A 211,236-nucleotide genomic window follows, 5' to 3' on the forward strand; every position below is an offset into this window, starting at 1 on the left:
ACAGACTATTTTGTTTATGCAGGGCTTGTATGCTTTCGCACCAAGTCTTCTGTTCTAAAAAGCCAAGTTGAAAATAAGACTTTAACAAAAAAAACATAAGAAATGTAATCTTTTTTTGTTTAAAAGACATTGTTTTAAATAATTGGTAAGCATGATAAATGTAATGTGGACTTACAAATGATATTCACTCAAGTATAAATGACTTAATCAGAAAACAAAGGGCTTTAGTACAAAGGAATTCAAATTCCAGACCAATTATACATGTTTAATTTGTGATGTTCTTATGAAATATGCCGTTTCATATTCTTCAATAACAGTCCTTTACAACAGAATATCAGTCAATAAAAAGAGAATGTTCTACGCTGGTTGTCTTTTTGACAAGAAATTGCAGTTACCCTAGTCTATTTGATCAAATCTGCATGTACATATTGTAGCTATTGGTAAGAGGACTGTCACTGTAATAATCCAATAAAAACTATCAGCTGTACAGTCCCTGTAAATGTAAAGAGTGACAGCTCAACAACACCTGTTGTGCAGTGAACAGAAAGAAAATCGATTGGCTCAGACTGGGCTGCTTCCATCCACCCAACACACCCGACACACAAAGGCTTGTTGTGTAACTGAATGAGCGCTTTACAGTCGCCCTGCGTAAATACGCATTGTGGCAGGAGTTATGTTCATTAAGACATTCTTTCGCGGATTGAGGCGAAGAGAGAGAAGCTTTACATAATTGCGTTTATGCCTTTTCACGTGAAATGCTCCTTTAAAAGAAGGTTTCGTTTAAATACACCGAGGTACATCGAGGGCGAACGGACTGGCGCGCTCTGGTTTCTGCACAGTTAGCTCCACATATTACATACAAAAATGGTTACGTCGTATCCATTACCGAAGGGATTTTCCGACTTCGATGTGTTCTCCCTTGGATCTTGCCTGCTCGTGGAGGGTAAGACCCATTGGTGGATTTCTGAATATGTACATATAGCCATGGAGGGATGAGCTTTGCGCGCTGTGCATTCGGGAACAGTGGTTAAATAACTGCCATGTTGTGGCGAAATAAGTAACAATTGTTTTAAGATGTGATTTCATTTTCCATATGAAGACTGCCACTGAGATGCATTATGCATAACTGTTGCGTAACTGGGGTTTGCGCCCTTGTTCATTCGTTTTGTGTTTTTTTGAAGGTCTCCTCGGTTTCTTCCTGAATGCCGTGACCGTAGTTGCTTTTCTTAAAATAAGAGAATTACGGACCCCGAGTAATTTTCTTGTCTTCAGTCTGGCTTTGGCAGATATGGGGATTTCTATGAACGCCACCGTTGCAGCCTTCTCCAGCTTTTTAAGGTGAGCCCGGACACGTTTCTCATGTTTATGTTTTTAACTGCACCGCTAGAGGCAAGGATACACTATGGGATGGCTGAAGTGGCCGTTTATAAATAAGGATTAAGAGAGGCTTAATGTAAATGACCAAAGCTTATAATAAGTATAAACTAAGTAAAAGACTCGTTTTAGATTAAATTATTGTGTAATCATTGTGATATCGTGTAGCTGCATAAGATACAGAAAACTCTTAAGGGCTACTTTATTTTGTATTTAATAATACTTGATCTTTAAACTCTTAGATACTGGCCTTACGGATCAGATGGATGCCAGACCCATGGCTTCCAAGGTTTTATGACCGCACTTGCCAGCATTCACTTCATCGCAGCCATTGCTTGGGACAGATATCATCAGTATTGTACCAGTGAGTAACAGGACCAGAGAAAGTTAGTACAGAGAACAAGCGAGATGCCTCACACCCCATGATCAAAACTTCATTGGATGTGAGAGCCTTTGTTGTGGATCAGCCCACCCACATTGCTAAGACCACCTGCTAAATTTCCAGCCCAATCTTTCTGTCAAAGGCCTATAACCCAAGACCATTGTTTCCAATAAACCATCTGCGGATGTTTACTATTAAAATTGGTGTATTAAAATTGAGCAACTCAGTTCTAGCAATCAGGTCAACATTTATAATATAGTGAAAAGAGCATCATTCAAACATTTATAATATAGTGAAAAGAGCATCATTCAATGTACCTTTTTTATTAGGGACAAAGTTGCAGTGGAGCGGTGCTATCGGCCTAGCCATTTTCATTTGGTTGTTCACTGCCTTCTGGGCTGCCATGCCTCTGATTGGCTGGGGAGAATATGACTATGAGCCCCTGCGGACCTGCTGCACTCTGGACTACAGCAAGGGTGATAGGTAAGATCACAGTTATCAGCATGTCATCATGACCATTCTGACCAATTTATAAAGGATAATGTTACGGTGATATGCAATGACATTTATCCTTGATAATCTCTACCATGAAATGAGATCCTTGAATGGCAATAATGCTGTACTGTCTCTGATTTTACTCAGGAACTATGTATCTTACCTGATCCCCATGTCCATCTTCAACATGGGCATTCAGGTATTTGTCGTGCTGTCTTCCTACCAGTATATTGATAAGAAGTTCAAGAAGACTGGCCAGGCCAAGGTAAAGTATCCTGTGCATTTTATTAGAATTGGACATGAGACTGACAGGTCCATGTAGAGACCCCAGTATACATTTCCAATAATGTTGCATAACACTTTTATTCACAGTGACTGAGTAGAGCAGATTTTTTTTGGCCTGAGAGCACAATGGTTTCTCTGCACATCCAAGTGACCTCTCATCCAGGACAGAACTATTATGTAACACAAAAAATGTATCACATTATTCATGTGGGACAGTTTGCCTGCATACCACATTCATTCAGAAATGACTGAATGTGATTTATAGCTGTAATTGTGAAACAGAATTTGTTTGTTTATTTGTATAAGGAGACCTATACTGCTGAATTGCATTCTCTTCTGTACTCTGCATACAACAGTATGTAGGTCATGTTATTGTTTCTTTGTCTAGCCATCATGTCCAATTAATCATGACAGATCTACAGTCAATGCAAATAATATTTTTGTTACTTACTAAAGTTTGAAGTTATTTTTCTGCTTAACAATACTAAGATTGAATTAAAGCAGAAAGTACATTTTAAATTATACAAATATAATATATAAAATTAGATATTGAACAATAGTAGGGATATGAAATATGCATCCACTCAGTCACGCACATGGAGCATAAAAAAGTACAACATTCAAGTACAACTGCAGACGGGGACGCTAAGCATCCACATTACATTCATTGAACAGTCTTATACCAAAAGGAATGGTAGACGTTTTGGCCTCGCTCGAGGTACTGTCCTATTGCTTTGCTTCCTAAGAAGCCGACCAGTTTTTTCACCCCTGGTTGGTGGAAAAATATCATGGAGGGAATGATCAATCTGGGCCGTCTCTTGTATTAATTTAATGGTGGCTTGCTCTCTCCAAACTTGGAAATCAGGCAGATGTATTGATGTGTTGGTGAATCTCTCAATGATTCGTTGCGCTCTCCTTTGAATTCTTTCCAGCAAAGCTGCTTTTTTTGTGCAACCTACTAACAGCACATTTGCATACTCTAGACAGGGTCTGATCAAGGAGCAGTACACACTGACTAGATCATCAGCAGTGGCACCGTGTGCCAGAAAGTGAAGATGTTGAGATGCCTTTTTTACATTCTCGCCAATATGAAAATTTCCGTTTAATTGATTGTCTAGATGATACCCTTGTTTTTTTTTCTTTAATACCACAGGAACCTCCTGCCCTCCCAGAATAAGATGTGGTGGTTGTTCTGGAATTTTTGCAAAACATCGACAGATTTATTTCCATGTTGTTATTATGTGCCCAAGTTTCCAAAGGGAGTCCCTCCATTTCCATCTTTTTGTCTATTTCTATGTCTTTAAGATTAACAGCTCTTGATATACCAATATCATCTGCATAAACTGTGTCCAGTGTATTGCCAAAAATGACTTCAAGAGTTGACATATGGAGTAAAAACAGATATGGTGACACAACTCCACATTGGGGAATCCCTGATGTCACAACCTTCCATTCACTGCTTTTACCATTTGCAACCACCCTTTGTCGTCTTCCTGTTGTGTAGCTAAACAACCAAGCCAACAACTGCGGACAGAGGTGGATCGTTGTTAAATGCTGAAAAAGACATACATGGTCAACTCGATCAAATCCTTTTGACATATCTGCCAATAAACACGGACATTAGTTGGTTGTTGAGAATCTCCCATAGCCACGCATGTCTGTTCTTAAGCAAAGCATCTGTTGTGCTGTGTTTAGGCAAAGATTGTTAAGATTGTTGCATTCATTCAGAACGGTTGGCAAGTTTCTTCAACACAAACCTCTCTTGTATTTGACCAATGCAGAAAATTACAGAGATTGGTCTCCAGTAAGATTTTTCATTTGGTCGGGCAACCTTTGGGACTGGACAGATATTAACTTCTTTCACCATGCAGTTGGTAAAATTCCCACTTGATATGAGGTATTAATCAGATGTGCTATAACTGGTCCCAAATCTTCTGCGTGGTTCCTGAGAAGCCAAGGAGGTGTATCATCATGGCCACCTGCTTTCTGTGTATCTATTCTTACAGGGACTTGCCTTAATTGTCCTATACTGCACAGTTCATGTGTTTTTGTTGGTTTGTCCAAAGGAACAATCGCACACATATTATCATAAAAATTGTTCAAAACCACTGCCGCATAATCACCATTCACATTATTATGTTTTTTCTCAGTTCTTTTACTTTTAGATGTGAATTGCTGTCTGTAAGTCGCTTTGGATACAAGCGTCTGATAAATGACTGAATGTAAATGTCGATCGCCCAAGCTCATTGTTGATGTAAACCCACCACTGTCATCTTGGTCTTAGATTTTGGATTTTAGTAGCATAATATTTATTGCTTGTCTGATCTTCCATTGGACAATGTTTCTTGCTTTCTTCCATTTTTTTACTTTCCCATGTGGTAAATTTTCTGTTGACTTTTTATAACACGTTTGATTTCCTCAGTCATCCAAGGTTTGTCAAATGTTATGTACAGTATTAACCTACTGATGTGAATAATGAATAATCAAGAGTTAATAATGGTGTGTTTTTTCTTATGTTACATCAAATTAGACTTCTACTGAATTTGACATTCATCTTACCTTTGCAGGTATGTAGACTTAACTTTTTTATCCTCTCTTCAGTTCAACTGCAGCACTCCTTTGAAGACTATGCTGTTTTGCTGGGGACCCTATGGTGTCCTGGCCTTCTATGCTGCTGTGCAGAATGCTACCCTTGTCTCTCCTAAACTAAGAATGGTGAGAAAATTACCATAAATGTACAGCAAACACACTAAACACTAGGGTAATATCTAGCAATGATCACAAATAGCCAAGAAATAATGAAAACACATCTCAACACGTCTCACCTTAACCAGATTACATACAATAATAACACGTTTTTTTTATGTACTTAATGTGGAACTCATATTAAAGTGATAGTTCACCCAAAAATTACGTTTTTATTAACCATTATGACTTAATCTTCTGCAGAACAGAAAATAAGATATTTTTAAGAAAGTTGTTAACCGAACAACACTGGCCGCATTCACTTCTATTGTATGGACACAAAACCAGTGCAAGTGAATGGAGGCCAGTTAACAACATTCTCCAAAATATCTTCTCTTTTGTTCTGCGGAAGAAAGAAAGTCATACAGGTTTGAAATGTAAAATGAGTGAGTAAATGATGACAGAATTTTTATATTTTGGTGAACTATCACTTTAAAAGTACATGAAATTACCAGTATATTGTTGAGCAAGTACCAAGTTCACATATTTTTAAATCAAGTGCACCCAAAGAAATTGGTGTTACACTACAGATACTGCATATCAACTGTATTTAAAAGCATTTGTTAAGTATCTAAATGTTAAATTAACGCTTCACATTTTAAACACTGTGCTTAAAATGAATCATAATGTTGATATATTCTTACAGATCGCTCCCATTTTGGCCAAGACATCACCTACCTTCAATGTCTTTGTTTACGCTCTTGGAAATGAAAACTACAGAGGAGGAGTCTGGCAGTTGCTCACTGGTCAAAAGATTGAGACTCCTGCTATTGAGAACAAGTCCAAATAAACCAACCACCAAATCATTCATTGAATGTTCTGGTACTGTAGTTTTAACAGGTATGACATCTGTTTATTGTCTTTGCTTATGTCATTTTTGGTATGTATTTATGTGCCTCAGGTGTGCTGATCAATTGTGGTGTGTTATGTTTAATATGACAATTTCAAGGAGTGAATACAGCATGCAGCTCCTAATGAATATTTAATTCAACAGGGTCCAATTTTATAAGTTGTTAGAAAAGAATTTGTGGCTATTTTTCAATATAAATTAAGCTACTGTCAAGGTCATATAATCTATTTTAAAGGTATAAGGTTTCTGGTAAACTATTATTGCTTTTATACATTAAATTACATAAAAAATGTGACAGCATCCACCAAAATAAATTAAACTACACCTAATTCTACAATCACCATGTTCATTTATTTAGTCATGTTGTCCAGAATGTAAAGTTTAACAATACAATACGGTTAGGAACTGTAGTGTATGTTTTTCCATATGTGGAAAAGATTTCCTATGAGAGAAGGTCTACATCAAGCTTTTGAGACTGAATTAGGCAAGCAACATCATCTAATCTCAGTAACACTGGAGCTTTTTATGAAAACACATTCCCCAGTGCACGAGATTAGCAAAAAGGAAAGATTACGCAGGAGTCACGCTTTAATTGGAAATGTTCTCATACCAGGGTTCTTGTTTTTCTCATGCATATTCTCTCTCCATTTCAACAGTAAATCTTGCTGATACTTAAACAATCTAAACAGAAAGTATTTTTTTATGCAGGGACACTGTATAAATATTATACTAGAAAAATGAACATACACCCAAAAGCTAAATATAAAGGTAGTTCACCTAACATTAATTTTGAACACATTTGTTCTGCTGAACAAATAATACACTATGTAGGAAAGTTTTTCAATCAAATCCATAAGTAAATTGAAATTGCAAACACAACATCACACAATTACACTATAATAAATGATGCTTCTTGCTTCTCTGTGCTGAAGTTATGACACATCTATGTTCGTGATGTTTAGTGTAATGTATATCCTGACTGCAGACGCCGTGATACTGTATAATCACTCTGGCATTTCAGAAATGCAGGACCATTAACAATCCATAAAAATGTTACCCAAATTATTGTATTTTGTGTCACAGAGATGTAATGTTTGAGTGAAATTCTGTACCATGACACTTACTGTTCCGTTAAATTTGTTGTCTTGTTAAAAAGTCTCTATTTAAGGTTAACTTTCTCAAGTGCACGTTATCTTGTGAATGATGTGCAACATTTCTTGTTCAGTGGATATATTGTCAACTAAAGTCCATTTTTATCACCCAAGAGGCAAGACAGTTAAATAAACATAGCTGGACACGTCTCTGTGTTTTGATGTTAGAATATCACATTCTCTAAGATCTCAGTTTCTCTCCGGTCCTGACTTGTTCTCAATTTATAACATTTAACATATTGCACAGACAGTGCTAGTGTCTGGGCCTCTGCCCTGCAGTCCAGAGTAATCAGTCACAGGCTTACAATCAGCTTGTGGTTCAAAAGCTGGGTGAGGGGTTACGCTGGCTGCCTGGAGCCACGCATTTTTCATTTGATTGAACATCTTCAGTTCACATGTGAAGCATATTATGCAATCATTACGCAAATGTGCATGGAAGCAAAGCAGACTGTCACATTACCAGGATTGTTAGTTCACACAAGCAAGTGTTTTTACAAACAGAAAATATCAGTAAATTAAAAAGTGATGACATGGTGGTCCAATTAATTCCAAACAAGAAACCTCTGGAATTTGTTTCATGATCTCTGTTTATGAACATTAAATGATGCTTTGAATAATTACCGTGGATACCACAGTCAAAAGGAACATTTTTGGTGTTTTTGCAGAGAAATTGTATTTTAGGGGATTATGGATATAGAGTAATCTGGATTACTGATGTGTGCGTCATTGCTTTTTTAAAGTGCTGTGTGTCATTTAAAACACGAAAACCATTTTAATTTTACTGTACAAAAATGATAAAAGGGATATAATGATAAATTAACATCTCAAATGAAAATCTGCCTAAATACAACAAAATTTGGATGTTACTATTGACTTTATCAGCATTTAAATGATGCACACATTTAGAGCCACTATGAGCTAGTGCTAAACAACAATGTCAATTTTCACAATATACCAACTACAAATATGATGTTTAGAAAATGTATTTAATTAAACCACTAGCAATTATGGCAAGAAATGTAAAATATCTATAAAGCACACTTTGTAGTTTACAACATGCTTAAAATAAAAATGGTTTCCATTATCACATGTCACGTAGAATTTAGCAACAAGACTTTTAAATGTCACTATTTATATTTTTACTTTAAAACTGAGAGTCTATGGTGTGCAATGATTTCTTAGCTTGAGTTCATTTTACAAGTGAGCAGTCTGAGCCAACCTCCATTAATGAAATTGTATTTCCTCAACAAGGTTAGTTTAATCCTTTGTTTATAACTCAGTCAGCCACCAGGATTAAACATTTTAATCATTTTTTTCTGCATATTCTATTTCACATGATCATGTAATGTGGTTGGTCTACAGCTTGTTGTGGTGATTAAGAGAGACATGGTATTAACACATGGTTTGACCTTACAAATGTTCTGCGATTTACTGACAGTAACATAAACGATCTATAAATGAACACAAATGAATTTATAAATAAAGATCTTTAAACCATCTCTCATGTTATTATAGGAATAAAACGAATGATGCACAGACAGAAGACAAAAATATATAAAATGTGTTGTTCTGGTTCAAATGACTCACATTACAGTTTATGACAAATACAAACTGTTGCCAAAAAAGTGAAATATAGGAGAACTTGTATTGTACCACAAGGAATGTAAGGCCCATTTCTTTGTTCAGTCATAACATGGGAGTTGTGTGTTTTATCTCAGAGGATTACATGAAGATCTTGATTCTCTTCATTTCAAATCGAAATGGTCAAAACCAGAACAGCAAAAAATGTTGATCCTTTGGGAACCAATCCAGTGAGGACGATGGATTAGGGATATGACGTGCAATATCTGCTTCATGTCATGCCAATGCAGGGAATTAAAACCATATTATTTCCAGTGAATGAATAGACTGCAAAGACAACATGTAACATAGAGGATTATCAGTGAGAGCAAAAACTGAAAACAACAAACCCCACAGGAAACAGTCGATTTTAGAGCATGCAGTATTATGTACAGTAGCACATGTCAAGTGTATATATACAGGACATCATGATGTCATCAACTCTTTATTAATATTCTGATACATTTATTTTATCATGGGTATTCACATGATTTTTTAACAAAATCCTGACATTAAAACCCCAAAACTGGCAGATGTACATAGACCATTATGAAATATATGAATTGAATGGTACAATCAATTACTAAAATATATAATTTTTACAATAAGTAAATTAGTTAACTGTAAACGGTTACATTTCTGGAAGCTAGATTAAATTTAACCGATCATAAAAAGATTTTAAAAGATTTATTTTAAGTGCCATTTAGTTTTAGACTGTTCGGAACCCTGCTGCCACATATATTTTCCCTTACACCAGAGGTCGCCACACACCAAACTGACTGTTTCACCATTGACTCAATTTCCCAAGATCTCCTCTGATTACACCTTCACCTGTTGCCCATCATCCATTCACTATATAAGCCACTCTCACTCCGTGACACACTGCTCAGTGTAGCATGTCTCACAGCATTACTGGGGGTTTCATTGGTCCATGTATTCCCGTGGTTTGACTTTTACAGCGATCTTGTTTTATGATTTTTTCCTGGCAGTCCTCGACCTTTTGCTTTTCACTGGATTATCTCTTGTTTTGCTCCTTTTGGTAATGTTTTCTGATGATCGACCCTTGCTTGTTTGACAACTCTGTGTGTTAATAAAGCTGTTTTTAGATCCAACCCTGCCTTCCCGACCCATATGTTACACCTGCACATACTGTTAATTTAGTTTTAACAAGTGCTTTAAATTCTGGCATGTACCAGGGACATCTTGTGGCAAAACGCAGTATAGCATGACATATTCACCTTAAATTTAAATATTTGTTTACCAGTTTTAAGTTTATTTGGCCCATGATGCAAACATGCATGTTAGCATGTGAGCTGAAAAAATCCAAAAAAGTCATTTTAATTAGATATATTTTTTGTTATTTATTACCCTGCCATGCCTAACACAAACATTGAGGTTATGCACTAAAAGCTTTCACTGTTTTCTGCGTTGAAATAAAAATTAAATCCAATATTAACTAATGTGCAGTAGAGCAATATAACCACTAGATGTCGTTAATACCCCATTATTGTTCTTCAAGCAAGAAACATTGCGACCAAGTGTGCCCAGCAGATGGCGTTAGATAACTTCACTACAACCAAAACCACAGATACCCCACGACATTGACGTGAAACCTTGCTTCCCTGTGAGTCATCAGCAAGATAAAAGTGACATTAAAAACGGCAATGCTTAAATTTGTAATTGCTACCTTGAAAGCTCCGAGACAAATGTTGACAGTCTACAGGTGATCGTCTTCGTTTTAAATACGCGGTGCTGTCCAGCCAGCTGTGGTACTGAAACACGATAAATTAGAATTTAGATGAATTCGTAAAATATTATAATAATAAAAAGACGAAGAATAAGAATAATAACATAATAACCATTTACATTATATAAGAAACAATCAATTACATTAATCTAGTAAATTAAATGCTGGTTTAAAATGTTAAAAATATTATACACGCACTTTAGTCGTTTTTGGTTAATGCGTAATAACATCCCAATCATGAAACAACCTGTGATGAAGCAGATTAAAACCTATGTAACCTTGATTTAATTACACAGCAATTATTCCAATTTAGCGTGATTAATTACTTCACAACCCCTTTAGGTAGGGGGTAGATTACACAGTTAGATACTATCTTTGTGTCATTTTTCTTTTCTGTCTTTTGTTCCTCCTCTCCCCCTGAATAAAAAAATACAATGTATGGAGACAAAAATAATAAACTGTCTCGAAAAAGTACACTGCTACACAAAAATCAATGACGTCTCATTGAAGTGTAAACTCTCTGAGGTCCTGCATGTGTTTGAGGTCATCTTGGTGAGAATATAAAACAACCCTGCCAGACATCTTCGTAGTCAGCATGCCTGTCAAGTTCTGTGACATAAGCTTTGTGGTTCTAAGCAGTTACTGAACTCGGTCAATATTTTGAAGTTATAAAGCAAAGCATCGCCGTTACTGGGTAGGGACTTGACGTGTTAAATTAGCATAAAAGACCCAGCTGGCTGGGGAACCACTTGAGGGGGTAGCAAACAGAGCGTCACATCTCTGGGAAAAAAAAGAGGATCGTTTTCAATGGAATCAACATGTAAGCGCATCTACATTCTGTGGCATCAACAAGAAGACAGCTGAAGAGACATGAAGACATTGCGCTACAGGTGAATTAATTTATTCAGGTTCATTTCGCGAGTCGTGCAATGACAGCGTAAAGAAGGGAAACAAGAGCGTGAATTTTGACTTGAGCACGAGTTTTGGCGTCCTCACCCGAATGACGGGTCATGATACGATGAAACAACACAGGCTGACAGCAGTCACTACAGAGGAAATGCACGCGCAACGGAGGACCGCAGCGGCACGCGAAGGTAAAGCAGGAAAAGTTCGCCCGCGCGTTGAAGCCTGACTATTCAAGAAGTGTTGGACAACTCACTTCCTTCGCAAGAATCGCAACAGTACAGAGGAGAGTTTCAGTCTTTTTGGTTAAATCGAGAAAAGTGTGAAGCATGGCTACGGAGGGATCCGGTGGCTTGGCGCAAACCGCCGCCGTTAAACTGTCAGAGATGGGCGAAAGAACTAAACAGTTGGGCACTGCGATCCAGGACCCAGAACGGCAAAGGAGGATTATTTTAGTCATTGTGTGTGTGGCACTTTTGCTAGACAATATGCTTTACATGGTCATCGTCCCAATTGTTCCAGATTACTTAGCCCGCTTAGAGAGCGAATCGGAACATGCTCATGTAACGCAAAACCCATCCAACAGCACGCACTATCAAGCGCAAAAAGAGAATTTCGATGTGCAGATCGGTGTGCTTTTTGCGTCCAAAGCCATTTTGCAGCTCCTTGTCAATCCTTTCACGGGAACATTCATAGACCGCGTCGGCTATGACATTCCACTTTTAATTGGACTTAGCATCATGTTCGTCTCCACCTGCATTTTTGCGTTCGCCGAAAACTACGCGACTCTGTTCGTTGCGCGTAGTCTGCAGGGTCTCGGTTCGGCGTTTGCGGACACTTCTGGGATTGCCATGATCGCAGACAAGTTCACGGAGGAGGCAGAGAGAAGTCGAGCGCTGGGCATTGCCCTCGCTTTCATATCATTTGGAAGCCTGGCGGCGCCCCCGTTTGGAGGGGTCCTATACGAGTTCGTGGGCAAACGCGTCCCGTTCATTGTGCTTGCTTGTGTCTGTTTGGCAGATGGCATATTGTGCTTGACTGTCCTAAAGCCCTTTTCCAATAGGACTAGAGAGAATATGCTAGTTGGCACCCCGATTTACAAACTAATGATAGATCCCTATATAGCTGTTGTGGCAGGAGCTTTGACCGTGTGTAACATCCCACTTGCTTTTCTGGAACCCACCATTGCTAACTGGATGGAGGAGACCATGGGTTCATCCCAGTGGGAGATCGGGCTCACCTGGCTACCGGCCTTTTTTCCTCACATATTGGGTGTCTACATCACTGTCAAACTGGCAGCACAATATCCACATTTGCAGTGGTTTTACGGGGCACTGGGCATGGTTATCATTGGTGCCAGCTCCTGTCTTGTGCCGGCATGCAAAAACTTCGAGCAACTCATTATTCCCTTATGTGGCATTTGTTTCGGCATTGCACTGGTAGACACGGCTTTATTACCTACTCTTGCTTTCCTTGTAGACGTCCGTTACGTGTCTGTATATGGTAGTGTATACGCTATCGCAGACATCTCCTACTGTGTTGCCTACGCGCTGGGCCCAATCATGGCCGGTAAAATAGTACACGACTTAGGTTTCGTGCAACTTAATCTAGGCATGGGTCTGGTGAACGTCCTTTACGCACCAGCACTGCTCCTGCTGCGCAATGTGTGCTTAATGAAACCGTCTCATTCCGAGAGAAACATGTTACTGGAGGAGGGAGCCACAGGTCTCTACGACACCATCAAAATGGAAGAACGCCTAAGTAAGAAGCACGGCTATAGTACATCTGGCAACTGTGTGCCTATCGACGAGAATGGGACATTTGCTGGACAATCAAGGTCCTTCTCCGAAGAAGAGACATCCGAACCAGAATACATCTAGTCATGCGTCCTAGTTCTATTAGTCATCTTCAAAACTTCTAGTAAAAATAAATGTTTTTCATTACTTCATGAAGTCATTGACATGTCTCTTATTGTCCCGATGAGACCCACTGGTGAACAGCATACCATCTAAAACTATTGAATTATTGAAATACAATTTTCCTATACAAATATTAAAATGATCAATGAAAAATGTACTGTGTGTTTCCCGCTGTACTGAGTTGTTTTCAGGAACATAAATATGGTGCAAACACATTAAATATGAGGGCGCGTGTCTACGTATTGACTGGGCCTTCGTTGAAGTAATTCCGTCAATTTTGTGCTGTAACAATTAATATGCAACATGTCACCTGACACCTTCGTAGAAAAAATGATGGAGCTGGTGTGAATCCTGCCTTCCAGCGTCTAAGTATTAAATGTTTAGGGTGTATGTATGGAATGCATTACTGTATATAATGGAACATAATGTGTACATATGTGCATATACAATGTACATAATTAATAAACCTATATGTGAAAAAAAGCGGTGAAACGTCTTGTTTTGCGGAGTGTATGTCATTTCATAAAGCATGCATCTGATATAGCATGCATCTTTAAATCAAGATTTAAACAAATAATATTTACATATCATAAATTCATTTGTTTTATTTCGTTTTGAATAACTTTGAACTTGATTTCACATCGTTTTACAAATTAAATTCTAATATTCAGAAAACGGAAAAAATGTTTAAAAGATACAAGCAAAACTAGAACCATAAAACCTGATGGTCTTTTGTCGTTTTAGTGAATTAGAAAAAAAAAATCATATAAGAAATTGGCCTTCAAGACAGCATTTAAATATAAGTGCTAATCAGGCCAAATATGTTTCTGTTGCGGGAGAGAAATAAATGAGAAGTTTATACAAATTGTCTACAAAACATTTTGTTTCCTTCTATATTTCTTTCCACCCCAAAAAGATTCTCTAACGATTCGTGTCCTAAGCGGTGTTTGCAAGTGCTTTTGAGATCGGAACAAAATATATTCTTTGAAAAATTACTGCGCAAGTTTGTATGCAAAAAAAAATTGCCACATTTAGTTTAATTAAATTATCAAGCGCTTTTGTGTACAATTCTCAATATTATTTTACTTTGACATCAATAAGGGTGTCTATAAATATTGCTAAAGGACTCAACTAACGCAACATGAGTATGAGGTGGGCGACAAGGTGGACTGCAGATCAGACATCGAACGAATGGAGTTTGGTGGGAGGAGTCTAAAACAAGGTGCCGCTCCTTCAGCATCATTCAGCATCTTTCCCAAGGAACATCTTAAGGAGCTTCTGGTTTTTAATGAATGGAATTCAAGAATGCTGTCTGAAACAGGACAAAGTTAACGTTTACCACTTACAGCACTTCCCGATGTGAAAACATACGGATTATGAACCTGAATAAACCCTTTGGTATACACTTTTGGACTCGACGGGAAGATGCCATTTTGGTGAGTATTTTTAAGTCAATACTTTTTAGAATTTTAGCAACAGAAATGAATCATGTCATTTTATCACAATGTTTGATTTTTAAATAGCAGCCCTATGTACAGAATGACATGCTGCACGCAACAGAAGAACTGCGAAACTGTACAAGATGTCTTTTGTGTTAGTAAATAATAATTTAAGGTGAAGCATAACGTATCGCTTAATAACACAGGTTGGAAAGAATAGGTATGTTAAAAACTTTGAGTGTTTGCAATGCAAAGCTTTCCCTCACACCTGTCTATTCCAGAGGGAACACTAGTGGAATTTCGTCTCGCTTGACAGAACTTTGTAATTTCTGAGGATGCCGGTTTTGCAACGGGAACCATCAAAAAACGCAGGAGATCCCAGTGTAAGTTGCCTATTGTTACTTTACGGCTAACATTTATTTTTGTAATGTTAATGAAGTGTAACAATCCTATAGCCTATTTCAATCCTAATTTTTTATGTTTGTTTGTCAACAATGTTTTGCCTGCATTTAAAACATGAGTGATCATTTATATACGTTTATGTAACTCGGCTGGTCGGCAACAAAATTAATAGGTTCGAATCCCAGAGAATGCACAAAGTAATGAAATACATAGCTTTAATGGACCATCTAAGTCACTTTACATAAAAGGGTCTGTCAAATTCTTAAATGGTATTTCATCAAATTTGCATGGTCTTACTCTGGCATTTGAAGGATGAAGAATATACCAGGACTCTATCAATATCTTCTGTAAGGCTAATTAGAGAAGAGACTCATTTGCAAAAGTTTACAGCCAAGCAAGCAGATGGTATCAAAATAGATGACATGATAAAATATATTTAAATAAATGACACCGAAGCTCTCTTCATTATATGGGTTTAGGGCCTGCCAAAGCTCCCGGTTCCCCCGCTGCAGCAAACACTGGACATGTATCTGAAGTGTATGAGTCACCTCATACCAGAGGATCAATTAAGAAACACCAAAACAATTGTGAAGAAATTTGGAGCACCTGGCGGGGTGGGGGAAATGCTTGAGAGGAAACTATTGGAAAGAAGGGATCTTACAGATAATTGGGTAAGAACTCTGCAAAAATGTAGTTCATGTAACTTTTAATGCGCAGACATTGAGTCTATTGTTTTTTTTAATGTTATTTGCGAACACCTTCTCTTTCATTTGGTGATTTTATAATGTGTATGTTTTTTTTCATCTTTTAATGACTTTTAAGGTATATGACTACTGGCTTGAAGATATGTATTTGAATAACAGGTTAGCACTACCTGTCAACTCCAGTCCTGTAATGGTCTTTCCCAAGCAGACATTTAATTGCCAAAGTGATGTCCTCAGGTACTGGGACTTATAGGGAAATTTGTTGCTTCCTCACTTTAACTTGTCTTTTCAAATTTTCAACTTAGTATTTTGAAACAGTTTAAATACTTAAATTTATTTTAAACAAAATGTAATAATGTAACAGTATGATCATTCTAAACAACAGTTGTGTATTAAAAATCACTTTTTTTTGTTCAACAGATATGCCGCTAAACTCATCTCTGGTGTATTAGAGTATAAATCTCTCATTGAGACGTAGGTTAATTCACCTTATTTTCAACAGCAGAAACACCTGAACACTACAATCATTTCTCTAATTCTAAAAAACAAAATGCTCTTCTTTGCAGACATAGCCTCCCTGTGGAAGAGGGTCGTGGGCAGCAGGCTGGGACGCCCCTTTGTATGGATCAATACTACAAGGTCTTCTCCTCATACCGTCTGCCTGGGCCAAAGACTGACACTTTAGTGGCTCAGAGGAGTACTGTAATGCCCGAGCCAGAACATATCATTGTGGCTTGTAAGAATCAGGTAGGCATATTAGTGAATCCAATTAGATCGGATCTGAATGTCCTTTCCATCAAGTCATTAATAGACAAGTCCTATGACAGATGCTCAATGCTTCATTGACGTGAAAGACGTAGCTGGGAATCAATAATTGTTTTTAATGTTTTTTAATTATGTTAAAGCTTGTCTCAAAAAATGATCAGCAAACCTCATAGGAGTCTAGGTCACTTAGGGGATGTTTAGTTTGAGGGCTTGGATCCTGGGCCTGTAAGTCTCAGAATCCATGTTGGAAATAAGTCAGCATAAAGTCAAAGATGACACAACTACATCTTTATTCTGTATTTGCAGTTATTTGTTCTTGACGTGGTGATAAACTTCCGCCAGTTAAATGAAAAAGACCTTTACACTCAGCTGAAGCGAATCAGAGAGATGGCGGACTGCGAGGAGGAGCGTCTGCCTCCCATTGGTCTGCTCACATCAGACGGCCGAACGCAGTGGGCCGAGGCTCGCAGCGTACTGATCAAAGGTCAGACATCACTTAACCTCAACAAAACAAGATGTATCTGTTATCGGACCTGCAATTTGACATTAAACATTTCAGGTTGCCCACGAGAAACTAAACCGATTGACTTTATCTGGATTCGTTTAACTCCTACTGACAAATTCCCCTGATAAACAGGAGAATCTATACAGGTTAATGGAATGCACACATATGTAATGTAACGCTATACAATCGGGTTCAGATTCTACTAACAGGGACTCTCTAGACATGATTGAGCGCTGTCTGTGTCTGGTGTGTTTGGATGACCCGTCTGGCGTTGATCTGACTGACACGAGCCGTGCTTCACTGATGCTCCACGGAGGAGGAAAGGATAAGAACGGGGGAAACCGCTGGTACGACAAACCCATGCAGGTACTGAGAACCCAACATTTTTTGCCTTTAAGTCTCTCACTTTTACCGAGATCAATGATTTTTATGACATTATTTTGCACCTTAGCTTCTCGCCAGATTTTTGGACCAAAGCTCTCTAGAATTTGGTGTCCGCCACTGCTATTGGCCATTTTAAAAGGCCAGCAACCCCAGTATGTCCCATCCTCATTTCAGAGGACACATCAAACAAAGCTTCTGATTTCAAGGCACTTCGGTCTTTTAGTAAAAGTGACAAAAAGGATATGACCATCAAGATTCTAATATTCAACTTCTGTAATGATTTAGTTTGTAATAGGTGCAGATGGATGCTGTGGGGTTGTCTGCGAACACTCCCCATTCGAGGGAATAGTGCTCGTGCAATGTACAGAATATCTACTAAGATACATGTAAGTTGAAGAATCTCCCTCTATAGAAATATATTTCAAAGCAAATCTAGAGTCTACCCAGAATGCACATTTGGTTTGGCAGATTCGATGAATACATTCTCATCTGAAAGAATCTTAAAAAATGTCTTCTAACTGGAACTGGGCATGTGAGGCTGAAATAACAAACTCTAATTAGATGACTGGAGATCAGAACATTGTCAAATGAATACACAATGTGATGGTTAACATGATTGTGTCTCAGGAGAGGCAGTCCTTCTAAACTGGTGAGGGCGGCCAGCATGAGTGAGCTTCCAGCCCCTAGACGACTGCGCTGGAAATGCTCACCAGAAATCCATACCTTCCTCACGGCCTCGACAGGCAGATTACAAAAGTAAGCCAACAGGACAGATATTACACATTTTGCAAATCTAACCTACGTAATTCTTAATGCATCTCGCTGTAAATCTAGATTAGGTTTGGGTCTTATTAACTTTAAATATTAAAGTTAATGCATCCATTTCAAGAGGAATAAACAGAATATTACATTTGTTTTTGTTGATTCATTTATTTATGTATCTTTTAAATAAATAAATCAACTTCAGTTAAGAGAGAATAATTATGTCATAAGTATATTTTACTACAAATCCACTGCCAAATTCCACAGGCTTGTTCAAAATTTGGATATGAATGTCAACAAATTCACCGGCTATGGCAAAGAGTTTATCAAGAGACAGAAGATGAGCCCTGATGCGTACATTCAAGTTGCCCTGCAGTTAACATTCTACAGGTCAGTTATCTCTGTAAAATACACAAGAGCCGTTGAAAAACAGAGTTACGACACTCAATCTTGCCACCATGTGGTCACGTGGTTCATGGAGCTCTCAATAGTTCCAAACAAATCCGTGCTGTCAACCTATTTGAATGGATTTTTATTCTTTCAATGGACCTGTGAGTGTCGTAACTCTGTTTTTCAAACGCTCTGATATACACTGTCTAAAAGGGATAGTTCCGTCAAGAATGACAATTCTGTCATCATTCACTCACCCTCAAGTTGACCTGAACCTGTATGAATTTCATTTTTTGGTTGAACACAAAGAAAGATATTTGGGGAAATGTGAGATTTCTCGGGCACCATTTTTGTGTGTACTATGCCTTTAAGATTATTATAGAGGGTTCATGCCTGAGATCTGTCTTTCAGATGTCATAGACGTATAGTGCCCACCTATGAAAGTGCATCAATACGCCGTTTTCAAGAGGGACGAGTCGACAACATCCGCTCTGCCACACCTGAGGCCTTAGCGTTTGTTAAAGCTATGACTGAGAGGTCCAACATCACTGTACGTAAAATGGCCTGTACATAACATTCTTACAATTTAATCCAACTGACCAGCAAGGTGCCCATTGCTGTGGGTATTGTTAAAACATAAGACCCCACTTGATTCCACCCCCTGTCTGCTTTAATTTTGTAGGATGCTGAGAAAATGGAGAAGTTTCGTACTGCTGTTACGGCCCAGACAAATTATACAATATTGGTAAGTAGAAGCTAAATGTGAACCACATCTGTCACAATCATGTGTTATTGTTGTATCTGCTCTTACAATTTACCTCTTTAACAATCTGTGTAAATAGGCAGTCAAAGGTATGGCAATAGACAATCACTTGCTGGGTCTGCGAGAGGTTTCCAAGGAGCTGAATGTGGAGATGCCAGAGCTGTTTACTGATCCGACCTATCTAACCAGCATCCAGTTCACCCTTTCCACAAGCCAGGTTCACATGTATACTTATACATAAAAACAGATTTGTGCTCTACAGTGCACATCTTAAAGTCATTTATATAACTTCATAACTAATTTACCAAACGGTCTCTTCAAATTGTTGACTTTGCATAGGTCCCAACCACTGAGGAGATGTTCTGCTGCTATGGTCCAGTTGTCCCTAATGGCTACGGAGCCTGCTACAACCCTCAAACGGACCACATCATCTTCTGTGTGTCAAGCTTCCGTGACTGTGCAGAGACCAGCTCAGAGTTGTTTGTGAAGACTCTTGAGGGGTGCCTGAAAGAAGTGCAAGATCTATGCAGAAAATGCAACATTCAAGCAGACTCCGCAGAAAGGATGGGAGGAACTCCCAAGAAGACGGCAAAGAAATCATAGCAAGAAACAGGAACCTCACTGGCTCACCATATTGAGAGTTACTGACCAGTCTGAAGTGTTAAGAATGGAGTCAAACAAGCTATGGGTTTGATAAAGAATCATACAGTAGATATGCATATTTTCGGTTATAATGGTACATGGTTTAGAAGTGTAAATGAAAAGTAAGATTGTAAATTTAAATGAATTTACTGCCGGTGTGAAGAACAACATTGTGCAATTGGAGGAGAACAAATATAGACGCTAGAGAAACAATACGTTTAAACGGCAACAGTAACATTAATATAGCATATACTGTAAATATTAATGAGATAATATATTATAGCTAATAAGTCCAAAGACTCCAGTAGTCAAATAGAGCAGATCAATATATAGATTAGTTCAAATGTTTATTAATATTGCACATTTCATGCTTAGTGGTAATTTAATGTACTTTCTGCATTTAAAAGATCAAGAAATGGACATAAGAAAATAGGCCATAAGGCTAAATAATATAAAAGTAATACAAATAAGAAAAGGAAATTGTATTTATTTATTTTTAAATAATTGAAATAAATGATATGAAATATCACATTTTGGGTGGGGTGATGTGCTCAGGGTTTCCTTCAGTTCTAATTATAAGAATAAGCTGCAACAGAACTGGAGCAGAAGCTGCTGTTTAACTTTGTTCTTGTGAGTCTCAATATTATATTGCAGAGTTTACTTTAATATAATAATGTATATATTTAGGAAAAATATTGCAAAATAAATGTATTTTGAGCCTGTAGTATACAAACAATACTAGAAAACTACAATGGTGTATACTGTATCGTATTATAGTTTTAAAGTGTGCTATGATGTGTGTTCTATCAATTTAATTCTCAAACTGTCAAAAAACAGGGGCTGAGGGCTTGAAAATAAGCTAGTGAAAGAAATGGGCCTTAATATTTAAAGAATATGGCCCATAGTGAATCAGTAATGCATGACATTGTGTGTAGTTCCATTTTGTGGAATTGTCTTAATTTCTAATGCAATAATACTAAAAGGGATTCTAATAATTAATGCAATAGTAGTAGCTGTGGGGCAAGATAATTCAATTCATTTACGATGAGGTTACAAAACAGCAAAACTGATAAGCATTTTAAAAAATACAATCAGCATTGTGATACAATGATTGAATATTCAGAAATGTCCTGCACAGTGTATGTAAACATTAATGTGTTCAAATTTAAATGTACTTAAATTTAAGAAACTATACCTGATGCCTAATGAACTGTATATAGTTAAAAAAAAGAACAGTATTTTTAAATGCATTTAATTTCTAGATTCTGTAGGTTGACAGTTGCGGTATATAAGAAAATATAAGAAGTATATTGTCTTAAACATATAAGCCATTGTATTTTAGCACTTTACAACTAGCTGATTCAAATATATATTGTATTAAAAAAATCTTAAAACAGTCAATCGTGCTACATACACTAGATTGTACTGAGAAAATTCCATAAATATGTAGAGAAATTATAGCCTTAGTGCAAGTATTAGTAATGGGATATGTCCGTTGTGCACATTGTTCTCAGTATGTGAAATCTAAACTGAATGTTTTCTGTCAAACCGGTGGAGGAGTGTTTAAAACTGTGACATTCTTAGATATATTTATTTTTTAAAGTTTTGGTTTTCCAAAAATAAATGTCTATTTGTTGTTATTGTTGTTTTGTAATGTCATAAAAACTACTAAACCAAAAGGATTTAGTGCACTGAGTATTTATTATCTTTTCCTCTTATAGCTGTAGCCTGTACAGCGGCACAGGTCTTCCATTGCTTACATATATGCCATAAAATATATTATTTTATTTATACTGTATTTTATTTTGCATTAATCTTTACATTCACCTTTTTTGTCATGCTCGTGTGATGAAGCAATAGTGTGGTTACTAGGCAACTTTTCAACTTTCAACTAGGAACAAAAGCTTCCAAATTGTGTTTTATTGAAGTAATGATTGTTCCAATAACACTTAAAGATAAGATAATAAATAGAACACTTCTTAATAAAGACAAACATCCAAATACTATTAAACAAAACGCATGTTTAGGCATTGATGAGTCACAAATGTAATGTAACTTGTGTTTGTATGTCCCTCCTACCTTGTGTGCACTTGACATTACAGACTCTCGGTTACTATGGAGAGAGGTAGACACACAGACACAAATAAACAGCATTGTGCCGATTCACCACTGACCTTTTAGTGCATGTATTGTTAATAGTTTAAGAAAACAATGCCCCAGAAGAACTTACTGGTAATACTACAATACGGTCCATATAAGTCGTGTGGTATCGTCGAGCACAGAACATGTCGCCTGGACGGTTTACAAGGTATTCACAATATTACTAACCAACGTTAACTTAAGATGTACTAGACAACAAACCAAGTTTACTATGCGGTCGCAATGGTCATTTATTAAATGGTCAATGTAAATTTGTCATTATATTTCCTGCAGCTGCCCTGAAAGCAGATGGTCACCAGTGCGTCCTTGAGAAAATAGATGACTGGACTACAGTGAAGCTTATTGTGAATGGAGAGTGTGTCTATACGTGCATCCTTACTGACCTGGAGTTTGGTAATAGTTTGCTTCAACATTTGGAGACCTCTGGATTACAGGATATGATAGTTATATGGTGTCTAATTTTGCTCATAGGGGGTGATGGACGACTTGATCCGCTATGCCATAAAGCCATTGACGCAGTGAGGGACGCGTACTGATGTCTCTCAAACACAACCCACATAGATTTGCTTATTTTAGCATGCGCACCGAGTCCATAGCAAAAAATCTGTGAGGGTGCGGTTCAGTGGATTTTGTGTCGTAGTAAGTAGTAAATGACGATAAACAAACATAGTTTCTATGTAGCAGTTTATTGCCATATTATAAGACAGTTAATCAACTTGAATGATTGTTTCTCTTCTCTCTTACCATAATTTTCTAATAAAGTGCTAAACCACCTGAAATATTGTATTCAATTATCTAATATTAAAAACTTAAGTTCACAATTGTATGACATCATCACACGTAGGTACACAGCCTACAGGTCTAGTTTAGAGTACAATATAAGTAAAATCCTTGAGTGGTATTAAAGTTTTATGTTAACCAGAGATTGATCATTACATCATGGCCATGAGAAAGTAAAACCATATTTTAGTGCTACATTACTCATTATTATGACTTATTTTATCATTTCTGTGTATAGCCTTTTAAAGTTATGCACAAGTCGTAACCATAAAGTCTTAAAAGGAAACATATTTTGTAAAAGCTACAGAGAATATTGCCCCTGCCACAGAGAATATTGTTATTTGTCTACATGCCATCTGTTTGATGTCTCAGGATGAAGCCAAGTGTGACAGTTACGGAAGACAAATAAGAAAAAATAAAGAGCAAGTATGACTAAACACAAATAAAGCATTTCTACTGAGAAAAACACAAATCCCCTGCCCTGTTCTTACAGTTATGTATTTCTATGTGCTTTTGCATATAGAAACCTAATAAAGACTTATCTTACCTTATCTAATATTGTGCGTTCATAGCATGACCTGTATCATATACACTTCAAACTATAGTGTAAACATCTGCTATTATACATTAAAAGTTTCTGCCCTTGAATGCCTCCAGGTTAAAGGCAGTGTCGATGAACCTCTTCAGCTCAGTTTGATGAGTAAACTTGTTTCCGGTGGCAGGGGCTGCGGCAGGGTCACGGCCAATATACCTAGGAGTGAGTTTGATGCAAATGATGTCAACATGTTTCTTTTGGTTTTACCAATCCAATAGCTGGAAAACAGAATCATAACACTGACCATATTGGACTCTTGTTAGACAGCACCGTGAGGAAGCGTGGCCTGACATAGTCATAGTAGCCCATGTTCTTGTGCTCCTCTTGACACCACACGAGTTCAGCGTTACTGTACAGCTCAACTTCAGCTTTGATGAGGTCAAAAGGAAATGGTGATATCTAGGCCAGATAAAAAAGTATTTGATTTTCAAAAAGCTAGTCACATGTACAAATAATAAATTCATGTTTCATGGTTCTATGCTTGTATTTGAAGACAGCAGCAACCTGTTCCAGTCGGATAATTGCAACATCCTCCTCTAAGTTTAACTGTTTTCTCTCCTTAGTCAGCTCGTAGTAGACTTTTCCAGTGCAGAAGATGATACGTTTGACCTTTTCTGGGTTTCTGGATGCAGGACCATCATCTGGAATTATTCTTCGGAACTTTGTACCTGCAATACAGAAATTGTAAAGGTCTGATTTTTTGGAGTCTGCAAACGCTGGAAAAGTCTTGAATGTGTTTTATAAACTTTTTTATACCTGTGTTCATCTCATCAAAACTAGAGCGGGCTTCAGGGAGCCTCAATAAGGATTTTGGTGTGAAAATTATCAGCTGAATATGATCAGAAATGTTTTGTTAGTCAAGTGCTTTTGAACTTGGGAAATGTTAAAACTTCAGTCTAAGGGAATATAAAAATAAAATAAAGACAGCTGTGAATCCAAGCGAAACAATAAATTAAGAGCACTTTCATAGAAAACAAACAAAATCATCCCCAGACGCTAACAGTTTCATTTGCTCAGGAAGACATTTTCTCATGCTCCACAAACCACTGTATTTATCTCCAACAGGGAATCACTTTAGACAATTATGGTGCCACAGAACCAAAAGCGTGCAGGAGATACTTCAAACTTTTAAATCACAACTCAACTCTAATTTTCCAAAATGAATGCAAACTGCCATAAAGCCATCTGATTTTAACCAAAGCATAAATGACATGAAATTGCATATAGGTGTAAATCCATAAATAGCTAGAAGTTAGAAATCAATGTGATATATATAGACGATTTAAGAAGATATGCATAAAGCTGGTCCAGAACATTGTTTTTAAGCATTTTTACGCTTCTAAACCATTTGAACAAAATACAACCAAAAGAACCTGTCAAGATGTTAAACAAATATTATGAAGACTTACTATTATGTAAGATTAAAAAACAAAGTTGTTTACATCTTTTGAAGTGGTTTATACTACATTATAAGGACAAGAACAATGTTTACATAATAGATCTAAACAGATATTTTGCATTTATATGTCAAAATTACACTTACCGGCTTTCTAAAAGGTAGTAAGATTTGCCTTCTTAGCACATGAAAGTAGTTGGCAGGTGTTGAGCAATTGACCACAATCCAATTACAGTCATAGAGCTGTTGGACCTCAAAGTCTCCAGTGAATTCCTTAAATGAAGTAAACCTAGCTCATTAAAACTATCTATAATCTCCTGTCAGAAATTTTTAAATAAACAAAAACGTGTATTGCAGAGTTTCAATACAAGTCATTAGCAACTCTAAATAAGTGCACATAATTATGTGCTATTTCAACAATGACAACTCTGTTTACATAGAGTTTAAACAAAATACAACTACTATATTTAAAAAAATACATCATATGATATTAGAATACAAGATATTCCTTAATTTGTTACCAACACAAAGTAATTGTTGATGAAATGAAAATTCTGTCTTCATATACAAACCCTCGAGTTGTTCCAAATCTGTATAAACTTCTTTGTTCTGATGAACACAGAGAAAGATATTTTGAAGAATGCTTGCAGTTCTTGACCACCATGGACTGCCATAGTAGGAAAAAACGTTATATAAATTTCTTTGTTCTGAAGATATGTTGAATGTACATGTACTGTTACATGTAAATGCTGAAGAATGTAGGAAAGCAAACAGTTCTGTGGCACTTTTGAATACCATTGTCATTTTCCTACTATGGTTGAGGGGAAAGTAGAGAGATTTTTGTCCTGAAAGTAGACTGTCCCTTTAAGTCATGCTGGTTTAGTCATTTTGTTTAATGACAGCTTGTTGTATACACTGATCAGAGTAAAACTTAGTATCATTCTAGTCTGCTGAATGTGTTTAATCCAAATACTTCGCCAGAATGACATACTACTATTGGACTAAAAGGCAGTATTAACAAGGACTATATTAAGCATCGAACAAATTGGCAATCAGAAGGTTGATGTGAAGTGCGTATATTTCAAGCTCCCCGTGGCCATCAAGGCATAGCAGGAAAGGCCACTCACCGGATAGCAATCAGGGTCATCCTTGCTCATCTGCAGGAAGCGTTCGGGCCGTGCTGAAGAGTGCTCCGGACCCTGCTCATTAGTGCAAACATACCAGCGCTAATGAGAGCACGTCTATCAAAGAATTATAACCTCATTTATTGGCTCAGACAAAACTTGAGTCATTATTGATCGCAGTACTGCACAGCAATCTTAAAGGAGGCTTGAAATAACAACATGAAAACTTACCCTGGGCTTACACAGCAGGACATTTGTTTCAATTGACTATTATGAGCTACATAACAGACTCTTAAAATAACATCTCTTTACTGATAAGGCTTAATAGGGCAAAGGCAGAAACAGCTGAGTGTTTAAAGGGGTCATTCGACTCGGCTTAAACAAATATTTAGATGTAATACAATGTGTATACACGATTCAAGGTTAAAAAAAACGCTGTATTTTCCACATACCGTGCATGTTTGTATCTCCTCTTTGCTCCGCTTCTGTAAAATGCACTGATATTTTACAAAGCTCATCGCTCTGAAAAGCGAGGTGTGCTATGATTGGCCAGGTCACTAGTGCGTAGTGATTGGTCGAATACTGCATGGAAATGTTACGCCTCTTACCAATTCGGAACACAGCTGTGTTACAATAAGATTTACAAGACTGCCCACCTTACTTGTGTATACATTTGGGTGGTCTTAGTCAAATCATACCACAAAGTGACGTACATGTGTGGGGGTGTGGTTACACGAGGCGTTTCAGGCAGGTCTGGGTTCGCATTCGCTTTTAGATAGAATGCATCTTTTGTTCCGACACTTACATTCTTGGAATTTTACATGTCTAATACACGTGTAAAAACACGAATCTCCGCCATATGACCCCTTTAAATAGTGCATTATATTTATACTGTCTCATGGAAACAGGTTACACTATAAGTTCAGTTCCTTAAGTAGATAAAATATACTGCTAAGTATACTTATTGTAAATTTGTATTATAAGACATTCATATTGATATGCTAATATGTAACTTATTTACCATTCCCTCCATCCCATGGGGCAACAGTAACACAATGCCATTGTGTCGGACCCACTTGGCCTGGCCTGCAGAGATGAACTGGTCTATGATGCACTGGGCTGTGTTATAAAAGTCACCGAACTGAGCTTCCCAGCACACCAGGGCATTAGGATTAGCCATGGCAAAACCAAGCTCAAAACCTATTGCACATCAAAAAATACGGAAACAATAACACTGCATGGAAATAATTATGCATGTGGATCTTGTAAAAGGTATAAATGAATGTTTATGGGTATATTGAGACGTTTGTATAATGTTAGCGATATTAGAAGCGGGGAATAATTGGGATATTTCACATTTCCGTGCACTGATTGATAAACATGCAAATTGAGCACAGGTGGTTCTTACCCAAAACCCCAAACTCAGACAGGGAGCTGTTGCAAACTGTGTAGAGAGCCTGGTTCTCCCACAGATGGTTCATTGGAACACAAAAGCGTTTATCAACTTCTTGATCATGCAAGACGTGGTGACGGTGACTGCAATGATAAGGCCACAAACCGTACAAAGCACACATCAGGGGAAAATGTGTAACAAGTGCATTCATTAGCATTTCATTCAATAACAAGATTACAGCTTTATCGCTCAATTTCTCTTTCCTGGCTCTTATTTTGCAAGGCTGGTAATAATATGTGGAGGACTTTTTTGCAGGAACACAGCGAGTTCAAACAAAACCATTTCATTTATGCAGATTGAGCCCCACAAAAGTAAATAATGGGCACACTGTAGGCCTATGTTTAAAATATTGTAAATTCAGGAAGCAGAATTGCAATCAGATTAAAGAAAGAGTTTATACTTCATTGAAAAATTTAGTTAAAAGTTACTCATCCTCATGATGTGCCTATCTGAACACATCTCTTTGTGTGGTTAAAGGGGTAGTTTACCCCAAAAGATCTGTCATCATTCACTCATCTTCTTTTCATAACAAACCGGTGTGACTTTTTTCTTTTGAAGAACACAAAAAAAGACACTTTAAAAGGAAATTGGTAACCGAACAGCGGTGGCACCCATTCGCTTCTATTATATGGATACAAAACCAATGCAAGTGAATGGGAGCCGCAGTTGTCTGGTTAATAACATTCTTCAAAATATCTTCTTTTGTGTTCTTCAAAAGAAAAAAAGTCACTAGGCAGAAAGTCATACAGGTTTAAAATCACAAGTGGGACAGAATATTTCATTTTTGGGTGAACGAAGGACAACACATTTTGTTGTCAAACCGCACAAAGCACACATCACAGTTACTTTGAACTGCACCTTGTGTTGTCCCTTTTGTTTATATAACACACAATCAACACAAATTACATTTAATGTGTTAAAATGACACAGTTTGTGTTAAAATTCCAAATACCATATGAAATCCTGGCAAATAGCAAAAATTATACAAGTTTGGAATAAAATCTGGGTGCTTAAATAAACCAATTTTGGGAAAGCTGTTTTTTCATTTATTATGTTTTATTAATAATCTACTTTATTATTTATGTTTGACAATTGTCTTTAATTTATTTAGAATTGTGTATTATCAAACCTCAGAACAGTTCAATATATTTTATCATTGTAAGAGATCATGAGCAGCAGCTGAAATGAAGTCTGGGATTTCAGACATGAGATGTAATACGATTTGCTGGGTTACTCTGATGCGATGTTCAAAACAGCCATCTAACCCACCGCGAATGTCTGAACTGTAAAGTCCCTTTAAAAATCCCAGTAATGATGCCCTCTGGCTGTCTCCAATTCCAATGTGTTCATATATACATACTACATGACAATTAAGAAGGTATTTTAGAACTGACAAATATAAGCTCCGCTGCTTCTGTAGATAATGTTGTGAAATGAATTTAGCCATAAGGAAAGTGCTCGGGCTAATCAGAGTCTGTCTGTTATGCTCATTTAATAACAATTGTAAATCAAAAGTGTCTCGTTGTCTTGTCCCTGGTGGGCAGCTCTGGAAACACAGAGAATCTTGGGAGTAAATAGTTTCTTCGGTGCATCAGCTGTGTGTCAGTTTCATCAATCACGGGACCAGAGCACAGTACTTAGTGCATTCCCAAACACAGCCAACTGAATCAATTACTCATAGCCATTAACTCCCTAAGTAACAAGCAGAACCAGCAGACTGAGGAACAGCAATATGTTCACTCCTCCAGCCTTCGCGTGAGATAGAAAAAACGACAGCGCAGCATACATCCACCGGCAGACAACCCACTTCAATAAATAGACTCATAACCCACAGACACTACCTTGTTGATGTCTTTTTGCTCATTTTAGCTTCAATATGCTCTATCAAAGCCTAGCTGTGTTCTAAACAATGCATATAACGCTCCAGCTGAACCCATTGAGGAAAAATCCAGAGAGGGAATGGTAAATCATACGAGTAAATAATGCCATGTGTGGTGTGATAAATTCAGCCGCGGAAGGAGAATGCTGATGTCTCAGTACTGACAAAACAAAACAGCTTGCCAAAACTCCTTTCCACATGATAAAAGTGAACAGACGCTGGATTCTGTGTCTGTTCTGTGGAGTGCCATCAAATGGGTTTCCTTTGGAAGCAATACCATGACGGCACCATGTGGTCATGTCTCCCCCTTCTCAAACTGACGTCATTTGTCAATGAGAGGAAAGTTTACGTTTTGAACAGAGTCATGAGGCAGAAAATGTTAACCTGCCTATTTGCAACAACTGAAATCTAACAGTTAAAGCTAAAGTGGAATATGATTAAGTCTTACCTAAATGTTCCTCTTTCTACATCTTGTCCACTGAGTCTCACATGAATACCATCCTTTAGCAAAGAGCCAAAGGCCATGTACTCGGCCAGAGCCCAGTCCACCGAGCGCTTGGCAACCATATCAGCACGGCCGCGAAGGATCCGTGACAAGCCTGAAAGGAGGAAAATCCTAAACAGTCATTAGGAAAATTAAGGAACGAAAACAATAAACAGTAGAGAGAAAACCTACAGTACAAAGTAAAGCCACAATCAGTTCTGCCGGTTCTTAAACACAATTTCATATTGAAGTAAAGCACCGCTCTGTGTCAGGGAAGGGCTTGTGCCGGTGGACCGGTTTGATGCTTGGAGGCAGTTGTGCTTAAAAGCAGGCAGTAAAGAGTTTAGCTGGAGGTCTATGTTGGTTACGGTGATTTGGCAGAATTTAAGACTACCAGATTGAAGCCGACTCCTTAAGTGCAATGGTCCCTTAGTGCTACTTCATCAATCCACTATAGCTCCCTTGTGTCTGCTGTTCAGTGAAAGAAAATGATGACCCATCGAGCAATGAGACATTCCTATACCACAGAAGCGTACGCATCATCTGTCAGGGATTTGCTGATGTTCCACACCATTACCACCATCATCTTGCAATGCTTTGATGTCAGTTTCCAGTGTTTATCCCTAGTGGTCACAGCTTAACAGAATTTAAGATATGTGCGGTTGAATGTACATGTTGTATCCTTAACCTATAACCTGGTCTGTGCTGCAAAATAATCATTTTCTAATCAGGATAGATAATCAGATCATCCTTTAAACAGCTGGGTTTGACATTAACGCTTGTCGGGGACAAGTGAACGTTTTTTATGGGCAAGTGAGAGACAATTTTACTGAAACGACAAGTAGCTTGAAAAAAAAATAACAACAGTGAGACATATATGTGGAATATTAAGAATATGTGCATTAGACAGAGTTGCGTGTTTTGTGTGAAGTGCTCTTGTCGTGGTTGTGCTTGTTTGTTGTGTGTTACATTAATCAATGGCGTCCATGTAACTAGATGTGGGCATTTGGCTGTTCTGCGTGTCTGAGTGAATTATGTGCACAGTTAACATACAACACGAGTGATGGTCGAGATTTATCTGCATCTGCACTGTATGAGGATATGAACACAGAACTTCATCTCCAGAGTTTTAAGAGCGTTGTACTGTTTGAGTGAAGCTATCGGCAAACACAAAAACTCAACTCAAGCGTCTTCCCGAAGACCCGTCAAAATAAAACTCCCGTTAAATTGAATATTCTTACAAAAAATACTGTACTGTAGTGTGCTATAGTATTTGCTTTTGCAAGTTGAAGTGCCCTTGTAGTGAATTGATAAACACTGTATACTTTAGTAAAGTTAAAAAAACTTTATACAAAAAACTATAGTATATAAGAATTTTACTGAAGTTTACTATAGTAAATACGACAAAGTGAGGTGAGGTATTTCATTTCAATGGAGAGCTGGCGACACCAGCGAAAGTGACCATTGGTGACAGGAAGTGGGAGTGTCTAACGAAGTGACAAAGTTGAGATTTGCTCAACTTTATGCAAATGATGAGCGACTTTAGGGAGCGACTGCTAAGGAGTAAAGCAGGGGAGCTCACGTCATCTGTCTCCCTTCAGTTACTGCAGTTTTTTTTTTATAAATGTTACTAGAGCAACCAAAGCTAGGAAGTGACTTCTAACAACCTCGCTGTCGCTGTCGCTGGCGGTCTGAATGCACTTTTATACTGCATTGGTCGATTTTTTTTTACTTGTTTATACTGTACATTTCTGTCCAGATAAAAGACAAAATATTTAAAAACTTTCGATTTAGCTGACATGTCGCACTTGGACAAACCTACAAATTAATGTCCAAGGATACATGTTGTGAGTTAAGGAAGTTTGCTTTTGCAGGATTTAAAGGCGTAATGTGGAGATTTTAGCGGCATCTAGCGGTGAGGCTGTGAATTGCAACCAACAGCTCTCTCCGCCCTTCCCTTTCAAAACACTATGGTGATTGCACAGAACTAAGTTGTCATCACCTGTTCGCTTATTTGCCAAAAGAGAGAAAACATGTTTACGAAATGTGCTCATGTAGATCAGTTTGTCCATTAAGAGAAGCTGTAGAAATAACATGGCGAAATCCTTGTAAGGGGACACGTGGTAAATGTAGATAGAAATACCTCATTCTAAAATAATAAAGCATAACACTTCATTATGTAAGGTCTTTATAAACCTCTAGTTATAGTTAAAGTTATGTATAAATATATTCAATTTCTGTCAACAGAGCCTCCCGAAAACAACACACTGGACCTTTAATAACCCCTCAATCTTTTATTAACCTGACCAAACCATTTTTACCACTATACCACATCTTGTAAAGATATAAAAAGATAACACTTTAAAATCTGAGATTGTTGAAAATTATAGATGGGAGACAACATGAATACATTAAATAAATGTAATCTTTCATTGTGAAATTGCTAAGTATGATAAACTCACCACTGTGAATGGCAAAGTCCTTTAGAGGGACTGAACTGGCAACCTCACCAATGTGTCTGAGCACCTCTTCATTTAGACCTGTGGAGGGACAGCTCGTGCTCTTTGGCTCTCCTTCTGGTGTAAAGAAGTCTTAAAGAGGAACACAAAAGACCAGAAATAAGGTTTAAATGCACCTTACAGTAAAATGTTACTGAAAAGACAATGAAACTGCATTATTGGTGGCTTGAAGGGATAGTAAAAAAATATTTTATCTATTACTTACACTCATGTCATTCCAAATCTATAGGACTTACTCTTTTCTGCAGAACACGAAAGAAGATATTTTGAGGATCGCTCAAAATATCTTATTTTGTGTTCCACAGAAGAAAGAGTCATATACAGGTATTGAACCCCATCAGTGTGAATAAATGCTAACTCGCAACCTCCTCAATTTGATTCACTCACAAAAGGACATTTTTATTCACATCTAGCACTTTGTGTTCATTTACGACCTTCTGGCCAACCACAGTTTAAGTGGTCCTCATAATTTACCTGGCCACGGCGAGTCAAGCCAGTGGCGTATGTTTAGAATCTTCTCATCTTTGGAGCTCCTGTACGCTTCCTCACAGATCTTGTCATATTTAGCAACTTCCTCCTGAAAAACAATTCACAGTAGTACAGCCATAGCCCACCAACCACCATCTTCATCAAAAACTCAGACGCATGACACATTTGTGACAAATTATTAATTAATGATTCATGGCACCTATGTGCTACGGCGTAGAGAAAATAGCGAGATTCAAGTCACAATTTATTCTCCGAGTGAAATCCCCTGAGCGATGTCAGCGAGTGAAGAGTGACAAGGCTGCAGTTGTAAATAAAACGAGCTGTCGCTGGGCGAGACGAGGTGTCAGCCATCCGCACTGGAGGGATGGTTCGGTCCGAGGATTCTGGTTTCTACGGTGACACAAATCTGAGGCTGGTTGGGGGAGCTGAAAGCCTGGGGAATGAGAGCTTGGGTCAATGGGTGAAGTATGAAACGTGTCATCACCGGAGCGAAAAGACACCGGCTGAACATCTGAGAACACAACCTCCATCAATTGTCAGGAAACAATGTACAAACCCTGCAGGAAATGCATCATTTCCTAATAGCCCAGGAAATCAACAGCTGCGGAAAAGATGGTTAAAGAGGTCAATCAGGATGAATCGTGGGAGTAACTCCAGGTGGACTTTTCATTTTGCACAGTGAGGACATTCAATAATCCGATTTTCTTAGTACACAAACCTCATACTCTTGCAGTGTCACAACACCCTCGGAGATGAGCTTGTCGGCGTACTTCTTCAGCACATGTTCCTGTATGCGGATCTGCTTGTACATGAGGGGCTGCGTAAACATGGGCTCATCCATCTCGTTGTGCCCAAATCGCCGATAACAAACCTAAACAATACATAAACACCATCCGTATACACAATACAGCAACATGGGTGCACATTCTCTACCAATAATACTAAATAAACAAATTACATTTATACATATTTAAATGAAATATTGTTAAATACTGGATGTAATACAATGTTAATGTAGTATGAAATATCAATTCATATATTTTAGTTCCTAACGTTTTCCATAGTGATCCACAGACCCCCTATAGTACCTTCAACAAACCCCCAGGGGGTCTGAAAACAATATAACACATTGTGGTTCTGCAACCAGGATAAGGAGACTTTAGTTTTTTTTTTAATGGTTATAATTAGAATTGTACTTGTAAACTAACAGTACTGTTTAGCGGGCTGACAAATTTTTATATGCTCTCCTAATTGTAAGTCGCTTTGGATAAAAGCGTCTGGCAAATGAATGGCATGTTAAATGTAAATAATGGTACTGCTGGTTTGTGATTGATTCTGTTGGTGGGATGCTGGAATAATGCCCAAAAAAAACAAAAAAAATGAATTTTGTAATGGTTTTAATGGAAAAAGCTAATGGATATAATGGTATTTTAATGGAAACCATTAGAATTTCTGTCAGGGTTTCTATTTTTTTTTGTGTCATCACAGTATTTACCAGGTCTATTACCACATCCTTATTGAATGTGTTCCTCCATTCTGCAGCAACCCTGCACACATACATCACTGCCTCTGGATCATCAGCGTTGACATGGAAGATTGGTGCGTTGACCACACGAGCCACGTCGGTCGGGTAGGGAGAGGAACGTGCCATTCGGGGATCTGTAGTGAATCCAATCTGGTAACAACAGATAACATACATCAATCTAAAGCATATAGAAAGGTCAGGGGTTACGTGTTTGAGCAATCCTAATCTCTACAAGATTGAACTTCTTCAGTAAATTCTGATGGGAAAATGGGATGTCTGATGTTCACCTGATTATTGACCACAACATGGATTGTGCCATGTGTGGAATAAGAAGGGAGTTCACTGAGGTGGAAGGTTTCATAGACGACTCCCTGACCTGCGAACGCAGCATCACCGTGGATGAGAATGGCCATCACCTGGGACACACAAATGCAGGTGATTACCAATTTAAAAAAGAAATGTCTGGCATAATTGGTTTGTATCATCCAACACTCATACAGTAGCAATAGTATAGAGTTATTTTTAAGATATTACCCTCCTTCCTTCAGTGTCTCCGCTGTAGAACTGCTCTGCCTTGGTCTTGCCCTGAACAACAGGATCCACTGCCTCCAGATGAGAGGGGTTAGCCATCAGAGACAAAGTGATATTCTTATCTGTTTCACTGTTGATCCGTTCATGGTACATCCCCAAGTGATATTTCACATCTCCTGAACCCTGTGCAAAACTTACATTAGAAGCACAACATAGAAAAATAAACACAAGCAGCTTTCATCAAAACAAATGATATAATACCTCATCTGCGGCCTCAAGTTTGGGATCAAACTGGCAAAAAATCTGATCTAGATCTTTGCGCACCACATTGGCCAGAACATTCAGTCGACCCCTGCATGAATAAGAGGTTGTGTTGTTACTGCTGGGATAAATTCTTAAAGATAAAGTGACATTGAATGAACCAGGTTTAGTGTTACCTGTGAGGCATGCCCATTATTACACTTTCTATACCGGCTTCACTGGACTTGTCAATGATCATCTTCAGGGCAGGGATAAGGACCTCACAGCCTTCCAAACCAAAGCGTTTCTCTGAAGACCATTTACGAGCCAGAAAGTCCTCAAACCTAGAACGTTACAGAAAAGAAGATATTCTGAGAAATGTCTCACTGGTTTTGTACACACAAAATGGAAGTCAATGGGGGCCAATGTTTGGTTACAAATATTGTTTAAAATATCTTCTGATTTTTGCAGAAGAAAGAATGACATGAAGGTGAGTAAAATTTTCATCAAGCTTCTGTTATTGTGGGAGACTCTTCTCATCCCCTGTATGGTTCTTTCCAGTAACCTTCCCTCTGGCAGACGGTATAAAGTACCTTTAGTAAAAAGGGCCAAGTATAAAAAGACCTTTATATCTACTGCAAATGGTATTTATAGTAGGGTTGATTTTGTATGTAATGTTAAGTTTGTTGTGATGATTGTTTGTACTGTTTGAGCCTTTGTCTAAACATAATTTTCTATCCCTTTCTTCCTAAAGAGCTAAAGCTAACATTCTCCATTATTAGCTTCACATATATCTGCATACAGTACACTGTATATAAACCATCACATTAAATAATATGTGACCCTGGACAACAAAACCAGTCAAATGGCTCAATTTTTCAAAATTGAGATGTTTACATAATCTGAAAGCTGAATAAAAACGTCTTCTATTGATGTATGACTTGTTAGAATAGGACAATATCTGGCTAAGATACAACCGTTTAAAACTCAGGAATCTGAGAGTGCAAAAAAGTCAAAATTTTGAGAAAATTGCCTATGAAGTTGTTTATTAGGGGCACTGTGGCAGCCCATCCACTCACAAAAATATTTTTTTATATATTTCAGGTAGGAAATGTACAAAATATCTTCATGGAACATGATCTTTACTTAATATCCTAATGATTTTTGGCATAAAAGAAAATTCAATAATTTTGACCCATACAATGTATTTTTGTCTATTACTAAAAACATTCCCGTGCTACTTAAGACTGGTTTTGTGATCCAGGGTCGCTCTTATATAACCTTGTATATGCAGTTTAAAAGAGTTTTGACAAGAATACAAGACACTATTGTTCGGAATGGATTATAGTATATTTATATAGTTAAATAATCACCTTGTTGAGCGAACCAGCCTGGCCAGCAGCGTTCTTTTCTCTCTGTCAGAAAACGGCATGATTTCTGGACTTTCAAACTTCTGTCGTATCCACTGGCACTGCTCCACATTGTTGATGAACATAAATTCCACCCCAATATGACTACAGTAAGACATCTGAAACAATCAAACCAGATTCATTGCAAATTTGTTCTTTTATTCATTAAAGAATTCATTTCTGAAGCATAATTAAGCCTCAACATAATCATCAAAGCTCATCTTTTCAGTATAAATGAATGCTAAGATTAGTGAATGTCACATCTGAATCAGTCAAAGCACAAAACCAGCTAATGATGAATGAAGTGCTTCTACTCACATGTAACCTTTACCCACCTCAAGTCTGCGTATGATTTCTCTCAGTGGGAGTGTACTTTCATTTCCCCCAATAAACGTGGTTTGTGGCAACTGAAATGTCTTATCCAGATCAGATTCTTCCAAACCATAGGAGCCTTAAGTTTGAAGACAAAATCAATATTAAACAAAAGCGGCAACAATTCAAAGATTGAATATTAAAAAGATTCTATATGTAAAACAACATATTACAAGTACAAAGGGGTAACACAGACGTCAAGAAATCCCAAAATACTATTTAAAAAATGCATAGAAAATGTATTATTATTACTCATTTCATAGTGTGTCAAACATTAATGTAGAGAAACAAAACCATGCAATGCAAGCACACTAGTTTGTAATGCATCCTGTAGATAACACAGGTCTATCAGAAACACTGGGTCTCCTCAAGAGAGGAGCACACACAAGAGGAGACAGGTGCAAATGTAATTAAAGCCACAACCCAGATAAAGAGGGCAGCGAATGGAAAGACATCATACCCAAATTAAGTGCCTTCTGGTTCAATACACGGCCTCATTAGCCGCGTGTAGGCTAAAGTAAAAACGATGACAAAACCCCACCTGACCCACACAATGAGAGCATACTGAGGAAAAAAGGCATGTTTTGAGAGATCTTCTCACTGGCTATTACTCTCTCTTTTTCGATCTGTTATGAGAACATGTCCTACATCCTTCTATTTTGCAGACAGTGAAGGCAATAGGACCCGACAGGAGCAAAGGGGAAGATTTATGGGCCTTTATCTCAGATAACATTAACCTGTGCTTGCGATTCTGTTTCTTCCCTTTAGCCGCTGTCTGAGACCAGGGAATATGTAATGGCCGAATGAGGAATTGTTTGGATGACCATTTACACGACTACACAGCCAGAAACGCACACACATTTACAGACACAGTCTCAATTTTACATTTGCTATATGAGTCACCGAATAACCAAAGCACTGGTACAAGCAGCGTTACAAAAGTTCATAGCAATAATCGTGATCCTTATAAAATATGAAGTGCTATCAGCTCTGATTATGAGGTTGGGAAAGAAACTTCCAATGGACTTCGAAAGCCCTAAGCAAAAGTGAAACGACTGATTTAAAGAACTATACATAGAAACGTCTCAGAAACGGCACTGGACCAGCTGAAAATTAAGACGATTTATAATATTTTACACTTGGTTTTTAGCATTGTAATAACGATGGGCTCTTAAACCGTTATTTGATAAATGGTAATAGCTGTATATCCTCAATTTGCAATGAACGTTTTTTTCAGAGAGCTACAACAATCTAATTTTCCTTTCTTAATTAAAAAGGAGATGTATGTAGCGGATGGGTGCAGTCTTGTTGCTACAGTGACGTATAAATATTGCGGCCACAAGGTCAGCCACCAATTGCATTATACATCGGGTAGAGGGCTGTTGTGCTGACATCAGACGACAAAAATGTCATAGACATATGTGTAATATATGTGTAGACAAAATCAAAGACAAAAATAAACCAGAGGAAGTCTGAAGGACACAATGTTTTTTTGTGTGAGCAATTATTAGGAGAGCTTCCATACAAAGAAAGTGTATCTATCAGCAGTTACCGTATTGAATGGTGGAGTGAGCTACAGAAGAGGGGGGTGGCTAACATAAGAGGATAATAACAAAAAACACTTAGGGATGAGCCTCAAAGTCAAGGAACCAAGTCAGCTTTTTTGTCTTTAGAATAAATATTCTTCTCTAGGTGCAACAGTGTATTTATAGCAGAGGGACACTAAAGATATTGACAAAGGATGTTTGTAAGAATTATGACTTAAAATATTAATATACAGTGCTTGAAAATTCCAATCATTTTTTTCTGTAATGGTTATTCCACCAGTATGTGTAAGTTCTTTAGTCACAGTATTAGTATTAATAATGATCAAATATAATTGTTATTATCCATATTTGTTTATTTACAGCTTTACAAGATTTGAATGATATTTCATTCAACTATTAGCAGTTGAATACGCCTGCTCAAATGTTGATGTAAAAACGTGAATGAAGATTATTTAAGTGTTCCAGTTTGTTTTTAGCCTTTTAAAATTATAATAAAATGTTAAGTTTTAAGCTTTTGAGAGATTCATATATTATTTTAGCTATACATTAACCATACATAATTGGTCTACATACTTTGATATACAGAATCTGTTCTGTATATCAGTAAGGATATCTCACCAAGCTTGTGAATCGACGTGATCAAATCTGTGGGATTGAAGGAATTTCGATCTGCTGTAAGGATGCCAAGAGGGTCTAGCTGGGCCACATGGTGACCACGTACCTACAGGGATTAAAATGCATTTGAGAAATGATTTAACTTGGTATCTCCATACCTGAAGTAAGGCACACTTATCAACACACTTATAAACAAAGCACAACCGGACCAGGAAGTGTTTTCCTTAACTGCTACAGTAGCTGACCCACACAAATATGAAACAACAAAACGCGGGACTAAAAATCTCCCAGGATTTCACACCAAATTGAACATACAACCCGCAGGCTGGTAAGAGAAGATAAAAAATGTCTTTGCCAATATGCAGAATTTAATAAATCCCTGTGATACTTCATTAATTAATTTGAGGAAGCAGGGAACCACCTGTTTTGATTCAAGCAATCTCTTTGATATTTTCAAAAGGAAGCACATCTAGTCTAATTAGGCTGGGGTTAATCACCTGGGACACTATAAAATGTATAGATTTACAGCCACTTTTGACTTGTTACAGTCCCCTTAACATGAACGCCAATAAATTTGAGTCAGTACGATTCTTCTTGTTGTTTATTTGATCAAAAAAAGATTTTGCGTATAAAACCTGCATAAGATCTAATACAGAACCCCTCGTGGGCTCTATTACCTGATAGGCTCTTATAAGCGTGTGCACAGCTAAATGATCCTCCACCACTTTTTGGGACATGGCTGGTGTCTGGGACATGGTTCGTCCTTGGAGAAGTGTGGACAAATGCTTCTCTCTTGCTTCCTCTGGACTGCTGGCCTGGGCGTTACGGAAGTATGCGTCCCAAGACTGTTGATAAAATAGTCATAGGGTTTTTAAAATGGTTCCTTTTATATTCGTTTTATGTTTGTTTCAATTTCAATAGCCATTTGATGCTATTCTTGGACAAAGATGTTAGATAAAAATGTATAGCAATGTTTAAGCGATATATTAGGAAGGACACTAGATCTCTAAAACAGTGCCTTTAGTGGATGTTCACCTCGTGAACATTTTTGTGATCCTCCAGCCAAGCGTAGTACATTTCCACGACATAGCTAGAGCTGAAGGGAGCCAATGAGTGCTCAGCATCCCCGGACGAACCCCAGCCGGCATTTCAACGTTGATTCACCGTTGAAACAACGTCAGGTACCATGGTTGAATCAACGGTGAATTACCTTTCGATTTTGCAAAACGGATCAACGTTGATATTGTGACGTCGTTTCACCGCGGAAGAAACAACGTTGATTCACCGTTGAAATCGCGACGTCGTTTCACTCTTGCCTTTCGGGTTATGGTCTTCTGTCGACGTTGAATCACCTTTCGATTTTGCAAATTGAATCAACGTTGATATTGTAACCCTGTTTTACCGGCGTACCTGTAATTTTGCTTAAACGTCAACACTGAGTTTTAAACTATGATTTTCGGTACACAGTGTTTTCAGCAACTAATAAAACTTGCTGTACATGATTTGCAATTGGACGGCATAAAAAAAAAATTCTCTTTCTAACAATTAGATGTTCATTAATCTGCAGTGCAGGGATGAGATGCTTCATTTTCTAAAGAAAAAGTTTTGAACAATTACACCAAATGGAAAAATAATTATCTTAGAATTTAAATATACATCTACATTCTACATTTACACTTGCACATAATTTATTGAAAATAATTCTCATTCAACAACAAAGCACTTTCTTAAGGGTTTAATGATATCAGAATACAGAGGGAAAAAGCTTTTAATTCTAATTTCATACACACTGCAAATATACACAATAGCCTATATATAAATAATAACAAACATATGTACTCATTTCGTGACCAACATATGTACTCATTTCGTAACATTCTAAAATCTCAACAATTAAGTGAAAAAGAATCCAAGTAAAAGTAAGGAAAGTTTGTAGAACAAGAAGTCTTTCGTAGAACTTAACATTTTACTAGCAACAGTCATTAAAAAAGAAGAAGGAAAAAAAGTGTCTTCAAGGAAGAGTCTTCTTACGGCCACCACCACCCATCCTCTCTGGTGCATATTTTAAATATTTGGACATGGTCTTCATTACTTTTGTACTGGTTGTGTTGTGTGCATTGACGACTGCATCTAAAGGGAAAAATCAAAACAGCCAAGATCAACAAAATTGCTATAAATTTATGGAAAAGCTTTTAAGGATGTCAAAGTTACTTTACAACGTTACTATTATTTGCTTAGACAACTTGCAAAACAGTAAAACTAACATGAAAAAGAATCGTGATAATATTGTGAATCATATTTAACACATAAAATAAAATAAACTCGATTGGATTGTTTTCCATATCGCCCATCTCTTTCATGCTCTTTCCTTTGGCCAGTCTCGCTTCCAATCTCGCGATATTACCGTGAATGGACAGTAATGACGACGACAAACGGAAAATTTAGCTTATGTAACGTTACACTTTTTTTCCTGAAATTTTGTATCTGTGTGCGCACGTATAATGTCTTATCCCTTAAAATCGACGTAGCAACCGCAAAAGCACAAAACGACACTGAAGCGGCACGAGTAACGTTAGGCCTCAATCGACATCTGTAAAAGTAACGTTATCCCTCCGCGACACAAATGTGGAAAAGCATTCCCTGAATATCGAGTTAGTAAATTCATTCAACAAACTGTGCATTTACAATTTTGCAAGAACTGACATAATGCGTTTAACTCATGACCTTGCGTATATTTGTGAAATCAGACTTACCTTTTGAACCCGCGCCCTCGCAGACCACTTTCTATCGTGCTCTTCCCTTGGCCAGACCAGTCTCGCTTCAAATGACGTCCTCGATCAGAAAGACGGTCAGGATAACGGTCATATTTTCAAACATAAAATGGCGCGCACAGTTTCATTGGCCAGTTTCATGAATGACAGACAGATTAACCAATCATAATCAAAGCAAATAAGGTTAAATAACCAATAGGAATTGTTTCAGTGTGGTAAAGCAGCGCAATCTTTTATTGCTGTTGATAATATTTATACCAGAAGGTTCATGATAAAAATGTAAATGGATAATAAATAATAATAATAATGATTTTAATAATTTAAAAGGCAGAAATTATTTATTCTGTGCATACATTAATTGATACAACATATGAATCTTGTAAAAAAAAAAAAAGTTGATTAATAAGTGTTTTTATTACCCATTTTCAACCATTTAGCATTTCAATCAAAATTGAAACAACAGCTGTCATTATTTCAACCATATTTCAACGTTGAAGGTTGGTAATGTACCGGTTGGTTTTCAACCATTTAGCATTAAACGTTATATCAACGTTGTTTCAACGTTGAAACAACAACTGTCATTATTTCAACCATATTTCAACGTTGAAGGTCATGTACTGGTTGGTTTTCAACCATTTAGCATTAAATGTTATATCAACGTTGTTTCAACGTTGAAACGACAACTGTCATTATTTCAACCATATTTCAACGTTGAAGGTCGGTCATGTGCCGGCTGGGACACTTACGACGTGGGACAAAAACTCGCCTTGCGGTCCCCGCGTGCCCCCTCACCCATTGGCTACTGCTTCTTAAAGCACCAGCCAGGTGTCTCAACTGACTCATGCCTGCAAAACAATGGATACGAAATAAACAAACAGGAACCAATAAAGTCGTTATAGAAGTATATATCAGGGACAAATCACACCAGTATCACGTGTGCTTATTTTATACAATATTTCTGTATCAACCTATAAATAGCCAAAACATGACGTCGTTTACTATATAAATACCTCATCAATATTTATGAAAATGGTTTAAACACAGCTTGTCCTTCATGTCTGTCTTTTCAATGACAAGTTGATTTAAAAACATCTCTCCATCCGATCGCTTCCAATACATTTAAACGACGCAAATGTATCGCCGGACAGTCATATACATGCATCGATTTCACGGTTTTGTTTACAGCTCCTCTGCGATATCCATCTATGTTACCGTATGTTAGCAGTTGCCTGCTTCACCTCAGCCGCATCGTCATAAGAAATAAATGTCACCTTGAGTTACAAAGACGGTCCAATTGACTTCAGATGCTGTTGATTTTACAGCGCATTGTCGTCTGGATCTTGGACGCAGTTTTCTTTCCTGTCTATAATCTCACGAGGGTCAAATCCGCCCTATAATCCAAATCCTCACGCATTGAACGCGCACTGCGTGTTCCGTCTTTGAGATCTGAACAGCACAGGTCAACGCGGCATCTGAAGGAACTGCTTGTTTATATCATCGTTTAAATGTACAGTTTTACTGTTATATAGGTTATAACATGAACTTCACAACAATGGACACATTCAATTTACTTGAAATGTGGGCACAAATAATGCACGAGCAAAGCACGTGACTCCAAGTCAGGTAAACAAGGCACAAGCAACCTGAAATATTCTGCTCAAATTGATATTAAGTTATCCAAGTTTCCCCTACGTCTTCATTATTTTGAAGTATTAAACAGTTAAGATCAATAGAATTTATTTTGCTTAAGTACCCCTCTTTATGATTTTTTCAGCCCAGTACCCCTTTACCAGACCGCAACATTTTGCATTAAAATGAAATGAGAGTCAGATAGTTATTATATCTGATGCTCACAAGTAGGTTTATTGCTTATAAATATTTCTGTATGAAGCTTTACGCAACTATGTAAATCTCTTAAGTATTATGCATAAGAGTTAAAGGTAAATCAGTGTTTTTCAGTTCAGGAAATCATTTTTTTTTACATTTAACAGCAACCTTTCCTAGATTATAAATGACTCTTATAAATTGAAATGCGTTTTAAATGTATCAATACATTTTTTATGCATATTTGTGTAGTCCTCATTTCATATAAAAATACTATTATCATAATTTATTGACATATTGATTTTCATTTATTCCTAAATTTCAATTTCTCTCACGTACCCCCTCTGCATTATCCCCTGAACCACTTGGCTATAGGAACAATGTTGACCAAATGTGAAATAGCTTTCACAAACTTGAGTTTGACTATTGAATTCCTTTAGCTCATTTTTTTGACATTTATTATTTATTTTTATTACAGATGTACGGTCCCACATTAACGCCAAAGAAATACCTTCTAAAACAATGAAGATTGTTAAGGATTTATCTGAGTGCTCATATACACAATAATATGGGTTATGCAGTATCAGACATCACAGCATTTGTGCTTCATAATAATATGCATGGGTTAAAAAAGATTAACGTTCATTTAAAACAGCAAAACAGAGAAGCAGACAACAGCAACAGCGAACAAGTATACAAACTCGCCACCACTTTTTGAAATAAGTCCAATAAAATATAGAAGTGACATCAGGCCAGAGATGTGTGCCAGGGCTTAATGAGAACATTAAACTTTTCCATTCAATCTCATTCCTAATCATTTCACACAATTAGTCTTTCCTAATGTTCTAAGGGATTGTGCAGAATTCTGAACATGTGATTTCAGTCATATAGATTGATGGTCTTTATGTTTCTGAAATATACAATCTGAGCTAATTACCCTCCCTCCCCCTCAATAGTTTAAAACTAGTTTCATCACTCTTAGGGGCCAACCACCAGAAAAATAAAGCATTGTCATCAATCATAACATGAGTCGCTATCATATGCATTATGATTAAACTATAGCGCTAAGCAACAGGTGGTGAAATGTCAAACGCATCAATGATTTTTTTGACATGTCATGAACAATTTTTACGTAAAACAATACAAAGCAATTCTTACTTTTAAAAAGAATACAAATAGCAAATTGGTTTTCTCCACACTACTGTGGGATGAAAATGTACTTAGTGCAAGAGGAGTCAGAGATTCAAACTGCGACGCTGTTATCAATATAAAATATTCACATTTGTCCTTACCTCAACCTGTTTGTCTGGCTGGTGATCAACATTAAAGTGCCTAATCGAAACTCTAGATTGGAACAAAAAAAGCATCTTGTAACCAAGCACAAGTAAGGTCATGCAATTATGAATGAAAATGCCATTTTGGTGCTCTCTGACTTCCGCTCTTGAAATAGATGGAGCCAAGAGCCCCAATTCCAGACATCTTATTACAGGCAGCAGTCATTTGAAAAACAATGTGATTTAATACCCTGGATGCAAACCGTTAGTTTTTTAAACAAATGTAAAAATTTAAGTACTGCTTCGTAATACACTCATTCCACTGACATTTCAATTTCTATTACAGCCCTTAGTTTGAGAAAGCTAAATCTGCCTTTAAATAATAGTACATTTATAAAGAACCACCAGGACACCAAGTGGTACTTCTGCTGGAGGTTGACATGATGAGGTTGAAAATCAACAGAGATTAAGACCAGTCACAACAAAGATGACGACTAATGATCAAAAAAGAACAATCAACTAATCTGATAAATGAGGTCAAGACTTGACCCTTTACTGTAAATGTATTTACAGTAACGGGGTTGATCAAAAGCCAAGAAAGGGAAGTCTTCCAAGAAGACTTCAAAATAAGATGCAAAATGTTATGTTTTCCAGGCTTTGAGTGTTTTAGTGTGTCATTGTTAAAGAAATAGTTCACCAATAAACAAATAACAGATATTCAGTATTAAATAATATTTCTGCTTTTCTTTGATTTTTGATATGCCACATATTGGTGCAATTTGTTGTGAAGCTACCATCCACCATAAAGGCAATCCACGAGACTCCAAGAGGTTAATACCTGCCTTCCAAAGTGAACGGACACATTTGTGAGAAAATAATGAATATTTTGAGCTTATTTAGCCATCGTTATGTTGCAAAGACACATATAATGACATTAACAGACATCCTGTTAATGACATTACAAAATGAAGAACAATCAGAATATTATTTTATTTATATTCTTAAAGAAAAGAAGCCATATACAACTAGGATGGCAAGAGGATGAGTAAATTATGGAGTCCTGCACCTTAAATTTTTCTAATAAAAAATGTCAGCTGGCATTTTAGCTAACAAGCTAATGGAAAGGCATTTTTCTAACATTTGACACTTTTTTAAGTTTTAAAACTGAACATGTTTATTTATAGCATTTTTGACAAATGTTATGAAAAATAAAAGTATAACATTTCAAATTCATATCCAATCTGAAATTACAGTGTTTAAAGTAGTAATTACAGTAAGCCCTGCAAAAAACAATACATTTATGTAGACAATATGGTATAATACCGTAAAATTTAAAAAAAAAATGGGTTACTGTAGGGTAACAGTATAATACTGTATTTGGTTATTACAGTCCAGTACTGTTAATGTTGTTTACCGTAAAAAAAACAGAATGTGGTTGCCAGTATTTTACTGTAAATTTACAGTGAAATATTTTACAGGGAATCCATTCATTTTCACTGACAGTCGAATAAGAGATATTAAAGTATTATATTAATTATGACAATTGGCATTGAGAAGGAATAATTGAACATATTTAATAAAACAAAAGCAATGTGACTCTGCACTGATCTACGTGTCTATTTGGTTAAAAGCTTAAGCATGTTTTGTCATAGAAAGAACAAATCTTGGCACAAAGCCACAAATAACTTAGGAGGCATGAATTAAAATCACAATTTTAACCCGAGCTTTTGTAATATAATGGATAAGAGCAATTGTGCTCCTGTTTCTTTACGTTCATTGGTGGTGTTATGGGTTTGAATCCCAGAAAACATACACTAAAATGTATATTGTCAATGCACTGTAGGTTGCTCTGGATAAAAATGCCAAAAAGTACAACAAAAAAACGCAATTAATGGCACCATTTATAAACGGAAAATGTAGATTTTCTTAAATTTTCTAAATTACAGGTTGTCACTTACTACTTGGAATATAAAAAGCCAAATTACTATACAGACTGTTGAGAGTTTTTTGTCACACAATAACAACAAATCACAGAAGTATCATATTCAACAATTTAATTATCAAATTATAATAAAATAAAGAACACAACATATGAAAATAATCACTACCTTTAAATATCAACCCCATTTCTCAGGTTTCTACAATCAAAACAATAAATGAAACAGTAAAAACCTAGAGCACAATAAACTCCTAAAACTGTCATGCAGAGATGATATATATTTTCCCACAATTTGATATTGCAGCATTTCCAGTAGTGAATATACAAGTACTTTTTTTTCAACATCTAACATTTCTTTCATTATCAAACATTTTCGCATCTGAAACTTGTGCAATACTTTCCCCTTCAAAGTATGGCAGAAAAATCAGAAAAAGTCAATACCTTTTCCAATCAAGTGTCAGAGGGGACTAGTGTATTTACTAGTTTGTGTTTAAAGGTGTTACACATTGCCACACACTTTACTCAGTGATACTGAGTGCATTTAGGAGTGCTGGGGAAAAATCAGGACTTTAAATACATCATTTTGTTTCTCGTTTCATGCAGTAATTTTTGACAACCAGTTGATTTGTCTGTCATTCTGAGAAAGCCAGCTAAAAAGAACTAACCTAAAAAATGTACCAAAAATAATCATTAACATATTGCCATAATTCCTATCCCCTTCTTCATAGTGACTTAGACCTATACTCATGGGTAGAAATAAAGGCATAATGTGCTTCCCTAAATGCACATGTCTGAAAATCACCTAAGTCTTTATAAAGGAAAAAGAAAGCACTAAGGCATCAGTTATTCAACAGCCAACATTAAAGGCAGTTTGCAGGAGAGGTGGAAGGCTCACTGTGGCTGTCGCTGGGACCCATGTTGGGCTCAGGGTCCGGATCAGAACTGACCTGCTCATAGAGGAACCCATAGAGACTGACATCAGGCCTCAGGGCAGTCTTACACAGCACATTAAAGTACTGCTTTAAGAGGCAATACAAAGTGCCTGTGAGACAGAGAGAGAGAGAAAAAAAGAGGAAAAAAGGTTTGAGGGATGGTGAGCATCATGGCGTCAGCGGAGTCCAGAGCTATTCATAAATCAAAGAGCGCTTGGCTTTATTGCGGTCTCCTCTTCCCTATAATAGATAGCTGACAGCGTTTTCCCAAAAAGGCTTCAATAAATGTCACAAAGGACAAATGAAAGAGAAACAGTTGTGGCAGAAATTCACATAGAACAGGACAAATAGCATAATTTAATTATGTAAAATAAATCGTTCAGTATAACAAATAAATGACCACTTTTCTTAAAAAATGCGGTGCTAGATAGTTCCGGATATTTTATGGGTAATCAAGGGCTCTCAATATATATTCAAATAAAATGAATTATATGAGTTTTCAGATCAATCTTTTTTGTTTGAAAATTCAATTAATATGCATCAAAAATGCACTGTAAATTATATTTGATAAAATTATTTAAATTACACATGTTTTAATATTTTAGACATTTCACACAAATAAACCCGTCAGATGGTAAACATATCCAAAACAGAACAAACAACCTGCTAACAAGTTTACTAGTAATCTAATTCAGATGTAGCATGTCCCTTACCAACAGTGACGTGTCTGTCTTTAAGAAATGTGTGCAGATCATGCACGTCCCTCATGAGTTCTTCATCTCCGAATGTGAAGTAGGCCACATCTCTGCCGGCCTCGGCGGCCGCCATCAGCTGCAGCAGAGCTGGAAGGACAGTGTTGACAATGAGCAGCAGTTTACAAGGCCCTTAAGCCATAAAAAACATTTAGGATGCATTTCATTATAATCTGACCACAATATTGACAAACCCAGCCATTTTCTTTTCTCTGTACCATAAAATGCACTACTCGCATCTCTTAACAGAAATGACATGCATGCATTTATGCATGGATTCCTGTCATGCATGTATGGAACATGAAATGAGAAAAAAGCAAAAGCAGATTACCCCCTTCACCCCATTGGAACAAGGAAGGGACAATCAACCACTACACAACAATGGTCATAAATTCTCTGAGGGTCTCAAATGACTAAAATAAGATGCAATAAATCATAAAACTAAATAGTGTGGATGTTTTATTCTTGCTCTGCCTTCTTAGCTTCAGAGAAAATGATCGGCACGTCCAATTTGTTTTTAAAAGGTAAATAATCCATGTCCAACAACCCCTATTAAGGGCCTCAATCTTAGTCACCCAGATTCAAATTGAGTCTAAAGACTTTAAATATTTAAAGAGGTTGAATGCAGCACACTGATGAATGAATATTGTTCAAACGAGAGCGACCAATTACAGAGGCTAATATGCAGTATAACTGGGTCTAACATAGAAAAATAAACTACACCGTGTGCGTAATTTTTTTTATCCATTTAGCATGCAAAGATTAATTTACCATGTTTAACAGCTCTGGATGCAAACACCCACACCCACACCCACACGCACACGCACACGCACACTTAATTCATTAATTTACTCCATTCACAAATGCATGTCCTGTACCTTTAAGTCGAGTGTCGCCTCCAAAAGCACCGCATCCCCAGTTTCCTGTGGCAACAGCAGAGAGGTTCTGAGGGTCAACACCATGCCGCACAAACCCACAATATGCCTAAAAATCAGAGACATGTCACACATTATCAAAAAAAGACCATCTAATCCAATTTATCAAAGCATATGAGACAAACAAAGAAACTGATGTAATTACCAATTAAAACCTCTAACCAACACACAGAAGACAAGGTTAAAGAAAATCAAAGGCCATTACACCGTGTCTACACCGGATGCGGCGCGATACGACAAGAGACAATAGAACGCATTAGATCCCATTATAATTAAAAAATTTATCCACACCGGACTTGGCGCGCTGCATCGTGTCCGGTGTAGACATGGTGTTAGAGTATGACAAGATGTCAAGGATTTTCCTTCTTATATCTTCAGGGTGAAACAGAATTTCTTTTAGTACAATTTGTGCTCGAAGCCCCTGCTGACCTTGTTTAGATCCCGGGTCATTTTCTCCGGTTGAAATTGCTCCATGAAATGCCTGTACTTCAGCGCGTCCAGGGCAACAATCTCAGTGCGCCTCCGCTGCCACTCGTCCCTGAGTGTGGAAACAGATGTCATGTGAGGCTTCCCTTATTTTTTTATCCCATGTTGTTGACTGTGTCACATTTAGACATTTTACATTTTTTGGGAAAACTGTGGGAATTGTATGAAGGGTTTCTTAAAGTTACAGAATCAGAATTGTTCTTACCTGGGTCTCTCATCGGTATGGTTATCTTTCCATCTGTAGCTTTCTGCATAGCCTGAGTACTTACTGTATTGTTCGGTGCCTGAAAGTAAATCATTTAAATTTAAGAAAGTGTGAACGAATATTATTCCTCAAAATATTGTGATATTTTGGTAAGACTACACCATGTATTATATATATATATAAGGGATGCACCGATATGTAAATTTTGACCAATAAAGATAAACGATAATTCTTAAACTTTGGAAGCTGATAAACTGATATCAGAAACTGATATTTTGGCCAATATACTGTATCTAAATATTGATATAAAATTCCCTAAGACCGAAACAAAAGGCAAAACGTGGACGCTTTTATTTTGAACACAAGGTAACTATTAGACATCAACAATGTTTTGCTAATAGCAGTATAAATGATCAGGACAGAAAGACAGTAGCCTAGTGTACTGTGTTTGAACATTGAGCAGCATGCAGCTGAAGAAGTTTAACCAGAGGAAAATATCTATGATTTATCGGCTATGATATATCGGCCTGAATTGTGTAATCGACCGATAACATTAAAATGACAATTTATAGACCGATACCGATATGACTGATGATTTATCGTTCATCCCTTATACACATAAACAAAATCTACTCATCGTTGTAGACTGCTTTGGCGTAAAAATACAAGATTTAACCTTCCAGCTTTGAAAGACGTTCCAAAAGGTCAATCCAACTACGCTGTAGACTTCTAAATATGAAACTTCATGTTCTGTATTTTATGTCAATGTCATAAATGTGAAGAAACACTTCAGGAATTAATTTAATTTCCCTTTAAACCAGAATATGCATAAGTTTCCCTTATTATGATTTTTATAATCAGCGCCGTCCTAACATCCCAAATCCTCTTCCCTCACCTTGATTCAATTTGCGTTTGTGGCCAGTTTCAGTGGCACTCAGACAAAGAGCAATCACAAGATTAAAATCCAGCCCCGGTACCAATGCATCTGAATTCCTGCCAACTCTACTGACGCAGAAAGTGCATTAAGGACCCCGTGTCATGATGCATTACCGGCGGGATATGATTTGCTGCAGAGGCGAATTGCGGCGCAATAGAAACAGAGACGACAATGAATATTACGTTTGTTCTAATAACTGTGATGGAATGGCTGGATCCATTAGAGAAGGCCGAACCCGCAGTCATTCATTGTGGCCAGAGGTAATACCATTAAGTGAAAGGGGGGCAGAAGGGGTGAGCGAGAGAGTATAAGTAAATGAAAGAGAGAGAGAGCAAGCATAAGTGAATGAGAGAGAGAGATGACTAATATCCGAGCTCAAATCTATTTGAGAGTATGATGTGCTGGGGTCTCAAGTTCACCTTGACTTTGAGGAGGATTTCCAGAAATATGACTCACGGGGAGCTGCCCTGAGAACGACTTTCAATGGTACGGCCAACTTCTGCCCCATAACCATTAAATCTTTTTTTTGTTTCTAAGGCAAATAGCGTATCAATGTGCATTCTGTGATATTTTGATTTATTAACACTTTGCACAAGGTGGCATGTGCTGTGCTTCGCACTGCATTTTGTGGTGAAGATTTGAGTGGGTATGGGTGGATGAGGAATAACAGCAGGTGTGCGAGTGGGCAGTGGCCAATCACAGTGCAGCCATTATACATGGTTGTGACTGCACCGAGACCTCAAAAGGAGAGCGATAAACTATGCAAACAATACCGTGGATCAGACAGTCGACTGTTGAATATATCTTTCCAAACATCCATAGTATATTTAGACCAATAAGATTTATAAAGTTAAACTTTGTTTCTTTTATCTTTAACTTACTCCACTGGACAAATTGATGTTTACAAGACCAAGATATGACAGGTTTTTTAACAGAAATTGTATAGGCATCATACAAACACATAATATGTAAGAATAATAATATCTTGAAAGACTGCCAAGGGGATAATTCAGATAAAATAACGTCAGAGATCTTATGCAAGCACTATTTTCAGCTTACGGTCAAATTTTAAAGGGGGTTCATTTGAAAGACGATGAGATCATGTCTAGCGCCGCCAGAGGTGTGTCTATATTGTTATAAAAGTGCAGCAACCCGCCAAGAAATTAGGGAGAGAAAGTGATGGGTTTTGGATGCAGGGCTTTTTACTCAGGACCTGGACTCCCGTCCAACCCTGTCAGTCAAACAGAGCTGGTCATAAGGGACGACGAACACAGTGACGAGGAACTGAGGATGGAGAGGATGGGGGAGAGATATGTGGGGGAGGGGGGTTGTCACTTAACGTGTTGACTCAAGCACAGTGAGTTGGAGGGTGAAAAATAGGGCAATTCAGCTGGGGAGAAATGAGGAATAACAGGGCTGCTCGAAGTCCAGCGTGAATCAATGTAATGGATTTACGTTCAAATTGGATGAGGAGGAAGGGGGGCGAGAGCTGAGTCTGAATAGAGCCTCTGTGAGCAGTGGCAAATTGCTTACAACAAAAAAATAAACTGAGGTGCAACTCAGGCCAGTGGTAGAGAAGAGTAATTATATAGCTGAGATGGACTTCAGTATGGGAGTATGGAAGAAAACCTTATTAAACTGATTAAAACATAGATAATCTCACACCTTGTTAAATGCCATTACATTATTTGACCATAAGAATGTGGACAAAATTATAAAATGAGAAAAGTTGCTGTTATTGTATGAGTTAAAGTGACAGTTCACCCAAAAAGTAAAATTCTATACATTTTTTGTTACTCACTTTGCATAAAATAAATGTAAAATGTAATAATATAACTTATTCTACTCTTCAATTCAGATTTTGGAACATGGGTCTGCAAGGCAGGGAGCTTGAAGGTTTTCAAGGGAATTCCAACTACTTTAAACTATTCTTTATTAAACCTCACATTGTTTATGGAGGAATTATCAGATAATAAGAAAGAATGGGTAACATTTTATATTTTTGTTTAATTTAAAGGAGCAATGTGGAGATTTTAGCAGCATCTAGTGGTGAGGTTGCGAATTGCAACAAACAGCTCACATCAACCCTCCCTCTAGAAGCACTACGGTGGCTTACACAGAACTTAGATGTCGTCGTATTGTCGCTTCTTATAACATATAACATTTACTTATTGCACAATTTGAACAGTTTGTCGGTTTTGGGCTACTGTGGAAACAACATGGCCAATTCCATGCAAGGCAAACCGCGGTGTGTAGATAGAAATAGCTCATTCTAGGGTAATAAAAACATAATCTTATGTAAGGTCTTTACACTTCTGTATATTATATTATATTTTATTTCAATAGATCCTTCTGAATATTACACACAGCACCTTTAATGCACCTGTTGTAACTTGAAAATCCATGTCCTCACACTTTTAAGCCCTTTGGGGCATCTGACACATTTCATAAAGATGATTACTCTTCTCCATCTTGAGAGTAAGAGTAGGAGATAGTTAGCACCTGTTAAAGTATATAATGAGCCACGGGTTCCTCCAAGGATACAACTCTTGATTTTTTTTTGGAAAACTGGTGACTGAACAGCTAGATGGGAGGAACCAGATACCTCTTTGGTGGGTGACTTCAATCAGATAGAGATGTGCGAGTATGTTGAAGACAGATGGAAGGGAGGAGAGGACAGTTTCTAAGGCTGCGTGTGTGTATGTGTTGACCTGTGATGATGAGGCACTCGTTGTGTTCCAGAGCTTCAGTGAAGAGGCGTGAAACGATGAGCTCAGGGTTGATGAGGAAGCGGATCTCCTCCTGGACCAACCCCAGACCTGTCACCCCTCCGCCCACCATCCTGTTCGCGAAGTCCACCTGTGGCACACGCGGACAAACACAGAGAGAAACACACATACATCAGCTACAAAACAGCCCTGCTCAGCGGGTCTAAAGAGAGAACACGTGTCCGCAATTTCACCCTTGAACATGGTGTGAAATGACGTTACAGCACAGGGATCGGCAAAACTCGTCTGACCACTTTAACAGTGTGAATTGTAATTTCTGGTGACATACTAAAAAACTTGGCTTTGGTTTTGGTTAAGGACACAGAGTTAAAATGCACAGGGGTGGAAAATCGAGCGATGTGCTTAGATATGCACTGAATTAAGAAAAAAGGAAAATTAAAGCGCAGGCAATCTTTACTTTGGGCAATTTTTTTTGAGAAAATTGTGAGAAGTGTTTTTTGTAGTTGCTGTATGCACATCCTCAAGATTAAAACCTCACAGGTTTCTTATATCTCAGGGTCGAACATTGCTGGTACAATTCGACTCATTTTAAAGGAACAGTCCACCCCAAAAAAAATCTGTCTTCGATTACTCACCCTCGAGATCTGTATAAATTTCCCTGTTCTGATGAACACTAAGAAAGATATTTGGAAGAATGCTTTTAACCAAACTGTTTTTGGTCAGCATTGACTACGATAGTAGGAACAATTTCTTTGTTATGTTAAGCACAAAAGAAGATATTTTGAAGAATGTAGCAAAGCAAGCAGTTCTTGGGCACAATTGACTACAATTGTCGTTTTACCTGCTATGGTAGTCCATGGTAGCCAAGAACTGTTTCACTATAAGCATTCTTCTAAATAGCTTTCTCTGTGTTCATCAGAACAAATACATTTTTACAGATTTGGAACAACTGGAAGGTGAGTAAAAGATGACAGAATTTTCATTTTGGGGTGAACTGCCCCTTTAAATCAGCCAAAGCTTATTTTATCTGCCATCCTGTATACAGGACTTATTATGTATGTGCATGATTCCTTTGTGCTGGTGGAAATGTTTTCCGTCTAAGCATGTTAATAAAATCTAACAGCCTACATTGACACACAGGACCCTTATGGTTTGTGTCCACCGTGACACTTTGGGTTAGTGTCAAGGCCGAATGCCACTCCCCCTGTACCGAATAATGGATCTGTTAAGCATTATCCATTACCCACAGAGGTCAGATAATTCAAACAAATGACTCTTCATGGCTGACCGATTAACCTGTGATCTTATATAACATTGTGGTTGCAAAGCCACTTGTTTTTATTTAGGATATTGAATATATATATATACAGGTCACGCTGCACAAGTGCATTAAACGCTGTTACATTTTTTCTAAAGGCCATACAAAGTTTCTTGTCACACGTTTTATGCATTTTTATTGTTTCGGAGAGCAGAAGAGTGCAAGCAGCGGTTCTAATACAGGCCCAGGACAGCTTTGAAAAGGTAAACAAGGGAAGCGCAGGACCCCTTTGAGGCTACATTCTGAGGGCTGTCAGGCCAGGCTCACTGGGCCACAGCCTCCTCAGTTAGACGACGGAGAAAAGGGGAGGGAGGTTGGCAGGCTGCCAGATGATCTAGCTGATCAGGTCACTCAACTCCGGCTCCGACTGCTCCGCCTCTCCTCAGCGCTACTGACAACCTGTCAGACCGTCCCACCCTTCCGGAAACATCCGTCAATCTGGCCTGCAGGACCACAGGCTCCTGGGACCTCCCAGGGCTGTTCATGTGTGCCCATCAGCTGTCAGGGCGTGCCCTGCCCCGACCGGATGAAGATGAGGAGAGAGGGGCAAAGGGCCCGGGCAGACAGACTGTGTCTGGGTGCAGCGAGAGATGTCATTGGCTGAGAGATGTTTTGCTTTCTATCATTCCATGACACGGTCAGCAACACTGACAAACATTTTCATACTAAAATCTAAAACAAAAAGCCTAAAATAAAAAACAGCTGGGAAAAATCTTGTAATTTCAGCTTCAGAATCGTTTAATATGAACACCTTATGTGTATTTTAAAGGAATAGTTCACCTTCAAAATTCTATAATCATTTACTCACCCTGTTGTCATTTTTAACCTGTGTGATTTTAAAAAAGATATTTAGAAAAATGTTGGTAACCAAAAAACGTTGGTCCCACTCCCCATTGACATCTGGACACAAAACCAATGCCATGTCAATGAGGAGCAACAGTTTTCTGTTACCAACATTTTTCTAAATATCTTCTTTTGTGTCTGCAGATAAAAATGACATCCGGGCGCGTAAATAATGTCAGATTTTTCATTTCAAAGGTGAACTATCCCTTTAAATTATTTATTTCGTGAAATGACAAGAATCATTTTACAATCCATAACCAAACCTTAGTTGGTCTAGTTAAGCCTTCTGTGTCAAAGTAAGCTCACATCTGACCAATATTACAGTAAATGCATTTAGAATACGTTATATTCTCACCTGCAGCATTTCATAACCCTGATCCTCTATGGTGCCCTCACAGGTGATATGAAGACGAGTGAGCTGTGTGTTTGAGCTGAGGGTGAAAAGAATCCATTAAAAACACTATGAGTGCTTACCATAGCAGTAGTATAAAATAAAAAGGAATATGAAACAAAAGTTTGTATAAGGTTACAATCTTGAATTTAAGCAAATTGAAATATAAACTAAAGAGGGGAAAGCAAATAAGCAAATCAGAGTGGCAGTTTGGCTTGGCCTTCACTGCCACTGAAAGCAATTGGCTAAAGTGACTTCACGGTGCCAAACTTCATTTATCAAGTGCAGAGTTTTGAAGGAGTCATTTCTGCAAGTGAAGAACTTTAAAATGTCAGAGAGCCCTCTAGCTGTTGCACATTTAGAAGTTAAAGACTGTAAATATTATTACATTTTTAAAAATACAATAAAAAATACATATTAAATTAAATTAACTGAGAAGATGATAAAAACTTTTATTAAAAAAAATGTATACGTAAAATATATAATAATATAACCATGTTAACACATACCTTTCCCATTTTGGAAAATTGCTTAAACCCTGTCTCGTGAATGTCACAAGTCCAGTGGGCACTGAAGAATAAAAAAAACAAATATTAAATACAATAATAGCAAGCTTACAATGTCTGAATGGGTCTCTGTACAATTTACCACATCCACTATCAGACTTACTTGACATAGTCACTCTTCTGAAATAGCACAGCAGAGTTTTGAGTTTCTCAATCTTACGTGGGGAGGAACCTTCAAACAGTCTTGAGAAACAGAGACAAACACAACTCAAGTTAATAAGCTACATACACAATATTCACATCTAAACACTATTAAACACTACTACCACAACATCATCCTCTTATTGTTGATTATGAAAGTCGACTAGACATTATAAGCTTTAACTTCTGCAGGTCAGTGCCTCATACAAAGCACTTGGGAGCAAAAAGGGCTTCAACGCTTCATCTCACAAGTCCCGTTTGCTCAGAGCTCTCGCTTGTGATGGCCCCTCTGTCAGGACAACAATGACACGGACCCACGCCCGAGGGCTCTGCTGCGCTCGCGTCCCATTTCACAAAAGCCAACGGAGAGCGTTGCTTCGTTCCCATAAAGACCATCAAACAACTGCAGACTTGCTTTTAAAAGTCACAAATAGCAAAAGCCTTGAGTGATCAGAAGCAATGCCCTCTACCACACCAAATGGCTTACTCCATTTAGAAAAGTGCAGTCTTCGAGCTAAGCAGCTTCAACTTACATTCATCTTCCCTCTCATGGAATAAGCTGAAGAAAAGGTGAAACAAATGAAACGACTGTGGAAAAGCTGATGCACTAAAAGCCCTTGAGGAAGGCAGACGGAGAAGTCATGTATTAAAGCATCCTACATACAGGACGCTTGATGCTGGGGCTGATTTTATGTAATGTACCCTGGAAGGCAACCTGTCATTGACAAAAGATTGACGCTGGATGGGGAGACAGTGTTTTAGTTAGAAACAGATTGCTGACCTTTAATGTGGGGTAATAAAAACATAAATATATAGCAAGGACCAGAGAACCAACAGCAGAACAATAATCTATTATAGGATTTTATAAATCTAATTTGCTACAACATAATGACAGGTTGGGAATTGCAGGGTGTACGATGGGAAACAAAAAATAAAAATCTCTTAGAGGAGTAAAAACGCCCCATATGTCATGAGTCTTGCAGCGAGTAGACAGAGCACACAACTGTAAATGCAAATTTCAGATAAATCAATTAAATTATTTAGTAAATAATCGTATATTAAATAAAACTACAAGATAGTTTTGGTTTAATGTCTGTTTTCATTTCACTAGAAATAATTCGGAGTTAAATCCAAAGCTTTACAAGAAACAATACAAGTCCTCCAAACTTCATTCATGGATCTGTATTTATAGTTTTGCGAGTTTCTGCAGGAAAGCTTTGACACACACAAAACTAAAGTAAATGTATCTTCAGCTGGCCCATATGTCATTTCCCAGAGGGGGGACTGTGACAGGTCTGCCAAACAAGCAATCTCTAAATTGCCTGTTGCTTGATAGCGGCAATGCTCAAGCCAATGAGTAAACTGATGGACGGTCACTCAATTAAAGTGGGCTGCACCATAACGATCCGCATCTCTGGATCTTCTGCTGTCTTACACCGCATTCTTGAACCGACGGGTCACAATATCATTCCACAAAGTACTGTGGTGGTATTATGGGTTGCAATATACCGATATGTCGATAAATGTAATATTAATAACTATAATTATTGATATTGTGTTAGTACTGCATAAGATAATATCGTAAATAATTCAGTCCCAATAACTGATTTACACTCCGACAAACTCTGGATTTCTTACCTTTTCCCATTTAACCTTAAAGTTAACTCTTAAATTTAGCCTATTTAGCTCACATTACCATTGTGGTTTAATTAACTTCTGTAAATCAATTCACAAAAAAAATGGATTAGGGTGAAAAAATGGGGCAAAAATGTCTTTGTGATTTTGAAAAGACTTCTGATCTGGAATGGCAATCATTCTCTGATGACATCCATTTGATGACTTGGGCAGAACATCTATTAACCCTTTTCCTCCTTTTGTCATTGTGCCACGGGGTCCATGACTGAATGAATTGCCTAACTTTCTAGATAGAATTCGACTGTCAGAATTCTCAGGAAGCACGCCTTCTATTTTTCTCATTCATTATTTAATTACATTTGGATAGACAATACTGAAGTTAAGGACATGACATACCAGCTCACAGGAACTGCCACTTACAAACTTTCTCTCCCTCCCTACACTTATATATAACTTACGTATTTTAAGTGCGGAAGAATGAGAAAATGTAGAAAAAAAGATAAATCTGTGTTGATAATTTAAATATTTATAACAAATGTATCATAATGTCAAATTATTTTGGCCACAAAAATCGCATAGTAGCTTTAGACAATTATTAAATAAACGTTATGTGCCCCCCCCGAACATAACCTCCCTGTAGAATAGATTATTTATTACAATTAATGTAAACCAAAATATTAACATATGAATATAAATTAAATATAATATAAATTGTTCTATTATACAGATCAATAAACAAACAGGAAGTTAACTTTGGGACAAGAGTGTCAAATCTGATGAAACGGTGTAACAAATTTTTGTTTGGCCCGACCTTTTAATAGTAATTTCTACAATTCTGTGGTGCTAATTATTGTTTTAGTGTATATTTAGCACAAGTACATTTTGAGCTAATATCATTGATTTCGATACATCAGTATACTGCAAATAAACAAAAACTGTACAAATGTTTTGTTTAAATTGTCACTATTGTAGAAAATTCTAGAAACGTCTGTTGCACAGGGAAGGTAAGATGATGTGATGATGGGTGACTACGTCTGGAACTCTCGTGAGGACAGTTGGCTATAAGTCATAAAAGACAAAACCAATCAAAAACTTTTGAATATTTGGACGACACACTTTTTGTGTATGTTAAACTGTTGTTTTGAGCTCAGTGCTATCTCAGATTCTTGTAACTTCCGCGTACGAGTAATAATACCGAAATGTCTAAACGTGTGAAAATATTCTATTTTTTGTGAGTACCATCGATGGTAAAAAAATATATGATTTTCGTATTCAGCTTGTTAAACTTCATCAAGAAACAGTATAAACTAAAGCGGAGTGAAAGGAACTTAAAAAAATAAATGGTTGCATTGTGTAATAAGACATCTCTACTGTACAGGATTTGTTATGGTACTCGATTTACCATACTATCATGGTACCAAAAGATCATCAAACTCAAATGTGATTAAAAAAAGACTACAGTAACTGTATCATGTCAAAAAAACAACATAATAATCCAACAGCACTCAGTTTGTGTCATCATTCTAGTCTCAAATGTGTCCTTTCCCTGTATTCCCAAATTCAATTAGAATTAATGCTGATATCACTCAACCTGATTTTATCTGCAGCACTTAAGCAATGGCCGACAGGGAAGATAAAGTCAGAAACACTACAAGCCAAATGTATTCTACAGCCTCTTAGATATCCAGAGGATCTAAATATAAGCACTTGATGTGCATGGGGAATCAATAGCCATCTGAGCATGACAGCTTAAAACTAAGGGCTACTACGTTTTTCTGCAAGTAAGCGGTACGACAACTTACAAGAGCTTTCCAAATAAGATTCCAAAGGATGTTGTTTTGACTCTGATTTGTATTGCAACAACTTAATTAAAGTAGAGACAGATGACTGCTGTCTTTTCTAAACATGCCCGCAGATCTCTGTGTCATCATGTTACATCAGGAAATGCTATAAAACAAGCGTATTGGATTGAGGCAACTGGACAATGTCTCTCTCAATCTTTACAAGACAAATGCTGTAACCAGCTTAATATTAAATAGCATTATATCTTGCATTTGCCATTGATAGGACAAAACATTATCTTGCCCCAAACCCATGGCATTGATTGAAACAATATTTCAATGTTGAGCTGCACAACTAGATATATAATAAACAGGTGTTTTATGTCATAGCTGTTACTATATTATTGACTGTACCACAGCTGGAATGGTGTTTTGACCAATCAGCTTCCAGTACCAGACCCATCCATTTTATAATGTCATATAATAAAAACATTTTCATGCGAAGAGCTGTTCTCCAGCCGGAGGGATCCTGCTCATCAGAGGAAGATGTCTGAAGAAGCACAATGACAGACGGGAGATGGATGGCCGAAGACGTCATATCAGTCTTTCTAGCATCTAATTCATTTCTTTTAATCAGCCTATAAAGATTTGATTTAAGTACTGTGCCACATGAGCGCCTTTGTTGCAGAGGCACAATTTAAGGGGGGAGAGAAACTCCTACACGTTGTCTCCTCTACACGCAGTAAAACACTGCGTTGAGATCCATCAAACCAAACAACGGCAAACGAGGAGTTGCAAAGTCAACAGAGACCATAAACCGTAGTCTCATTTAACATCGGCCACAGTCTCCAGTTTACAGTTCTATTGCATAAGTGGGAAGTTAAAGGGACAGTTCAGTCAAAAATAAAAAATCTTTCATGATTTATTCACCCTTATATGGTAAAAAACTGTGACTATTTTCTGTTGAACAAAAAGAAAAGATATTTTGAGAAATGTCTGAATGGGAAATGTGGTTTTGTATCAATACAATGAAAGTCAATGGGGGCCAATGTTATTTGGGTACCAACATTCTTCAAAATATCTTTTGTGGTCTGCAGAAGTAGAAAGTCATTCAGGTTTGTAATGACATGAGAGTGAATAAATGATGACAGAATTAATATTTTGAGAATTGATATCACTTTATAATGGCTGTGCTCTGCATACTTCCACATCCTCATGACATCATAATCTATTAGCTTGATCTACAATCAAATTGTATGTTGGTGTACTTCTTAAAGTTAGAAAATTAACATTGGTAAATATTTGCATATTTAAAACAAAATAAAATGAATGTTAGAGATGACTTGTCCTGCACTTCAGTTGTTCGACCAATCAAATGGTCTCTGTAATAAGAATGCCCCTCCCTCAAAATGTCCTTGGACCGGTATAATGTACATCAAGATTGATGGCTGCGATGTAACTAAAACCTAACATAATAACTCTGATATGTAAGCCTATAATATAAAAACACATTATTGTATAAATAGGAAATGCACTCATCAGGTTCTTTTATTTGGTCTTTAAAAGTAGTTATATTCATCACTACCCCACAAAGCTCCGAATCTCAATGTATGAGGAACTCTGGAAATCAAATTGGATTTGTGAATGTGTAAGAATGTAATTTTGATAAAGAGGAGCTTTCACTAAACTTACACTTACAGGAGTGAAGTCCACACGTACCACACATTAAGGAGGTAAAAATCCATTGTAAATGTAATAGAAATAGACAACAAGAAAATGGGAAGCAAAATTAAATCACGCCGTGACTTACGTCACAGCCTACAAATAAACTGTAATTTGGATGGAAAACTAAACCCTAAGCTAATCAATAGCCAGACCTGAAAATATGTAAGAGCTCCCCAGAGAGACTCCGTAATCTTGTAAAGAGAGGACATGGCACCTGTAAAAATTGATCTCCGGGTAGTTGGAATATTCAGACTTGCGCGAGTTGCGTCTGGGAAATGTACAGAAGAAGGCATTGGCTAGAAGGCAGGCAATTTGTTTCTGTGACATGGTCAAGGACTGATTCATCCCCATCTTAAGCAGAGGGATTGGCTGTGGAAGAGGAGAGAGAGGCAAAGATAATTAGTTTAGCAATTGACCAAACAGGGAGACAGAATTACATTAAGCAAATGGCCAGGAGTAATTACGGTGCCCTGCTGTATCCCACCATCAGCCTCCAGCATTTGCATTGAGGGTCATTCATCTCTACTGATTGGACTTAAAGACTCTTTAAAACCAGTGTAGACAACTAATCGATGCAAACATTAATAAAACGTACGTAAATAAAGAGTGCTAAGCAAGGAGACTAAAAATTCCTGACTTTCAAAAAGCTTGTTTAAGCACTGATGAGTCAACTGGGTTATATTGAGACATGAATGCGTTTTTGTAGTAGCGTAATCTTTAAAATGTTAAATTACGCTGTTTCATCCCAAAGATTTAGGAAAACTTTCATTATTATTCCAATTCTGTTTGGTAATGCTAGTGGTGCAGAAAATATACGCTTAAGCTATAAAATGCTTAGTTGGGTTTAATTTTACGACTCAACGTTGCCTTCTGGCAGTCCCATGCAGTTTACATTTAGCAAAAGTTTTACAAAAGATAATGATAAACAGTAAGTTAAAACAGATTTAGATACATTACATGATGGTGGAATAACGAGAACATTCTTTAAAGAAATATTTCACCCAAAAATGTAAAGTCATCATTTACTCATCCTCAAGCAATTTCCTACATGTATAAATGCGATGAACACAGAGAAAGATATTTGAAAGAATGTAAGCAGTTTAAAGTTCTTGGACATCATCGACTGCCATAATATGAAAGATTAAAATAGGTAGTCAAGTCAAAGATGCCCCAGAACTGTTTGCTTCCCTAAATTCTTTAAAATAGCGAATTTATAAAATAAATACAATATATTTTCTACCATGATGCCCCAAAAATGAAAATTCTTCAGTTCTTCCATTTCTTTCTTTATGTTCAACAGAACAAAGATATGTATACAGATTTGAGACAACCTGAGGGTGAGTAAATGATCTGTCCATTTAATGTGCTCATTGCTGGCTGCCAAGGCAAAATGTTTAAAGCTCCCTTATTTGTTAAACATGCCTCAAATTGGTCAAGTATACTCAATGAAAGGGTTATTATTATTTAATTATTTATTGTTATGTAGTATCCATTAATCAGGGAAAAATCTGATGTTCAGGCTGATGGATGGTGTTCTTTGGCTTCCATTAGTTCAGATCCTAATGAGACACAATTGCTCATGTGGAAGTGTCCTTCGCTAGCCGCTGATTTTACACAGCAGCACTCTTGACCCACTGACCTGCTGTAGACATGATCATCACTACTTATCTACTGCTCAAACGTCAAACTTACCTGGGTGCATATCTCAGGCATTTTCACTGTCAGTTCCACCATCGCAGGCAATATTTTGTTAAAAAGACACCGTACTTCATCAATCTCCAGACCCTGCAAAAGAGATATTACAGGTGTTAGTTATTTAGAGAATGTTTAAAACAAGACCTGTTTCTTCATATCTATATACTAAACTCAACCTTATGTTTTGTTTCTTTGTCTAAGGAGATAGTGTATTTACGAAACCCACTCTGTAGAGCAGTTTGTCGGTTTGGATGCTACAGCAGAGTCAACATGGCGAATAACATGTGTGGAAACCCGCAGTGTATGTAAATAGAAAGGATCATTCTAAGGTAATAAAGACATAACGCTTCATTATGTAAGGTCTTTATACACCTCTGAAGATATAGTTTTGTATATTATATTGCATTTCTATCAATAGATCCTCCATAAAAATGACACACTGGACCTTTAACTGGCAACATTACGATGTTAGCTCCTCAAACTAATAATAAAGAAATAATATTCAAATGTCAACTGTCTGGTACGAAACAGAACAAATAAATGAACCATTTTCTTTTTTCCTCTTTTCCTGGGGCCTTTTTCTAAAATACCATTAAATGGAAAACAACTGGCAGAAAACAGTGTTGAATAAGACACTTGAACCCGGCTGTCCACTTGTCATAAAGAGTATTATTCACGTGTCAGTGTCAGATTAAAAAAATGACTGGCTGTCATGCTGTCAGGATGACATCAATCGGTGAGGAAAATGATTTGCATCCTGGGCTGTTGGCTCTCTGTTTAGCTTTCAATTCTTGTCGTTTTTCTGTTTCTGCGGACAATCCCCCCAATCTCGTAATTGCCCGGGGCTCTGCACAAAGCTGAATTCAGGTAGTTTCAGAAATAGAACCCCTTGGTTTCTCAATATAGTATGAAAAAACATCACTCATATTGTGAGAGGCAGTAACAGCGCTTGATCTATTGCACAGAGGTCATAAAAACGTAATTTGGGGGATATTGGGGGAGCTCCCATGGTGAATGACATCACCGAGGTGGAAATAAAGACAGCCGGTGCACTTTTTAGAGGAATCCAGCAAACCACCATAGATCTTATATGAGGCGAACGGCATTACTGTGCAATATTCTGGCGCGGCCGTGGGTGTCAAAACAGCGCGAGCTTGCTCAGCAGCCTTGTATGATTTCAGCAAAATAAATACGCTTCTGTTTTATCATCACGCAGATTTACAACACACTTATTTACAAGTATACTGGCTGCAATTGGCAGAGTGCTCAGTCACGGGCCCATTTCGTCAAGGTTACAGGGCGTGCTCAGCTGATTAAATGGGCTTCCTGGAACAGATGCAAATGGGCTGAGGAAGGCGAGGCGGCGCAGGGCTCCTGTGGACGGGAAGCCTCGTCTGACAATTTAACCAAGGAGCATTTTTACACCCGTAAAGGAGGCCTGACTAAACGCTGTCATAAGTAATGACCTGCTTGACATCGTAAAGTGCTCCTCTGGGTCTAATGAGTGAGGAGAGCTGACAGGCCCAATGGGTCTGAGCTGAGGTTGCAGGAACTAGACCTTACTAAATCAATCTGCCTCTTATCCTGGCCAACCAGAACCTGTTAGAGCAACACTTTACAATCTTCATCCAATCCCACCAATGAAACGTATACACTGTATAAAAGCAAATGTATAAAATGCAAATGTATTAAGGCGAAATCAGCTTTGAGATTGTTCTCAATGAAGCTGCTTTAAATTGCATAGAATGTATCAGTCAGAGTATTTTGTCCAACAGCAGTCCTTGTGCTTAATTTATTTGGCATTATTTCGTTGGCATGTTTGCCTACATAAACACACTGCATAATAGTTTCTAGGAACTCCCACCATTTAAAGACGGCGGCATAAGAAGGTTGTGAAGGCGTAATGCAGTTTTGTGCACTCAGACAGTAGTATGTATTTATCAGAGCCCACTCCTCTGACACTTTCATTTCAGGGTAGGCCTGTGGCTCAACTACAATTTATGACAAGACAGGGTCTAATTTGTATTTTGCTCCTTTCCATAGCCATTACACCTCTGTTGTCAATCAAAATCCCAAGCCGTGTTCACTTCGTGACAATAATTGGAGTCCTGTGGTAACTGACACGATTCTTTACACATCTTATGGGGATGGTTTGGTTACAAAAGCGTTTAGAAATGGTTGCATTAAATATAAAACCCAGCTAAGAAAAGGTGATACCTACTCAAAAATTCACACATACTTTGTTTAATGCTCGTGAAGCACATGTTTAGCTACATATCTTTTAATAGCCTGGAATTCCACTTGTATGTCTGATAATTCCAAGATTCTACTGTAAGACTGTGGGAATCCTGGAAGATTCCTATGATACATGTGATTTTGCTGAAATCGATAAATTTCCAGTAAAATCTACTTTTCCGTCTTGCAGTCTATATCAAGCTCACATCTTTCTGACTCATTCAATACAATTTGAGACTCCGCTATGGTTTTCAACTGCTGTTCTCTTAATCTCAAAAACTGAAAATCATTGACCAGCTCTTTAGCCTGACATACCAGTGCCCTCTATTGAGGATAAAGAGAATACAGACAGCTTGTGCAGAATTGTAGGACAGCAGTAAAATAAAACAAAATAGAAACAGGGTTCACACACCATATCTAAGACTCTTCCAGTTATTCATGATGACTGGACCAGCAACATATTTATGAGCTAAAGCATAATTCAATATTCACTTTAAAATTAATGTAATTTTTATTATAAATACTCCTATAAAATTATATCCACTAACCAGATTTGTTATGACTGTGGATACCCTGAATGCAACACTTTTACATTTACCTAGCACACACTTATCTAAAGCGACTAACAACTGAAATAAACGATTTGTCCTGAAAAGAAGTAATATGAGTAATATTTCACAATGGCCGCCTCACAATTTAGAGACAGCACAATAGTACAGATCTATAAATAAACATAAGCATTGATGTATTTATGGGGATCAGCATACTAAACTAGAGCTCCAAGCAGTGTAAATGACACTGCATAGATTAAGTATAGGAAATAAAAAGATTGCATTGCACAACTGTATTCATAAACTGTATCTGGGAGCGTAGATACAGAGATTTTCCTCCTACTTATCTGCATCTAATCAATGTAACCAGCCCTAAAGGGCTAACGTATGCTTACCAAATGCATTTGTACAGTAATACAATTATTTAGAGGAAAGAAAAAATAAATAGAGGGAACGCAAAGACACATTGTATCTGAGCCAAAGAAGAAAAGTACAGCTGAAGATGTTAAGTGGACAGTTTAAAGGACTGGCCCTCTCGAGCACGCTTCATTACAACAAGGTGCACTTTGCTAATGGCTTTGATTGGCTCCGTTATAGATTTAATGGCTGCGGTTAATTAAATTGAATAAAGCCATAAAAAGACACGGAATGCTATTGATTTAAACCGGCCTGAAATTATTCTGTCAAATCAATTTCAACGTGCATGGAAATGCAGAGGTCTTGGCCGAAGCCCATAAATCCGAGAAAAACACGGCAGGGCAGAAATGGCTTTTGAGTATTAATCTAAGATAGGACGTAGATCAAAGTCTGCAATTTACAGAACCCTAGAGAAGGAATCAACACAACTTGTTATGAGTCGAGTCCCCAAAGGAATAGCTTGCACAAACAGCAGGGTCAAGGAAAGAGGTCGAGAGAGCCCCCCTTTAAATTTTGTCCTCCATGAATTTCTGCACTGACTCAGTCTCTCCTCCTAAACAAAAACAACAAGTTGAATCGAAACGCAAACAAACAAGTACTACGACACAAAACAGACCGTTATTTAAGACAACCTCTTCGCCAGATAAGAGCATTTGAGTCATCTTCCAACTAGACCCACCATCAAAACCAGCTTCAGGCTATGAGAAAGAGTGCGGCCCATCTGTTGAGTGTGTTTATTTGCAGTAAACAGGGCTCTCTTCTCCCTGCTCTTCCTCTACCAGCTGCTGCTCGTTATGCTGAGTGCCCACCTCTGTCTTAATTGACTAGTGCTGGATGCAAAGAGATCCCCGGAGACGAGGAAGCAGAAGGGGCAGACGCGGGCTGCTTGGTGCGTATCCACTTGGAGGCTAACCTGCTTCTTCTCTTTGACTGAAGAGCGTAATGCCTTTAGTGTGCCAGTAAATTCAAACCAGTCGGATTAAACAATTACAGAGCATTTTTAGCATCCCGGGGGCCTTCTGGTCTCATGGTGACACATCACAAGAAATCACACTTTCACAAAGCACAGACCTCAATGCTCTCACTTCATTAAACTAACTGTGTTATGGATTTCATTATGCCTGCTGTATCTAATTGCAATTACTTTATGATATAGATAAAAAGAAATAAGTTTTAATGTCAAATAGTAATGTTAAGGTTTAAGAAAAAAGTTTTACCGTCCAAGCACAACGTATTGTTGCTAAACTGATTAACTTATAATTATTTTCTTATGTACAATTTGTTTAAACTAATTGGTGATTGGGCAGTTGTAGATTTAATTCATTATTTTCTGATTTAACTACCGCTAATGACACTATCAAATGCAAATCAACCATCTGCATGCACATTATTTGGTACACTCAAACAGTGTACAGCTGGGTAATGTCAAATGTTTCTACATCTGGCGATGTATCTGGATAAATACATTGGACAAACGGAATGGTATGCCCATCTCTAGCCAAAGTAACGCTCTATACAAAACAAAGAGAAGTATTTTCTTTAAGAAAAACGTGTGTGCCTTACCTCAGTGCAGAGAACGTTCAAAGCTGTGAAGTCCCATCTTTTAGCATGTGCTGTATTGTAACTTAATATTGCATCCTGCAAGTTTACAGAAACACATTTTTAATAGCACTCTAAAATCTTTGTGTTTTATATACGTGTAATATTCTTTAGCCAATACAAATTTTCATATAAGGAAAAACACTGTCGTTTAAAAATAAAATAAATCTAGTAAACTAAACCTATTAAATTAAATCATTTAGCAATCATCTTGGTGCAATTCTGCCACCCCCTGGTGGATCAGAATTCTTTAAATATTTATTCATCTTTATGACATTTGACAGTGCCTATTATCTGCCAATGTTAAAATAATTTACAGATTTCCACCAAACCTACCCTTATATCAAGTGAACTTTTTAAGCCCCCTTTTAAAGCACTAGAAATCAACTCCCAACGACTCTGCAGTCCACTTCCATCCTAAAAAAAGGAACATACATCGTACAACATTAATAAGTGTATGTCACATATCACTTTGTATTAGCATAACTTTTATTATATTCAAATAATGTGATATTACAATTTAAAATGGCCTCAAAATAGCACTTACCACACTTTCCACAGGAAACAGGTTCTTTTCTGAACAAGGCATTTTTACAGTCATATCATCCCAGGAATCTCTGAACTTATGTAATGGATATGGAATGGGGAGTTCACCTGCTTTAAGCAGATCTGTCTGCAAAACAAAACCATGAGACACTTTTAATCGGTTATGATGTATCGGATCACCTTCAAATCACTGGTACAAACTACTAATTCTTAAGTTTCAAAAGATAACAATATTTTAGCTTCTCTTAAAAACAAAAGAAATACCTCTCCAAACAAATAACAATTTGTCTCGGCTTTGGTAAATGTGAAGTGCAAAACTATTTACAGTAGGGCCAATTTAAGTATCAGCCATCACATTAGTCCAAATCATTTCCATGAAACATCACCGAGTTGTATGGTGTGCGGGCACAGCGGTGAGATGCTTGGGCATCCACATCCTGATCATCCTCAAACTGACAGGAAGCCCTTAGGCACTGGATGAGAACATCTCAGTGTCTCTGCGGAGTGCTGTGGAGAGCATGTCTTACCCTGATGAGTACTTTGTGATTGTCTGTCGCCCTGAGGTGTTGCAGGTTCTGTCCAAACTGAGGCCTCCGTCTAAGCTCCTCTATTGGGGTTCCAAGCCACTTCGTTTCCTTTTGCTCGTCCACTTGCCCGCTAAACAGAAAACACACATTTTGTTAAAACACACATGGTTATTTGTAATATTACTCATTGCATTAACTTAGTATTTTCTGATGATTATAAATGTTTCTTTTCAGAAAACATTGTAAAACCCAAAATCACAAAACACAGTAGTGTACCTTGCTGGAGATGATGTTTGGTTACAATTTGACTCTTCGGTAACAGTTGTTGAGTTTTGCTCCGCATCTTCCGTTTCCATTTCTGTCACTTCAGAAGTGTCTTTGGTGTCATCATCTGGATTTGGGATTGGAGTTTTAGACTCCGAGTCAGGGCAAGCAGAAGCATTTTCACCCAAACTGATGGGCCTTTCTTTGCATGTCGGGCTATGCAGGCTCACCATCTCCACATCTGTACTACACGTCTCGCTTGCGTTTAATGGTGGGCTGAGGTTGGTCATCTCTGTAGCCATGCAACTAAGCTTACTGAGCTTGGGATCTGGCGAGCTGGGTTCAGAAGCCTTTTCTCCATTGCTTGGCTTCGTCTGACCAGTTGTATCATTGCCGTCCGCGGCATTTGTAAGAATGGTGTCCTTCGAGTCCATGTTGCATTTCGGGTCCTGCTTGGCATCATCTTGCTCCTTGCGTTCTCTTGTTGATTCAGAAGACTCGTCGTCTTTCATGGCATCTTGACTGCTTTTCTTCTGTCCACTCTCAAAGGACATGTTGAGTTCACATGAATTCTCAGACGTGGTATCATCACCATGGCTGTTGAAAAAACACTGCTTTAGACAGAGACTGTTGTTATCAATATAAATAGAACAAAACATAACCAGCTTACCAGATGGTTTCTGTCTTAGTTTCATCCATATTCATCGTAAGCACAAGTTCAGCCAAACTACGTTCTGAAACAAGCAAAATGATGTCATAACTAAAAATGAAAGTCAAAGTGGTGCAATATTTTAAGGCAAACGTGAAAAGTAAGGGATAGATTACAGCAAAACTATAGTAGAGTTAGTAGAGTTGCTGTAAAACGTGAGGAATGAACATTTCCTTTCACGGGAGCAGGTCAAATGACGATCTGACTTTAGTTTCATTTTCCAAATAAACTTAACCATCAGCCAGAGCGGCCATTTATATCATCAGAATAATTATACCGCTATTATAACTCCTAACGTTACATCAGTGAAAGTCACATGTCCGTTTACAAGGAAAGATGTAAGCATAAATAAGGTTAAAAATAAGCAGGTGTATTCTGTTGATGTTTTATAAATGGCTAGGCTAGCTCAGTGAGAACAAACGGGTACCATAACAAACAAAAGGCAGGTCAGTATTTGCATGAATTTCTAAGCTTACACATCAGCCTGCACTAATCTTTATGTTAATGTATGGACCTCTCAGATGATCATTATAATTCAAATCTAAAAGCTAAAACACTATCTAGTTGGATGGAGACTTGCATTATCAACAATGCATTCAACGGCATACAGCTTAGTCCTTTATAATTACCCGTAATCTGCCATTACAAGTGATACAAAACTGCAAACGCCGGAAGTACTTTGTCCTGATATTTGTGACTATGACAGGCTGATTTGTTGTAGGTTTGCTCGCGGATCAAACAGTCATACTTGCACTCTTATTCTGCTTTGTCTTCGTATCGCCGTGCAGCTCACACACATATTCGAGCTCTTTTCCAGCCGCAGACGGGAAAATAACAGCCGTTTATGGGAAGGTATTCTGTTTATAACAATCTATCAAAAGAAAGAGAACATTGAAACAGAAGAACACAACACTTAATAGAAGGAGAGCGCAGCTTCAGTTCCGGGCCGTGACGCTGCTCGCTGATTGGTTCAGTCTTGTCACGTGATTGAAAAATGGTTTTTAAAGGGATACTTCACTCAAAAATGAAAATTCTGTCATCTTTTACTCACCTTCGAGTTGTTCCAAATCTGTATAAATGTCTTTGTTCGGATGAACACGGAGAAAGATATTTTGAAGAATGCTTATATTGACTCCCATAGTAGGACATTTTTTTATTTGTGTGTTTTGTTGAACACAAAATAAGACATTTTGAAGAATGTAGGACAGTTCTGGGGCGCTTTTGACTGTTTTTCCCTACTATGGTAGTCAATGGGGGCCAAAATCTGTCTGGTTATAAGCATTCTTCTAAATATCTTTCTCTGTGTTCATCAAAACAAATACATTTATGCAGATTTGGAACTCGAGGGTGAGTAAATGATGACTGAATTTTCATTTTTGTGTGAACTATCCCTTTAAGTCGAGCGGTTTCTTTCAAAATCGTTTGTTATACACTAATGCGTTGATTGTGGGTTTGTTTATTAAATGGTAAGAACGATAATGATATAGTGAAGAAAATATGTTTCAAAAATATACATTCATTGTGTACTGCAACTTTGTGTGTTGATATCCGTGACAGCCGGTCATAGTGCGCCACCCTACGTTTAATATAATAAAGTGATTTTTAAGATTTTTTTTTTACCCATTTCACCATCATCGTTTCAAAAATGTGAAACCTTTGAATGTAACACGGAAACCTAATGAGTAAACTTTTACTGTATTATATACCGATCTATTGACAGAATTATTTAATTATTATAACATATTAACAAGTGTATTTTTAGTGCGGCAGCTACTGTGTAAATAAAGGGTACAAAATACAAGAAACAATCGTTTAATGAACAATAAACAACAAAGGAATGGATGCATCAACATCCATTTGAAAATGCAAATACTAGCCTACTATATATGAACAGGATAAATATACAAAACCAAAACATTGAAACAAAAAAATGAAATCCACCTTTTGCATTATTTCGAAAATATATCAAGTGAACATTGTGCAACTTCTTGCAGTGTTGTATACCACTAACCCAGTGTAGTCCCCAAAGGAGAATAATAGCCTTTAAAATAGACTTGCCATTCAAGTCTGGAGTAAAAACAAGAAATGCCTAAAAACAGGTTCACTGTTGACTATGTCATATCGCTGGTTGATTCACCAATATTCAAAATTCTCCTATTAAAACGGCCTCACGATTTTCATGGAGATGTAGTTCTAAAAGAATACAAAAGATGTGTTAAACCAATGCACAAGATACAATGATATACTTTACAATGTAATTAAGTGATAATTGATTGGTTTTTAAGACTTACAGGGAAGGAGTACAAGAGGATCCCAAGAAACAGAATCACCAGTGAGAGAATGAGGATTCCAATAAAGATCCATTTGAATTTGCGCCATACAATGAACTTCAAGGTCTTACAAGGACTTGTGAACCAAAAGAAGGACGTATCTGGCCGGCTGTTGAAATACATTAAAACATGTTACTGTCACGTCATCTAATCAATCAGTTCCTTAAAGACTAAAAGTATGATATTCTTATACTTTGGAAGATCAAGTTTGGGGTTCATGTTGGGTTCATCTCTTCCCTTCCCGGCTGGCCTCTCCTCAACCTCCTTCTCCTCCACCACTTCTAGAGTCATCTCCACTTTACCCTGACACAAATACAATGAGCATAATCAACGTGATGTACTACTTTACAAAGCACACTGTATGTGCATCACCATTATACGCTTGAAAGCTGGACTTACTGCCAGGGTTTTTTTGCCATCCTGTTCCATGGCACATGGCCACCACCCTCTCACTGACTTCTGGGAGAAGAGTGATGTTGGGGGAAGGCTCTTGCCTGTTTGTGTTAGCATGCTTAAACTGCACTTCTCAGGGGTCTTAGATGGGGGAATAAGATGAAGCAGATCCAACTCAACTGTGCCTGTTTGAGAAAGCGTGCTATCAGAAATTCAAATTTGGAAAAATGTGCTCCAAAACTTTTTTCTTTAATACAGAGAGCTGAACAATTTGGTTGCTATGTATGTTAATTTGAACCATAATATTCACCTAAGTAATCATCCAAAGAGAACTTGTCATTGTCCCAGATCTGAATAGTCAGTTTGGGAGGGATCCTGAACTCGGTTTTGTCGAGATTCCAAAAGTGCTCCTTAAAATCAATACACAAGGTTTGTTGTAAATACTAAACACTATTATTTGTTTAACACATTGTCTAAAGCACCAACCTTTCTAGACACAAGACACAATTGTTCTGCCGGCAGATATTCAAAGCCAAAGACAAATCTCCAGTTGAAATTTCCATCTCCATCTAGAGACCTGTAATGGACGTCAGTTTTTTGCTTGTCTTCGTCCATGCCCGGCATCCACCTGTGAATACATATAATACCTAATGCATGGCTCACGTATACACCAACAGGTTTACGAATTAAATACAGTGGTTATACAATAAGTCCATTGACACAGAAGATTTTATATCTAGATAAGCGATTACCCTTTCACATAGATGTCACTCATGTTTTCTCCTGTGATGCTGGTCTCATCCAGAATGACTTCAGTCGTGTTCCAAACGATGGCTCGCAGGAAATATCTTCAATGAAGGCAAACGCTTTAGAACAACATACACAGTCATTCAAAGAGGTTACAGTGTGAGGAAAAAGTAGACTGTACTTTTTTGGTTTGCGAGGATTGATTTGGCAAACAGGTCCGGGAAAACCAAGGCTTTTCGGAAATATTTCAACCCACATCTGAATTTTACCCTGCAAAGAAAAGTCAACGCGAGAGACACATTAGGATAACATTGTTGTATACCTGCATATGTTTCAAAAGAGCTGAGATCATAGGGCCGACCTGAGATAGAGTGGGCTGGTAGGTGCTGAACAGAGTCCTGTTCTCCACATGCTCGGGTACGAGGCCTTGCCTTCTCAAAACATGAAGGCAGATTCGCTCCTTAGGTGGGCCCAGGTGTGGGTGGATGCTTTTATTGGCCTCTATGAGCAAAGTGGCATGCACACAAAAATGTCAGTTCATATTCAGTTATATGTATGATGTCCGGTCTAATGGTTTATGAACATACCCAGTTCAGCAAGTCTGTACTCTTTTCCTCCAAAAGACAGAAAACTACCATCATCTGCAATGTGAGGAGCAGCAATTCCTCTCATTCTGGCTAGATTCTGTAGGATCTGAGATGGTTTGAGTTGGTCCCTCCACTGGTTCACTCCAGATCTGTTTCACACATATTCGTAAGACACATGTGTCACATGATCGAAATTTTATTGTAAAATGACTACTAGTGAAATGATTACGTACATGCAGTAAGATTTGGGTATGCCACAGTGAGAGCCAAACCGAGACAGAAGTCGGTTCTCAAGGTCTATCACTGTTTCTCCCACCTTCTCATCAGCACTGAGCAGGTCAAAGTCAAAGACGGAAATCTTCAAATCTTTGTCTTGAGGGATATAGCAGCTCAATTCAAACAGTCTACGAACATACAGAACATGAAAACGCTGTAAATATCTCTGAATTACAAATACACAACATCTGATTCCGTCACAAACAACTCCATGCTAACCTTCCAAAATCTGGATTCAAGGTGTTTGGTTTGTAGTGATCTCTGTCATCAATCGTTTTCTTCCCCAATGTAATCTTTATGTACGGATCACACTTGATAAAAGGCAAAGAATATATGTTCAATTTTAAAGATGTGCCCATTAAAAGCTGCATTATGGGATGTTTTGTGTACAAACTCTCACCATGCCATTGTTGTCTTTGGGCTGAAGGTCAACGCAGCGTATGATGTAAATTCTGACCAAGCACTCCTGAGGGCGACTCTCAGGCAACTCCCTAAATTCCCTTGGTGGTTCTGACACACTTGGATCATCAGATAGGGGATACACTCGAAATGACCCCTGTGAACAGAGTCAAAACCACACAGATAAATGATTTGTGTACATTTGTACATGTGTACTTAGTGTACTTAGTACATTTTTACTAAGGAAGGACCTTGTTGTTACTCTATTTGGCCACCAGATGGCAATCTAGCATCATTTATAGCATTCAGCACGTTGAGGCAACATTATTTTCCTAGTTTTTTTTAAATCCTTCACACTTGGGAACTTGCCATTTAGCAAACGCTTTTAAAATGTTTATATTATTACATGTTACCATACACCAGTGAACATTCCAAACAATTTGAGATTAAGTCTTATGTAAAGTCACAATGGTTAAAGAATGAGTTTATAACAAGAGCAATTCTCGAGTTTCCACAATCCCCTACTTCAAATTGCAACGTTTGTGTTAACAGTGTAGATCCCTAATGATGAGGAAACCACCACCCTTTTTAAAAAAGCCACTCGATTGAAAAGCAAAGGAAGTTTAGGTGAATTGCTACGGGTTTCTGAGCACCACATGGCACAGACTTGCCTTAAACTCTCCCACCACAGATGGGTCGTCATCATCATCCTCGGTTTTCCCCCTTTGCAGTCTGAATGTACTGCAGAAGTCTGTCAGGCCCCTAAATTCCGGAACCGCCTCAAGCTCTGTGTCGTAAACCTATAAAAACATACGCTTTTAACACTGTTCATTAAATAACAATGGGCATATCTGCTTTGAAACACAGGCAGGATACAAACAGGATGGTAAGAGCAGGCGGGTAAACTCACTGTTAATGTGTCATATCCCTTTTGGAGGTAAGGGCCGCACTTATCGTGCTCATTAATGGAGGCGAAGAATTTACTCCACCAGTCTACCGTGTCTTCTTCCTAAAACCAGAATTGGGTTTAGATGTTACAATCCATCTGCAGTGGTTTTTAGCTTTGACGGCACGGCTTACTTATATTATTATTAATTATCAAAGCAAAATTGGTCCTTCAAATCTATTCACTGTACCTGTCTGGAAATGATGGGCATTCCACCTCCCATATCAATGACTACATCTCTGGGAGCGGCTGACATCATGGCCACTGATATATAAATAATATACAAAAAGAACATTAACAAGGTAACTGATTGTATTTAGATATTTTTAGACAAATTTTTTGTTTTTCTAGACATTTTTGTAGATATTATGCAGACTCTTATACAATTGACAATAAATAAGGATAGGTTTGAATGTGACTTTACCCTTGGCAGACATTGCCACCTCAGTGTTGACTGTGTAAGGGTCACATCTAAACTCCTCCAGGGAATGTATTGTACATTGTCCGACAACTGGTTTTCGGCCAAAGGGCCTGTGGTCAATAACCTTGAGCACAATGGGTGGAGTATATATCTCATCTTTGGGGAGAAGCTGAAGAGAGAGACATATTAAGGATTTCATTTTTTTACTTTATTGGCAAATCTGATTTTTTCGTCATTGTAAATTACAAATCGTAAAGGAGTAGTTCACAAAAATTCTGTCATTATTTATTTCCCATTGAGTCGTTCCGAATCTGTATAAATGTCTTTGTTCTGATGAACACAGAGGAAGATATTTAGAAGAATGCTTACAACCAAAGATTTCTTGGATTTCATTGACTACCATAGTAGGAAAAATAACTTTATTGTTTTCGTTCTGTTTTAACGCAAAAGAAGATCTGTTGAAGAATGTAGAACAGCAAACAGTTCTGGTGCACTTTTGACTACCATTGTAATTTTTCCTCCTATTATGGTAGTCTATGAAGTCCAAGAGCTGTTTGGTTACAAGCATTCCTTCAAATATCTTTCTCTGTGTTCAACCAAACAAAGAAATGTATACAGATTTGGAAAAACTGAGTGAGTAATTCATGACAGAATTGTAATTTTTGGCTGAACTTTCCCTTTAAAGAGGCTTTCTAAAGCAAATAGCAGATTCTTTGAATGAGGAGAATACTATACCACTTTGAGGAACAGGACAGATCCTGGGAAGTTTGGACTTTTCTTGATGTTCTTGATTATGCCAGTTTGAACCGTGTGCCCTCCGCATTCAACTATAAGGCTGGGAGATGACACTGCAGCAAGCTGATATGGCTTCATGTTTCTTAAACCCCATGCCAGGATCTGTCACAACGCATCACAACACATTTAGTTATTCTGTTTGGTTTCAACCCATTATGTCCACAAGACGGGGGTTTACCTCAACAGCAGTGAGCTGCACCACAGGCCTGATTCCTTGAGGAACCATGTACAGATTCTCACTTCTTCTAGGTGGAACCAGTGGCAGGTTAGATTCATTTGCCTGAGGTCAACAAATGAACAACATAGGGCATAAACAAATCTGAATGGTAATGTGGTTAAGGCGACACCTTTAATGTGTCACTGGTTAAAGCTGCTATTTGTATCTTTTAAATAATGTGGAACTGGGATGTCTCCATGCTCCATACTGTAGTTTCGTCACCATAACAAAAAACGTACAGAACAGTTGACAATGGTGTGCAATTAAACAGAACTCTTATATTTAACACAAAAAACTGTAACAAAAATAGAGGCTACGCCCTGTGATACTGCTGACAACCTTGTGATACAAACAGTATTTACATGCGTCACTATGAGACCACTGTGAAGGCAGAAGACAGAGCGAAGGACACAAATATTTGCGCTAAATTCTTACGTTCTGATCTAAAGTCCTCAAAATATTTATATAACAAAGCACCTTGTCTTTAAGCAGGAGCTCTGCTGCTACCAGCATCTCTCCAGCGTTTCGTCCTTTCATAGTTATTGGGAACCAGAGAAGTTTCGGGATCAATGGGTTCCCGGGATTGAGCTTCACTACCGGAAGATACGTAGATCTGCCCATAGATTCATCTTTTCCCTGCGATACATCCAAAGTTCATTATTAAATCATTACACCGATCATTAATGTACTTCCGCAATCTTCTGAGAGTTTATCTTATATTTTACGGCTTCATTGTTTTTTTAAAATAATAATAGACAATTTGCGTCACACTCCACTAATCTGGAATCCCTGGTTCTTAAGTATTCGTAATAATAGAGAGTCGTACCACTTGGTCACTATCATAAACTTCCAGAACAACACTGGGTGGGTGATGAGCGATGTTCTGAGGGTCGCCGTAGATTTCAATGTCATCGAAAATGAGAGTCTGGTCCCATGTGGGGTTGAGGTTGGACTTGATTATCTCGGTGGTCTTGCTCACGTGCAAAAAGGACACGTGGACATAGGGATCTAAACAGAGGACCAATCAGCCATCATTCATTAAAAACACATCTGCTGAAGTGATGGGAATTCATGTCTGGTGAAATGCATTAATGAGCTAATGACTCATTTTAGATGAAAAATCACTTGCCTGAAAAGCTGTCTTTATCCATAGGAAGAAGGTTCCTGGCTTGATAGACATAGACTCTGAGATGATAGATGGATGACTCTGTTGAGACACAGTGGCTTGGGTAAAACATCAAGTGGGTTGTGTTGTATCAGACCTAGTATATGTCTCAAATCTGTATAGTCAATAATAAACTTACATTGTGTGGAATTTCTGGAGAAACAACCAGGTTGCCATTAAATTATTGTAGATGTATATGTATCTGATTTATTGTCAACAGTTTTTTTAAAGTTTAATTAACTTTAAATCTTACAACATAAAATAACATACAAAGCATACTGGGAACCAGAAATCCTCATCAACCTATTTTTTGGTTCCCAGAATGCTTTGCATAAGGCTGTTATTTTATAGTTTTTTTCTGAGAGTATATTGTGGGGAAATTGTGTATTCCTTTAACACATTGTGAAGAACTATTTTAAATAACTTTATAATTTTAAATAACTTCTTTGGAAATACAGATAGGCTGCTTCCTCTTCCTGTTTTCTGATTTAATGAATCAGCAGCTTCCAGTATTTATATTAGCTTGTACAATGTGTGTTGTATTTATTTACTTATGTTCAAAAGGGAAGAGGAGGGGTGTGTTATTCTGAGAGATATAATCAGTATGAGGAATTTAGATTCTTTTAATCAGCAGGCTCAAATAAACATGACTCACTGTCAAATCTGCAAAACACAGTGGGTGTGCTGGCACCAAAGATTTTAGCTGTGTCCTTCTTGCTGCCCTTCTTGCTGTCCTCATCATCGTCTATTCCCTAAAAGCACAGAACAGTTTGTGATCTAAACGAAATGAGATTTGTCATTCTTAATCTTGCTCATGCATCAATGTACCACAGGAATGTTACATAAACAAGCAGTAATCCTGTCGATCCCGTGTCAAGGATAAATAAATGAGCAATAAATCCAAGTTTGTCCTCTACCTCAGTTAATGCAATGACCAAAGTTAAACATATTTCAAATATCAAATTATCATGTTCAGGTCTGACAGTCATTGAAAAAAATGAATGGTCTAACCAATGCCCCCTCCAGGTTAAAGATAGCCGACGGGCCCACGATGTTGGCCGGGGCCATTTTTCTCCTCCAGCGTCTGCGGCGGAACGTGTCTGAAGAGCGCTCCTTCCTGTGGAATTTCCAGCCAATCAGGGATGAGTATTCCCAGCCATCGCCTAAATCTTTCTTCTGTTGGGAAATTGTGCCTAAGTCAGTGATTGTACATAGTACAAACAGTGATAGGCATTCAGAAGTGATCCTGAATTGCAGTACAGGTGCAAAAAAGAATTAATTTAGACAATAACTGTAATGAAATGCCCTTACCTCGAGAGTGGGCGCGTCTGCTATTTTCTTACGAGGTCGAACTAGTCTTTTTCTGCGATGGATGTGGTACATTTTCTCCGCAGCAACCCAAGACCTAGGTTTATCATCAGGAGGTATAGTGATGCCATATTCCCAACCTAGCATCCGACAAAAACAGTGGAAAAACATGTTTATTAGACATCATTTATGATGCATACCTATATATATATTATATAAATATATATAAAAAAGTCTAAGACAACTAATGACAAGCTTTAATTTAATGCAATTTTCTCTATATTGTCAAACACATTTTGTGTAGTTAGACACGTTCTTTCACACGCACAATAACTGTGGTAAAAATATCATTGGAAACCCTGAGATACTCAGGGATAGTTTGAACAGCACATAAAAACCAAACAAACTCATTGTTTTGCATGTCAGTCAGACGGCTCCTCCTGTCTTAGTGAATAGTTCAGAATAAGCTTCTATGTGAACCAATGTCGACTTTTCGCCACTAGTAAAACCTAATGATCCATATTATCACAGTCGGATTTAAAACATTATCTATAAAATGATCTAAAAATGACCTAAAAGAAGTGCAGATACTTAAATACCAATTTACGACATTTAATTGGTTTCAATGTTTCTGGTTTCCCTTTTGGAAACTTTAAAACTCCACTGCGATAGACTAATGTGCATAAAGCACTCACTCCATCCAAATCTATCTGTGTTTTGCAATTGTTTAATCTCAGGAATACCAGTTCCTGACCTTTCTCATCCACTGCCCTGTTGATGTCAAAATTCCACTCGTCTTCCCAACGCCATCCTGGTGGACATTCAAACTCCTCTGGTCTCTGGGCTTTCTCTCCATTCTGCATAGAACAAATCGCTTAAAGTCACTTGAAAAACATTACCTGCTACTGACCCAACAGTGAACTTTCCATGTGGCCAGTGGAAAAAGTCAACTGCTTCCAATTTCCATACTACATTCAACATTCAAATGTAAAACTCAAATGTGAGTATTCAGACTGGATTCAGCAGACAGCCAGTTCACAAGAAGATTTACTAGATGTAAATGGAAGCTTTTAACTTGGAACTTTTTCTGTGGCAGTATATTTTTTAGCAATGCCGGGATGTTTCTCTCACCACATCAGTGTAGGGTTCGGCCGCAGGTTTCCATTCGCCCCCCGGGAAACGTGTTTCGTTTTGATAGACCTCGTCTGTGAATTCGGAGTGCCCCGCATCAGCCTCTGTAAGCAGACTGAGTCAAACACATCACGTATTAATGGGGCGGTGGTGACAGGCAACATAAACCTCACTTCTGCTTTCTGTTTTATTTATTCACGCACACAAAACACTCAAACATGCCGACAAGGCCGTGACGCGGTACAGGGTAGGGAGAGGGGTCAGTGTGGGAAGCTCTAAAAGAGAAGAATGAGCTGACGGTATATACAAACAGAGCAGACACAGACTGGCAGAGAGGTTACGAGAGGATTATGTTTATGTTACATCAGACCAACTTTGGATATGTGCCAGGTACCCAAGTTTCCTTTGATTGTGTGCAAAGAGCTCAATAGACACTACATGTAACACACAAACAAGATTTTACAGGACTTTTTATTTTATTTAAGGAAAACTCCATAGGTTGTTTTGACTTATATCTTGAATATAAAGTTTCTCAAATGATGTCCAGTTATGTTATATATTGTTTCTTCGTTGGTAAATAGTACACTAAACAAGATTATGTTTAAAATGTTTGAGACTATTGTAAGAAAAATAATATTATTCCAGAGATATTATCAAAAAATCTACTTTGCAATGTAGCTTAAATCAGCATTTTATAGTTTATAATCAATATAATTATTATACCAACCACCAAAATTTATAATCACTTTCGGGTGGAAACCTCATATCTCTATATTTTGTGATTTCAATTTTTTACATAAACCATTGCTATTGGTCACCCTTACGTTTGTCTGTGTGTTTTGAATATATTTAACTTTAAAATACTTTGTTTTTTTCCATTCCCTGAAAAGTACCCCTTTTATAAAAAAAATATGAGGTTTGCACGACAGGAACGATGTTTAGAAATTCATGCACATACGGTATTTATCATACATCATCAGCTCACCAGCGCTCGGGGTCAACTATCCAGTCTCCTTCCCACTCCCAGGCCCGGGGAGGCATAAAACGCTCCTGCTTTAACTTCACCTTCCCCGTCACATCTGAAAACTTGTGGCGGCCGACCAGACCTGTGGTTCCCCATTTCCCAAACACCTGAGCCTGGTTCTCATACTGGCAAAGAAGAACAGAAAATGGGTGTAACTGTGTTTCTCAGCAAATCCACACAACAGACCATGGCATACGGTATATTATATTAAAAAGAAAATGTACCATTTCTGCATATACACTGAATGTTCCCTCTGCAAAGGTGTTGAATTTCTTCTCATGTGCAGACAGACCCAGCCACATGTTCACACGCAGCTGCACAGGAATCTTGAGACCTTTGTTTTTGTCCATTGGATACTATAAAAACGAGTGCACATTTAATCTGCTTCAGGATTACTGGCACGAATATTTATAATGAATTGATGAGGGATTGGGATCAGGAAGTGACTATGTTTCTGTAAATATAATTCAAATTTAAATATTATTATAAGAATTGTATTAAAATGTTTAATGCATTTACAAATAGCTAGTGAATCCTGGCATCAGTATGATATTAAGAAATTCTCCTCTTTACCTGTAGGAAGATACTTTGTGTCCTGCCACAGTACTTGCCGGTGGCCTGATCATTGTGGGTTGAGTAGAGCACCTGATTGGCTGGGATGCGGGCATAAGCCACACGTTTCTCTCCTCTTAGCATCCATATGATGACATCAGGCATGCTGTTCTGAGGCTGTGTCAGAAATTCAAGTTACCATCTTCATTTTCAAAGGGGCTTTTGGTTATAAACAGGACTGTACATCATTGCACTATAAAATTCCTTCTTCAGTGTGAACAGATATATTCAACAGGATCAGATTAGTGTCTAATGAGGTAGGATTCAGAGGCAAACCTCTTCTGTGAGCTGTTGTAGTCGTTCCAGCCAGTCCTCTATATCAGGCATGGTGGCTTTAACATCAACAGCCTCGTCTCTCATGCGATTGGCTGCATCCTGGATGCTTGCCATGGTTTTGTCACGCAGATTCTTGATCTGAATATCGAGCACTGTCAGGTTCGGCTTGCCCTCCAGATCTGGTACACTGTAACTAATAGCAACAGCATCAAAGAGCATCAGTCCCCTTTGGCTTTCATTGTAAAAGGTACACATTCTTTAACATTTCTCCTCTTGTGTTTCATGAAGAAAAGAAGATGTGTTAGAAATGCTGAATAATAAAAGGTTTTACAAACAAAAAAAGAGAATCTGTCGTCTCTGATTTACCTGGTGAGGTCATCAATGAGTTGAGTGATGAGTTTCAGCCAGATCTCAGCTAGACGAGAGTCCGACACTTTAGCCAGAATGGCCGTCTTCAGAGAGGTGATGTTTGATTGCTAGAGGAAACACATACAAATGATGTCATTTCTTTTGTCAAATCCATTTGCTAAAATGTTGAAATGTCACAATTTAACTGCATTAAAATTATACCAGCCGGTCAGCAATATATAGAATGATGTTCACTGCATCCAAGCGATGGTTGATGTCCTCCCAGAAAGACGTGAGGATCACAACAGGCTTAGAATCAGCCCAGGGCAAGTAATAATAGTGATTTCCTTTATAAAAGAACACAAAATTCCATGAGCAAAGGTTTTGATGTTTTTATTATTTGTATGAGTCATGGCTATTTGTGTTCTGAGAACATCTCTTTTTGACTCACCATCAAATACAGCACAGCCTAACTGAGTGGTGGAGGCAAGAGGTTTGCAGGTGGAGTCCAGTTTATTCCCATAGTTTCCAAAGCTGACCTCAAACTGAATCGGTTCACCTGGTTCTTGAAGCATACATGCACTGTGGAACACTGCACATAGAGAATATTTCCTTCTGCGCTGGTATTTCTGCACAGTAAGGTACATAAAACAAGACGTTTAAGAACCCGCTTCTGGGAAAATAATGTCCTAGTTCTGTCCGGAAACGGTCATATATTTGGACGATGGAAAAAAATGGGACATGCTTGCCGTTACCTGAGCCACCAAAATGTCATCGTTTGAAATCTCTTCCACCTTCTCCTCAGTTTTGTTCTCCAGTTGAGTAGAAAGCTCGATCAAAACCCTCCCTCGATACGCCACCCCTTCACCCTACAACACACATGCTGACTGTAAAACATTTGACAGATGCCGCAGATTGCGCAACAGAAAACTGACAGTATAAACGTGAAAGGCTGCCTGTGCAATGTTTGCTGGAATTCTTTATGCAAAGCAAACACTGAATAACAATATTATCTTGAAAGCAAAGGTGTCGCAATGATGTTTTCTTTCCCAGCATATTTCTTCACAGCCCTCACCTTTCCGCAGTTCAGCTCCTCAAATGGGTCAGGAAGCCCAGTAAATTCTCTCGGACTTCCATATAGGTTCACAAAACATGGACCGAAAGAAGGAAGAAAGCCAATCTCAGAGTTGGCAGTGTCCGCTGGAAAAGATACAAGCAGTATATGAACACAATAAAAAGTTCTTAAATATATTTAGATTTATTTGAAACATATGTTACATATGACAGCAAAGATTGTATGAGTTAAAGGTGATGTATGACATGGAAAAAAAATTCATAGCCAGAATAGTTACAATACCGTTAAAGGAAGAAGGCAGACCATTCTCTGGTGTCAATTCTGGTGAAGAAGGACAGAGTACATAGATTGTTTGAAAGTGAAGTTTCAAGAGCTGCTTTTTTATAAACAATAAAACAACAATAAAAGAAGTAAAAACACGTCACATGTACTCAGGGCCCAATATTAAACTGACACACCAAATAGGGTGGGCATATTGAGACATCTAAAGAACATACATATTTTTCAATCTGTCCTCAAAACAAATTTTTCTCCTCACCTACCAAAACTCACCAAAGACAATTTTTTTATAATTTTGTGCATTCATTGTGGACCTGAATCTTATGAGATGTTAATGGGAAAACCCTACCCCCTTCTCCCCCAGATGATGCTATTTTTGTCAGATTCAGGAAAGTGGTCCCAATAACATCATTCCTTGACAGCCGATCCCTGTGAAAGAGTCGATTAGCAGAATGAATTTTTTTAGAAAATGACACAAGCAAGACTCAAATTCAGAAAAACCAGCACCATAGGTAAACTGCTATGCCACAGCTCCAACAATGTCAAGGAATATTGAGATTTATTTATATATACTGTATGTCAGATCAGACAGTGACCTACCAGTCAAATAGCGTGAGCTTGATGCGTTCACACATCGATGGAAACTAAGAAAGAAGAGACATTATTCTCCTTAATGAAAATGATTATAGTCCTTTTAAATTGATAATGTACTGTATTTGTCAGCTGATAATGGGCTTTAACTCTTCCTACAGTACCTTGACCTGCAGGTGAATAAGCTGGTTCCACTCTGGATTGGCATTCTTCTCTACAATCTTCGTGCAAACCTTTATGCAGAAAAAGCAAGTCATCATCACGTTTTTAGCTCTTCAACAATAAACTTCAATCCTTTGATTTACCTTTTTGCCAGCAAAACTGACTTCTAGAAAAGGATCCACCAAATTTTTCTTGTCATCTGTTCCACCAAATATGCTCTTTACTGTCTGGGCAAACGCATCATCCACTGCAAGTGATACGGGAATGGAAGAATGTTACCGGCGGAAATAAGACAGACAAAGTCAGTAAACAGAAAGTCAGCTGTGTGTTTGTCAGGATTACTCTGTGGCAGGTCTTCTCCGCGGTAGATTTTCAGACTGAGTGTAGCCATACGCAGAGCGACTCCCGCCGGCAGCAGCAAGTTGCTTTCAATGTCATCCTGTTCCTCATTCCCATCTCTTTTTTCAACCTGATCAAAAAGTCATCAATGCCACAAAAACTTGATAACATGAGATGCTAATTGTGATTTGAAATCAAAAGTTTTAGTGCATTATATTATAGTGGTCTTCAGAAAGGACACTTAGTAGTAGGCCTGTGTTTCTAATATCACATGTATTTCTCCAGAGAGAATTAATAGTTTATTTACAATGTCCCAATGTCCAAACTATTGTAATAGTAAGCCAAATGCATTTTCAATTACCATGTAAACTCATGAATTTCCCTTAAAAAGTGTCAGATGCACTGATCGTTGGAGAAAAACATTTCATCACCATTAAAAAACACAATATTTTTTTGCATTTTGACTTTTAATTGTGTTTTATATTTTGGCTGACTACAATTCAATTCAAAAGAGCATGAAAACTAGCTGCAAACCAACAAACTTCTTGAAACTTGAGAGTTGCGTGCTGTATGCTTTGAGACTTACCGGAGGCTCATCTCCGGTTCCAACTACGAACATGCTAACTTTCAGGTAACCTTTGGCTCCAGAGCTGGAGTCATCAGTGTCGCTTAGCAACAGCCACTTTCTCATTACTGCATGACCTGTTCACACCACACGTACCACACATAATGTATGTCAATAAAACACCAACTTTAAAGATCAAATATTTTGCATAGTTTAACACAGTTTAGTTACTTCGCATCAGTCAATCTGTTTACATACCAGGTTCATCGTAGATATAGCCGACATCCAGCTGTGTTTGAGACAAAGGTTTATAAGAAAACATAGTACATTAAAGAACTCGATTCTACTCTAAATGTTTATAATTGCTTGAAAATAAACATAGAATTATACATCCACTATAGGTATTTTGGATTGTATGGAACAGGTATAGTGTACCTTAAACTCCCCCATGAGACTGTCTGCTCTCAGAGAGTAGGCATTGTACACCTAGATTTAAGAATGGAAGATCAGCTAGGGTCAAAACATTAGATAAAGTCTAACTGATATATAGACATGAGTATAGCTATATCTAATATACTGTATGTAACTGATATATAGACACGTATGGATAGACACAAATGTAATGGAGTGAATTGACATCTAAATGCCACCTAAAGTGGTTTCCTCAAGTAGGATATGCTCCTGGATCTTTATTCCCATCGACCAATCAGTGGGCTTTGGTTTTATAGCTAGGGAAAAGGTTGGGGCTATGATTGGTTGTTGCTCCAGGAAACCTCATTCATGAACATATCCTATTTGTGTTGCCGTGTTGTGTAATATCCCAATATCTATCCTACCCGGATCATGATGCTCTCATCGAAAAGCTCGGAGGGCAGCATGTTGACATTATAGAAGAAAATCTGTGGAAAAACAACTAAATTATATAATGTTCAAAACACAGTGGACCACATAATAACTTGCACTGCAAACCGCCAAATGCGAATAGAAGTGGTTTCAGCGCAAATCTCTCGTCAGAACATGTCTGTGAGGTTAAGAGATTGTAAACTCACTGAGGCAGGTGAGAGTAGGACAGAAATATCAGGGCTAAAGGAAGGAAGAGGGACACCAGATTTTAACAGGTGCAGACAGAGCCGAGGAGAAGAAAGCGATAAAAAAGTCCAGAGAAAGAGAGGGAATCTATCTAGGTAAAATATTTGTTGACCAACGATGAAGTAAAATGTTCAACAAGAGGCAACAAATATACTCATACATACCTCATCAAAGAATGGATTGTTTCCTCTTCTGACTCTTGTTCTGTGGGTCTGACCGCATACACATACTTTGACAACCGGCTTTATGTTGTTGCCAGGCAACTGCCGACCCTCAATGACTCGGACACGGATCTAATTTACAATAACATTGCATTTGCTTGAAATCCCAGAAGTTATCAGATAAGAAATGTAACAATATCAAGACATAATGTACCTGAAAGTCCTGCGGTTTGTTCGCCAAAGTTCTTTGTCTCTTTCGAGTTGTACGAATCACCTTTTTTGAGTCTTTCCCGGGCTGTCCAGAGGGAGAGCCGCCAGGTGCTCCAGGTTCAGCCCCATCTGTAACATCTTCATCACTGTCCACACCTTTCTCCTCTTCACCTGCTGATAGCGAAGCAAACAAATATACATAGCATACTAACATTTGTTTACAAAAGTATCTGTAAAAAAAAGTAACTTGGCCTAAATGCAACACACGGCAACTTATCAACTAATGCAGGTAATCAATAGATAAATAAATATTGTAAGTAAAAAACGATGTACAGAATAAGAGCGTAACTAAAAACTCCTTTATTCGTTCTAGTTGAGGTGAATCAATAATATTTTAGTGTTATACTTTATTTTAGGATTTTAATAAAGTTCTTTCACCTATCTGACTCCTAAACAGGTTTAAATAAACAGGGTATTTTGCTAACTGACCCTTATAAGTAAAGTAACTAGTAACTTCTAAGACATATTATGTCAACATGCTAAAAGCAGGTGTTACGAACTATTTTTCCAGGTGGATTGAAAACTGAGTATTGCAATGTAAACATAGTATGTGAAAAAAGTGTCTTTCTTTTTTATGACTTTTATATTTCGGATGTCCCCTTTGTTCTGCATTACAAATTATTTGTATATATTATATATATATATATATATATATATATATATATATACTGTATATATATATATATATTAATTGTCTACAGAACAAAACTGGTTGAGTATCCTTTGTGTTTTGAGCGCTTCGTGTCTCCTGTATCTCATTTGCATCATTCATTTCCATGCGTTCCAAGTAAACACAAACAGCAACATTCTTCCTGCATCTCTGTAGGGCAGTCCAACCCGAATGACGTAACATAAAAAAAGAAACAGTGAGAGCAAAATATAATGACCTCCAGTTTCTCCAGCGACAGATCCGTCTCCTCCTCCGAGATTATTTGGGTTTGGGACAGTACTTGCGGGAGGCTCATAACCAATCGTAATGTTGATAGCTGCCTAAAGTAGAGAATGTAGAGACGTGGAATTACAATATTGTACAATCTAAAGCTGATCATTTGAAGCCATTTTAATTTGGCCAATATATAGTATAAGTTGGTACACATTATTATTCTTTGTTCAATTTGATCATAATTACCCCAATATCCTGCTTTTTCTCATTGATTAGAGGAAAACTCTTTGAAGGAAGAGATCTAGCCTGACCAGAAGCCAAATCCTTGAGAGAGATCTTTGCAGAACCGATAAATCTACAAAACAGAACATACTTGATTTTCAATTTCACACATGGCTTACGAAACTCTGTGCTTTTGTTCTAGTACGTACAAACAGCATATAATTGTATGAAAAGTTCCACTTCCACCTTTTATTATTCAACATCAATCTGATATACTGTTATTCTAGGACCGGTTTACATAGATTAGTGTTTTAGCAACATACATTACATTATGTTGTTTCACTTCAGTTTTTCGCAACATCAGTCATAACTTTCATGCACAGCTAACACACACACCTGGAATAGACCAGAGTAGTTCTGCAATGCCTGGTGATTCAGCTCTTGGAAAAATGTTAGTTGAGATGAACCACCACATTTCAACACATGGGGCAATGATTAACATTAAGACATGCAATATTTTTCATGGCTGATGAAAGCATTGCGTTGTGAGTGTACTGTATTTCACAGATTTCCATATTGTGCAAACTATTTCTATTTACTTGAAGAAAAATCTTGTTTTCCATGACAGTCCCTACTTAAAGCGATACAGTACAGCAGAACCAGTGGAGTTCTTATATGACCTTGGAAAGAGCTTTGAGATGGAATCAGTGGAGAATTCCAGCTGTTTGTAATTACACCACACCACTGACATATTATTTGCCAGGCAGAGAGGACAAAAGCAAACAGATTTGGGGGACTGCCTGTTAAAGGGACAGTTCACCCAAAAAGAAAAATAATTTACTCACCCTCAAGTTGTTCCAAATCTTTATAGATTTCTTTGTTCAGATGAACACAGAGAAGGATATTTGGAAGAATGCTTGTAACCAAACAGTTCTTGGCCACCACTGACCACCTACAGTAGTAGGAAAAATGATAACTCAAAAGTGCCCCCGAACTGTTTGCTTTCCTCCATTCTTCAACAGAACAAAGAAATGTTTTTTTCCTACTACGGTAACTGATGGTGGACAAGAACTGTTTGAAAGAAATGTTTACAGATTTGGAAGAAATTAAGGGTGAGAAAATAAGCGTGAGACAGATTTTTCCATTCTGTGTGAACTGTTCCTTTAAGAGTTATCCTGACACACTGGCATGTGACTAAGACCACAATGTAAATAATTGACATGACAGACATACACACAACAAACAACATCATCTTTCAAAACCCATTGTATTTATGATGAAAGTATGATACAGTAGCATCGTGCGATGACAAACCTGAGAGTTTCAAATCTTAGACTGATATCACCAAATAATCTGACACTAGGATTTGTTAGTACAAGGGCATCATGGGTTGGGGTTGTTTAAACCAAATTCACTAATGTTTCTCATAGAGCAGTTAATTCCTTTATATTATATTGTTACTTTAGACACATACTGCAGAGGCTGCTGGTATTACCTGATGGGTTTGGAAAACAATAATAGAATATTTAAACTAATTATGATTTTAGATGCTAAACCATTGCTCTTTCCCGTCAAAAATACAACTATTCCTATTGAAACAGTCACTGCAGTCTTCAATCCAAAAGAGAAAAAACAGAACTCAGGGTTTAATTTATGACTCATGAAACTATGCTAAAACCTTGTAAAATATGGCACTTCCCCCAAAGTTACCCTATAAGATAACTTCAAAATCCCATACTGTGGGCCAAAGCCAGGTGGGAACAACTGAACAGAAGAGATTATCATTCCAATATGTGTGTAAGTAATATGGTGTCTCAACAGCGTTTAGGCAGCTATGCAAGAAAATCCAAAATCAAACTAAACACGTTATCACACGCATTACCCTGTTTCTTCATTTTGTTGCTATGTTATTCTCCAGCCTGTGACAACAGAGAACAATACTCCAGTGAGAATGTGCCAACATGTGCATGAGTATGAGTCCGTCAACCTCAACACAAACCCACTCCAGAACGTCTCTGGTGTGACTCATGGAAACACCATTATCGTGACAGACATAAAACTTGGAAAATGAAGACAATGAGGGAAAAAGCGCCCCTCTGCTCTCTATTAAGTGCAGTTAATTCTGACCTACTAAGCAATAATATAGCTTCTGTATATAACTTCACTTTAGAAATAAAAAATCATATTAAAAGCAAAAGCTCAAATTATCAATCGCATGTAAATATAAGGGAAGGTTTGAAAAGGACACATTGTGAACCTGCAGTCTAACTTCATATTGTCCAGCATTTCTCACCTCACATAACTTAGTATAGCAAGTTTAGACAAGGGGTTTGGGTGTGGCAATGAGGGTTTCAATAGTTTTCTTTTCTCAGCTAGACTATTACTCCCCGCCCCCTTTGTATAAAATTAGGGTGATTTCAACTCCAGTGATATAACATTGATAAACTATTACCTTTCAAAATATGACTACCGTAACTATGATTAAGTGAAACCATGGTTAATTTGTGGTCATGTTCTTTCATAGTAAAACTATGGTTCATATTTGTAGGGGCTATGGTCTTATTAAATGTAGAAAAGCATGTGAATCAGTGATGGGTGCCGACAACTGTACATACTTGTGTTTTCCGATGGTTTCATAGTCTTTCACAACCACATCAACGAATGAGGAAGAATCCAAAGGGGAACCTTTCAAATCAAACTCAATGATCTGAGACAAGAAAAGAAAGTGAATGATCCAAGTATATAAAGTAATAAATGATGCTAGCAAAAAAAAGAGGGGAAATATCACTGACCTCATTCCATACAGGATTTAATTCACTGTCAATTGTTTTTGTTTTCTTTTTTTCACCTAAAGAATAAAAATTTCATGAGTTTGCGCTCGAAAGTTCAAAACTGTCAAGTCTCCAAAACTATTATAACAAAGCAACCTATGAGTTGTATGATTTCAAAGCATGAATGCATCATATTTTAACTTTTTAATACTTTGAAATGTATGTTTATACAGTATTGTACAGTTTCAATAGCACTTTTAGTTAGATTTACAGAAATAGCTTCTCAAAGTATATAACAACTGCACGTTTTTGTCATTTCCAACAGAGTGAGAGAGAGAGAGAGAGAGAGAGAGAGAGAGAGAGAATATCCCTTAATGATAGGTCATTCCAATCCCTTATAAGGACATCTGCTTTTCTTTTCATGCAAACAATGGCACAACACAAACTGATAGATTCCATATGCTATAATACATGTAATGCTGAATGTTGAAAGACAACGTTTAAAGTACCAAATAGATTTTCTTATAAGATTCTTGTATCTCAGTGGTAAGCGCATGGCGCTAACAACGCCAAGGTCGTGGGTTCGATCCCAGGGGATTGAACATATTTAGTAGCAAATGTATAGGATTGATGCAATGTAAGTCCCTTTGGCTAAAAGCGTCTGCCAAATGCGTAAATGTAAAGATATATAAAATACACACCGACCTCGGTATCCTACAAAAGTTAAACTTCTTAAATTTCTGCTTTATCCTATAAGAGTAACAAAAAAAGCATAACGAGACATTCACTTACTGTAGAGAAAAGGGACGTTCTAAAACTTACCTTTAAAAATAACTGTCGCTATGGGATCTGGAAGTCCAAGTGTCTTTTTGGGAATTCCTTTGGCGGATTCAACTACCACCCTCAACATGTTGCCAAATATTGCGATTTATGGATGCACAGAAGACATGGAGTTAACTTATAATTTTCACCGAGAGCAGATGCATTGACCAGAAGAGCAAGCGCAGAATGAGTGAGAGGAGGAACAACACAACGCGCAGTCCACCTTCAACTAACCACCTTTGCCTTTTTATAAAGAACGTTTTAACGTGTCTTCAGTTTAAAAAATGTGGCTATTCATTACACCAGACTAACACTAATATCTTAATACTCTCTTTTTGGTTGTTTGCTGTTTTCAATAATAGATGTAATCCTAGACCAAGGAACTAAAAAGAACACGGTGAGTCAGACCCAGATTTGATCTCTGGTGATGTGGCGTTGGGGGCTGGATGAATAGTGATCATAGGAAACGGTAGAGATAGACACATCTATTAATGATAAATCAACTGCTACCAGAAATAGAGAGCACGAACCTAATATCAGCAGACAAATAATGCTTTGTCTGTACATACAAAACTAACAAACTCATTTGAATAATATATTTTTGGTGTCCAGGCTCCACCAAGTGGCGGCATGTTTAATTTACACTTATCATACGTTCCCTTGTCCATGGTTTTATGTATGTTGAAGTGGTTCATTTTTGTTAGAATATACTACAAATTAACGGTTATTGTTTTACTACAAAGAAAAAATATATATGGTTATTTTTACATTTAGGCATTTAGCAGACGCCTTTATCCAAAGCGACTTACATTGCTTTATCCTATACATTTTACAGAGGTTTTTGTAAATCCCCTGAGATCGAACCCACAACCTTGCGTTAGTAACGCATTGCTCTCACCACTGAGCTACAGGAAAGCTTTTGTTTAAGAGCTGAGCTTTTTTATTATTCCAAATATGTTTCATTTATACTAACGAGGTAAATGATGAAGACCATCACATCATAAGGACAAAAGCTAACGTCAGCGATAGACGACTGATGACGATTATAAATCAACAGGGGCGTTGCAAGTGGGGGGAATGGGTGACTGAGTACCTATGCCTTGGCATGTGAGGGCCTGGAAGGTCCTCAAACTATATTTAATATTGTTTTACAACTGTGAGCCTTAAATTGTTAAAATATATCGGAGGTCTGAATTAACACCAAATTCATCGTTTCTTGGTCATCACAAAAATTAGGCAGGAGACTGTGAGAGTTACATTCAGCAGACAACCCAAAACATATCTGGAAAGGAACATAAAGGGCAGGCTGCTAACTTTTAAAACGATCACTTGACAACCATGTACACCGGACTACGGAGCGCATGTAGGGACAAACATCTCGCGCTTATTGTTTGATCTGCGTATTGAGGTAAACTATGTACGAAGTTGAAGCAGTTCTTCTTACAGATTCGTTTGATCCCTAATAATATATAAACTTTCAATCAAAATAATAACATGCTCAATAAAAAAGGTCAATAAATATTTAAACAAAAATGTGCTGGAGTATTTAAGTCTATTTACTTTTAAACTATTTAAGAAATATTAATTGGCAATCTCAGTTACAGGCATGAAGTGGCATTATTATTACTACCATTAATGCAGTACTAGTACTAGATTTTGTACTGTTCAATAGTTCAATGTTCATTGTTTTTGACTACACTGCATATAGGGTTTCTATTAATGAATACAATTCAAATTAAATATAGTTAAACTGTTAATTCATGTTTAAGGGGATACTGAGATGATTTATTCATATATAAGTAGCCTATATCACAACTCATACAGAAATGAGATTCAGTGCTGTATTATAAATAAATATATCAATTTACTTAAAAATAACACACATTGCCTTTGCAAAGGGACCGAGATTCTGTCGGTGATGACGTGCTTATCTTGTGATAAACCATTAAAACAATATTATAAAATACATTTACGTCAGAAAACTTAACGTTAATTGCTAGATTTATTTTTAGTTCATTTAACTACCAGAAGATGGCGCTAAGTGACAATTTACAGTAATTTAATGCGGTTAAATTACTGAAAATCTTATTTTTGCCGTGTAATTATTGTCAAGCTAAATGTTATAAATGTGCGATTAAGATGGTTTCCCAGTCATAAGATGCACAGGGAATATGTCAGACATGTCAGATAGGCAACACATGGGAAATAATACATTCTAAATCTACAAGACATAATTCTTCAGCTAATAAAATAACTTCCTGTGCAGAACAATGTCATAATAGGATTGAATTGAATGCATGCCTGACAATTTATTCCTGTATAGTTATGTGCTAAAAGAGTCTGTGAATTGCTCCATGGGAAAATGGAATAGATAGAGAGAGCAGAAGGCAATATTTGATTACATATCTATCCAACCATTTTAACCAAATGAAACAAGTCTTTTGCTCAAACCAAAAAGCCCAGTGCATCTGCTGAGGGCAATATCCAGACACTAAAAACCTTTTCACTCGCTCTCAATTGCTCTTGCTTCCTCTCGAGGGCATTGTGAACACTTTTATCTGGGAGATAAACGAAAGAGTGCATCCTCTCCACATCCCTGTAACAAGTCTATAAAGACTGGGGGGAAAAGGTTCCTCACTCTTCAACCTATTTAATCTGGCCTTAAAAAGCTTCAAATGTCAGAATCTTGTTACCTTGAGAACACAGAGAAAGAAGTCAGTCGTTGGATTCAAACCTGAAGTTAGTGTTGGGCTCAGATGAGAGTACAGTAAGGATCTTAAAATATTCTTCTGCCAGCGAAGTGAATTGCTTTAAAGCTGACCTTAACCAATTAAATATATAGTATTATATGATGTGAAAATATCCTAATAAAGATAAAATAGTGAGCCATTTCAGGTGAAAACATTGATAACCATTCAATATGTTTTAAAGGGATAGATCACCCAAAAGGAAAATTCTGTCATTATTTACTCACCCTCTTGTCATTTCAAACCTGTATGACTTTCTTTCTTCTCCAGAACATACTAAACAAATATATTTTGAAGAATTTTGGTAACTGTACAAAGAGGATACCCATCGACATTTGTTTTGTGTCCATACAATAGAAGCCAAAGGGTACCGCTGTTGTTTGGTTACCAACATTCTTTAAAATATCTTCTTTTGTGATCTGCAGAAGAAAGAATGTCACATAGTTTGAAATAACTAGAAGGTGAGTAAATGATGACAGAGTTTTCATTGTTTGGGTGAACTATCCTTTAATATTCAAGCAGTAAAACTATTTAAAAGTGGACTACAGCACAAAACATAAGACATTTGTCTTGTTAAACTAGGAAATATAATTTATTGCATAAAAATTATATTTAGTTACAGTAAGAAGTCTAAACAGTTATGTACAGTAATATCTTACAGCATTGAACGAAAAAAAAATCTCTTCTCGTCAACCCTCTTTCGTAAAAAATGACATCTGAATAAAATAGTTTTTTCGGCCACATGTGTGCATCCAGCAATTACAATCCAGAGAAGCGTAGCCGCTTCACGCATGTGAAATGGTCAAAGGCGTTTTCATGTAACATCAGCCCAGATGTGACTAGAGACATTGCAGAGCCATTTAAAGATTCAGAAGCCATTTGGGATTCTGCATGTTCACGTTGGGATTCTACCGCATGTAGATGTTTGAAACAGTCCTCCGAGCAAACGTTGTTAGTTCATTGTGAGGGTGCAGGTAAAGGCCAAATGCTTACTAAACAAATAAGGAGGAACAATATGGTGGTCATGGATCCCTGACCCTCAATTTCAGTTTTGTTTGCATTTATTACTGCTGAGTGGCTTCATTTTCATCCCCAGCTTAGTTACAGCAGAGATCAGCAGAAGGAAAGTAATGATTCCCATTCCAAGAACATCATAAACGGTACATCAAGACGTCCACAGATTCACTTTTGTTGTGTACTTGCATAGTACTTATAATGAGAAAGAGAAAACAACACAAACAATGATGCCCATTCATATACAGTACACTGTAGCACTATAGTGACTCATACGTCTGCACAAACAATCTCTTACGCTCTGTTTCTCTCTTTCGCACACATACACACACTTTATTTATTTAATTCACACCTTTACAGGCATGGACAGATACTGCACATTTGTGTTTTGTTTGTTAGCAGATATTTTAACACTTCTGAGGAACAAGTCAAAAAAATAAAGTAATGGACCGAACACGTGGTTCTCTGAGTCCATGCGATCGCATGATTTTTGTTAATAAGCAGTCCAAGTACATGGCTTTGAATCTTGCTCAATGGGAACCCATTAAACCCAACAAGTCAAAAGAGAAAATAAAGAGCAAGTGGGTCATACTGCAATCAACAGAGCACTTATGTCACCCCTCGAGGCTACTATTTATAATTTTAACAGCACAACAGAATGGCATGACACCCTGAAAAGAGCTTTCTGCAACCCGTCCAGTTATTTGAATCGCGAAGCATATTCACGGTGAACTTCCGCAAGGAGGTTGAAAAACGTATAACCTCAGCACAACATTTACGTTTCCGTCTCAGGTTCAATTGCCAAATAATCCTGATTTACTCTCAAAATGCAGTCGCTACAAAAGGTGAACGCAAAACATTTAACGTTTTTAAAGGTTAGTTTACTCAATATAAAAATTCGGCCTTCTTACTCACCCTCATGCAATAAAATCGGGAATTGGGAAATACGTTAATTCCTTTTGTGAAAAATGCTTTTGTGTTCAACACAAGTAATAACATATGGGTGAGTCAACGAAGACCGCTTTTTATATTTGTGACCCTAGACCACAAAACCTTCATTTGGACAAATGATTTGAAATCGAGATTTATACATCATCTGAAAGCTGATGAAAAAAGTTTTTCATCGATGTTTGGTTTTTAAGAATAATAACAATAGGACAGTATTTGGCCGAAATCTGGAATCTGACGGTTTAAAAAAATCTAAATTATGAGAAAATCGCCTTTGAAGTCTATTGGAGGCGCTGTAGCAGGCAGTTTAAAAAAAAAGGCTGTTTCAACCGTCTCTATTGGCTTACCGCTGTAATAACGTTATGGAGAGTAGATGAACCCGAAAGTAGACATTCCAAGCTGTAGCGGTTAAATCTCAAAGTGCGGTTGGCAGCGTACAATGTTTGTGTGTTTCTGGCCATCATTGACTCCTATTTTCTGCATCCACTCTCACAAATAACGTTTTTATACATCTGCGCTAGAATGTATCTTAATGGAACATGATTTTTATTTACAATCCTAAGGATTTTTGCCGTAAAAGAAAAATTTATAATTTTGACCCCCACATCGCTATTGCGCAAAAATACCCATGAACCTATGACAGGTTTTGTGTTCCAGGGTTACATTTGAGCTAACTGTCCCTTTAATTGGTGTTTATACTGCTCTCCGCCATCTTACCTATATTCCGCAAACCACAAATAAAAACAAAGTACATGAATCTAACAGAAGATATGAGTGACTGTTGAAAAACAATGATCCACAAATAGGGATATAACTCAAGTCCGTTCCCTATAGGAAACTAATATGAGTTTACCAAAAAGCTCACTTGCATTACAAATCATAAACCGAATATAGAAGGCTAACGGAGGCATAATCAGGTAAAGAAGAAAATTCTGTGAAAGCGTGTTCTATTGCTAACTGGAGCACAGCTTTCTACGTCTGTATGCTACTTCAGAAGACAGATGCCTGAAACAATGCTTCAAACAAAAGTGAAAATGAAGCATCTGTTACTGATGTGTTTTGTTTCGAGTGAAATCATTATAAAGTCATTGTGAAAATAACTGTTGATTAGTGCAGATGATCAAAGCCTCTCGCTGTTTATTCATTTTTCATCCTTATTCCCACACCCCTATGCACCTGTTTATTTTCTGTTTGTGTGTGTAAGTTTCCTGAGGTGCACGGCCATCGGACATGGGTTTTCTGCGTCTTTAAGCATCTAGTGGTCGCTAGGAAACAAAGCCAGTGGTTTGATGTGCAATGGTTTGATTATGTACTTTTAGGAATAGCAGTGTGTATCAGTTTGTTGAAACTATCATTTAATCATAAGCTTATCAGGTGGTGCTCTGTTACCGTACCAGCAAACACACTACGCACAGGCCTTCATTATTTTTAACCTCATCACACGGCATCTCTGTTGTCCGAATACGGTGTTGTTCCATGTGCTACATTTAGGTTTGTATCCCTCCGAGATCATCCCGACTGCTTGACCCCCTCATCAGACACGTTGCAATCGTTGGAAGATTCCGCACAAACGCAAAGCAACTGAGGTATTGGCTTGGCAAGTTGTAACAATTGGGAACTTGGTTTGTGCATCTGACGCAGATTCCTTCTTATCATCCACTTGCGTTAATTCTAGGTTTGTGGTGGCGAATACATCTCTTCACAATTTTTGATTTGCCAATCAGCAATCGCCGTCTGTCGTCATGACGACCAAGACCTCACTCTTGCCCATCTCTTCAAGAGCCGTCGCCAGGGAGACCAGGTCTGCATCACCCTGGTGACAAGCTTCCCACAGGTCTAGCAGCACACCTGTGGGGCTGGGTTTGGTTGCAAAGTAGTTCAGATACCTGAGGGAGAGAAATGGAAAGAGAGATAAGCGCTCTTATCATCCCTCATTTTAAAATAAACAAGCACATTTTTCAAGCCGTGAAAGATTTGCGTAAACGTAAACAAACGGGTGCTAAAATACCTGTCGAAGCCCAGGCTGCGTGCCAGCATTCTCCAGTCACAGCCACGCGCGCTGGGGGCATCCAGACTGGCACAAATTTTCTGCCGGATGGAGACGGGAAGTCGGAAAGCATATGGACCCACTTGAGATGACGGCAGACAAGAACCACCTGCTGGCAACGGGGAGTGGGGTGGCAAAGTCTAAAGAGGAGACACACACACATACACACACACACACACACACACACACACACAGGAAAAGGAGTCAGTGCCAGTTACCATAGTCTAGCAGTGAAGTTTTAGTTTTGAGAAAGGAATACTTTTTAAGAGACTTGACAGAATAAATAAACTGTTATGTTTAAGATTTAGGAGAAAAGTGGATTTAAATGCAACTTTAAAATGCATGTGTAAGATTTATTTAGTTAAAACAAATGATAGTATACTGTAAAAGGCTAAAGAAATAAACAGAAAAAGCTATATGACTGAACTAATAAATTGTAGACTTCTATAGACCACTTTGCAAGAGGTTAACACTGGTCCAGAAGTACTTCTGTTTTCAGTTTGAATTTATTTATATAATTTTATTTATTTATTTATGTAGCATTTTTTACATATATATTACATATATAATAAAATACATTACATTACATTAAGCAGACACTTTTATTCAAAGCGACTTACATTGCTCTATCCTATACATTTTACATAGGTATTTGCAATCCCCTGGGATCAAACCCACAACCTTGCGTTGTTAACGCAATGCTCTTACCACTGAGCTACAGGAAAGTTAAAGATCAAATAAAGATATTCGTTTGACATAACACATAACAGGATTTTCCTTTGGTTATATTTTGTATACTATTATATATTTTATTTTGTATATTATTACACAATAAACATTTGTGTTACTGAAACAGTACTTAGTATTCCTGGACCAGCACTGAACCAGTTTTTCTTGTTCATGTCTTATCATGTAGAAGTGTGCACGTGATGCAGAAAACTACCCTTAACAACTATTACTAATATGATTTACCTCTTGGATGTCAGTGTTAAGCTGGAATATCTGTCCCTCTCCCTCCACCTGTCTAACACAGATCTTGCATGTGAGCTGTGAAACCACCAGGCTTCCTCTTTCTAGACTGAAGGTGCAATGCAGTGGCCGCTGGCTTCCGCTCCAGATGTGATAGAACGGGATTTCCTAAATCACAATTAAAGGGACAATTGTTGATAAAGGCTACATACAATACATGAATATATAGGATTTATATACAGAAAATATTCATTTTATCAAAAAAGTTATTTCAAAGTGCTATTCATAAACGTTACACAAAATTACAAATATATAGAGTGTTTCATCGGATGAAGCACTTGCCCGAAGTTAACTTTCGGACTATTTATTTCATATTTCATTTATATTAATATTTTATTGTATATTAATTGTATTAAATATCATTAAACTACTCAACAGTTATTGATTCCAAGGAGGTCCACCAGATGTTAAGTTTGGTCCACATTACGTTTGTTTATGTTGAAACCGCTTTACATTACATAACCAATAATGCTGCAAAATCAATACAAGTAACAATAATATGACTACGTCTCACCTGATACTTAGCCAGAAGTTTACTCCTCCAGTGAGAATGAGGAATGTCATGGATTGATAACCGCAGATTGTGATAACTGTCCTTAAAGAGCAGAGGTTTGGGGTCCTCTAGTAAAACTCCACCCAGACTCCGCTCGACCTCTAACACTTCCTGCACAAAGATAACAAGACTAGTTGATTTCCAAGTTACTCATATACCAATTATTTTGTGATGTGAGTTAATTAGTGTTCATTTGGGGCAGGCAGACTTGCCTTAAGGGCATGTGGGGTATCCTGTATACAGTAGACCCTCAGACTGTAGTCCAGAGAGAGGCATGGCGCTCTGGGAGCAAACAGGGCCAACTGCAGTCTCTTACAGGCTGGCCGAGGGGGGGCCGACTGTCCCACCAGCCCATACGTGCCCAGCTGCTCCATTAGAATATGACAGCTCTCCTCTTCCACCTGTAGATAGCAGGGTGATGTCAAGCTCTCCTCTCCTACAGTTAGCATCTCCTAGTGGTAGGGAAAGGAATGGGGTTAATGTCAATAGGGACGACGGAGACACTCCGATTATACAGTCTACATGATCTTACTGTAGTGACTTTAAGAAAACATCTTTACCTCCCAGGCACCTTGATGGTTTTGCATTTTAAGTGTGAGGGTCCAGTCTGGGGTTTCTAGCTGGGCACAGTGGGGCAGAGTAAGGACTACAGGTTTGCTGAGCAGCATGCCCGACGGACCGCAGCTCACAACAGGACTCAATACCGTCTGACTACCATCCGATGGCAACCTGACAAAATAAAGAGCGTAACAAATATACACATAAGATTATACGTTTGTTAATGCATTATTCTGTTAATAATAGTTTCATTGACTGATACATCAGGAGTCTTTAGTAATTACGACTCAATGTAAGTAGTTATTGCTTGTTTTGTTTTATTTTATTTGATCTGATTCAAACTAATGTCTTCTTCAGGGCATATAGTTTGTGCTCACTGCAAGACTATAGCTCAAACACGAACTTTATTTATTGAGAAACTTCACAGCAACCAAAAATAATGAGCAGAGCCTGAGAAACACAAAGTTTGCAGTCCGATGGCAGGGAACCATTTTTATATATTTCATTTCTGACGTTCAAAACAAAACCAGCAAGAAATAGCGCCTCAGCAAAAAAGTCAGACCTCAGACAACCATTCAGTGGTTTCATAACATATTTGTTCAGGTTTTTTTTCATTGTGTCATGGCTTTGAAATGTTATTTTTTCCTTTGTGCTGCCATTGGGGTCACAGTGTTTCTGGAGTCAATATTGCTTCACAAGGGCTGTCGAGATGTTTTGAACTGGACTGTTTGCAACTGCACAAAGTGACAGATAAAGTGTTGTACTGTATGCTTGGCTGTGACAGCATGATAGCGACAGAGTACCGAGAAACTGTTTAAAGTGGCAGACTCACGTTGTTTTCTCCCATTTGTTGATGATGAGATACATCTCATAGAACTTTCCCTGAGGAATTGTTCCCGGTGGAACCAGCAGACTCACTCCTGAAATAAAGAAATGTGACATTACATTAACATTATTTAAAAGGGTAGGTCACCCAAAATGAAAATTCTGTCATCATTCACATCATTAGTTGTTCCAAATCTGTATACATTTCTTTCTTCCGATGAAAACAGAGAAAGATATTTGGAAGAATGCTTTTAACCAAACAGTTCTTGGACCCCATTAAATACCATAGTAGGAAAAATTACTTTATAATTTCTTTGCTGTTAAACACAAAAGAAGATATTTTGAAGAATGTGGGACCGAACAGCAAACAGTTCTGAGGCTCTTTGACTACCATTTTCCTACTGTGGTTATAAATGGGGTCCAAGAACTGTTTGGTTACAAGCATTCTTCAAAAAACTAGAGAGTGTGTAATTCAAGAAAGAATTTTCACTTTTGGGTGAACTATCCCTTTAACAGCAGTTAATTACACATACAACTAATTATAAGCAGATAATATACACACATACATACATATATTAAGAAAAACATTTTACTACATTACATTAAAAAAAATCTTAGTATTTGTGTCTTATTTTCTAGTACAAATGTATAAAAAATCTGCAAAATGCTAAATTTTTATAATGAAAGAATGCTTGATAAATTAAAATTAAGTGTGCTAAAAAAAGCAAAAATAGTTGCCAGTGGGGTAAGAAAAATAAATGTGAATTAAGTTGAAACTGAATTTTTTCATAATTTTGCTATTCAAATAAACGTCTTGATTTAAGCATTTTTGTTCAGGTCTTTTTTCATTGTGGCTTTTTTCATTGTGTCTTTTTTGTCTCGAAAACTAGAAAAAAATACAGAGTTAAAAATATTTTGTGCAGGGTTTTCGTCATTTCTATGTAGGAAGTATGAATCTATGACATGTAGAACATGCATGCAATGTATATAGAGTATATCTTACAGAAATATAAAATAACTTAATAACTTGATGTAAGCTTATTTACACATTATATTTGAAGTTGCATAAATAAGACAACTGAAAAAAAAAGTGCCTGGAGAACGCCTGCAGTACATCAGAAATAGAAACAGAATATCTGTCAACTGTCTCCATGTGGCTGTCATCGAATACTATAGGAGCGGTTTTGTTTTAAAGTGTCATGTCATGCCAGCCGTTGTGAATTTTAAGAGGAAAAGCCGTATTAAAGTGTCTACCTGTATTAGGGATGGTGAGACGACCTCCCAGTGAGCCCAGTGTGATGCTGATGCTGTGACTGGGCTCTCTGGGCAAGGTGTGCCCATAGTGGTCTTTAGGTCCTGAGCCCACGGTCTTCAGACTCATAATCTCTCCATCACCATAATCCAGACCGGCCGGCAGCTCAAGGGAGGACATGGTAGAAGCATTATACACCTTTATCTTCAGACTAGGCAGTGAGTCCAGCAGAGGAGACGTGGTCATGGGGATCTTATGGGTGGAGTCCAGGGTAGCCTGCTGCAGTGCGTAAAGAGGCCCGCGAAAGGTTCCGGCACTGGCCGTGAGGTCAGGGGGGGCTGCCGGGTGCAGCAGGTGTGGGTTATCTAAAGAAGAAGCAGAAGAGTGAACAGACAGTTATTTTTTCATGAAGAGAGAATAGAAGGAATATTTTCAGATAGCATGCAAAGTTCTGACTGGATTTGCCTAAGAAATGAGAGCATTAAAGGAGAGAGGATTTAAAAGAGGAACCGTATAAACAAGTTATAGCAGCTTAAATACTGGTGAGAGAGTGGAAGACGGCATGAGAACGGATTAAAAACTTAAAATACATGGAAATAAAGAGATTATATTAGGTGTGCTGGGAGAAGAGAGGGAAACAGAGAATAAAAGCAAGTCTGAGAAGATGAGTAAAGAAAATAAAAGTGGGGAAAAAGAAACCTAGCTCAAACTGGTCTAAGGCGGCCAGGCTGGTGTCTTAAGGCAGTTACATTGGATAAAATCATCTGCTAAATTATTAAATGTAAACATATAGGAAAGTAGTCAAAGAAATAAGAGATACATAGCGAAATTTAAAAGACAGCTGTCTCACCCTGTCGTGGTGGTTTGTAGTTTCCAGGATGGAAGGCAGCTGTGAGGGCTGAGGAGGAATCTGTGATTTCACCGTGGAGGTGCCGACAGCTCCGCCGATAGACCAGGATGCCCACACACAGTACTAAGATTATGCAGAGCAGCAAAGCTCCCACCAGTCCCGCGTACACCGCCACACTAGCACCAGTGCCCAGAGCTGAATGCAAACAGTACAGATTTTCTCACATATGCAAATAAGCCATGTTATAAAAACATCATAAAACCAAGGAAAACAGATAAGTTTAACGCCCCCCACCTCCCCGGTGTTTGACAATTTTTCGTCTGACTTTAAATGAACAGACTGTGTGGTGTGAGGCTGAGAACAGGTCAATAATAAGGTGATTATAAGCGTGCACGAGTCTCTTCTGTTGTGTCTGCTGCTCGCCTAATTATCAAACAGTTAGTGTGCTGTGGATCTAACAGTGCATTATGGGAAAGTCAGCCATGTGTTCTCTGTTCAATTAGGAAAAGAAGAGAAAAGATAAGAACCACCAAAAGAGAGCCTGGCTTTCAAAATATGGCAAGTAAAGATGTTTTTGGTGAAAATTAACATGAAGAAATCACTTAATATTACAACTGTGATGATAGACTTTTCTAGGAGTTTTTTTAAAGAGTACATAACAGCAGATCAGGAAAATTACATTTCATGCAGTGTGTAATGTTGCAGTGTTTGAGCAGTCTGTCAAGTTTTAAATCCGAAGGTGAATGAAAAACAAAGTTATTGGCTAGGAATAAAGGGAGTTGACTGTGCACACAAACGAGTCGTCCCTAGTCCGATTCGCGAATCGCCGTGGATTTATGCCACTACATATAGTCCCCACCTATGTTTTGCTAGGACTGCCCACTTTTCTCCCTCAAAACTGTAGCTCATGAGCCTTATTTGCGGTAGACCAATCAAAGCAGACCATCTGACCAATCACATAAGACTAGGCTAGGGGAAAGGAGTGGTTAGACATGAATAGAGGAATGAATCATTTGATAGTCAGTCAAGAAGTAAGGTAAGAATAACTGCCTATTATTATGAAATAATAGTGTTTTTACACCTTCTGTGTACATAAACTTGTTTTTGAACACTCCATAAACCAAAGTTGGACCTTAAAAATCCCTAGTTATGTACTCTTTAATGTGTTGTAACACGATGGTTCTCAAACTGGTGGCCGTGGCCCCCAGGGGCCCCCTAGATGGATTTTGTATATATGAAATTTATCAAACATTTTATGCAATCAAACATCAGAGTAATAGGACCCGCAACCAAAAGAATGTAAGTTTTTTTGAAAAGTGAAAAGTCTTTTTTGGGGGGCACAAAGCAATGAACTCTAGTCTAAGGGGGCTTTACCACAAAAAAGTTTGAGAACCGTTATTGGTATATGTGACCCTGGACAACAAAACCAGTCTTATTGGTCAATTTTTCGAAATTGAGATTTTTACATAATCTGAAAGTTGAATAAATAAGCCTTCAATTGATGTATGAGTTTTTAGAATATGACAATATCTGGCTGGGATACAACCGTTTAAAACTCTGGAATATGAGAGTGCAAGAAAATAAAAATATTGAGAAAATGGCCTTAGAAGTTGTTTATCAGAGGCACTTTGACAGGCCATCCACTCACAAAAATAACGTTTTTATATATTTAAGGTGGGAAATTTACAAAATATCTTAATCGGACATGATCTTTACTTAATATCTTAATGATTTTGGACATAAAAGAAAAATCTATAATTTTGACCCATACAATGTATTTTTGTCTTTTTACTAAAAATGCTCCCGTTCTTATTAAGACTGGTTTTGTGATCCAGGGTCACATATTTGCATCTCTGCGTATTTGATGTTGATTTGGTTTTATTAGTAACACCAGATAGATTGATTTAGATTGAGAATTTTATTGTAAAACAAATCGATTCAAATCAGAATATTCAACATGTTTTAATGGTTATAAAAGTGTCAGGCAAAGATGACACCTTTCCAGGACTCTATACGAATCACAGAGAGAGAAGGAAAAAAATGCAAGCAGAGGCTCGAGGAAAGTAAGAGTGGGAGATGGGTAAAACAGTTCACATGTCTGGATGAAAGTAAATCCGACAGCCGTCTTAACTTATTATAGCGAACGGAACCAAGCCGAATTAGTTGCTTTACTTTTCGCTCTCTCAAGTACCGAATGTCACATTGATCTCTGAATATTAGCATCACTTCAACTGTAAGCTACCCTATTGATCGCTCTGGGCCAGCAAGATGCATAGTCATTAACTTCAATGTCTTCAAAAAGCACTATGTTTCTGCCTAAGTCTGCATATGTATTATACATAATCTTCCAGGAACGCGTATGTACATTTCCTCTGTGCTTTCTTTGATACAGACTGAATCTGTTAAACAACAAATTTGTTTGTATATATCAATAATGCTTTAAAGGGGTCATATGGCGTTAATACGTGTTTTCTGTGTCTTTGGTGTGTTATATGTTGCCCATTCATGTATTAGTCCCATAACATTGCAAAAATTAAAGTGTCGGAAAAAAGATGCATTCTATCTAAAAGCGAACGCTCCCCCAGACCTGCCTGAAATGCCTCCTGTAACAACACCCCATCAAATCTACTTCAGTTCGTGGTATGATTTGCTTTGGAACCTGAAGTTCCAAATATGGTAAGAGCTGTTACATTTCCGTCACGCGCTTGCATTCGACCAATCACTACACACTGGTTAACAATAATAGCACACCTCGCTTTTCAGAGCGATGAGCTTTGTAAAATATCTGCGCGTTTCAGAGAGGAGATACAAACATGCACGGTATGTGGAAAATACAGCGTTTTTGAACCTTAAATCGTGTATACACATTGCATTACATCTAAATATTCGTTTTAGCCAGAGACAACCACCCCTTATGTATGAAAGTGATATGTAAATAGTTATACGTAATGATAGATGATATATTAACCAGTTCATCAGATCAGCAACATTGGCTAATAACAATTTTGGACAAATTCAAGTGCACTATGCCATTATCAAATAATACCAAATATACCAAAACTAAGAATTTCAGAAATTTACCCACTTTCAAGATCAATTGAATTGCAAAACAGTTAAAATAAACTGCACAAGTGTGTCTTCTATGTCCCAATGTATACAGTAAAAATTTCAGTCATTAGATATCAGTATTGGCCTTTAGCACTTAAAAACCCACTAATCGACCACAAATTATAAATAAAAACATCTGCAAGAAACGGTTGCAGATGCATCTATGTCTGTTTATAACCCCACAAAATCATATTACCTACATTATATTTACATTAACATTTAAAATAACTAAGACAAAACAGTACATGAATAAATATCAAACATAGAGAGGATGAAAAGTGGGAAAGTGTCGAATAAAAAGTTTGTTATTAAAAGGAAAACTTACGATGGCTTGCATGTTCAATAGAAATCTTTTTATCTGTCAGAAAAAAGGCAAAAACAAAGAAAAAGAACAAAAAAGAATGAACGTGAGGATGGAGGAGCAACTTATGAGTGTAGATCAGAAACGACTGCAAATGAAAGTGGAACAAATAATCAATAAATGCAAAAACAAGACTGCGAATGAAACATCAAAACAAGCGCTGACATGATTTACAGCAGATGGAGCAAAAGTAAATGACTTAACAGGGCTCTCAGGGGACAGCAGGCAGTAGAAGAATTATTTGAGAGGGTATATACTGTATATTTGTCTCTCTCTCTCTCACTCTCTCTCTCTTTACGTGTGTGTGTGATGCATTATTAATGCTGAAATCTGGGTTGTGCTTTCAGCCTAGACAGACCACACTATAACTTTCAGTCTGCACTGTGTGATGACTGTATGTGTGTGTGCATGTGTTAGCATGCTATTGATGGCCTCCTAAGATAATTCAATGCTGTCTGCTGTGCTCATCCAAAATCAGCCCTGCAATGAACACCCAGTGTCAAGATGAATTTGGCTCACCATTGCATGGATGATGCACTTGAGTGGTTCTTTACTTGCTTGTGTTAAGTACACTTTGTGTGCTGAAAGCTCTACGTTTGTCCTCCTGCCAATCTGCGGAAGAGTGTAGGGCGTGTCTGGGGTGGAGCTACTGTGCCATCAAAATATTATATTTGACCAAACAATGATATATTTCTCATTGGTTTAACCATCACAATATATGACTCCATTTAAAATGAGAACATCTGTAAATGAATCCGGATACTACTTGCTCCAAGCAGCAGCTAAACCTGGCACGGTCACTTTCGGGCGGCACAGTTCTTTAAGACGGCATGGTCCGCTGTGTGCAGAGATAACTCTTAGATGTGTGCTGCATATTCCAGGTGGATTTACGGAAACTCCGTTCCACTCGCTCTCTCATTGAAAATGAATTGTGACTTAGCATGTAACTTTTTTGGAGCAGATTTCTGCATTTTACTTCCCCACCCAATCTCACTTTGGCTGCTATCTGCCTGTACCGCGGAAGCGGGATAAGAGGTCTGCCCATGACAATCTCTTTACCTGCTAGAAGCCAAAATGAGTCAGGCATGGATGATAATAATGGCATAATGTTCAGGGCAAGTTAATAAATTCCGTTAATAAATTGGTATTTAACATCTACTATCGCAGATTTTATATTTTAGCTGCTTTCCTAAAAAAATCCAGGAAGCTATTTTTGGATTTTGGGAGACTAAATGACAAGTGTATTTATAATTTATTTGCATTGTTGGTATGTTTTTAAGTTATGCACGTCTGAATTGATCTGTCGTTTATCAGCTCTACTTTTATTTCTTTATTATTTTAAGTGCCAAGAGTGCCTACAAAATTCAAAACCGTCACTTATCCTATTGTTGACTTTGTTAGAGATCCAGTGTTCTCTTAAAAGTCATGTGAATAAGGGTGTTGGGTCATGTGACTCACTGCGGGCACACAGTCCCTCTGTGCAGTTCTTGCTCTCCATCATGCTCCCGGTGCAGTGCCGTCCACCATTGCGTGGAGGGGGCGCCTGACATTCTCGGCTCCGCCAGTGCGTGCACTCCGTCCCGCAAGCCGACCACTTTGCCCACTCTGTCCAGCCGCCATCAACTGATGCATAGCAAGTAACAAAAAAAAACAATATCAAGGAAAAACCTAGATCTCATAAATAAACAAGTTGGGTGTGACCCATCCGCGTCAGAATCTGACGGTTGTTAGTCTTTACCTGGACAGAGTGTTGTGCAGGTAACTCTCTGGAAAGGCGGTCCCTCGCAGAAGGCTCCTCCATTGAGGGGTGCCGGATTGGTGCAACTACGTGTCCGTCGCTGCCAGCCCCGCCCACACTGAGCATTGCACTCTGACCACTCTGTCCAGGACGACCAGCCACCGCTCACTGAGGAAAGAGTCCTTATGAGACATACGCTGACAAATCTGGGCTCATTCACACTTGCATGTGTTGTTTGCTCCGAGGGGAATGAAGAAAATTAGCCACCGTAACTGGACTGTGAAAGGAACAACTAGAAATAAAAATATGTGTGAACCACACAACAATGAAATAAGGGGATAGTTCACCCCAAAAAGAAAATTCTGTCATCATTTTCAGATTATTCCAAACATATACATATTTCTTTGTTCGATGAACACAGAAAAATATATTTGGAAGAATGTTAGCAACCAAATAGATTTCATCCCCATTTACTGCCATAGTAGGGAAAATAAATACAATAGGAGTACATGGGGATCTGCTTGGCTACTGACATACATCTTCCTTTGTGTTTAACATTACAAAGAAATGTATACAGGTTTGGAATCATCTGTTGGTCAGTACATTTTCACAGAATTTTCTTTTTTGGGTTAACTATCCCTTTAACACAGTAATAGGTAGTAAGTAATAGAGCACAATATGTTTTATACTACAACAATGACTGGCAACCTCATTGCTGTACTACACAAAATAACAACCCCCCCAGTGTTTATGAATATGCCCCGAGTTGTGAACTTTCCCTTGAGACATGCATTCAGTGATTTGCTTTCCCACTGAGATTCTGATTGGTCAAGTGGTTACCGTAGACGATGAGTGTTGCGGTGCTGCTGCGTCGCTTAGCGACCACATTGCGAGCCACGCAGGTATAGTTAGCCGTGTCGGAAAGTCGAGCCTGCTTGATGATCAGGTCGTGATCGATAGTAATTAGAAAGTTAGAATCCAGCATCGGGTCAATGAGCTCTTCATTCTTCAGCCAGTCCACCTGTGGCATTATGGGAAATCAATTCATTCAGTGTGTATGTAAGAATGATGTGAACGTGGATTAAAACTGCACTTTAAATGAGCATTATCATATGAATGGGACATTAAAGAGCTTTGGATTTGTTCTGAATATAACGGGTGGTCGATTTGAACGAGGGTGAATGGTGTAAAATTTCCTGCGCAGTTTTAAACAGTTCAAACAATAGGACAAAGTGAGGAAAGAGAATGGGCACCTCAGCAGGTGGGATGCCCTCTGGAGGACGACATTGGAGCAAGACTTCTTGCTCCAGACGAACTTCCCTGCCAAGCGGCTCCTGCTCAAAGTTCTTTCTTAAATCTGAATAACACAAAGATGTTTTTAACAAAACAAAATAGGAAATAGGACAATAAAGTGTTAAAATAGTCAGCCAAATAGAATCTGAGCCAGCAGACCTCAATAGAAAACTCTCTAGAACTGAGCAGAATTGGATGTGTGGTCAATTTCTTTTACAGATACATTCACTCATTGCATATTTGTTTAATAAATGTTTTTGAAATTTAATATTTTGGATACTTTGAAACTTTTAACTATTTTTTTCAGCACTGTTTCTGTGTATAAAAAACTAGGGCAGTCCAACAATTAATTGCAATTAATCGCATGCAAAATAAAAGTTTGTGTATAAATATTATATGTCTGTGTACTGTGCATATTAATTTTGTATTTATAAACACGTGCATATACGTGTATACATATTTAGAGATTATTAACGTGTTTTTATTTATATTTACCAAAAATGTATTATTAATTTTTATCATTCTTAAATATATGTATGTATGTGTTGACAAATACAAAATTAATATGCTCAGTACACAGACATAGAATATGTAAACACAAACTTTTATTCAGGATGTGATTAATCGATTGACAGCCCTATAGAAAAACACACTTTACCATGCAAAAATTTACCCAAACAATTTCTCCTTTTTCCCCATAGATTCCATTTCGGCACAAAGCAAAGACTCCTATAAATGTTATGAAACAGCATAATAGCAGCGAGTAAATACCTTATTGGAAAATTAAACCCAAACACATGTTTTTTTAGGTCTTCTAACTGCATTGTGTGTATTACAAACTCACAAGCGATGCGGACGTATGCCCGTCGGCTCTTTGTGGTGCCTGCCGAGCTCCAGGCAACACACTGACACCAATAATCGTCCAGGCCGAACAATTCTTCTACCTGCGTCCGAGACACAGATATGTCCACTTCTCTAACAACCAAACCTGAAACACAAATAAGACACACATGTCAATGTATACACTGTACGAATGATACTGTTTATCATAAATGTGAATAAAGCCTTCAAGCTAAATTTACCTGTGATAGGGTCCAAACTCTCCTTAGTAACATGGTCATTCTGGTTCACCCATTCTCCATTGCACTTGAAGTAAATCTGCGTGGCAGGAGCGGCCTTGCAGGAGAGCTTAACCGGTCTGTTTTTCACAATGAAGGCGTCCTCCGGTTCACTCTGGAATTCCGGCAACGGTTCGGCCGGAGCGGATGGAAAAGAGTCCGGAAGAACCTCGCTATAATCACTGCCATCTACACGCACAGGGAAAGAGAGAAAGAGAAATAAACATGTTCACAGTTTATGCGAGTGTATTTACAAGAGTATCTCAGTATACAATATCTGTCACTGCAATTGACTTGGCCTTGAGGGTAATGGCGAGACTGTCGGTGTGCACGCTAGTGTCTGTTAAGAAGGCCTTGGTCTCTGACATTTCAAGTTTACTCTAGTGATACAGTGTTTGGTCCCCTCCCGCTCCCCAAAGCATCCCTGAGGAGTCCAAGCAGAACTGGGATAAAGGCGGGGGAGCTTGACCTTCCATTCAAACGGCCAGTGATCACACATTATCCCCTGACATTTTCCCGGTGACACATCCCTCACAGCGCAGAGCTCATCTAGGGGCCAGCGTGTTTCGAAGCTCCGCACCCGGGCCCCCGTCACCTCCAACACGACAACGCTGTTAACCTTTCAGTTAAAGCTAACAGCAACACAGGCTATTGACTACTGAGTGAAAATTAGGTCTGAAGACACCCACTCCGCTGGGTGTAACAGGAAAGTTGTTAGTTTGCACTTCTTCACGGCTGACATTTTCAAGTTTTGACACCTGTTAATTTTACTTTATGTGAAAAACCTTAATTACACATGAGTGATAGTGTGTTTAAATAAAAATAAATAATAACAAATAGTTATTTTAAAGGGATTCCGTCATCCTTTACTCACCCTCATGTCATTTCAAACCTGTATGACTTTCTTCTGCAGAACACACAAGAAGATATTTTGAAGAGTATTGGTATCCAAACAGCGGCGGTACGCATTGACTTCTAGTGTATGGACACAAAACCACTGAAAGTCAATGCGTACCACTGTTGTTCAGTAACCAACATTCTTCAAAATATCTTCTCGTGTGTTCTGCTGAAGAACGGAAGTTGTACAAAAGGATGAGTCAATGATGACAGAATTTTCATTCTTGAGTGAACTATCCCTTCTGCATGAGGCACACTTGGCAACCATAAAAATTCATTTCTGAGTCATTGAGAGTCGTACTCATAAATAACAACAAAGGCAAATACAAAGCAAAAATAAAACTGTAAGACGGATGAAGCCTCTCTTCGGCCATGACTGAGGAGGATCTCACGATCTCGTGAGTGAAAGCGCCGCGTGAGTTTAATTATCACACACCCGCTGTCATCGTAATGATGTGACTAAAACATCTCCAATGGCGTAGCCTAGTTTGCGCCAGTGCTGGAAAACGACTAAGCCCCCGCTCATGTTCACCGACACAGTGTGTATCACCAATAAAAGGGGCAGAATTCAATATAGGCTGTAATGTGGATTCAAACAGAGAATGAAAGAGAGTGGGTGGGGGAGAAGCATAAGTGCTCTAAACGCTGACACCTGGGTCGAATATCTTCCCGTGCTGCCGCGTTTGATGGAACATGTGTGAAGGGTACAGGAGTCTGGACGTGTCCGCGCACCGCAGAGGTGAGAGAGGTGACAAAAAGCAAGCTGAAAATTGGATTTGGGAGGGTGTTTTCAAATACAGTAGAAAAAAGGAAGATTATACAAGTCAGGTCAAAATACAACGGGCAGAAACGAGAGAAAGTCAAAAATAGAGCAAACAAACTGGGCTTGACCAAATATCGTCACACCTTCGGAGTGCTGGTATGTTATATAGTATAATAATATTTGAAAATGGCTATGGTGATTTTCCTTGAGAATACATGTACCGGGCGGAGCCTCATGTGGTGTCATGGAGTGCACAGCACACAGCAAAATCAAATTTACCCGCACGCACATCAGATAGGTCAGTGGCTGGAAGGCCAATTGAAGGTCCTGCCGGAAAGTGTCAGTCTAAATCTGTGTCACTATTTGACAGCCATGCCCTTCATTCAAACCCACGGTAAGAAAGACGGACAGATACAGATCGATCTACCTTTAAAATGAGCATAAAATTAATAGTATTTTGCAAAAGCGTATAGAGCGCTTACAGTAGGACAAAATATTGAGAGTATCAAAGTCAGTCGATTTTAAGCAATACTTAAATTTTTTCACATCATGATATCTTTCGACACTATCCTCTCCCCACGTCTTAAATAAAATAACTTTGTAAAACACAAAGATTTCCAACCAGCTGAGCAATTTTTCGGCTCCTTTTCAAATCAAAAACATGTTTTGTGGCTCTGACTGACTAAGTATCTACCCCCCCACTCTTTCCAGTCTTTTGTGCCGTTCGTTCTCTCTCTCTCGTCTCTCCTCCGTCAGCTGTCAGCCTGTCTTTTTCAGACTTTGACTTCTCTGTCGATAAGCAATTGTGTTTTCGCTTTTTCCACACTACCTCCATATGGCATCGATTGCTACACAAAATCACCAGTCAAAAACACGGGCTGTCATTCCCTGTCACACGCAGAGAAAAAAAATGACGTTTTGTCGAAACAAGTAGCTGAGTGAGAATGTGTACTAGAGTTCTTCAAATGTGTGTTTGTGTGCGCGCATCTTTGTGTGAGAAAGCGAGGATCTTTGGGTGACAATGTGTGTGTGAAAGTCACTGTGAAAGAGATGGAATCGGTGAGATAGCGCAGACCGAACATATGGAAAGGTTGTTTTGTGCTCACGAAATCACTGAAACACAACATAGCTGTCCCTCACGCACCGGGGTGGACGCTCACTTGACGACGAATGCTTTCACACATATTTTGAGGAGCGGACACGAATACCCATCAGGCCTTTGGCAGCCCGCAATTACGCTGGAATGGTCCTGGCACTCCTAAAAGAGGGAAGCTCTTAAGAGGCCCCCGACTGCAGGTCTTTTATCAAGGTAATGATAGACAAGACGCAGCCGGGACCAAAGCCTCCCAGCCCTTGGTCTCTGGGAAGGGTGTAAACCTCCACACATATGTGCAAACATCAACACGCAAAAAACGGATAACAAGACACACAAATTTTAAGCAGAGCTAGCGGTACTTGTGGTACGGTTGCTTCTAGAGAAAGAAAACAAAAATGTGTAGATGTCAAACACGCAGCTAACAATAGCATATGGACTAAAAAATCAAGAATGTTCCTTGACCCGTCTTGTTCTCAGACACACAAAAGTACAATGGCAAGTCTGAAATTATACAAAGAAGAATTTCAAAGATCGCTCGCAATGGAGGGTGTCAGCAGTGTAATTTCACAAGCTCCAGAAAGTCGGCAGTCGTGGGAGCAATGCTTTATCATTAGCTTACAAAAGCTGTCATTATCGTCCACATTATATATATTGACTGCAGGTTTACCCTCAGCTCTGCTCTCTTAATGATGCTTTTGAAACCTGGGAAATATGGACTTCACCAATGCCGAGCTTTCTCGGCAGTCAGACCGCAGGCGGGGAAAATGGGTGGTAAAATCCTGCCTGCGGAGACTATAAGTACATGCATTTCTCAAATCCTCTTTCCTAAAGCACTACAATTCTATTCCCTATTTTTGCTATTTTTTACAGTAAGCCTAATACAAGAGAGTGAGGACAGGAATTCAGGGCACGACACGGGCTGAATTCAAACCTACACCCTCCACTTGAATGAACTACAGGTAGATCCACAGCAACACATTCAAAACATAATAAATACTTTACAGACTTTTGCATAGCAAATTGCTACATTTTTGATTCTTCTAAAACAGGGGTTCCCAAACTTTTCATACCACGACCACCAATATTAGACTGCTGACGACCCACGACCCCCCCCCCTCCTCCCCCTCCTTTCTCCTCTTTGTGTTTTCCTCCGACAGCTTGTAAGGATTTGCGATTTGCTTACATACTGACAGAGCTAAAACAAAAAGGAACACAATCTCTAAGCCAGGCTATTTTATTAACAAATTATGGACAAAAACAAATACATCCCATAACTGTGAAATGCTTAAAGACAGAATACGAACAAGCTGCCTGTAACACGCATACAACAATAACTTTGTATTCAGAAAAAAATGCCTAATGTGATGGATGGGCGCTGTGCGCGGAGCAAAGCAGATCGCCACCCGCAGATCATCTTCCACGTTAAGCCGTGAACTGTGTTTATTCTTAATGTAAGTCAGCGCGGAGAATGTCTTTTCGCATAAATACGTTGAGCCAAATTGCATGAGTACATCCAACGCGGCTTTCGACGACTGTGGATATTCCAGCGCAACAGAAACCCAGAACTCATCCAGCGTCTTGCTGTCAAATGCCGTCCTCAGGATTCGATCGGATGAAAGTTCTATCAGCGCATCTTCCATATCTGACGCCAGATTATTTGCCGTGGTTACATTAAATGTTGACCTTATCCAGTCATATTGGTCGGGAAGTTTTATTTCCAGTTTATTTTAATTATCCTAAATTTATACTCGCATCATTACCACCTTTTTTAACATAAACATTTTTTTTTTTAAATTAAGTTTCTGTGAATCATCTCGCGACCCCCCGCCCCCCACTTTGGGAACCACTGTTCTAAAACACGTGTTATTCACAGGTTAGTGTCATCTCCAGCTTCTGTTATCATTTATTTATAAACTCATCCTGTTTTGTGACAGTGTAATGCTTGTAACTGTAATTTTATGTACTCGTATATTTTACAGAATTGTCCCGTTCTAAAACAAAATTGATCAAATAGATCAGGGACGATCCTAGGTTTTTAATATTAGGAGGGTTCAGCCTCCAATGAAGATATATATATATATGTGTGTGTGTATTTATAGCCACTCTCTAAGCACCACATACATTACTAAAATAAATAATTAAGAAAGAACATGCAGAATAAAGACAAGTTATTGTTATTCAAATTAATATCACATTAATCAATCAATCTGCAACATTTTTATTTCAAAGTGACAACAACAGCCACAAATCAATATTATAAATGTCACAATAGACTGCTGAGTCATTATTTAGCAACGTTAGAAGGAATAACTTGATATGATGTTTCCCTGCCATTCATTCTGACCATCACTCCTGTGCACGACTGCGTGTTGATCTATCGCATCCACAATATGTTTAAAAATAATGATACAAATACTGAAGCGTCTGAAAAAGACAAGAGCTTCTAGGTACACTTTTGTTTACTTGGAACAATGAATAACTCGGTCGTACCAGGACTCACGTTGTCTTTCCGGGGCTCTCAAAACTAACCTCGGCTCTCTAAAACTAGGTGCAGAAAAATAAAACAGCACTACATCATAAAAGACACGTTTCTGTGCGCTACAATATCATCATGATCGTTTTCTAAAGGATATTGTCATTGGTGTGAAATGCTTCCATTTTGCTGGAGGTAAACAACTAGGGTAGTTAACAGTGTGACGAGGGGTAAATGCAGACAAAACTTTTTACAGTGGATGGAAAGGGTCTTGTATCGCTTCCGGATCATATTATGTAAGCTGCATTATAACAAAGAATGGCAAAGATGCAAATTTCATGGTAATGCACACACGTTTATCCTCTGTTTGTGACGCGCGGATGTGAACTGTAGAATGCGCTAATAACGCAGCCTGCCGCTGTTTCCATAATTAAAGTTTATATGACTACAAAGCGAATTCCTTTACAAATGACATAATTACCCAAATTTTTTTGGGGGGGGGCTAAGCTAGAACTTTAGGGTGGCTAAAGCCCACCTAAAAAGGGCCTAGCAACGCTACTGAAACAGATACTTCCATCTGTACGGTTCATATTGTAAAACAGCTTATTTACGCACACCTGTGATCGCACATCAGTTGAATTCTATATTAATGCGGCAAGTTGCCACGTTGCCTGGCAACCATAATAGGCCCACAGTTTGACTAATGAAGTTTATTACTTGGCAGAACACTTTTTTTGTGTGTGATTGTTATTGTAAGAAATGTAATTATTTATTGAAAATACGTGCCTGCTGTGCCACTGTCACTATTTCATGAAAAAAGACACTCAGGAGTGTGTTGTTGCCATTATTTACCACAGTAAAGACGATTTAGCAGGCATAAACTGTATCACTTGACTTGTATTTCACATTTTCACACTTTCTCTGCTTTGTTTCTAAATTTATGTTATATGCTGACCCATTTCAGCCGACTAGGCTGAGGGAAACTCTTTTTAAAGTCATTAGCTTAAATTCTCCAGATGATGTTATGTGATGTTTTAGAGGAGTCTGACACACAGCTGACGGGAATGTTCTCTCGGGATCTCTGTTGTCATAGCGAAAATGGTGCTAAAAATCTCTTACACATGATAACCTTATTAACAACACACATACAAACTCATACCTCATTTAACTTAAATATATAAATATCCTAATACCCCAATCTCAATTATTAGTGATGGATATTCTGGGAGAATTTTCACACGGATAATATCGTACTTTTTTTTAATGTACAGCAAAAACATGAAAGAGCAGGTTAAAAAAAATAGGTATGATGAGTATTACATTACCCCCAAAAAGTATGTTCTTTACACTTGTACAGCTGTATGAATGTATAAAGGTCCTGTGTATGAAATTTAGTGGCATCTAGTGCTGAGGTTGCAAATTGCAACAAACAGCTCACTCCACCTCCCCCTTTCGAAGCACTATGGAGGTTTACACAAAACTAAGATGTCGTCATGTTTTCTCTTCTTTGTTGAAGGAGATAACGTATTTACGAAACAGCATTCATTTAGTGCCTTCAGTGGCATTTGGTTTGATTTACAAAATATTAATAATTTGTTTGAGGATGCCACTTCATTTGACACTTGACATTGAGAAATTTCAAACAGAATCCAAAAAGAGTCTGACTCTAGATATTTTTATGGCACTGTACACTAAGGAATTATGAGTAAAGAGAAAAGGATGTGCACTGGAAAAACATTATAGAAATCAAGGAGGGAGTGTGTAGAGGACTACGGCAAAGGGACAAGATGAAAACATAAAAAGCACTCGAGGCAGGAAAGGAGAGGGAAGCTGTAGGTTAGAGAGTGGTTTTATATAAACACTGGCCGGGGGACATGTATATTGACAGATTACAACGGTCCATTAACGCATCTAAAGTACAGAAAGCTGTAACATCGTGAATCTGACCTGTCGCACAACAGGTCACTGCGCGCAGAATCTCTGCATCGCTAGTGCATCTTTCCTCGTAAAATTGCCACGCACGTAGCGTTAGGAGGAGACTTGATGCTTTCAGAAAATAGAGTGATGCTAGAGGACAAAGTACAAGAGCTGCAAAACACAGTCTTGAAGAAAAAAGCAATCAGTAAATACGAAACACATTCTTTATTCTTTTCCCAGAATGCTTTACGTCTTGTTCTATCCGTTTCCTCTCTAATCGCATTCAGAAACAACACTTTGTGTTGGACAGACAAGCTTGTTATCACTTTCAACTTTAAGCTAGTATCTGATACACAACCGGCAACGCACTCACACAAAATTTTACATGCATAAAGATGAGATGAAGAACCAAGAAAAATGGCTTTGGGGAATCATAATGGCAACAGAAATGTCACGCCTTTGATTGAACATGTTAACATGTTCTTGTGAGACAGGGCTATTTGTGTCTCGTGTGTATATGCGTGGGCGTGAGGATGTAGTCTCCAGGGTTGGTGGCATATTGGCAAAGGTGAGGAGAACGGTTATTTGAACAGACATGAATGCCCATTCTCACCCATTCAGCACATTTGAGTAGCCGCTGGAAAAACGCAAGGATGTAAGCTCACATGAACATGGACGTAGCCAGACACCAAAGTCCCTTGGGAGACGTTTGTCAGTGTGTAAACAGACACAAAGAACACACATGTCAGAAATGCAGATTCATATCATTATATGCATAATATCTTGTCTTATTCGGAGTCAGACGCGGCCACTCCCCCAAGCCTTCTGATTACTGCTGAGGGCTACTGAGGGCATTACTGGCGTCTGTGGTGTGTCTGTGGTCGCACAGAAAATACCAACAATGTAGTCCTCACTTATTTGAGTGGACAACCACAAACACAATGATGTTAGTGTACTGTCAGAATGCAAGAATATCGGACTCTGCAAGTTAACATTCATGTATTTGGCAGAAAATTTCATCCAAAGTTACTTGCTGTGCATTAAATACGTAACAAAAATACAATTTATATGTTGCATGGAAATCAAACCAATGACCTAGCTTTCCTGTAGCTCAGTGGTAAGAGCAAGGTTGTGGGTTCGATCCCATGGGGATTGCAAATACCTATGTAAAATGTATAGGATAAAGCAATGTAAGTCGCTTTGGATAAAAGCGTCTGCCAAATGCCTTAAAATGTAAATGACCTATTGGGTCAATGTAATGCTCACTATTTCTAGTTTTTATTACTGTAATATTACATTTATATTTAATATAATATTTGGAACAATAGAAGTGACTTAAAAAGTATATAATTTTTCATTTTATTAAAAAAGAGTACCCCAAAATTTACAAAGACAGGTTGAGTCCTCGACATAACGTTACCTTATTATTAATATAAATGAATAGAAAATACAAATAAACACGAGTCATATCATCAGACTGATATATATACAAGCATATAAAACTATATCTAAAAGGGAACCATTACATGTCACTGTGATAAACACAACACGTTCTTTTTGGATGAAGACATCTGTTAAATGTACAAGTGTACATGCAAATAAAATCATGTGTTCTGTTGGTGTCTGAATAGCTGAGATGTCTATGTGCGTGTGACACGTTCCATGGAAATGAAATGAAGACGGAGCGCTCCTCGCTGCTTCTCTTCCTGTGCTGCTGACTCTGTATTGGGGAGCAGCTAGAGGGCGCCACCCCCCACTGAGCCCATTTATCAGGCACCATCAATAACAGCCCAGTTGCGCAGGACCCCAACTGTTCCATCCATGCAAACCTCTATCCCCCAACACCACCTACTGCATGGGAACAGACAGGGCACCCCCAAACCATCCATCACCCACAGACACAAACGTTTAAGAAAGCAAGGAAAGGGAGAATTTTAACCATGTGGTCTATGAAACAAAAAAGTAATGGACTAGAATAAGTTTGGATATGAACGTGATGAGACCCTCTGGCTGCGTTTGTGTGCATGCCGTGTAAAGCCACAAGATATACACACATAGATGGCACCAGCTCTGATCGCTCTGCATGTGTGTGGCTGGTTGCCATGACGTTTAGTCACATGGACTTCATCCCTCCGAGGGCCTTGAGTTGACACACGGATCTACACAAAACACCAGAGCTTTGCATTAAACTCATTTTCCTGTTTCTTTCTTTTCTCCTTCTTATCATAGAACTTCTTTTTCCAAATGACACAAGGCACCAAGTGTATTTCAGTGACATATTTAGTTGGAAGAAGTGTTTCATCTTGGAGTCATGCAGTGATCAAGGATCTTCTGGGTTTATCCTAAAACACACGCTCACTATATGCAATATTTTCCCCATGAAGAGTGTTTTTTTCCCCATGAAGAATTTTCTTGGATCAAAGGAGTCTTTGATCATGTGTACTTAATGTTTCATTTCGTATAATAAAAGTGTTCGGTTTCTAGTATACATATATGTGTCAATTACTATTATTATCATCATTATTGTCATCTCCATCTGTTGTTTAGATGTGTACTCCACATAGGTAAGGCTATATATCAAGTTCATGTTTTAATGATTTAAATTAGGCAAAAAGGTAAACAGCAAGCTGACATTTACCAAATGCTAATTTATGCAGTGATGTATGCTATACTATCACAGCCCTCGGCAACCTGACACACAGACACAAATGTAAATATTCTCCTTTTTCACAACTATAGTATTTTCCAGTAGTCAAATATGCACATTTTCAAAAACTTGCACTTTGATGCACGTTTTTCAAAAGTTTGCGTTGTTAAGCCCCCCCCCCCCCAAAAAAACTTCACTATTGTGTATACGAACAGACAGAATGCATACAAGGTTTTTCTTTTTTAGTTGAAAATGCTGTCGTGTAAATGGCCCCTAGCTATGCACCTTTAAACCCCACCCCCTTCCTTGAGTTTGGAGCCAGGCTGGTTTAAATGGGTGTAATTAAATGAGAAGATGAGCAGCATTCCTTCCTGAGGATAGGGTGATTACAGGCCCTCTCTAGACTCCCTACAATTACCCACTTCTTTACCAAACACACGCACACACACACACACAAACACACGCGCTTTCTTCAGCAAACTACTCCACCTGATTACCAGCTCCACTCAGTAAAAGGACATATGAAGGACAGCAGTCACATAAAAACCAAAAAAGATCTCAAAAAAGATCTCAACGGTCTGACCTTTGACCGATGATGATAACGCACACGCCTCAGGCTGTTTCAGTAGAAAGGCCCAACGTTTCATCACACCAGACCCTCACTTGCAGAAATCTTCCTTTCTGTTGTCTTATTTTCCTCTAAAACCTACACAACTCTCAACCCACACACTGGTCACACTCTCCTTTCATACTGTATCATATCAAAATAAGTGCTATAACTTTAAATAAATGGTATTTTGAGTGGCACTGTCACTGTGGAGTATAATAAACACCAACCTGTGAGTCACTTTTACTGTGTTTTATATTCTGTGCTTAGAGGAGTATATAATGGTTAAAATGCATTTAACTACTTTTTTAAGAAAACGCCAGAGATCATTGACAGTGAACTGTTATGCATTTGATAAGGTGCTTCTGAGCTGTTAGGGTTGCTATGTGGGTGGTTGTATATCTATATTATATTCAGATCTCAAGATATGTGTGGGATTAGAGCCTGGGGCTCATTCTCTGTGTATGAGCGATATTAATATATTGAGGCTTGTTTTTGTAATATCAAAATCTATAGATTAACATGAATCATTCTATTAGATTAATGCATACAGTCAATGAGCCATAGTCTGTCAATTTTTCTATTTAGGATTTCAGAGTATTATATCACAATCCTTCCATCCATAAATCCAACGCATTCGACTGAAAAGAACACCCAGCAATGTGCGACTTATATTTTATAATGAGGGAATATCATATATTTTTCTTAAGGATGTAAAAATGTACACAGCTAGTTACACTTAATATACAGTATAAATGAAATGCTTTACAAGATGCAGCTTTGTAAACTAATCTCACACCTCACAACAAGAATGCTGAGTTGTGAATACTGTTTGCTGTCATCTGCAGGAAGTTTCAAAGCCCCAAAGGCTGATTACACGCATTTTTCCATTTAGACATTCCACCTAATGTTTCTCATCTCGGATGTTAAATGCTTAGTTGGGGGTGATGGTGAATGTGTGTGAAATGCTGGATCATCAGAACACCAGTGTTGTCTTGAGAGTTTGTGGTTTCGCACATGTGATAAGAGGAAGGAGGGGCAGTACAAGCTGAGAGAAAGAAATACATAAAGAAAGAAGATGTGCTATATCTACCGACTGATGGAAATTAATGAATTAAACTTTCAACACAAATGACATAAGGGATCAAAAGAGATGTTAAAGAGAGAATGGACTGAGGCTAATCATGGAAAAAGAGGAATGCTAAAAATCCTATATTTTTCATAACTTGAATAAAAAAGAAAGCATAGGAGTGTTATGAAATGACAATTTGGTCGAGCACGAGCTTGGAAAGAATTAAAATGTGTGTGTAGCTACAGAGATGTGTGCAGATAAAAAGGGGATTTTGTTGAGGAGGAACACAGAAACAGTAAGAGGGAGGAACCAAAACATGTGTGCTGCTGTGTCCAAGTAACCATGTGGAAGGAGAATGGAAAGAGAGAGAGAAAGCCAGAGAGAAAAAGCAAAGAGGAAAATAAAGAGAGATGGGGTGGGGGCTCACCATTTCCAACAGTGTGATAGGGCTGTTCTTGTTTACAACACAGTTTTTTGTTATACCCATCCTCACGAAATGTGTTGTCACAGGCCGGCATCTCTCGACTAAATGATTTGCTAAAGCTGCACCCTTGTCATATTAATATAGATGCGTGGGGACGTGCAAAAACGGTGGGAGACTGTCACATTGCTGCGGACTAACATGCTCACATACATCGATACATGCACAGATGCACAGTGGTAAGAATAGATGCCGACTGGAGATGCTGATAGACCGACACAACACCCCAATATCCCACGTACATAACAGATGCTGCAGGACTGGCATGATCACTCATGCCTGTGACCAGATGAGATGTGATATATTGGCTGTAAACACCCAAACACACACAGGCATTCACGCGTACACTCCCGTACAGGCGAGCGCGAGCGCATGGACTGGCGTCACACGACTCTGACATTGCGTCCCCTTGCATCAGAGAGTTCCCCTGGTGCTTGCTCAGGCAAGAACAGGTACATGGAGCACCAATTGCACCATCCGGTGAAACAGACACACTCAAGCAAAAGTGTTGAGGAATATACTTTAAAACCGTTGCTGGCCAAGCTCTAGTCAAGATACACTTTACACAACACAGCTTCAATACAAGCTAATATCATATTATATCACAAATCTAAAAAATTATATTTATAATAATTAATTAAATATATTCTATGCAATAAGAGTATTTATCCAAAACAAGGAAAACATTTATTAAACACATTCAATGTACACTATTAAATACAATTCCTAAGCACTGAGCCAAAAACAGCATGCTGCCAGTCTTTAAAGGAGTAGTTCACATACAAAAGAAATGTTCATTATAACTGATGATCACATGTCATCCAAGATGTTTATGTATTTGTTTCTTTATTCAAAAAGAAATTAAGGATTTTGATGAAAACATTACAGGTCTCCATACAGTGGACTTCAATGGACCCCAAATGGTTGAAGGTCAAATGTACAGAGTTTCAGTGCAGCTCCAAGGGCTTTAAACGATACCGGACGATGAATAATGGTCTTATCCAGCGAAACCATCGGTCATTTAAAAAAATGTATATGCTTTATAAACAGAAATCCTCGCCTTGCTCTGTTCTGCGATGCGCGTTTATGACAAAATAAAAATAAATTTATTTCAGAAAATTACCGATGGTTTCGCTGGATAAGACCATTATTCATCGTCTGGTATCGTCTAAAGCCCTTTGAAGCTGCACTGAAACTGTAATTTTGACCTTCAACCGTTTGGAGTCCATTGAAGTCCACTATATGGAGTAAAATCCTGGAATGTTTTCATCTAAAACCTTAATTTCTTTTTGGATAAAGAAACAAACACATAAACATCTTGGAAGACATGGGGGTGAGTAAATTATCATGAACATTTCTTATGAAAGTGAACTACTCCTTTAACTAAATATTTGAAAAACAAAAACATGCAGGAGTTTGAAAAAAATCGATATTCTTATTTTGTTCTGTGAATCATTTAAAATGAACTGAATCAAAATATTCCTTGAATTAAGTTTAATAGGTTGGCACTTGGCAGTGCTAATGATACTTTTAGTTTGTACTCCCAAAAATACGCACATACAGGGTGAAAAGAAGAATTTGGGCATGGGGAAAGAAATTAGAAGAGAAAACCAAAGTTTACTTGTAGAAGAAAGATAGATTAAATTGATAGATCGAGTGAGGGAGAAAGCAGAAAAAAATGGAGCGGCTAATCGATCTCCTGACCCCACATTGGCTTTGACTAAGTGAATGTGTTTTGCACTCAGCTTAACAAAGCTTAATGCTGTTTACATTCTTTATCTGCCCAGTATTTTTTCTTACTCACTAAACTTTTCACTATTCCACTCTCTATTTTATATATTTGACTTATTTAACCTCTCACCTTCAACCCTCTCACAACCTTTCGCTTTTTCCTCAATGCGCCTTGTTGGTAGACAGCACAGCATTTCTGCCCTCCAACTCCATTAAAACAACAGTAAAAAAGCTCTTACAGTCTAATGTCTCCCACTCACATTACTGGTTGTTTTCCCAGTCTAGTGACTCAGCACGTTGATTTAAATTATTCAAAAACAACATCTGACGGCTGATAATTATTTTACTTTCATGAGATTATAAGTGTATGTCTGTGAACATAGGTTATGCACTTCCTAGAATGTAACAAGTGAAGTGAGTTTAAATGATCATATAAATAGTTTAAACAGCTGACCCACATTTTTAGCATCAGACCACATTTCAGGTTTGTTCAAGTTTGACAGGTATAACAAATGTATGTTGACACAAATATTTCCCTTTTTTTCCACAGCCATAAAATAATCAGTCTTGCGACTTTTGAAAACACTTTGTGTATATTCTGTATAATAAATATAAGACCAATATAGTATATACTATATAGAGAAAACCACAAACCTCTGATGGAATGAAGAACATAATCTACAATCTGGTATCATCTTGAAACCCATCAAAGGTTGTCATTCATTTGATGTATCACAACTGATCTAATTCCTCTGACTACCTCACCTGGCAGCACCTTTTGTCTGAAACTTTTACACTGGATTATTTATTGAAAGCAAATGATCTAGGGTCCGGCTGAATCAAAGCCCACCGTTTGACATACAGGCAACCGCAGGTCGAGTGGAATCACAGCTGCGCTCCAGTGATTGACTGATAGTGACAGTGTGTTACTGGGAGCTGTGGTAAAGAAAGACTGGTCCTGTCACATGTCCTGAGCCCTGGGCTTGGTTGTTTTCTTCTGTGATGCAGTGACTGAGCGACTGGCGTGACGGGCCCCCACGTCTGCTGTGCTGTGATGCTAACAAGCAATGACTTCTCGTCTCTCTTGCTCCTCTTCTCTCCTCCTTCAGCTGCTCTTCACTCCTTCACGGTGTCTTTTCCCACTCATTTCCACTCAGCCAGGCAGAGATTGACTGGGATTTAAAAACAGCCCGGCGGTGTGTTGGCCAATCAAAATCCTGCAGATAATCCACTGCTATGTGGATTAGAGATGCATGCAATCCAAATTATTGCCTGTCTATCATTGTCTTCACTTTTGAAAGATAACAGAGCATCTACATCTGCGTAACCAGAATCCGTGCCATAAATTGTCCTAAATAATGAAGATTTTCTCTCATTAGGCTTCTACATTAAGATGTGTACATAAATTTGATGCCAACAAGTCGCCCGGCCCACTGGAAGAATTCCTGATGCTCACCCTGTCTAGTCAATCTCTGCAGCCAGCAAACTGGGCAAAGAGTTCAGACTCTGTAACAGCAGCAATACTCCTCCGGAGAGTAGCAAGGACGCCGACTGTGTGCACGTAACACATTGGCAGATCCAGCTGTGCATACACTTACCACATCTCCATTCGTACGCTTCATTACTGGTCTGTCGGATTTCCAAGGAAACGTTTCTTGTGTTTCTCTACGCGCCTGTTTTGAGCTTAAGATCTTAGACAAGTAAATGTTTCTCTATCTGTTCTTCTGTCACGCATTCTTGAGCACTTATTTTTTATGCATTTGCATATTTTCTACATTCCTCTCACTGGGCATCAGTATTAGCGGTTTGACACGCCGCACAGATCGCACGCTGTCTGTATGCAGCGCCGTTCTCTCGATACCGTGCATCCATGTGGACACTGTCTCCAGAGCAGAGAGAGGGCGGACTGTTCCCGAGCACGCCGTGGCCCCTCGCCGCATGCAGGCAAGCCCAGAGCTATGTGGCTCCTATTAGGATGATAAAGAGACCTCTCATCATCTCAGTCCCTCTGGCTAAGAGCTGACGTAAGATTTACCTTCAAAAGGGCTTCGTATAAGCCAAACAGCCTGGCAAATAACTGAACAAACGGAGGTGGAGCGGGAGGGAGAAAGGCAGAAAGCAAAAAGACTGTTCCTCACGGCCATATTTATCATATTTCTAAGCCTGTAGTCTAGATATCATGAGCGCTATGGAGGAGCCTTCATAGTACAATAGCACTACGGCAGGGTTTTTAAACGTAGATGGTAAATCAATAGAGAGACAGGAAGACAGATGCAGTGTGGAGCGATAGAGAGAAATAATGAGGAAAAAGTAAGACCAAAATGATGTAGGTTGAGGCCGACCTGCATAAGAGAGAATAATATTGATTGCAACTAAATTAGAGCTGGGTAGACCGAAAGCCCACGGTTTACAGTTTTTTAGAGCTTTGTGATACTATTTTCACAAGCAAAAGGTATGAAAATCGTACTATTTATCTTTCACGTTACTTTCATTGCATCTTTTTTCATTTAATGAAAATGAAGGACAACTGAGGCTCATTTGGGTAAATTTTGACAGAACTTTCATTTTTGTGAACTATACCTTTGAGGGATCATAAATAAATCATTTGATATATATCCTCACGGTACCATAAAAATATCGTACGATACTATACCAGCTGAAGTGTCACAATACCAAGTAGTATCACGATGGTTTGTCACGTTCATAATTAAAATCTAGAAAATAAACCAAATTTGCTTAATCTGCAAAATACACTGATCTAAACATTTTGTATTTATTAGTAAACTGTATTATACTGTACACTAAAATATTTAGTAGTATTAACTATAGCAATTGGACAAATTGTAGCAAATATTGTAGTATACTTTAATACTTACAATGTCAAGACTCAAAAACATCAGTATCTAGAATTTAAGTTCACAATAGTAAATACTTAAGTACATCTGAATTTTTTTACGTGGGAACTTATTCAAATGTGCGACACATTTAATTTAAACAGTAATGTTTATAAAGGGAAATGTTAGGCATACTTTAAATGTGAAACTAAAACGGCAAGTAGGTGGCGGGAATTTTTTATTCGTAACTGAATCATTTCACCGATTTGTTCAAAACGGCCGATTTTTTCAAGAACTAAGCAAAATGATATTGTCCGAGTCGTTCAAAAAACTGATTTATTTGAGGGAAACACTCCAACAAGGAAAATGTAAGTGTTCAAATGGACGTCAATGCGCATTTGCAAAAGTAGCCTACTTACAGTATTACGGTATTTGTATTTATTTAGCATCGCAATGGTAATGTATTGCATTTTAAAATATTGACATTGCATCTCACATGGTCACATAGTAACTATACTACTCGTTTACATACAAAATATTTTTTGTATTAAAAGTACCCAAAAAAGCAGAAGACAACATACCAAACACAACCAAGCCAGCTCAGACAAAGACTCACTAACATGACATGAAGTACTTTAGACAAATCACTTTATCTAGGGATATGGCATTACTGCAAATCTGCACGGACCCCACAGTAAAACAGCGACAGTTAAAAAACTCAGAATCTGTGCAAATCCACTTAGAAACGTTATTAACATAAGCAAAAGCAACATATGGGGGTTCTATCTGATGATGTCATAGTGTGGTATAGACACAAAAAGCAGAACAATGCCATCCACCGTGGGCTCTCTCACTGGTAGAGACCCCCACCCTTTCGAAAGCCCAGATTATTGCATTCAATCATAATAGATTATCTTTCCGCGAGCCCATAATCGCTTCGTGAAATCACAGCTAAATCACAAGCAGGCGGAAAAATATTTTCTCCAGTAAATGCTTAAGATGAAACATACTGTAGATGAAACAGAGGCCTGTGTGTCTGCGTGCTCACAAACCCGCACATGCCTGGACACATTGTAATAAAACGCGAGATTCGCACACGCTTGAGAATAGAAACCAATATAAGTCTACAATCATTTCCATACAGAACCACCATCAGCAGACGCACACATCCTTGCACACCCACACACTTCAGCCAATATAATACCCAAGTGTCCCTTCGGGAGGCTCTGAAACCTTTTAGGGCCAATTCACGTGCTATACCACTAGAACTTTTTGCGAGAGCGCACGTCTGCTATTACGTGTCATATGAGTGAATGTTACATATCTCAGGGGTCTTATATTTACCGACTCTTCACACTTCTCAAACAATTCCCATGACAATAACAGACAACACAATAATCCAGGCCTGAGTAGACCTTGTTCTAGAGGTAAGAGCACCAAGAGGGGGAAATCACAGCTTTATAATGAAGGTATAAATGGATGAGTGGCAGTAAATGAGGTCCAGTTAGAGTGATCAAGCGTGACCCTTTAAAGCGGCCCTGCAATGTTGTTTCATGCATTCTGACTTCTTTACAATGTTAAACATGATATGTTCTCATATTTAACATGGTCAACTTGTAAACAAACGAGTTGGGTGTATTACGTTGTATGTCTGTGCTCGATACACTCTCCCAGCGATCACACAGGTTTCGGAAGTTTTTCGTAACAACTTTTCTTAGTCCCGTTTTGGACAATTCTCTCGGCACGCAGCGCGCCCACGCGATAGCAAGGAGAGCAGGAGAAGGAGCATGCGCAGACGTCACTTTCACTTGTGTTCAGGATAGAAAGAGAGCATACGTTCGCGAAGTTCAGTTGTTTGTTTGTTCACTGGATTTGGGTGATGAATGTTATATAAACGGTGGATATAACGCTGGATTTGGAAATCGTTTGAAATTGATATGGAGTCGTCCCAGCACTAAAAAATATGTATCGCATGCGGTGAGTGAAACTGATAGCTGTGTTTTGCAGGCATTGTGCTATAGTTCAGCTTACCCCTCCACCCCGCACGCACCGTCTGATTTTGGAAACAATCGTAAAGCTGTATCTATCTTTTATAAATGTGATCAAACTAAATACTCTTCGAAGATACAGAGTATCCAATACTACTCTATAGGTACTCAAGATTAATATGAGATTGGCAGAAACCACGTGTGTTACGCCCCCTTTAAAGCTTTAAATCGGTTCTACCATTTATGTAGCAAAAAAATGTAACATTATCTAATAGTAATAGTAATAATTACTAATAGTAAAAATGCTGATAATGTCCACCAGGGAACTGACCTATAGACTTTTTGGAATGGAGAACTCTTTGTATGTGTGTGTGTTCAGGTTCAGCTATACCAGAAGGGGCAAATTATAGAAAATATTCTCATAAAGTTTTTTCCAAACAGTCTTGCTGGTGAAAAGGTTTAAATCATTAAAGGCTTAAAATTTGAAAGGCTTTAATTTGATTTTAAATCTAATAATGTTCACATCAAATACATCATTTCATGCCGGTTAGAACCTCTACATGAACTACTGTAAATCTTTAAAATGATAAGATAATGTCGCTGCAAAGAGATTAAGAGAACCGGGAAATATACTAAGCAAATATTTTAAAGGTACAATGTGTCATTTTTAGGAGGATCTACTGACAGAAATGCAATATAATATTCATAACTATGTCTTCAGAGGTGTATAAAGCCCTTACATAATGAAGCATTAAGTTTTTGTTTTTATTACCTTAGAATGGTTATTTCTATCTAAATACACTCCTTGAGTTCGCCCTAAATGGAAAACTGCTCTACAGAGGGTGTTTCATAAATACGTTTTCTCCTTTGCAAAAAAGCGAAGACGTGAGGAGAGAGCCATTGGTTGTGATTCACAACCTCACCACTACATGCTGCTAAATGTCATACAATGGACTTTTAAGAGTCAGTAATCCCTCCATATCCCAAACAAGACACTGATAGAGATTTATACAAGGGTTCAAACTGAATTGTTTTTTAGCAGAAGTGACAGTAATTGCTCAGTTCCACTTGAGAAACCTGGGGTTAAGTGACCTGCTCAGAAGGCAGATATCTAATAGTGTTCTCTTAGTAACTCCTAGTTCACGGGTCACCTCATCCTGAGATCCTGAGGCTGGCAAATAAGTCTCAACATGTAGCTAACACTTCTTTGTGCATAGCTGTAGTGCATCGGATTAATAAACATTTATTTTATTGTGAACTGACTTTTGAACAATTTCAAAAAAGATTGCAATGAAATGTGTGACATGGTCAGACATTTTGTCAGCATTTTGAACATTTAGTCAGGTAACTGATTTTAAAATGCCTCAGGTAAATTCATGGTATAAATAGAACATGGTTGTTTTAGCAAAAAGCAGGTATGGTTTCTTCTGGGAAATAAACCAAATTAACAAACAAATATCTGGGGGGCGATACAAAAACTACTGAACAGCATGTTTCTGGTAAAATTAAACTTATAAATACTGTTAAAATCTTTCGTTATATTACAACCACATAAAAACGCCCAATGTAATGTACTGTAAAGTACTTTAGTCAGCTTATAAAGTCATTAAATTCTTTAAGAGCACAGCTCATATAATTTCATAACTGTGTATTTTCCATATACTGCGAGTTGTTATGAATCACTTACTGTAAATAGATATATAGCAACTTAATCTTTCACAGGCACTACATATATTTTATCATAAAACACGCCGAAAACAAGTTTGTGCCTAGTGAACGATAACAATGTTTCATCTTCTGTCCAACTTCTGTATATTAATTTCCTTAGTTAAGTTTTATACAGCCTTGATGCCCGATGACTCCTGAGATAGGCGCAGGCTCCCCGTGACCCAAGGTAGTTCGGATAAGCGGTAGAAAATGGAATGGAATGGAAAGTTTTATACAGTAAAAATTTTAACAACGGGTTAGATGAGACTCCGTGTCACCCAATGTCTCATGCATACTTAAAACTCCTAATCAGAAGTTTTAAACGAGCGGAGCCCTTTTGATTCCTGCTCGAATCTCACTTTATTACAAAACAAATGCAAAAACATGATGACAGAAGAACGAAATCGGGTGAGGAAATGGTGCACATACTGTAAGTCAGGTATCACAAACAAGAGACTGACTAGAGACTGTAACCAACAACCAAAACAAGAGGGAGAATGTTATGGTGAACAAGTGCGAGGGCGCCTCTGCTTCAACTTGCCCCTTTGGTCGAAACCTGTGAGGACCTATATAATAAAAGAAATGGTGACCAACTACCTGCCAGCAACCTAAACTCTTTCAGCTCATAATCTAATTGGGCTCTGTTTAGCCTGGCCCGCCGAATCGTCTCAGGCGTTCCCCGGAGGAGGCAAGAATAATGAAATGTACACTGCAGTCCGACCCGAGCCCCGGCAGAGAGGAAGCTAGTGTAAACACACAGCAGCCCCCTCAATCTCTCTCATATGAGCAATAAAACCAATACTAATATGCAGTTTGGAGAATGCTTTCATTTGTTTAGCTTAGGTGTATATTATGAAGGTCTACTGGGGGTGGATGCATTAGTAAGCAAAGGGAGAAGACAAAGTCTCCTATCCTTCTATATCTCTCTCTGCCTGGGGCTGAACAGCTCGACATTCACTCACAGCGGCTCTCAGCTTCCTCTTGTTTCATTATTCATCTTAAACAAGGGGGAAAAACAAACAAGTGGTGAAGCAACCAGAGGATGCTAAGAGCACAGCCCATATTTCAAGGGATTAAATGTAAGAGAGAGCACAAAAGGTCATACTGTACGGGTGTGTGCGTTTGAGTTGAAGATGAGCTTCCGAGATTACACAACAATGCATGAGTGCAGGTAAAGTTCCCTGAATGACACAAAACTGACAAACAATGACTTAACAAGTGATGTAATTCTTAGTAAGTCTGGCTGGAGCCACAGGCATCAGATCACACATGAAGAGACTGTCTGCCTGGCATGCAAAGCCACCAATCACAGTCGTGTTAAGGGGTGGGCCATATGAAATACATTATGTAAGGGATAATGTACAGGCAGCCGCTTGTTATGGCAGAAATAAACATTAACATTGTGATCCGGACCCGACGTGAAAGTGGCTAGTTGCCACATGAGAAAAAACTGGACATGAAATTGGAATTTTAAATATTTTTTAGCTCATTTTTACCGAATGCAGACCTTCGCATGGAAAAACTTGGTTGTTTTTAATGTAAGAAAACGATGTTCAAATGTAACAAACAGGCAATTTGGTTTAATCATATGTAAATATGTCATAAAAGATATATTTATGTTTAATTTGTCTAAAAAACCTATCATAATGATTTTTGAGAGGTTGTTATCTGGGAATAACGAACCTGCAAATGTTGCGACTGGTCAATCAGAATCAAGCATTCTAACGAGCCGTGCAATAAATGATATTAACAGACAGGTGAAGAAAAATGGATTAACATGGTAGAATTGCAATCTCTCTCAATGGTTAGTAGTGCCACAGTAGTGCTTCGAACAGGAGGGGTGCAGTGAGCCATTGGTTGCAGTTCGCAACCTCACCACTAGATGCCACTAAATTTCATACACAGGGCCATTTAAGGCACAATGAATTAACAGAAACATGAACAACTGTATTGTCTTTAAATAACATTAACAATAATTAATAAATGTTGAAAACTCTTTATGCTAATATATGCTAATGCATTACTTTAGTTAGCTCAGCCTAATGCTAATACTTTTACTAGCTGTTGCATTAGTTAACGAATACAACCTTGCTGTAAAGTGTTACTTACTGTAGCTTTCCTAACATGGCTTAGTTTTCAGGCATATGATAAAAACCTGAACTGACATTTTTCCTCACATCATGTGTCACATGGTAGCTACCTGTTTGAGAAAACCTCAAACAAAGTGTGAGACTGAGTCTTTAATCTATATGCCTCATGTGTCTCATTTTCCCCTCTACCAAGCATTTATACACAGACAGGGCAATTCAGGCCGTGTATGCAACGATAACCAGCAAAGAAAATATGCAGAGGGGAAACGCATGACACAATGACAGAGCTCATCATGAAGTAATCTCACTCTCTTCGTGTCCCTGTGGGCATGTATAAACGTTCACAGAAAGGTGCAAACACAACAACAAAGAAATCAATTGTTTTGTGTCATCGACGGTGGACGCTTGAATACATGCAATACAAGCTGATGCTGTCTGTTTTTATCATCTCTCTGCTGTCATGTTTTCGCGATCTGGGACCAGTGGTCAAGCACTTTAATCAATTTTCTATTAGAGCAACATGGTCCGTCAGAGAGTGAGTTGGATACAGGCCTGGCCCTAAAAATAATACAAAATCTAATCTGAATTATGGTTCAAAGAGATTAGGGATCCATAATCCCTTGAATAAACCGCGGAAATAAAGTGAGCATGAAAAAACGCTTAGGATGGGGGTTGAGCTCCTCCTGCGGGACTCCATTTGTTAATAAGGCCGTGTGTAGCTGAGTGCTAGTGTGTAATGTTTAAAAGCGTGTTGTCCATCTCGACAGATCTACCTCTGAAACTCCATTTCATCAAAACCAAACTAATCCTCAAGCAATCTCTTTCTCCTGGGACTCCCCTTCCTATCCCACCCTCAATTTTTTGACCTTTTTCACTTCAGCCTCAAAGCCCGTCTGAAAGGTTTTGGTGGACGGGTACGAAGCAGTTAAATCTAAAAGGTGAAAAATACACCCTTGATGCTCAATTTCATTATGAGTCACACTCATTTTCTTGAATGCAATTTTCAAGAGCTCATTGGATGTTGAATGAGATCATTATGAACCTCTTTTTTATGTAATGTGTCTTTATTTTCTTTTTAAATTGCAATTGAACAGTGCTTGAAGACTGTCCACCCTACACCACAAAGAGTCTGCTAATGTTGTGTGCTACTGCAAACAAACACACATCATTTTGGTAAATGTATAGCTATGACTTCAACTTAAATTTTATTACGAAATCTTTATCCCATGATATTTTTCTATGATTTCTCGTTCTTAACAGTTTATCTAAAGAAATATTACAGGCACAAAATCTATAGCAATGTTTCAGCTACATTTCCATGGCATTTTTGTGTGCTTGGCTGTTTTATCAGCTCTCACTGCAATGCTTATCCATCCCTGTCTCTATTTCATATATTTCCCTTTGTTTTGTTTTAAATGTCTCATTTCTGAAGCCTTTTGTCTTCTGACCTTTGGATGAGTTGTGGCTAAATGTCATTTGACCATTTATGACATCACAGCCTCTTAAATCTTACAGCCAGACACGCACACAGTGTCTGCCGTTATTATGCTCAATGAAATCAAATTTAATGGCTAGTTAGCCTGAAGAAAGGTTGTCAATGCATCTTACAACAGCTAAATTGAATCGTCATTTTCAAGCTTAAATAACAAGTCAGTATTTTATTTTTTTATCATTATTTTATGCTTCCTCCTTTGGTCCCACCTGGAGGTCTCCATATTTAGAACTGCTGATCTGAAAATCTTAGCGGTTTTTAATATTCTAGAATATACGATCCCTGTGGTGGTGATTTTAATACACCATCTAACTTTCCTTGCTTTTTTGTGTCGATGTTAAATCATAGTTTGATCTCTTGCTGATAAGTTTAACAAAACTGTGAACTTTTTTAAGTGTAGTCTAATTCATGGAGTTATGGATTCATTTTAACATTAAGTGGCAAGGTTAGCAAATTCTAATTATTTGTATTTTGCGACAATTGTTTTTGTGTAATAATTTTATCCGTTACATGCACATAAAATTACTCTTTTTTTATCCACTGAATTAAAACTAAGCTTTTAAAACAACACTGTCTTTGTATGTCTGCTAAAATACCACCTTTGAAATCTGGCTCTTTGTGGGTCTTTGTCTGAGCTCATATTGCCAGATCTTCTTGATTTTTGCCTCCAGTCTCAGACATGACAGACGGCTACAGGTCTACAGCATCACAAACAAAACCTTTGTTCACACACCCATGTCAGAACAACAACATTTACTCAATGGTGGATAATGTTAAAGGATTAATGATTAGTGCAAACAACCGCATTTATATGCACATATATTCAACAACTACTACACCTAATAACCAGAACATAAGGCAATATCATTTTTTTAAAGTGTTTTCTTTTTTTCAAGTAGAAATCTAAAAAAAATTGCGAAACCCAATAACCGCTCATAAATATTTACTCAGTGATCTATTTATGTTTTGACTTTCAAACTGCAGAAAAACATTTACAAATTTGAAGTATACTGTATGTAGCACCTACTAGTAACTATATATTTGTAAGCATACTTTTAAATAAAAATAAAAGTATATTATATAATAGATAAAAATGTATATTTTGTATTACAATAGATTATAAGAATATATTTTTATTATAATTTATATATAAAAAATATAATAAAAAAAATCACTATAACTTAAGTAAACTCTTTTTTGTTGTTGAGAAGAATGAAAAGTACACTGACCAGAATACTTTATTTTAAGTAAAAAAAACGTCTTTTTTGTAAGGGCGTTTATTTCATAGTTCAGCATGTCCTGTAAAACGCACAACATGTAAACATAATATTATAAGGTCTAGCGAAGCAACATTCCTGCCACAAAAATGGGATCGTGCATACAAAAGACGGAGAAGATGCCTCTCGGGTTCCTGATGGATCAAAGAGTCAAACAGGACTTTTATGTCCTCAAAAGTATTCAAGGGTGTATCTCTGTCGCTGGGTGTGACAGATCCCCTTATCCAGGACGTCTACATGTAATTGCACGAGAAGGGACCATCATTTCAGCACTGCTCTTCTTAGCAGATGAAAGACAGGTAAGACATAGTCATGTAATTGGCCCTCTCGTTGAGAGAAGAGTAGAAGACACAGAGGGCAGGTTTGTTACTATACGTCCTGTTTATTCTTGTTTCCCCTCAATTTTCTCTCTCTCCTTATACCGTCTCCAGTCGATTGTGGGTCATTATTTCCAATGTGACTACGCTTTAAGGACAGATGTGTAAATGGTGGTGCTAAAGGGTCCGGTTCCATTTAGGATAGATTTATGCACTCCTCAGCACTGCACAACTGTCATTCAAGCAAAACACACATTCGCAAACAAATACGATCTTAAACGCAGCCGCGAGCAACTGCGCTGGATGTGGGCGAACGCAATAAGCTGCACAAAGACTTCTACAAACATTTCTTTTTTCCTGTCAGTCACACTCGGTACTTTAAATAAATGAAACAAAAGCTCTGTTGCACTTTATAATGTGAGCATTGACACATCAACATAAGCACAGTTAGCTGTCGGCAGATTGCGTTATGAAGATTTAAGCAGCAAATGACTCGACTTCCCGGGCATCCTTTTCTCTCCATTTCAACTTCAATTTGTCTCACAAATAAAGCAAAAGGGTCATAAATGTGTCATTACCGGCAAGCAGATTATAAGAAGCCATTGCGGCGATGGCATCTCAAGAATAATCAGTGAAGCAATGACCGAATAAATGATTTCAGAACGACTTCTAAAAGTACCAAATCTATGTACGGAATAAGTTTTGCCTCGCCAATCCCTGACGGGTCTTTGTCGTGTTTAAATCCTTATTACGGGCAGATGGTAACATAAAGACCTCTACAAGTATTCTGTGACCCCAGAAGAGAAGTGAGTCTTTCATGGCAGTTTGTATTTTTACACCACCTGTCTACCCCAGAGTGGCATATGTAGGGTTGCAGCCCTTACATCTCTCCTAACAGACCGCTGTACACGCACAAAGACTCCCTGTGGGGCTGTCCTTCCAAAAAACATCTTCTGTCAAAGCTTTCTCCCATTGACTGCTGGATGTTAGTCTGTCTACCTGGCTTTAGTCATCTATTAAGATTGCTAAGTACGTTCTGTTTTTGGCTGCAAATCGCTCAAAATGTTACAGACAAAGAAAGAATAGTGTTGGAGGTTCGGGTCAACCCCTGTGTATACAAAAAGCGGGGCTTAACTGCGCCATGGCTCAGATAGACGTGCCAAGACAGTGATTTTTAATGCACAGGAGTGGCCTACTGTAAAAATGTCTCTCAGTGTTTAACAAATTGCCTTTTCAGTGCAACAACCCAAAATGTATTTTAAAAACGACACAGTTTGGTCAATTAAAAGAAACTGATGCAATAATGTGCTCAGAAAACACCATTTTATTACAAGTAGGTCTGTCAAAAGATCAACCTTGATTAATCGCATTCAGAAAAAAAATTGTGTTTACATACTATGTCTGTGTACTGTGCATATTCGTTTATATTTCAAACTACATAGACATGCATATATAATAATAGTTTACTTTTACTTTCACCATATCTAAGAAAAAGATCAAAATTAATAGACACGGACATATGTTAGGTAAACCCAAACTTTTATTCCGGGTGCGATTAGTCATTTGACAGCCCTACAAGGAGATCACTTAAGTGTCATTTAAGTATTAACTTTGTCTAAATGTTTAATGATAAAAATATAAGAAGCAAGAGACGTAAAAGCTCTTTCAGAAAAAAATGAAACAATGGACTATGACTATGGGTCTGACAACTGGTTTCACACTGTCTGATGAAAAAATAAATCAGTCCAGCCGTACAATATCAAATCAGTTTGTGTTATTTTGCCATGTCACCCATGCTCTTTGACAAACAGCCGAACAAAACCACAGCGGCACACACTTGTAACACACACAACTCCTTTGGGAAAACCACTCTCTCTCAGCCCCTGGTTTGACAACATGATGTCAGGAGTCTTTCTTTAAAGAAAGTCCCACTGCTTCACTTCGACATTAATCAATCAAGTAGAAACACCCAGCCCCACATCTCAGCTTTCCGATCAATAAACATTTTCACAGCCGCCATGAGTGCGATCCACCTCCCCTTGCTGTAACCTCGCTCTCCCCGCAGACCTCTGGTCTGGCTCGGCCCTGAGCTCCGGAGCGAGATGTGCAAGGGCGGAGGACTTTACAACGGTCGCGCTAAGAGTTAATGAAGCCACACCAGTCAGCATGGCCGTCCATCTGTTTCCTTAATCCTCGTAAACACGAGCCACACTGCGAATTGGCCCTAGCCAACCCCGTGCACACTGCTCTGATTTACAGACATAAGGGTCGTTTTGCTTTCTATGAATGGATGGGTAGCTGAGGGATGCGTTGGGGAAATGTCGGCTGTGGCAGCGGTTTGAGATGGCTCTGGTCTGGGTCTTGGTATAAGCACTAGGGTGCGCAAGAAGTCACTACACACTCAAATCCCCTGCTATAATCGGAGCAGATAGGTGGAACAGAGCCGTGTGACCAGAAAGGTGAGTGTGAGGTCGGCCTCACCATCCATCTGTCCGTTCATGGGTAAGAAGCTTGTGAAACAGGATCACATGGAAAATGGAAGAAAGCAATGCATGTCTATGAAAAAGTAGCATATTTGAAGGACAGCAGAGGCCACCTTACCTCTGTAGATAAAGCATAAACCACTAGAGCATAAATCTAATAGACTAAATGTAATAATCTTATAACTATATAGATGCATTTTTCGAAATTAATAAAATAGTATTAATATAACTTTAAGAGAATAGGAAAGACTTAACTACAACTAATTATACAGATGAAAGATACGGTTCGCTTTTAGAATATTTTTTTACAGCTGGTGAACAGTAAAAAATAATATGACATCAAATTCCATTCAAATTTAAAGGGATCACATATTTAAAATGTGAAACTGTCTTCATAAGACTTATGTGGGCACACAGCAGAATCAGGAGAGATTGCTTGTATTGTTTGATACGTCTGAAAGATGTTTTTCCCAGCACATAACTACAGTAACATTAAGATATTGTCCCTGTCCTTCCGAAACCTCGGATGTACAAATTTGCTGTTTTTCAGGAAATGAAAACAATCACTTTGCTTTTCAAATGATTAAATATTGTGTTGTTAAAGTCGACAAGCACTTTTTATACTTTTTATTGTTTAGATATTTGCAAAGCCCATTGACAAACATAAAGGGTGACAAAAAATACAAATCATGAAATATGGAGATACAAGGTTTCAGAAGTACAGCAGCGATATAGTATTATCTTTACGTCTTAAAAAAAACATTGCAGTCTGTCTAAACAGCAAATAGAAAATAAAGGAAAAAAAACAAAATAAATTAAACTGGGCTTTTTATTCAATTTAAATTGAACAGCTAATTAATTGACTTGCAAACAGTAAAACGTATTTCAATTTAATCTGATTTGGGTCCAAAGTGACCAAAAACAGACCAAAGCATATCAGACTTGCGTGAGTGAGGGGTGTAAAAACATCTGATTGACAGGCCCTGTGAACGTGGCCTTCTTGTGAACCCTAGTTAGCAGTTAAAGATCCTCCCTTCACTTGAACATATCAGATTCTGCTATCTCACAGTGTAGGAGTGGAACCATTCACACGAGGAAACCAGGCAAAACTGGTAAGATCAAACCAGAATCACACCAAACGGGTGTGGAATCAGCAACAACACACATTCCAAATAGATAAAGCAACGCTAGTTTATGTGTTCAAGAACATGGGTGCAGCCAAAGTCCATAATAGAGTCATTACTAAAGTGTTGACCGTGAAACACGGGCTCTTCTAAGTTTGCTTTAATTAGATGCATGTAACAGTGTCTGTTCTTTTGTTTTTGTCAAAGGTTAGTGTTTAAAACACCACATACAAATATAATAGCACCAGTGCATCAAACAAATGTATTGCATTGGTTTCCTTGATATCCTCAATCATATTCATTCATCAACATTTTACAAAGTTTTTGTGTCAAACGCCGCATTGTCATTTCCTGGTCAGGCGGGGTTCTTCGTTCACAAAAGCACATTGTGTGTGGCCTCCTCAAAGAAAACTAGAACGTCGTCACAAAGAAACATTACTCTTTGGTCACACACCATCAGACTGCCTTTACCAGCACGCCACACACACAGGGGACGTTTCGTTCCAGCACTTCAACATTGAGAACCAGCCGGTGAGCAGGCATGTATGTGTACGTGTGTGTTCTCGGGGAAGATGTCCCCCGTCCCTCCCAAGAGGCCCCTCTGTAGCATGCAATCCACAGAAGACCCTAATAAAACCCCCAAAAGATCCTCAACCCCCAATAATTCTCTATCCCTGAGGCAGATGGGAGCCTTAAAAGGCGGGAGATAGAATTCTCCACGCTACCTTCCAAAAAGCAAATCCACAAACCCCCATCACAATAGAGGAGCCAGATGAAATAAGAGCGGGCTGGAGTTTGCAAACATGAGCGAGGAGAAGATTCCACAGCTTTTAATTTAGCGGATAAAATAGGAAGAAGACTTTGGCTGACAGTGGGGTTTTTATTTATCCCTTGTCTAAAAGACTCAGTGGTGAAGTCTTAAAGAGACAGGTTAAAAATGAAAATATCTGTTTTTGATGACTTATCACCCTCATGTTGTTTTAAACCCATGTGATATAACAAAAGATGTTCGATAGAAAGTAAGGATCTGACATTTTCGATCCCACCTGAAAAAATGTATATAGGTGAATGGAGTCTATCACTCCCTCATATTCTATTGTTGTGTTCTACGACAGAAAAAAACATATTAATAATTGCTTTTAACCAGTTAACACACATTTAGCATCTATTCAAGTAAAACGCACAGTCACACATACCACAGATTGGCTGGGGTCTAATCTTTAGGCATGGACTGGCCTGAACTTCCTTTGAAGGCTAAGAAGATGAGGGAAATCTCCATGGCCTCAATAAGTCTCTCTTTCAAGACAGGACACACAAAGGCAGGTGGACTGCAGGAGACCTATTCACGTGGCCCTGGCACCAACACTTCCAGACCCCCGCCGAAAGGAATCTGACATGCTATCCAGACCCCCACAGGTCTGACTTGGAGTCTCTTCACTCCTGATTTTTATAACTCTTTTAACTTTTTATACATTTCTCTCTGATGCAAGTAGTAATCGTCATGCGAGACAGATTCAGAATCAGAGAAGCGAATGTAAAAACAGAAAGGTTGCATAAAAAGTCCAACTTTACAAGTCACATGCATCTATCAATCCGTCAAATGAGGGTATCAGTTTTCAAGCCAGCACAGCTGAATACTGTCAAAGCAAACAATTCGACAGACTAAGATTGAGAGGCTGATGCTCCTAGATGTTTGTCATGCTGTTGGGTTTGGAAAAGTTCCTACTGTATGCAGTAATCTCTGGACTCTGCCAGTTACAGCAGCATCTACCCTGAGCCTGAGGGAAGGCTGTCCGCCAAAGTCACTGTTGGCTTGGCATAATTGTGTCGGGCTGCCGCATTTTGAAATGTTCAGCCGTCGCATGATTTTCTTGAGGTAAAAGAAGCCATCAGGCTGGCATTTGGTAGATGTTTCCAAGGAGGATTTAAGAGATGCATGAGTATGTGTGAACCCCGGGTATCAAACCCATGACCTTGCTCTAGCTACTGCCAAGTCGTGCTACCAGTTGTGCTACAGTAACATTTGCATCAAAAAATAAGAAATGATGAAAGACTAAAGACCAATGAATTCCGAGTTGTGTCGGCTCTTGACGGCATTGTTCACAAGGACTGAATAAGAAGTGTGACTATGAATGGAATGCAGACACAGAGGAAACACAAACATACACCGTCAGTCACTCTCTCCAGCTGAAGAAGTTGCAAGCATGCTGACCCCTCCTCCCTCTCACCCCACACACAGTGGCAGAAAAGAGCTTCATTCAGTTCTCTATTCAATCCGGGCACAAAGCCACCCTACCGAGTCATTCTTCTATAGACCCTGTCACTCTCCGCCCCTCGACCCACCTCCACCACCACCCAGCTGCCGTAAACCCCGGTGGGGTGAAGAGTCTCCCTCTCTTCTTTTCTCATTCTACCATCCACTCCTCGCTTTGACTTCATCAAATTGTCTTTCTTTCCCATCATCCATCCATCTATTCATTAACACACGCTTACTCTGTTTCAAAACCTGGTAAGCTGCCTATGGAGACAAAATTTGAAGGTATCATAGGCATGCAGGATGCAGGAGATACCTGACCTAATTGTAAAGGAAAAGGCACTATGATGCACTTTGTAAAAATATATTATCAATTATAATGAAAATAAAATAATGCATATTATCATGATAAACAATAAATAATAAATATTTAGATACTAATATATTATGTAATATTATAAAAATATATTTGATCTATTTTTTAGTTAATATATTATATTAAATATAAAATGTAACATAAAATACAAATATTTATATTTATATATTTTAAATAGTTATACATTAGTAAAAGTTATATTATGAAATTATTCTTATTCATAACTTTTTACATAAAAATATTAATATAAAAGTTCAGTATAAACATATGTATCTTACATAATACAAATCAAATATTACTTTATGTTTAAGTATTGTCAATACAAGGGAACTTTACTCATTTGTAAACCACATTAAGTCGCTGGCTATGTTTAGACTCCAAATCGGTCTCTTATGAGGTTTCATTTCATTTAGGCCGCTGCTTCTGAAGTACATAACACAGCTAATGTCTCCTCTCAGCCCTCTTTCCAGCTCCTCTGTTGTTCATTTGTCCTCCTGCCTTGAAGTGAATCTTTTACCTGCAATTACAACTCCACCACATGTTCTTTCATATATCTTTTTAACCTCTCTTCCTTCCGCTCTCACAGACTCCGTCCCTCCTGTTTGTTGCAGATTTATGGCGGTGTACATGCACAGTATTGGCAAAGCATTAAAAATGTCCACCATTAATACAGAGAGCTTCAAGCATCGATAAGAATCTTAATAAAAACATCTCCACTCAACGATCTGTTCATCACACGATCCTCTCAGTCACCATTCCTCACTCTCTCCCGCCGCTGTCGTCTTCTCTCTCGGAGTGTGCCAGGGACTTAATGATGCTTGAATGCCAATGCTTCTGACTCCTGACTTTTCGCTCTCGCACTCTTTTTTTTAATAAAGTCTATTTAAAAGGCAATCCCTGGGCTCCATCCATCTCAATACATCTCCCTTAGATATATTTCTCTCACTTTCATTCTCAAGCTGCTTTTGCTTTTAAGCCGCAGATGAATATGTCTGCGCCGTCTTATCTTTGTGACGCACACACATATAACCTACACTCACACGCACCACTCACATTCACACAGACTGACATTCAGCATAAAATTGTCATTTTTACCATTTTTCTGGGAAAGAAAAAACACAAAATTTGTGTTTAGGTAATATGATTATTTTTGTTTCATTCTGTTAAGTACTAACAATGTCAAAATATTGTTTCTACTTGAAATTATTTGCAGAAAATGAAAACTGGAGAAAGAGGTCAAAATAACAGAAAATATTTTTGTATTTCTTCAGACCTCAAATTTTGAGCAATCCAACAGTAATATTTGCACATGTTTTTAGGAAAAGTTTGAAAATTATTTTTTCATGTGGTATTTTTTATCACAGTTTCCATGTGTCTTTTCACGATGTCAGTCTTTCACATTGCTGTTGGATGACTTTATGTCACTCCTGAGGTTTCAATTTGTTGAAATTGGTATTGGAAACTGGAATGACCACGATACATCTACAGATGCTGGTTAAATGAAAATTTGAAATGGTCTCTTAAAATTTTTGTATATATATTTATATATGATCCAAAAACTGTGACAAACTTTCAACCTGTATGCCCAAAACGTGTGTCCGACACCACTTCAGCAATCCGTTGCATCATAAACAGATCACACACCACCATGAACTGCTTTAAAATATTAAAGAGGCCACTTTACAGTGATGAATAATACAGTATGGGGGTGAGTGAAAAACCAGTGATCTCCTCCAATGCCCTGTACTCACCCCTCTCTTTGCCTCCCACAGCGGCCATAAACCTAATGCACACCACAAGACTGGCAGTTCAAATCTCTGCCAGACGTCTTATAGATCTAAGCGTTTTTTCTTTTCTACCTCTAAAACTTAATTACAAGGCTTACTAGTTTCTCTCCTTACTTCAGAAGTTTTATTCCGTTTCACTTTTCTCACGACATCCATTTGGGTGTTGCAACTTCAAATCTCGACTCCAGGATGCAGATGACCTACTCCTAAAGATAACCAATTACACCCTCCGCCCCAGACTGCCAACGAAGTCTGACAGCTCCTGTTGGGAGGATCCGACATGTTACGCTTTCTAAACATGATTGGGGGGGCTACCAGAGCATACCTCCCTCCTCCATCTTGACCTTAGGCACTGACCTGCCTACTTTTTAGCCAATGGCACTTAACTATCAGGCTACATGGTCTCATTCCTTTATAAACAGTCAAAACAATAAAGATCAAGTGTTTATGTCTTATTCATAGCATTCCTGAGAGTTATCCTCTCCAGCTCCCACAACACGCACACGTGCGTGCAAATCCAGACTGTGTGACTCCATTACATACACAAGAGCAAAGATCTTCCGTCACTCATCCCGCTCTAGGGTGTATACAGGGATGTTCAGCCAACCAAACACAAACAAAAACACACGTGCACGCACACACGCAAATCAAGCAAGGAAAAGCTGATGGGGCAAAGGAGCCAGACGTGGGTTCCTGGCAGTCTGGGTAATTAATGTGTATGTCAACAGTGAAAAGCTGTAGCATACAGGAAATCTGAGCTCAGCACATCCACAATACACAAAGACAAGGAGGAGAGGAAGAACAGGAATGGCCAGAATGCGAGAGGAGACAGTATCCATCCATATTGACTGTGATGGATGTGTCAGCATCTAGGCCTGAGAGACACTTTGACTCAAATTTTATCTTCAAGAACTTCTGTCTGCAAAATCTTTTTTTTAGTTTCCAATATATGACATTTGTTTCTATTTGAGGGAAAATAAGCATCCAAAGTTATATTCTTGTTTTATTTTTTTACCAAAAAAACAATCACATAAACTCACTGAATCAGATTTACTGTGTGTGAGAGCATGAAGAGGGAGAGATTTCTTGTACGCTTCATTGCTTTCTGTCACTTCTAAGGTCGGACAGAAGATAGGTTAGCCTTCATGCAGAAAAATAACACATCACAACATCATCTACTTGTGAACTAGCAATTGATAGACATTATCCAGAACTTAACAAGGAGTTAATTAGCCGCTTAAAATGAATTTTTCAGACAGTAATATTAAATTTGTCCAATATGTCCAGAAGCTTTGGTTATTTCATTACAACAAGTATTACCATATTAAGAGAAAACGTGAATTAATGTAGTGCCGTGTTTCAGCTTAGTTTCCTCTTTGTTAAGTATTATTATTAGGCATCAGGCCTTGAGGTTATGGCACTACTTTAGTGATTATATATGAAATGTAAATTAGGCTAGCGTAGTAATGTAATATTTTCACAAAATGATTTATTCAATGGAAAAAAGTTGGCCTTGAATACGATCTGCTGGGAAAACTTCACCCCCGCTTAATCAACAACTTTTGCTAAATATAATCCTAAACTACATCAAGAGAAAAGTGTCAAAGAACAGGGAAAAAGGAAAAGCTTTTTAAATATTACGACGTGAATCGCAGAATCGACTATCTCTGCTTTCCTTCAGATGTTGTTTCCTTTTTACAAGGTTAATATTTTTCTCTCTCTCCTTCTGAAGCCAGGAAGGCATTGAGCTAAACCTTAATTACTCGGAGAACACCAGGGGTTCAGCTTTATTCTGCTGCTTAGAAGCTCAGCACTGCAAGCAGAAACAGATCAGAATATTTCTCTGGAAGACGCATGTCTTTAACAGCTCGATAGATAGATAGATAGATAGATAGATAGATAGATAGATAGATAGATAGATAGATAGATAGATAGATAGATAGATTTTTTAAATGAACAGTGCCACCTGTTATAATATAAAGACAGTGCACATTTAGTAAAAATGGATCAACCTAAAGGCTTATTCATTCCCTATTTCCGTTTTAGATAATACTGTACATCATCCTCTTTTAATCTTTCATGTCGATTCATGCAAAGTTTCGGTAAAATGTATGCAATTCCAGACACGGTAAATAAACCGGAAAAATTATAAAGGCTTTCTGCAACTAAACCATTTTCGCTTACACATAAAAATAAAACCGCGTGACCTTTATACTACAGTTGTGTCTTCATCGATGATGAGAAATTCACATCCAGCTTGACAACCTCATTATCCCTAAACTTATCTGTGTTTTGGGGTGTGTATGTTCACACGACTGCGCGTGTTATAAAACGCATCCGAGCTTATCTGTTGTATGCCTCATGCTGTAAGTCTACGGAAGTCCGTAAACATTAACTTAAATAACCGAACAAAAAGGTTGCCCGTACCTGCATGGATCGCAAAGGTTCCGTACAGCAGCGCTAACGTGAGAACGGCAGCGGGAGTCTGGTCGCGCTGTATCCATGCAGAGAGCATCTTTACCCGGTCGCGCTTCTGCAAAATGTCCCCAGGTGCTCTCGCTCCAGTCGGCTAAAGCCTCGCTGAATCCTCTAGTCTTCAACCCTCTCCGGATACTTCTACGGAGGCGAGTTTCTCCTTAAACTTCGCAAACTTGTCAGTTTGTGGAAAAAAACCTATTTTATAGTCCACTCCGGATAATTCCCCAAATCATTCAATTGCGCGATTACGAGAAAATGTATGCGCTCCTCGCGACAGTTAAAGTCCCCGTCATTAGTGAAACAGAAGGTAACCGAGAATTGGCGTAAAGTTCATCTCATTCACAACTCCAAGTAAGCAAACGCGTTGTCTTAACAACAGTTAGAAAGCAGCATAACGCAAAAACAAAAGTACTTGACGGCGTTATTCCTATCGAGATTAGTGAAAAGAACTGTCCGTATATGTTAAATGTAATACTTCTGAATAGCTTGGAAATCTCCGCTGTTATCTGTGGAGCGCCATCGCCCTGACGCGTCCGCTCGTCTGTGCGTCTTGAGTACTGTGAGTGTAAACACACGGACACGGGTACGAAGCGCCAGCCTCCAGCCTCTCATCTCCCATCAACCAATGATCAACCTTCACCGACCTGTACTGAGCACTATCGAACAGAGGACGAGGTGTGAGAGATGTGCCTAGAAAGACAGAAAGCATGGATACAAGGATTCGCCCATTTGAGCATTATTATTAATATCGTAACAATAAACATTATTTGTATTATGATTAGTATGATTATTATTATTATTAAGCCAAAGAAAACTGATTTGTACTGATTTATACAATCATATCATTTTTTCTGACTTATCAACTATATTTTGTATCCTTTATCATTTAATTGTAGTTATATATTATAATAACTTAATCCAGAGCAATTAGATAATGAATCACAAAACGTATACCACTATTAGTAATAATTTGACACAATCACACATCTAAATTGATGCATTTCAAAGGGGTTCGGTTTAGGGTTGGATTGTTGAATGCATTCTCAAGCACATCACACGAGGGCGACAGTGTGTGCTTTCTACAGTCATGTCAGATACTGAAAATACAGATTTTCTAATAACATATGTCCACTCAACGCCTGGTTTCATTGGTCTCTCTTTGACAACTCTCTAATGTTGGTTGTGTAAGCAGGAACTTAAAACAGGTTTTTAATAATCTGTTTATGGTTACGTTTATGGTCATACCAGGTAGTAAAATCCTTTGAACTTCCATTGTTATGCAGATAGAGTTGGACCACTGGTGGTATCATTGGTAAGGAAAGCAGTCATACCTGACTGGCAGGTATTGCTGACAGAAAAAAACCTCAACTGCTCTCTAAGCTGCAATTTATTTTATGTTCGAGGAGACCCAAAACTGACAGGTCGGTGATAAAATTGTTTATTTTTTGACGGTACATTGTAAATGTTTGTGCGTCAGTGTTTTTGACGGTACATTGTAAATGTTTGTGTGTCAGTGTTTTCCACACAAGAAAAATAGGTTTAAGAGATTTTAATAGGTGAAGCACGACCACTTTGCCTTATTTCCCCGCAGCATCAGGTACCATTTATGGAATGAATAAACTCCTCCTAATCGCACCTGCTCTAAGAAAAAAAAATGCAGTGAAGACATATGCTATAAAGGGGGGTTGAAAAATTAAAGCCTTGTTAAGTATGTCAGACAATGTTTATGCTAAAATTACTGTCTGGCAGTCTTTAGCGCACAGATGCTTGAAGCTGATTTAAAAAGATTATGATAAAAATCCCTGAAGACTAATGATGATTTTCCACCATTGTTCCTCACTTTTCTAAACTTTAAGGTGTTTAAGAATTTGTTGTTTTGCCTAGTTATTCGATTAGTGCTTAAAGAGTTAATGACTGATATTTCTGTCCTCAAAATCAATATAAAAAATATGAAGTAGGTTGAGCAGTGACAAACCTAGTTGAAACTTTATTTAATCCGTTTCAATCACATACTGATCCAATTCCCCGCCATTGTCAACAGCATCAAACAATTCAGTGCTTACTAATGGAACAGTTTGCTTTCATTGCTGCTCATGCATATCTTAAACACGTCTTAACACCAGTAACTGGGCGAATGGGAATATACTTGAATCCTTGCAATGTCTGTAACTTAATATTGTTGTGATTAATTAGAAATGTAACTGATGAGCAGCGCAAGGTGAGAAAAGGTAAGAAGAGGGCTGGGGTGCTGAACATTGTTATGAACAATGGAAGACAATGCTAGCCTTTGAAAAGAGAGAATTCTAAAAGAATGAAAAACATGTAATTATGAAGTCATTTTAATATCAAGGGTAACATATTGAATCGCACTACTTAGTTTTGACTTTCAAACATTACAAAGGATAAAAATTGTAACATTGATGAAGAAAAACACAACAATTGTCTGTATGTTATGAAACTGGTTAACTGAAAATGATTTGCAGGAATTTTCCAACTGAACCAAACCGCATACTAATTATTACTTTCTGCTTCACAAAGGAAGTTGTTGTTTTAAACAAGATATGTGTTAATTTTTATCCTTTTATATCATTTCAGAAATATGATGGTTTTACATTACAACTGTAGGCAAGAAAGAGTGAAAATGTAGTAAAGAAAGATTTTTTTTAAAGGGATACTCCATCCAAAAATGAAAATTCTGTCATAAATGACTCAACCTTTAGTTGTTCCAAACCTGTATAATTTTCTTTGTTTTGTTGATTAAACAGAAAGATATTTGGAAGAATGTTAGCAACCGAGAATTCTGGGGCACTATTGACTACAAATAAAATGGTTGTCAAAGGTGCCAAGAACTGATTTCCCAAATTCTTTAAAATATTTACATTTGTGTTCAACAGAACCAAAAAAATATACAATAATTCTTTCTACTAAGGTAGTAAATGGTGCTTCTGAAATCATAGTTGCTAACATTCTTCGAAATATCTTTCTTCGTGCTCAACCAAACAAAGACATTTATACAGATTTGAAACAACTTGAGGCTGAGTTTCTTTTATGCATTCAGTTTTCTTTTGCATACCTTGTTCAGCGTCAACACGGAAAGCAAAACCTGCAATTACCTACATTTTGGAAGGCACTTATTTATTTGCAAAATTAAAATGCTGAAGGGTTTCTTTAAATGTTACATGTAGACATAGCAAAAATATAAATGTAGTAATTTAAAGAATTAGCCAATAAAGAAACTTTCCTACCAAATGTGTGTGTCAGTGAGTAATGTGTATGTGATCCCATGCTGGGTTCACCTGTCCCGCCTTGTTCTAATCCCCAGGTACACCCAGGCCCGTGGGCAACAATGGCTTTTAGCAGATTGCATGGGCAAGCCTATTACTCTGATTGTTGCCTTAGAAACTCAGCACTCCTGCGGGGAAAAGCTAATGAAATTAAAGGTGCCACAACAATTGGGAAAATTTTGAATTTTCAGACAACTTGCTCCTTTGAACCCTTCCAGCTGCACGATGAAATGTAAGAGTTAGCCTGAAGCAAACAAGGTGAAAGAGAGCCAGAGAGGTCAGAGACATAGGTTTTACACCGTTTTCACATTCCAGTTTCAAAACCCTCTCGCTTTTAATATGTGGAATCGTAGATAGCAGCACCAACGCCAGAAAGAAACATATTCAGCCTACCCAGAACTTCTACTAAAAATAGACGAGACAAATTTATTGAGCAGCTCTTCATAAAGTTATAAACGTATAGGTTCGGGAGGAGCCTTAACATTCAGTTCTGTCAATCATCATTAAGGCTGAATATAAGCGTCAGTCTCTGTGCCGCCCCAGCGTCAGCTCTTACGGCATCCCTCCTCCTCCCCATCTCCTCCTATTTTTCTCTTATTTGTAGTTCTGTTACATGGGGGGTAAAGCTTTGAGCTCGAACCGAGCCTCAGGTTCGAGTCCCCTTCAAGGACAGCAATCCAAGTTTGTTTACAATTATCTGTTAGAATGAATAGGCAGGCGAATTTGTGAACAAGCCCTCAAAAACATCTCATGTATCATATTGCCCGTAAACGGAATTGGAAATGCATATTTTTGTAATTACAGGCTGACAATATGAGCACAATACCTTTCACAGGTGTCACTGGTACCTACGGCCTTCCATACAAAACCGAGGTCTGCTACTCAACAGCCGTTTGTTTTGAATGTGCGCTGATGCATCTTAAATTGCTTTCCAAGGTAAACAGATCTGTTCAATGGCTAAGGAAAAAGCCGGGCACAAGTTGACGCTTAAATGTTGTGGCATTTAAAGCACATGAAAGCAGCCCGGACCCGAGTAATCCGGTCTTCAACACCTGACTTTCACCTGAGCATGAAACAGGAGATTTGAGAAGACAGAACTGGCAGCTGAGTCACCAAATAAACAAATATTTGAAAGAGAAGCGTGAAATCTCTTGAATAAGGGATGCATTGACTTCACTAATTGATCAATTGAATTTGATTGAAGAAACAGTACTTTGGCACCTGTTGTGGGGGTGGTCACTGTGGTAACATATTAGTTCAATTAAATATTCTTGATGAAGTATCTGCAAAATTGGTTGTCACGGTAACCTGTTAGTTTATGATGCTATTTTGATAGGCCCTTTTCACAATGATGTAACTTAAAGGAACAGTTTGTAGAAATCGCCGCTAGAGGCAGCACGATCAAACCACACAAAAATTGCGTAGCTTGGTGATGCTGTGTAGATGCGTGGAATGATGGGATATGTTGTCTTCAACTCTACCGCTGATGGTACCGGTGATACCTCAAACAGACAAGAACGAGAAATCATGTTAGCTGAAGAGGTGAAGTAATTAAGTTTTATAAATGTTGCATTTGATGAAATCATTTTATTTCATTATAATGAATTAGACCTGAGTAATGTAAGGTTAAAACTAAATTGTTAGTCATAGATGTTACAGTTATTGTCCAATTCGATGGTGTGATATGTGACAGGCTGCATACATTCTCTCGGTGTTTGTTTGGTGGTGTTTTAGGGGGCGGTGCTTAAGTCTATAATGGAGATTGAGGACACCTGGGTTTCTCGCACCTTCTGCGTTTGTTTTGTTATGCTTTTGTGTTGGATTATTATTTGTAAAATAAATGTTTTATATTTTGGGTTAGAATTCTGCATTCTTTTTTTATTTTGTCACAACCCTGAGCCAGGCTGTGACAGATAACACTGCGCAGTTTTCAGTGTTCAAATCAATAGATATTGTAAGTACTCAGCATACTCAGGTTTTTGGATATTTTACTGCAAAATTCTTACAAACTCTACCTTTAACTTCCGGCTTTCGCAAAGCAGTGTATCATAACATCCTCCTTGCAACAAACAAGGAGAAGAAGTTCCATTTCGCCGTCGCGCTGGAATTTAACAATACTGAACACGGTCACCACTGACCGAACACTTTTTCAAGTACTTATCCTAGCACCTTCGCTAACACAAAAAGAAAACAAAACACTTACCTTCATAATCAATGAGGTAAGTTCAATAAAGAATTTGTATCCTTATCTAGCTTTGATCTTGTCGTAAGCGAAAATCTGCCTGCAAGAAGTTGTACATCATCTAGCCGTATTTGTGGCTGCTGTGCAAGCGACTTAGTAAACTCCATTTTAACTCCGGTGCTACCAGAAGTAACGATACACTGCTTCGTGGTAGAACAGAAGATGCGTGACGTCATGTGAAAAGGGCCTATTAAAGTAACCAAGCAATTACTCGATAAAGAAGGTCAAGAAGCACTTTCCTGTTTCAAGTCTTTTTAGTTTCATGTATAATGCTCTTGAAGATGTTGTTTAACATTGTGTAGGATTAAAAACTGGAAGTGCTTGTGGACTGATGGTGTATACATTTTGCAAATCGATCATTACTTTTGGCATATTCTTCCAAGGCTGATTTGAGATCAAATGACAGCACCTATAAGGTTATAAGCTACTGTATAACTGCAAGCACATCTGCTGGTTGCCTCCCGTCTGTCTCTCTATTTCATTATTATTTCTCCTAACACATTTTGTTCCCACATGCACTGAGAAAGAGTGGAGCAAATGAGTCACACCGGAGACACGTACATAGATTTTTTTCAAATCAAGAAAAACTGGCACTATGCCTTTGTGTGTTATGATGTGTGTATGCGCCTCCCACTGTAGAGGGCTAAAATCTGTGCAAAGGTTAATTAAATAGCATTTGCTTGCACTTTGGCCTGTGGGAACGCTGGCTATAAACAGTACGGGGCAATTTCAGCACAAAACATGCCTTGTATCTACCCGCATTCCAGTTTAACCGTGTGTTATCAGTGCTGAAATGAAGTAATTGTCACTCTTTTCAGTGCAAACATGCCTCCTTTCTATGTAAATTGGGCTTATTAAATTTTGCCTTACAAAAGTAGACGCTACACTATTTGCTTGCTACAATTAATGTTGCCCTCCCGCAGAAAGCAGGCTGTAAATTACATTTTGAATGAAAGAGACATTTGTAAGCATTTTATAGTCATTTCGGCAGCAGTAATTCCTAACAATTCATTAATTTCCGTGAGCTCTACCTAATAAATGTGCATTTCTGAAATAAATTCAGTATTTACCATGCCAACAGTCAACAAGCAATCATGTAAGAACTGAGCCAATGATTTGTTTCAGGTGGCTGTGAAAAGCGTCAGGTGTATATGTTGGTGTGTATGCGTACATGTGTATGTGTGCTGGAATTAATGACAACCGGATAAGGAAATGCCACCTACAGGTGCTTTACATAAACAATCTCTGGTTTGGTGAAGGACCGGGGAAACGCCCGAGGGCAGAAACATGCCTTTTGCTGTTCTCTCGTATTCCCTCCATCATCCTTCACTCCATCTCTCCTGGACCACCACACTAATGATCGCTCAGAGTCTGGGACCCAGCCATGCATCATTTACTAGGAGCTCTGGAGACAGAAAAGGAACGAGCGAGGTGGGAAGAGAGGGGAAAGAATTAAAGAGACTAAAGAGAGAGAGAGAGAAAGAGCTAAAAGGATTGGAGATAATGAAATTTGGAAAAAGGGAGCATGACATATTGAAAAAGAGGAAGAAAAACAAGTGCAAGGAATTGAATTGAAGTCAAAGACAAAGAGCGAGGAGGGATGCTGGAAATAACAGTGATGGAAAGACAGCATGCTGGTGTTAATTTCATTGGCGGAGAGATCAGAAACAAGTGAAGCAATGTCAGCGGTCCTGTTGCTCAGTGGTAAGAGCATTGCGTTAACAACACAAGGTTGTGGGTTCGATCCCAGGGGATTGCAAATACCTATGTAAAATGTATAGGATAAAAGCAATGTAAGTCGTTTTGGATAAAAGCGTCTGCCAAATGCCTAAATGTAAATGTCTTTGACCTTGCAAAGTCATGGCTCTATTACTACAAAAGCAATTAAATTCAAGGGCATAAACTTTGTGTGCTTCAAATTCAAACGATCAAAAACAAATAATAACGCAAATCAACAGGGGGGTGTACAGCAGACATGTAACTGTCTTTTACAACTTTGTTAGCTATCAGATGCATACATAGGCAGCTGTCTCCTCCCGCAGGATCACAATAGTCACAAAACATAAAAATGTACTAACTAGAGAAATTTACAAGTTCACACTGTGGTGTTTCACATTTTTTGTTCCTTATTCACCAGATATTAAGCCAACGACCTATAAGCATAAAGAAACAGTTCACCCAAAAATGAAAATTCAGTCATCATTTACTCGCCCTCGAGTTGTTCCAAATCTGTATATTGAATTTGTTCCACATAAGCTTGTAACCCAACAGACTTGGAACAACTCGAGGGTGACAGAATTTTTATTTTTGGATGAACTGTCCCTTTAAGAGACTACAATGATGCATTAATGTAGTAATCACACATAATATTTTGTAAAATAATCTATAATCTTTTTTTAACTGAACTATTTTTATTCACATCTAAATGAAATATTAAATGAAATGCATATTTATACATTTAAATCAACAATGTCCTGCTCTGTCCACCGTCATGATTCTTTTTATGGATTTAATCATTTATTTGATTATCTTAGTGAGTAATTTTTGCATTAAAACAAAAATTTATGATGCATCAGAATACTGCCTCCATAGACACCCTCCTAGTTCTTGCAACAGATCAACTGTAATCTCATCTCACCCCCCAACCCCTCCATGTCGTAAAATTGTGAAGGAAGCTTACATTTCTATTTTTGGTAGTGTAAATAATATCCCAAGTCAGAGGTTTATACCAAGATTAAAACCGTGCTTTACTTCTTTGTAGCTGAACATATCTATCCAATAAAGCATTTAAAGGGTTGTCGATCTAACAAATGTCTCTGTTTTACGAGCAGCTGGATGTATAGACTATTTAACAGGATGTTAAAGAGATAGTTCACCCAAAAATAAAACTTCTTTCATCGTTTACTCACCATCATGTCATTCTCAAACCTGTATGACTGACTTTCTTCTGCAGAACACAAAAGAAGACATTTTGATGAATGTTTGTAACCAAATAATAATGGCCCTCATTGACTTCCATTGTACGGAAACAAAATCACTGATCATTTCTCAAAATATCTTATTTTGTGTTCCACAGAAAAAAAGAGTCAAGTATTGTACAACATAAGATTGAATAATTGATGACAGAATTTATACTTTTAGGTGAATTCTCCCTTTAAAATGAAACAACATCTAATGATTTGATACCACAAAGCATCTGCTCGGCACGTAAGGGGAGCTTCCAAATGTTGGCAGACAGGAGAGAGAAGCAGTGGTGTGCACAGAGTATAAATGCAGAAGGTGAGAAAATGCTGGAGGCTATAGGGAAGCAAAGACCCATTCTATTAATCACGGCTTTGATGGAGGGCACCATGGAGTGACAATAAGTTCTGGTGTTCCTGCAGCAAGCCACGGGTCTCAGCTGCGACTGGCCTTCTCTGCAGCTACCCAGAGAGACCCCCATGGGCCCACTGCTCAACCCCACTCTATAAAAGAGACAAGTGGAGACTAGCTTTAGGTAGCAAGGGATAAAGTAAAACAGAATTATGGAACAGTGGTTTTTCGAAAAAGCCATAAAATTGGAGCAAAAACAGACACAAAGTGTGACTTTTATATGAAATCAGACAGGGAGATGATAGGAAAATGCTTGTAAATTATATATCAAAATGGATTTTAGAAATCTAATAACCACCTAAAGCCACCTCTTGTCACCTCTGGTTGTGAGCAGACTGTCTGATAAATGGGTCTTGTGACCTGAAGAAGAATAATGTGTGAATGTTCTGTTCGTGACCACAGCTGCTCGCTGTCTTGGTCACCTTATTAAAGGCCTATATAAAGGTCCAGGTGTGCGTATGGTCTGTTTGCCTGCACAGGCTACTGCATCGCACCAATCTCACCTCATCCTCGGGGTTGTGAGCGGCAGAGGGGAGGAAGAGAAAGACATATGAAAGGGGTATGGAATGAGAACATAAAAAATGATTTCTTTAATGCCGCGTTACTTGTGGCCATTTGCGAAGTGTAATAGGCTGTTACATCACTGCTGCTCGCTAGCAGTATAACATGTCAAAGCCTAAAGTGAAGATTTTTTTGGTTTGTGATCATTTCAGCTTTATCCTAAATAAAACAGAATAAAATGTTGTTATGAACTGGTTTGGAATGAACAAAGCTGGTTGGAATAAACACTTTTTACATTTTATAAAAATTTAGCTGTATTTCTTTTATGTATTACTATTATTGTGGCTCCATGGAATCTCCTCTAAAAATGGTTTATTCTAAAAGACTTCTACTTACACGTGCTCATCAACAGGGAATCATGGGGTGTGTGGTTGTACTGCTGGTGTCCACCAATTATTGTTTGATCTCCAATTTATTAAAAATTAAATGAACAAGTGCATTATTCAAAAATGCAATATTGAAGGGATAGTTGTACATATATATATATAGTTCTGGGGAACCCTTGCCTACCATTGTTGACCACTCCAAAAATATCAGTTGCTAACATTCTTCTAAATATATTTATTTGTGTTCAACAGAGCCACGACATTTATACAAGTTTGGAACTACTTGAGGTCAAGTAATTCATGATAGAATTTTCATTTTTAAGTTAAGTATCCCTTTAAAGTTCAACTTCAAGCAAAGCTAAACTTGAAAAGCTAAATTAAATTCATTGGTGTCTCCCACATTCAAATGTTTTAGGGAAAATAACACTAAAATATAAAATAATGTAAGTGCAAAAATAAGTCACTACACTTTATTATAATCGAGGCTTGATGTCTGCAAAACTTCTGTACATCATTCTATCCCCGCTAAGGCCACTGGCCTGAAAACAGTTCAGACCTGCTTCCAACAAACTGCTTTTCCTTTGGATCAGTCCGTGCAGTTGCTCCTGGCAAAAAATCCTCCCCAAGAGACACCATCAGGGGCAGCAATATAACCCAAGATGCAGGTTTGATTCCTCCTCCTACTGATCCTGTGATCCAATCCGTCAACCTCCCGATGAGACTCCCATCTCGAACCAAGCACCGGTCTATTCTTCCCACACTCTTCGGTCAAACATCCTACGATAACATTTGGGAAGGTACAAGCAGAGCTGCGGTCATTAAGTTACGTATTGAACTAGAAGGAAGAAGCAATAACGTTTCAGCACTGGTCTTAATCAATACTTTCCTGTGCTTGCTCTCATTTACTGTTATTACTGACACGGCTCTCTGGTATTTACTGACATTTGGTGTCAGTGATTGGAGAGCGGATGAGTGTGGTAATTTGTAAACGCGTACAAATTTGTCTTTGAAATGGCATTAGTCCTATAAACCGGGGGGTGAAAAAATGAGAGAAATAGAAGGATAAAAGACAGAGAGAGGGAGAGATGAAGACAGAATAAAGAGATTTTAGCCTGCGGTGTTGTAGCTTTTCTTGGTGTGGTGTGAGGAGAGCACATATCTCCCCAGCTCTAAACGAGAGCAGGGCAGCTCAAAGTGGTGCTAATTTAAACGCAGAAAGACACCTGGACACCTGGTTTCACCATCCACGGTCCTCACACAATGAGCACAGTAGCCCGGCTAAATATAACTCTGTCACATGCCTGCTCTCTCTGTCTCACACACACATACGTGACAAGCAAGTTTACGTGTCTTCGTCAAATAAGGTGTGTTTCTCACACCAAGCAGGTGAAAACTAGATGTAACACTATTTTAAATGTTTAAACGCTATGACGCCACAATTAAGAAGTGCATTAATTAAAGTTTTGAGTATTTTAAGAGGATGTCTTAATTATGGTCACGATTTTGTTATATTTACATTCACATTACATGCTGATGTAATCATTCAGGAGACAGTTTATCCAAATAATGCAAGCAGAAGCAATCGATTCAATTCAAGACATGTAATGCCATCACACCAAATTTCTGTCAATTACCAAATAAAGCACAAGCCAAAGTGTAGTGCGAAGGTTTAGTTTGCGTTTTCTTGCAATAAAAATGTGGAGTCAAGTCCCTGAAAGGTTGCAATTTCACCGTTCAGGTAAACATTATATCCTCAAGAGACATTATTGTCTATAGCAGCAAAATCAGCTTTAGTAATATATTTTTGTGCTGTATGTATATTTGTACTGGAACATATTCAGACGTACTGTATATAGAAACAACTATTTACGTAGTTGAACTTGCATTACATCTGAATGAAGCAGTGCTCAAATTGAATCATGTCTTATGGGGTCCCCACTATGACAGATTTTGGGGGATGGGAGCAAAAATCTTAAAAAACTTATTTACATTTTTTTTTTAAGAAAATAAGTAAAATAATTCTAAATACATTAATAATTTAAAATTACTGATTCATGATATTAGGTTTATCTTATCTGCACATATTTTAGATTTGCAATTAGTATTGTTGACAAAATGTTATATGCTCTCCTATTTGTAAGTTGCTATGGATAAAACCATCTGCCAAATGAATAAATGTAAATTTAAGTAATATAAATGTATTTTTATTGAAAAAATCTCTGAAAGAACCCCTTTGTCTACTTTTATCTTTTATAGGGGGTCCCGGATCCCACATATCAATTTGAGCACAGTTTTTCAGAGTCAAACTAAAGATTATCTCACGCTTGTTTTTCAGCAATTTAGAGGAAACTCACAAACAAGCTCTACTTTAAACGTGAACGATGAGCAGTAAAATCAGAGTCAGAATTTGCAGTGGGTTCTTTTCAGACAGCAGGGGTCCGGAGAGAGAAGAAGACAAAGAACTGCTCTCAAACCCAACACAGAAGGAAATAACGTCTGCCTGCCCTCAGGAGAAGAGAAACGCTCTTCTTTATTCTTCTTCAATTCTAATGTCTCTGTTTTAAGTCTCTTCTCCAGGGTAGCTGGTGCGCTGGGGAGCTGTTTAAGCTGAGAATGTGCATCGTACACAGATATAACAGAACATGAGCTCTTTAAAGCTCCTGCAAGACCGTGGTGCTCCATTCTTCCACTTGCTCCTACTTCAGATGCATTTTGAACAACTGTTTTTACAGTAAAAGCTCGATTATAAAATGTACTTGAGAGACAAACTAAATATGACGCAAATATGTGAACAAGTCTGTGAAAACCAGGCTAAAGTCTTATGATCTAATTATAAGATAATGAGCATCATTCATTTTACTAACATTTCCATCTCTGACACAAAGATATCAAGATTATGTAGGATGATTTTATGTAGACACTGAGTTTAGCTTGGTTTTCACAGACTTGGTCACAAATATGCAGATATGGTCTGACATGAAAAAATTAACAACAATTGAAAAAAGACAGTCAAGAGACAGAGAAAAACTGTTGTTTAAGTCAGCCATCAGAAAGATTGTGAGGTGGCCAAGCAAGAACACGGACAAGACAAATGATTCAGACACAAGTGGTCAGGCATACAGAGATATTATGGCGCCATGAAATCCATTCAGCATTGTACTGAATGCCCAATACACAGATGATCAAAATCAATAAGAAAGGAGTGAAAAAAATCAAGCAAGGGACATCACCTGGATCAATGAACTCAATGAGTCAAGTGTAGAAGTGCATTGCTTGCAGATACAGTATCTGTAAATATGGCTAACAGTTCTTTTATTTGAACAGCCGAGCAGTGGAAGGACAACCAAATATATACATATTTAGTTTAACTAAGATAATAAATATAACATAAAAATCATATTTGTTCAATTTACATTCAACTAAATATTTGAGCACATAATTAAATGGAAGTCACTTAACTAGAAATCTGCATAAAAAGTCTTTCATCATATATTCACTGTCAATTCATTCAAAATCTCAATACGACTCTTTTATCTGTGGAACACAAAATAAGATATTTAGAAAAATGTCCATCAATAGAAATCAATAGGGGCCAATGTTGTATGCTTACCATCATTCCTCAAATATCTTGTGTCTTTTAGGTTTGTGTTTTAAGGTAAACTAGCCTAAAAAACAAACCCGTAGCTATAACCTCATAGTTTGAACTTTACATCTCATTTTTACGTCTACATTTTACAAACAGCCGGTGTAAACCACTCTTTAAGATACTCTGCATCCTCCGACCGCAGATGTCTCGCTCATTATTGACTTGTAGGAGAGTGAGGATCCTTTTTTAATCATACGGAGAGAACAGAAAGGCATTGCTCCACTCAGACTTTCTTTTATCAATAAAACAGGGAGGAAAGAAATTCTAAGAGTAAAATAAAAGATATGAAAGCAGATTAGGACCCAAAGCTCAAAGCGAGCCACTGGAGCCAAAATCAACAGATATATTCAGCTGCGTCTGAAGCTATTTTGATTTGCTCTGGTGTTGTTATGGTCCTGCTGTAGATGGAGCATCATTACAGGATCTTATAACCTGTGTTTTTACATAGATTATGACTTTACCAAAGAAAGGAATCGCGAATGCAATAAAATTAAATTTAGACAATTCTGCAAATGATCAGTTTTTAGATCCAAATTGGCAAGCATATGTTTTGCTTAAATGGTGCCAAACGTATTAAGCAATTACAGCTCTTTATAGTACATGTAAACAAGATTTGTTTTTTTGTATTGCACCTCAGGGACAAATATTTAAATGCTTTGTTCCATAATGCAGTAAACTGATCTATAGTTCATTGTTGTGTTTTCAGATTAGCATAATCTTAGTGAACAAACACAATTATGTGAATTGAATAAAGAAGGCTAATTTGGGTTGGTCTTTATTAAATAAATGACATTTTTATACAGTGTATGATGAAAGTATATACATTCAAAGGTGAAGCAGCGTCTGACAAACTTTTAACAAGTAAAAATCAATTCACTCATTCATATGAATAAAAAGAGTGCAAGATAAATTCAAATGATTTTTTTAGCTTAAAGATATATGATTGAATCTCAGAGATGTAATCGAAAAGATGAGAAAATGTCTATCGAACATTAGACAACTAAAGGCGGTAAACATATTGCTGAAATTAAATTACACAATCACAAATGTCCCAATCAAGACCTAATGCATATTTCATGACTGCGCCTCACGGCACGATAATTACTTAATTAATATCCTGCCAACCTGAAGCCCCACAGAGACCGGACGGCCCGTAATCCCCTGCCATCCCGAACCAAACACATTGCCCTTGGGACGGGTAAACCTCCGTTGTGGGACTCCTGACCAACAGTCACCATAGAGCTAAATACTCCCTATTTTCTTTGCTTTTCTTGCGCAAAATCTAGGCAATCTAATAATGTTCTCAGCTGGGTCTGTCAAACAGACGCTAAAAAAGATATTTCTACCACGTGCTGTTTCCTAAACCAGATTCTTAGAAGCCACAGGGTGCTGGAGGATTTGTGCTGGTCTGCTTGAAGATGGATTAGAGATGACTGATATGAGGGATGGGTAGTCTTAAAAAAGCCTTAATCACACAAGAATTCTTTTTCATAACCAAGGAATACTGATTTCTGCATCTGTTTGAGTCACGTTAAACGCTACAGCAGTGCCAAACCTCAAAGCTTAAGCTGAATTGGATGGAAACATTCTTGTTCTGTGGATTTGGGCAAGCTGATCATTTTCAAAACTGACATGTTTATTATATTGCTGTCTGTACTTTAAGCAGGTTGTAGAAAACACAAAGATATCCCAAACTGACCTTTTAAAGAGCAAATTCATTCTTTGTGGAGTTAAGTTTGTCGAGTCAAATTGAACAAAAATTACACTATTGCTTTATAGTGATAGTTCACCCAAAAAGGAAAAAAATCTGTAATCATTTACTCATCCTCTTGTCATTTTAAATGTATATGACTTTCCATCTTCTGCAGAACACCAAAGAAGATATAAAGTAAGAATTTGGTAATCGGACATCCCCATTCACTTCTATTGTGAGTGGGTATGGCGGTTGTTACCAACATTCTTCAAAATATCTTGTGTTCTGCAGAAGAAAGAAAGTTGTAAATGTGTGAAATAACAAGAAGGTGAGTAAACACTGACAAAACGTTCAATTTTGGGTGAACTATCCCTTAATGATTATCTTTGGTAATTTTGGTCATAGCAAAAGCTAATATTATTTGTCACTTTAGTAAACAGCAACTTGTAACATTCTCTCTTCCCCCCGTTGGCCTATAGGCAACACGCTGACCAATATGGAGTAATTCATAATTACTCCTTTAAAAATATTTAATTTAGGGTCTCATGGAACTAATTCCCACTCTTTAAGCAAACATACACCAAAAAGTGTGCACGGAGGTGTCATAATTAATGTGACAGACCAGCAACCAAGAAAGCATTAATGTAGTGTGTGTGTATACTTTCATCCTCTAGGTTTCCAGTGCTCGGGCATCTAAAGACATGGCAAAGAAACATCCTTCAGCCACCTAATCAATCAATTCTCACTCTGTGGCCCAAATCCATGTTACTAATTATCCAATCAGAGTGGGCAAACTCCCCGAGTCTGTCACACCAAACCCTACAGGGGGCTCCGGGGACCTGCTCCGTCTCTTCCCCTCATTAACTTCTCCTGTCCTCTCCCCTTGTCCAGACACTCCCATGAGCAGCGAGGAGTTGTGGATAATTCAGTGGACAGTCTCCGAGGTGACCACGTGCCTTGGGGCTAAAATGGTAGAGGACACGCTGCTCCCTCTATGTCTCACTTAAAGTCCCTCCATCTCTTATGGAGACCTCACGCTTTCATTTGTTCCAAAGAGTTTCACTGTCCCATCGTCTACATTAGGGCTGTCACAATATGTGACCCAGAAAACCTGATATAAAGAGCATCAAAGGGAGAGATTTTGTAACCATTGCGGTTCTTAGACAAATAAGTGGCAAATAACCACCTACTATATCAGGGTGTCAACCAGATACTGACATTGGATTATTTATGATATTTGTATGTGTAGTACTAACAAAATGTCAATTATCGCTGTTATTAAAATAATGTCTACAAATGTAACACAAATGTAACACCTGAAAACAACAACATTGGTTACAAATGAATCCATAAAGTAACATGAGGATGCCATCCATAACTTTTCCTTTTTTATCGCCATCTCTGAGACATAAAATTGCAGAATAATTTATGTACTCATAGGCTAAAGAGAAATGACATCAAACTGACATTTCTTTGTTCTGTCTAGTAAAAGTAAATGTTTCCCTTTTTCATACCACACTAGTTACTAAAATCGTTGTTCTCTTTAGAGGTTTGTCTACACCTCAGGCATTTCCACCTCTGTGTTGTTCAAATTAAAATCACTATGGTGAAGGAGATGGTCTGCTGAGCACCAATGTCACTATGCTAATTAAACTACAGATAAATAGGAATGTCTGACTGTATCTCCAAGGTTCACTGTACTGCAACCAAATTTTATAAACACAATGCGCAGAATTATTAACTTGGGGAAAAAATGCACCACATAGTAGAATTCTTGAATCTGAATAGTTATGTTTCTTTACATCAGTGTTGGTAAAGAGCCCACATACTTTTAAGTAGTTCAGTTACAGTACGTTTAAAAAAAAATTATATGATTTATATATTTTAAAGTTATTTTAAAATAAAGATTAATCTATTTTTTGTGTTTGACTCTTATTTCAATGTTTTACACTCAATATGCTAGTGTTGGGAGCTGGAGAGAGCGTATGATTCCGCATACTTTGAAGTAGCTTAACAGTTATGTTATGTTTTAAAGAAATCTACCAGTTACTAGTTACTAAGCTACTAGTTACTATGAAAACTACATTTACAAACTAATTATAACGATATACAGTACTTGTAAATTTGAATGCACAATACAAAACATGATTTATGAAAATTTATAAAAAAAACAACTCTTCAAATATAGATCTACACACATATTCCAAATCTTTTAAAATAATATAATTATTCTATTAAATTATATTAAAGCAAGTTAGAACCTGTCCCGCTCACACCCAACGGCACCTGAGATGATGTCACTGCACCACTTTTCTACACTGATGATTCTCCATTATACCACATAACAGTGTGATTATGACCTGTGATAAATAGGGAAGCTTAACTGAGGCAGTAAAACATAGAATTAGTGTTTAATGGGCTACAAGCTGCTGTCTGGTTCTGTGAAGAGCCCACTTTTATTGGCAAGCTATTTCGTTTGCTCTTTTTTGTATATTCTCATCTCTTTTACTACTCTGTTTTCTCTTCATTTCTCATGAACTCGCTCTCACTTGCGCTGTAAGAATTTCTTCAGAGCAGATCCAATAACGGTGCCATTTGTGGAGCTTAGACACGCATTTGTTTTAAAACCAGGAAAAGCAGCGGTGGCAGAACCCTGGACAAACAAACAGTAGATGTTTGGAAAGGGTTTAAACTTAAGAATTTATTCTTTCCTTAAAGCAACTGCGAATAGAATAGAACTTATGCAATTTAAATTGATTAAATTATGAACATTACGCTTCAATACAAAACAAGTCGAACAACACTGTGTCAAAGTGACAACATTTAACTAACATGTAGAAGCCATGTGTGATTAACTAAGCATTTGCTTATGTATGACTGTATGTTACACTTTAGCATTTTCAAAAGCATTTTTATCTTTATTATTTGATCCATTTTTTGTAAACTAAAAATTAGTTGAAGATATTAATATATTGCCACTTTAACATGTTCTCTACATAACTTATTTTAAACACTCAGAAATATATCTTTGGATCAAATTCAAAACGTATTTAAAATCATGAAAAACATTTTATTTAAGTGACCCTAAACATTTGAACGATCAAGGATGCACTTAAAGCACAAGTGAACTCTTTGTCCTATACGCACATATAGCCATTTAACTGCACTGCCATTTACCATGCGCAGTGTGTTTCTCTTCACTGCAACCTCATGTAGCTTTCAGCACTGTCCCGTTTATTGCATTTCACTTTAAATTGCTTTTCATTACGAGAGTGACTTTTAAAGTCCTCTTGTTTCATCTTCCCATCCAGCGGTGCCAAATAATATACTTTTATAAATCTATATATATCTATGTTTTGTATTAGAAATATACCCCACACAGTTCAATTTTTATTTATTTCAGGCTTCTATCCCAATATCGTACCTCTAAAAGGAAACAGTTTTCAAAAGGAACACTGCGAATAAACTTCATAAATTTTTCAGAACACACACACAACACACGTCCACAGGCCAATAGATCCGACAAGCCCTGATGGCGAGTGTGACACGCCTCATCGGACCCAATATGTGACTGTCTTACTCTGAAAACTCAACGAAACCAAAGCTGTCATTTTTAATCCAATCAGTATCCACTAAACCTGTTCCGACCCCACCCCTCAAGTCTCCTTCACCTGTCTATTTCTGGATCTAACGCTCATCTGTCCAGTCCCAATGTGTCTCCCAAAGGAGATGATGTCGACCGACTCAAGCAGGAAGATCAAGGCATTGAAAGCCACCCTTGTCCCACACACATCCTCGCCCTCCCACCCGACACACCCTTGGGACAATGATAATGAATCTACTCCGCATTTCCACTTTGCATTTTGGTGAGCTTCCCTCTGCAAAAGTCTACGGGGATTAGCATATTTTAGCCAAGATTACGTTTGACTCCGGTGGTGTGTTTGAAAAGAATCGAACAGAGGTGGGAGGTAATGAGAAAAAAAAGACCCTCCCCATTCACTAGCATCAGGGGAACGGTAAATGATTTGATGAAAAGCAAGCAGACATCCGCGGCTGCGCTTTATTTTAGGGCTGAGTGGTGGCAGAGGGGCATGAATGGATTCTAAATTACTTTTTGTGGGTGGATGAAGTATGATCTCAGAGATCTACAGTCTCGGGAAGGAGAGAGCCGTAGCGTAAAGATTAACTCGAATGCGTGTCAGGCAACTTAATGGCCATGCTTTGAGTATATACTGCGTGTGTGATCACTACTAAAAGGATGGACTGAGTAGAGTGATATGTTGTATACAGGGTCCCTTGCGTATAATGGGATTGAATTTGCTCACTTGACTGTATGTGAGAAATGTGATTATGGATGTGTTTGTGTCTGTCTCCTGCTAATGAATGAAACTTTTCCCACGGTCTCCCAGATGAGGCGGCTGCTCCCTTAAAGCTCAGGAGACGTAATTGAGTTCTCAGTTGATTCACTGAAGTTAACTCTGTGCTTGCAATTGCTGCACAGATTGTCACAGATTATTAAATGCTATATTTAAATCATTAAAACTACACTAAATGCATGACATCAAAGCAGAATACTGATCAGTACACCTTCTGAATGAGGTGTTACAACAATAATTAATGGCACCAAGCATGTTCTTTCCAAATGCGTACAGCTCCCTGAGTGACCTGTTGGTCGGTACAAATTGTTGACCTCTCCCGGTCATGCTCTGTATAATGGATACAGTGTATCTGCTGCCAGCTCTGCCTTACCCTGGCAGGACATGAACACCCAGCTGACCTCCAGTGCCCCGTTCTCTCATGTGAGCCAGGAGCAGCTAACCCCAATGGATTTCTCATTTGTGGCTTGTGCACAATCAATGCACCTTCTCCTCCTGCCCAGACAGGGACCATGTATCAGCACTTTCCAACGTGTGTGTGTGATCCTTTATTTCCTTTGTTTTCACTAACCTTTTCCCGTCCCCTGCCCCTATGAAACCACAGTGTCCACAGGAAATTCTTCAACAGTCTCTCTTTCATACTCGTATCGTTATCATTGTTGGTGCACGCCTCCGGGTTGAATCCTGAAGTAACACACAGGAATGTCCAGTCTGTACAATAAGAGAAACATAATAAAAAGAAAAAAAAAATATATATATATATTGTAACTATGATGTGTTACGAATAGTGTGATGTAAATAAAATGTCTTGACTAGGGCTGTAAATGTTAACACGTTAACGCATGCGATTAATTATTTTCAGATTAATGTGTTAAAATATTATACACAAATACGAGTACTACTACTTTGTTGAAATTGTACTTGAGTACAAGTAAAATTTCCAGTCTAAAAATTTACTCAAGTAAAAGTAAAAAGTAACGTTAGGTTGTTCAAATTTACTCAAACTAAAAGTTACTTTTAAGTAACTTTTAAAAAAGTAACTTTTTTACATTTTAAAAGCAAGGGGGCCCCTCCCTTTTTAGTGCAACACCAACCACAGTCAAAACAGTGCCTAATTGTATATATTAAAAGGGGTAACAAGTGCTCTGCAACAAATAAAGAATTGTTTGTTTTGTTTCCAGAAATATCAAAGAATCATATAGCAGAAAAATTAACTAAACAATTATTAAATCAATATAAAAAAATTCAGAAGCAAAATTAAGGCTTAAAAAAGATTTTAAGCTTTAGTTTCTTAACAAAATATCAATGGTATACACTTCTAAGTTTCAGTAGTGAAACCACGTATAAATGGTTCCACGTTTTTACGGAATGAGTAAATGTGACGTTTTACAGTTGTAACCCAGTTGTTACCATGGCAACATTTATGCCGTTGATCGCAGGGAATAGGAAAAATGAATCCCAAGAGTTTAATCCGTTTGATAAGTATCTGATGTTTTCGGCCAAAGACAAAGAATTTTGACCAAAACACAGACAGAGACGTGTTTTGTTTATGTTACGAGCTTCACAGCGCGCTCTCGTGCCATGTTTACTTTTTTTAAGGGCTTCCCATTTGTTGTTTAGTCTTTTCTTATAAGGCTGCATATACATTATATAGTTAATACACTCAGTTGGGCGTAGTTTTTTGTCTTATTCAATGTGTCGATCTGTAGGTTTATTTTGGGCTTGTCATTTTTATGCTGGTCTTTTCAACATAAGATCTGGCAACACGGTTCTTTTTACGGCAGGGCTGGTGAGGCTTTTTCAAAACGCATGAAATAGCAAGCACATTTTCATGTGACTTTCTTGCCCTGCGGTTACAGAAGAGAAAGACATATGATGCACATTTAAATATGTCATTTAGGCAGAAGTTATTCAATTCGGATCCATACACACTGCGTAAATGTGGTGCAGACACAATAGTGAATGCAACAAGCGCAAGAGCATTATTTGTACAAATATTATTCATCTTTACCTCTACATTCTTGCACATAAGGACTTTTATAAGATGCTAGTTTGCACAGCGTCCATAATCCTGTCTTGAAGCTGAAATGGTCGCTTAAATAGGGGTTTACTTCATTGTCTTCGACAGTCTCCATCGCTCTTCTGGAATTAACGTAAAAATTCTCCCGCCCATCATTCACTGTAGTAATTTTCGGTGACGTCATGTTTTACATTTTTTCCCTCAGTAACTGATATGATTTGAAATATCACGAAGTGCAATACATCACACAAATCATAGTTAAGTAGAAGTAGTTAAAAGCTACTCAAAAAAATTACAAGTACACCAAAAACTACTCAATACAGTAACGCGAGTAAATGTAATTCATTACTTTCCCCTTTAGCGCAATTAACGCAGCATCCCTTTATTTTGGCAACCTTTGTATAGCGTTAGATTATTTATTCATGCTCTCATTCATGTAAAGGCCTTTTAACCACTAAAGAGTGATTTAAAATCAGTATTCTAGGGGACGCACTATACACACAGTCTGGTGTGTTTTAATTTTAATTGACTGAATCAACTTACTTTGGGTTACAGCGATGACATTTTTTCATTTTGATCAAAGAGATATAACAATAACCATTGCAAATTTTTCAAAAGTGATATCTGCCAATACTGATACCGATTCTGATGATCAAATGAATATTTCTTAACTTTCTAAATGTCTTTAAGTCGTACAATGCGTATTAATATTGAACATCAAACCGGTGATGTTTCTTAAACATTTTCTATATACAGAGCACAAAATACAGATACCGATAATTGGCCTATATTGTTGCATAGCATAACATAAAATATATATATATTTATAAACATAATATATATAATATAACATATAATGTAAAATTAATTAAAATATAATATAATTACTACATAAAGCATTTTCTAAATGTAATGTAAATATAAAAGAGTTTAGGACACGTCATTAAGCAGCAATATGACACTTATGATATGTGAGGTATGTTTTCTGATGTATTAAATGGACTATTGGGTCTCTCAGACATCAAAGAGAACACAAGAAAAATCAAGTTTTAACCCCGAGATGGTGGATAACGTCTTAAGCATCACTGAGGCAGACGAATAAAAAGAAATTCAGGTGGTTTGTCACCACACGTACAGGGAAGAGTGTGTGGGGGGGTGGTCTGCGTTGCCAACTTTACAGCAAGGTCACGATGAAAGGCCGTATCTCTGAATTACACAGGAAATTCAAAAATAAGTTTTTCTACTGTAAACACAATCTATTCCCCTTTGAAAAGGGAGAAAATATAGATGCACTACATAAATGATAAAGGCCTTATATGGCAGTAACACACATACCCATGCACACACACATAGACACAAAGATCAGACAGTTCCCTGCAGCCCTGCAGGTAGCATTTTATGAGGCGGTATCTTCTCATTATCAGAGCTCAGGAAAAGACCAGAGCCATAAAACATAACCTCCCCACTGTGTTAAATTGAGACCAACATTTTGTGTCACATCCTTTTGATGCTAACATCAAATCTTAAATGGATATCAAAAGTTTCTTTAGATACTAGATGCTGCTTGAAGCAAGGAACAGTGTGAAAATAATTGAATATAATGAGATATTACTAAAGAGCATCACTAGTTAAAACAGAAACTGAAAAAATTACAGGGTTCTTTTCATTTTTTAGATGAAAGTAACTGTAGCCATGTATCACACACATCCTATTTAAAGTGAATTAATAGAAATTGATTGGCGGGTTGTGTTGTATTTTCTGGACAAGATTTACTAAATAGGGCAAATAAGCGTAAGAGCACAACTCCGATGGGAGTGAAACGTTTCTGCAGGTTATTCCCTGACAAGCCTCACGTTAAAGAACACAGGCAAAATATTGAAATTCCATAATGACCAAGGCAAACGAGCACAGTTTTTAGGATATGGGTTGTTTAGGCGTTAAATAATGGAACAAATATTTATATACTGACAAGAGCCAATATTAGTAAATTGTGTCACTGAAATACTCATCTCCCATACATTTTGGGTCTAAAACTCCAACAAATGCATAAGGTCAGTAACAAAAATAACTATGCCCACACCTTTTCAGTGCAAATTTTTCATTTCACCGCCAAAAGATGATTGGGACTGTTTGTAAATCTGCCCTCTGTCTCGTTGGCATTGCACAATGCACGATGGATGGCATTTCCATGTGCACTACACATAAAAACTAAGGCTGTGTAATACATTTAGCCAGTCCTCGAATTGAAGGCGGACTGGGGGGATCCGGGACCCCCTATAAGGCCTTAGGGACCCCATAAGATATGGGGGATATTATTATTTGAGTAAAAAGGATAATGACAAATGTGATTAAATTCATGCTATGGATATTGTAACATTTTTTGAATTAATTATTTACAATAATTTATATTAAGTTTGTTTTATGGGCTAGTTGTCATGTCACTTTATATTTGAAACGCCCAGCCCCAAAAACAACTGTTCTTTTGTGTAGGCCTGTTTTTCATTAGTAGTATATAGTTCTGAAAATATATTCTGAAATATAGTGTGTATTTTGTATAAATTGTAAATTGCAAGATGGACCCCAACCAAAAAAAGGTCTTATGGGGGACCCCCAAAAAAATCGTCTGTTGTTAACTACACGTAAACACAAAATTTTAATATTTTGCACTGACTTAATCATCTCATTCCATGCACACTGCAGCAAATGCTGCTTCAAACATCACTGCCAGAATCCACACCGCAAAAAATTACATTTAGTGTGAATTACATGGCTATTCTGCTCGACAGCCCTACTGTAAGTCTCCAAAGTGTATTTCTGTAACTTCCCCAAACCCGAGTTTCAAAATGCATCGCTTCCCCTCCCAGCCAGTGGACAGTAATGACAGGAAATGATATGGTGTCAGAATAGCAGCACTTCTACAGGGAGAAGCAGCAGCACCATACTTATGCTCAGCCCTGCAATGAACCAGTTGAAAATTAAAATCCTCCCGTTCTCCTCTCTGTAATTACCCACCTATGGGGAGGATAGATGCAGGCAGGTAGATGTATTGAGACAGAAAAGGAGTGAAGGAAAGTGAGGGAGTTGGAAAAAAAACGTGGAGACTCGGAAGAACACCAGGCAGAAAGTCTTTTTATTAAGCCTCCTCCCTTAAGATGTGTTCTTAATGTGCACTCAGCACAATCTTCTCTTCCGTTTTTCTCTTTCGAATCCAGCCTCATGTTGCTGGAGGGACAGATCAAGGCACTACCGATCTGGAAACAGAAAACCGAAGATGGCAGAGACACATAAGCTACTAACTGTGTAATTATTTTAATTTTCATGACTCAAAATGTGGCATAAAAGTTTGCCGCGATCACAATGTTTTTAAAAAAGAATCCGGACCCATAACACCTGTTTCAAGACTGTTTACTTCAAATCATCTTGGTAACATTAGGGATGTAACAATATCAAAATCTCATTGTCCAGTAATACCACGGTATAAAGTCCACGGTGGGATATTTATTACAACATTTAAAATGACAAATGATGACTTGGAAACGTGCCATAAGCATCCTCTTTTCTTTATCCTGTAATCATAACACTTGCTTAGAGGTATGAGTTACAGTATGAGACGGGACAAATGATCTAAAAATCTATTTTATTAACTAAAATAATTGATGGATAACAGATGGATAAACAAAGGTAACATCTATTATTTTTTCTTACATTCTCTATGTTAGCCACGGAAGACCTCGTTTCAAACAGTCATGTGATCACGAAAATATTGAGACAATTTTGCTATTGCGAAAACGTCTTGGTTACGTATGTAACCTCAGTTCCCTGATGGAGGGAACGAGACGTTGTGTCGAGAACGACAGATGGGGTTCGCCCTTGAGAACCAATCAACTCTGACTACTATAGAAAAAGGCCAATGAAATTTGGCGAATGCAATTTGCATGCCGGGCTCCGCCCCCGGAAATCCGGTATAAAAGGAGGCCGGCGTGCAGCATTCACTTACCTTTGTTCTGAAGAGCCTGAGACCTCTCAAACTGCAGCAGAATACGATACGTGTTCGTGGCATAAGGGACACAACGTCTCGTTCCCTCCATCAGGGAACTGAGGTTACATACGTAACCAAGACGTTCCCTTTCTGTCGGTCTCTCGACGTTGTGTCGAGAACGACAGATGGGGTTGCCTATGGAAAACGCCACAACGCTGTATCGCGTCACAATCTCTAGCGAAGCGACGGTAACAAGCCTGGGCGTGTCATCTCGAAGCTTTCGTGAGACTGTAACCTTCCAGTGTGGTGGTCGGGGGGTTCCAGAGCTTTCTTGGAGAAAGATGGGTACAGCCCTGACCGGTAACTTTCACGGACGGGGCCTTAGCTCTCTATAGGCGAGAGGCCGTCCAGATCAGTTTACACCGGGTAAGCGCGACTCTTAATCAGAGAAGCGCTACAGAGGCCACCTCCTACCCGTGGGGAGGAATATGGTGGATATAGGTATGGTCTCGTCCTTGGAGGAGAACGCATGGAACGTGCGGACTGAGTAGTTAACCGCGAGGTGGAGGCCCACCTGGGGAAGCTCATGGGTTACCAGGAGTGGGAACCATTCTCATGAGGATACATCAGACGGAACAGCCCACGGAGGGGGTGTTACAGACGTCCGGTAGCACTAGGTCCGGTTAGAGCTATCTGTGATAGCTCACATGGTATCCCGGCCTAAGGGGGAAGGCTGCTCTGCCCAGCCAGCCCCCAGGGGGTGCTTGTTTGGTGATGGATGGAATGCCTATTCTTAACCAGTGTCTGGGTAAGAAGGGAGGCTGGTGAGGTACCAGTTTCTTAGCGATGTGTTCGGGTAAGAAGAAAAGGTAAATAGCACACTGACCCAACCTGTTAGAGGGTGGAAAGGTGCTTTCGCAGGCATACGCCCCCCCGGATGCCAGTCCTACATGTCGCCACGCAGGACGTGGGCTGACACCGGGTTTACGCGAAGGTTGTTAACCCTTGCGAAGGTGTTTGGGCATAGCCCAACCCGCAGCTCTACAGATGTCTGCTAGAGAGGCGCTTCTGCCAGTGTCCAGGAGGTGGCTAAACTCCGTGTGGAGTGAGCCCTCACTGCCAATGGGCATGGGAGATTCTGAGATCGGAATGCCGTCGTAACGGCGTCCACGACCCAGTGCGCCAGCCTCTGTTTGGAGACAGCCTTCCCCTTCTGCTGTCCTCCAACAGACACGGAGCTGGTCAGAGCTTCAGAGCTCTGCGTGCGGTCCAGTACGTACTGGACACAACACTAATCGGGTTGGGTCTTCCTCCCCTATGGGGAGCGCCTGCAAGTTCACCACTTGGCCCCGGAGGGAGTAGTGGGAACTTCTTGGGCACGCATCCGGGCCTGGGTCTCAAGATAACGTGAGAGTTTCCAGGGCCGAGTTTAAGGCAATCCAGGGACACGGAGGATGCTCGGTGGTCCCCTACCCTCTTGAAGGAAGTGAGCGCCGTCAGGAGGGCCGTCTTACTCTATGAGGAAGATCGGAACCTCCGAGGGGCTCTTTGGGGGGCCCTGAGGCTCCCCAGGACCACTTAGGGTCCCAAGAGGGTATGGAGCGAAGATGAGGCGGATTCCGCCCTCTCGCTGCTTAGGAACCTGGTGACCAGGTCGTGTTGCCCTAGAAACTTTCCACCGACTGAGTCGTGATGAGTGGCAATAGCGACTACATACACTTTCAGTGTGGAAGGGAGATGTTAGTCTCCAGTCTCGTGAGGAGGGGAACACAATCCTGATCAAGCACCTCAGTGGGTCTTTCTCGTTGAGAAAGACACCAGGACGAGAAGAGGCACCGTCTAGAGGCGTGTAACCGCCTAGTAGATGGGGCCCTAGCCTGGGTGATGGTCTCAGCCGTATAGGGGGAGTAGCCATCTTAGGATCTTCTCGTCCCGTCTAGAGACCAGACATGGGTGTTCCAGAGGTCTGATCTGGGATGCCAGAACGTGTCCTTCCCCTGAGAGAGCAGGTCCTCTGTCAGGGGAATGGTTCAGGGGGAGTCGCTGTCCAGAGCATCGGCTCTGAGGCCAAGTGCGGTTAGACCGGTGTGGTGTAACCAATAACACTTGGTGCTCCTGCTCCCTGACCTTGCACAGAGTCTGTACAAGAAGGCTCCTGGGGGGGGGAAGGTGTGCTTCCGCCCATCCCGCGGCCAGCTGTGCGCAAGGATATCCGTGCCGAGGGCAGGGACTATCAAGCGGGCAAATGGTGGTGTTACGGGAGGTGAACAGGTTTTACCTGGGCCTACCCGAACAGCCTCCAAATGAGCTGGACTGCACGGGGGTGGAGTCGCCACTCTCCACGAGGCATAAACTGGCGAGAAAGCACGTCGGCTGTCTAGTTCAGTTTGCCCGGGGTGTGTGGCCTGCAGGGAACGAGTCACCTGTTGACTCCACCGGAGGAGGCGTCGAGCAAGTTGTGTTTAGCTGCTGTGTGCGAACGCCACCCTGACGATCTGTATTCGCTACAGCTATAGTGCTGTCCTCGGAACAGCACGTGCATGTCTCGCACGAGAGGCCGTAGCCTGCTCAGTGCAAGTAGCATAGCCCACAACTCTTGGCAATTGATATGCCAGCGCAGGCGGGGGTTCGTCCAACACCCCACCTGCGTGCTCGTTGCACACTACACCGCACCCCTGCAGGGAGACTTCAGTCGTCACCACGACCTGCCTCATAACCTGCTCAAAGGGACCTGAGTCCGTCGAAAAAGTCATAAAGACTAGGGGTTATGGTGCGTCGGCAGCAGGGCGGCATCACCATGCGCCTGCTGCCGGTGTGCCACGCTCTCCTCGGAACTCGACTCTGAAACCAGTGTTGGAGCGGTGTCATGTGCATCAACTCGAGGGGTATTAACCCGCGAGGACGCCATGTGTCCCAGGAGCCTCTGAATTGTTTCAGGGGGACCGCTGTCTGCCTAAAATGTTCATTTCAGACAGTTCAACACTGGTTGGGCACAACTGCGGACAGGTGTGCCGACATGGTGACAGAGCTGAGTTCCATACCGAGAAAGAGGATGCTCTGCACTGGGGAGAGCTTGCCCCTCTCTTGGTTGACCTGGAGTCCCAATCGACCAAGGTGCCGGAGCACCAGGTCCCTTTGTGTACATAACAGATCTCGCGAGTGTGCTAAGATAGGCCAGTCGCTGAGATAGTTTAGTACCCGCTCGCCTTCCTCCTCTCAGGGAGAAAGGGCGGTCAGGGACAGACCGAAAGGGAGGACTCTGTACTGATATGCCCGCCTCTCGCACGCGAACCGTGGGAACGGCCGGTGTCGAGGAGGATCGAGACATGAAAGTAAGCGTCCTTCAGGTCGATTGCCACGAACCAATCCTGACACCTCATAGATGTCAGGACGCGCCTCTGTGTGAGCACCCTGAATGGCAGCTTGTGAAGGTGCTCTGTTCAGGGTACGCAGCCTTTGGGGGCAACCCGCCGTCTTTCTTGGGAACGATGAAGTGTGGGTGGTGACCCACTGAACATCTTGGTTTTGAGGGACGAACTCGATGCCTGTTTTGCCAGAAGGGTGGTGACCTCTACCCGAAGTACGGAGGCGTCCCTGCCTCTGACAGAGGGAGAGATGATGCCCCGAAACTTGGGTGAGTCTCTGGCGAACTGGATCGAGTAACCAAGACGGACCGCCCTCATTAGCCAGCGAGACAGTGTGGGCAGCTCTCGAGCTCCCAGGGACTGTGACAGGGTGACCAAGGGGACGGTCTGCTTCATCATTCCCACGGGGGGTGGTTCGTCGGCTGGCGGAGCTAACCATGTCGCGGGGAGTCCCCGGAGGGAAGGTTTTTGCTCCGCCTGCTTACCTGCCTGGCGGGACAACGGCACGCACTGTCGGTTTGAGAGTGGTGACGGCTGTCGTATGTGTACGACCTCACGCCTCGCCAGGGTGTGAGGTCGGTTCGCCGAGCACAGTCCAGTGGAGTGTGCGATCGGCTGCAAGTAAACCCGGGGAGAACAGAAAACTCACTGAGTAAGTGGGCGCCAAGCCCTAACAAGGGCCCGGCTTTGGTGACGAGGCAGGAGTCGTCCCGTACCGACCGATCAGAGCCGTGGCTGTGAAGGTTCGGGCCCGATGTTGTTCTCCCTGGGGTCTTCCCGTCAGTGTCCCTTCTCGCGAGGAGGTTGCTGACGGGGTGGAGGTTTCCCCCTCGACCTCTGCTTCCGGGGTGCCGCCTGTGGGGGCACAGGAACCGGAGCCGATGTCGAAAGGGTCCTGGGTTGCAGGGAAGCAGACGTCACGTGAGATCTCGGAGGCCTGTAGGCGGCCGAGTCGCGGCGTGAAAAAAATGTGGTTAATTGCCACTGTCTGCTTCGCCGTCAAAAAACTGCTGAGCGCAGTCCTCGACGGTGTTACCAACAACCCACCCTGCGAGATGAGTGCATCAAGAAAGCGGACTTCCTTGCTGTCACTCTTCTGCACAAGGTATAGCCGGGGGTGTCTCTCCTGGACCACTACCGTGGACATCGTCCGACCCAGGGCCCGTGCCGCCGCCTTAGTCGCCCGTAGAGCGCTGTCAGCGGTGGCACGGAGATCCTGCATTATACCCGGGTCGGCCTTACCCTCGTGGAGCCCTCTCAACGCCCTGGCCTGGCGGACCTGCAGGATGGCCAAGGCATAGAGAGAGGAGGCAGCCTGGCCCGCAACATCGCAAGCTTTCGACACCAGTGATGCCGAAGTCTTACGTGCTTTGGACGGTAGGAGTGGTCGATCCCCCCCCAGGTGGTAGCCGTCCGCGGCACAGGTGCACCGCAGGCGGACGTTCCACCCGGGGGATCTCGACGCAGTCCTTGGCTGCCTCACCATCGAGGGAAGTAAGGGAGCCGGAGCTGGTTTCACTGGAACGGTCCGTGAGTGGAGCGTTCCAAGTTTTACACAGCTCCTCATGCACCTCCGGGAAAAACATGGCACCCGGGGTGGGCGCGGTTTGCACCGCGCACCGACCTCGGGAACCACGCATCCCCGGGTTAGCACGGATGACATCACTTCTGCTTCCTCCTGAACTCGACCGCTGGGGGTGGAGTTTGGATTCGGCAGAGTCGGATGCCAGTCTCCCTCCGATGCTGCGAGCGACATCTCATCTACGTCACACATCGTTTCCGAGTGTGTGCGTGAGGATCCGGACGGTATGCCACCGCCGGTTGGGGAACGTTCAGAAGAGCGAATCGGGGTGCGATCGGCCCGTGAGCACTTGGCTGGCGGGTTTACGTTCGCAGAGTTCCCCGTATCACTAACGCTGCTAACGTGGGTGGTCATCGGGGCCGTAGCCACAGATGTCACAGCCCGGGTAGCAGACGAAATGGTGGCTGGTTCCCGTAGGAAGACAGCCACCCGTGACCGCAACTTCTGAATGACAATCTGCCCGCAGTGCAGGCAGATGTGTCAACGAACGCTGCTTCAGTGTGCTGGACGCCCAGACACCTAATGCAGCGATCGTGTCCATCCCCCTCCTCGATGAGGGTGCCGCACCCAAGAGAACAGCGGGACATGCCGCGCTGGAGAATGCTCAGTCAGTCCTGAAAAGGACTTTTAGAAAAAATCTCTAACACCTCCGGAACCGCCGAGACGCCCAGGGGAAGGTCGCTGCAGGAAGGGACGATCCGCTGTAACACGTCGTAGCACCAGCGTGTAGTTGTAGAGGATTGAATCCTGAGTTGTACTCATGAGCGATGGCTCTGAAGAACAAAAGGTAAGTGAATGCTGCACGCCGGCCTCCTTTTATACCGGATTTCCGGGGGCGGAGCCCGGCATGCAAATTGCATTCGCCAAATTTCATTGGCCTTTTTCTATAGTAGTCAGAGTTGATTGGTTCTCAAGGGCGAACCCCATCTGTCGTTCTCGACACAACGTCGAGAGACCGACAGAAAGGGAACATGATATCGATAATATCGTTGCATCCCTAGGTAACAGTGATCCGACAAAAAAGTGCTGTTTATGTCTTATTCTCATATCTGGAGGCTTTTAAGGTCCAGGTTGCGAAATTTAGCGGCATCTAGCCGTGATGTTACACTTGCAACCAATGGTTCCCTCCACCCCTTTCGTTCGAAGCAGTACGATGGCTAACACTGGACAAAAAACACTGGACAAAAGACTTTGCCGAATAGGATAACGTATTGACGAAACGTGAAAACGTAGATCAATTTGACAATTAAGGGCTACTGTAAAACAAAATGGCGATTTCCATGTAAGGGGACCTGTGGTGTATGTAGATTGTTATAGCTCATAATGCTTGATTTTGTTTATCATCTCTGATAATTATGTTTATAATGCTGCATGTCTGTCAATAGATTCCTCCTTAAAATTGCACCTTCAAAACAAATTCTAGATTTCTAAAGTCTCCTGTTTGTTTGTTTTCAGAAATGCATAATTTATTATGTTATTTGTTCTAATTGGCTGTATTCTGTCATGTGACAAGTTTCCCATTTGCTCTGTCAAATCTCCTACACTACTAATTTAGACAGAATTTAAACAGAATGGCCATGCAAACATGATGCACTTCAAACATTCAGTTTTTAAATCATACCAGAAGTATGAATATGTATTCTGTCCCTTACACAGTATGCAAAGCAGTACATCCAAATAATCTGTATTCATAGTACAGTAAAGAAACAAAACCCAGATGCCATATAGCATTTGCCAAGGTTATGATGTGTGCAAACAGTGGACGCTTTGCTGTCCCACAAGGCCACAGGAGCTGAGAAACCATCCGATTCTAAAAGCAGAAAAATAAAACTGACCTCAAGCCATGCGGCTCTTGTCAAGTGTAAACGCTATTACAAGAAAACTTCGTAACAAAGAGTTTGTTAAATTGTACTTTTGTAAAACCACCCAAGTAAATGAATTTCACGGTTGTAGTCAATGTCAAACATCACAGAGGTCCGAAAATCCAAAGATGACAACACGATGCAAACAGTATCTGTAAATGTAGCCTACTTATACTACACACAGGTTGTACTGAAAGTATAGTTTCAATCCAGTATGTGCTATGAAAGGAATGTGGGTGCAGACAGTCGCTCACTACCACACTTCCCTCAGCATCTCCGACAAACTACGACCAGTGCAGAATGACAGCATGAGACAACGCTCATCCAGTTTAACCTCCTGCCTTCCTGCAGTTCGGCACACAGCCCTCCATATCGCTGCTCATTTACAAAACCTCTGCCTCGCAAAACCAGTAAGGCCATAAAAAATCTCTGTGCACAGAAGAGTGAGGAGGAATCATTACGCGCAATTTATAAACCATTAAGAGCCTTATAAAAGAAGAGAGCCAGCAATCTGATAGAAGGAAGGGTGTGATGGAGCTTGGAGACTGAGGGGGAGAAGCTTTTCATTTGGGAAATGTGTTCTGGCTGCTGACGTTGGGTTCGGGTAATAGGGCTGGGGGGTCACCTCTAGACCACTGATTCACGCAGTGCTCTGCAGACCATCTGAGAAAGATGGATAGAGAAAGTGAGATAGTCGATTTAGATGAAGAGAAAACTGCAGCAGTTCTCAGACCGCCGCTGATGCCCGCAGGACACAATGGGACCACTTCTCATGTAACTGTAGATGAAATGATAGAATAAGATGAATGTACAAACATGTAAAGACACTGATAAGGAGCCACCTGGGTTCTGCGGGGTCAGATAAGGAACAGGGCTGACTTAGATCTTACAGGATCTACTGTACTCACAATCCATACAACTTCAAAATGACTTGAACAAACACTGGCATTATTATGGTGACATGCTGGGATGGGCAATGAAAGTAAACAGAGTTTTCCAGGAAAACAATTTTGCCTCAAAAATGTGAAAGAGTTGTCTTCAAAACAGCATGTGCTAGCAGTTTAACACTAAGAAGGATACAGACTCAGATTTGTCTAGCGAAAGAAAGAAATGGATGGCAGATGGTCTAACAATTTTATTAAGAAAGATTTTTTCTTAAGGATCAGAGGTGGATAGTAATTAAGTATTTTTACTTTTACTCAAGTACTTTTTTCAAGTATCTGTGGACTTCTTGATGAGAGTGTTTTCACTGTGAATTTTTTTTACTCTACTACATTTGGAAAACTGTTATAAAGAAAGTTTTAAATTGTACCGTTTACAAGATAAAATATTGTATCTTTTTTGGATACATTACTGTCAGTGCCGATCCTAGACGTCTGGGGCCCCTAAGCAAACCTTTGTTAGGGGGCCCTTATCATAATAGATAAAACTAGATATGTGTACTAGCGTACTTTGCGTATAGGAAGGATTGGCTCTGATTATTGTACCCTAAGGTACCCTAAGTTTGTTCACTCGTTCTGAAGCTGACACGTCGGCATTTTTAGTTTGACAAGATTCTGGTCTTTTTTTTGGCCTAGTATGCTCACATATTAAAGTCGTTTTTATTTCAACAACTTGGATCTTTACTGAAAGAATTGTGAAAAGTGCTCTTGAATCAGGCGTCAGAATCAGGGCTCGCTGTGTAGATTTTCACCCTCTGTCGCACCCGCACTGCCGATTCCAACCCCAGGCCAGTCAAGGTAATGTTAGATTAGTCTTCCATATAGAGAGTATGCATTGACGTCACTTTCCCATGTGATCATGTCGGGACACGCCCTGGGACACTCTCCCTTGGGTGGCAAAACACCAAGCGAAGTGGCTGAGGTGAAAAGGAGAAACAAAGAAACGGGAACTGAAACACACAATTATTGGCTGAATTTTCAAGCAGCTGGACTCGACAGTGGTCCTTACGGCTCCAGTACGACTTACCGCACTAAGTGCAAGTTAATTAATAAGATATGTTGCAGTCCAAAAATGAGACCCCAGCATCCACCAGAGCAATTATCAAGATTTAGTGAGATAAGGTCATTGTTACTTATTTTCAAGCCATTAATCAATGAAGCACATGCTTCTGCTGTTGCGCAGTTAGATAAACATAGAATTCCTCGCTGAGTAGTGGGGCGACTCTGAACAACACTGATTGAGGCTCCCAATTATGGACCGGATTACGGTAAAAGAATCGGTATTGGAATGATTCTTAACAAGTATGCATTTATTGACGTCTGAATGACCTCTGCAACACTTATTTTGCAATTATATCTGTTTTAACGATAAGGAGTATAACAACCATATATACTGAGAACCAATGCACACTGACAAAATCAGGAAAACCGATTTTTGTTTCTGAAATGCACTGCACTGCTGAAAAAATATCTAGACATGATTTATACGTAAAGCAGCAAGCTCATTGGCTGCTGGTACGGAGGGAACCAAATACTTCGCAGTTTAGTAGTTATTGTGTCGGATAGGTTAGACTTAGGACTGCGCCATCTTGAGTTTCATGGCAGAACTAGTGTCATTTGAGAGGAATAATGCTTAATTATAGTACACCTCAGTCAAAGATACCTCTAAACTAGGTTGGCGTTATGCAGGATTGAGTGTTTCCTGACACTTTCCAAATGATCAATAAGAAAAATGTAAAAACTTAAATCTAAAAATAAAGAGCAGGTTTCACGAATCTCATAAAATTACCGCAATCGCAGTTTGTAACGTAGCTTTCCTTCAATTTTAACGATCTGCAAAGTTGTTAATCCAATAAGTCCATGATAAATTAAGATATTGGCTTCCAAAGTATGGAGTCGACTCCGAACCGCCCAAACAAATCGTTATGCTTTCGAATCTTTTGAGTGTACCATCGACACAGAGTAACGCACAGAGTAACGCATCAGCACAATCCCCACCTTCCCCCAAAACAGGAACACTCAGACATGCACACTAGCACTTCAGGTAGTTTTGCATATACAACATGTCGAGGAGACGCTGTGTTTTGTACCTTGAACGCAAATGTACTTTGTTTTCGCTGCCAAAGGATGACGACGTGTAAGGATCAGTGGTTAAATTTGATTTTCTTCCACGATACCACTATAGAACAATTTCAACCTTGTGTTTTGTGCTCGTCATTTTACCAAAGATTGCTTCACAAATTTTGGTGAGTTCAATGCAGGATTGCAAGCTGCTTGACCCTGAAAGACAAGTCTATACCAACTTTATTTGGACCAACAAGTGTCTCACAACCACAACATGTAAGTATAATAAATACGTTAAGTGTACATGTTGAGTTGAGTGCTAACAATATATAGTAATTGTGCTTATCCATGTTGTATATGTAGTACAGCTGGAATGGAATGCAGCACTATATAATTGTATTATGTAAAGGTGCGTTAACTTTGGAAGCTCTCGCTAACTTGCTCAGTTACTCCTCTCTGTATAATCAAAGTAATGACCAACTCTTGGACAGAGCCGTTGTTGTTCTCCCTAAGCTATGACGAAAAAGATCAATAGAAAACAATAGTCTAAATGGTTTATGAAGATAGATGGAGTACTTGTGTGATATGGTAATACTGATGCCATTTTTGTACACTTACAGCGTCTTTCATTACAAAAACCATCCTGAGATAAGAACTGTGGTAATGGGTAATTCATTTCTGACAAGCAGTGTATGAAGAAAAACCAATCAAAACTGATTGGGCCACTTGGCCAATCGCAGCACACTGGACACGGGGTAGGGAGGAGCTTAGAGAAGAGAAAATTTTTAACAGCTTTGGAGGAATTGTTTAAGGATCTTTGAGAAAAGCATAAATAATAAATTCATATTTTAAGAAAATAGTAGTTTTTGTTATTATGCATTTGAATATGTTGTTGGGGACTTTAACATTAGGACACTTACAAAACCTTTAAACCTGCTCTTTATGCAAAATCTGATGCTGTCTAAAGACGGTGGGATCATAGAGTGAACCAGTTGTACTGTACTTGTCCTATTGTATACTTCTTCACATTTTTCTTATAGGCTGAAGAGACAGTGAGGATAACAGTATATGCATGCATGAGACAGCACATACAAAAAAGAGCTATTGGAAGGTCAGTAGGGTCAATAACTGCGGCCCAGCGCGCGTCTGAGTGGAGCCTGAGGGCAAGTTTCATCGTATCATAACACTACCACAGTCAATACACTCCAAAGTGAGCCCTTATCCTGCAAGCAAAAAACGGGAACAGAAATCAATAAACTCAAAAAGGTTACACAATAAAACTATTAAATATATTATTGACTCAATCCAATATCTGTTGGACTGCATGGATATTCTAAGATGTTTCACTAGATGAAAAGTGTGTGGAGAAGATGAAAATATACAACAAAAAACAAACAAAAAAGAACATTTACTGCGGTTTGAGGATAAAAACAGCTTGACTTGGCCTGCTTTTGCAAAAACAAAGCTGCATTTATGCCACTATTCTCAAGGTCTTGCAGTCAAGGTTATTTTTCAGTTAAGGTAAGTTTTATGGTTAAAAAATTCTAAATAGTTAAACCAATTCATCTTATTTGTACCGGCTGTCAGCAAAACAAGCAGGAAAGAAAGTTGCATAGCCTGGAGACAGTGAGAGCGACCCGTGTGAGATGGCATCTCTACAGTGTCAAGGAATCTGATTCCACGGAGTTCAAACCACATCACCTCATATGAATTGGTGTCTGTCAATCATCTATCAGCAGAGAGACGATGCTTACGTAACATGCCCAGAAAAAGCCCACATCTCACAGGTAATGGAACACTGGGAAAAAATCAAAACAAAACAACTGATAGTACCCAGGAAGGAGGGAGAAATGCGATGATTGACAAAATAGATTACAGGTTCTGAATATGAGATTATGAAGTTTTCTAGCAGAGGAGAAAAACAGAAAACACGGTGAAAGTGTTAGAAGTGTGAGGAAGGAATGCGAAAGAGGGAAGGTGAGAGAGAACAAATGGCAAAAACATTGACAGAGATGAAGAATAGATAAGGAGAAAAAAGGTAAGTGTCTGTTAGGAGAGAACACATCGGTGTGAAACACAGTCTTTCCAGTGTGCAGGATGAGCGAGAGGGAACAATCAAGCAATGGTGTGGGACAGTGAGAAAATAATAAGCTTTACTTTTTCAACAAATAGTTTGTGAATGGAATTGCTGAAAATTAATAAAAAAATATTAAAATAAACAAACAAATAAATGAAGGTAATACAAAAAACATTTTTCAAACGTTAATAACAGCGTTGAAAGGGTAAGCCTTTCCCATTTTTTTCCACACTTTTATTAGATTTGACTGATTCGTATAGCCTAATATAATACTACAAACACATGTTACACTAAATCCTTTAAACGTTAAACAAAAACACTATGAGTTAATAATATGAAAGAGTAAATAACAAACTGGTAAAATGTACAAAAATAAAATAAATTGTATCTTTTATTCGTTTTATTTTAGTTAAAAATGCTCAACCTTATCTTATTCCAAACCTGTTTTACTTTCAACGAATACAAAGGAAAATGTTTTGAAAAATGTTGGTAACTGAACAACAATGGAACCCACTGACTTCCATTATATAGAGACAAAATATCTTCTTTTGTTTTCCAAGAAGAACGTCATACAGGTTTTGAATGGTAAAGGTGAGTAAATGACAGAATATTTATTATTTGGTGAACTATTCCTTTTCAATATCTACACAACAGATGTATGAAAATGTTTTTACACCTTGTAGTTTTTGGCTAATTTCCTTATCTTTATGCTCGGTCATTTTTAGAATAAAGCCTCTTAAACATCCACTTCTAACAAAAAGATGTCTTTGAAAAGTCATGGGGCACCAATGTGTCTTTGGAAGTGTCAGAGGTGTATGTTTAAGATGTGAAATAAAACCTTCTGTAGCAGTGAATAAGGACAGAGAAAGAGAGAGAGACAGAGAGAGAGAGAGAGAGAAAGACAGACAAAGAAAGAGAAACAGGCAGAAAGAGAGAGACAAAGAGTAAGTGAGACAGTAAGAACAGTAATACAATAACACATTACTCTTCACCCATAATAACGTGGATGGGAAGGATGACACAGCCAGAGTGAAAGTCAAGAGCAACAAAAATGTGCTGGCAGTTATGAATGCCTGATCAATACAAGACTGAGACTGAGAAAGATGGAATAAGAAAGGAACGAGCGTTAAAGCAAAAGCCCATGTGTGTCACGAAGAGAGGGAATGAAGAATGATAGCAGTAACCGATGTCTGCCGAGAGATCGGTTATTACACAAGCTGAGAGACAAACGGCTTCTTTCACTGAGAAATAAAGACACTCATCCATTTGAATCAGCACGGAGGGCCGTCCGTGTCCCGTTCGCAGCACAGGTAAGGAGGACGCTGGGTGCCCTCATTCACCGTTCATTATGTCAAGGGAGCATCTTTCCCCTTGGGGCATGTTGGGTAATTTCGTCGACCAGAATGTGGCGCTGTCCACGGAGCCCTTTGTTATTTACTGCACACTTAGTTCCCTTCCTCACCCTGACACACACAAAATTTATGAGGACAATTGCAAGGCCCGCCGCGCTCCAACGGAGCCCTCCCTGATGAATAGAAAGACAGAGATGGGGGAAAGATGTAAGAACAAGCACGTGGGGCAGAGGGAGAGAGACGGTCTCAAGCAAGGCTTGATGAAAAGTTTATGTTTCTTTGCCTCACTGGATTTCAATCTTTTAAGGACGAAGAACAGAGTTTATGATCCGGGTCACATTGACTAGAGGGGAAACATGCTGGTCTCTTTTTAAGAGAGGAGGAAACATAAGGACTTTGAAGATTTTGACAGCTTGTGTTACAGCTTAAATGGGAATGTGTGTGTTAAGGTGTGCTAAGTCACTTGGGTCTTCTTTAAAAGAGCCAAACTCAAAATAGTTCTGTTTGCATTCACATTGTACCTGGATATGACGTTGGCATGAAAGAGATGTTGCTGTGGTGTTATCTTCTAAATTGTGATGTGTATCTGAGTGTCTTCTGCCGTGAGGGAAAATGGGCGGGGCTTGATTTGACCGAAACATACGTCATGACAAGATTGTTTGGAGGGGAAGAAAAACAATTGAACTAGCCGGATAAATCATTTATAAGAAACACTGCAATAATCCGTTAAAATAAATATGTTATAAAATAAGACTTTTAAGGCGATCTTAGATCCTGTTTTAGTCCATTTTGGTTTTAGCCATGTCTTTTTTATTCTAACTAATGTTTTCTTGAACCCAGTTGACTACAATATTATCATACTTATTAAAGATCAGGATTCCTTTTTCATACCTTTTCTATGATTTTCAGGTCATTCATGATTACTAGTTAAAGAAGTTTAACAGTGTTTTATTGACATAACACTCACAAAGCGCGAATTATGTCCAAATGCCTTCAGAGGTCAGTGCATGTGCCTCAGGAGACGAGGAGCACTGGGTAAAGCCGTTTTGCGGAACATCTAGTCTTGAACTTAATGGCAGTGAAGCTTGCTCTCATCTGTCTTGTAAAATGCCAGTAAGCCACCAAATGTCACTGGAATGTCACTTCCTCCACTTTCTGTACTTTGGTCTTTCATTTGAGACAACAGCTTCGCAGTGTGACATCCATTCCAACTTATTTTATCTCTCTAAAGAACGTCCCCTCTTTGCTCATCAAACACTTTCGGCCATCAGATCATAACAATCCATTAAATATAATCACTTCAGATAAGTCCATTTTCATAAAAGGGGTTACATTAAATTTTAATGAGATTAACCCAATTTATGTACCTTTTTATTCTAGGTTATAAATCGATAATCCGTTGATTATATTATGCACTCAAGCAAAGCGTTTAAAGAGCGGGCGCTGATGATTCGGGCTTTATTTGATCAGTATACACATCCTGTCTCACAGCAGGGAGTTCTACTGGGACCATTCACTAGCAAACACCTATATTATTAGTCTCTTCAACACTGTTCGGTATAAAAAGACAACAAACCGGATGGAGAATAGAAACTACCAAGAGACTAGGCTACAGGAGAGAAGAGCGAAGGGTAAAACAAGAAAAAAATCAAAATGCTTGAAATAGCGGAGCTGATGAGAAACAGAGACCATAGTTCTATTTGTTCACCCTCCTATTTTCAAGTAACCTTTTCAATTGGATTCTTCCAATTAATTTTTCTTCATCTCATATAAATACAAAGGTGCATATCCAACTATCAAATCGAGTCAGACCTCTATCAGGCCAGAGGAGGCATCGGATGATTGACCACAAGAATGGCAAGATATTCCCTAATAGAGCATTGTCCAGTACATGGCTAGCTCTGACAGGGCTCACGGCGGAAGGGCTTGTGAAGCAAGCAAGGTTAATTTGAAATGTGTCGTGAGCAACGGCGCACAAAAAAAGCTTTCCCTAACTCCAGCTGCCCGCTTCGCTTCCCCCCAACTGCTTAAAGGTAGCACGGCCCCATGGGGACGCTGAGAGTGGATGTCAAAGTCTTTATATTTGTACCTTTTTCCACTGTGAAAATTATACACTGCACCGGTTTGCTGACTGATATACTGATGTGTGCCTGGGAACAAATATTTTACTGCTGTTAAATGATTAGTTTATCCAAAAATTGCTTATTGGGTAAATTAAACTAAATCAAATCTACTGGGTTAATGACAACCCATTATGACAGACACATAAGATGATAACGTGACTTCATTGTAATATTAAATTCACACAAACATGATATCCTGATGGTGAGAAAATTATAAGACACTTGCTTTTTCAACAACATTCTATTATTCCTTGAATTTGCAGGTTTGGGGTTGGAATTGCTGACTCCTACTTTTAAACTTCTTGCTTATGGAACACTTACATAACAGCCTTCACTTGAAATTGCATAATTAAAGCATACTACAGTTGGTTTGTTACAGTCGGCTAAGGACATATGGCATAAGGAGACACAGAGATCCATTTGTATCAGCATGTATATAATAAAAGCTAATGTCCCCAATGAACTACCATTACTTGAAACCTCTCAATAGATCCTGTCCAGCCAACAGTGCACATATGGTCAATGAATGCCTCCTGTCCTCTGCTTTCAATGTAGGTTAATGAATTCATATCTACAGTCGTCAGCATGCGTGACCGTTGCATTTGAAGTCATCATGCGAGAATGCCTACACCTGAATGCGTGGTGTCAGATGGTCGCACGCTGAGAATTGCGCTCTGTGTGACACTATGTTGGGCACGCGACCAGCGTGGTGCTGAGGTGATGGGCAACTTGGAACAAACAGGCTGTGCTCATTCATCAGCAAGCGTGTTGTGAGCTACTGTAATAACACATGCCGAGCGTGCCATTCAGATGCACATACACACATTTTGTAAGTGGCATTAATCACCACTCTGTAGGAGGTGAAGTCTGGCTTCTGTTTGAACATGCAAGCGTGTTAAAAATATTTTCAAGAGTGAAATCATGACTCGTCTTAGCAACAAACAAAAAAAATGACCGATTTCACACTATGGCTTATCTCTCTCCCAACGGTATATCTCCATCCTTGTTATTGCACATGTGAAGGTGGCACAGAGTCAGATTAGACATCGGACTAGGCCCATTAATTGATTTGTCCAGCCCCACTGGCGAAGACAGAAACACATTGATAGAGACAGTGGGGCCATGGGAGAGAAGTATTTGTAAACAGAGTCCACAGATAAGGACTGCAGGCTTAATGAAAAGAAAAATACAATTCAGGTGGCATTCTTTGTTCGTTTTAAATTGAATCTATTTTGCTGGAAAACCTTTTGAGAGGACAAAAACTCACTGCATTATTGGAGAGGATTTTAAAGCTTGAGCAATAATGGAAAACAATGCGACGTTAAAGCGTGCTGTAGGGAAATGTTCTTTCAGTATGCAATTGTGACTGTGAATGCTATATGAAGCATCTTTAAGGGAAACCAAAATGGGCGAGTTAAACAATAAGCACTTTTACTGGATGGATACAAGAAGATTATTTCAGCTGGGTTTTAGTGCTTTTCAAATGAACATTTATATGAAAGTGATTATTCACATCAATCAGTTATGTAAAGAACAAACCTCAGGTGTGCATTGGTTTTAATACTTTAACAGAATCAAATATTCTTCTTATACAACGGTTGCCACTTTTTAATGTTTTTTCAGGTCTTGTTCTCTAAAACACAGTCCAGTAGATGAGGAGATTTGCACACTGTGCATTGTGTCTTTGATTGTGAACAAGTCAACAGTGCAGAGATATTTGTATAAAATCTGTCTATGGTATAATGGTCTACAACCTCAGAAAGAGCAAATGGGTAATTCCAGCATTACGGATGTGATATTTTCAGTCAAAACCTGAAATATACATTCTCAGAGAATGTCTTTATTAGCTACCAATAATACTGAATTATCGTTTTATGTTTTGCTAAACCCCTGATGATAGAGTCCAGACATCAGAAGAATCTCAGTTGTATGCACAAGTTTCAAAGTGAGGAAAATGAACGACTTATGGATGGGACAAAAAAGATGCATGTTTCTGAGAGATCATACTTTGTAGGATTTCTGTGAGTTAAAATGTGCAAACCAAAAGCAATAATATCCAACAAATAGAGCAAGGATGACTCTTAAAAAATAGTTGTGCCCACTTATGAGAAATATGTGACAATTCATTTCCCTAACTATCACAAACTGTGGTAAATAAAGTGCCTTAAAATGTTGGTAACCAAACAACAGCGGTACTTGTTTACTTTTATACGGACACTAGTGAATGGGAAAGTGAATGGGTCCCACCGTTGTTTGGTTACCAAGATTCTTCAAAATATCTTGGTGCGTAAATGATGAAAGAATTTTTCATTTTGGATGAACTATTCCTTTACGTATCTTTAAGTGTCTTACCTTTAAAACAAGACTAAAATGCTAAAATTTTTGCAGTCCAAGCAAAACTCTTTGTGGCAAAAGCACCGACCGCAACTAGCACAAACCCACACCTTTGACCATCACAAACACCAGCGATCGGATATGCTGAGCAGGCAGAAGACTCAATCTAACTCTACCTCCAAACTCTCTCGCCTTCTTTCTCTCTCTCTCTCTCTCTCTCTCTCTCTCTCTCTCTCTTACTCTCTCTCTCGTTCTCTGTTCTGCAACTGCAAATGGGACAGAGACCAAGAGGTCTGCTCTACAAGCAGCAGCTTAAAGGATTACCATTAATTAGATGTCAGGGACAGAAAGGGGCTTTGCCTGTCTTGGCCATGATACAATATCTCCTAATCTTGCTGTGCTCCTGGATAAAAAGAAATCAGTCCATTGACAGAGAAAAGAGCAAATGGAAAAGTACGAGCGGGGAGGAGGAGAGATGGTCTTGAGGGAGGTTGAGGGATAGAGAAAAGAGAAAGGGCTCGGGTAAGGATGGAGAGATGGATGGAAAATAATAGCACTGGAGATCTTTAGAACTTTCTGTGTCTTGCACTCGAAAGGACAATGAACCATCTCTATGGAAACAAAGGAGAGGAGAGTAAAGAATATAGATGGGGATGAAGGGATGCTCGGTCAGACAGGAAGTGACATAGAGCTAATAAAAACGGGACATGGGGAGCAAGAAAGAGGGCATGAGAGGGGCATGTCAAGGGAAGGAATAGAGTGGGAAAATGATAGCGCCATAAATGAGACGTTACTCACATGAGCCCAAGCGTGCCGGCAGGTGGAAGGACATGCGGCCAAAACCACAACACCTGCAAACTGAAACTGACCTGTGGGGAAACTGTAAACCAACCAAGCTTGTTTTACTCGTATATACAGCTCTTCCCTTCAGCCCTGCAGGTCATATTACTTCATGACAGTATGCAGAGAGAGCACACAACCAGGTTCACCAGATGTCCACAACAACTGCAGATATGTCATCTGGTGGACGTTTGACAGCTTGGATTTTGATAAGATTTTTGCCTCTAATGGGTAATGGATGGCCTGACCTGGCCTGAAGCAATGTTTTATCAGACCTGCATAGAGATGAGCAGGGATGCATCCTTCTTATCTAAAGCAAAGTCTGCATTCTCCCTGAGGCATGTGAACTCCCATATTCCCATCTCTGTAACATTTTAGACAGGGAGAAAAGTAAAGCGATCATTTTCAGCTTTTTGTTTTTTTGTGAAACATTCCTCTGACACATGTCATCGAGATCAATGTGTTTCTTTGTTTTGTTGTAGAATTGTTGAAAACTTGCCCCTCTGGCAGATACGGTTTAGGGGAAATGTGGTACAGGAAAAACAGCTCAGTGGAACAGGATACACCAGTGATAAAGCAAGTCACCATCAGCTTTGAGCATGACAGCTATTTTTGTTTGTTTGTTTGTTACTGTGTTTTTTTGTGTTTACACTACAAACATCATATTCGTAAAGCATATTTTTTTTCAAATTTTCTGTGAAAATGTCTAAACATCTTTGGAACAAGTTATATGCTTAGCCGAGTGAAACCATATTTTACAGTTTACACTTACAGTCAAAAAGACTTGAATGATGAATTATGGAAAATTTGTCTGAACGGTTCGGTAAAGAACCTTAAACATCCAAAGAACTTTTCTGTTTTACAAAAGGTTCTTTGTGGTGGAAAAGGTTCTTTAGATTATTCAAATAAAAAATGGTTCAACCGTTGTGAAAAACCTAAATGAGGACCAAATGTGACCATGGACAACTGGGTGGTCTGGTTGTCGGGATATGACAATATATGAGAGCTGAGGGTGCAAAAAAATGTCAAGCCAAGATTTAGACAAACTAGTTCATGCTTTCATCACCAGCAGGGTGGATTACTGTAATGGACTCCTAACAGGTCTTCCCAAAAAGACCATCAGACAGCTGCAGCTCATAAAGAACGCTTCTGCCAGGATTCTCACCAGAACCAAAAGATCTGAGCATATCACTCCAATCCTCAGGTCCTTACACTGGTTACCAGTTACTTTTGGAATCAACTTCAAAGTATTATTAATTGTCTACAAATCACTCAATGGTCTAGGACCTAAATACATCATTGAATATAAACCAAACAGACTTCTCAGATCATCAGGATCAAGTCAGTTAGAGATAACAAGGGTTCACTCAAAACAGGGCGAGTCAGGGTTTAGCCATTACGCCACCCGTAGCTGGAATCTGCTTCCAGAAGACATCAGACGTTCACCAACAGTACCTACTTTAAATCCAGATTAAAAACATACTTGTTTAGCTGTGCATTCACAACCTGAGCACTGTGCTGGTTTACATCAACTGCACTTCTATTTCAAATTTATTTTTATTTTGCTCTCATTCTTTTTATATATACACTCACACTTTTAATCAATTTTATTGCTGTTTTATTGTTTCTTAAAATCTTAAAAAGTAATTGTGATTTTAAATGATTTGCATTTTAAAGCATATTTCTTTCTGTCAATCATTTTATGTAAAGCACTTTGAATTGCCCTTGTGTATGAAATGTACTATATAAATAAACTTGCCTTGCCTAAATATTGAGAAAATCGCCTGTGATGTCAATCAGAGACACTGGAGCAGCTCATCCACTCCCAAAAATTTTATAATGTTTTTATATCTTTGGGGTAGGAAATTTACAAAATATCTTCATGGAACATGACCTTTACTTAATATCCTAATGATTTTTGGATAAAAGAAAAATAAATCCTTTTGACTAATACAATGTATTTTTGGCTTTTACTAAAAATGCTCTCGTGCTACTTAAGGTTTTGTGATCCAGGGTCACCAATTTGTTTGAATAACACAGCCGCACCAAGGCTGCCCATCCGACGTCTTTCAGGGCTCTCAAAAGTCAAAACTACATTCAGCTCAGTGCGAAAAAAACAGCACTTCATTCATGAATGACACATTTCTGTGTACTACAATATCATTGTGATCATTCTAAAGTATGCCGTCATTGGTGTGAAGTACCTTCATTCATGTTGCTGGAGGTAAAGAACTAAGTTAGTTAACAGTGTGACAAGGTGTAAACGGCGACAAAACTTTTTACAGTCGATGGGAAAAGGTCTTGTACTGCTCCCGCATATTATGCAAAATGCATTTTTTTAACAAAGAATGGCCAAGATGCAGATGTCACGTTAATGCACACACCTTGTACTTTGCTAACTGTATGTATTACGTTCACTCCACTCTGTGCCGCTGTGAACTGAAGAATGTGCTAAATAACGCAGCCTGCCGCCGTTTCCATAATAAGAGTTTTAAAGGAGACTATAAAGCGATTTCGAATTCATATACATAAATTACATAATGACTCAAATGTTTTTAGACGGGCTGAGCTAGAACTTCATGGTGGCTAAAGCCCATCTAAAAAGGGCATAGCAACACCACTGTTGTCCAAGAACAGTTGTTGAGTAAACATAGTTTTGAGATGACATAGTTTTCATTTTTGGGTTAACGATTCCTTTAAATCCAGTATAGTATCAGTTAATGTACATGACCTTTGTGTGTGTCATCATGTGGATGAGAGGTTCAGTGTGCACACAAAGTATGAAAAGGAATCTGAATAATGGAATAATGAAATAACAGGGGGCTCACTTCTGACTGTGTGTTCTTCAGGGAGGAAGTCTATGAAGGTTCAGGGTTCGGGGGGCTACACAGAGCCCCCATCTCGCCAGAGACGCTAATTACTTTGGGGACCTTGAGATTTCATGGGATTTAAAGCAAAGGGGGGCAAGATTTTCCAATTTGCTTCAATACTTGATGTTTGCTTCCATTAGAGTTGCAATTCGACTTCTAAAAGCAAACACAGTCTGTGCACATCGGTGTATACTGATAAAAGTAAAACGCTATTAAGACGCTGTCTGCCTCCAGGGCTTTATCCCCGAGGAGTGTGTAATAATCTCCAGGACAAACACATTGTCCCTCACGAAAGACACAAACTCCCACTGCACAGCACATTCGCGTGCATATAAACTCCACGCAAAGTCACATTTACCTAAAATGTTCCAGATAAATTTGTGGGATAAAAATCTAGGGGTGTTTAAAGTCAGGACGAGAGGTTTTGTTTGCTGATGAAGTCATAATTCAGACATTTTAATAGAACGGGACATAGACATTTACTGAAAGCAATGAAAGCACAATGATCGGTTTGTAGATGAAGAGTCGACCTACACAGCCGCCTTTGTCCTACACTTTTCCTTTTCTAACACAGCATAGTTCAGGAAATCCCCCTGAGAATTACATAGAAATTCAGTGGCCATACTTGATCAAGCAACATGAGCTCCATAACATTAGCATGTCATTACACATGTTGCAATCATCACTTTTGGTTCCTGTTACACTGGGGGCCAACACATCATATTTCACACCGAGATAAATAGTGTTATTCACTTCTGACAGCTGTTTACTAAATGCGGCTCTGCTCTTGCGTAAATGAGAGTAAGTAAGAGACGCTTATAAGATTTGCATTCTTCTTTATTCATTCATTCCCTTCTTCATTTCATACGCCGAAAAGCGGCCATAATCTTTAAGTACCATATTGATTAATGTGCTTCATATCAATGAAACGCACAAATAAAAGTGTCACGTATGCTAAATGATGACGCCCGGGCGTGACAAATGTTAATTACATTTAGACAGTTGAAAACAGATAAGGCGCGGATTGTAATGCGAGGTAAATGAGTCAGGTTAAAACAAAGCAGTGGCGTGTTTGCATATTTTAAAACATAATACAGCGCAGTCACACTTCATCAGTGTGTTAGAAACATATCAGTTGCCCTGATGAAACCAGTCATAACCCTGGATGGATTGTGCGTGTTTTCATGTTTATTTGCAAAAACAATTCAATTTGCGATTTCCCAAGCTCCCAGCAGGACACATTTGACATTATAAAGCGTGGCTGTCGTGACTTTTATTGATGGAAGTTAATGCAAAAGTCATGCAAATTAAGGCGCAGGGTTGCGTATCTCTTTAATTGAGGATAAGTATTTTTGCCTTAACTTTCTGCATATGCCTTTGGTATAAGATACTATACGGGTCTCGTCTATAGGCTATGTGTTACACAGTCATCTCTTTAAAATTATAAAATTAGGCAAATAGAATGAACAACGGTATTGAGAGAAGCTTTGCTTATTGTTTGAAGCTTCACCTTAAAGTGCCCCTAAGCACCTGCCCACCCACATGAAAACGTTGACCAATAAAATAACATCTAGAGAAGCAAAAGTTAAACCGCCTATGTCAATCCTTTTCTTCTGACAGTCTCTCCATTACCAAAAAGGATAATATTTTTCTAAAGCTTGAGTAATAAACTCTTGGTATTTTATAACAACCAGGCTGTTTTTTTCAGATGAGAAATCGGATTGGCGAAGAGACAAAGAGAAGCGCTAAAAACAAAAAGTTATATGGAAGAGAAAGATACAAAGCAAAAATATTTATACGATATGTTTATCCCTGCTCCCCGTGACCTGAGGTAGTTCGGATAAGCGGTAGAAAATGGATGGATGGATGTTTATCCCTGTGATTGTATGCATATGAGTTCCGTAATCCTCACTGTGTCTGGTAGCATGGTTACTGTAAATGACAGAGGTGTACGTTTATGGATAAAGACATGAATGCCATGACTTCTTCCTTTAATTGACTGTTCGGTGAGCGAAATGTCAGCTTCTGCAGCTGTAGGGTCGTATTTGCAGCTTAACTGTGTTTTGTGTGCGTGCAGTGTGTGTGGGTGTGTGACAGACGGAAGAAAACCAGGCGGAGGAAAACCAAACTCTGAGCGGAGTCTAGCGAACAGGGACAGGTACAAAGAGGCTGGACAAGTGAGTCTGTTAGTGTGTGTTGAACAAACTAGTCAAAACATTTAAAGATTGATGTCGATTAGTCGCGGGTCATGTGATTTTATTGACAATGTACCCTTAAGAGGACCTGTGCGCGGGACGGATGTCATTCCCGCCCGGTTCAGCGGGATTCTGTCACATTCCCGGTGTTCTGCCTGTTTATGCTACCCTATCAAATTTTGCTACCTCCATACAAAACAGGACTAACCCCTCCCCCAACCATAACACCTAAGTTACCCCTCCCCCAACCCAATCACAACACGAGGGCAGCAAAATTCTATGGGTAGCATAATTTGCCAGAACACCGGCTATAATATATGTTTTCTTGTCCTGCTTCCGCACGCATCATTCACGATGTGTCCTGTTTTCGTTCACAACATTCACGATTTGTTCTGACGCCGCAAAAGCTCTTAGGGAAAGCCTTATACGTTTAAGTGCGCTGTGCTTCTACACGCAGATCTTTTAATATTATACGCTATTTTATACTTGTTTCCCGTTTAATAAAACATGAAAGAAACAGAATTCAAAAAACTTTTCTCATAATGTGAAGCTTATGTCACACCCTATGTTGCATGTTGCAGTGGCACCACCATCTTGGGAGGATAATACTCCACTGCTATTATTGTTTTGATATGTACTGTTGGTTGTTTTGTTTGATATATGGTGAAATCGAAAGTGAAAGATCCATGGGCTTTTCCTGAACGACTCTGCGTAATGCTATTGCCTATTTTTTTGTACAGCTTATTGGTAGAGAGGACAGGAACCGAAGTGGCAGAGAGAAGGGGTTGGTTTCGGGAAAGGAGCACGAGACGGAAATAACATGGAATGGGATAATGCCGTTTTTTAACACACAAGGCCGACCTACCATAGTAATATTTCCTAATCAAACAAGAAAAACAAAACACTCCATTGAATCTACAAGCTGCCATCCTCCCAAGATGGCGGAACATTCAAAGCGGCGTGACGTCGATTAACAAGCTCTATTGGCTGCTGTGTCACAAAGGTGCTGCGTTTGTAAGTCCACTATGATAAAGCGTCTGCTGCATTAGGGTAATAAATATATTAACATTGTTCTGTAGTCATAGGCCGTCACAAACAAATTCAACATATTTTTCTGTTGTTGAATCTATTAGTGCACATGTCACGTTCAGTTGACTTGAAAATGCAAGGGAAGTTTGGTCTGTACACAGCAGGGGCGTGTCTAAAAGGGTGGCACAGGGTGGCACCGGCCCACCACAAAATATGCTTTGTCCCCCCACCGCAGAGACTGATCGGAGAATAACATCTGCAGGAGCAATTTGGGTGCATGTAAAATCTCACGTGCTGTTCTGACGTCACACTCTTTAGCACCGCTTGAAGTATTACACACCTACTCACAGTGTGGTTCACTAACAATTTTCCCTGTATATTTACGACACCATTGGATTAGAGTGGTGTCAATTTTACATTGCTCAACGCCATTGGTTTAAAGTGCTGTCAATTTTACATTGCTCAACGCCTTTGGATTAGACTGCTGTCAATTTCTCAACAAATGCTCAACGCCATTGGATACGCTATACACAGTGGTGATGCAGAATACACAGCTCAAAAAGGGGAAGCACGATTTTGCAGCTGGCAGACCAAGTCTATGTTCCTGTAAGTATAACATTAACTATGAAATACGTTAATGTATGTTAAATGCTTGATTGTGTTATTCAGCCGCGATGCATGTTGATGAGAAGTTTGTTTATTTTTAGAAAGAATTTGGAATTAAAAATGATACAGACACAATGTTAGGCAAAGCAGAAGGACATTTGAGGTTTCTTTAAGAAGAAACCATGTCAAAGACAGGCAGATGCAGTATAGTGCAGGTCAGAGCCAATCCACCAGCACAGGCCAAGTTGGCCAGCAAATTAGCAGCCCTGAACCTAGCAGCACAGGTCAGAGCCGGCCAGGGGGGGCCAGTGAGGACTTCACCAGCCGCCATCTATCTGCAGCAACAGGTGAAAGTCAGAACATGAGTCATTTTTACAAAAAGTTTTCACAATACCACTTCATAATCATACATTAACCATTTTTTGTCTGTTTAATTGATTAAATTTCACAAGCAGTTTCAATGTCTGTCCCTCTGCACATGACCTTATGCTTTCCATGATGTGTCAATGTGGATACTGCTTCCAACACTATGCCTTTGCTTGGGTTAAATAACCTTTGCAGGAAGATGCATATTGATGTATTGAATTGTTAAGCTGGACCATCATTGTGGGGCTCAAGGGCTAAAAGCACATAGAATAAGATCGATTTGCAAGCATGTGATTTTTATGGATGTTAATTTAAGTCACTGTACCAAAAGAAAATATCAAGGAACACAAAAAAGAATCATTTGAACATCATTTGAAAGGGTAACTGCTGAAGTCATGGCTAAAGTACCAGGGAAAAGTACCATGCTTTGTGCCAGATGTCACATCTTAAATATTTTAAATCGAAATGTTGCAGAATTGTGCAAATATGGCTGTTCAAACATGGCTAATGCCTCCACTGAAAAACATTGCTGTAGTTTTGCAGCAGGTTGCCAGTAACTTACTGTAGACTTAATTTACAATTTACAATTTTATTTTAAACATAAACTTTTACATAGTTCTTATATATTCTTTCATAAAACAAGACTAAATATCTTAGGTCACTTTTCTTGTTATGTTAATGTATCGTTATTTAAGATGTTTCCAAATTTTTTTAATAGAATACAAATAAAACTGTATTAATTATTAATTAAATCTACCATAAGTTACTGGCAAAACTACAGCAAAGTTTTACAGTGTAGTAAATATGATTTGTTACTACTAAATATGATTGCACCACACCACAGTATTTACAGCCAAAAAATTTGTACCTTGAACCAAGAAAAAAAAAACGTTTTACTGTGATTTTTCTATCGTAGAGTCAAAATTTTCAGACTGAAAGTATCTAAAAAAGATTAAACATAACACATTACTGATACTAAAAAAGTCAAGACCCCCAAAAAATCCCTTTTGTTGTAAAGCACATCGGACAACCTGGGTTGTACAAATCCAGCCATTGGGTTAAGTAAACCCAGATAATTTTGCGTGGTTAACGCTCTTACCACTGAGCTACAGGAAAGCTGACTTTCAGATCTTTCAGATCTATTACTTTTCTATTACTATTACTCAGTTTTAAATTATGGGAACACATATGGCACAGAATGAGCTTCTTGTAAATGAGCTTGACACATGAGTGTCATGTGTGAACCTTCCAAAGCAAGAAAGACTGTACATAAATTGCAGCTTAAACAATGCTAAACAGCTCCACTGTTTCCATGCAGTTGTGGCCACCATTCATGTCTGTGCTGGCAGAATTAGTGGCACCCTGGGTTAAAATACAAGCAATGATAGTCTGTGCATATTTTTAATTTCATAATGCAACCTGATCTCTATTGGAAGCTTATAGGCTGAGCCTGCTTGGGTCGGGCAGTCAGGATCTCCATTTATCTAACGTGGGCTGCCAGTAAACCCAGCCAAATGCAGCTATCGCTCATTACCAAGCTATATCCAGGAATGGATCCTGCAAACTCCTACTCCATTCTAAAACAGTGACAGCGCTTAACAACACCAATGACAGGCCTGCGCTGTGACAGTTTAGCAGAAAGGTCAGCACATTCAACCCAGAGACAGTGGAATAGACACTATGAGATGTTTAGGTAGATGGAATTTTGTCTAGAGAGAGAAAATTCTCATGTTTATATTATTTCTTCCTGAAACACTAACAGTATAGATATGGATACTCTAAACTAAAAGTAGGGAATTCATGTATGTTGGCGCTATCAGTGAGCTAAACATTATTAATATAATATAGGGATGCATGATAAATTATCGTCCGTATCGGTATTGGCCGATAAATGGTCATTTTTAATGTTATCAGCCGATAATAAAAAATTTGACAGATATATTATAGCCCATAAAACTGGTTAAAGTTCTTCAGATGCATGCTGCTCACAGTTAAAATACAGTAAAATCTGTTTGTCCTGATCATTCCCTTACTACTATTAGCAAAACATTGACGATGAAGGTACAGATTGCGGATACAGTATTTATGGATGTGTAAATTATAGGAACAAAAATATATTGATTGAAAGAGACTGCTGTCTGAATGCTTTCTGTCTTGAGACCTGTTAGACATGTGGCTGTTAAGAATCCTTTTCTCGGTTGCTCTGGGTACATGATTTTCAGGGGGGAACGGAGAACTAATGGTTACCTTTTTTTCCTGCAGTGAATGTTTTTAAATACAAGCAGTCGTCCACTTTTTGGCTTTTGTTTCAGTCTTTTTTCAGTCAATTTTATGTTTATATTTAGATACTGCATATCGGCCAGTACATTGGTTATCGGCTTCCAGTGTTAAAGAATTATTGGTTATCGTTATCCGCCAACATTTACATATTGGTGCACCCCTAAAAAACATATGATATAAAATGTAATATTCACCATGCCATTTATTCAACAACTTTTTTCCATAACAAAATGTTATGCACAGCACCCCCGCATTCTTTGAAGCTGAGTGTTTCAGGAGCTCAGAGGGGGCTTCAGGTTTGGTGCGGACCTATCAGTGCCAGACAAGGCGTTAGGATTACACACACACAAGATTGAACCAGCGCCTCTGCCTGCTGGGATTTCAACCAATTATCAGCCACCGTCTCATGGGATCCCGGGCAAGACCAGAGCAAGGACGGGATGGGGGACAGCAAATGAAGTCACCCCGCTGATACCCATGTCCATCTCACGTCCGGCATCCTGCAACACAGAGATAAATACTTCAAGCCCGGAATCAGCGTGAATCACGCAAAATCTAATCTGGCTGTGTGAAGCATGTCACGTGAACACTTGAGTGCTCTTATTGTTTCGAACAGTCTCTCCTTAAGTGTGAGGACTGGTCGTTACCATTGTTTCGTTGGTGATCAACACAGAAATGGGATTTAGAGGGTAAGAGACCGGCTTTAGGTGGCCTCAAAAAAGAAGGGCCCCTTGTTGTGGCATGCACCAGTGGTAAATTGAAGGACCCTTGTAAGTGCCAGAGAAAGTGAGAGGAAAAGAGTGTAATGAGAGCACTCAAGCACCATATGCCGCTCTCTGTATCTCCTGCTCCCAAGGTTGCCTTTTATTTTGCTCCTCTTGCAGGATTTTTCAAATGTGTGTGTCATTGTGAGTCTTTGTAAAAGGCGAGTCAAAGTGACCCTGAGAAGTGTGCCGTCCCCTCGGCTCCAGTGTCCCGTAGCGGTGCTGGCCATGGAAACGTTTCTCGCAGACCTCCGGCATGCCCTGCAAAACCCTGAAGACAAAATGGCACACGGACAGAAGCCAAGCCCACAAGCTCAATGCCTGAGGTCTCGATTGTACCTCGAGGTCTGTTGTTGCTGTCCACCAGGGTTTGGTGAATTGGCGTGGGGAACAGAAGTACGTGTAGGTCAACACAGGTAACTGACCACAGTACAATTTTCAGACCGTCAACACCTCCCCTGCTAGACAGACCTGGAACACTGATGTGTAAAATCGCCGCAGAAGGGACGTTGGGCCGGTATGTGTCCAAAGATCAGGCAGGCTGTGAAGGACATGAACATGCCTAGCAGTGGACATCTGTATATTTAAATGTGTAGCGTAAATCACCGGACTATAGTCACCGCCGATGTGAAGACAATAGACACAAGCAGAGTAGGGTCACTAAAAGTGCTATGTTGGAGGTGAGTGGTGTTGAGAGTTAATCTTTAGCGGTTCATCTCTTTCATGCTTCAAAGCTCCTCTTCAGATGGGTTGCGGTATTTGAAAGCTATTAAAGCCCCTGTTCAATCAATGAAGCTACAAAGTGCTGAATTAGAGGGTCTGAGAAAAAGGCAAGAGAGGGTGGACTCGATGTATGTCTATCAATGTGTGTTCGTGGTGGACGTATGTCGAAGGTATACCAAGGACAGAACACTTAAAGGGAGAGTTCACCTTCATTTCAAACCTGTGTGATTTTCTTTCTTTTGCAAAACACGAAAAGAGATATTTTGAAACGTTGATCTCCATTGATTTCTATTGTATGGACACAAACCCAATGCAAGTTAATGGGGACCATTTTCTATTTCCAACATTTAAGTCACACAGGTTTGAAATGACACGTAAATAATGACAGAATCTTATGAACTATTGCCTTAAAGCCTTTTTACACCATGTCCAGATTTTTGGAGAACATGCATGACAAGATTTCAAACAAAACATTTTTGAGTGCTGATTTTTGGCAAAAAGTGAGTGGGAACACGTTGGCTGCGTATGAAACTGAAGACAGCTGCCTTACTGTCTCGTTGCCCAGTCAGAAAAATCATTGACTAGATTTCCCCCCTCCAATTAATCATACATTGAAAAATATGGACATGAATTTGCTTTTTAGCCAATCCATAAAATATAATTTTGCTCTTTGCCAAACAGCAGGATTGTGGGATGTCAGGAACGCATTTTTTACTCAACAATGATAATTCTTTCATCATTTATTCACCCTCATGTTACCTCAAACTTACTGTAACTCTCCATCTTCTGCAGAACACAACAGAAAATATTTAGAAGAATTTTGATGACCAAACCCCACTGACTTCAATTGTCTGAACACAAGAGCACAGAGACATTTCTCAAAATATTTCCTTTTGTGTTCCACAAAAGAAAGAGTCATATTCATGTTTTGAACCACAAGGAGGGTCAATAGAGAAAATAAATTATGGGAGAATTTGTATTTTTGTGTGAACTATCCATTTAAAAGCAGACCAGATGAAGGCATCTTGGTTACAAAAACACCTGATTCGGACATGACTTGATGCATTCTTCTATATACTGTTTGCAAAAGCTTCAATTTTTAGATTCAACCATTGTCAGACACAACAGATGTGTGCAGGTCTATATGTCACTCATTGCTTATCTATGCTGCTGGTAACTCTGATATGAAATTTTCTCACATGAGCTGCCAAATGATTCCAGATGTCATTTGTTAAGATAACAACCCTATTAAGGCTCTTCACCAATACAGCACAGTAAGGTGTGTACAAACATCTGGACACTGCAATTCTGCCAAACGAAACGCGATCATTGGAACCTTCATGACGCAGTACAGAACTGTTGAGGACGTTTACCTGTAAGGCTAATGAGACCAATACCTTCCAAAACACAATAATAACCTCAGAGATGGAATAAATGATGTATGAAAGTGATGACCAGGGTGATGTGTATCATTTCCCAGCATGCACTGCATCTGCTGGACTGTGAAATTAGTTCCCTGTTGTATTTTGTTTGAGAATTTGCAATTTCCTGATTTGCCTGTTTTAATGGTTGTGACTTGTCAGAACAGATGTGTAGTTAAGAGTAGTTCAATCTATGTGCGTTTATACTTCAGACTTATATGCAAATGAATGAAAAAAGTATTTGTAACACTTTACATAATGTTGTATTGGTTAACCTTAGTGAATGCATTAGCTAAAATTAACCATGAGCAATATCTTTTTTTAATCTTACACATTGTTAAATACACATTGTTATATATACACATTGTTTAATGTTAGTTCATGTTAGCGTATTAGCTAATGTTAACACATCCTTATTGTAAAGTGTTACTAAACTATCAATTTCTTTTGTTACAGACAGTTTAGACACACAAGTGTGGAGATATTTTTACGGCTGCAAATTGGGATAGATTCATGTTTTCTGTTTAAAAGAAACCAATACTAGGGTTCAGTTTGTATAATGGTACCATGTACTAAGCACCATGAAACTGGAAACCAGCACTTGAAGTGAATGGATTCAAGACGAGATTATTTGAATTGCTCAGGTCATTTGCATGGCAGCAGTATAGGCAAATCCATATGATCGGTTGGAACATGATCTCTTTGGTCCCACGGGCTGGAGATAGGTCAAAAAGCAGAACAGGTTCCTATAGAACCACTTCTTTCATTTTGACAACAGATCATAAAACACAAAACCTGCAGGAGAACTATTAAGATCATGTTTCACATGCAAATACTCAGTCCTCTATGAAATGCAGGTGACTTCATATAATCAAATATTCTAGGAAAAAGGAGATTCATCACATCCCTCGGTTTGGCTTCAATACTGTAAGTAGATGTGCCTGTGCAGTTTATTTTCGATGCGGTCACATCTTCTTCCTGCTTGGGCTTTTGTTTGTATAATATAATTGGAAGGAATTTTCCATTGTTTTGCTCCGTTTTATTCATCATATTCTTTCTTTCTTACCTCAGTCTAATTCACTCAGTTCAAATACAGTAAAATTAGAGGGTAAATGTCATAATGGAGAAGCTGGTGAATGCCTCAGCCCTGTTTAGACAGCAGCGACCGTGAACCAGTTCTGACTGGAGTGTCCTTGGAAACCAAACTTTTATATCTCAATTAAAACATAACCCCACAGGCCCTCTTAGACGGGTCCAACATTATTGCTGCAACCCTCGTCTCTCCAATTAAACAAGCCCCTGACAAAATAGTCAGACATTTTAAACACACAAGCACTTACACACAAAAAGCACATTTATGTTCCTAAAGAGCACACACACAATGACAATCTACTGTTTTTTGTGTGCAGTATTGGAAAGGTGTTGTGTGCTGGACTTCATAGGGTTTATTCAAGGGAACAGCAAAGCATGATGTTGCATGATGCTGAACTGCTGCTTTGGCTTAACTTTATTGGCTATGGAACCAACAACCAACTGGGGCTTCAGATATCACAGATACCTCATCCTTTGCCAGACTTTTGCGCTTCATCTTAGGAACAAGGCCTGCAAACCTTTAAAGTCTTAATAGAGAAAAATGGGACACACATAAAACAAACAGGCATCTGAGAGACGGAAACATTTTAAAGTATTTGGTTAATAAACAAAAGGTTCTACAATTTGTCTAGTTGTAGAAATTAGATATACATACATTGCTGTTCAAAGATGTAGGGTCACTTGACTGAAATTTTTAATTATCTGAATTGTTGTGTCTAAATTTTTAAAATGTGTTTTGTTGTTAAAAGGGTACATTTTTTGCAATGGGTGGCTCCTTTAAAGTGAAAGATCACCCAAAAATGAAAATGTTGTCAGCATTTAATTACCCTCTTGTGATTTCAAACCTTATTCTTTTTTATTCTGCGAAAGAAAATTACATGGGTTCAAAATAACAAAATAAATTATGTTTATTTTTTATTTTGGGGTTGACTGTCACTTTAAAGAGGTTAAAATACTGGGATATGTTAATAACATCCATAGTTTTTCATTCTCTATAGTTTTGAACTTTTGAAGAGTAGTAAAAAAAAAACATCTTTCAGAATTCCCTCGCATTTGTTACCGTATCTCCCTCTTTTACTGTAATGACAGCAGGCAAATGAGCTGGCATGAACTGCACAGGTTTAAGCAGAAACTGATGATCCATGTTATCCCATCATGATTTGACAGTATTCCAAAGAGCACATTGTGTGCTTCACTGAAAGCAAGAAAGTCTGACCTTTTGTACAAAGGAGTTAACATGGTCAATGTCACAAATTTCTTGATGTTTAATTAATGACTCAGAAATACTGCACAATCTCAAATAGGTCTTCTTACCTTATACACCAGTATCTTTCTCATACATTTTCTTTATTTATAAATAAACTCGTCTTGGCATATTAATTAAAAAAAGGAAAAAGTTGCAATTATCAGTTGCACTCTGCCTTACATGGCAACAGCAAGTCATTTTCAGCTTGAGAAATCAGATACATTTGCACTTATATAACAAGAAAAAATGGAGTGCAAAAAAGTATTTTATACTTGATATACATTACAAATCAATTAACTTTAACTGCCTGCAACAGCCATGGACCTCCATGGGCCCTTTATTGAACATTGGGCAGAACTTCATTGGTAACTGACCCTCTCTAATCTATAGACATCAGCATTTACTTCATGTTGGAGGTCTCATGTGACTGATACACTGTTTGACTAACAATGCAATTTTAAACTAAGACCCCTCTGAAGGGTAAGGCCAGAGTAAAGAAATGTCCTGCTAATCGATCTACAGTTGCCTCTCGGCGGCTCAATAAATTCAATTAGTGTGTGTTTTCGCCTTTGTATTTTGATTAGAACAGGTTTTAATTACTTTAATTCTTTCACTTACAAGTATGTCTATTTGCTTCAGTGCAACGGATGGTGGTGGCCAATCACTTTTCAGTTAATGGACTGAAGAGCGTAATTAAAATGCCATCAGTGTGTCTGCACTTTGGACCCAGGCTCTCTGTCGAGCACGAGATCTCTCTCTCTCTCTGTATACCCTGAGAGGTGGAGAAAGAAAATGTGGAAAACAAAGATTGACTGTGAACGAGAAGAAGAAATATGAATTCAGGAAACCTGGCCATAAAACCAGAAGGCACGTCAGCGCTGATGTAACTGTATGAAATGGCAAAAATGTCCATGATTTGAGCACAAAAAAACTGATTAACATATTCCAGATTGTTAGATTTCATTATAGCTCATGTATGACTTGTTTGAGCTATTAGTTTCGTCCCCAAAGGAAACAATGGTGAAGATTCATCTTAGCACACTGCCCTGTCAGGATTCCTGGTAATGTAGCATAGAAAAGTCCGTGGCAAGGATGGATTGCATCTGTAGGCGCATTAATCATATGCATGTGTTGGCTAAAAGCACTACTTTTGAGGAGTTGTGCTGCCAGCCTGCAAATGTGCCAGACACTAACAAAGAAACAAAACAGCAATGCCCATCACACCAACATAAAGGACTTTGAGAGACAGGCCAGAAAAGGCACTTGCTACTGACACAATTACTTTAGATCGATCAGGGGGTCATTGGAGTAAGAGCTTGTGTGTAGAGAAGACGCTTTCATAGCTGTTAGATTCAGTAAAGAGAAGGAATAACGTTGCTGATGAGCTGCCTGCCATTTGAAGTCACTGTAGGAGCACTAATAATACAAATGCTGTCCTAAAAGGTATAGTGCCGTATGATGTCTTCTAAGATACAAATCTTTGGCCAAGTTATAAGAGAGCATTGTAGAATTCTATGTTCAGTAAGCTTTACAGAGGATGCAATTGCAGAATGCAATCTAACAAACCATGAAGGATGGTGGACAAAATGAGAGAAGTACGAGTATACTTATATTTGGATTTGAAAAGTAAACATTAAAAAAACAACAACATGTAAAATCATGTAAAATACGCTAAAATAAATGTTATTTATTTACTCTAAGTACACTTATTGAAGTGTCCTGAAAGTGTTTCATTTTCACACAATAGGTTTGTAGTTTATATACTAAAAATATAGTCTTTAGTACTTAAATTCTTGGTGTCTCAAAATAGCACAGTTGAGTATACTTAAGTAGCTTAAAAAATTACTTGAAATGATCCTTTTTGTATATTAAAGGCATAGTTCAACCAAAATTTTAAATTTCGTCATCATTTACTCATTTCAAACCTTTATGGCTTTCTTAGGTCTTACAGGTTTGTAATTACAAGAGGGTGAAACCATTTTCATTGTGGTTGAACTATCTCTTACAGAATACCAAGTACAAAATTGTATTTAAATGCATTTTTTCAACTGATGTGTTTCACATCAGAAATGTTCTTTGCCTGGTGTGTGTGCTGTACGATAGGTGCTACATATAAGACTCAAATGTTTCCGATTTCAATTAGGATGCTACCTTAGAAGGGAGATGCCTACACAGACAGATAACAACATTTTAAAACAAAGTTTAAAAGTTCTGTGAGTCATTATTTTACCTGAAAAATTATAGTTTTTTTAAGCATTCTTAAAGGAATAGTCCCCCAAAAAATGGCCCCCATTGACTTGAACATAGCCATTTTTATTCTTACTATGCTAAGAAAGTGGACCATTTTTGGGGTGAACAATTCCTTTAAGAAACTAGATGTTACACAAATTTACATAGGCCATACAACAGTCCGCAACAAAAACAGTAAATGTCCAGCATGTTCTTGAGAGGAAAGATGAACTGATCTGTCAAACGTTCCAAAGAAAAAGTAGAATTTGGCTGAATCTGAATCCTAGACATGTCTTAATGGGAGGGCATGGAGATAATTATTCAATCTGGGATATCCCTTTATCATTTTTGCTCTTTCCCACATCTTTTTTGCTCATCTGATATATTCATTATTCATTCCCTCATCTCTGCAATAGCCCCTCAGGAAGAATGGATAAAGATCACTCCACATAAACGCTTCCTTATTTCTCCCTTGGTGCTCCCTTGCTGTCCAAGAGGAAAGAGAGCGATTCTGAGTCGTACAGCAGCCAGCAGCCAGTGAACATGCAGAGATGAAGGTAAGGAGTGAGAGATGGAAGAAAAGGGACAAGTAAAAGGGATGTTAACCCTGCCTTTGGCGGTTATTCTCACACAGACACACCACCTTGAGCTCGCCCGTTCTCTTCCTCAGCCCCACAAGGCTTCAAAAGCATCCGAGAACCGTCATCAGCTCATTAAAACCAAGACAGCTTCTCTTCTGCTTTTCGTGCATGCTCTCGTATTTCACTCTGTGATGTGACATGATGAATTTATGAGTTCTATCACAGGCGGATGGGGTGGGCTAAAGGTCTCTATAAAAAGACATGTCACATAAATGTAGAAAAGAGAGTCAAAGAGTGCAAAGACCAGATACACTTCAAGGCTGCATGGCGTGAATGACGAAAATATGCAGCATGTTAGGAAAAACAAGATTGATTTAGAAAACTCACAGTTTATTTGGAAGGGTTTTTGCTCTAGATATATATAAATTACCAAATGTGATGTTAAAAAAGTTAAAGAAAGATATTGAATTTGTTGGTTTTATCATAACTCTAGTCTTACAGTCTCTCAAAAACACAAAACAATAAGAATATTCAAGACCAACTCATGATAAATGATGACATTCCTTTGATTAAACTGTTTAACAAAGATGTTAATGAGAGCCATATGCAATTCCATCTGTGCTGCTGACTCTTCACATTCACACTTAAATACCCATAAATGTTCTCTTTACAGCAACTCATATAGAAACACATGATCCAAATCAAAAATGGCATTGTGATAAGAATCATCATATCACAATGAGGCATTCAATCATGTTATCATGTCATAAGCCACACCTTCGACGAGCCCATTCGCGGAGAGTCGAGTGGGGATGATATGGCGTAATGTCTCCGGTGCTTTCACCTCTGGGGAGGAAGAAGGGAGATGAGGGATGTTCATTAGGGCAGACGACACGACACAGAGAGGAGGGTTGAGCAGATAGTGGGAATCGATGGGGCAGGGTAATTAAAGAGCTGTGTATTGGAGGAAGGGAGGGGGGTCAGTACCGGTAAATAAAGTAGACTCGCAGACTACAGCAATGACGCTACGATAGTCACCGCAGTTGCACACACACACATTTCTATGCATAACTGCTATGGACTTATTCTATTTTGCTATTTTCCACACCAATCAATATATTATCAGTGACACACAGAACCTTTAGATTCTCTTTTACAGTCCGTTGGGCACAAACTGTATCAGTATT

The 211,236-nt window shown here is 38.7% G+C and overlaps 8 protein-coding genes across 20 annotated transcripts; 4 read left to right on the forward strand and 4 right to left on the reverse strand.

The window, feature by feature from the left end:
- The first annotated feature begins 613 nt into the window (after window positions 1-613).
- Window positions 614-8,463, forward strand: rgra (retinal G protein coupled receptor a). Its single transcript, XM_056760058.1, has 7 exons — window positions 614-943; window positions 1,182-1,338; window positions 1,617-1,738; window positions 2,086-2,239; window positions 2,399-2,516; window positions 5,138-5,251; window positions 5,928-8,463. The coding sequence occupies exons 1-7, from the start codon at window positions 865-867 to the stop codon at window positions 6,069-6,071; spliced, it is 888 nt and encodes a 295-aa protein (XP_056616036.1). The 5' UTR covers window positions 614-864; the 3' UTR covers window positions 6,072-8,463.
- Window positions 8,464-11,481: 3,018 nt separating this feature from the next.
- slc18a3a (solute carrier family 18 member 3a) lies at window positions 11,482-13,726 on the forward strand. Its single transcript, XM_056761263.1, has one exon. The coding sequence runs from the start codon at window positions 11,882-11,884 to the stop codon at window positions 13,430-13,432; it is 1,551 nt and encodes a 516-aa protein (XP_056617241.1). The 5' UTR covers window positions 11,482-11,881; the 3' UTR covers window positions 13,433-13,726.
- Window positions 13,727-14,798: 1,072 nt separating this feature from the next.
- On the forward strand, window positions 14,799-21,771 carry chata (choline O-acetyltransferase a). The gene is made up of 15 exons (XM_056760440.1): window positions 14,799-14,907; window positions 15,192-15,293; window positions 15,792-15,983; window positions 16,135-16,253; window positions 16,437-16,490; window positions 16,583-16,763; window positions 17,088-17,265; window positions 17,483-17,652; window positions 17,956-18,056; window positions 18,298-18,426; window positions 18,700-18,822; window positions 19,234-19,372; window positions 19,505-19,567; window positions 19,665-19,802; window positions 19,925-21,771. Exons 2-15 carry the CDS (start codon window positions 15,246-15,248, stop codon window positions 20,186-20,188), a joined length of 1,899 nt encoding a protein of 632 aa, XP_056616418.1. The 5' UTR covers window positions 14,799-14,907; window positions 15,192-15,245; the 3' UTR covers window positions 20,189-21,771.
- A 667-nt stretch (window positions 21,772-22,438) lies between these two features.
- On the forward strand, window positions 22,439-22,994 carry c11h10orf53 (chromosome 11 C10orf53 homolog). Its single transcript, XM_056760441.1, has 3 exons — window positions 22,439-22,535; window positions 22,661-22,780; window positions 22,859-22,994. The coding sequence occupies exons 1-3, from the start codon at window positions 22,439-22,441 to the stop codon at window positions 22,921-22,923; spliced, it is 282 nt and encodes a 93-aa protein (XP_056616419.1). The 3' UTR covers window positions 22,924-22,994.
- Window positions 22,995-23,054: 60 nt separating this feature from the next.
- Window positions 23,055-43,668, reverse strand: ogdhl (oxoglutarate dehydrogenase L). Of its 8 annotated transcripts, XM_056760432.1 has the most exons (24): window positions 43,127-43,668; window positions 42,855-42,961; window positions 40,381-40,479; window positions 40,023-40,190; window positions 39,349-39,451; window positions 37,147-37,262; window positions 36,776-36,930; window positions 35,600-35,746; window positions 35,424-35,514; window positions 35,166-35,345; window positions 34,919-35,047; window positions 34,602-34,781; window positions 33,825-33,977; window positions 33,092-33,194; window positions 32,561-32,689; window positions 30,063-30,213; window positions 27,691-27,818; window positions 27,304-27,482; window positions 26,286-26,357; window positions 25,306-25,431; window positions 24,519-24,591; window positions 24,267-24,430; window positions 24,007-24,161; window positions 23,055-23,918 (listed from the first exon to the last, which is right to left on the reverse strand). In XM_056760432.1, the coding sequence occupies exons 2-24, from the start codon at window positions 42,957-42,959 to the stop codon at window positions 23,795-23,797; spliced, it is 3,030 nt and encodes a 1,009-aa protein (XP_056616410.1). In that variant the 5' UTR covers window positions 42,960-42,961; window positions 43,127-43,668; the 3' UTR covers window positions 23,055-23,794. The 8 variants fall into 8 exon arrangements, with proteins under 8 accessions (XP_056616410.1, XP_056616411.1, XP_056616414.1 ...); XM_056760433.1 differs by lacking the exon at window positions 40,381-40,479 and having other exon boundaries at window positions 42,883-42,961; window positions 43,388-43,667; XM_056760436.1 differs by lacking the exon at window positions 40,381-40,479 and having other exon boundaries at window positions 42,863-42,961; window positions 43,388-43,667.
- A 3,585-nt stretch (window positions 43,669-47,253) lies between these two features.
- On the reverse strand, window positions 47,254-72,011 carry parga (poly (ADP-ribose) glycohydrolase a). 2 transcript variants are annotated; one of them, XM_056760994.1, is made up of 18 exons: window positions 71,821-72,011; window positions 71,034-71,097; window positions 70,376-70,960; window positions 70,100-70,229; window positions 69,574-69,699; window positions 69,363-69,443; window positions 68,991-69,065; window positions 64,222-64,314; window positions 62,744-62,898; window positions 57,351-57,430; window positions 57,191-57,251; window positions 56,646-56,721; window positions 54,112-54,259; window positions 50,464-50,542; window positions 50,202-50,310; window positions 49,716-49,821; window positions 48,799-48,927; window positions 47,254-48,195 (listed from the first exon to the last, which is right to left on the reverse strand). In XM_056760994.1, the coding sequence occupies exons 2-18, from the start codon at window positions 71,066-71,068 to the stop codon at window positions 48,014-48,016; spliced, it is 2,250 nt and encodes a 749-aa protein (XP_056616972.1). In that variant the 5' UTR covers window positions 71,069-71,097; window positions 71,821-72,011; the 3' UTR covers window positions 47,254-48,013. The 2 variants fall into 2 exon arrangements, with proteins under 2 accessions (XP_056616972.1, XP_056616973.1); XM_056760995.1 differs by having other exon boundaries at window positions 71,702-72,011.
- An 857-nt stretch (window positions 72,012-72,868) lies between these two features.
- myofl (myoferlin like) lies at window positions 72,869-93,715 on the reverse strand. Of its 2 annotated transcripts, none has more exons than XM_056760476.1 (53): window positions 93,277-93,715; window positions 92,476-92,531; window positions 92,299-92,390; window positions 89,708-89,816; window positions 89,466-89,568; window positions 88,523-88,689; window positions 88,312-88,440; window positions 87,895-87,957; window positions 87,494-87,544; window positions 87,317-87,347; window positions 87,080-87,195; window positions 86,497-86,623; window positions 86,298-86,401; window positions 86,157-86,225; window positions 86,002-86,045; window positions 85,751-85,830; window positions 85,405-85,443; window positions 85,123-85,247; window positions 84,803-84,916; window positions 84,499-84,676; window positions 84,270-84,394; window positions 84,066-84,175; window positions 83,700-83,892; window positions 83,385-83,540; window positions 83,036-83,167; window positions 82,773-82,936; window positions 81,788-81,902; window positions 81,411-81,513; window positions 80,660-80,796; window positions 80,360-80,524; window positions 80,004-80,100; window positions 79,313-79,390; window positions 79,010-79,191; window positions 78,661-78,819; window positions 78,145-78,246; window positions 77,907-78,068; window positions 77,175-77,340; window positions 76,941-77,014; window positions 76,715-76,813; window positions 76,476-76,604; window positions 75,806-75,961; window positions 75,625-75,716; window positions 75,363-75,533; window positions 75,130-75,278; window positions 74,904-75,043; window positions 74,724-74,812; window positions 74,548-74,643; window positions 74,282-74,423; window positions 74,106-74,205; window positions 73,802-73,980; window positions 73,596-73,705; window positions 73,364-73,511; window positions 72,869-73,265 (listed from the first exon to the last, which is right to left on the reverse strand). In XM_056760476.1, the coding sequence occupies exons 1-53, from the start codon at window positions 93,362-93,364 to the stop codon at window positions 73,230-73,232; spliced, it is 6,141 nt and encodes a 2,046-aa protein (XP_056616454.1). In that variant the 5' UTR covers window positions 93,365-93,715; the 3' UTR covers window positions 72,869-73,229. The 2 variants fall into 2 exon arrangements, with proteins under 2 accessions (XP_056616454.1, XP_056616453.1); XM_056760475.1 differs by having other exon boundaries at window positions 88,523-88,692.
- A 2,923-nt stretch (window positions 93,716-96,638) lies between these two features.
- Window positions 96,639-171,179, reverse strand: unc5b (unc-5 netrin receptor B). Of its 4 annotated transcripts, none has more exons than XM_056761239.1 (19): window positions 170,120-171,179; window positions 168,680-168,819; window positions 168,482-168,603; window positions 112,682-112,906; window positions 112,444-112,587; window positions 111,560-111,663; window positions 111,147-111,327; window positions 110,307-110,474; window positions 110,027-110,191; window positions 108,533-108,565; window positions 105,100-105,294; window positions 104,252-104,614; window positions 103,005-103,092; window positions 102,175-102,343; window positions 101,827-102,066; window positions 101,576-101,725; window positions 101,005-101,169; window positions 99,994-100,172; window positions 96,639-99,871 (listed from the first exon to the last, which is right to left on the reverse strand). In XM_056761239.1, exons 3-19 carry the CDS (start codon window positions 168,492-168,494, stop codon window positions 99,706-99,708), a joined length of 2,748 nt encoding a protein of 915 aa, XP_056617217.1. In that variant the 5' UTR covers window positions 168,495-168,603; window positions 168,680-168,819; window positions 170,120-171,179; the 3' UTR covers window positions 96,639-99,705. The 4 variants fall into 4 exon arrangements, with proteins under 4 accessions (XP_056617217.1, XP_056617218.1, XP_056617215.1 ...); XM_056761240.1 differs by having other exon boundaries at window positions 169,519-171,179; XM_056761237.1 differs by lacking the exons at window positions 168,482-168,603; window positions 168,680-168,819; window positions 170,120-171,179 and adding an exon at window positions 148,558-149,142.
- Between the last annotated feature and the right edge of the window lie 40,057 nt (window positions 171,180-211,236).

The sequence above is a fragment of the Triplophysa dalaica genome, chromosome 11, assembly GCF_015846415.1.
Source record: "Triplophysa dalaica isolate WHDGS20190420 chromosome 11, ASM1584641v1, whole genome shotgun sequence".
NCBI lineage: Eukaryota > Metazoa > Chordata > Actinopteri > Cypriniformes > Nemacheilidae > Triplophysa > Triplophysa dalaica.

What these genes read in the sequence shown, in the direction of transcription:
- parga (XM_056760994.1), bottom strand. Translation starts at nt 71,068, where the DNA reads ATGAATATGGATGAAACTAAGACAGAAACCATCTG. An exon ending in AAAGTTCACTTGATATAAGG is followed by an intron (nt 69,066 to 69,362) that starts GTAGGTTTGGTG and finishes GTAAACTTGCAG; the next exon opens with GATGCAATATTAAGTTACAA. An exon ending in TGAACGTTCTCTGCACTGAG is followed by an intron (nt 64,315 to 68,990) that starts GTAAGGCACACA and finishes TCTCTTTTGCAG; the next exon opens with GGTCTGGAGATTGATGAAGT.
- c11h10orf53 (XM_056760441.1), top strand. Translation starts at nt 22,439, where the DNA reads ATGCCCCAGAAGAACTTACTGGTAATACTACAATACGGTCCATATAAG. An exon ending in TCGCCTGGACGGTTTACAAG is followed by an intron (nt 22,536 to 22,660) that starts GTATTCACAATA and finishes TATTTCCTGCAG; the next exon opens with CTGCCCTGAAAGCAGATGGT. An exon ending in CCTTACTGACCTGGAGTTTG is followed by an intron (nt 22,781 to 22,858) that starts GTAATAGTTTGC and finishes TTTTGCTCATAG; the next exon opens with GGGGTGATGGACGACTTGAT.
- rgra (XM_056760058.1), top strand. Translation starts at nt 865, where the DNA reads ATGGTTACGTCGTATCCATTACCGAAGGGATTTTCCGACTTCGATGTG. An exon ending in GCCTTCTCCAGCTTTTTAAG is followed by an intron (nt 1,339 to 1,616) that starts GTGAGCCCGGAC and finishes TTAAACTCTTAG; the next exon opens with ATACTGGCCTTACGGATCAG. An exon ending in TCTCTCCTAAACTAAGAATG is followed by an intron (nt 5,252 to 5,927) that starts GTGAGAAAATTA and finishes ATATTCTTACAG; the next exon opens with ATCGCTCCCATTTTGGCCAA.
- myofl (XM_056760475.1), bottom strand. Translation starts at nt 93,364, where the DNA reads ATGTTGAGGGTGGTAGTTGAATCCGCCAAAGGAATTCCCAAAAAGACA. An exon ending in ACAAACCGCAGGACTTTCAG is followed by an intron (nt 88,441 to 88,522) that starts GTACATTATGTC and finishes ATTGTAAATTAG; the next exon opens with ATCCGTGTCCGAGTCATTGA. An exon ending in ATGGCAAAAAAACCCTGGCA is followed by an intron (nt 73,706 to 73,801) that starts GTAAGTCCAGCT and finishes TATTTGTGTCAG; the next exon opens with GGTAAAGTGGAGATGACTCT.
- chata (XM_056760440.1), top strand. Translation starts at nt 15,246, where the DNA reads ATGCCGGTTTTGCAACGGGAACCATCAAAAAACGCAGGAGATCCCAGT. An exon ending in TCGCAGCGTACTGATCAAAG is followed by an intron (nt 17,266 to 17,482) that starts GTCAGACATCAC and finishes AATCGGGTTCAG; the next exon opens with ATTCTACTAACAGGGACTCT. An exon ending in TCGACAGGCAGATTACAAAA is followed by an intron (nt 18,427 to 18,699) that starts GTAAGCCAACAG and finishes CAAATTCCACAG; the next exon opens with GCTTGTTCAAAATTTGGATA.
- slc18a3a (XM_056761263.1), top strand. Translation starts at nt 11,882, where the DNA reads ATGGCTACGGAGGGATCCGGTGGCTTGGCGCAAACCGCCGCCGTTAAA.
- ogdhl (XM_056760432.1), bottom strand. Translation starts at nt 42,959, where the DNA reads ATGAGTCAGTTGAGACACCTGGCTGGTGCTTTAAGAAGCAGTAGCCAA. An exon ending in AACTTGAGGCCGCAGATGAG is followed by an intron (nt 35,346 to 35,423) that starts GTATTATATCAT and finishes AGTTTTGCACAG; the next exon opens with GGTTCAGGAGATGTGAAATA. An exon ending in TGACACTGCAAGAGTATGAG is followed by an intron (nt 33,195 to 33,824) that starts GTTTGTGTACTA and finishes ATTGTTTTTCAG; the next exon opens with GAGGAAGTTGCTAAATATGA.
- unc5b (XM_056761237.1), bottom strand. Translation starts at nt 148,645, where the DNA reads ATGCTCTCTGCATGGATACAGCGCGACCAGACTCCCGCTGCCGTTCTC. An exon ending in GGCATACGTCCGCATCGCTT is followed by an intron (nt 111,664 to 112,443) that starts GTGAGTTTGTAA and finishes TGTGTTATTCAG; the next exon opens with ATTTAAGAAAGAACTTTGAG. An exon ending in ATACCCCACATGCCCTTAAG is followed by an intron (nt 101,726 to 101,826) that starts GCAAGTCTGCCT and finishes ATCTTTGTGCAG; the next exon opens with GAAGTGTTAGAGGTCGAGCG.